The 287,347-nt window shown below is 48.0% G+C and overlaps 6 protein-coding genes and 1 long non-coding RNA gene across 14 annotated transcripts in view; 2 read left to right on the forward strand and 5 right to left on the reverse strand.

Moving 5' to 3' along the window:
* Window positions 1-796: 796 nt before the first annotated feature.
* Window positions 797-53,406, reverse strand: FEM1B (fem-1 homolog B). 3 transcript variants are annotated; one of them, XR_012895681.1, is made up of 3 exons: window positions 9,978-10,727; window positions 3,081-4,879; window positions 797-1,825 (listed from the first exon to the last, which is right to left on the reverse strand). XR_012895681.1 is itself a non-coding variant. In XM_075896848.1 (3 exons), exons 2-3 carry the CDS (start codon window positions 40,817-40,819, stop codon window positions 3,244-3,246), a joined length of 1,683 nt encoding a protein of 560 aa, XP_075752963.1. In that variant the 5' UTR covers window positions 40,820-41,037; window positions 53,092-53,406; the 3' UTR covers window positions 2,218-3,243. The 3 variants fall into 3 exon arrangements, 2 of the variants coding, with proteins under 2 accessions (XP_075752963.1, XP_025044984.2); XM_075896848.1 differs by lacking the exons at window positions 797-1,825; window positions 9,978-10,727 and adding exons at window positions 40,773-41,037; window positions 53,092-53,406 and having other exon boundaries at window positions 2,218-4,879; XM_025189199.2 differs by lacking the exon at window positions 797-1,825 and having other exon boundaries at window positions 2,218-4,879.
* Window positions 16,159-41,807, forward strand: CLN6 (CLN6 transmembrane ER protein). Its single transcript, XM_075896849.1, has 7 exons — window positions 16,159-16,321; window positions 20,632-20,746; window positions 22,384-22,482; window positions 27,324-27,512; window positions 27,620-27,675; window positions 30,855-30,977; window positions 38,620-41,807. Exons 1-7 carry the CDS (start codon window positions 16,239-16,241, stop codon window positions 38,906-38,908), a joined length of 954 nt encoding a protein of 317 aa, XP_075752964.1. The 5' UTR covers window positions 16,159-16,238; the 3' UTR covers window positions 38,909-41,807.
* On the forward strand, window positions 44,634-64,858 carry CALML4 (calmodulin like 4). Of its 2 annotated transcripts, XM_006132078.4 has the most exons (5): window positions 44,634-44,759; window positions 44,860-44,890; window positions 53,761-53,901; window positions 56,135-56,323; window positions 64,526-64,858. In XM_006132078.4, the coding sequence occupies exons 1-5, from the start codon at window positions 44,757-44,759 to the stop codon at window positions 64,621-64,623; spliced, it is 462 nt and encodes a 153-aa protein (XP_006132140.2). In that variant the 5' UTR covers window positions 44,634-44,756; the 3' UTR covers window positions 64,624-64,858. The 2 variants fall into 2 exon arrangements, with proteins under 2 accessions (XP_006132140.2, XP_014433558.2); XM_014578072.3 differs by lacking the exon at window positions 44,860-44,890 and having other exon boundaries at window positions 44,648-44,759.
* Window positions 64,859-71,596: 6,738 nt separating this feature from the next.
* PIAS1 (protein inhibitor of activated STAT 1) lies at window positions 71,597-173,980 on the reverse strand. Of its 2 annotated transcripts, none has more exons than XM_075896847.1 (14): window positions 173,870-173,980; window positions 128,418-128,862; window positions 98,826-98,910; window positions 98,129-98,176; window positions 97,273-97,363; window positions 93,623-93,757; window positions 90,697-90,802; window positions 87,791-87,864; window positions 80,540-80,700; window positions 79,342-79,472; window positions 78,446-78,623; window positions 76,973-77,115; window positions 76,432-76,469; window positions 71,597-75,560 (listed from the first exon to the last, which is right to left on the reverse strand). In XM_075896847.1, the coding sequence occupies exons 1-14, from the start codon at window positions 173,891-173,893 to the stop codon at window positions 75,267-75,269; spliced, it is 1,953 nt and encodes a 650-aa protein (XP_075752962.1). In that variant the 5' UTR covers window positions 173,894-173,980; the 3' UTR covers window positions 71,597-75,266. The 2 variants fall into 2 exon arrangements, with proteins under 2 accessions (XP_075752962.1, XP_014433548.2); XM_014578062.3 differs by lacking the exon at window positions 173,870-173,980 and adding an exon at window positions 154,661-154,752.
* A 16,270-nt stretch (window positions 173,981-190,250) lies between these two features.
* LOC142818283 (uncharacterized) lies at window positions 190,251-192,356 on the reverse strand. Its single transcript, XR_012895682.1, has 3 exons — window positions 192,102-192,356; window positions 191,680-191,750; window positions 190,251-190,956 (listed from the first exon to the last, which is right to left on the reverse strand). It is a non-coding gene; the product is annotated as an uncharacterized LOC142818283 (long non-coding RNA).
* A 41,859-nt stretch (window positions 192,357-234,215) lies between these two features.
* SKOR1 (SKI family transcriptional corepressor 1) lies at window positions 234,216-242,084 on the reverse strand. Its single transcript, XM_075896765.1, has 8 exons — window positions 239,940-242,084; window positions 239,330-239,426; window positions 238,671-238,778; window positions 237,675-237,746; window positions 235,966-236,040; window positions 235,638-235,712; window positions 235,146-235,211; window positions 234,216-234,888 (listed from the first exon to the last, which is right to left on the reverse strand). The coding sequence occupies exons 1-8, from the start codon at window positions 242,016-242,018 to the stop codon at window positions 234,791-234,793; spliced, it is 2,670 nt and encodes an 889-aa protein (XP_075752880.1). The 5' UTR covers window positions 242,019-242,084; the 3' UTR covers window positions 234,216-234,790.
* Window positions 242,085-260,694: 18,610 nt separating this feature from the next.
* The window catches only part of MAP2K5 (mitogen-activated protein kinase kinase 5), a 206,095-nt gene continuing 179,442 nt past the window's right edge, over window positions 260,695-287,347 (reverse strand). For all 4 annotated transcript variants that reach the window (XM_075896856.1, XM_075896855.1, XM_075896857.1 and 1 more), the window contains one exon: window positions 260,695-263,293. In XM_075896856.1, the coding sequence (XP_075752971.1) occupies window positions 263,189-263,293 (105 nt within the window). In that variant the 3' untranslated portion in view covers window positions 260,695-263,188. The remainder of the gene's footprint in view (window positions 263,294-287,347) is intronic.

A 287,347-nucleotide genomic window follows, 5' to 3' on the forward strand; every position in this document is an offset into this window, starting at 1 on the left:
CATGGCACAGTACAGCAAAAAACAGAGGGTTACCCCCCCCCAAACACACACACGCATACACACTCACAGATTCTGCTTATTTTAGTTGGTATCAAAATATATCAGCCACTGATGTTACCACCATACTATAAAGTATCTGGTATTTGTTGGTCACGTTCTCCACCCAGGAAGGTCTTGAGGCTTTATCTATGCTGGGTGTGATCAAGCATGGTGCTGAGAAGCCATTGGCTTCAGAAGCTGGAGGACACTCGTCTCCTCTTGGAATCAATTTCAAACACATTCACTTTCAAAGCAGTCGGCCCTCCGGGAGTTAAAAGCCTCTGGTGGTGTCTAACACCCAAGCTAGAAATCATCTTGATTTTGCTAAGATTTTATTATGGATTATGTGACACTTCAGATCGTGTGCACATTTCAGATGGGCAGAGGAAGACATGCGAAGTACAAAATTACAGGAACACTAACACTTTCCTGCCTATTTTGTGAAAGATTCTGTGATGTGGTATTTGCTTTAAGGTCCTGAGTGACTGAATTTGGCTTTGTCCTCTTTCCTGAACAGCTGAATTGCAACAGGTGGTTTTCACACTACCGTTGAACTTACATGAAATACAATTTTCAAACAATTCTCATTTGAGGATTCTGTTTTCACGCTGGCAGTCTGAAAAGCTGCAAGTTAAAGATGTGATGGGTCTAAAGCTTTTTCCTTTACAAGAGACACACGGCAGTCTATATTTCCAGCACCATACAATCTGAGCAACGTTGTTCTGTTTGGCACTAGCCAAAAATCAGAATCACAAACTAATTTCACATTCAGTGTTTATTTTAATACAAATAGAAACGTGGGTGCCCAGATCTTGCCTGAAGTTCTACTCAGATCTTTTAAAAAAATACAGAACATTATTTCGTCATCCAACAGTTAAAAAGTTGTATTTAAAATAAACTGAACTTTCAGCAGCCTGTCAAAACAAGTATCATTGTAATGCTGCAACCTCTGCCAAGGAGAAGTATCTTCTCAAGTAGCAGCTATTATACAATCAGTTACTTCTCATCAGAAAAGAACATTTCACTTCTGATTTTTTTCAAAAGCCGATTTTGCTGTAAGTTTTTATAATGAATGGAATAAAACTCATGAAAAAATGTAGACTGATTCAGGGAAACAAATTCCATGCTGATTGGAGAGTTGATTCTGATCATCACACTTGAAGGAAGACACCTGGACAAAGGTGACCCTTTAATACAGGAGTCGGCAGCATCCAGCACCGTGCGGTAAGGGGCTCGCAAGATGATTTCCAGCGGCACATGGGAGGGAGTGGAGAAAGCCCTGAGCCTCGCTGTGCGATCGGGGAAAAAGACGGAGCCACAACTGTCTCCACACAGGCATGCGCCCTCCCGCTCCCCCGGCTGGAGGAAAAAGCAGCACACTGGCCCGCTGCCTGCAGGCTTTTCCCGCTGCTCCACTGGCCAGAATCCGGAGACAGAAAGCCTAGGAGCAGCACAGGGGACAAAAGGAGACCAGGCCGCCATCTTGCCCATGAAGGACCTGCCATCTTGCCCATGAAGGACCCGCCACTTCCATGGCCGTGTCCCCGCTGCTCGATGCGCTGATCCACTCCTGCCTCCTGTGTGCTCGCACCTGCCGGAGAGCCCCATGGGGCTGCTGGAGTCCATTATTCAGGAGCTAGCAGGCTGGATCCCGGCCAGCCTGCCCGGACCCGCCGGCCGGGCTCCCTGCGCTCCTGGCAAGGCGTGGCCTCCATTCCGCATTCAGCCCATGAGCCACTAACTTATTCCGTGTGTGGAACAGCGTCTGTCTGCCACCTGGGAGTGACTGTTACAATAAATAAAGCCTGTTATAGACACTGGGGGGGGGGGGGGGGGAGTGAGTGCCGCCCAGACCCTGCACCCCCCACCCCAACTTCCATGCCGAGGCCCTGGACCCCCACCCTGCTCCTGCCCCCACCCCTCTAGCCAGACACCTACCCACACCCTGCTCCTGCCCCCTCCTCCTGGTGAGACACCCTACTCTCAGCCTGCTCCTGCACCTCACCTCCCACCCAGATCCTGCACCCAAGAGAAGGGGGAAACACACACGCAAGCACTGCTCCTCCCCTCCCCACAGGAAAAGCCAGAGCAGAGCCCAGGGCAGGAGACCAAGTGGGGCACGCGGTGGAGAGTGCCCCGTCCCCCTCCCAGGAAAGTGGTGGTACGCCACTTCGGAAACGTTGCCGAGCCCTGTTTTAATGGAAGACTTCTCCGTTAGGAAGATACAGCATTTGAATTCTGGAGTGCAGCGTTAAAAACTGAGTCAAAATGTTGAATGTTATCCACTAACACAACAAAACAATTAAAAGCTATTTGACATGTTAGGGGGCATGAACGAACACACACACACACACACACACACACACACACACACTATTTTCTAGGTATCCAGGCATGATATTTATAAATGGTGACTTGCTGCATTAAAAAGAAATTGATTGATTTAGATGCACTTGGACAGATGTTCAAGTTACAAAAAACAGTGTAAATGAAGAACATGATTATTCAACAATTACTACAACAGCACATTCATACAGTTGAATTTAAACCTGTATTTCCTAATAGAGCATGCCCATATTCTTGCAGCTGTCAATAACTGCTGCTTAAATTTAAAAAAAAAATAGATTTAAAAATGTTACTGAGTGTTTCAGTGTTAACTGAAAGGCATAAAAAGATGGTGAGAGAAGAGCCCTGGGTTGCTCTGTATGCTGGGGACTTAGAAACCAAATACAAGATATGTTCAAATTCTTTTTTCTCCTCCCTTTCCTTTCCTCACCCCAAGATTTTATATCTACAAATTTGCTGCAGAGATAATGCAATGTCATGGCCTTTTTAACAACACGTTTGAGAGTGGCTGTTTAAAGCATTCTCCACTGTAACTCATAACACGTGTCTATTTGAAACAATATTTTGTGCTCGTTCTATTTGGTATTTGTTTTCATTTTGTTTGTTTGTTTGTTTTTTTAAAAAAAGATAATGACGCAATTCATTTTTAATCAAAAAAGAGTCACCAACTTTTCTAGACACCAGACTGTAGTTACCTCCAAGCACTGTGGCTTTTTTCCCCCAAGATTGGTTTGAGGACTGAGGCTGAAGACTGAATGCAAAGAAAACCAAAAGTGGAGAAAACTAATCAATGCACGTGTATTCTATCGTCTGGGACATAAGTCTTTGAGTAGCACCACTTGAAAGATTTGACGTGGCCTAATGAAATTCCACAAACTCTTCCAGAGTTCTGGGGATCTGGTTTTGGTAGCTGATGTTATAGATCCGCACTGCACGGGCAGCCAGGCACTTGAGGGTTAGTTTCATTTGCGTTTTAAGGAGGATTTCAGACACCCCTGTTGTACTTTTATCGAGAGGCGTCTTCTTCTGTTTATTCGTCATGTCTGTATGAGCACCTGCCTCCACCAGACTTATGATAATTGAATGCAAAGTCAAAAAATCACTGATGGGTCTGTTGTACTGGACGATGAGGTGAAGCGCGCTGTTTCCTTCGTTGTCCACAGCATTCACTTCAGCACCACAGTCTAACAGGAGCTTGGTGACAAGGGCATTCGGAAAGCTGCAGACGTCGTTTGTGTGGAAATCATCGACTGGCGTACTGGAGTTGACAGCATGATGCAGCAAGCTAGACCCATCCCGAGTTCTGGGATCGAGATTAATCAAGTTATAAATCTGCTTGTTGATTCGAGACTGCTCCTCTTCGCTGCACTGCGTCTTGGTGGAGATGCATACCAAATACAGGAAGGTAAAAATATTGCATTCGTAGTTGTCCATGGCTGCGTGGATGTCAGTGTCTTGGCTGCTTTTAATCCTGGACATTCCTTGTTCTATTTCCAAGACACTACACCTCAAAACGCTTTCTATGTCCTTGGCTTTAACAGGCTCATTCAAGTGTATCATCTGAGAGAAGACTTGAGCAAACCTCAAGAGATCCTTATGGGTATTCCTATTACCTTTCTGCCTTAAATGCAATGCATGAAGCCACAGTTTGATACACTGCTCAAACTCCATGTTATCTGCATAAACAGCCCCACGATAAATAATAGGATGTGAAACATCTATATTGTCCGAGCCCAAAATTCGTTCACGCACGATAAGGCCTTCCATGTGAAGGGCATCTCTGTCCTGCCTAATAGATTCTAATTCCTGAGGAGTTCTGCATTCAGTTCGGTTTCCATAAGCTTCGATTTGGGGGAGAATCTCTTTCACAATGATGTTCTCGCTGTCTCTATACCTCTCCAGCATTGCTAAATATAAATAGTGGTAAGTCTTCATTATATCATAATTCTCTCTGTCATTTGCAAATGAGGCACCCAAAAGTTCCAGAGCTTCAATTCTACTTTTTCTGTCGCAGTCCGCGTGAGCAAGAAGAAGTTCAACGACATCTGCCTTACAGCTCTCGGCAGCTACTTTTAAAGGAGTCATCCCATGGCCATTCACCATCATTGAAGATTTCCACCTCACCAACTCTCTCACAATCTCTAAATGGCCAGCTTCAGCGGCAAAGTGTAATGCTGTGGCACCGCAATGTGCCTTGGCATTGGGATCGGCATGTTGCTCTAAGAGATACCTCACCACATCTGTGTGGCCCTTGTAGGCTGCGATCATAAGGCAAGTGTTGTCGTACTTGTTGGCAATACTGATGTTAGCATTATTTTCCACCAGGTATTTCACTATGTCCAATCTGCCATCAAAGCATGCAGCCCGCAGGGGAGTTGAATTGGTCACGGTAGTGTGGTTCACATTGGCTCCATGACTGACTAGAAGTTTGACAACTTCAAAGTGGCCGGCTCCTGCTGCACACCAGAGAGCTGTAGCTCCATCAATGACATAACTACAAATGCAAAGACAAAAAACAAGCCATAAAAGTGCTGCTCTTCATAAGAGATGTGAGTAGTCTACAAGAAGCAGGTTACCAATACTCCAAGTTTATAGTCCACCCAAACAGATATTTTACAGCCATCCTATTTTAAAGTGGAAGATATTTATCAGCAGAGCTAAGACATAATAATGCATTTAGCAAGTACACAAATGACCAGCAGAAAAAGAGATTTTTCAAAGCTGTGCCAGGGATTCAACTAGAGGCCTTGCATTAATATTAATGGTATCATTTGTGTTGCTTTGAAAATTTCCCCTCTAATACCCACTCAGGCCCACGAAAAAGAATTAGAAAAAGGAGAATTATTGTCATTTACTCTCATAGTGATAAACCGACATTCAGTAAAGAAAAGAGAATCTACAGATCACAAAGAACAAGGGAAACAAGATTTAGACTTAAAACAAAGAATTCTGATGTAGGAATGTAAAGGTTTAACTGGGTAACTGATAAGCTAACACTTATTGGTTAAACTCTTCATAGAGCTGCCGGGAGCCGCAGCAGCCTCATGACCATGCAGGGCCGGCAGCCCCAGAAGTCCTGGCAGCTCCGACAACAACGTGGGACAGGAACAGCAGCAGCCCCGGGAGCCAAGAAAGGCCACAAGCACTGGGCTCCAGTAGTCCCTCGGAGACGGGAGCCACAGCAATCCCCTGGGAGCCGTAATTAACTATGTAAGAGATAGAAATTCTATCAGTTACACAGTTAATTTTTTTCATCCCTAGTCTGATGTTTTCTCCACTAAGCCACTGGTGTGGCACTGGAATTTGGAAACAGGAGTGTTTATATCGCAGCAACATGGATGCAAACAGTATCTCAGACTTCTCTAAGAAAACCAACCATGGGAAAAGTTCAAACTGAAATAAGAGATTGGTTTGTCGACCTGCTCAGGCATTTTTCCAGAGTTAAAACTATACAATAAAACATGATTTAATAATTATTCTGCATATGGGCAAAAGCAATTTAGTGAGAATACTCATATATATATTTTCACATTCAAGTGCTCAGATGACACCCAACAGAACAAACTCCAGAGTTTTAATCCAAAGACAGTTCTTAGGGCTCGAGTCCGATATCTTTACTCAGCATGAGCAGTTCCTTACTCCACAAACAGCCTCTCTGAAATCAGTGGGGCTACTTTTGTACTAAGATATGAGGAAGGTTTTCATGCCCCAGCCCTATGGCTAAATGTATTGTTCATGAACAGAGAGATGCTTTACAGGTGCTCCGGGAGAGGGGGGAGGGGGACGACACAAAATAAGAAATTAGGGAGTAGACAAGTAGATGCTATGAGCCAATCTTCCTTAATTTGCACCCTGTCAGAAACCAGAAACACCAGCACAAACACCCTAGCACAACTGTGGCAATCAGGCTCACAAGAATGATCAGCGAAACAAGGAGCAGAAAGAGCGAATGTGCCGCACACCTCTACATCCCAGCCCAGATATCCTCATGGAGAGGGGTCGGAGTTCTTCCTTAGCTAACAGACAGGCAGAAAAGGAAATTTAAACAGGTCGTGCGTGCATCAAAATGGCATATCCTTAAACCTATGCCAGGAAGAAGAGAAAGGGCCCTACCATCCCAAAAACAGAGCGTGATGCTGAGAAGAAGACACTCCTCCATCCAACAGCAGAGTGGTGATAGCAGCCCTTCCTAAACAGGAGAAAGAGCCTCCACCTCAAAAACAGGAGAGATATCACAACACACAGTTCCCTCCACCCTCCTCATTCTTGAGGAATTGTTCTTTGGAAAGAATGATTAAAATGAGTGTTCATGGATTCAGCCTCGCACCTTGATGCCACAAGGAGGAATTATTCTTAGTGCCTCTCCTGGGCTGGTAGAGAGACATATAGTAACTACTGGCCATCAGTTGACAGCCAGAAGCAAGTCAGCAGCGGGTACCCACCCATTATGACCTCCCTCTCTCTCTTTCTCTATCTGAAATGAGCTCTTCCTTTCTGTGCAGCTCTTCCTTGCCATAAAGAAAGCAAACCTTTAAAACTTAAGTTTGCTCTTAAGGCAACGTTAGCTTTATTGATATGGTTAAGCAGGAGATTTGGGCCTTTTTTTTTATTTTTAAGAGTCATGTACGTATGTAGCCATGTTGGAACATGTCAGAATAACATTGCAAGAAGAAGGTTTAAGAACAAGGGCGATAACAGAGGAGAAGAAAGGATGGCCCACTTAAGAACACAGAACCAAGACATTCAGGAGAGGTACCAGTGATTGATTACACGTGTTATTCCCAACCTAGTAACATTTCGGCAGATAGCATTTGTGCCATACCAAATCAAAATATTTCTATCTATGCTATGGCTCTAAAAGCTAAGGAACTCAGGCTAAGTCTTCACTGGCACTTTACAGCGCAGTAACCTTTCAAGCTCAGGGGTGTGAACACACACACACGCGCACGTGCTGAGCAGAGCAAGTTACAGTGCTGTAAAGCGCCAGTGTAAGACAGGCTACAATACTACGCTATTAGCTGCTCCCTTCACAGAGGTGGCTTAACAGAGCACTAGGAGATCTCTCCCCCAGAGCTTCTGCCACGGCCACACTTTGAAGCACTGCCAGTTTAATGCCTTGGATTCATTTACAAAGAGGCCTCAGGCAACAGCTGTGTCCACACTACACTAAACAAATCCATTTACGATTTAACATACAACTATTAACTGCCTAAACATGTTTAAATAATCCACTAACAATGGTATCATAACAACTACAATGCTTCCTGATGAGCTCTGAAACTCAGGCTTTAGAATCAGGTAAGGTGGATTTCTATAAACTGGGCAGTTTAGCTGCCAAGAATTTTTAGCTTACTGTTGTGAGAAGGCTCTTCTGCACCTGCAGTTTGCAGTACTTAGCTTCCTGGTGTGCTGATGTAAAGTCCATAACTATCCCAGTCTAAGTCACAGGATTACTCTGTACTCCCAGCTAAGGAAGAGTAAAATGGTAAACAAGATCCAGGAATAATTTTGTGAAACTAAAGCCCATTATACACATTGCCCAGAATGCTCCATAGCTCAAAACTAAACTTTTGTGGACACAGCAATCAGAGCTAAAATAACCTTTTAAAAAATGAATACCACCGTCAAGTAAAATCCAAATAAATGCTATCTTCAAATAATGTTCAGATTAGAAGTAAAACTTCATTAAAATGTAGATATCAAGGAGGCAAAAAAAAAACCTCTCACATGCCTTTAAATGGCTAGAGAGTAGACAAGGTAGAAAGGAATTTGCATTATCACTGGAAGTTTTCAAAATACTTTTAAGACATTTAAACCTCACAAAATCCCTATATAATAAGTTTACAACCAAAAAGGTCCTTTTCCAGACAACTAATTGCACTTGGGCTGAGAAGAGAACTATTCTTATTACTGCAGCTATTGCATGTCGTGCTGTGATCCTGTCTCATCTCAAAAGCTAAGCAGGGCCAATCAGTGGCTGATTGTGAGATCGAGCTGCTGCAGGAAGTGATGGTGGTGATTCAATCCAGGCATTTCTCTTTCCCATGACTCTATGCTGGTTCCCCAGTCTTTGACAGAGGGTGCTGAGCTCCTGCGGAGGTGTCTTGCAAGAGAAGGCAAATTGTCCCTTGGTGACCAGAATGATCCTAAAGCACTTCCTGCAAGAACAGAATTATTAACCGCAGCATCATGGCTAAATCCCAGCTCAGATGATTACACTGTCTCTCCCAAAACTCCCTATGACATGTCAGCTGAACAACATACTTCTCTCTCCTTCCTGTCCTAAACTGTTGTGTGCTGTTGAGCATCCCCTTCAAAGAAGGTTGCATTTAGTATTGGAAAAACAAGGAGTCCTGTGAAACCATAAAAACTAACTGATTTATTTGGGCAAAAGTTTTCGTGGGTAAAGTGATGTCTCCTGTATTGTTGATATAATAGTTTGTAAAAGGTTTTGGAATGAAATGTACCATACAAAACAGTAATACTACTTTGCAGTGTAATTTAGAGAGGCAATACTGTTTACCTTATCTAGAACCAGAGGCATTATACATTGTATCTAGAGCACCTGAAAAGAAGGGTGGCTAGACACAAACATAGCATCCATGTGGCTTTAGCTCTGCAGCCCACACCTACCTCTCAGAGGGAACGTCCTAAAGCTCCACGCGACCCATGGTAGCAGTGATGTCATAGAATAATACATTCTGGTACATCCTGGAATAAACGCTACATGCTCATGAGGAAGCAAAAGCTTTCCCTGGGGAACTGAGAGGTGGGAGCTATGGCTACCCTATTAGATTCTGTATCAGGTAGTTTGAGGATTTTTTTAAACAAAAAATGGCATGCTTTGCTCTTGTGGTTGGGGAAAATAGCCTTTTAAATGTGAACAGAGGGAGTGTACACACAGTACCTGCGGCACTGCTGCTGCTCATAGTTTTCCTAGCCATCAGCAGGGTAGGGGTAAGGTGGAGGACCCTAGTTTGTTTCGCAGCTACTATTCCAAACCGGGCAGGAATTAGGGAGATGCTTACCCAGAAGCTGGGGGGGAGGGGGAAAGCTGCACCAGCCGTGTCAGGCTTGCTGTGCTATGGAGTGGGGAGGCCACTCCAGCCCATCCGGCACATCCTCCTGCCTGCAAGATCCCAGTTAACCAGTTAAACTTAACATTTAACCGGTTAACTTTTTCAACGGAATTTTAGTAGGAAGGTGTCCGCATCCCCGATAATCACACAGAGAGGGTACGTCTACACTAGAAAATTCACAGCAGCACAGCTGCGCCATTTGTCGTGTGGATGCTTCCTACAGCGACGGAAAGGGTTCCACTGAGGTGGTAAATCCATCTCTCTGAGAGGCACTAGCTAGGCCAACAGAAGAATTCTTCCATTGATCAGTGTCTACAATGGGCCCGTAGGTCAACTTAATGACAGCGTGCAATTTTTCACAGACCTCAGGGATGTCGTTCGGACAATCTAGCGTCGCCCGATAGACCAACCCGCGACGCGGTTGGCAAGCGCGTTCGGGAGAGGTTTCGGCTCAGCGGTCATGCCGGCTGTGCCATCCCCCTTTGGGCTCGGGCGGGCGCCCGGCGTACGTACCCGTCGAAGCGGACGGTGCCCGTCTGATGGGTCTGCACCCGGTAATGCTCCAGCAGCAAGCGCACCACCTTGGCGTGGCCGTTGCGGGCAGCGATGATGAGGGGGGTGGAGCGCTGCCCGCCCTGCTGGCTGACGTAGCCCAGCAGGTACCTGATGTCGGTCTCGGAGCGGTTGAGCAGCAGGGCAGCCAGGGTCAGCACGCGCCCCTCGCTCGCCGCCTTGTACACGTAGCCGGCCAGGCTTTCCATGGCCGCCGCCACCTGCGGGCCCGCCAGCCCCCGGGGAGCCGCCTCCTCCGTCCTGCGCCGGGCCCCGGCGGGGGGCACATGCGGGCAGGCCCCGGCCGGCCCGCCCCAAGGGCAGCCTCAGGGCCCCATGCCCCTCAGAGCGCCACTGCCCCCCCAGGGCCGGGGGGCAAGGAGCCCCCCCCCGGAAAGCCGCCCGGGGGGGCGGGTGGGGGAGGGGAGCAGGGGCAGCGGGCCCTGAGGGAAGGCCGGGGGAGGGTTCCCCCCCCTTGCTACGGGTGCCGGGAGGGGCCTGAGCGGCGCGCGGGGCGCCCCTGGCTTCACTCCGCGCGGCCGGAAGGGCCCCGAGTGGCCTCCGAGAGCGCGAGTGACAGGGCCGGGCCCCGCCCCCCTCCAGCTACGGATCCCCGCCGGGGCCAGGCGGCCGCGGCTCCCTCCGCGTGTCCTCGGCCGCTCCCCTCCCCCGCCCGCGCGCCTCCCAGGCCGCCGAGGTGCCGGAAGCAAAGCCGGAAGTGGCCGAGTGCCCTGTGGGATCACGTTCCGACCAGGAAACCGCGACCCGAGCAGAGTCGTTCCGGGAGAGGCGGGGCCCCCTCCAGCTGCTCTGCCCCCTAGCCCGCCCAGGGCAGGGCCATAGCACCCAGGCTGTGCCATGCGGGGCTGTCCCAGTGCCCACAGCACTTGACACCCTCGCCCCCCCGAAAGACCATCCGCCCCCCCAGGCTGCTGAGAGCCCCAAGGGATACAAATAGCCCCCCATGGGACTCAGGGGCCTGCCCTTCGCTCCCCCCCAGCATTGCCAGGCCCCCTATTTGCAGGACACCTTAGAGCCCTGCAGACCCACCGTGCATGGTGGATGCCAATTGTGTATCCCCAGCCCTGCACATGTGCAGATCCCTGCTTTCCATCCGCAGGCATCTGGGGAGGTGGGTGTGGAGAGCCGCCATTCATTTTGGCGGCTGCGGATACCAATTTTGTATCCGTGCAGGGCGCCACACGTTGGGGCTTCTTTTCAGTTACCTTCCATTGGGGGAGCATTTAGGGTTCGGCTGAGGTTGCATTTTCATATGTTGCTCTGCCACCATGAAGGGGTAACAAGCTTTTTGTTTTAAATTAAAACTAAGATTTCCATGTAATCTTTTGCGTGACTGGAGGCGTTGAGGCTTTCGAGGGTAGAGTTGCCAGATGATTTGAACAAAAATACCAGACACACTTGACATAATCTACATTAATCTTATTTTAAAAATACCGAACATGTATATTTTCTCATTTATATGTTCTCAATTTGTTTCCCAAACAGAAAGCTCAAATACTGGACTGTCTGGTTCAAAACTGGACACCTGGCAACCCTATCAAGGAACACCAAACATAGCAGAAGATGGGAACTCTCTTGCACCCCTCATCTAGAGAATCTTCCAGAAATATCAAAATAGACGAGACCTAATTTTTTTAATGTAAAAGTAAATGGGGAATTCTTTTTTTGGTGGGGGGAAGTTTGGGGCCTTATTAATATATCAAAAAAGGGCAAGCGCCTCTTGTGTAAGTCACTTAAAGGTGCCTCCAGGGATCAGGAATACAACAGTGTCCACCAGCAATGAGGTCCCTCCTTCTTGGTTACCATCTGTTGTGGCATTTTTTTCCTATTCTATGCTACTTGCCATGTGTCACTGTCTGGACCATGTGCTGTGCAGGCTTCTTAGGTGAGTAAAATGCAGAACTAAACAAGCTGCATTAATAATAAAAGGAGAATTAAAGAAATTGTGTGGGGTGATATTCTATAACAAGGCTGAACAGCAAGTACAATATTCCTGCCGGAACAGGGAGATACAGAACCACATTGGCTAGGTTTGTGTGTGGTTTATCATTATCTACTATATTACAGAAGTATGTAGCATTTCCATCTAAGATGAGGGCCCCCTGTCATGGGCACACTAGAATCACAATGGGGTCCAATCTTACAAACTCTTATGAACATGCTTAATTTTACTACCGTTAGTAATGGCACTGAAATCAATGGGCTACACATACATGTTTGCAAGATCAGGGCCATAGAGAGGAGCACTAATCCACAAATGTACCATCAAGATAGACAAGACAAACAGAGATGGAGGGAGACCAGAGACAAAATGACTTGCCAAGGTCACACAGCAGGTAAGTAACAGAACTAGAACTCGCATCTAGGACTCTTACTTCCCAGTCCGTGTCCCAGAATGTCTACAGTAGGGCTGCCTTGCCCTCAGCATCTCACAGGACAATGATTCTCTTCCACAAATGCGATAGGTGTCCAAATGCAGAAATGGAATGATAAACTGGACCTACTTTTGAAACTAAAAATCATGCTGAGCAATCGTAACAGGGCAATCAAGGCCCCATATCTGTGGCCAACAAGAGTCCCATTGACTTGGATAGAGATCTGCCCACACTCATTGCTCAGTGAGGGGTCTGGGTAGGGTTGCCAGATGGTTTTAAAAAAGATACCAGACATACCCCACATCTCACCATCTGGCATCTTTGACTTTGCAATGCAAAGGCCATGCTCCTCCGGACACGACTACCTCCTCAAACTGGCCTCTTTTGCTACCTTTTGCTCTTTTAAGTAGCTTGACTGCACTACTATCCCAGGTGATCACACTCTTCAACCATACAACTCCCCCACCCGAAAATGTCACAGTCACTTAGCTTCAGTCAGTATAACAGAAAGTGACCAGGAATCAGAACATCTTCTCTTTCCCGACCTCTCACTGGTAGAAAGGTGGAAACATGTCGCTCCTTTTCTGTACTATAAAAACAACTTTAAAAAAAACCAAGTAGTCCTGTGGCACCTTAGGGACAGTATCATGAGCTTTCGTGGGAAGAACCCACTTCCTCAGATGAGATGAGATGATTGCCCACGAAAGCTCATGATACTCTACATATACTCTTGTTAGTTTCCAAGGTGCCACAAGACTACTCCTTTGTTTGGTTTTTAAGCTGTTTTTAAAGTTACAGATTATCACAGCTACCCCTCTGAGATTCTGTACTATAGAGCTTTGTAGCTATGTGTGTTAATCCATTTGTGTTATCCAGGTCCTATACGGCAAGAACTTAGACTCTCTCTTCCTCATGGGCAGTGGGTAATGTAGGCAAGGGAAGGCCTACACTACCCAATTGCCCGGGAGGGGCTGGGGTCGTGCCGAACGGCAGCCCAGCTTTCCAGCAGCCAGGGAAGGCTGGGGCCATGCCATGTGCCAGCCTAGCTGGAGTTGGGCAGGGCTTGGCTGGGAAATGGGGGGAAAGGTTGTGACGGGGCATGGTTTTGGGGAAGGGGTGGAGCTGTAGCTGCCTTTCCCAGTTGGGCCTTCCCCCACCCACCCATGCTCTCCCTGCTTGTTGTGTAAAAAACCAAAAACTTCCCATTCTTTCTGAGATTCTGCCCAGACAAGCCTGGAATTTCTCCAGTTTCGACTTGTATCTCTGTTTATGGGCATAATGAACTCCCATTAGGATCAGGGGGAATTTGGTTAGTGACTTCAAAATGAGTGAGACTGAGACCCAAGTGTCTGTAGATCTAATTCTGCTCTCCATTACTCCTCATCCACCCACGGCAGCTGCACTAAGGTGGTTTCAATTCAACTAAGGGAAAAACGTAGCCCCCATCTGTTTACTTTTCTTTCACGTACATCTACTAGACTTCCCTACTCTAAAAGCTTTTAAGGGATGTGTCTTCTTGAGACCGGTTATTTGTTATAACTAGCTGACCCTGGAAGTAAAATGATCTACCAATTGTACCAAGGTCTTCTCTGTGCCATTGTTTTAAGGTGGATACAGTAACGGCAAAATGAATAGTTAATTGAAAGTCATGCAACTAGAGCTGCTGCTTTCTGTGGAAACTTCACTACAAGCTGGTCCATCCATTATGTATGGGAGCAATGGCCTAATTCTGCCAAAGGCAATTGCCAAAATAGGTACTGAAGATACAACAGCAAAGTGACACAGTGCGTAGTGTTAAGTTGTTCGGTCACCAAGGATCAGCTTTAACAGGCACATAAACTCGTAAGTTACAATACAGTAATGCTGGCTCATGTTACAGTCGTCCATGCAAACTTCTTGTCTCCCATCGCAAGAATTCCCCTCCATTTGGCTTGCCGGACTATTTAGAGTTGTGCATGCAAGGAGAGAGAAATGCCAAGTCAAAAACATAATCTGTTCCAATGACAGAAATGAAAGGATGATTCTGCGAGAAGCTGAGCCTTTGCTACTCACATGTATCTGACGAAGGGGGTCTTTGCCCACGAAAATGTATGCTCCAATAAATCTGTTAGTCTATAAGATGCCACAGGACTTCTCGTTGTTTATGCAGATTCAGACTAACATGGATACCCCTCTGATACTTAGCAAAATGTATGGGTGGCCTCAGACAATCAAGGTGCAAGTTGAATGCATCAGACCACATGGTTCCTTGTAGAGGCAAATCTCCTAAATTATACTTTTATGTTGCTCAGTAGGTCTCAGAGTACTTTACAAAAGAGAATAAGTGTAATTACGCACAACTGACAGCTTCACTTCTGAGACAGAAGGTCCAATTCACTGCTGCCCTGCACCCAGCCCAGTGGAGAGTGAGTAGAACACACAACTGTTCTGATCTGAGAGCATTTGACACTGGTGTTAGGACTCCACAGAGTTCAGGACAACAGTGAAATGGCCCAGAATGAATAAAGGTTGGATTTGTGAAGTGATGTAGGTGCTTAAAGATGCAGCTAGTCCCCTAGCAGAGGTTTTGAACAGCACCAAACTCCTCCAGTACCTAGGCACTTTTAAAAATACCACTAGATGCCTTGTTCTCTCTTTCACTGCCTAGATAGCTTTAAACATCTGTCCCACGGGTGATGCCTACACTTGCAAATGTAGGCATTCGCACTAGGATGCAAATGCAGACATTCAAAATTGCTAATGAAGCGGGGATTTAAATATCCTGCCCTTCATTAGCAAGATCTCGCCGGCGCGCTAGTTCGAATCACAGCTGATTCGAACCAGGAAATGCGCGCCGGGACGCATTTGGTTCGAACCAAACCCCTTGGTTTGAACTAATGTTACTCATTGGCCCACAGGGTGGAACTAAACTAATGCACTTCTCTCTAAAATTGCCCACTGTGGTCAACACGGATACAGCCACGCCCGAACCATAACCGTGCAACCTCTAGCATCGATGAGGCGATACACACCAGCTAACAACTCACTGAAGCACTAAACACCTTGGCCAGAGAAACAGTGGCAAAGGGCAGGGAAAAGTCCCAGTGTAGACAGATTCCTCGAATTGGTCACTTCCCCGGCTGGGATCAGAACTCAAGAAGTTTCTTGTTTTCAGACCCCAGCACTTAGTCCTGCACTCTGCATGTGTGTCTACCTTTGTGTTTCTTTCCAATCCACCTGGGAGCTGAATTTCCAGTGGTGCACCCTTCCATTACAAAGCAGAGGGGAAAGGAAGCAGGGGAGCCCTGGCTTGCAGCTCCAGCAAGAGCTGCGGTGAAAGCCAGCAGGGAGCAATTGAAAGAGCTGGCGGGGCCCACGATGCAATGGGCCAGCACCTGGAATACATTTTAATACCCCCTGAAACCGAAGGACAGGCCCGTTTCTGAGCCATCCTGTCCTGTTCAAACTAGATTTACCCTGGGGCTAGCCGCCCGGACTCTGAACAGCGGGTCCCAGTGGAGGACTGAGGCTCAGTTGTGGTGTTAGCCCAAGAGCCTCCCCAAGCCTGGGTGAGACGGGCAGAGGGACAGTCACCCGGGCCCAGGGTCCAGGGTCAGCCCCAGCAGGCACAGGGGGAGCCGAGCTCAGTCTGGGGGGGGGCGCAGCCCTAGAGCATCCTGCCCGCCCCCTCCCCGCTCTCTTTGTCCTCCCCCAGCTCAGCCCCGCCTCCGCCCGTCATCCTGCCTCTCTGGGCGGGCGCAGGGAGGGGCCGGGGCCGAGCGGGGAAGCAGCCGCCGCCGGGCGCACGGAGCCCCTGGCTGCTCGGCGAGCCGGGCCGGACGGGCACATGCAGGGCTCGGCGAGGAGGCGGCAGTTCCCGCCGGCGGCCCCGGGTTCGCAGCAGCCGGGCGGGTCCTTCTACCCGGGCAGGTGAGCGCGTTCCCCGGGCCGCCCGGCCGTGCGCCCTGGGGAGATGGGGGGGGGACCGGCCGTGCGCCCTGGGGAGATGGGGGGGGACCGGCCGTGCGCCCTGGGGAGATGGGGGGGGACCGGCCGTGCGCCCTGGGGAGATGGGGGGGGACCGGCCGTGCGCCCCGGAGAGATGGGGGGACCGGCCGTGCGCCCCGGGGAGATGGGGGGGGACCGGCCGTGCGCCCTGGGGAGATGGGGGGGGGACCGGCCGTGCGCCCTGGGGAGATGGGGGGGGACCGGCCGTGCGCCCTGGAGAGATGGGGGGGGGACCGGCCGTGCGCTCCGGTGAGATGGGGGGACCGGCCGTGCGCCCCGGGGAGATGGGGGGGGACCGGCCGTGCGCCCCGGAGAGATGGGGGGGAGCGGCCGTGCGCCCTGGAGAGATGGGGGGGACCGGCCGTGCGCCCTGGAGAGATGGGGGGGACCGGCCGTGCGCCCCGGGGAGATGGGGGGGGGACCGGCCGTGCGCCCTGGAGAGATGGGGGGGGGGACCGGCCGTGCGCCCTGGAGAGATGGGGGGACCGGCCGTGCGCCCTGGAGAGATGGGGGGGGACCGGCCGTGCGCTCCGGTGAGATGGGGGGACCGGCCGTGCGCCCCGGGGAGATGGGGGGGGAGCGGCCGTGCGCCCTGGAGAGATGGGGGGGACCGGCCGTGCGCCCTGGAGAGATGGGGGGGACCGGCCGTGCGCCCCGGGGAGATGGGGGGGGGACCGGCCGTGCGCTCCGGTGAGATGGGGGGGGAGACCGGCCGTGCGCCCCGGGGAGATGGGGGGGGAGACCGGCCGTGCGCCCCGGGGAGATGGGGGGGGGAGACCGGCCGTGCGCCCCGGGGAGATGGGGGGGGGGACCGGCTGTGCGCCCAGGGGAGATGGGGGGGACCGGCCGTGCGCCCCGGGGAGATGGGGGGGAGACCGGCCGTGCGCCCCGGGGAGTTTGGGGGGGGGAGACCGGCCGTGCGCCCCGGGGAGATGGGGGGGAGACCGGCCGTGCGCCCCGGGGAGATGGGGGGGGGGGGACCGGCCGTCCGCCCCGGGGAGATGGGGGGGGAGACCGGCCGTGCGCCCCGGGGAGATGGGGGGGGAGACCGCCCGTGCGCCCCGGGGAGTTTGGGGGGGGAGACCGGCCGTGCGCCCCGGGGAGATGGGGGGGGAGACCGGCCGTGCGCCCCGGGGAGTTTGGGGGGGGGAGACCGGCCGTGCGCCCTGGAGAGATGGGGGGGGGGACCGGCCGTGCGCCCAGGGGAGATGTGGGGGAGACCGGCCGTGCGCCCCGGGGAGATGGGGGGGGGACCGGCCGTGCGCCCCGGGGAGATGGGGGGGGGGGGAGAACCATCTCGTTTGAATAGTGCTATTTGCCTCCTTACGCTCCTGCAGGTGTCCCTTCAGGCTGTGGTGTGGCTCCGTGCCACGGGCTTTGGGCAAAGCTAGGATAAAGCAAGGTCCTGTTCACTCTTGCTCAGCTCCACCCAGTTACGGACTCTGTAGTACTCCCTGTACAGCCCCAGGCCTGACTCATTTCTCCAGTTCTCACAGGTCCCCCCCCAGGCCGGCTGCAGGGACCCCCCCTCCTGTCAGCTGCAGTGGCATCCTCATGGCTGTCGTTCGAGTGTAGACAAGTCCAAGGTCTCCCAAGACCACTGGCAACCCCAGGGCAGAGAACGATTTTGTAATGGTAGCTTTCTTTTCTAAGACCATCATTCGGCCCATAGCGTAGCTTGGTTAGACCATGCCAACACGTCTCCATTGCGAGCGGGCCAGCTGCGGCGGACGCTTCCAACACAAGATAATATTTCAGCATTTGAGCTCTCAAACCGGGCTCCAGGGTAATAGGTTTCACACCAGTGATCTTACAGTAGGGCTGCTATTTACCTCTCGCCGCACAAAGGCATGGTGCAGCTGTCGTAGGCAAGGCGAAGACTCCCATTACGTCACCATGAGGCGGATTGATTGAAATCACCATTAAAAAAAAAAGTCAGTGATTTAAATTAAATTACCAAAAAAAAAAGAATTATGGAATTCACCTATGAACTGTGGTCATAATGTTCCAAAATAAAAGGCAAGTATTATGTAATATAAAATAAGAAAATAACACTCAGGGGCAACTAGTAACTTTACATTTCTCTTACTGCAGCTTTCTGAACTGAATACTTGGGTGACCAATTCTAAACCCAGTTAACTAATTAAACAAGCCAGAAGGTTTAGCTACATTTAACTTTTTTTTCTAGCAATATCCAGTAGGGATGTAATAGTATAGTCGATTAACCGATTAGCAAAAGCTTATCGATTAATGCTATAGACTACCTGCATTTCCCTCTTGCCAGTACATTTTTTAGCAGGCTGGCCAGCAGCCTGGCTCAATTCCAGCTTGCCCCCACTGTGGCTCTGCATTTAAAGTCTTTTAGGAGCCAGGCAGGCAGGCAATCCAGCTCAGTTCTGGCTCGCACTGGGGTCCAGGAGCTCAGACAGGGGCTACTGCCACCTTGCGCTGCTGCCTCTCTATCAGAGGCAGCAGCGTGGGGCAACAGGCAGCCGGTCTGAAAGGAGCTGGTTTTGAAACTGGCTCCCCTCACGGACCAGCTGCCACCTGGCACCCCACACTGCTGCCTCTGATCCCAGGTAGTCTATAGCGGATACAGAAGCAGCAGCGTGGAATGGCAGGGGGCTCCGTGGGAGTGGGGCTGGAGTGCACTGGCTGCCAGCCCCACCCCGGAGGACTATAGAATAGACAAATAACGTAAGAATTCATGGGGTTAATCGACTAGTCAATTAACCGATATTTAACATCCCTAATATCCAACATAGCAAACAGCTTGGGAATTAATTTGGGGCTCCTGGCATTGGCCACCCTGGGCAGACAGCATTCTGGGCTAGATGGACCTTTGGTCTGACCCAGCCTGGCCGTTCTTGTGTAGTTGTGTAGTTCAACACTTAGAATCAACGTGCCCCACACCCTGCATAGCTGCTTATTTTTAGCCAGCATAATTTTGTTTTACCGGCGCAGCATTGCGTTCGGTGACTAGCGCTTTGCATTTCGCACGGCCTGTCAGCCGAGGGCTTTAACCTTTGCTTGTTCTTTACTCCTCGGAGTGCGGTTCACCACAGCCGTGTTGCTGCACAGTGAAGCGTAAGAGTAGTGGGATGCCGGGGAAAGAGCACCGAAGTCAGGCTCCATAAACCTGGATCCCAGGCTCAGCGTCTCCAGTGATCTGTTGTTTGTTGGGGCAAGAGAGACAAAGATATCCAGGTACTTACGTCGGACAATTGGGCACCACGGCTCAGCTAGGCTACAATCCCTGAGGCACTTAGGTTTCTGTTGGTGGGCATTGCAAAGCCTCCTGATCTTCCCCCATCCCGCAAGCTGCTTGGAGCTCTCACTCCTTCGTGGCAGCCAGAACCTCAACTCAGGTGTTGCCCTGCTGTGACGGGCGCGCTCAGAGCACATGGCACAAGACAGACAGACAGGGAGCAAACTGAGCACGCTCAACCATTCCTGGCTTGAGTACCCAATAGGTAGGCTCTTCGCTGGCATATGGGAGATCCACGTTCAAATTCTTGGCCTGCCTACTAGAATCCCAGGGCTGGAAGAGACCTCAGGAGTCATCAAGTCCAGCCCCCTGCCCAAAGCAGGACCAATCCCAACTAAATCAACCCAGCCAGGGCTCTGTCAAGCCGGGAGTTAAACACCTGTAAGGATGGCGATTCCAGCTCCTCCCCAAGGAACCCAGCCCAGTGCTTCCCTACCTGCCTAGGGAAATCGTTTTTCCTAATCTCCAACCTAGACCTCCCCCACTGCAACTTGAGACCATTGCTCCTTGTTCTGCCATCTGTCACAGCCTCTCTCCATCCTCTTTGGAACCTCCCTTCAGGGCGTTGAACCCCCCCTCACTCTTCTCTTCTGCAGACTAAATAAGCCCAAATCCCTCAGCCTCTCCTCGTAGGTCATGGGCTAGATCTCCCTAAGGGAGAGCCCTGCCCACCAGGTTCTGGGGCCCCCTGGGGTGGGGGTCTCCACCTCCCCACGCGTTGACCGACTTGGCTAGCTCGAATGGGAGCTTTCTGTGCCTACTTCTCCAGATAGAAACACCACAGAGGACACGGTTACAGCGCACCAGGGGCCCTGGCCTGGTCTTCCGCTGCACGTTTGTATCTTCCTAAAAAGGAGCCTGGTTAAAGTGCAGGACCAAAGAGTATTTTCCTCCCATCGCTGTCAAGCGAAAGACCTTCCGGCTGCCCACAGGGCTGAACTGGTCTCTCTCTTCTCATTCACAGGCATGGGTCAGCCAAGGGCGAAGACACCTTGAAGACGTCTCAGTTTCACTTCGACCTGTGGTTCTACTTCACCCTGCAGAACTGGGTGCTGGACTTTGGGCGGCCGATCGCGATGGTGAGTAGGACGGCACGGGCTGGCGAATCAGCGGAGGGCAATGCCGGGGCGGGGCAGATGTAGACGGAAGCGACTTGGAGCCGTACCAGGAGGGGTGGGGGAATCGAGCGGCGCTACATTTGCGAAGCAGAGAACGATCCCTGTGCTCTGGAACCCGAAGGTCTAGATCAGCCGTTCGCAGCCAGGGGTCCGGAGCCCTGTCACGAGCAGGTTTCAGGAGGGCGGCCAAGCAGGGCTATCGTTAGTCTTGCCGGGAGCTGGGGCAGAAAGCAGTAGCCCCTGGGCTGACGCCCCTCCATCCGGGGCTAGAGCAGAAGCATGATCTGTGTAGCTTTGAGGGGACCCTGGGAAATTGCACAGCCAGCTTGCTACCCCCTAATGCCAGCCCTGGCTTTTATCTGCAGGAAACAGGTGGGGGGGCGGGAGCAGAAAGAAGGGGGAGGACCCTGCTCTCGAGCCTACTTTTGAACAACTTAATTTGCATCTTCTCTGCTCTCCAGGAGGTACTGCCATCTGCATGCTCCCAGTATTACATAAGAACGGCCATACTGGGTCAGACCAAAGGTCCATCTAACCCAGTATCCTGTCTGCCGACAGTGGCCAGCACCAGGTGCCCCAGAGAGGGTGGACCGAAGACAATGATCAAGCAATTTGTTTCCTGCCATCCTTCTCCAGCCTCTGACAGACAGAGGCCAGGGACACCATTTTATCCCCTGGCTAATAGCCTTTTATGGACCTAACCTCCATGAAATTATCTAGCTTCTCTTTAAACTCTATTATAGTCCTAGCCTTCACAGCCTCCTCTGGCAAGGAGTTCCACAGGTTAACTACACGATGTGTGAAGAACTTTCTTTTATTAGTTTTAAACCTGCTCCCCATTACTGCAGTTTCAATGACTGGTGTTAGCCCGGCTGCTTTTTTGGCAGAGCACAAACCTCGGAAGGTGGGTTTGGTCTCCCTACCAGCTTCCCTGCCTCCAAATGGAAGCGAGTGGCTGGCAGCATCAGTCACGCATTTGCAATACACTGTGCTCGCCTCCTGGTGCTGCCTTGTCTTAGAGCAAACAGCCCACGTATGATGGCTGAAGAGTTTCCCATTTCCAACGGTAACGTTTGTTTTTGTGGTCGGGCTACATGATCGAAGTTGACCAAAGTGTCAGATCCAGGAAGCCTGCAGAGTGTATTGAATAAGCAATGGATTTGGAACGAGGTTCTTAGCCAACCGCTCAAATTAACAGCGCTGGCGTTTGGCTCCGTTGCAGGAGCACAAAGATTAGGAGGAGAAAGAGCAGTGTGTTCTCCTCTCACCCGAACGTTCCAGTTTTCTGGAGCCTGCATATAAATCGGAAAAAGTCTCTGGGAAATTGCGTCAACTGGGTTTGTTTTAACAACAGCTCGGCAAAGCCAAGCCAGCCGGTCGGCTAACAGACCTAACCCAAACCACCGGGCCGGGACTGCTGACCAAAACTCATTCTCGTTCTTGCAATCACTAAACATTCAGCCAGTCACTTGGGACTGCAGATGTGCGGATGAGCTATCAGTGCAATGCAATACTCGCGTTGAACTCCGTTGCCGGCTGTGCCTACAGGCGAGGCGTTCGAAGGCCTGCTGATGTTTTGTTTTTTCTTCTCTCCCCAGATTATTCTGCCTTTGGAGTGGTTTCCATTAAACAAACCGAGTGCAGGAGATTATTTCCATATGGCATACAATGTCATCACGCCGTTTCTTCTTTTAAAGGTAACCCTCCAATCACGGCCCTTACGGTTATGAAACGTTGGCCATTTAGCACACTGGGACTCCGGGCAAAGCTCGCAAACACAGCAGGCGTTGCTGCAGGAGAACGTGTGTCAATTTCAGACATCCAGTTCTACCCGGGGTAGAGCTATTGCTGGTGTTTGGTCCTGCCGTGAGGGAAGGAGGCTGGACTTGATGACCTCTCGAGGTCCCTTCCAGTTCTAGTGTTTTATGATTCTATTCCAGAAATGCGCATGGGGAGAAAATGGCAGCTTTTAAAGAGCAAGAGGTTAGCTCGGCTGATGGATCTGTAACGTTCCCTTGTCTTCCGACCTGCTGCAGCTTGAAACATTTTTAGCAGATGGGTCAGAAACTTCTTGTCCAAACCCTGGGCCAATGAGGAGAGATTTGATCATCACTGTGGGGGGAGGGGAGAGGAAGGAATAGTACTTCCCATTCTTATTCATTTCCCTTCCTTGCATGAACTTCAGATTGGTTTCTCCTCCACCTATTCATAGGGATGTACCAAGTGCTGCGCTGGGTCAGATCCATGATCCCACTGAGTTCAGGAACCTGTCACTAGCAGCGATCAAAATCAGAACTTGAGTGGAAGGTTTCATAGATGTAAGGCTAAAAGGGACCATTGGATTAGCTCTAGTCTGTCTTCCTCGTAACACAAGCCCGAGCATTTCAGCCAGCAATTTCTGCACTGGGCCAATAACGTCTGAGTGACAGCAAGGCCTCCCGTCTTGAGTTAAGATTCCAGGGGATGGAGAACCCGCATGCCCAGCAGCTGTGCTCCAGTGGTTAATCTCACAGACGGGGAGAGGTTTGCATCTTAGCTCCAGCCTGAACTTTTCTAACTTTTGCTTCCAGCCACTGGATTGTAGGTCCTCGTCCGTTACAGCAAAGAGCTTCTCTCCGAAACCTTCTCCCATTCAGAACATGCACGAAGTCCTGCAGCGAGCAACTCTGAACATTTCTTGCCTGCTCTTCTTAGTTAGAAATTGAATTCTGTCCTGGCGCGAGGGGTTTATCCCTTTTTTGGGGGGCAGATCCTTACCTTGGATCTATGTGTTATCCACTCCAATGATGCCCTGACACTTTCTGAATCTTGGTAAGCTCATAGACTCATAGACTTTAAGGTCAGAAGGGACCATTATGATCATCTAGTCTGACCCCCTGCACAGTGCAGCCCACAGAATCTCACCCACCTCTCCTAGAATAACCCTCTCACCTAGATCTCAGATATTGAAGCCTTCAAATACTTTGAAGACCCCAAGATGCAGAGAGTCCTCCAGCTGTGATCTGTACCCCATGCTACAGAGGAAAGCGAAAAACCTCCAGGGCCTCTGCCAATCTACCCTGGAGGAAAATTCCTTCCCGACCCCAAATATGACGATCAGCTGAACCCTGAGCATGTGGGCAAGACTCACCAGCCGGACACCCAGCTGTTGGCTGCCATGGTATCTTGTGGCAGAGAGCAGCTTGAGGTATCAGTACATTAGGTGAAAGACCATTTCCTTTCATCAGGTATAGCTTTCTGGCCTTTCAATTTAATTGGATTTCCTTCGGGAATTGTATGAAAGGACGAATAGGAATGCCCAGCCGAAGGGCTCTAGGCCATTCATTATTTAGCGTAGCTTTTACACGTCTTCTCACATTTGTCTTCTACATTACAGCCCCTATCTGTTCCAGATCTCTTCAGACAGAAGAGTTTTTCTTGGCTCCTGTTCGTGTTGCTCATCTCTAAATGCCTCTTTTCCGAGCTTCATAAAGTTGTTGTAAAAATATCAATGGGACGCTGAGCCTTGAAAACAAGACAATCTATTGAAAAACTTCTGCCAAGTCGCTTACTTAGGACAGCCGAGAACAGGGCAGGCAGAAGCGCGTTCTAGCTGATGTTCCAGGTGAGGAAGGAGAACACCGCCAGCCTCATCCGGAGCTGACCAGCTGGGTTTCAGTGTGACACATGCTCGTCAAAGAGCCGAGTCCCTTTCCCAGACTAGGCTTGGGAGTTGACCTTTGTTGGGAGTTTCGCTCTTCCACCAGTACAAGAGAAGCCTACGAGGCTTTCAGGCGGGAGGAGAAATTGTACCCAAAGCCAATCAGATTTGCAGTCACACCAGTGTTGCCCCTTAGGGCCTTGACTCATCTCCCGACGCATCGCCACTCCCATTCAGCCGGTAGGTCTAGACACCTCCCCCAGTTGTAGAAACCCCTGATGATCAAATTCAGGACTTTGGGGCTGCTTTGACATCTCTGTTCCTGAGTTGTCCTTTTGGGGACGACATTCACCGGTGGGCAGAGGGCTTGTACAAGATGCTAGCAACTGAGTTGTGCTGTAGGGATTGGAGGAAGCTCCGTAAATGATCATGGGCAGATTCCTACACAGAGGAGAATTTCGCCCAGCAAGCTCGTCTTGTCAGCCGGTGGCAAAGGGTTATTGAACACACCAAGCAGTTGGATACGGCACTTTGATTTTACCCTTATGCGAGTGCCGAGCAAACAACACTTCGCCGTCAGAGACAAGAAATAACCTGAAGTACAGAGAAAAATGAACACAGTCCAGCGGACACCTGCACTAATTTAAGGAGGATTTAGAGTAGGGCTACTCAACTTTGGAAGCCCTGGGGGACACGGTGATACTCACAGCACATGGTGAGAGCGGCAACTTAAGCGTGGATGCATATACATGCAAATATAGATGCAAATATATGCAAATACCTTCTTTCACACTGATGGGCATGACTACAAAGATTAAGGCAAGACGACACAACACGCAAGCCCCATGTAAGTCAGTTCTGCTGATATTAATAAAATGCAACAGCTAACCGATTTCCACCTATACGACAGCACTTTTAATGAGCAATGCCAGTCCAGGAATTTAACTTCTCAAACGCATCTCAACAGAAGACCCTTATGTTGACTCGCCGTTGTGAAGCGTGTTCCCAGTGGAGGCCACGTTCAAAGGATCCCACCCGCGGGCCGCGTGTTGAGCCTTGTGTAAACCCAAACCGCACCGCAGGCTGCACGCGGCCCACGGGCGGCGTATTGAGTAGCCCCGATTTAAGCATCCTGCGGTAACGCAGAGCGCTGCTGGTGGGGCCACTCCCCACTGGAGGGCACAAAGAGACAGAATCAGCATGCTGCTCGGAGCAGGAACCACATTTCCTCCCCCCCCCCCCCCCCCCCGAAGGACTCATGCTTTTCATCAGGGCTGATGCATACATCAGCTGCTTTGTGTAATATTTTGGAGCATTGACTGTCACAAGGCGGGTACCGTTAAGGACACATGCTCAGGTTTGAGGCTGAAAATTAGGTGATTTATTTACAATGTTGGTAGGAGGGGGAAAAAAAAAATCAATACTGCCAGTTTCTTTGGTCCTCTGAGCCGTCTGCATCCCTATGTGGCAGGGGACAGTTTCTCCTTTGGATAGGAGATTCTAGCGTTGCTGAGCAGAAGGCGCAAGGAATGCATGAGGGGGGCATCTGACAGGATACTCAGCTGGACGGTCATAGAATGATAGAGTTGGACGATAGAGTTGGAGTCATCGAGTGCAGCCCCCTGCCCAAAACAGGACCAACCCCAACTCAATCATCCCAGCCAAGGCTGTGTCAAGCTGGGACTTAAACACCTCTAGGGATGGAGATTCCACCCCCTCCCTAGGGAATCCGTCCCAGTGCTTCACCACCCTCCTAGTGAAATAGTTTTTCCTAATATTTAACCTAGACCTCCCCCACTGTAACTTGAGACCATTGCTCCTTGTTCTGTCATTTGCCACCACTGAGAACAGCTTCTCTCCATCCTCTTTGGAACCTCCCCCTGCCCCCCCGCCTTCTGGAAGTTGATGGCTGGTTTCTCAAGGGTCTGTTTTGGGACCCGTACTGTTCAATATCTTCATCAATGATGTAGATATTGGGATAGAGAGTACGCTTATTAAGTTTGCAGATGATACCAAACTGGGTGGGGTTGCAACTTCTTTGGAGGATAGGGACATAATTCAAAATGACCTTAGCTGGAGTACGGTGTCCAGTTCTGGGCGCCACATTTCAAGAAAGATGTGGAGAAATTGGAAAGGGTCCAGAGAAGAGCGACAAGAATGATTAAAGGTTTAGAGAACATGACCTATGAAGCCAGGCTTCATGAACTGGGCTTGTTTAGTTTGGAAAAAAGAAGATTAAGGGGGGACATGATAGCGGTTTTCAAATATCTAAAGGGGTGTCACAAGGAGGAAGGAGAAAATTTGTTCCTCTTGGTTTCTGAGGACAGGACAAGGAGTAATGGGCTTAAAGTGCAGCAGGGGAGGTTTAGATTGGACATTAGGAAAAAATTCCTAACTGTCAGGGTGGTCAAATATTGGAATAAATTGCCAAGGGAGGTGGTGGAATCTCCCTCTCTGGAGATATTTAAGAACAGGTTAGATAGACATCTGTCAGGGATGGTGTAGACGGAGCTTGGTCCTGCCTTGAGGGCAGGGGGCTGGACTCGATGACCTCTCGAGGTCCCTTCCAGTCCTATGATTCTATGAAATCCCCCCTCACTCTTCTCTTCTGCAGACTAAATAAGCCCAAATCCCTCAGCCTCTCCTCATTGGTCCTGCGCTCCAGCCCCCTCATCATTTTTGGCTCTGATCCACTAAGGCGACCTCCAGATTGCAGCACTGCATAGACAACTTGCTTGTTGGGGTTGATTTTTTCGGAGGGAGGCTGGGGAGGGGACCGACAGACGGACGTAAAGTTGGCCTTTTACAGTGGCTAGACTCCATTGTGTGTGACCTCCCCTCTGCTTCTACCTCGCCCCTCTTGGTTCCGATGCCATTAACCAGCCCCTTGACTTGCAGCTCATTGAACGATCCCCCAAGACCCTGCCCCGATCAGTCGTCTACGTCAGCATCATCGTGTTCGTCATGGGAGCCAGCATCCATCTGGTGGGCGACTCCGTCAACCACCGCTTGATGTTCAGCGGGTACCAGCACCACCTGTCGGTGAGAGAGAACCCCATCATCAAAAACCTGAAGCCGGAGACGCTGGTAAGGCCGCTGAGGGGTGGCGGCAGCACTGGTTTCCAACGGCCCGTTTCGGGATGCTGCGGCGCCGCCCCGGCACGCCCCGTTAACCCGGCTTCGTCCCGTTGCAGATTGATTCCTTCGAGCTGCTGTACTACTACGACGAATACCTGGGGCACTCCATGTGGTAAGCGACGGGCAGCAAGTCCGGTGGCTGCAGGGAAATCTGTTCTGTTTGCAGCTAGCCGTGCCCACAGAATAAAGCACACGCTTAACGAGTTCCTGGTTAGGGTACATTGCCATAGCAAGTGCCATTCGCACAGGGGTGGGTGATCATTTTTGCAGGAGGTCCCTTAATGAACATTGGTATTGGTCACAGGCCGGCTTCACCACCACAGCCCCTGGAAAAAGTGTGGGCTGGCTTCAACCCCCTCTTCTTCAGAAGGGGCGTGGCCTGAGGTGGGAGGGGCGGGGCCTGAGGTGGAAGGGGCGGGGCCTGAGGTGGAAGGGGCGGGGCCTGAGGTGGAAGGGGCGGGGCCTGAGGACTAGGCTCCCGCCAGAGTTGTCTAGGGCTGGAGGCTTTGAAGTAAAAACACAACAAAAGGCCCGTGGCTCCCAGCCACGCCGCTACTGCGTTGCCTAGCAACCGCCCAGGCTATTTAAAGGGCTCGCGGCTCCGGCCCCTGCCAGGGTAGTGCCGCACCTGGGAACCGTGAGCCATTTAAATAGGATCCTGCTGCCTGAGCCACCAGCTGGAAATTCGGTGTCACAGCAGCAGGATATGAATAGAAAGTGGCTCGACACAGTCTGCAGGCCGGATCCGCCCCCCCGACCACATCTCGCCCGGCCCTGCGTTAGCATGTCATCGCTGTTGAGAAAGTCCCTGCCATTTTCACTCTCCCGTCTCTGTCCTTCCTCTGCCCGCACGTCCGGACCGCTCGCTGCGACTGCCAGCCGGCGGGCTGTGTTCAGAGCCATGCTGTTATCTAGAAAGGACGCGCTCTCAGAGGGCTCTTAGATGAGGAGCACAGGCCAGGCTCCGGGTCTCATCTTTTCCCCCTTTTAATGAGCTTCTGCTCAGCGCCTGTCCGTCCGGGGCACGTCTACACAGCAGTCAGAGACCTACGACTGCACTGAGCCAGCTGACTCCAGCTCTCAGGGCTCGGGCCGGTTAATTGCAGTGTAGACATCCGGTAGAGCCCGGCCTTGAGGTGGGAGTGTCTTAGACCAGGTCTACCCTGAAAGGGAAAGTCCAATCAAGATCCACAACTTTAGCTTCATTAAGTAAATAGCTGGAGTTGATGGACCTTGTTTTGGGTTTCCCTGGTGTCCCCACAGCAGGAGGCTGATGGGAGGAAACGCTCCCGTTGGCTTCTCTTACTCCTTGCAGAAGCAGGAGTACCAGTCGCCGGCGGGGGCACCCTCGGAGTTTGATTTAGCGAGTCTTAACTAGACCTGCTAAATCAAACTCTGGAAGATTGATCGCAGCAGCATCGATCTTCCGCTGAGTAAAGACAAGGTCATAGAGCCCAGGCTCAAGTCTGGGTATCTACACAGCAATGAAGCAGCACAATGGGCTGAGCCCCACAAGCCCAAGCCAGCCAGGCAGCATATCCTAATAGCTAGAGTCAATGACGCAGCCCTAGGGTTCAAGGTGCAGCCTTATGACTAGCGTCTCAGGGATTTGAGGCAGCAATGCCAGAAGGGGGGCCCTGACCCAGGGCCCCATCAGTGGGGGAGTGAGCTGCCACTCGCTCACTTTGCAACACTCTGAACTCTCTCTGTGGGAGATACCATTCGTGCACCCTCCCTGAGTCACTTCCTACCCAATCCGGCATTGCGGTGATCCATGTAGTCACCGAGACCTCCGGTTCCATAGCACCCGTCTCCTCCTGAGCTTCCACCGGCTCCGGAGGCTCAATGTCGTCTCCCGGATCTCCTGCTCCCGTCGTCAGGGTCTCTGATTGGGTTTCTGCAGGAGCTCCTGTAGCTGGTCCTTCCTCTCCGGAGTCCAACCCAGTCTGAGCTGCTCCCTTTTAAACTACCCCAGCCCTTGGAGCATGCCCAGTGCATCTAGGGGGCGGGACTTCCTCCGCCCACATGACATCAAGCCCTGCTGGTCCAGAACCGGGTAGTGAATCCCCGTCACCGTCTACGATAAAACCTTCTGCAGCCCCTGAAGGCACGAACCCATCGACATCTGTCCTCCAGCGGGACGCCCCCTGCTGGTCCGTTCATTAGCGAAACCCCCATTTTCCTGAAGCCATTTCCCATCTCTCGTGCCATGTGACACTGCTGTGATCTCTCCCTGGGCGGGCTGGCCCCCAGGCACTCTCCAGTCGGTTGTTTCCGTTCCCATGGGCACAGACCGAAGAGAGGGCTGCAGAGTATCGCTAGGACTAGCCCTGGCATGGGGGGGGGGGGGAGACAGGGCTCTTGCTGTCTTCGGAGTGCCATGGCAATGCCACAAAATCCTCCAGGTCACAACACATTGTAGCTGGCTCTGTAGCCACCATAACCACTGCAGGTTGAACCTCTCTCGTCCGGGACTCTGGTCCAGTGACATCCATGGTCCGGCAGGACCACAGATGCTGCTAGACCAGAGTGCCCCAGCCACAGACGTTGAGAACGGCTGGGAGTGGACCCGGTCTGGTGGGTGGCAGCCCGCAGGGGCAGAGGAGCCCGGGAGAGCCGCTGCCCCATGGGGGCCGGAGGCAGGGAGCCCCAGGAGCAGCTGCTATCCTGGGGCCAGGTGGCCAGCACCAGCTACTGCCCTGCACGTAGCCAAGAGCAGGGAGTCCCGGGAGCAGCCGCTGCCCCACACAGTGCAAAGTGGCCAGGAGCAGCTGTCACGCCGTGCAGGGGTGGGGGCAGGGAGCAGAGCCCCGGGAGCAGGCTGGGGGCAGCAGAGCCAGGCAGGTGGGCCAGAGGAGGTCAGGCCTCCGAGTTCTCCATATCGGTGACCAAGAGGGGAGCCCAGGAGAACCCAGAGGCCTGACCTCCCCTGGTCCGGCAAATTCCCTTGTTCGGGACCACTCAGGGTGCCGGACTAGGGAGGTCCAACCTGCAGAACCTTCTATTCACCAAGGTTACGTCTACACTGGCAGGCTTTTCCGCAAATGCTTTTAACGGAAAAGTTTTCCGTTCAAAGCATTTGCGGAAAAGAGCGTCTAGATTGGCACGGACGCTTTTCTGGGGCCATAGTAGCAACAGCGGCGGCCCCTTTGAAAGGCCAGGCCCTGGGGCCGTTACTCCCGTTGCCCCCCACCCCGCCGGCAGGCCTGCTGGGGCATCATCCTGAGTCTGGGGCTGAGGTGCCGGAATGGGATTTTCACGGCCTGACCCAACTTTCTCCTCCTGCCACAGGTATATTCCTTTCTTCCTCATCCTATTCATCTATTTCACCGGCTGCTTCACACCCGCGAAAGAGGAGAGCCGAATGCCCTTTGCCGCATGGCTGCTCGTGGGGCCCAGCAGCCTTTATTACTGGTAAGCGAGCAGAGGTGCAGGGAAGGCACAGAAAAGTAGTGGGTGTTTGAATGACGCCGCAACTTACTAGATGGCTCAGGGAATTAAAGGGAACCTGGCTGGTACGGTAACTGGCACTCCAGTAGCGAGAGCTCCCCTGGATGCACCGGGGAACTATTTCCATAAAATCTACTGCCCATCTGCTCCAAAGTCTAAACATAATTTCCGGTCTTCTGCCCGAGTCCCCACACCCCTGTATGGTGCACTAGGGCCCTGGGTGGGACTGGTTGAGTTCCAGACTCACCTGCTCCCGCTTTGCTTTGGGCATTTTTAGCCCACTCCCATCTGCAAAAGAGAGAGATTTCCCCGGGGTATTTATAAAACAGTAGGGTGGGTTAACAGATGATTCACACAAAGGCTGTGTCCAGACTCGGGTTTTTTCGAAAAAACTTCACCTGCGTCTAGACTGCAGCTGCGTTCTTTCGAAATTAAATCGAAAGAATGCGGCTTTTCTTTCGACACTGGTAAACCTAATTCCACGAGGAAGAACGCCTTCTTTCGAAAGTGCTCTTTCGAAAGAAGGCGTTCTTGAAAGCAAACAGGCTTTTTAGAAAGAGAGCATCCAGACTCACTGGGTGCTTTCTTTCGAAAAAGCGGCTTGCTTTTTCGAAAGTTCTGCATGCAGTCTAGACGCGCTCTTTCGAAAGAGGCTTGTAGTCTAGACATAGCCATTCTGAATGCAGACCCAGATTTTGCCACGAAAAGAACAAGACAAATATTGCTTGAATCATGTAAAAAAATACTTTTACCCCTTGTTATAAGAAGAGGAGACTAAGGGGGGTATGATAGAGGTCTATCAAATCATGACTGGTGTGGGAAAAGTGAATAAGGAAAAATTATTTACTTAAATTAAATGAATGGAGATTGCCTATCTCCTAGAACTAGAAGGGTCATGAAGTCTAGTCCCCTGCCTTTACAGCAGGACCAAGCACCCTGACAAATTTTTGCCCCAAATAGCCTCTGCAAGGATTGAACTCACAACCCTGGGTTTGGCAGGCTAATGCTCAAACCACTGAGCTATCCCTGTCCCCTACTTCTTCCCTGCAATAAAAGTACTAGGGGTCACCAAATGAAATTTAATAGGTAGCCGGTTTTAAACAAGCCAAAGGAAGTTTTTCTTCACTCAGCACACAATCTGTGGAACTCCTTGCCAGAGGATGTGGTGAAGGCCAGGACTTTAACAGGTTTCAAAAAAGAGCTAGATAGAGTCACGGAGGTGAGGTCCATCAATGGCTATTAGCCAGGCTGGGTAGGAATGGTGTCCCTGGCCTCTGTTTGTCTGGAGGTGGGTGACAGGGGAGGGATCACATGAGGATTCCCTGTTGTGTTCCCTCCCTCTGGGGTATCTGGCATTGGCCACTGTCGGCAGACAGGACACTGGGCTGCATGGACCTTTGGTCTGACCCCATCTGGCCGTTCTTATGTTCTATCTCTGGCTGAAATTTAAGTATTAAAACCTTTACTTTAAAAAGAAAATCTTGCTTGACGCTGCCGAGATTCAAACGGAGGAGAGATTGAGCATTTTGCCACACATTTTTGCAGTCCAGGGAGGGAGGTCCCCGACAGACAGTCCTGCCCACAATAAAGTACATTTTACTCGCTCCTGCTATCACGGCAGCACAACCTGCAGGGTCCCAGTGCTGCTGTAGCACGACCTGCCCTTCTTAGAGGCCGTTACCTCTGGAACCTAACGATGGCATGTGCGTATCATTTCAGCAAAAGACGTCCACTCCGTGTGCTTGTCCACCATTCCAAACCCTCCACTCTTGCCCAGTCCCCAGCTACCAAAACATCCAACTCCTCCCTGACGCTTATGGTGGTGCCGTTACGCCAGCGATAGGCAACCTATGGCCCGAAGGCCGCATACAGCCCATTGGGGTTGTGTGTGTGGCTCACGCCATTTTGTAGACCGTTGCCTACACATGGGGTTGTCAGATTCTGCCTGTTCTCCTCCACGTCGGTTTTTTCCTACCGGTAGAACCAGGGTGACACGCACGTGAAGTCAGGTGCATGCTGATTGGACATTGACCGTGAGAGCCGTGACGCTCCCTCTGCTACCGATCAGTCGGCACAGCCCACACATTCTAGGCCCCCAAGCGCAGCTACTCCGTCCCACGGAGACCACGTCTCAGTCTCGCGGTCCACTGAGATAAAGGGCCACTCCCGCGGCCCACTCAGTAGCCTCGGCTGCCCATCACCTGGTTACGTGTTTTCAGGCCAAACTGCTTCACCGTATGGGAAAGGTAGGGGGCAGCCTATAGCAACCGAACCAGCAAGTTCCTCAGCAGTGGAGGTTGTTTTCATCTACCTGGTAGTTCAGTAGGAGCCAGCGTTTTCATGCAACTCGTCTCCGCCTGCTTCAGCACAACCGCACGGCCCAGGAGGTTGTGCTGCCGGCCGTGCAAGGCCCTGCACACAGACACAGCGAGACAGAGCCTCTCGCCCCTACAGCGCAAGCTAGAAGCAGGCTTCTGAGCAAAAGCCATCACCGTGTGTCTGCAATTTGGGGGTCGGCGGGGAACGGGCATCGCGAACACCCAGGAAGCCACCCTTGGTACCGACATTAGGAACCTCCGCGAGGAGCCTGTTGAAGCAAAAAAAAAAAAAAAAAATGCTCCTCTCTGTTTAGGCAGCTACCAAACAGCTTTATTAATTAATAAAGCACAGCATGAGCCAAACGTGGTCCCAGTAAAGCCGGGCCCAGTAAGGCTGCTAATACAATCAATCCTAGTATCTTTATACCCTTGACCAAACAGCCTGACGTCAGGGCATCCAATTACAGAAGTCATCAATTAAGCTAGGAAAAATAAAGCCTTATCAACAAGATGGCGGACAGGTACGAGGGAGCACCTCTCCTGTCTAAACCAGCCCAATTAACACATTCCAATAGCACATCTGTCTTGGCCTGGCACACGGGGTGATAGAAAGTTCACTCTGGTCTCCGTGCTTGAGAGAGAAGCTGAAATGGTTTGTTATGTAGCTAGAAGCCATCTTGTATATGAAAATGGTTTCTACAGCTTCTACAAGGCCAAAGGGACGAATCGACGTGGCGCTGAGGCCGAGAGGTGGCCCAGGGCAGGGCGGGAGGCAGGCTGGCAGGGTTACACAGGGCCTCGGGGAGCCCAGCTTTCTGGTGGGAAAAGCAAATGGAGGGTGTGGTGGAGACAGTCAGATTCTTTCCCTGGGAGAGTTGGCGTTGCTGGCGGGCGGAGCCTAAACAAACGACTCCGCCTCCCCGGCCTGCTTTCTGCAGCAGAGCTTTTGCTCTGCAGCAAGCGGAGGGTCAAATTCTCTCGCCTTCCTACGGGGCAGCTGGTGGCGTCACTTGGGCGTCCTGGAAAGGCAGCCTCACAGCCCAGCGAGGCACACCCATGCCAGCAGAGCCCCCAAGGAGCACGCGAGCCAGGCCATGGCCGTGCCAGCCCAGGCTGGAAAGCCTTTGGGGCATGTAGTAGGCTGGAAAGTCTGAGCACCCGCCCAACTGGGAACATCCACGCCACTGTTTTTAGTGCACTCGCTCATGCCCCTCTCGCACAGATCTGCCCCGGCAGGCTGGGGGACTTGCTCCGGTACCCGGAGACGTGCCCTCTTGCCACCCCCGACTTGTGGCTCAGCCGCCGATTCCAGCCTCCACCATTCGTGGTAAACCTGCCAGGTTGGCATGGAAACCACAGCACCATCTTGCCTCTCTGAGGAGTCGTCAAGCGAGATACTATGCGCTCTCCAGATGGGCGGTGGGTGAAGGTAGGGCTGGGGCAGGCAAGCCCCTAGCCCCGCCCCTTCTGGTCAGGCCCCGCCCCCCAGCATCACAGGGAGGTGGGGCGGTGCATGCCCCGAGTCTCCCCAGCCTGAGAGCACAGGGAAGTGGGGTGCCCCAGTCTCTCCACTCCCAGTAGGCATTCTGGGGGCAGAGTCTGGGCAGGGCCAGGCTGGCTGCTTGGGAAGGTGGGGGCTAGCACCCCCACCCCCATGTCGCTCGCCTTTGGGTGTTCCGCACTGCGGAGAGCCAGGAGCACAGTGCGTTCCGTGCACCCTCCGGGAATTTTCACCTTTCCCGTGCCAGTCACCCGGAGGGTACGTTATCTGTAGGACTGGAAAGCCCCCGTGATCAGGCATCTCGGCTTTTTAATAGACGGAAAACCTCCTCCTCTGCGTGCCGCTCTTCTCCGCAGCCTCCTTCGCTTCCTCTGAAGGTCCGAATAACCTCAGGAGAGAGAGCTTATTTATTTCCCATTTTCATTATTCTCTTTCCAAATGCTTTCCCTGATGGCTGCCAAGCAGCTTGTCAGTTGTCTTCAGAGATTATGTTCCCTCTTAGCCACCGCTCTGCCCCCTGCCGAGACTGTTTCATACACTAAATTAATTTTTGATAGTCAAATCAGCTTAATGATTCAGCCAACTCTCAGCAACCCCCGTTCTAATTCCCTTTAACCACATCAGCTTGAAGTTACGCAATTCATTTTCGGCTGTGTGTTTAGGAAAGGGAGAGATTTAAAAGCCAGAGGGAGCTTAATTCCTCCGCTTCGCCCTCCTCCTGGTTCCCTTTTTGGTTCAGATCTCTGTAAGCCGTAACCCATTTTATCATTCTGGTTTGTCTCTGGCCTGCCTGTCCCATTGTGATCTATTCATCAATAGCTGTTCTGTAAAGCCTCCAGTTAGTTAGTTTCCCGTTGTCCTGATTCCCTTTGCTGGCATCTCTTAAGTCTCCCCTGGATCATTTTACATAGCAGCGTGCCCGTTCCCCCCACGAAACAGGCGTGCCGAGCTAAGAGAGATGCGGCGCAAGATAAATTACAAAAAGAGCGGGATTTAGAGCATGCCCGAAAAGTCCCAGCCACTCATTTTAACACACAAAATTCTCCTTCTGAAGACCCGGGCCTCTCTGGAAGCCCTGTCTCTCTTGGGGACTTTGCACTGATGAGACCCCAGCAGTGCAAACCTCCATGTATACGTGATGCACCAGTGTAAGTCTGGTGCACTTCTATGGTCCGCACTGCCAAACTGCCCTGGAGCGAGATCTGTTTGCATGGGAGCGGCAGATCCATATTAAAGGTCTGCGTTGGAGTGACCGCCTTAGTGTGTAAGCACCGGTGCCTAGGGGAGTAAGAAAGACTGGGACTCTAGAGACCTTCTATGCCCAGCTCTGCTACTGACTGGCTGGGACCTTGGTCAAGTCGTTTTCCAGGGGTATGTCTACACTTGCATCCTATTTCGAAATAGGGATGCAAATGCAGATATTTAAAATTGCAAATGAAGCTGGGATTTAAATATCCCACGCTTCATTTGCATAATCGCGTGATGGTGCTATTTCGAGTTAGCTGTATTTCAAATGAACAGACGCTGTGTAGACGCGGTTATTTCGAGAGAAAACCCTTCTATCGAAATAACTGTTAAACCTCATTGTACGAGGAATAAGAGTTACTTTGAGAGAAAACCCTTCTCTCGAAATAACTCTTATTCCTCGTACAATGAGGTTTAACATTTATTTCGAAAGAAGGGTTTTCTCTCGAAATAACTGTGTCTACACAGCGTCTGTTCAGTCGAAGTAGCGCCAACGCGAAATAGCGCCATAATGCGATTATGCAAATGAAGCGCGGGATATTTAAATCCCGGCTTCATTTGCAATTTCGAATGTCTGCATTTGCATCCCTATTTCGAAATAGGGTGCAAGTGGAGACATACCCTAGCTCCGTGCCTCAGTTTCCCCACATGTAAAATGGGGTCAGTGGGATCGCCTTTGTAACGCACTTCGATCTACTGATGAAAAACGCTCTGCGTTAGGAGAGGTTATTACAGCAGTTACGCTGGTGCCAGTTTCCTTAGTCCAGACAAGTGCCAGATGGAGAGTGTCCTATGACCCTCCTGGCCAGTCAGCTATGGCCTGGGTATTTCACCCTCATGCATCTGCCATTTTGAAGCTAGAATCCAGCCCGGTGGGACGGTTGATTGCCAGCGTTCAGGTCACATTCTGAACAAGATGGGCGAAGGCATTAGTCTGCAGAAGAGCAGAGTGAGGGGGGGATTTGAGAGCAGCCTTCAACTTCCTGAAAGGGGGTTCCAGAGAGGCTGGAGAGAGGCTGTTCTCAGTAGTGACGGGGGCAGAACAAGGAGCAATGAGCTCAAGTTACAGTGGGGGAGGTCTAGGTTAGCTACAAGGAAAAACTGTTTCCCTAGGCGGGTGGGGAAGCTCTGGGATCAGGGCCGGACGAGCTGGGCAGCTGCCTGGGGTGCCAACTGATGGGGGCGCTTGATGGCAGGTGTAAGGGGCGTGTGGTGTCCCTTATAGCTGCCATCAGGCGCCATGCACCCGGCTCCCACAGCGCCAGTGCCAGCCCCCCCGCATCCCCACGGTGCCGGCCAACAGCGCCCTTCCCCCCACGGCTGCAGAGCCCTGCACGGCCAGGCGCCGTGCGCCAGCAGCAGAGACTGGGCAGCGCATGCGCCGTGCGCCCCGGGGGCGGAGCCTGGGCTGTGCATGCGCACTGGGGGCGGGGCAGGGCTCCCTAGGGGTGGTGGGCCCACACCCCTGGGATAGGTTCCCTAGGGAGGGGCTGGAATCTCCATCCCTAGAGGTGTTCAAGTCCCAGCTTGACACAGCCCTGGCTGGGATGGTTGAGTTGGGTTGGTCCTGCTTTGGGCAGGGAGCTGGACTCGATGACTCCTGAGGCCCCTTCCAGCCCAAGGGTTCAAAGGTTGAGTTACTTGTGATGCCCATTAACTGATTTAACATCTAGTTGACATTTTCACACTTGCCTAACGCCAAGACACAGCCCTGCAGCGAAGTTTCACCCTGGCTGGACAAAGACGCCCACGGTAGAGAGAGTTTTCGAACTTCACCTTTGAGTATTACACGTTCGGACTCTCCCTCGCCTTGGCCAATGACAGTCAATGACTCTCAAATTCCTGGCGCTGCAATGGCTGCATGAGGAATGTTGGGTTGAAAACATCTGTTCATGTATGAAACCCATAGGCATAGGCATGAGGCAGTGATCGGAGCACGAGGTGAGGAGCCAGAAATACTGGCTTTCCTCCGGGGGAATCCCTCAGCCCCCGCCTCGGATTCCCCCTCTGCATTTGTCAATAACTCCAGTCACTCCCCAGAAGGAGTAGGGTTGGGAAGGGAAAAGTTTCCCAAAGATACGAGACAGGTAGCTGCGCAGGTCCCGCTGTAAGTCCCGAGTGGGGTCTCCCCATAGCTGGAGACGTGCTAAGCATTGTTATTGCTACGTGGTCCCCGAGGCACTAAACCAGTGGCCCCCAACCTTTTGGAGCTGCATGGCGCCCAGGGACAGGGTCGTGCATGTGCCGCGTTCCCGGGGGCGATGACCCCATGCGCTGCGCATCTGGGGGCGGGGCTACCAATTCACCGCACACCTGAGGCCAGTGCCCCCCATAGCCATGCGTCCAGGTGCAGGGCAGCCCATTCGGCTAGCGCCCCCCGTAGCCGTGCGCCCGAGGCCAGCGCTCCCCATGTGCCGTGCGCCTGGGGGCGGGGCCAGCCCCGAGCACTTGGCGGGCGCATGTAAATGCCCCGGCGGGTGCCCTGGCCCCCACGGACACTGCGTTGGGGACCACTGCACTAAACAATATTTTTGCCTTGTAGGTATCTCGTGACGGAAGGGCAGATTTTCATCCTCTACATTTTTACTTTCTTTGCCATGATGGCCTTAGTGATGCATCAGAAACGGAAAGGGCTGGTCTTGGACAGCAACGGACTCTTCCTCTTCTACTCCTTCATGCTTACGCTGCTCTTCATCGGCGCCTGGGTGGTTTGGCTGTGGAACGACAAGATCCTCAGGAAGAAGTATCCCGGCGTCATTTACATTCCCGAGCCGTGGGCCTTTTATACCTTACACCTGAGCAATCTCCAGCCGGCAGGGACCGGGGCTTAAGGGGGGTGGTGTGCGGACAGATCTCTAGCTTTTCCGACCGTGGCTGTGTCTCGGATCCGTTACTGCCCCGGTAGCTGGAACCCGGCTGTACGCTGCCCCGACCTGGGGGAAGGGGTTTGGCCGTGGTACGTCTGCCGTGTCAGTTACTTTCCAAAGCTGCCGCCTTGCGTGTTCTGGTCTGGGTGCAGTGCAGGCGCGGAGCTGACCTTCGAGGGAAGCCTGCCAGAGGCAAGCCAGGACCCGACGGATGCAGCGGGGCTTCGGCCTGTAGTTGTGTTGTCCTGTAAAACTTCATCCCCATGTAGCCGACGGTGGAGCAGTTCCCAGCCTTTCCCTTCTGAGCCCAACGCGGGGGACCTCTGGAACATGGCATGCAATGACTTCCCAGTGCAGCTCATCCTCCGGGCCTGGCCCACTGGCGATCCCTGATCTCGCCTGGATCGTTGTGGGCAAAAGTCATCTGCTCCCGAACGAGGCAAAGACCTCGTGTAGGGGGCCTCTTGGGGCAGGAGCACAGCAGCCTACACTTGGCGGCTGCTGCTCCAGCCTGGAATACGGGCTTCCCCTAGGAGCGCCACTTACACCGGGGCCCAGAGCCCTGGCAACGTCAGCGACACTGACCCGCAAGCCCAACCCCATGAGAAAGGCGGAGGAGGAGCAGGCAGGATGAAAAAGCGAGCCTGGGAGAGTCACCATGCATGGCAGCAGGATCCAGGAAGCAAAGGCAGAAGGGGGGGACTGTCCCTTAGATCCTAGCCTTGTGCTGGGCATCTGGGGTCCGAAACCCAGCGAGCCACCAGACGCGTTGCTCTTTGGTTCCCCGTTCTCCTCGGGGGCGTCTCTGCGCGGCGGCAGCTGGGGAGCGTGTAAGTGACTAGTGCAGCGATGGCTCGTTTCAGTTTGAGTTAACATGAACGGGGCACAGTACCAGACCCTGGTGGATGGCTGGGGAGGTGGAGAAAGTGGTCAGGGGTCTAGGGAGACCTTCAAACACCACAGCAATGAGGGGCAAGGAGGAGTGAGCAGACCCTCCCCAGCCAGGCAGGGCGGGAGCTGGTATCTGGAGCCATCTCTTTCCCAGCTCCCTCCTGGACCCTGACGTCCCCCATAGGAGAGCAGAGGGGGATGCAGGCTCTGTCTGCTACTGTGGCTGGTGCTGCAGCAAGATTCTGTCCACTCCCCTCCCCCTCTGTTTGTTTGGGGGGTGCCCCTCAGCTGTTCCGTGCTGATAGGAAGGCAGTAAAAATGGTACCAGGTTTGAGGAGACGCCTGCACCGTAGCCCTCTCTAAGCTGTCCAACGCCACAACTGATCAGTAGGTAGCAGGTTTAAAATAAACAAAAGGAAGCATTTCTTCATGCAGCACACAGTCAACCTGTGGAACTCCTTGCCAGAGGATGGTGTGGAGACCAGGACTTAGGGTTCAAAAAAGAGCTAGATGCATTCATGGAGGTTAGGTCCCTCAGTACTTATTAGCCAGGATGGGTACGATTGGTATCCCTAGTCTCTGTTCATCGGAGTCTGGAAATGGAGGACAGATCACTCGATGATTATCTGGTGTGTTCACTCCCGCCGGGGCACCTGGCATTGGCCAATGTCGGCAGAGAGGATACTGGGCTAGATGGACCTTTGGTCTGACCCAGTCCGGCCGTCGGTGAGGATTTAGCCAGTGGGTATCACTAGGGGACAGGCCCAATATAGCCAGGGCTAGGATAGGGCTCCTTTTAATCTCCCCTCCCACCCACACTCCTGCCTTAGTTTCCTTGCTTTCCAGTTCTACAGGATTGACACAGGCTGGTGTCTCTTGCTGGACGCCTTCAACAAAATCCAGCCAATGCCCCAGCCCTGCTCTGGTTTTAACCTACCTGCAGCTGACAATGACTTCAGTGTGTATCTGCCAATCCTTTGGCATGTTCCCCCGCCTGGAAGCACGGGACGGGGCTCACCAGTCCTGCCAGGCTCCAAGCGCCCTCCGCGTCCACTGGTAGCAACAGGTGGCAGGTTCCGCGCCACACAGGATCAAGCCCAAAGGGTCTCACTCGGCAGCCTCCTCGCTCCACAAAGCGGAAGGGAAAACTCATTTTGCTGGCTGGGCGACATGCAGATCACTCCCATGGTCAGCGGGCAAGCCTGCAAGAATCAGAGATGCCAGAGTCAGTTCTTGTACTCAACAGCTCCCTGGGCCTGCATTTCCTTTCAAAACAACCTGGTCGCCGGCTACCAGACTTTCAGTTGAATTTGGCAGCTTGTCAAGCACAATGATCCCTTGAGTGGAAAGTGTCCATGTAAATGTATAATAGGCAGGTTGAACCTCTCTGGTCCAGAAACTTCCATGGTCCGGCATGATTGTAGCTAGCCGGTTGTCCACGTATGGGTGCGACCACGTTTCCTGTGGTTTCATAAAGTTTGTTTACAGCCACTGGTCCTGGCTCTTAGTGTTCTGTGTTATTTAGCCCTAAATGTCTTCTCAGAGCCCAGGAAACAGTGGACGTGTTGGTAATGCTGCTAGACAATATTGACCGCCTGTGGTCTGGCAAATTATCTGGCTCGACACCAGTCAGATCCCAAGGGTGCCGAACCAGAGAGGTTCAATCTGTACTTAACCCATGTCCCTCTGTTATTTTTGCATGCTACATTCAGTCTGATGTCCATAGCTTCTTATGTCCTTTGTAACACAGTTCACCAATTCTCCAATACTCAGGTAGTGCACCCTTAATGCAAAACGTGTGCGGGATCTTTTTCAGCTAATGCTGGTTTTTTCCCTCCTGGTATTCTTTGGCTAAATCATTGTCATGTATCTCCGTCACATTGTATAAACCCTAGTGTGGCACAACCCACGTGTGAACAAAGCGTTCTCCGCAAAACAGCCCCCAAAATAAAAGCATTTGTGTATAGCTAGACGTAGGCATTGAACCAGTACTGTTCTTGATGGGAGCTTGGTGCTCAACTGGTGGGGAACAACACACAGAGAATTTACCAGTGGTTCACAATCAAGTTGGGAGGACATATTGAGAGATCCAGTAGGGGTCAGTCCTAGGTCTGGTTCTATCCAGTATCATAAATAGATAGCGGCATAGAGAGTACAAAGTTTACAGACGCTACCGCTCTGGGAGAACTTACAAGCACTTTGCACAACAGGATTCAAATTAAAAGTGGTCTCAACAAACCGGAGAAATGGTCTGGAATAATTTGGTTGACATTCCAAAAGGACGGAGGCAAAGTACTCCGCAGAGGGAGGAATACTCCAGTGCACAAATACTCCATGGATGCAATGACTGCCTAGGAAGAAGCCCTGCAGAAAACAATTTGGGGGTCACAGTGGATCACAAATGAAACCCGAGTCCACTGTTGCCAAAAAAGTGAACATCGGGCAGGCGTGTTGTGAGCCAGACACGAGGAGTAATTCTTCCGCTCAATACTGAAAAGACCTCACTGGAGTAGTGTGTCCGGTTCTAGGTACCACACCTTGGGAAAAGTGTAGACAGTCCAGAGAAGAGCAAGAACAATGACGAAAGGGCTAGAAAACATGATGCAAGAGGAAAGTCTGAAAAAAAATAGGTTGGTTTAGTCTGGAGAAGAGAAAACTGAGCGGATGTGATAGCAGCTTTCAGGTACGTAAAAGATGGTTCCAAAGAGGAGGAAGAAAACGTGTTCTTGTCAACCTCTGAGGCTAGGATAAGAAGCAATGGGCTTAAACAGCAGCAAGGGTGGTTTAGGCTGAGTATTATGAAATCCATCAGGGTGGGTAACACTGGAACAAATTACCTAGAGAGGGTGTGGAGTTGCCACCATTGGAGCTTTTTAAGAGCAGGTGAGGGCAAACACCTGTGAGGGATGTCTCTCGGATGATATTTAGATCTGTCTCAGTTCTGGGGACCGGACAACAGACCTTTTCTCTTCCAGCCTTTTTATGATCCTAAGATCTTTGGCCTAAAAGAATAGAAGGGCCGATCTGCATTGTACAACCACGCCTGGGGACGAATTTGCAGCAATAGGAAGTGGCCCGTTGCCTAACTAGATCCCTTCTTCACCACTGATAGGAAACATGGTGACGAAGCAAATATTTTGTTCCTAGGCCCCCGATTGAGTTGCGATTGAAGCACAGACACGGTTTTGGGGGGGGGGGCCCTCATCCCTACTTGTTCAGTGTGCAATCGTCAGGTTTTTCTTCACAAACCACCTACAGCTTCCTCGTGCTCATACAGACAGGTGAGAGGACACCCCCTGCCCAGAGAGTCCTATAATGTTCACGAGGAGCGCGTTTTTATGCCCTGCACACAATGCTGCATGTAACCTCACATGCCAGAAACGCCTGGCTTCCAGAGCTCCTTCACACTGCTTTGAAAATCTCAGTGGGATGGATAAAGACCAGCCGCACTCAAGGTCTTCCAATTCCTTATCGCTTACGTGTAAGGAGGACTTGGGAGGACACGGGGGAGGTTTTTTCCAACGAAAAATGGTTTTTTGAATAGAAAGCATCTCAGTTCCTGTATCCAACCACAATTTTCCCACAGATCAGTTCAAAACTCAGCATTTTAACTACTGGTGGAAATTTCCCTTCTTTCACACTTTTTATTGTGGGGGGACAGAATGCATTTTGATTCCATCCCCTTTGAAAAGAAATGCATGTTTTCATCAAAAAGTTGGGGGGGAAAAAACCAAAAATGTGAACATTTTGGCCGGAAGTAATTCCTCTTATTCAGCCAAACCTGAGGCCATGTGGGTTTCTTTGCAACGTATAGTGATCCATAGATCTGCCTCCCTCCCTTTCAATATTTTTTCTGACACGGCCCCTTATTTTAACACACACACACCCCTCAAATATCAGCCACATGACAATGTCTCTACTCTGAAGAAGACGTCTGGGATGGAGGACGCATTTTCTTAAGCAGAGAGCTGGGAAGGGGACTTTTAACCCTGAAGGAGTTTTGCTCCATGTGGTTTAATTAGATCAATATCAGAGACGGACAGTTTTCAACAGGCGCAAAAATCACTTCCCCTTTCTCTGATGTTGAAGCTATTAACTCTCCAGGCTTCCATGGGGCATTTGGGGCAGATAAGACCTGCTGCCTTTGCAACATTTAAAAAAGCAAAACCACGCCCATCTTTCAGCCCTCCATTAGACACCTGAAAACCAACCAACCAGCCAACCAAATCTAGTCACCTTTTGAACACTGGCCACGCGGGACAAACATCACCATCTTTTACAAAGCAAAACCCATTGTGATTGGCTCAGAGAGGTGCACAATTCAAAAATTAGCTGCTTCTCTGCCCAGCAGCATGCCCCCAACAAGAGTGAATTATTACATATAAATATCTAGCCCCGGCTGTTCCTTCTTAAACAGCCTCTTTTGGTATTAGTCATTCTGTGGGCTTGTCTCTAAGCACCGGTATTTAGGCACAGCATGAGGTGCATTGCAATGCATTTGGGATTACCAAAGCTTTATACTCAACCCAGAGTCGTTTCATTATTGAGTCTGACCTACCAGTGAAGGCAACCTCAAATCAGACAAAGGAAAAGCCCCCGTTTCCTGCTCCTTTATAACCCTTGTGCAAACACTCCTGCAGGAATTCTGACATTTTCAGCCTGTTGCAGGAGAAACCGGTGTATTAGAACTAATGTGTGTGCCTTTCTGATTAACAGCTGTTGCTAGTGGTTGCAATCCAACCCACAGCATGGGTCAGGTTTTGTATCCATGGCAGCAGGGTATTTATTACAGTTCCTACCACTCTCCACCCAGGATTGGCGGACTTTAGCCCTTAATCAAATAGCAAAGTAAGTCGGAGAACGCAGCGGCTGACTCTCTGACCAGCAGGTATAAAACAAAGGGGGGGAATTTCCTAAGCAAATGGTGAGTGCTAAACATTTTTTGATCCATTTGAAATGTGCCTTATCATGCGACATTCCGAAACTGAATGATTTTCCTCCCCTCCTTCCTTTTTCTGCTCCAGGCAAAATTTCTGTCCCAGGATCAAATTAATGGTATGTACAGTTGCTTTTTAATTAGCAGGATCAGTTTAACAAGTTTACTGCTAACGGCGTTTCTCATTAAAGGGTCTCATTTTGGGGCGTTTACTTCGTTGTTTAACGTTCTCATAATTCTTGAGATGAACTGTCTCAGCTAGCTAATGTTTTTTAAAAGAGAACATTAGAGGCAGTCAGCCCGAAATGTCCTCGCTGCAGTTTGCAGGGTGCCATTTGGACTAGCAAAGGAAAGGGAGCAAGAAACTAGACTATTGTATAGAACAGTTGCATTCTTGTTCTTAAAAATATAAAAATACTGGATTTCACAGTGGTACGGGGTTTAATGCCCCAACTGTTTAATACTACATCTCTGGACAAATAACCGAGAGGAGATATTTGAAGCAATAATTGGAGATACTCACAAGATACGAGTTGAACCTCTCTAATCCGGAACTCTCTGGTCTGGCAACATCCGTGGTCCGGCATGATTTTAGTTAGCCAGCTGCCCACTTATCATAGGTGTGGCCAATTTCCCTGTGGTCTCAAAGTTTGTTTACAGCCACCAGTCCTGGCTCTCAGTGTTCTGTGTTATTTAGGCCTAAATGTCTTCTAAGAGCCCAGGAAGCAGTAGGAGTTTTGGTGATGCTGCTAGACAATACTGACTTCCCGTGGTCCGGCAAACTCTCTGGTTCGGCACCGGTCAGGTCTCAAGTGTGCTCAAGTTCTAATTCCCAGGTCTTCTTGTCCAACTCTTGGCAAATTGCTTCCCACCTCTCCATTTTCCCTCCCTCAAAATGGCCACAGCAGCCATCTGCCTTATTAACCACTTGGAAAGAGCAGAGGGGTCCTTGGATGAGAGAGTAAGGCAAAAGGCCCAGGGATTGGAGAGTGCTGTTTTGGAGAGGTAGCTGAATCATAGACCTATAGAATATTAGAACTAGAAGGGACCTTGAGCGGTCATCAAGTCCAGTCCCCTGCCCTCACAGCAGGACCAAGCACCATCAGATCAGACCTGACAGGTGTCTGTCCAACCTGCTCTTAAATATCTTCACTGATGGAGATTCCACAACCTCCCTAAACAATTTATTCCAGTGTTTAACCGCCATAACAGGTAGGAAGTTCTCTTAATGTCCAACCTTAACCTCCCTTGCTGCAATTAAAGCCCATTGCTTCTTGTCCTGTCCTCAGAGGTTAAGAATAATTTTTCTCCCTGCTCCTTGTAACACTCTTTTAGACACTTCAAAACCGCTATCCTGTCCCCTCTCAGTCTTCTCTTTTCTAAACTAAACAAGCCCAATTCTTTCAGTTTTCCCTCACAGCTCATGTTTTCTAGACCTTTCATCAATTTTGTTGCTCTTCCCTGGATCACCTCCAATTTTTCCACATCTTTCCTGAAATGTGGTGCCCAGAACTGGACAGAATACTCCAACTGAGGCCTAACCAGCGCAGAGTAGAGCGGAAGAATGACTTCTCGTGTCTTGCTCACAACACACCTGTTAATGCAGCCCAGAATCATGTTTGCTTGTTTTGCCACAGTGTCCTACTGTTGACTCCTATTTAGCTTGTGGTCTGCTGTGACCCCTAAATCCCTTTCTGCCAGACTCCTTCCTAGACAGTCGCTTCCCATGCTGTGTGTGTGAAACGGATTGTTCCTTTCTAAGTGGAGCACTTTGCATTTGTCCTTCTTATTAAACTTCATCCTATTGACCTCAGACCATTTCTCCAGTTTGTCCAGATCATTTTGAATGTTGACCCCATCCGCCAAAGCAGTTGCAACCCCTCCCAGCTTGGTATCATCTGCAAACTTAATGAGCATCCTCTCTATGCCAATAAAGACCGGGGGTAGCTGGGGGAGGGAGTGCCATGCATCAGGCAGGCACTGGCTGGCCCTGCACAACTCTGGCAAGCAAAGGGGTTCAGAAAGGGACCCCGAAGGTGGGAGAAAGTCAGATCCGACCGGCTCTGCAGAGCCAGCTCTGAGAAGTGCTAGGAACCCCCCTGCACCACTTCACTCCTCATCCTGACAGACAACAGGAAAGCACAGGAGGCGCGAGGGGACGGAGGACCACACAAACTTTGGCCTTTGAGCCAAGTCAGTTCATCTAGCTCCAGGAAAGAGCCTGTCACAATACAACCCCCGTCAGGAGCAGCTGTGGGAGGGAAAGAGGCTGATGCTATGCAGGGCAGGGGCAGTGCTGCCGCGCAGCTTAGCAGGAACGCTGACTAGCTATGTAGCCGCTGGTCCCTGCAAGGTAGCTCAAGGCGCATTCACTCCGAGGGCCAGGATTCCCCTCTAGGGACCAGGCTCACCTTAGGCCTGGGATTTCCCGGGCTAACCCACCCCCCTACACCTGGGGTGGGCTAGCCCATTGCAGGGGACCTGACTAGCAATCCCCAACGGCAAAATCTACCTCAGCTCTTCCTCCCCCTGGGAATAAATGGCAGCCGCACCAATGTTTAAATTGAGGGGGGTTAGAAAGCGCGGCACGGCCCACGGCCGCAGCAGAGCACCCGGGCAGCGAACAACTTTCACAGTCCCCACGTGGCCCCAGCGGCCTCACCTCATCCAGACGCTGAACTCGGGGCCTATCCTCCCCCTTGCCCACAGCAGAGCCCAGCCCTAATCCCGGTGAGATTCAAAGGAGGGATGGGCCAGCCCTGAGGGAAGAGAGCTACCACACAACCCCCTCCAATGCTATTTATTGCTGCTGTGAAATTCAGCTGGGGAGATTTTTGACAGGGAGTCACGCAAACACACACACACACACACACACACACACACACACACACACACACACACACACAGCCATCTCCTGTTTGAAAGGCTGGTTCCACAGACTAAAAGAGCACCACAAAAAAGTATGCCCCCAAAACAGCACTTGGGTCCAGGGGGCTCTCGCGGACTCCACCTTCAGCACAGCCGACTCCCCACACTTGACCCTGTACACATCATTTGAAGGGGGCCGAGGAGATCTAGACGTGGCAGGAAATGGGCCCAGTGGTCGTCCAGAGCTCTAGGAGTTCTATCCCCCAGCTTGGCAACGGATCTATGTGTGTTTCCATCCCCCTCTCCCGCCACAAAGAGAACAAAACCCTCCATCGTGAAAGTGCTTTGATCGATTGACGAGTTCGAGCTGCACCCCATGCCTTGTCCACACTGCATCATGACCCCTTCGTTGCTGGCTCTAGTTCCCCTGGCCTGGCCACCCGGTGCTTCCTTTGCAACGATGAGCTTTGAACAGTGAGTCCAACAGACCCATAGGTACCAATGTCATTGATAGACTTTTGCTCAACCTTTGCACTCAGCTCCAAATCTGTCCAGCTGCACTCTACAGCCCCGAGTCACATGATCCTAATTAACAGCAGAGAGTAACCGGCCTGCAGAACCCAACCTAAGGGCTCACCTAATTGCTCAACAGAACGCACCACAATCAGGATGCGGGAAAGCATTAGGAAGCTCGCTTATTGCTAATTGCTAACGTGCTCTCCTGCACCATCAGCCCAATGAGTTAAAATCCAGGCTAACTTTATTAGCTAAAGGAGCCGATCTTTAGAAATTCAGGCGCCATCTTCCCCGACAAATTGACTGTTCTTTTGCCTAAGCTGTGGAGACAGGTCCATACTGTATCTCAGTCATTGTAAGGAACTCTACTACTTGCCAGATTTCAACACAGCTGTGGCAAGGTCTTAACCATCTTCTCAAACCAGCCATCTATTTTCTACGCTGCTTTGGGCTGTGAAGTTTCCAACTTTACGCCAGCCCCTGCCATAGACTCTAAACTCTTCTCTCTCACCTTTAAGGCTGTCAGGGTGACTGTCAAACTCAAGCTGATACAGTGGATGTCTGCCAGACTCCAAACACAACAAAACTGACGATACTGCTCCCATTCATCTCAAGGAGGTGTTGATCTGGAATTCTGGTCCCATCAAGAGGATATGGGAAGGAGTTGGGAAAAGGTTAGCAAGACTAACACATAGATTTGTTTTGCCTGACCCCGGGTCATGAGCCAGGAGCACATGGTAGTAGATATTGTACTACCAAAGAATACAGACGCTGCCACACACACACAAAAATCACCCTCACCCTCACACAGTTGTATTTTGACGTGGTAGCAGGCCACAGCAGCATGGCGGATTTCTTTCAGTACCGTTCAAAATGTCGACATCTCAGTGCTGGGAATCTATTTCCCTATTTTCCCTTTGTTCATTTCCTTCGGCGTGTCACCCAGCCATGGGTCCTTTGGGAATCAGAGGGAGAAGGAGCCAGAGATGTGAGCCGTTTGCCTCTGTAGGATTCTCTTAGTCGTTCGGAGAATGTCGGTCAATTGTTTCAACGCCACCGTCCTCTTTTTCATTAGCATTCCACCCAGTCGATCTAGACAGTGAAGTGTTTAAAGAGCTATTTCCCAAGCCGAGATCCTTTGGTGCGCTGCTGAACAGTGAAGGAGCTCAAGCACACCCTAGCTCATTAGTCTGAATCTATTAAAAGCGGTTGGAGTTGCTGCCGCTGATGGAATTAGCTGTTCCATCCTCCCACTCCAAACTGGGGCTTGTACACAGGGCCACAGAGACTCCCTCGTGTCTCACCATTGTGGGGTCATGCTCCAGGATGGTCCCTGTTTCAAGGGAGACACAGCTCCCTGGGTGACTGGGCACTCTGGGGATTTAGGACAGCCACATCCCTATAAAGTCCCCCGTGGGATAGATTGGCACCACCCTCTCTGCTCAGGAATCTGCTCTCGTCATTCCCTGGCTGCCATGCTGCTCTACCCCCCCCCCCCCCCCATCTGTTTTCTCCTCTGCCATCTTGTTTTCTTGCATTTTCTCCTCTTCTTTATTCCTTCCGTTTATTCCTTTTTGACCCTCCCGCTCAGGCACCTCCTTCCTGTCCTCCAGAATGCAACACTGCTGCAGGAGGGGTGGTGGGTACTCCACAAGCTAGTCTCTCCTCTGAGCTCAGTGCCCTGGGACAGAGCAGAGAAGCTTGGACCCACAGAGTGGTATTCACACGACATACTGGAGAACGGGTCTGAAGCCAGCAAGTGGGGCGGAGAAGTGTGAGGTGTTGCAAGTGGGAAGGAAAAAGTGAACGCACAACTACACAGTGGGGGAGTAACTGACTAGACAGGAGTTGGGTAAGGACCTAGGTTCATAGAATCATAGAATACTAGGACTGGAAGGGACCTTGAGAGTCATCCAGTCCAGTCCCCTGCCCCCATGGCAGGACCAAATACTGTCTAGACCTCCCTGTTAGACATTTATCTAACCTACTCTTAAATATCTCCAGAGATGGGGATTCCACAACCTCCCTGGGTAATTTATTCCAGCGTTTAACCACCCTGACAGTTAGGAACTTTTTCCTAATGTCCAACCTAAACCTCCCTTGCTGCAGTTTAAGCCCATTGCTTCTTGTCCTATCCTCAGAGGCCAAGATGAACAAGTTTTCTCCCTCCTCATGACACCCTTTTAGATACCTGAAAAAGGCTATCATGTCCCCCCTCAATCTTCTCTTTTCTAAACTAAACAAACCCAATTCTTTCAGCCTTCCTTCATAGGTCATATTTTCTAGACCTTTAATCATTCTCGTTGCTCTTCTCTGGACCCTCTCTAAATTTCTCTACATCTTTCTTGAAATGCGGTACCCAGATCACAAATAGTATCTAAGTCAATAACATGATGCAGTTTCCAAAAAAGCCAGTAGCATGCTGGGGTGTAGAAACCAGAATGTCTCATGGAAGACATGGGAGGTTCAGAAAAAGGCAACCAAAATGATTCGGGGTATGGCGTGGCTGCCATATGAGAAGAGATTAAGAAGACTGGGACCGTTCAGCTTGGAAAAGAAATGACTGAGAGGGCATGTGATAGAGGTCTGTAAAATCCTGACTGGCGTGGAGAAAGTAAATAAGAAAAATGATCTGTTTCCTCCCATAACACTCACCAAATGCAATTCATAGGGAGCAGGTTGAAAACAAAGGGGAATATTTCTTCACCAAACCGGTGCAATTCTTTGATGGAGGATGTTGTGAAGGTCAAGACTACAACAGAGTTCAAAAAAGAACTACAGGCAGTCCCCGGGTTACGTACAAGATAGGGACTGTAGGTTTGTTCTTAAGTTGAATTTGTATGTAAGTCGGAACTGGTACATATTGTAGGGGAAACTCTAGCCAAACATTTCTCCAGAGCTCAGTTTTATTCTCCCACACCTCACTTCCCTCAGTCCTTTATTCTCAAGCTGAGGTGTCTGCTGAGAAAAGCCGCTCCGCGTCTCCCTAGTCTGCTGGGGGGAAGCAGCTAGTGTGGGGTTGCCTCACCCCGTTGTTAAGTAGGGATCCAATGTAAGTTGGATCCATGTAACCCGGGGACTGCCTGTAGATCAATTCATGGAGGTTCGGCCCATCAGTGGCTGTTTGGATGGTTAGGGAGGGTGTCCCTAGCCTCTGTTTGTCAGGGGCTGGAAATGGCTGACAGGAGAGGGATCGCTTGACGATTCCCTGTTCTGTTCACTCCCTCTGGAGCACCTGGCACTGGCCACTGTCGGCAGACAGGACACTGGGCTAGATGGACCTTTGGTCTGACCCAATATGGCCGCTCTGATGAGGTAACTGGTGCACTGTGTCTCATGGGTGCCACACTGAAGGAAAGAGATGGAAAATGGGAGAGTCCAAAGGAGAGCCACAGAAATAGTAACAGGTTTCGAAAACCTGGCTTCTGAGGAAAGGATTGAAGCCTGGGTCACGTTTAGGTGTGAAAGGAGGCCTGAGGGGGGACCCGAGACAGGCTGCCTGTATGCGAAGGGCTGTTCTAAAGAGGACAGCAATCAGTAGTTCCCCATGGCCACTGGCGGTGGGGCAAGAAGTGATGAGCTTAGCCTGCAACAAGAGAGTTTCAGGTGAGATACTAGGGCAATCCTTCTAATGCTCAGGGCAAGCTGAGCTCTGGAACAGGCTTCCCAAGGAGGTTGTGGAATCCTCCTCACTGGAAACTGGACAAACGCCGGCGTGCAGGAGACTGGACGTGGTAACTCCTCAAGGTCCCTTCTAACTGTGCATCTCCACCACGGGAGCTAGTGGCACTATAAGCCACTAGAGAAGCCAGACAGAAAAGGCCACCCGTCACTTGGACCACAAGTTCAGGAGCTGGAGTTCAATGACAAAACACCAGCTGCTCTTTTTCTCTGTTCCCTTCTCCCCTTTGGAGAGGTCTAGCATGTGTACACGTATGCGCACGCGCATGTGCACACACACAAACAACACTCAGAGTTCAGGAACTCATTTGATACTTCAGCTACAAGGGTTGATAAAAATGCTGAAAGTTTCAAACTCCGACCAGTCATTTTGCAGATTTAAATAGTCTGGCTGCTTTTTCCTCCTGATTACAGGTTGGACCTCCCTGGTTATGACCAGACTGATCCTGGATGGGGGATTTTGCTGGATCAGGCAAGGTCATTCCTGGCCTCTCCTGCTGCCAGCCCCACGCTTCTTGGCTCCCCCAGCAACCCAGCTGCCAACTCCTCCTGCACCATGTTGGGCTCCCGGCCCCTCCACTCCCACAGCGCATCAAGACTCTCTGATCCTGGAACATCCATGTTCCTGCTGGACCATGGATGTTGCTGGACCAGAGAGTTCCAGTTTATAGCGGGGCAACCTGTCGTAGATTTGCAGGAAAATTCCATGTCCTGACTAAACGGTTGGATCACAGAAATCCCCTTGGGGTTGTCCTCTGGTGTGCTGATCAAACCACTAATGCCCACCTTCCTGCCTTTTCGGGCTCCACAACCACCCAGTCCTGCGAAGCCAGAAGCTCTGGGCTCCCCCAACCAAGGCACAAAGTTGGGGTCACCATCCTGCTGCAGAGCAATTAGCTCAGCTCTGGGAGAAGCTATAAGGCCTTTGACAATACCCAGGAAAGTGACCCTCCCCCACCAAAAGGAACCAAAAGCCCAAATAAATCTGTCTACACTGTGTAAAAGTTTTGCACAACGTTCAGAAAGATATCTGCCCCCTTTCTCAATGAAAGAGAGATAGGAACAGTGGTTGCTTCACTTCCACCGGGTAGCAATTATTTACACATGGGGCTTGATAGTAAACAAAAGTATAAAAAGTAGGATTTAAGTGACTGCAAGTGAAAATAGACAGATCAAAGTAAGTTACTAGATTAAAATAATAAAAGCCGCAGCTAATTCTAATATACTAAGAAATTTGTTACATGCAAATTCTTACCCTCAACAGCTGTTCTTATCTCAAGTAAAATGCATCAATTCAGAGTTGATCTTTACTTTGTCCTGGGTCTAAAGCTTTTCAGAGGTCTTTAGAGTTCTTTGTTTCCAGGTTTCTTTGTGTGTATCTTCTTAGGGTGGTGTCAAGGCAGTTTCAAAAGCCAGCTGAAGACAAAGACTGATTGCTTTCCATTCTTTAGACAGTCTTTCTCCAAGGACAGGAACCTTTGGTTCAATATGCCCATCCCCATGGAAAAGTACCATATTCAAGATGGATTCCAGTACCAGGTCTTTCTAGGATCAACCACAGTTTGGGCTTAAAGGAAAAATAAAACCATTCACAGGTTGTTGGTTTGAGTACTGAGCCATTAAGTTCCTAAAGTATCATTAAATTCCTCTCATTTGCACATTTAGAATTAAAACAGATTCACACTTCACATTTCTAACTCCACATTCAAGAATGACACATACACAAAAATAGACTACATAGATTCAACAGACTGTAACTTTAAAAATGATATGTTACATGACCGGCTTTGAATAAAGTATCTGGGAGTTATGCATATTCCTATTCATAAGTCAATTTTCATAAAAGCACAGGGGGAAAGAGGGGAGTGTGACAGAGACTAAGACAATATTGGATGGCAACACGGTATTTTTTGTTTTGAACTAGAATTCAAGGAATGTTTTTCTCTATATGATAAGAAACAAAAAGGCAAGATAAATGCCAGCGACCTAATCACAGTGATGCGGTGCCTGGGAACCAGCCCAACTCTACGAGAGGTAGAGAGACATCTTCAAGGGCATAAAATTGGTAAGTAAAATAGACGTAGATTTCAAGGATTATTAAAACCAGATGGATGATATGTAGAACTCACAATCTGACAACAACCCAGGGAAAAGTAAATCTAAAATATTCAACGAAAAGGACCACCCCATCCAAACTAGCAGAAGCAGCAGAACGTGATGGAATTTTCTAAGACTCAGCTTTTCTGATGTCAAGGGACTATAGCAATAAAAATGAGCATGGCAGGAATCTAATTAGATTTGGGTTTAAGATGGGACAGCCCAGCTTATACAGGATAACCAGGAACTGGTCACAAGAGTGGTGAGATGTGCTGGGTGACGGATGAGAGTGGCACATATAGAAGACACTGCAGATACGTCAAAAAGAGGTCTGAAAATGGTGGCCTAAGGGAGGAGTAAGAAAAGGAGACACGCACTTAGGAAAATTGTGCTGCTGCAGTTGTAATGAGCTGCAACCTTCCCGAGATTGGCGAGTCCTGCCACACTAGGCTACGAGGAAGGTAACGAAAAACGTCATTTTCAGCTCCAGATGTTTTATCCAATTATTTCTAAAAAGCACAGAATGGGGGTCCCCGAAGAGTCATGAACTGAGGTGGTGGACACCAAACATTTTCTGAGCATCTGACAAGGCTACAGACAGGCCCACTGCTACTCTGGCAGCGGCCAGAACCACTGGCCCCTTTAAATGACCGCCAGAGCACCTCTCTACATGGTATTGAAGGCTTGGGGGCCCAGCACCATAGCCTGGGCTACACTGAGGGCTGGTTGCCCTGGTCCCACCTCAAGCCCCACCCTTCTGGGGGTGCAGAGCTGGGGCCTCCACACACCTTGCCCCAAGGCCCACGGAAGCTGTACACCCCCCAGCTATGGAATTGTTACAGTTCAAGACCAGGCTCCTCCAGTGACTATGAGGAAAACATCCATCCACAGATGAGCTGAAATTTGGTTCAGGCCCTTTTCATGGCATAAGGTTTTCCCCAGAAGGGCCCCTACAAGGAGGTCCTTGGCAGTTTACTCAGGCTGAGGCAGTATTGCCACCAGTTGTACTTATTCTTTCAATTCACCTTATGCACCAGGAGGGCTGCCCTTAACTTTAAACACCCTACAGAAGCAGGATGAACGAGGCTCCCAATTAACCCCACACAGCCATGGCCCCATCACCCCCATGCTAGGGCCCAAATGAGTTCCCCTTTTCGCTAGGGGAGGCCTCCGAGACCAGCCGAATTCAGGCAGGCCCTCGGTAACGTCTCTCCGCACTGACAAGGCAAAGGCCTAGTGCAGCATGAGGCCTTTGGAAGGGACACGAGGCAGGCAAGATGGGCTGTCAGCGAGAGACCGACCACCCAGATCCGGTCAATACAAACAAGGAGAGACCAGGCTGTTGCTCTAGATTGGGCCAGCAGGCCGAGTTCTGAGAGAGAAGGGGAAGAACAAAGGGTGGAGGATGCGAGGCTGACAGGGCGTGTCTACGTCAGGAGTGTGACAAAGCTCCTACTTGAACGGGGTGGGTCCTGCACTTTCCGGAGGAGTTGCTTGCCTCAGAAGCTCATGGCAGTCCTCAGTTTTAGGCACCCCGCCTAGGGCATCAACGTGCTGTTTGCTGAGCTCCTCTCATCACTGGCCAGAGTAAGGTATAGAGGGAGAACAAACTCCACAGTCCCAGTGGACTCCCAAATGAACACAGGGCTGGGTAAACCTCTTTCTTTTCCCCAGCCCATCTTTTTTCCAAGTGGTGTTGGGGGGAACCTGAGCCCAACCCTCGACTCTGGGTTCCAGCCCAGGGCCTTGTAATAGCAGCTGCCTATGAGAGAGTCTCCAACACCTGCTATGAGGCAGCTCCAAGACCCCTGGGCTACTTCCCAGCACTTTCCTTCTCTCAGGCTCGTCCTCACAGTATCCACTTGGTGCTTTTCTCCTAAACAATCAGCAGCGCTCCCTCCGTCCTCTCAGCTACTCTCGCACCTAACTAACTGCAGGGATATAGCCAGTCTCAACTGGTTCTTTAATTGGCCCCAGGTGTTCTAATTAGCCCACACACCCCTGACTCTGCAAGCCCTCTCAATTAGCTCCAGGGGCTCAACTGCCCTCTGCTGGTTCGAGACCAGACCCTGCATGTTACCCTGAGAACAGAGATCTCCTCAGTCTGAGGCTAATATACCTCCCTTCCGTTACTTTCTTGTAACCAGACCCTGTCATCGTAGCTACCCAGTAACATTTGCCGTTTTGTGTCCTGCTCCCAGACAGAAAGGCAGAACTGGATTTCTCCACATTCCTGACCATAATGTACAGGCAAATGCAGCAGGAAGACCCCATGAAGGAAATCCTGGCAGCCCTGGCCATGACAGACAAGCAGAAGAAGGGTTTCATCGCCGCGTCCGAGCTGAGAGCCAAACTCACCCGGCTGGGAGAAAAGCTCTCGGAGGGCGAAGGTACACGTCACACGGCAGCCTACGTTCAACCCACTCCTAGCCACCTCTTCTCCCTCCCCCGCCTCCCCAGGGCCAGTCAGGCAGGCGGTGACCAACACCTGCGGATGCAGCGCACGTGACCACTTCTGCCCAGGCCTGAGCCTAGGAGTTGAGGCACACGCCTCATTGGTTAGCCAAGTCACAGGGTCATGGCCCAATCCCAGCCCAGAATCCTGGTATCAGAGCACAAGCCGTACAGTATTACATTGTGTGGTCACAATTCTAGGTCATCACACTCCTGCCACACATGCAGGGCCAGCATTAGACCTACGCTGTTGCGAGGGGCACCACTAAATTTGGGACCCCAGGCAGCACCATCTCCAGTGGCTCCAATCTCCCAGTCCCCCGCCTCCCAGCCTCATTGGACCCAATCCCCCAGCTCCCTGCTCCGCTTCCCAGCCTCGTTAGATCCAATCCCCTGGCCTCCGGTCTCCCTGACCCAATCCTCTGACACCTCCCCCATCCCTGCAGTTTTGGTAGGCCGTTCTGCCTGCAGGTCCAGCCACCTGTGCCACTCGGTCTTCCTGTTCCCACACCCGTCTCCCTACCCTCCTCCCGGCCCCCCAAGCTCCTGCCCACACAGCCCTACCCCATGGAACGGCTGCCCTCTCCCCTGCAGGTGCAGGTGCTTTAGCTATGCAAGGCACCAAAAATCTTCAGGGTCAGAGGTGAAATTAAGCAGGGGGGAGGGATAGCTCAGTGGTTTGAGCATTGGCCTGCTAAACCCAGGGTTGAGAGTTCAATCCTTGCAGAGGCCATTTAGGGATTTGGGGCAAAAATTCATCAGGGATGGTACTTGGTCCTGCTGTGAAGGCAGGGGACTGGACCTGATGACCTTTCAAGGTCCCTTCCCAGTTCTAGAAGATAGGTGCACCAAGGTGCACCGCTCTGGTAAGAACTGGCTGAGCAGCGGCAAAAGCCAGCGGAGTGCTAGTTAACGAGCTGGCGGAGACCCGGGGTGCAGGACAGCACCTGTAGGAAAGGTTAAGTTACCTGCATACACGGTTGCCACGTCACGGAGTTGCTCTCTGTAACTTCCCACCGTGCTCCTGCTGCTCTTCTGAAACCATCGGTACCTTTCCTACACTGGGCAGAACAAGAGGCAAGACAGACCAAGCCACATACCGCTCTGCAGCCCCAAAACGAGGTGCTGATCTAAATCACAGACAAGGCGCTGCCTTCTTTCCATCAACAGGGCTGGGCCTAACCAATTGGCGGCCAAGGGCAACCACCCGGCTCACCCGTAGGGTTGCCAGATGGTTTCCAAAAAACACCACACAGCACAAAAATTTGTCAAGCAAAAAAAAAAAAAAAAAATACAAAACCAAAACCGTTGGGGGGGAATTTGTTGAGCCAAAAAAAAAAAAAAAAAAAAAGTTGGGGAGTAACCAGGGAAACCTGGGGGGAGGATTCGGGAGGTCAGGCCAAAATGTGGTTACAGCCCGCCCCTAAAGATCGTCTCTGTCCATCAATATGTTGTTCACCTCACATTAAAGTGGGGCGGAGCCTAGGGAGCAGTCGAGTGGCAGCAGACAGTCAGAACAGATCCCTGCTCTTGGGGTTCACCTGCAGAAAGAAACCCAGTAGGCGATGCGCTGAGAGAAAAGAATGCTCTTTTAGGCCATTGTCTGGGCTTCCTTACACAGGTGTGAGTCTGAAGCACCTCTAGGTGAGTGATTCTCCGTTCACACCTGCGTAACGGGGGGTTGGCCCATGGTAGCAGCCATCAGAAGGTGCAGGATCAGAGCCCTGCCGAAGAACTAAGAGGCCACAGTTGGAATATTGTATCCAGTTCTGGGCACCGCATTTCAAGAAAGATGTGGAGAAATTGGAGAGGGTCCAGAGAAGAGCAACAAGAATGATGAAAGGTCTAGAGAACAAGACCTATGAAGGAAGGCTGAAGGAATTGGGCTTGTTTAGTTTGGAAAAGAGAAGACTGAGGGGGGACATGATAGCGGTTTTCAGGTATCTAAAAGGGTGTCATAAGGAGGAGGGAGAAAACTTGTTCATCTTGGCCTCTGGGGATAGAACAAGAAGCAATGGGCTTAAACTGCAGCAAGGGAGGTTTAGGTTGGACATTAGGAAAATGTTCCTGACTGTCAGGGAGGTCAAACACTGGAATAAATTGCCCAGGGAGGTTGTGGAATCCCCATCTCTGGAGATATTTAAGAGTAGGTTAGATAAATGTCTATCAGGGATGGTCTAGACAGTATTTGGTCCTGCCATGGGGGCAGGGGACTGGACTCAATGACCTCTCGAGGTCCCTTCCAGTCCTAGTATTCTATGATTCTATGGTTTTAGGTGGCCGATTTTGCCTCCACCTTTTACAATCCCCAGAAAAGCTTTTTCTGCTTCAAATGTGACACGTCTGTGGACTGAAGCTTTTCTGGGGGGGGAGTCTAAATCTGAGGGGAATCTCAACAAGTCATGTTCGGAAATTTGCCAAGTGTGGTCGCCACCACCGCTGTGGGAAGTAGCTGTTGGCTTGATGTAATTTCCTTCCTATGTTTCTGTCAGTGGCTCTTAGCACCCTCTCCCTTCCCAATATACAAATTGTTCCAGCACCCTGAGTACCACCAGATATTTAAAATGTTTGTGACTCTTAATTACTCCAAACTCAGTCAGCTACACCTCACTTTTGACAGCAGCGCTCTCAAAGCTTTGTTCGTTGTGTCATATTCCAGGCAAGAGGCTGCCTAGCTGTGAAGTGACTGAATCCCTCTGATAGTTAGGAAGACTGGCAAGATCTCTCTAGAGTCTGGCAGATTCGGCAAGATTTGCGTTAAAGCCCAAGTCAACGGACTTGGAGTTCCTGCCCCCAGGCTCTTCAGTGGTACAAGAACTGCCCTTATTAAGACTCACATGGAATTTCAATGCAATTGGCACAGATTTAAAATATAGGTTGAACCTCTCTAGTTCAGAACTCCCTGGTCCAGAAACATCCGTCGGATGTCCACTTTTCATCGAGGTGGCCAATTTCCCCCAGCCCCATAAACATTTGTTTACAGCCACCCATCCTGGCTCTCAGTGTTCTGTGCTATTATTTAGCTCTAACTTACCCCTAAATGTCATCTACCAGCCCAGTAAGCCATGGAAACGTTGCTGATGCTGCTAGACAATATTGACCTCCCGTGGTCCAGAAAATTCTCTGGTTCAGAATCAGGTCTCGAGGGTGCCAGACTAGGGAGGTTCAACCTGTACTCCATCCTTTACCATTATTAGCTCAATCAATTTTCAGGGAGAAGTCAGGCAACAGTCTGTTAGCATATCCCACTAAGGGTGTGTCTTCACAGCAAAGTTATTTTGGATTATGGCCGTTATTCTGAAATAACTGTGCGAGCATCTACACAGCAATTCCGTTATTTTGAAATTATTTTGAAATAACGGATGGCTTATTCCAAGTTCTGTAAACCTCATTCTACGAAGACCACCACCTATTCCGAAATAGCTGTTTTGAAATAAGGAGTGTGTAGACACTCCACTGCTGCTATTTCGAAATACCCCCTCACCAGCCCCCTTCTAAGTTGTTCCTCCTAGGGCTCTAAATCGAGATAGCGCGTCTACATTAGGGAAATCTTCCTCAGACTAATTTAGAGGCTTCCCTGCAGTGTAGGGGTATGTCTAGACTTCAGACTTTTGTCAACAGAGGCTTTGTCGACAGATACTGTCGACAAAGCTTCTGTCGACAAAGAGCGTCTAGACTACATCCAGTTCTGTCGACAAAGCAAGCCGCTTTGTTGACAGAGTGTAGATGCAAAGGACAGTGTAGATGCAATAACGCCTTCTGTCGACAGAAGGCGTTATTCCTCGTAGAATGAGGTTTACCACCATCAACAAAACTGCCGAGTTCTGTCGCCGTTATGTTAACAGAACTTGGTGGTAGTGTAGACGCAGGTATAGTTTTGTCGACAAAAGTTCACTTTTATCGACAAAACCCTGTAGTCTAGACACACCCTAGATGTGCTATGTTGAAATATACTATTTTGGAATATCAGTTCCGGAATAGCTTATTCCAAAATAACTGCAGTGGAGACGTAGCCTAAGGGAACATTCTAGAATAGCAGCTCCTGCACCTTTTTGCATTCAAAGCTGGTTAGTTATCACTCAAGTGATTGTTAAAAGCTGAATAACTAGTGAGAACATTCTGGAAGCATTAGCCATAATTAAAAACATCTTAGGTAGGAGCCCTGCAATTACCTACATTGGGGGGCTTTTCACTTGCATTTGAGAGCAGATTTAGTTCGCCAGCTAAATTACAATGCACCATCAATATTAATGAAGCAAGTCTCCAAATAAGACATTTACCTCAGACCTTGGCTTGACACAACGAACTCCGGCTTGTTAAGCGGCAATAAACATTTGATGCTGGAACGGACTCCATTTCGTTGGCGTCTGCTAGGATCAGGAACTACTAGCTTGTGGCTTCGTCCATGGTGCTGCTTAACGTGGGCGTTCAAAAGCCTTCATCTCCCCAGTGAAATATCGTTCTCCATTTTCCAGACAGCAATGGGTAAATGTTACCCTGGTGTAGTATTTAAAATGCTGTTCAGCTTTGGCTGTGGTGGGTTTGAAGTTTCTGCCTTTGCAAAGGAATACGGTTACCACGAGGATCGTTCCTCGGTTGAAAGTAGAAATAGCTCCTCTGATCACACAAAGAACAGTTACTCCGCACCTTAGAGTAACGAGAGTGCGGCATGACGGGTTGTCCAGATGGAGTCCACTCTTGCTGTCCTGAGAGGTAAGAAGGGACAGAGGGACAGTTGGATTCACTCTGCTCATTAGGGTCTTGGGTTGGACGCTGCAGGAGTGGCCCCAAAACACACAATGGATGGAAGGAATTTCCTCCCAGGCACACGCGCTAGACACTTGTGGGTGGCCCGTGACAGCTGATTCCAGCTCATGGGGCTGTTTCTAGGACACCGTGGGGTGGAAGGGACCCAAAGCCTGCACGTCTACACGGCACTGAAATAGCCCCGCTGCACAGATGTCCTCCAAGAGTGAATTATCCCTTCCTCACCAGGCCTGGCTCCTCTCCTGCCTTTTCCCCCCCAGAAACGACATGGTGCTGCCTTCTCCGTACCCTGGTGCTTTCGTTGCCACCATTTCCATAAATCCCTGTGCCGGTCTATTTATAACCCCAATAGTGCTTTGTGGCCCTCAGAAGGCTCCTCCCTTGGCACGTCCTTCCTGCCGCTTCAACAGCCTTGAGCGCATTGGCTCTTGGCCCATCCAGTTGCCCAGCTTGATTTTCTAATTACCCCCCTCTCAGCTTTCCCAAGCAGAACTAATGGGCATCTGAGTGATCAGAGTGCAGGTTCACCTGTTCCACCCCCTACCCAAACGGAACGTCGATGGCCAGTGCTATCCAGGGGAGACTAGAGGATTTAAAGGTCTCTTAACGGTATCTGCCACAAAATCACTGGACAGACAAGCCGGGAAAGGGACTATCTGTTATTGGACCAACTGCTGGTGGTGCAAGGATGCTTTCAAGCCATTCAGAGCTTTAATTAGATGCCATACAAGTCTTAAGATTTATTTTAATATTGATTTTAATCTACTGTTAAAGAAATATGTTTTGAAGACCCAGAAGCAGGGCTGAGCGCATAAGGAACCAGACTCCTCTTCCCTCCCGACATTGGAGAGGAGATATCCTATGTCCAGTGGGTTGGTGCACAATGCTGAGTTGCAGCCATGTTGGTCCCAGGGTATTCATGACACAAGGTGGGGGAGAGAATAAGTTTGAGATGACAAGCTTGCGTTGGGGGAGCTGGCGGAGAGAGAAACGTCCAAGGTTACACAGAGCTCTTCCTTAGGTCGCAAGGAGAGCTGTGCGTAAGCGCAAACACTTGTCTCACACCAACGGAAGGTATTTTCCTCACCTGCTGGGTCCTCCAGGGTACAATATGACACTGCAGATGCATTTTCATGTGCTGCGTCCTCTCTGAACATGCCTGACTGGCACTTTATCATTTGAACATGATACTCGAAAATTGACCACCCATCACAGATGTATCAACTGCCCCTCTGGACGGCTGAATTTGGTGAGTGGCCAACGTCCGAACAGCGGTAGTGGGGTGAGGACTTTTGCACAGTTATAGTGAAATGCATCTGTCATGGCTCCTTCCCCACTCCGGCATGATAAATGAAGAAGTGGGGGCCAGCAAATGTATCCCAACGCCTAATCTACCAGGCTTTGGTATAAAACTTCCCCCAAAATCTTAAAAACCTAGATCTTGGGAATAAAACTTCCGCTGCCACCACCCAAATATGGATAAAGAAATCAGGGGAAAGATCATTTGGGAAATCTCATCCCTATTATAAAAATCAGGACACACAAGTAACCAATGCCAGGGTAATAAAGAGAAAAGAGAAAACTTTTATTATTACAACAATATTCCTGTTGCAGGCATAATGACTAGATGGGAAGGAAACAAAATATACTCATGGGGAAACTCCATGGGCCTAGAACTTAGTCACAAAGTAAAGCCAAACATCTTTTAAGCAGTGCCAGATCTCAGATCACAAACCCAACCCTTAAAACAATAAAGCCTAACGAAACTTCCTAAACTTTATCCTACTTACAGAAAATGAAGAATGGTGTCTTGGAGAGAGAGAGAGAGAGAGAGAGAGAGAGAGAGAGAGACATGCTTGACCCTCTCTGTAGCTGCAGAGAACACACCCAGAGAGACAAAAAGGAGAAAAGAAAAAACCCAAATTCCTTTGTCCCAGTTTGAAAGTCCCACCTACATTCCTACTGGTCACTCCACCTGGCTAGGTGTAATTAACTCCTTAATCCCCAGGCTGCTGGCTAACCCTCATAATCATGCCAGCATCACACTGTCACAGTCCTCCAGAGACACTGGCGTGGCAACGTCTTATCCCCTAACACACAGCCCGTTATTGCATTGCTAGAGCCATATCTACTATGTATTGAAGAGAGTTTGTCTGTGTGTCTGTTCAAGAACTCCCAAACCAGGGGTAGGGAATCTCAGGCCTGGAGGCTGAATGCGGCCCTCAACTTTCCTGGATCCAGCCCCTGAGGCTCATGGCTCCGCCCCCCAGCATTGGGGAGCCTGTGTTGGCACTTCAGTCCCCCCCCCCCCACTGCTCTCCTGGGGAGCTGGAGCACACAAAATCTACTAGGCTGGCCCCTCTCCCAGGTGTGTGAGGAGAATGTGGGGAGCGTCTTTCTCCTCATGAGGGTCCCCCTCGCTTCTCACTTCTGTGCAGCCCCCGACTGATTTTTCTGTGGGTCAGCAGGCCCCAACCCCAGAAAAGTTCCCCACCCCTGTCCTAAAGAGTAAGAGCTAGGACCACCAAATTCAGCACACAACTTCCTCTGATCACAACTTCAAGCAAGTTCATGGTTTGCGTGTGCCAGGAAAATGGGAGGTGCCTGGAATCAGTCAAACAGAAAAGGGATAGAATGGCCAAAGCGAGTACAAGTCCTCACAACTGACATCACTGAGTGGATGTTGAAAGAGACTGAACCAAGACGAGCCAGAAAAATAGGATGAAACTGGAAGAGGATTGCTTCGCAATAAATTGCTTCTCTGACAGGGAAGAGATAAAACGGAAATATGTGGAGTAGTGCTCTGTTGTGGCACTAGCGGGTAACGCCGGGTAAATCTTCTACTTATAAATATAATTAGAATGCTAAACCCATAATGAAATCTCTTGGTTTCAATTGCTAAGGGCCCGCGTATAGGACAAAGTGGTACTGGCCTTTGTAAGGTGTGAATTTAAATTAACTTCATTAAACCAGTGCAACCTTGGCATGGACACATTTTGGTTTAAGCCTGGTTTAGTTTATGTCAATAGGGAATACGTTTAATTTAAACTCAAATAAGCCGCTCAGACGGAAATCAAAGTGTGTCCACACAGGGATTACACCAATGTAGAAGTTGGTTAAACTGGCAAAACCTCCCGTAGGAAAAACGGGTGGATGAGATGCTTGATCCAAGTCAGCTCAACTCCATGGGCTTTCCTAGGACTAACATTTACCTCAGGGGAGGACAGACCCTCTGTGCTCGTGTCCCCCAGTCACCTCTCCATTCTGAACTCTCACGGTGTTTTACAAATACAGTCGGCCACCAACATTTGAAGTAACTCACTTAGTGTCGGCCAGCTGTGTAACAGATTGTTGCCTTTTGTTATTTACAGTGGATGACCTTCTAAGAGAAGCGAACATTGCCCCCAACGGGATAGTGAAATACGAAGAATTCGTCCACACCCTCACCCTTCCCGTTGCAGACTCCTGAATATCAGAATGAGGAGACTGCGTCGGTAGGAAAACAGGCAAACTTTCCCGGCTTGTTTTCCTGGGTTGTCCTCCCTGGAATTAACTCTGCTTGCCTTAACGGATCAGTGTTTTGCCTTATTAGAGTGAAATATTTTCCCATGGTGAGGCATGGCCTCTGTTCCTTGTCAGTTGGAATGGAGGGTCCCATGTCCAATACTGGCTGTATTATTTTAAATAAACTGAATGCCACGTTACGTTGTATAACGCGTATCATGCCCACTGATTAGGAATTAGTGTTTTGAAATTATGCTATACTTTAAATGGCTTTTCCATTGCAAAATCAACTACCTGCCTTAATGTCACGGAGAGCAAAGAATAGGAAGCGAGAACAGCTATTTGGTGTCACGCTGGGCTCGTGGTGTCCGACTGTTCCCTGCGTATAAGGCAGTGAATCAGCCGCTCGTGGCTGTTCAAGCTCGGGGAGGGTGTGGGAAGATTGGGGACAGAGCGCAAATCAGGTGATTCGAGGTGCTCCGGAAGTGCTAGGAGGGAGAGAGAGGAGTAGGAAGTGTGGGGTTCCGGTACCCCAATGAGAGAGGAGTGAGGGAGAGGACAAATGGGGGTCTACGGGCCACAGGCAGAATGTCAGCAGGCCGCCGGCTGTTGCGGCCTTCCAAGATGGAGGGTGGAAAGGCTGATTCCCCACTCTGGCACGATGAATGCAGAAGTGGGGGCCCACAGAAGTAACCCCAAAACCTGATCTCTCCAGGCTTTGGTATAAAGCTTCCCCCCAAAATCTTAACCACCTAGATTTTAGGGATAAAAATCCACTGCCGCCACCAAGTGCTTTTGAACCCACTAACAGGAGGGGACGTTTGAAACCAACCCCAGGGCGCCCCAAGCTCTTTTCTCCAAAGAGCCTGAAAAAGAAAGAGAAAATACAAACTGCAGTGTATGGCTGCAATCCCCTAGTCAGAGGCCTGCAGATCCCACAGACAGATTTTCCAGGACACAGAACTGAACCAATACCAGGTTCATAAAAAAGAAAGAACTTTTATCATCAAAACAATACTCCTGTTGCAAGGATAATGACTAGATGGAAAAAGTCACCACTTAATATACTCATGGGGACTCCCATGGGCTCAGGACTTAGTTACAAAAGGGAGGAAAACCCATTTCTAACAGCACAGACATCGGATCCAAAGTCCCCCAACAGAAAACAATCAAACCTAATGGATTTATTTAAACTTTACCCTACTTACACATTACGAAGAGTCTTTTTCTTGGAGAGAGACCTGTCTTCTGTCTCCCTCAGTATCTAGAGCAAAACTGGCTCAGAGACAAAGGAGGGGAAACCCCAACATTCCTTTGTCTCAGTTGGAAATCCCTATCTGCATTTCTATAGGCTGATGGCTACCTGGCTTAGGTACAGTTAACCTCTTAGTCCCCAGGCTGCTGGCCATGCCTCATGATCATGACAGAGGGCCACTCATGCAGCCCGCTCATTATTCTTGGTTGTCGGTCACTGGGATCAGGTATCCTAGGGTGCTTGACTATGCTACCCATAGACCTTGGCAAGTTTGGAATGACCACGCCTACCACTCGAGCCACGGGATACACCCCACTCACCACTCAACTGTCTTGCTGCTATGAAGAAGCTGAGCCAACACAGCGCTGGGCAGGAGAGCTCAGAACCCCAGTGACTGTCTGGATGAGGACAACCGTCAGGCAGATTTGAGTTCTTCCAACAATCAAAGCAACAATAGTGATTGGACTTAGAGAGAACTGTAAGAAAGATGAGCCTTCCTATTACTTTGCAAGGGGCTCCCTGGGCAACAGGATTTTACTCATCCAGACTCTTGAGGAGCAGAGGACAAAGAAGAACAAGATCTCCATACTACCACGTTTATGACCTTTTATTCATCAGGAAGCTACGTCAACATGCAACGCCATAAGGAAGTCTCCGTGAAGTTGAAAGCTTGCGTCTCCCCATGAAGTTGGTCCATTAGAAGGTACCACCTCACCCACCTTGACTCTCCATGAAGTTGGATACCCACAGTAACTCCTGAAACAGGAAACCATAGGCTTGGGCTACGAAATCTCAACTCTGCAGAAAAGCTAGCCACAGGCCTGGGCCGAGAGGTCGTGGCCTAGCTGCCCAGCACACACTCCTAATGCCACATTGGCAGCGTTTACACAATACAGTGGTGATGGCAGAGAAATGCAGCCCGGGCTGATCAAAGTCATGCAACAGCGTGGGCTGAAATTTCAGCCTGAAGCATGGTCCCTTGACCCGGCTATACATTTCAGACTCCATAATCAACAGCACACCTGGTGTCAACGGGAGGTTGGCAGAGCCAATGGTCTTTATCTAGTCCCCAAACTTGTACCTGATCTCTCTTCAGTACATTAGCAAGGTAATACCCTCCCAGCTAGGACATTGCTATTTCTATCCATTGGCTCTCGTCCCTCCCCCCATCTCCTTTCTTTCCTTCAGCAACTCTCCTGTTCCCGTCCTTCGCTCTTCCATTGATCAGATGACCAGCAATGACATAGTTAACAGATATCAATGCTAGGTTTTAGAATTGATTCCCTAATGTAGCTCAGATGGCATGGGGGAAGACGTTGCCCCTCAGGCATTTTTCCAGGCTGGCTGCAGACTCTGGAAAACTCCACGTTCACATTTGAGAAGTTTTTTCTTCTGCCACTGAAGCCAGAACCTTTCATTTCTAAAAAGCCAACCCAGATTTCACAGAATGTGACCGCTCCATGCAGGCCATCTAAATTCATCAGTGGGATTGGATCCACGTTTGGCTTGGTAGAACATTTCAATTCATGAAAAATTAAACAGAGGTCCCAACGTTTGGGCCAGCTACATAGAATTTTGTACCTAGGGTTTTGTTAATCAGCCACAGAAACCTGGTTTGTGCATCCCCACCTGCCATGATGCCCTAGCCACATGAGTATCAATGCATTCTGGAAGCTCGCTCAAAGGCCTGGTCTACACTGGGAGTTCAGGCTGAACTTAGTCGCGTTCTGTCAATTTTCTGAACAATGAGTCCACACCACAAGCCCGTTGTGTCACCTTTAAGGACTTTAAAGTTGATTTCTGTACTCCTGCTTTCACAAAGAGTAACTGCTAACTTCAATCTTGCATGGTCGACTTTACGGGAGTGCGGCGCTGCGAAAGTCATTGTTCTTGGCCTCCGGGAGGTATCTCACAGTGCCCTGTGGTGATGTTTCTGGCCGTGGCTTTCAATTCTACTGCGCTCCAGATGAACAGGAAATGCCCTGGGAAAATGTGAATTTCATTTCCTGTGAGACCAGCATGGCAAGCAGACCTCAGAGCAGGCAGCAAATCTGAGCAGCGCATCTGACCACGAGTTCTGTTCCCAGGGTCACGGACGAGAACCAGCATGAAGCGTGCAGGAGATCCAGGACCTCACTGCTGTGTGGGGAGAGGAATTGGTTCAGGCAGAACTATGAAGCAGCCAAAGGACTGCCAATATCTATGCCAAAATCGCAAAGGGCGTGGAGGTGAAAAGGATACACCAGGGACGCCCAGCAGCGCCGAGTGAAAAGAAAGGAGCTGAGGCAGTTGAACCAAGAGACAAAGGAAGCGAACAGTCTGGAGCATCGCCACAAACATGCCGCTTCTAGGAGCAGCTGCATGCGACCCTTGGAGGAACCCAACCAGTGTCCCTACCCAATCCGTGGATTCCTCCCGTGACTCTCAGGCAGCAGTGTGGAGGACACTGCAGTGAAGGAGGAGAATGGTCAGCAGGTGAGCAAGGCAACCGATGTCACTGAGAGCCAAGAACGTTTTATAACCTCGGAGACAATCCCCTCCTCCCAGGACGTCTCTCAGCTGGGCCCTGATCCCGTGGAGGGCACTTCTGGCAAATTCACATTTTTTATTTTGCTGGAAGCAGGTTAAAGCAATCAGGTGTGATCGGTGGTAGCCACTGTGCCTACATAGCGAGGGCAGGGGAAAAGGTCCCCAGAACAGCTGGTTAACATGTGTGGAGATGGAGCGGGAATCCTCCCTGCACATCTCCATGACGCTCTCACACAGGAACTCTTGCATCCTTCGCAGAAGGTTTCTGGGGAGGCTGCCTTATTCCATCCTCCACGGCAGGACACCTTTCCACACCAAGCCAGCAATAAGTGGTCTGGTGTCATTGCAGCACAAAGCATTGCAGCATAAGGCCCAGATTTCTGGGCATATTCACTCAACATCCGCTCCTTATCTCTGAGAGTCGAGAAGAATGAGATCTCGCATGGCCACCTGGATGAAGCAGGGGAAGCTATTAGCAGATGCCTCTGCAGTAAACCCCCTTTTGCTCATCCCCAAGGAAGCATGGCTTGAGCCTCTACCCACTTGGTCCTGCGGGAGGGGAAAGTAACACTCTCCTGGCAAACAGGAGCCCCTGCCCTTCTCTGCCACCATACATGGACCCCCTCCCAAGTCTTGTGGGAAGGGATCGTTGCACTCTCCTGGAGGGTGCCAAACACACGAGTACCAGGTGTGAGTCCCTATCCTGCTGCCACTCCCTGGCCCCTTCCTATTTCCCGAGCCCACGTGTCCCTTACATCATGCCTGCCACCAGACCAAGCCCAGCTGCTCCCATAAGAACTCTGAGCCTCTGCCCACCTGGCCTGCTGCATAGTGGCCACTTAAAAAAAGTAACTGTGGCCTTAAGCATAACACTTCGCTATTGTCTTTAGACAGGTCTTCATTGTATTCTAACAGATTAGGTTTCACACTCCACAGTGTCTCCCCTGCAAAGTCTGCCCTTCACTTTCTGGGTGTGTCTAGACTACAGGGTTTTGTTGACGAAAGTGGAGTTCTGTCAACATAACGTTGACAGAATGCGGCAGTTTTGCCGACGGCAGTAAACCTCATTTCACGAGGAAAAACGCCTTCTGTTGACAGAGTTCTGTTGACAAAAGATATTATTGCATCTACACTGTCCTTTGCATCTACACTCTGTCGACAAAGCGGCTTGCTTTGTCGACAGAGCTGGCTGTAGTCTAGACGCTCTTTGTCGACAGAGGCTTTGTTGACAGTGTGTCGACAAAGCCTCTGTCAACAAAAGCCTGTAGTCTAGACACGCCCTCTGTTACAGTGGGAAAAGCAGTCAGCCTGCCACGCTCTCGCCCAGCCCTACCAGCTGTCCGGCTGGCACAAAACCTGCAGATGAAAAAGGACTAGGGAAGAGATGTCCAAGGAGCAGAAGGGCATTGGTCGCTTTGGCTAGCTGGATCACAGCAGCCCCCCACGATAGATTTCCCCCATTTCAAATTGATTCCCAGCTATCTGGCATCACAAGCTTCTGGTGGGCAACTGCCACTCCCCTCTCCACTGTCAGAGCGGGTCTTATTCTGGTATTCCTGCACTTCAGGGCAGGGGAAAGCAATTTGCAAACTTCCACGAAAGTGGCCTTACCCATGCCACCAGTCTGTGCTGGTCTGACGGCACCAGAACCAGTGTTCCACTGTATCCAAGGAATCAAACGCTGGTGGCATTTGCAATTTTCTCAACTAAGGTGTTTCAAAGAACCCTGGACACTCTCTGGACATTTTCCCGCATTAGACACACCAAGGTTAACATCCTCATCATAACGCTTTGATCTTCCACAGGATCCACGATGGGTTCCAGGCTTACGTGGCTACAGTGTCTGCGCGGATAACCAAGGAGAAAAAGGGTGCCAGCACACTGTTTGCTGTTGGTCTTAAGCAGGGGGGAGGGAGAAGATGAGTGCATTATGGGCTGCTGACGTACCCAGAATGACCCGCTGCACAGATTTGCACCCAGCACACACTGGGAGCATAACCCAGAGTACATACGGATGCAAGCACTGTGGGTTACCTACCCATAGTGCATCACTCTCAAAGTCGACGGCAGCCACCCTGCTAGGGACATGCTACTTCCAACTTTGTTGAATTCTCGTGCACAGCGGGGACAAGCACCTTTGACTTTACAAAATCGGGTGCTAAAAAAGTCAGCCTTACTAAATTCAAGCTTCTCTCTCAGTGTAGACATGCCCAAAGACTCACCATGGCACCGAATGTCCAGAGGACCTTGACACAGTGGCATCAGGGGCCATGCAGAGCTGGGATGGAGGAGGACAGGCCAACCCAATTACATGAACATGGTTATTGGGTCCTGCTCACGTTGCAACACACACGTTGAAATGGTTATTGGATGACAACTATGGGAGAGTCTAGGCCTCAAGCAAGGGCAAGGCACAGAGACAACCCACCATGGTTACTAACCATGACCACAAGGCAACAACTGATGCCCAACAGGAGCACCCACGTCTGTACCTAGCTCACCAGGGATCCATTCGCACAGTCAGTTGTGGGCTCAGGATTCTAGCTTTGTTTGTACTGCGTGGGGCCACGGTGTTTAGAGTCAGCCCATGTCAGTACTGACCACAAAAACTAGGTTAAAAGTTGTACTGTGCACAGACCTCTTGGGTATTTCATATAGTAAGTTGGGCCCCAGCCTTCTTGGAAGCAGGATGGGAATCTGCAGCACAAAAGGATGCCGTGCCTTGCCTAAAGTCTTGCAAGAGATGGGAGTGGACCCAAATCTCTGCCAGTCACCCCAGTACCATCTATTTCCTGCTTTCACTTACCCACAAAGACTTGACTTGCAGATTTTGCTGTTCCCTTGCCCCAAGCGGCCAATATGAGGGAATCACGATGAACTCCAAGCCTTGCTTACAAAAACCTTTGCAGGTGGTTTCGATTTGTGCGTCTTTTAAACAGCCAAGAGCTGTGTGTTGAGGGGATGCTGTCGCTTGCAAGGTATGAATCTGACCTGCCTACCCTGTGGCAGATCTGTCTACAGCGTCCACTTAAATGACACATCCCATACTACAAAACATCATTTCTCAATGAAGCATGCCTGCGCAAATCACAGTCCCATGAGTTCCCCACTCCACGAGGAGCATCCGGCTTTATGTAAGTTAGAAAAGACAAGATAACTGATTTTTTTTATTACATCTAAAGATTTCTACATAAACAGGTAACATTCAATAGGTAAACAATTTTTTTTCCAATGCATGTAATAAATATTTTCACTTGGTACTTTTATACAAACTGACATTGGTCTACTATACATTTTTAAAAGCCATTTTACTGGTTTGGCATGCCATATGGAAACTAAGAGAAATTTTAAGGCAATGAATCACAGATTTAAATTCATGGAATTAATGGTAACTTGTTAATATTCTGTTTATATACATTTTCCCTTTGTTAATTAAAACAATTAACAGCAGCACTTTCTGGGACCACCAGCTATTCTCCCTTGTTAGAAATCTAAGCTCTGTTAAAAAAAAACAAAAAACACTTACATTGATAAAACAAAATCCTTTCCAATACACATTAAAATGTGCTTTAAAACCCTGAAATGTCAATGCAGCGAAGGATTCACTTTCAATATGCTCTCCTCACCGTTCTTAGCTTTACATTAGAAGGCAGTTCCAAGCCAGTTCAATAAAAGTCTACAAGCCATCCCAGCCTTAAGAAACTTCTTGAATCCATGCCATGAAGGGTAACAAACAGGCCTAGAAGTGCTACGATGCCTATATTAATGAAAGCACTATGTCATATTTTAATGCTCAGTATATTAGAGTTTAGCATAGTCCAGATTTTATTTTGTTTTTAAAAGAACGCATCCAATAATGCCCACAAAAGTGATTCAAAGCCACTTTAGCCCTGCTATTCAAACAGCTATTTGCTCAGATCTGTGTGTACAGACAGACACACACACACACACACACACACACACACTCACTCTTCTAGTGGAAGAATTTGAAGACAAAGGAAAAATTTGGTATCCCACAGATTCAGTCATCTACAGCCAGGTTAGCACTAACTCCTGCATCTTTAATAAATATGCAATGAGTGATGGTTTTTAAAAAAAACCTAAGTTGTAAGGAATTCTTGGAGAATTCAGACTTCTGCTAAATAATGTTAACTGTGGCCAGATACCAAGTTCCAGCACGTTATCAATCTTACAAAACCTCAGGGAATGAAACAGAAATAGTCACAAAAACATCCAGAATGAGTAACACAGGAACACCAAAGAGCATTTGCTATCCTCTGTGGAACAAGGAGATTAACAACACACACAGCTGAACTGAAAAGCCTGCCTGCTCTTATTTAGCTGGTTTGATTCCCGATCCTTACAACTCATTCGCCACATTCAGTGCTCTAGGGTTGCCAAGGTTTTAATTACATCTGTAATTTTGCTTTTCAAGGCAGGTTTTCAGCTCACCTTTAACACAGCAGAATCAGTACAAACCCTGACAACTCAGATGTAAAATAGCCATGAATTCCTTAGAATGTCATTCTTTCACTTTCATTTTATTCCCGGTTTCACATCTGCTCTCAGTTACACGAGTGCAAGGCGAGAGGAATCCATCACTTCAGATTGATAGGAGGTATTACAGAGAAGCATCTGCTCTCTAATTGCCAATTTAATAACCAATGTATTTGCTAGGCTAAAATTTTAAAAATGAGTTACGTTCCTAATGAAGATTCAAATACTTCAATCTCCGGCTGGATTTAAAAATGAAGTGTTTCCTCTTTTCTCCCTTTATTTATTGATTTTATCTGGCATTTAATAAATTATAAAACTGGTGAATGGTGAAATATATGTATCAGCCAGATATGTCTGGACTACACATGCATGGGAAAAACTATTTAACTCACTTTTAGCTCACACACACTGATCTATAAATACATATATACACACACATTTACATATAAACACAAACATTTTGTTTTCAAAATACAAGTCAACTATTCAGTGGCAGAGGGGATGCTGTAAAAACTCTAAAAACAATTTTGATGCGACATATTCATGTGAACCTGTCGGTTTACCATTCAACTGATCTTACAGCAATGCCTAATTCTACCTGGATTAAAGTCAATTTTTTTTATCAATGCAAGATTTTAAGAGACAACTTTATACACGAAAGGCGGCCCTTGTCGATGCTCGAACTAGCTGATATCAACTGTTTTGGACATAAAATTTCAGATCGGAATCTGCTAATTGTGGTATTCCTTCTTATCCTTCCTGATAAGCTTGTTACCTGCACTTTCAACTAGCTAAAAAAATATTTTTCACACCAGAGGACATATTCATTCTCTCTGGTGCAGACTTTGGGACACAATAGAATCAACTCCCTCCCCTCCCCCCAACTGTTATTTTAAAGAATCTCCTGAAAAACTGCTTTCCATCTATTTACATGTTTATTTCATAAGCACGGATCAGTCCAAGCGATCCATTGGCTCTAAAAATGTTTTCCTATGTCATGCATGTCTTTTAAAAAAAAAAGTAGTAACAGGAATTGGAGAGCAGGTATGGCTCGCACAGTTCAATATAAGCATACTTAAAAACAGGGAATCACTCAAAATAACTAGGAGGCCAAAAAGAGAAAAATCCAATTTGTGTCCACTAACAGATTTCTACAGACGGACACTCTGATACAGTTAAGCGAGCGGGCTGTTTTGGGTGGGGTTTTTGTTTTTCGGGGGTTTTTTAAGCTTAATGTCTAACATTCAATAGTAACTTAATTTTGATGCATGTCAAATCAGAAGATGATGTACCACTACCACTGACAGCAGCACAAACCATGCAAGGTGCATAATAAACCATATTTCCTTCTCTTTGCTTAACAGATTTGTTTTTAGCAGAAATTTAATCTCTTGTGGCCTAAAGCGGGCACTCACTGACAGTCATTTTGGCCCCAATTCAGCAAGCTACTTTAAACACACTGCTAAATTTAAAGGACATGAGTCATCCCATTAAAATTTAACACGTGCTTAAGTGCCTTGTTGATAAGAAGCACAATTATTTAAAGGATTAATACTGGAGGTTAGAAATAAAACTCTAGAGTGAAGGCGTGTCAGTGTTTTTATATGGGGCCAGATTCTATAATTGTTTGTGTCCAAACAATACTTCAGTCCGAGATCATATTGACTCTGGCCCATACAAGTAACTGACACAGTAATGAGCCTGCATCATGTTTGATGAAGAAGTGAGAAGTCTTCAAGCCAACTGAATATGCAGTCGTGTAGAATCAGAAGTGACATTTAAAACACACTCCCATAAGCTATGTCCTGCACTACAGAGGGAATGCGGTGGAACAGCACAAGTAGGGTTTATACCACTTGAAGCATCCATCATAAATGTGCGCTGAATAGGGTTAAAAGGAATTCAGTTCTACCGCCAGCTGCAAATGGTATTTCCAAAAGAAAAAAGTCTGCAACGTAAAACTTCAAAAAATTCCTTTTCTTTTTCAGTAACATTATGGTAAAGAAAATAATGCCAGGTGTGTCCAAACTAAAATAAGCAACTCACAGGAGAAATGCGTAAGTGAAAAATCTTCAGCATCCAGAAAAATGAACTGAAGTTTCTTTTTTTTTTTGTTATACTTTTCTTTCTTTTTGTTTCACCAGTCAGGTCATCTTAGGTTTATATACAAAAGTAAAACTGAAAATATAGTTTTGTTCTCTGTACAGGTCTTAATTTTTTTTTCCTAAAAAAGGAAAAAAAAAAAATCTTGTCTACGTTTCTAAATAGAGTAAGATAAAACCAAGCACAAAGATCGCTTTTTCTGGCAAGTTCATTGAGTCCATGACTTAGTCCAATGAAATAATGTCCGGTATGCCAAAGATAGACGCTGTATCTGTGCTGCTTCTATTTGCAACTGGATGGCCATGATTTTCTCGCAGGCTGTTGGAGGAAACAAGGCTGCTGTTACTGCCACTGTTGCTACCATTGGTGGCCGGGAGAGTACTGCTTCCTCCTGCGTTTAACTGATCAAGGAACATCTGGGATGAAGTGTATGGGAAAAACCGAGGGTGCAAGAGTTCTGGATCATCGGAGGCAGAAACTGCCGCAGCTGCAGCAGCAAGCAGGGAGGTGTTGTAATGCTACGGAAAAAAGACAAAATTGTAAAAAGTTATGCTTCTGATTCCCCGGGTTTTCTTCACAGCAGCACAAACAAAGCAGAAAGTGTGTGTGTATTCTATGCTTTGTGAATTCTAGAAGTTGGCACCCACTTGTCTACTCTGTGTTCTCCACGTGTTTCTTTGCAAGACAATCTGTACAAGCACGTGGACTGAAGCCCTTGGTTTCTAAAGCCAAAAGAAAATTAGAAACAAAAGGAGTGCTGTTTGCGCTGACTGCATCGCAATCTCTCAATTCCAAACTATTCAAATGGTGAAAAGCAGTGTATTTTCCCTTTCTTCTGCTCCCCCCCCCCCCCCGCATCCTGCCAAAAAAAAAAAAAAAAATCTATTGGCAAGAAACTGCTCATATGTCAACAGAATCTTCTAGCCAAAAATGAGACACACAACCCACCCACGACTGTGACATGAAAGCGATATACTTCTCTTACTGCACTCAAACAGATCTAGGAGTGGTGTGCTTAAAATGAGGAGGTTGCTACGATGGTTCACAGCAGTACCTTTTCCCTTAAACAAGCAGGTGAGCCCCAAAAGTAGTGATCTTTCCGCTCTTAAATGACATTTATGAAAAATACCAGCTGCTTTTTCAATTTAAAATAATTTAGCAGTAATTTGCATTTTGCTCTATCTTCCAGTGGTTTCCATTTTTTAATTCTCCTCACTGACAGTCAATCTGAGCAGTCTCTCTCTTTCTGCTACACAAAAATTAGTGCAATAATGCAAGATTTGTAAAGTCTTCTTTACAAAAACCTCCACACTGGCTCAACAGCAGCCCTTTAGTAGGGGTGTAGTCAAAACTAACTTGCATTGCATTATGCATTTTTCTACAACTTACCTGATTGTCTCCTGATAGGAAAGGGAAGAAATCTAATCCTGCGGAAAGTTAAAATAAAAAGCATTTCAGTTTCTCAAGAGAATGTTGCCCACTCCCCTCCCCAACTGAAATCAAATAATTTATCCAAAGTGTGGACGATTGTGACATTTAACTCTCAGTTATACCTCGACAGGGCAAATAGGGATGTAAAAATCCCACATAAAAAGATAACCAGTTAAACGTTAAGTTTAACTGGTTAACTAGGATCCTGTGGGCAGTGGGCCCAGTTGGGTTGAAGCAGCAAATGATGCTTACCGGGTAACCGGTTAACCTTTTACATCCCTAAGTGAAATACAGTAGTAAAATACAGTAGTACAGTTTATAAAGAGATTCAGTGGTTTTATCCCTTCAAATAAAGGTTAACCTCAGTTATGCATACAATGATCTTCTATGATCCCCTAAATATTTTGTATGGCTGGACTACTAATCAATTGTATGTTTTACACTCCTTCATAATGGCATGAACTTGTTACATGCAATTCAAAGCAGCGAGAAGCCGAACCTTGTAAGTCATAAGGCATAGGTGTCATGTGGAATGGATGCCTGTAGTCTTGAATAAGTGATGTATTCATGTAATTTGCGTCAACAGCAGGAAGGCTCGGGGTTCTTGAAACAGGAGATGCCTGATGGGGTAAATTTAAAATGCTGCAAGGGAAAGAAAACGATTTTCATACTTTGTAAGCATGTTTGATTTAAATGTTAACAGTTTGAGGACTGCAAATTCCTGCTTGTGGAAAAACCAATCTACCAACACATGCACTGTACAGAGCTTTAAAAACCAACGTTAATACTTAAGACATGATTCTGCGTGTAGCATGAATCACTCAGGCAAAAGACACATCCCTGACACAAGAGGGGACCGCTTCTACCAGATTTCAAAGTCATGCTCTAAAGCATAATGGTCTAGAACTTCTCAACAAAATCAATTGTCAGATTTTTTTTTTAAACAATAGGGGGGGAAAAACCCCACATTTCTCTTTAATCTTGTTTTCAGAAATGGCTGAATCATTTGGGCAGAAACTTAGCATATCAGTCTGTTGCTGGCTGAAATTTTCCATGCAAATGTCTATCTGGTTAAAGTTTAGCTAAGGTATAAAGAGATTAAAAACAGGTCTTATAATGGAAAGCACTAGGCAACTTTAATATGCATGGGTAGCACTGCCTATATGAATAAGAGTATGAATAGCCATCACAAAATGGACCTGAGATTTAAAAGATGTACAGGTATATGCATAGTTAAAAGCCTGCATAACAACCCAAGATGTATTTCTATATGCGTTACAAGGCATTTCCTATGGACCAACAGCCAAGAAATACTTGACAAAACTCACATGATTAGTGGGTAGCTTTTATTACTGGGATAACAATCGAACACCACACAATCCCTGTGTGTGGATCCAATGGTTTCATCTATGCATACATTTTGCCAGTGCTGCACTATTAGCAGCCTGGCTATTTATTTGTATCTAGTGATTCTGGTGTTCTATATTGCTACCCCGATGTAAGTGTCTCATCCTGCTGCTGTTCTCAGTTGTGTACTGTCTTTCCGCAATTCTTTACTAGAGAAGATTAATGTTTCGAGAGGTTAGGAAGGAAGTTTCTTAAACTATAGTAGCTCGAGGCCATTTTCAGTGTTTTCCTTTTTTGTCACAGATCAGGGATAAAAATTGCTTCATAATATGATGCTTTGTAGTAAGCGCCTTCAAGTTCAGCCTGTGAAGCTGCAGCAATACAGACGTTCACTTCTGCAGGCACACTGCATGATTTTACATCCCAGGCTTTCTGTGAGCTATGAGCGACGGACATCAGCTCACAGTCTGCGGTGATCAAGTTCTGTCGTGATAAACACGAGGCTACGCTTTGAATAGTGAACTTCCCTGATACAATTACATTCCACCTGAAATTAGTTTTCACCCACTGCTTGACAGGAACATATTTTCATCGCAACTAAAATGAGTGCCCACTGAATTCTTACCCCTTATTGTTTAGGGGGGATGCAGGAGATATGGAAGGACAGCTCCTCTTGGCAGACGGTTCCTCCTCCTCTTCATCGGAGGAGCTGTCTATGGTTAGATCAATCACTTCAACTTTCTTATTTTTATTTGATTGCTGGTGAGAAGACACCTGATGATCCAAAGAAGAACTTATGCATCCTATAAAGGTTTAAGAAACACAGAAATTATTCAAGCCATAATTTATATTGTACATGCATTACAATGAAGACAAGCAGGGGCGGCGGGTATCATAGGCAGGAGAAGGCATTGCCTTCCCGAACTGCCAGCCTAGCCCCACCCACACTCTGCCACCAGAACGCCTGCTGTAGATGTACTGGGGGTGGAGCGTTGCTGCTCTGGGGTCAGGAAGGCTGGGCCCACGCACCACCCTCCCTCCCCGTGCTCCGAGGCTGGGGACGGTGGGGCTACATGCAGTCTCACTCCCTATGGGTCGGGGGGAGGGCTTGGCTCCCGTGAGAGGCGGGGCCTGGGTAAAAGGGGCGGGGCTGGGAGCTTGCCTCCCCCAGCCCTACCTCTACCCACCGCTCATGAAGACAAGCATCACGTGGTTAAATTAAAATGAAATGTGCTTGATTAACAAAGCTCGGACACCAAAACAGAAGTGAAAAGAAAACAATATTCGAAGTATAAATGACGCTTCAGAAATGCAGACATGCCCAAATGGATGTTAATGTTACTCAACATCTTACTTCAGTTTAAATCAATAAAAAGCTACTGCTGCAGAAAAAGAACTTTTACGTCCCATAGCTCCTCAAACTAAAGTATTCCTTTATAAACACACCCACAGTTTCATATTTTAAACAACGTGCTTACCAATACAGGATTTCGTTGGGACCTTCAAAAATGTACGACTTACCATCAACACCATTGTAAGATGCAGTTACTTCTTGAACATCCTTTTTGGATCTCATGGGAGCCCATGACCCGTCCTCCTTGAACTGAATTTCATCGCAGTCTGTGCAGTACTTCAAGATTTCCATAAACAACCTGCGAAACAAAACCTTTAAGATCCTTCTTGAAAGAATAAAAAGGAAATGGAGAACTTTAAAGTGGATTAAATTAAGGGACACCAGAACCATTCTCTAGAAAACGTTAAGTCCTATGAGAATGTTGGGCCTTCCTCTCTCCTCAGTAGTTTTTCAACAGGAAACTGAAATTTTAAAACATGAGTTAAAATAAGGACAGTGAGGACTTGACTTGCCTGCTATTTCCACCTAGGGATTTATCTTGACTGAAAATACATTCCAGGGAAACACTAGACCAGGAGTCTCTCACTCCCCACCGTGGGCCATCATCCCGGAGCAGTTATGTAGTCTGGCTGGGGAGTACGGGTGGGCTTGGAGGAGGTGGGAGAAAACAGTCCGTTCCCATCCCCCAAGCTCCGCCCCTTCCTTCCAATGCCCCCCTCCCTGCCCCCATGGCAACCCCTCCCCTGAGGGAGCAGCCTCAGGGATCTCCAGGGGGGCAGGGGAGGGAAGACAGCAGCAGTGGTTGGGCCCCCCCCATGGCGGTGGGAGCCACAGGGAAGTGGAGCTCACTCGCTCTGCTCCTGCCACCACGGGGAACGCAGGGGACCCCAATGGGTGCTTCCACACCGCACCAGGCCTCCCCCCTAGAAATCCCTCAGGCGGCTCCCTCGGGGGACAGGGTGCCATGGGGGGGGGGGAGGAGGCTGGGGTTAGGGATCAGGAACAGACACTCCCCTTCCCCCCAGTACGTCAGTAATCCAAGGCCAGACTGCGCAACTGCTCTGGCCAGGGATGGTCCAGGGGCTGGGAGTTTGAGACCCCTGTACTACACCAAATGTTTGCTTGAGATGAGGAAGACGGATGCAGTCTCTCGTGCACTTTTTTAGGACACAGTTTATATATAATTGAACTATTTCAAAACATGACATCTGGTGCACCACCTTCGTAGCTTTACAGGCATCAATCTGTGAACTAAGCCCGGGAAGCACAAAACGAGGGCAATATCCATATGAACGCGCTGCATCCCAGGCACTGTCCACCGCACTTACAGACTGTGCACTGCATTTTGCTCCAGATGTTACTTACCCATCAATTATGAGATGTTCGTAGGGAGCCTTCTTGTCACAAACAGGACAAACCCAGGTAGGTTTCTTCTCGTTCATTTGAATGTACAGAGTGGCATCAAAACACTGCAGATGCGAGCACGTCAGGGCCCTACATGGGATAGTTAGCCGCATCTTCCCAAGCTTTAGGAGGAGGGAAACAAAAGAAATCGTTATAGAAATGTAGCCGCGTTAGTCTGGTCTAGCTGAAACAAAAGACAGGACTATGTAGCACTTTAAAAACTAACAAGATGGTTTATTAGGTGATGAGCTTTCGTGGGCCAGACCCACTTCCTCAGATCAAACAGTGGAAGAAAATTGGCACAACCATATATACCAAAGGATGCAATCAAAAAATGAACACATATGAAAAGGACAAATCAAATTTCAGAACAGAGGAGGGATGGGGGGGGGTGAGGTAAAAGAAATCGTCGTTTCTTTTGAAAAAAAGAATTGTTCACCTGCTTTAACCAGGAAGATACCAGTGTGCTAGAACTCAGTTTCTTGGCGTTAAGTATTTAGAGAAAAAGAAAAGGTCTGATTCCCATATTCAAGTCACACATCTTTGCTCTAGGTTTTCTGTGTGCCTGATTGCATCCTGGGCTAGCAATATAAAAATGAAGTGATCTTCTGTTTCATAAGAACATAAGAACGGCCGTACTGGGTCAGACCAAAGGTCCTTCTAGCCCAGTAGCCTGTCTACCGACAGTGGCCAGCACCAGGTGCCCCAGAGAGGGTGGACCGAAGACAATGATCGAGCGATTTGTCTCCTGCCATCTCTCTCTAGCCTCTGAAAAACAGAGGCCAAGGACACCATTTTATCCGCTGGCTAATAGCCTTTTATGGACCTAACCTCCATGAAATTATCTAGCTTCTCTTTAAACTCTTTCCCATGTATAAACTTTGTTGAAAAAAATCTATTTGCAGTAGCATTTTTATTGATACATTTTACTTTTTATTGCTTACCATAGTATTTTAGGCTAATAAGAAAAATAATTATTCACCCTCATTGGTGTATTGGAAACGACAGCGAATTTGCCATCCGCCATCACACCTAAATCTCTTTCAGCACTGCCGATTAGAATACCTACAGAGATTTTGGGGAAGACGATGTAAAAGATGATGTTCAATTCCAGCCTTTGAGGCAGGGAATGTCTTCTTGCTCTGTGTTTGTGGTAACACCCAGCACAATGCGGCTCTGCTCTGTAACAGGGGATCTTAGCCAACACCACCATCCATATCTACCACTGCTGACATGGAATAGGTCCAGAATGAAAAACACAGTCCAAAAGAACAGCGCCTACGCAACGCAAACGATCACACTCACACAAACAGGGCCCAGATGAACATTTAGACGAGAAAAATTCTTGACAAAGAAAATACACTTCAAAACCAATCCAGAGCCGAAAACCATTACAAGCTCCAAGTAAAGCACCTCTGTGCAGGATGGTTTCAGAAAGTACGTGGCCACGTACCCTGCTCACAAGCAACATGGGTCTGGTGTCACAGGATGGCACTCCTCCTCAACGCTAAAACCACCAACCCAAGAGAACTTACAGTGAAGTTCTCGGCAGCAACCTTTGAACAGCCTAAAATACCTGCTCCCATCCTCCGCAACATTCATCCCAGGGACGTTCCTAACCCGCATCTTGCTTATTTTTCTTCCGCCTTCCTTTCAGTCACTAAGACAGTAAGTCACCACCAGATGGGAGGGGAGTCAGAGATCTCCCAGAGGAACAAGCAGTGATGCTGGCATAGCGATCAGTCAGCAGGAGGTGCTACGCATGCCATGTGTTTGGCATCCCTTCTCCCAATACCCGCGACCAAGCCTATTATTTCTTTCACCCTCCTGAGGCAGGCCTCTTCTAAACTCTTATCTCCCAGATGGCAGGTCAATGGCTCCTTTGTCTTTTAGGCACAATAAAATTCACCAGCTACAACTGGTATCGTGATAAAGCATGTTGGAGACAGAAGAGCTTTTGTTTTCCAGAACCTGGATGTTTAAATAGGAGGCAAAATAAAAAGAGCAGCAAAAGTGCTACAGTGACCCAAAACTCCCCAGGAAAATGGGGTTAAATAATATTGTAATAAGCTTTGCGAAATAGGATGTTGAACTCATTCTCAAATACATGGCACCAAATAATGGAATGCCACACACATCGAGAAATAAAAATTACCCTCTGATAGTATCATCTCATTACCATGTTGCATTTTCTGACTCCTTGTTAAGACTTAATAGGATACCTAAATTCAGTATGTGCAAGGTGCCCAAGTAAGGATGGTCTCATTTCTCAACTTTGCAATGAAAACTTATCGCTAGATCGTACAGTTTGGCCAAGCTGCATTCATGTTCTGAAGGTAAAAGATGCAGAGGAGAGGAAAACTTTAAAAACCCCTAAAGGAACAATAAAGGGTTGAAGTTCAATGTTTTTGGCTGCAGCCTTGTATCATTTTGCCTAGTACACTGTGTACCTAACAGAGTTCTCGTCACAAGAAAGAGAGAAACTAAAATTTGCAGAACATTGCGGAACCACAGTTATGGCCAGATTTTGACTTTTTCCTCATGTCAATTATTTATTGCCATCCTCAAGACTGAGATTATTTTGGGGGACACACATCGCCTTTCAAACGTCCTTGCAAAAGCCCCTTTACTTAGATCCTGGGTCAGCTCGTTCCAGGTCCCTACTTGACTGTCACAAATTGGGGTAAGGCTTATTTGCTAAAGCAGCTTATAAGGCAATTCAGAACATGTTCAAAGTGATTTTTCAGCTTCTTGGAACTTTTATATTTTTCTCCTCTCAAATTTAGGGCCCAGTCTTGCAACCGTTATTCATGCACGTAGTCTCATTTATTCCTTCAGAACTACTTTCAAAACTAAGAACTACTCCTGCAGCTCAGAGCTGCAGACCTGGGTTTTTTAACAGCCATTTTTCATCGTGAGTGGCTGAATACATGCCCTGCTTTAGATTCTTTGGTTCTGTTACTTGCAATGACTGGAGATAAAAAAAAAAAGTGCTCTTAAAAGATGAGACTTTACTCTTGTACTTTGGGTCTGAGACTAAGCATTGACAGTTTCTGGAAAATAATTCTTCAGGGAATTCAAAGTTCTCTATTAGCAAATGGAAACAAGGTTTTTGTCATAGATCCAGTAGTCATTATCCTCGTTCATTTATATTGCAAAAGCTACTTTTCAGGATACGCAGAAAGATATGGTCTCGGACCTGAAGAACGTCTGCAATGACACACTAGTGAAAGAGGAAAAGAGAATCGCTTCTAAAAACTAGACTGCACTACACAATGGGCACGCTGAAAGATGACTCCCAAAGGGAATGCAAGTTCCATACCCCTCACCTGGTTATGACAGAAAAAAACACGCCAAAAATATTCTGTTCTAAACCTTCAGGGTTTTGGAACAGACGAGGATTAAGGAGGAAGCACAGACTGAGCTACAAAACCGACTTCACAAGAGCCACTGCTCCATGTCACGGAGGGTTTTCATTTCTATTTCACATCTTCACTAAAAACTTCAATTTTCATTTCTGAATTAACCAGCTATCTTTAAGCTTGCAGACATGGGACCATGGGTGTCCGGTGGCTTAGGCGGGCAAGGGTCTGCCATCCCAAACCGCCAGCCTGGCCTTGCCTGTAGTCTGACTATAGGCATTGTGAGGGCAGAGTGTTGCTGCCCCCAGCGCCTGTCCTCCTCTGTGCTCCTGGCCGTGGAGGCTGGAACCACGCGACCACCTCTCCTCCCCCCGTGCTCCAGGAGCTGCGCTGTGCACATACTCCCCTCGCCTCTCTGCTCCTCCCCGGTGCTCTGGGGAGGTTGGGGTGCGCTTGATGCGCTGCCCTACTTCTCTGCACCACCCCAGTGCTTCGGGGAGGTTGGGAAGCACTGCTCCATCTCCTTCCCTGTGGAAGCATGCTCAGCACACTGCCCCGCCTCCTCCCCTCGCCATGGGAGGCGGAGCCTCAGCAAAGGGGGCGGGGTTGGGGGCCTCCCTCCTTGAGCCCCAGCTGTTCCACCCAGGCATGGTGGGGACTGTCTTGCAGAAGTTCTTCCTGCTCAAATATTAATGCATCTGAACCAAAACTCAGCCAAAGAACAAACTTTTAAAAAACTCTAGAAAAGGACAGTGTAGGAAACCCCAAATTACCTGTAGCATAAAAACTGTTCCCATTTCTATACATAAAATCAAATACCTGTAAATGTGTTTATTCCTAGATCAATTTCTAGATACATTTAAGAGTAAAACTGATGGGCTGTTCTTTTCCTCTACAAAGAGGTGCGAGTAAGACAACAAAGATGTATTGTTTTAGAAAATTGGTCAGCAGGAAACCAAAAGCAAAAGTTGCAAAAATATGAATTATCAAAAGCATCAGTGGAAGGCAATTAGATTAGTACTAAAGTAAATATCTGTAACCCCAAAAGACACACACAAATTGAAGTGACTGAGCTATTATATTAGCACCATTAACTCCTAAAAATTAGACAGTTCCTAGATTTAGGAACTGAATTGTTATTATTGCTTTCTGTTGAGACCCAATTAATTAGTCTTTAACTTTAGGAAACAAGAGCACTGTACTTAAAAAATTAAACCATGATAGTACAGTACTAGTACTTCCTGACCTAACATAATAAGGGCCCAGCAATATAGCAACAATTTAACTATGCAAAGACTGAACAACGTTTCTCAAAAGTTACTATGAATACAAGAGAATTCTTGACCTTACATAAAATACATTATTTGTATTCCCTCTCAAATCCTGAAGAACAGGATTTCACTTTTTATAAAAGCAATACTTCTGTACTTTCTCCTGCATGATAAAAACAGTACTTTTATCTAATGACATAAATGTTAAATACTATTACAGCCAATATGTGCTAAACCAAAAAGCCTGAAGAATGAAGGTTAAATATCAAAATATCCAGCACAGTGATATACATACAATAATCTACCAAATATTTGTATTTGAATTGTGCTCTTTGCAAGGTGGAACTTTTGTATCCAAAAATATCTTTGCATTGTCAGAATCCAAGAGGCCATTTAGTATCCTTAAAAATGAGCCCCAATTTTGCTAGGCAATGGAATGAGTAGCTAAGTCAGCTTTATCCTTGGGAGCTGTATTTCAAAACTGAAAACTTTCAGGGTCAGGCTTGCACAGCTCTGGAAAAGTCAGGAAACAGTTGCATCTTTATTCTTGACCATTTTAAGTATGAACTGTGCTTAAGACACTCTTTTGACCAATGAGAGAGCACACAGTGATGAAGAAGTGTGTTATATTTCATGGGAAAACTAAGAGTATACATAGACTAACAAAACATGTAGATGGTATCATGAGCTTTTGTGAGCACAGCCCACTTCTTCAGAAAGCTCATGATCCCATCTACATGTTTTGTTAGTCTATAAAGTGCTACCAGACCACTTGTTGGTTTTTAAGAGTATACATGATGCAAAATAAAAGCCCTAACAATATCATTCAAATTGCATAACTCAGCTGGTGATAAGAACTGCAATATAACTATTGTCTCCTTTCTCTTATTTTCTAGCGCCCTTCACCTTATTGCACAATTTAATAAATCTGTTTTGATTAATCTGATCTCATTTCCAAATTCCATGGAACTTAATTAAAGTAATGTGTGTGATGCATAGATTGAGAAGGGAAGCACGCAACCCTGTCTATTTCCAATTCCAAAGCATGTATTTGCTTAAATGTCCTTTGGACTACTGATCTCTTGAAAACAATAAAACCCTATCACAGTATATACCTATCAACTTCAGTTACAGGAATGTAACTCTTTGGCTCCAGGAACCAGTTGTGGGTAGGGATGTCAATGTGTAGTTGACTTAATTAGCCTAGGTTTATCGGTTAATCTTATCCACTGCCTGCATTCCCCCCACCCTTGCTGCCTGTGATTCAGAGGCGGGGGGGGGGGAGAGGGCGGATGCCAGTGCTGGGGGGAGCTGGCTTAAAAGCTGGTTCCCTCCAGCACTGGCTCTGTGGTGCCATCTGGGCTCTATTAGCAGCAGTCCCAGTCCACTGTGGGTCTGAGCTCCCCACCGACGAGGGCTGCTGCCGGAGCAGTCTTTGTCCATGGTGGGCTCAGGCTTGCCGTGCACAGATGCTGCTTCACAGCAACCTCTGCTGCGCTGCCCCCCCTGGCTGCAGCCTCTGTATCAGAGGCAGCAGCACAGGGCAGCAGGTCTGCGCGGGGAGCTAATTTTTCAACTGGCTCCCCTTGTGGACCAGCTCCCTCCTAGCAGCCCACGCTGCCACCTCTGACGAGGGATGTGAAGAACTAGTCGATTATCCGATAAGCAAATGTTTATTGGTTAGTTGACAGGCTAGTCGACTAGTCGCTTCCCTCCCCTTGCTGCCTCTATCAGAAAGAGGACAAAAGGAGGGGGTACTTCAGAGCAGCAGCACCGTGTGGAGCCTGGGGCCAGATGCGGGGCTCCACCCGGTGCTGCCGCTGTGAAAAACTGCTTGCAGCCCAGGGCCGGCTGGTTCAAAGCGGCAGCGCCGTGTGGAGCCCAGGATCAACTGGGGACTCCCATTTGGACGCTAGGCCCCCTGCAGCGTTTCAAAGTGGCAACGCCGCCCGGAGTCAGCAGGGGAGTCCCCAGCTGATGCCGGGCTCCATGCGGAGCTGCCGCTTTGAAACACCGGGGGGAGCATGGGGTCAGTGGGGAACTGCCTAGGGTTGTTGCTACACTTGAAAGGCAGAGGCGCCCAATCGACTATTCAATTAGTCAATGACTCGCAATTTAACATCCCTACTTCTGATACAGAGGCAGCAGTGCAGGGGGCTCCCCAGGAGAGGGGATGGAGCACAGTGGCTGCCAGCCCCACCCCCAGGGGCTATCAAATAGTCATGTAACCGGTAAGAATTCAAGTGGTTACACTATTCAATTACCCGACAGCTAATACCCCTAGTTGTTGGTTTATAATATATACACAAATACAGCCACCAAGGAGCTAAGTTATGTTCGATATCGAGATCCACTATCCTCTTTCAGGGCCGACCCAACTCATCCACACTTAAAGGTGGCTAACTTAACTGCTCAAGTTAATCACATGCTTTATCTGCTTTGCTGGAACAGGGGCTTAGGCGATGGACCACAAAAAATATAAGCCAACACAAAAGCTTTTAACGTGAATTAAAATTGTCCTTTAACAGCCAGTTCAGTTTCATCAGAAGCAACTTCGGAGGAGTTGCTTTTACACTTACTGGACAAAGAAGAGAAACTCTTAAACTGGTGGTAGCTATTTCACTGTCTGGATCTGCAGTCAGTTTCTCTTTTACTGCCATTGGAAGAAAGGAAAAAAAATAGAAAAAGGTTTGTTACACACACATCTCCAGGACGATATAGTAATATGCATGCCTAAAACAATTGGCTTTAAACGTGCTATTTGTAAATCTATTGGGAATAAGCAACATTGATTGTATTGTCCGCAACTCCTGCAGGCTGTAAACCTGAAGAAAAACACGCCTCATATGCAGAGTGCAGTTCCTGTGCAGTTTCTATTCTCCAAAAATTTCAGTGGAGCACCATGAAAGGGGAAACTTCTCCAACACCGTATTGTATTTCTAAATACAATTCTAGATTTTTGTTGGCAAGCAGTTTTAAAGTGATAAGCTCTCTAATAATGCAATATCAAGTTCTCTGGTCAATTGCTGGATTTAATGCACACTTTACAAATATTTTGTTAAATCCTGCATGTAGGCTAGCAAAGCCCTGACTCTTTCAATAGGTATTAGGGGCAGGGATGTTTATCGGATAGTTGACACGCTCGTTGACCAGTTACTTCCCCTCCCCTTGCTGTCAGAAAGAGGCAGTAGGGGGAGGGGGAGCGGTGCTTCAAAGTGGCAGCGCTGCATGGAGCCCGGAGTCAGACACTGGGCTCCACACGATGCTACCGCTTTGAAACGCTCTATGCAGCCTGGGGTTTGCCGCTTTGAAACTGCAGCATTTGAACACTCTGAGTCCCAAGCTGACCCTGGGCCCCATGTGGCGCTGCCGCTTTGTAGCACCGCAGGGAGCACGGGGCCAGCGGGGGACTCAAATGGCATCGACTATTCAATTAGCCAATTCATCTAAATTTAACATCCCTAATTAGGGGGCTCTAATTATTCAAGGGAAACGTACCAAGAATTGTAGATCTTTTAGGCAAAAGGCAGAACCTGACCAAGCAGCTCTTATAGAATTAGCACCGTAAGGACTATAGTCCAATAGAGGCCCTAGTGCCTCTTCCTCCTCTATTTTTGTCTGTAAGAGTTTTAAGTAGTAAAATTGTTCAGATTTAAATTCACCAAAACCAGCCAATCCCAAGTCGCGGTTGCTCTGGGACCCGTAGCTGGGGATTTCATTCACGTGTACGCCTTGTATGGATAGCGTGATCAAGCATACCCAAAGTCCTTAACAGAAAGAGACGAGTGGCTCAGGACACTTGGTTGGGCTGCCTGATGTTTATGCTCTTAAATCTCAAATCATAATGTTACATTAACATAGTTTCATACTCCTGCCTCTTCAACATTATTTTTGTCCTTGGCATTTAGTGATGTTCTCTTCTATGTAGGTTCTCCATCACTATCGCACCTGGGTGCTTTCCAGAAGCAAATGAAGCAACATGACTAAGATGTGTCACGTTTGCTCCCTGTCTCTCTCTGGGAAGAAACGTGCACAGCAGCGAGTTCTGATTTTTAACAAGTGAATTGCACATGTGGCTGGATCTCGGCATCGGAGAAGGCACGACTACACCTTGCCCCTACACCAAAAGGTGAGGCGGTTTGGGATGGTCTGATGGAGGAGGTCATTCCCAGGGCTTGACAAACGGCAGCGAAACCTATTCGCCATCCCCACATTGCGCATGTGTGCGCCGCTAGTGAACGGGGCGAGTGGCTGAAATCTACTCACCACGGGCAAGTAGATTCAGTGATTTGTCAAGCCTTGGTCATTCCACATGGTGGCCCCGCCTCCAGCAAAGCCTAGTCTCCTTCACAGATGAGCTTTACCTGGTAGAAACTTCCATTGGGCAGAGGAGCCAAGTCGTCAACCCTGGTCAACATCTCAGTAGGTTGGTACCAGAGAACAACGTCAACGCATCAGTTCACATTAGAAACTCCGAGCAACACACTTGGTGAAATTAATTTACTGTTTTTCAGCAAATTAACACTGGCTATGTTGAGCGGCCAAATAGTCTCTTGAATTTTTACTCCACAGTGGCAATAGTCTTACTGGGTTAGTTCAATGCAGGCAAAGGCCTTTGATTATTCAGATTTAGACCGGATTGCAGTGACAGACATCCATGGAATGAATGGATTGTCGGGTGTCTGCCCTTTTTAAAAGAAAAGTCTGGGAGTTCACTGGATTTTTCCCCGCAAAGAGTGAGTTAAGCAATGACAAGTATTTGTGGGGTGGGGGAATAAAAGGTCAGAGTTGTATAGTTAAACCGTGGGGTTGCGTGGAAACCTAAGAGAGCAGTAACTGTCTTAGCAGTGCAGGGATACAAAACAACCCATAAGTCTGGTGAAAATTCAATTTCTGAAGGGATCAGGAGGTGTGTTTGTTTTTAACCCTGTCCTTCCTTATTCGGATTCAAAACTTTCGAGTTACAAAAAGTAGCCTCAAGCACTGCAGCAGAAGCCAGTGCTAAAAGATCTTTTTACAAAAGATTTTTCTTTATAGAGGTTGAACATCTTAGTCTGGCATCCTCGGGGCCAACCGGTGCCAAAGCAGAGAATTTGCAGAACAATGGGTGGTTAATAGCGTGGAGAGCCGGTCTCTTTCTATTTTACCAAGGCACGAATTGGTAAAAAAATTGGATCTGCCTTTTCTGATTTCTGTAATTATTTCACCCTTTGCTGTATCAATAGCGTAGTGACACGTGCTTGTGCTTAGCAGCATTAGCAACATTCTCACTGCTTGCTGGGCCCTTAGAGGACATTTAGTGGTAAATCAGATTAAATCACAGCACAGAACACTGACAGCCAGGACTGGAGGCTGTACACAAACGTTGCCAGTTCATGGGAAACTTGGCCCCACCCACAGTAAGCAGAATCCGGGTATCTAAAATCATGCCAGACTAGAGGTTTAACCTGTATGTAGATCAAATATTTGAATGTATCAGACATACTTAGCGCTTTAGAATGATCAGGATTCCTTATTCCTTTTGCTCGTAACCTCTGTAATAAAACTGTAGACGACAGCTGTTTTACAAGGTAAACTGCCATAGAATAAGTCTGGAAAACAAACATAATGAAACAATTAAGAGATGATATAATCCAAACAAAGAATCTGTATAAATTTTATATTAATGTTTATGATCTCCAGGATTACATGGACCTAGACGTCAACCATCGCTACAAAATGGCGGCACAACATTTTTTACATTTAAGACTGGTGCACAGCGGGGGGGACCTGGCACAAACCAGGAATCAGCTGTCCTAGCTCATGACAGGTCCCCGCGGCTGCACTGCAGCCTTTTAAATGTATTAAGAACCGGCCGCCTCTTAATACAGCCTCTCTCCGACTTACGAACCGGTTACAGACCAAGCAATTGGCTGTAACTCGGGTTTGTTCCTAAGTTGGACCCCATAGAGTTACACGCGACCGTGCTGTTCGTAAGCGCGGATCGTGTTCGTAATTCGGGGTCCACCATTTACGACAGCTTTGGTCTTAACTGCGAACTGTACATCAACGGTTCGCAACTCGGGGACCAGCTGTACATTTAAAAGTCAGAGCCGCAGCAGGATTAGCTCCCAGGCCGGAGCTAACCCCGCTGTGGCTCCCCCGCTTGTCAACTAATCGATGACTAGTCGATTAAACTAAATTTAACATCCCTACCCGGTCCCCCAAAATGTATTTTCTGAGCTATCCCACCAGGGCCAGAAACAGTCTGGGGAATGGCACAGGGTTAGCTCTGTCGGAGTGCTGCATTTCTGGCCCGCAGAGCTCGATTCCTCATCCTCAATGGAGTGTGCTGGTTCCCAAATGACACTTCCCAGGAAGGTTCACTGGGATGGGGTGAAGTATCAGAGGGGTAGCCGTGTTAGTCTGAATCTGCAAAAGCGACGAGGAGTCCTGTGGCACCTTATAGACTAACTGAAGTGTAGGAGCATAAGCTTTCGTGGGCATGCATCTGACGAAGTGGGTCTTTGCCCACGAAAGCTTATGCTCCTACACTTCAGTTAGTCTATAAGGTGCCACAGGACTCCTCGTCGCTTTTGGGATGGGGTGAGAGTCTCTGGGGATTATCCTGAGTTGATGGGGCCCAGTCTCAGAGCACAGAAGCAGCCACCTGCATGGTAATCATGGGTGGCCTCAGCATGCCCTTAAAACAGTAGGTTTCCTAGTCATCCATGACTTCAGTAATATTATGCCACAAAATATCACGATTTACGTGACGTCAGAAACACCACGATATTTTAAATGTTCTACTCTTACAAAAGATGTTGCCACCATTAAAAACCTCGACTGCTATAACGTGCTTGTTTAATGCCTCAATTAAGATAGAAGTTTGGAAATGCTAATTAACATTGTGAAATTATTTAGTGACAGCTTGAATCTACAAAGTTAGGTACTTGCCCAAGGCAACTTTCACAGAAGTCTTGGGAAACAGACTGCAGAAACCACAATTAGGACTTCACTGAAGGTATATGCTACCAGCTGAGACATGTAACCCAACATTTTAAAAGAACAAATGCCCAATGTTTATCTACCAAGCACATCCGTACAATAAAACTAATTTCTGCTGATTTATAGGCAGGGTCTCAAATAATACAATTAGGAAGCATTATTTCTTGTGGGAAACGATACGACTAATCCTTTTTGTTAGATAAACTAAGTTTATTTGCCATTATTCTTCTAGTTTTGAGGAGCACAAATTCAAAAGCCTTTCCAAAGAAACAGCTATGCAATTTCAGTTACACCAAATTGTCCGTTTATACCCAGGACGTTTTGTGAAAACAGCTATTCCACTATAAGAAGCGGCACTGTGTTGGTTTTTTTCAATGTTTCTCCAAGAAACAGAAACAATTTGCAGTATGCTTAAAGCGGGTGATTTTTTTCCCTCTCAACTCCTTAAAATAAAATAAAACCTAAATGAACCCCAAAATGTTATTTTGCCTACAAAGCCAGTAGTTTTAAAATCTGCATTCAGCAGGCATCTGTTCCATACTCTGACAGGAGATCCTGTAGTGCTTCAAAACTTAAACCCATTTTGATGGGGGAAATACAACAGCGATACTGTATAGTTGAGTGTCGTGCACAGATGGGCAGTAACTATTTTTCTACGCTGTTTCAATCAATCATGGGTTTCAGTCCACACTTAGAATGGATGATATTACATCTCATGCTGTCTCAAACCTAGAGAAATAGCATGGCTGCAGGTAGCAAAGTCCAGCTGATCAGCATTTCTCAAGTCCTCATTGATTTTGTGGGGCATATCTGGCTTTTATCATGAACCTACACACTCAAATTCTCAGTGCACTGATCACTCAAGCGATTGGGTCTCCTGGAGTAACTATCACCAACAAGTAAACAAACCAGCAGACTTTCCACGGGCTATTCAAGATGGAGAGAATTCCAGGGGAATATATTTAAAAACACTAATTACATCCTCCCTTTTCTCCTCCCCTCCCCAAAAACGCTATAAGGCAAAACAGTACAGTCAATAAAGCCTGTGGATAAAATACAGCTGAGAGAACTGAAGCACAGAAATGGCAAGATTAAATCCTGCATGCACTACTAAGTTTTCATGCTTTAAAAGATTTACCTCTAATTTTCTGATTTAAGAAACACTCCCCTGTGCAACTTGTTATGCACTGGTAAGCAAGCATCACAAATCTTTTTGATCTTAAGATAACATGCTATAACACACAGGCATAAAGTGGTTGAGAGAGAAAAAAAGATGAAACAAAAAATTCTTAGCTACCCATTACTATACACCATAAGTGTTTTTCTCACCAATTAAGCTTACTTGTTAGCTTTCTAATGAATGCTGAAATACAGATAATTAAAACTTTTCTGTAATACAGAGATCTGACCAAATAGGAACTCACTCTTCCGATTTCAGCAGTCCAAGAGACAACGATGGTGTTTGGTACCGTTGTAGACAATCTGACAAGTGAGGTAATATTAATTGGTCGGCTAGGTCGCTTTGGTTCAACACCATTTTTGGTTGGTGGAAGATAGCCCTAAAATGAAACAATGATTTTTTTTATTTTTCCCTTTACAAAAAGGTATTTTAATCTCAATTTTTTCCAATAAAAATTCCACGTGCTATTTGTACGGGGATATTAAGCCGCCTCCCCTCTCTCCCAAGTATTTAAAAAAAAAAAAAAAAAAAAAAAAAAAAAATCAGCCAAGACCCAAATCTTGGAGTTGCTAATGCCATTTCCATTTTAAAACCACATAAAAATCAATCTCATCTTCCCAATGCAAATGTTGTGATTTAGAGAATTTTGTTCTGGCCAGTCTCCATCAGTTACCATTCAAGGTTTACATTGGTCAGTCTTGGAAAACTGTGCAACAGGTCGAGTAACAATATGACAACTCCTAGGAAGCATGATAAATGTTACGCAGTGACAGATGGGTAATTAGGAATCAACTCAAACGGCAGAACCAGGCTCATGACTGCAGTTTTCAATATTTATCTTTACGAGGACACTATGGCTATGTCTACACAGCAATTAAAAACCCAGGGCGGGCCATGTCGGCTGACTCAGGTTCCTAGGGATTGTGCTGCAAGGTTGTCACATTGTGGTGTAGACATTTCTGGGACATCAGTGAGGGGGCGAGTCCCAGAGCCTAGACTCCAGCCTAAGCATCTATACTGCAATCATACAACCCAGGGCCAGCCTGTTTAACTACTGTGTAGACCCACTCTTGGACGACTCGGGTACAGAACCTCCCCGATTTACAAACATCCGACTTCTAAACAGCCGCACATACAAACAAGAGGTTGCCTGCAACCTCAGGGGAGCAGGCAAGAGGCCCAGGTGGTGGTGAGCAGTGCAAGGCCTGGCTGGAGGACTCCAGAGGAGCAGGGGGCAGTTGCACAGCCAGTGGCGGGAGAGAAGTGGTGCTTTGAAGAGGAAACCGCCGCTTCTTTGCAGTAGGGAGGTTAGCAAGTAGCCAACAGGAGTATTGACTACTCCCTCCCGCTTGCTGCCTCTGTTGAGGCTGCTCTGGCAGCAGCCCGGCAGCCCAGGCTGGCCGCTGCAAACAGGGGTTGCTGAACTCAGCACGAGCCGGGACTGAGCAGTCCCAGCTCGTGCTGGTCCAGGATGCTGCGTCTCTACATTTGAAATGTAGTAAGAGCCCGGTGGCAGAGCCACAGCACAGGTGGCTCCTGGAGCTGGCACGAGCCGGGACTGGTCAGTCCTGGCTCGAGCTGGCTTCTGGAGCTACCCCCGCTCCGGCTCTGCAGAGCAGTCCTTATCAACTAATCATCTACAATTGTATCACAATTAGCCAGACAACAGCAATTTAACATCCTTACTCTACAGCCACTGGCTGTATGGCTGCCGCCTGCTCCTCTGGGGTCCTCCAGCATACACTGAGGGCTTCCTGGTGAGCAAGGGATGGGTCGGGGGAAGGAAGGTGCAGAAGATGGGAGGGGAAGGGGGGCTGACCGCAGGAGCCAGCACAGAGCCTGCAATGGCAGGTGGGGGGAGGATGCTCACAGAAGCCCCCTTCAGAATCTCCAACTTCCTCCTCATCCTCCCACTGTTGACTCATTCAGCTTGTGGTCCACTGTGACCCCTAGATCCCTTTCTGCAAGACTCCTTCCTAGACAGATACTTCCCATTCTGTATGCATGAAACTGATTTGTCCTTCCTAAGAGGAATCCTTTGCATTTGTCCTTATTAAACTTCATCCTGTTTACCTCAGACCATTTCTCCAGTTTGTCTAGATCATTTTGAATTATGACCCAATCCTCCAAAGCAGTTGCACCCCCTCCCAGCTTGGTATCATCTGCAAATTTAATAAGCGTACTCTCTATGCCAGTATCTAAGGTACACGCATCTACACAAGCCACTCGTTATTTTGAAATATTTATTTTCAAAATAACGGGCGCGCGCTATTTTGCCATTTTGGTAAACCTCATTGCCCAAAGGTTAAGGAATGGCTCGAAATAATGCATTATTTCTAAAGTTGGCGCTGTGTAGATGCACCAAATTTCAAAATAGCCTATTTCGAAATAGATTCGAAACAGATTCAAAATAAGGTACGTCATTTGCGTAGTGCAAATTGTGTATCTTATTTCGAGTGTAGATGCACTTTAAATCATTGAACAAAACCAGTCCCAAAACTGATCCCTGCAGAACCCCACTTGTGATGCCCTTCCAGTATGACTGTGAACCATTAATAACTATCCTCTGCCTTATAGCAGTGTATAGCCCCATCTACAATGTATTTCCCTAGTTTACTGATAACAAGGTCATGTGAGACTGTATCAAATGCTTTACTAAAGTCTAGGTATACTATGTCTTACTCCTTATCCACAAGGCTTGTTATTCTATCAAAGAAAGCTATCAGGCTGATGTGACATTATTTGTTCTTTACAAATCCATGCCGACTTTTACTTATCACTTTATTATCTTCCTGGTGTTTGCAGATGGATTCCTTAATTATTTGTTCCATTATCTTTCCTGGCACAGAAGTTATGTCTCTAGTTAGCGTGAGCTCGTTTTGTGCCTTCACCTTTCTAATTTTGTCCCCACATACTTGTGTTATTTGTTTATATTCATCCTTTGCACTTTGACCAAGTTTCTGCTTTTTATAGGACTCCTTTTTGATTTTCAAATGATTTAACATCTCCTGGTTGCTCTCTTGACATCCGTCCTATCTTTTCTACGTCATGGAATAGCGTGCTCTTGTGCTCTTAATAATGTCCCTTTGAAAAACTGCCAACTATCTTCAATTGTTTTTCCTCTTAAAATCTTGTTTCCCAAGGGATCTTACCTACCAGCTCCCTGAGTCTACCAACATCTGCCTTCTAAAAATCCATTGTCTTTATTTTGCTGTTCTCCCTTAGAATCATGAACCCTGTAATTTCATCATCACTACATTATAGGATAAACAGGCTTTTGTGGGCAAGCCGGGGAGTGGAGCTGCCATTTATAACATTGTTTCTTGGGAAAATGCATTCCGAGTTCCAAGCAACAGATTTACAAATGAACTTTTGGAACAGAGTCCATTTGTAATTTGGGGACTTCCTGTACTTAGAGACGTGTAAGAGCTCAGACCTATCCACCCCACTGATGTATTAAGAGATATCTTTCTGCCAACTCTTTTCTCCTTTGTCTGTACATCCTGTCCAACCAAGACGGTCTAAAGTCAGCCAGTCTAGTCTGGTGGGTTGCCACTGTAATGTAAGTCAATGCCTTGTTCTTGTTAACCCTTTGGAACCGATTGTCCTTTTCCCTATCTGTACAGCGACCAGTGTTATGGGATCCAGGGGTGCTACCACAATGTAAATATTTACTACAAATAATCTCCTGCCTGGTTTTATTGGATGTTCTCTTCAGAATAACAATTTTCCTAACTCTTGATCCAGTTCATTCACCCAGCAATCAGGACAACCCCATCCCCAATATCAAAACAAATATTTCAAAAGCCTCCATTCTAACAATATTTCAAGCAAACATACATCCTTAGCTGTACTACTCACATGACACAAATCAAAAGAATCTCTAGTACTTACTGGAAGGCTACATGGTTTCCCATTTACTTTCACGCAGAGATTGGGTGGGAAGTGATCTTCTTGTGGACAACTGGTTTCTGATAAACAAAACCTAAGTGCAAAGAGTTTGGGTCACCTTTCATATTTAAAATGAAGGACTTCAACAGCAAAAGTACATTTCTATTAACAGGAAGTATGTGTGTGGGCTTAAGAAGATTAAGATGAGACACTGAGCAGCATGTAGAATTAAATCTTCAACTTCGACAGAGAGGTCTGGAATTCCTGGGTTGTTCCTGGGTTCTTCATCCAAACAAGCCCCAACCACGACTACTTGTTTGGATAAAGAGGGCCCTGGATTCCTCCAGGCACATCTTCTTTAGGAGACAAAGTATCTTCCTATAAGAATTCTTCCACGTCTGCCAGGTTTTTCTTCCCTCCATCTTCTCTGCCTGACCTCACCTTACAGAAAGCCAGGGTTTTTGCAAAGGAGTGAATACATGCTCCTTTATCTCAGATAAGCAGGCCAGCTGCTGCATGGTGTTCAAGCTTTCAGTGTTGTTCTGATGCCCAAGGTCAGACCTTCTACTTCACTTCTGACCATTTCTGATAACGGTAATAGGATTCCCAAGGCATGTTTGCTGCTGGAAGCAGCATTAGACAAACCCTTGTTTGTCCTTTTTATGTCTCCTTCCCCTCTTCTCCCTGTCCCCCTTCCCAGTTGGAATACAGCAGGATTCGATGCATTTCTCCCTTCACAGCCCTGAAAGAGCCATCTTGATTTACTGGGGAGCATATACATTAAAAAGTGTCCTAATAAGGTTTCGCGAGAATGTTAAAAACGCACAGATCCCAAGGTTATACTGTATGAATACTGTACCTTAGCTGGACCTGTACCGTGAAGTCACATTTGGTCCCAGAAATGTCCCTAGCAAAGATATGACAAATACTAATTAAAAATATGGCATATATAAAAACAAAACCTGGAAAGCAAGGCTCTGATGAGTAGAGTACACTACTGCAATCTGTGATACTTCATCTCTTGGGTAGGCATGCGCCCCCAAACTGAGCTTTATCAGACTGCTTACCATTCAGACTCATCAAATGCTCACTAAAGGACTTTGGATTAAGCCTCTTGCTAGCAGTTGTGGCCCATTCTTTCACTACACTTCCTATATTCACTCCTATTTTTGGAGCCCCCTCCTGTCTCTGCTCAGTCAAACCAACATGCTCTGTTCTTTGAAACCTACTTCTGAAATATTCATCTGTATCATGCTGACCACAATAACTGAATCAATATTCACAATCTCTTTATCTTCCTTGGTTTTATATCTTGGAAAGAAAATTTCCACAAGCCACAAGGATGATCAGATGCCTAAGAGGAGGAACCTCCCCCCCTCCCGTTCATGCCCTCCCCTCTCCACCCTCTGTCACATCACTAAAATTCAGCCTGGATGTATTCTGTGAAGTGCCCATGATACCCCTAAGTACTAAGCCAGGGTTGGGTTTCTTTTATTTCAGCCTTTTTTCAAGACACTGTAAACACTACCTTGAGGGAGTTACAGAAATGAACTTACATGGAACTGCTGATTTGCTGCACTTGTTGCGGTGTCAATGCAAATGCAAAACAGGTTTCTCGAAATCGCTGGCTATTATCTGATGCTAGAAAAACAAACAAGATAAAGTGCCACTTTAAAATACAGTAATATAGAAAGTATGCGTAGCATGGAAACTTGCTTTAGAATAAAACCTCAACAGCCTAATATATATTTCTGCCACAAAGGATATAGTGTTAAAAGTGTCTGCTATTGCTTGTTTTAGTGACTTATTTCTAAGGTACCCAGATATACACTTTCTTCTCTTCATTCATGTGCATTATACATTCCTGTATTAGTCTATAAAAGTATAGTAAGTATATACACCAGAAAAATATGAGAATTTACAGCTGAGTCAGATGAGCAGCTTCCTTAAAAACCACAGCATATATTTACCAATACATGTTATACACTCACGCCTTTGAGAGATGTACAGCTTAGACATAACAGTTGTGCTTAATACAGTAATTCCGTATTTAACACGTGCCCGCTTAACATGTTTTCACGATAGCACGATTTTCTTTTAGGGAAAGTTTTTTGAATGATATAACCGTCCCCAGAATAATACCATTTCCCCAGCCCGCCCATCGCCGGCGGCTGCGCGGGGCTTCCCCTGCCTCCCTGCAAAGCGGCAGAGGGTTCACCACTTGCCGCACCATTCCCTGGAGACCCCCCCCCCCTCCGGTCGCAGTGCGGGTCCCGGCAGACCCGTCACAGAGGCATACTCCCAACCCAAACCCCTCCCCTCCCCTTCCCCAGAGCCAAACACCTCCCTTCCCTGCTGTAACCCAGTCTCCTTTCCCCCTCTACCTTATGTCCCACTCTCAACAGATGCCACCTGCTTGAAATGCAACCCCCACCTTTTCCATTATTTTCAATGGGAAAATTGACCCGCATAACATGTTTTCACTTAACACGATCATTTTCTGAAACATATCTAGTGTTAAATGAGGAATTACTGTATGTTAAAATATAAATCTTTCAACACTGGATCCATCATAAAATAAACATTATAGAAATAGCAACGCACCCATCAGGGAAGGAGTAAGCAAAATTCTAAGCTAACCACACTTGTGCCTGCAACTTCTCTCTTGCATGGGATACTCAAAGATCACTGTGTTGTCACATACAGTATAATCTGTGGAGAAAATCCCTTCCACCACAAGGCTGATAAATGGCACTTCTCCTGAGCACTAACAATTACTTCCTTTAAAAAAAAAAAAGTATCGAGGAAATTTTAACACGTGCATCACCATGGCACCGAGTACAATTTCTAACAAAAATAAATCAAGCTTAATTACTTCTAATCTAACCGTTTCTATCACATTATGATGACTAACTCCTGATTTGTATTTTAAACATCTACTAGTCTGATAATTTTCTACCAGGCACTTCGAAATCACTCCAGAAGAAATATGGATGCTTAACAGGATACCCATGTAAGGACAACATATCCAGAGTTGGCAACCAGCTATAAAATGGACACCATGCAGGTATTTGATTCTAAACCTCAACATGAGACCTTTGAATTACATTCAGATCTTTACTGTGTGTCAATATCAACAAGTGTTCGCTACTGTCATAAGTGAGAGCTCATGCATAAGATACTTTACTAAGCCATCACTTAGTCATATATATATATACACACACACACACATATATACACACACACACACCATGAACAGTAATAAAAAGGGATTATATTCTGTTGAGCTATTAAAATGAGTGTGCAGGCAACCAATAAATCCCTATGGATATATAAGCAGACAACATGCCAGTAACAGCTTCTGTATAAAAAACCCTATTCAAATAGGAAAAACTGTTTATCTACCCTCCTGTCTTTTATACTAAATTAATTTCATTAACAGGATCTATCCTGGCTGGTCAACGAGAAGCAGGACAATATTTATTAACATACATTTATATTATGGTAGCACCACCTACAGACCAATCAGGATTAAGATTCTAGCACATAACATCAATCTGACAACTAACTACTCCCTGATAACCACTTCCCCCAATCCCAAACTTACAGTTTCTGTATTTTTAAAAAGAATACAGAATACCAAACTAGAGATAACACATACTTAGCAAAAACAACGATCCAAATGAATCTCACTTATGGCAATTTATGAATTTTGGAAAAGTATAAATACAATATTCATAATACACAATATGAACAAAACATTTTATACTCCAGATATATGATACAAACACCCCACAATAGAAAAAAACAAAAACAGACAACATGCCAGTAACAGCTTTTGTAAATGTGAACTATTGTGTTCAACACAAGTTAAATAGCCAATCGTTCTAATCTCTAGCCAATCGTTCTAATCTCTGCCCTGCAAAGGATGCTTTATTTTTAAACACAAAAAAAGGGGGGGGGGAGAAGAGGACTGTTCTCTTCTTTGGTTTTGTTAAAGACACTAATGGTGATCTGAACAATTCTTGTTTGATTTTTACATATCTTGCTTGTTTTTTACCTTAGAAATTTCAAGTCTGGTTTTGCTAGAGAAACTCTGGAAGGTCTCTGGGATGTTTGCTGTAACCTGCAACACCTTAATTGAAGGACAAAGGTGTTGAATGTTTAACAAAGGCTTCCTTTATCCAACATTTAATTATTCAGTGACATTAAACAAGTGTTAACAAAAACAAAGTTCTAGAACTGTCTGGCTAGAAATCGCTTCCTCTCTTAATTACTCAGCTTACAACTTGACTGGGTGTTGCAGCACCACTGGAAAACCCAGCCTTTATCTACACTTAAAAGTTTAAAGCACAGCCACAGCAGTGGTTTAAAATTGAAAGTGTGTCCAGGGTACAAGCACCGGGAGATAGCTCTCTCAGCACTCTATGTAAACTACCTCCAGGAGGGGAGTACTTAACAGCACTGAGAAAATGACTCCTACTACTGTAGTCTGGTTTATACAGGCGCTTTACAGCGCTGTCACTTGGAGAGGGAGAGATGCATATATGTTTTTTTTCATACCCCTGAGCCAGAAAGTTACAGCGCTGGAAAGTGCCAGAGACTTAGCCCAAAATGTAGAATATGGGTGAAACAAACTAAGAAAGCATTGTAAATCTCTCTCTCTCTCTCCCCCCTTCCTGCAACCCCTCTTTAGTTCTATATAATTGAACCAAAAAGGCCATAAACTCAATTTTCCACCTCCTCCTTTGCAAGTCTCTCTTAAGCCAACAGCTTGTTTTGATTTGTACTAAGCAAAAGCAAAAAACACCACACACACAGGCCTGTGACCTTGAAAAGCAACTTCAAATCCTCTGTGTACAATTTTCTGGTGCTTCTCAGTTCAGCCAAAAGGTTACCATCTTAAAACGTACAAGAACATTCTTCTGTGCTGACATGGAAGATTCCATAATGCCAATTCCTCCATGTGCTATAGCTTTGGAGCATTTATAAAAGTACGGATGCCTTTTGCTTGAATGTTCCAAAATGTTATTTTATGGAAATGGTCATCCCTAAAATTAATATATCCTTTAAAGTAGCTGATAAAATTCATAAACATCTTGAACATTACCTACATTTAAAAATACACTGAAAAGGATTAAAAATGGGTGGGGTTTTGTTTCTTTTTTAAACCATCGTTGTTATAATCCAACATAATTGCAATGAAAACTTCTGAGATTTTTCGACTCTTGGTTATTAATTGAATATTGTCCATCTGAAAAAAGGGATTTCATTGCAAATATATCAAAATGTAGAATTCAGTGTGCATTCTATTGAATTTTACCTTGTAAAATTAATGCATGCCAATAAAATTGATCACAATTTTGAATATTGGGGGGAGGAATAGCTCAGTGGTTTGAGCATTGGCCTGCTAAACCCAGAGTTGGCCCCCTCAAGGATTGAACTCACATTTAGGGATCTGGAGCAAATCTGTCAGGGATGGTACTTGGTCCTGCTGTGAGGGCAGGGGACTGGACTCCATGACCTCTCAAGGTCCCTTCCAGTTCTAGGATATAGGTATATTTGCATTTATAGTGCTTTGTAATATTTAGCTGATGGTCACTTTTTGAATGATGCACAATGCTCCTGACCTCTTAACCTAAAAAGTTTTAAGCTCAAATATATGTATACTTAGAATGTCCAAGTGGATGTTTTGTGTATGCATGCAGGAGAGAGCGCTTTAAACAAGATATTTATTTCAAGCCTTTACATTACCACGTTCAAATTTTCCTGAGGAAAGGAAAGTTCAAGATATGAGCAGGTCAGTCCTATCTCAAAAGTTCACTGTGGTTGGCTGCTTGAGACTATATGCCCCCCGCTGCACCTGACTGCCCAGGCATCTAAGCACAGAATGAGTATCTGTAGCTGGTTCTTTTCCAGCTCTCTTCTCCGTTCTTCACATTTCAGAATGCAAAACCTTTGTATTAACTCAACATGTATTATGTGCCATGTCCTGTCTAAAGCTTCATGAGTAACTGAATCTCCTCATTCCGCTTATTCACGTGGTAAGACTTCACAATATTTTTTCCCCAACTCATTTGTCTTAACTGGTTCTGCTTTTGACATAATTCATTTTAAAAAGCGAATCAAGAATTTTAAAAAAAGACCCTAAGGAACCAGCTTATAAAACAGGCAAAACACATTGTATGGAAAATACCATGAACAAACACAGTGATGATATATTAAGACATCACTTTAAAAAAATGTAAAAGCCCACAGACAATCTAACAAAACTTTTCAGTTCTCAGCCAGTTTCTGAATTGGACAACTAGCAGCATGTGGTTATTAGGGAAATAACATCCTCCAAATTCTAAAGGAATCCAGAGACTAGTACACTTTAAATACTCTGTAAATCATGTAAATTTACAGTCAACACACACAGTCAACACACTACAGTTAATTTGTCACCCAACTGTACTGTAAGTAATCCATTCTCTAAAGTTCACAACTGTGTTTCAAACAAACACGCAGAAGGAAAAGTAGGGTGAACTGATTGAAAATGATATTTTCTGTTCAGGATGCCGTAAATGACTTAACACGTTAGGAGATGGGGGGCTACTAAACATTGCATGACCGTATTTGTTTCAGTTTTGCAAAATATTACAAGGGGTTGGGTCAGGGGTGGGCAATAGGTTTTTGATGGGGGGCTACTGCAAATTTCAGTAAGAGGACAAGGGCCACGCTTTTCTATGGAGGGGGTGTGTGGAGTCTGGGATGGACGTTGGGTGCAGAAGGAAGCTCGGGGAAAGGGATGGAGTACAGGAGAGGATGTGGGGTCTGAGGGGGAATTTGGGTAAAGGAGGGGGTTCACAGCACACAAAGCTTCCTCCTACCCCCATTGCAGAGAGATAGATGAAGCAGCCAGCCGCTCTGAGTCCTGGGCTGCTCCCTACCTGTGAGTCCACTGGAGCGGGCCAGCCGGCCAGCCCCCAGGCCATATCTTGCCCATCACTGGGTTAGGTGGATATTGAAACTCACCAAAAAAATGCATTAAGAAATGTTATGGATCACCCACAACGCACAAGAATACTAAGACTTTGCCTTTCCTACTTAGCAAGCGTAGGATTGGGAACAATACAAAGCAATAAATACTAAAGGGACCAAATAGGTGTGAACAGTGTGACTGGGAGATGCTCTGTAATAACGTACAAATATTACGTTCTATCCATTTGGGAGGGCGCACCAGATGACTACAAGGGGTTAATTCAAATAGGGGCTGGCAGGAAAGAGGTACAATAGGTTCAGATAACTACCTATTTACCCACACTTCAGGGACAATACAGGCCAGCCCATTCACTTGGCTGTACCTCCTACAAGCCCAGATGGATTACTTACAAAGAGAAAAGCTCAGGAAGCAAAAGAGCTTAGAAGAATGGGCGGAATGAGATTCTGAGGCGGGGGAAGACTTTGCTGGAAATTGCTGGTCAGAAGTGATTCGCACAGACCCCCGGGGCGAAGGGTCTGGAGTAAAAGGGACCTGCCTAGACTCTCGACAAGGTAGCGAGCGTCGGGGTAAAAGCAACTTGCATATAGGCCTTTTCCTGTCCTAACATTCTTTTCCTTTCGTGCTTCGCTGTGTTCTTACTGTTAAGATTAAACAATAGTTTGATTTATGAGAGCTGTCCAGTCACTGTATTTACTACTGGCTGCAGTTCCTGAGAGCCTGGTCACAGGATTCTCATCGCTGTGCATCTTGATAACTGCAACAGCTTTTCCCCAGGCACTGACAAACACATTCTTGTCCCACTCCAAGATTCAGAATGGTGCAGCGAAGATCATTTTCCTAGCCGGTCATGTCAACCAGGTTATCCCTCCCTCCATCGGAATGCAGTGGTTCTCAACCTATTTACCAGTACGGGCCACACAAGCAGTCCTCAGAGTTATGTGCACCATATCCACACACCCTGTACGGCCCTGAGTGTTCTACACGGGCTGCAGTTGTGTGCCGCGTAGGTCACAGGCGGCCCACAGGCTGAGAGCTGCTGCTCTATGGCTCCCATTTCTCTACTGCAGCCATCCCCAACCAGTGGATCGGGATCTCCTGATAGGGCTTGGAGCCTCTGACAGGGGATCCTGACTGGTTTGGCCAAGAGGCTGCCAAGTGCCGGCACTTCAGCTGCCCCTCTCAGCACTGCTCTGTATCTCCTGCCCTTTGCCTTGGAGTTGCCCCTCCTTCCCCAGGAGCCTCCTGCTTGCTGTGCAGAGCAGAGAAGGGGGCACTCTCGTCAGGGTGCCCCCTCCCACCCTGTATCCTATCTCCACAGAATGGAAGGGGGGCACAACAGGGCTGGGATGGAGGGAGTGTGCTGGCTGCTTTTGAGAGTGGTGCATGGCCAGGGCAGGGGTGACCCTACCTTAGCCCCACTGCACCCCCACCCAGGAGCCACCTGAGGTAAGCAGTGTCCAGCTGGAGCCAACTCTGTACCCTCACCCCAGTCATGTACCCTCTCCTGCACTCCAAGCCCCTGCCCTAGCCCGGAGCCCCCTGGACCAAAACTCCCTTACAGAGCCTGTATCCTGAACCCCCTCGCATACCCCAACCCCTGCCCCAGGCTCAGCTCAGAGCCCTTCTCACACTCCAAATCCCTTAACCCAAGACCAGAGCCTGCGCCCCAACTCTCTGTCCCTGCCTGGTGAAAAAGAGGGACGGCAGAGTGAACAGAGGTAGGGCCTCAGATAAGAGGCAAGAAAAAGGTAGGGCAGGGGTGTTTGGGTTTGAGGTAGATCTGGGATTGCATTTAAATTCAAAAAGTGATCTTGTGCTTAAAGGTTGGAGACCCCTGCCCTGCTGCATCAAACATAAGTGGCAGACCGCACTTCCAATGCCCTTCATGCTCTCTCCCCATCCGACCTACCGACTCTCGTCTTCCGAATTCCTGCCTCCAATTGGCCCATGAGGCCAGCCTGCAACACCCACTTGTTACGTTTCCAAACAAAAATCTTCCTGCTTTCTCCCGCTCTCCACCCCGCACCTGAGAGGTGCTCCTTGTCAACAGCCACAAAATTACCTCAACACCCCTCCTTCATAGTCTCCTTTGCCATGACGCCTACAAAAAGCAGTTAGACCACTGGTGTGCAGAGAGGATAGGCTATCGGGCTGACCAATGAGGTCTCATTACTTCCTTCTATTCGCCCATCTGTCTCTCTTATGTTTAGATTATAAGCTCTTTGAAGGGTTTCTCTAGTGTCAAACACCTGCTTGTTCCAGTCATCCACTCCTTTTGGTGTGGATTAAACAGGCAAGACATGGGCAGATAATATTCTCTCTGCAGGTTGCTTCAATTTTTCTACAACATTCTGAAAAATATAAAATGCTAAGTATTAGTAATAGTCTTTGGGGTTCAGGAATGAATCCCGTAAAAATCCTTAATGAACTCTATACAATCAGGATACATTAAGATTGTGAATTGCTTCCTAAGGGAACCAGTTGGACATCAGATTGCCAATTTATTTAGTCAAAAATGCCTTCCGTATTACTAACAGCTAACATTTACAGACTACTGTATTTTGATTAAATGATTAGTATTACAAGTGTTATATTAGAACCACCACAGAAATAGGAAAGTCATTACTGAACTGGTTCATTACCAGTGACAGCTAATAACTGTTTATTTCTAAAGACAAAAACACACTATTACAACGTGTAGTTAGTTCTGTGAAGCAGCAGTATCAAAAAAGTACATTTTAACAAACTTTTGTCAAGGTCAATGAATGATTTTTGGTCACTCATTGAGTCATAGTGGTGAACAATTCTGATCAACTATGGAAGATTATTCAAAATATGATGAAATCCCAAAGCTGGAAGCTCGCCAGGCAAGCGGTGGGTAGTTTCTGGTTAGCTAGTTCCTCTCGAAACATCTAGTTTGTTACCGTATAATTTTGTAGGGTTGGGTGGGAAGGGTGGGGAGAGTACCAACTCAACACATGCATCGCTGGATCCAGAAGCAAGCACAGAAAAAAGTCACTAATAAGAAATTACCATTATTTAGAAAGTATTTGATACAGGACTGAAGTTGCCACATAAATGAACAGATTTACACAGATCTACACTGCTTCTCTCCTCATTTGATTTCATCAGCTTCTCTTGTACCAGTCCAGTGTATCAGCAGTCATCTTAGGGAGGGGCAGGGAAAGAATTAATCTTAGTCAGGACCAACATACAATAAAATATCCCTAATCAGCTTCACCACCACCCTTAACATGCCGCATACAATACACTCTTCCCTCCTGATAACCCACTGCCACGAAACCATTCTCTTCACATTAAGCGTCTTCCTTTCTCTCTACTCAGAGAAGCACGTATTACAGGCAGCACCTTTTGAACGTTCTGTTCTTTGACCTATTCATGCCCCACAACCATTCAAATGGGTATGTATGAAACAGAAGATAGGATCCAGACAACTGGAATCAGGCCACTGCTGTAGAAAAGTGCTCCCTTTTGGGGAAAGCCTGTTACTAGGGTCTACAGAATACACTGGACACCTGAACCGAGGAAGACTCGGCCTCTAGGAAGGAAGTAATGGAGCATTCTCTGCAGCCCTACACATTGCAAAGATGAGAACACACAACAGGTTGGCTCTAAGGACTGGAATAGAACATTCTAGCATTTAATAAGCAATTGGCAATCAAGACTCCTACATTATCTCTGACACTGACTTCTTGCAATGCCATGGCCAACTCATTGAATCTGAGTGCCTCATTTTACCCAGCTGTAAAGAGTCTTATAACACTTCTCTCACAGATGTTATGAAGCTTATGTTTGTGAAGTCCTTTCAGATCTTTGGCTAAAACCTGGATAAAGGAACCTGCATATTCTTCTTCTCTCCCATGGAAACTGACTTCTGGTTCCTGCCTAGATTTTCCGGAGGAGAAAGGTTATCGAATCGAATCTATCTGGGTTTACTATGGACTGACCTAGATAATCTGTTAGGGTACGTCTACACTGCAAAACTATTTTGAAATAACTAGAGCTATTTCAAAATATCTTAGTCCACGTCTGCACAGCAGGCAGTTATTTCAAAACAGTGTCAAAATACTGTCACGCTGGAGGACTTCTTACTCTGATTCCTGTAACCCTCATTGTGCAAGGAGTAAGGGAAGTCAGAGGAAGAGTGCTCTATTTCAAAATAAGTGCTGTGTAGATACTCTCAATTTTGAAATAAGCTATTTTGAAATAAGCAACACAATTGACGTAGCTCAATTTGGGTCGCATATTTTGAGTTAAGCCCTGCTGTGTAGACGCACCCAAGTTATGCAATGATAAAGTACTTACCTAACTAATTAGTGGCAATGTCTGTCTTGCAAAGTTCAATATTTCAAGCTTTGGTCAGTCTGTTGCAATCTCAAATTCATTTATACACAGAGCTTTTAGCAATCAATTAAAAAAAATTTAAAGTAGAAAAAACCCAATTTAACAAGGAAGAAGAAAACTTTGACTTGCCTGAACATTATATATTTTAACTTTCCACAACAGTTTTCTATACAGAAGGAAGCCATGGAAATTCCATGCAACTGGATAAACAGTGATTTTACACTTTTTAAAGCATACATTATAGTATTTTCGGAGGAGTAGCTGAGTTAGTCTGTAACAGGAAAAACAAAAAAAATAGTCTAGTAGCACTTTAAAACTAAGAAAACATGTAGATGGTCTCATGAGCTTTCGTGGGAAAAACCCTTTTCATCTGAAGAAGTGGGTTTTGCCCACGAAAGCTCATGAGACCATCTACATATTTTGTTAGTCTTTAAAATGTTACTAGACCATTTGTTGTTATTATAGTAGTTGTAAGTCATTAATACAATTTCCGCAGCCTTTCCCAAGGTCACAAATGAACTTCATTATTAATGCTTGTTACCCCAGCCTACTCTCCTCACTCCCCAAAACTTAATTTGTTTCTTCCTCTGGCTGTAGCTTGTCTTTTGCGCTGTAAACTCTTTTACAGCAGGGGCTGTAAGGGCCTATACTTTTGTACAATGCTAGCACAATGTGGCCCCAACTTGAATGATGCCCCTTGGCACTACCACAAAATAACTGTTAAGACAACCAAGGCTCTTAACTGAATACCCTTTCTAAGAGGCCAACTAAGCCAGAGATCCCTTAAACTCTGCCCAAAATTTTCAAACCCAGGTGCCTAAAGTTAGATTCCCCAAACCTATCTTTAGGCACCTGAACATGAGCAGCTTGGTTTTTCCAGACATTATGAACATTAGGATGCAAAAGTGAAATCGTTACGGATATACATGCCAGCTCCCCAGGAGTTCCAGCCCCGCTCCTGGGGAACCGGCTGTCACCCCATGATGAAGGCTCTGCAGTACAGAACTTATATATACTGCAAAATGTTACGCTGCAAAGCCTGCAGTGCATGAAACCACCAGGATTTTTAGTGGTTACCTCAGGAATGGGTAAGATTTGATCCGGCCCACACCCCATCCTGTCGCTCCCCCTCCCCTAGGTCAATCAGGGTGAGGGAGTGCTTGAGCGGCCATTAAAGAGAGATTCCAATGCCGCCGAGCTGATCAGCAAGGTTTGTATTTCTACTGGTGGTGCCCATTCACACAAACATTTATTCCGCACATGGGTGGAAAAGATGCGAGGGAACACTGCTTATAGCACTGACAGCAGCTGAGTAATGCATGAGGGTATTAAATAACTTACTTAAGGCATCCTTTCCAGAAATACCACAATGCTGGTTCTACGGGCCTGATGAAGGGACATATATTTTCAGCCTACATTGACATGAAAGCGGCTGAAATTCTGTAACAAGCATAAGAATGCGGGGCTCCGTTTTGTTTGAGACTCTGCCTCTTCAGATGTGCAAGCAAAGCCTTCAGCCAGGGCTGGGTAATTCAGAATAAGACAAGCCCTAAAATGAGAGCCAACGAATTCTAATGCCACGCTGCTTCTCTTGAGAATTTTGGTGTTTTTTTTTTTGTTTTTTTTTTTGCGCTTTTAAGCTATTGTGAGGTGAGAGAAACTCTGACTGAGAAATTCCTGATTAAGACTCCTTCTGCTGATCAAGTGCAGTCTTAAAAGGTCTTTGAAGCAGGATGCAGGTAATCAAGTCGTTGAGACAGTGTCCTTTCTGGTTGAAATGGCAAGAAACTGTTTTTTCTTTGTGATCCTGTCTGATATCTGTTTTGTGGGCATTGATCCTTTGGCAAGTATCTGAGACGTTTGTCCAATGTACATAGCAGACGGACACTTTCGGCACATGATTGCATACATTATATTTCTGGATGCGCAGGAATATGTGTTCTTGATCTTATAACTCACTTGGTTAGGTCCAATAATGGTATCAGCAGAGTGAATATGTGGACAAAGCTGGCAACGGGGTTTGTTGCAAGGGAAGGTACCAGGGTTGGTATTAGCGTGGTATGTCCTGTGGTTGTTGGTAAGAATCATCTTGAGGTTAGGTGGTTGTCTATAGGAGACTATGGGTCTGTCTCCCAAAGCCTCTTGGAGTTTGGTATCCTGTTCCAGTATAGGTTGTAGTTTATTGATAATGTGTTGGACAGGTTTAAGTTGGGGGTTGTAGGTGATGACAAGTGGTGTTCTATTGTTGGTTTTCTTGGGTCTGTCTTGAAGTAGTTGGTTTCTAGGTATTTGTCTGGCTCTTTCAATTTGCTTTTTTATTTCTCCGGGTGGGTAGTTGAGCTAGACGAATACCTAGAAACCAACTACTAGTTCAAAGGCCTTTTAAGACTTCACTTGAAAGAGAATCCTCTGAACTGTCATTCATGCTTAAATTCGACACTTTACACTCAAGTTTGAATAAAGACACTAATTATCTTATCCATTACAAAGATAGCTTCCCCAATTATCACCTCTAATATCATTAGCTCACAGACACTTACCTCCTCCCCCCATCCCCCTTCTGTTCTGAAATTTGATTTGTCCTTTTCATATGTGTTCATTTTTTTTTAATTGTATCCTTTGGTATATATGGTTGTGACAATTTTCTTCCACTATTTGATCTGAGGAAGTGGGTCTGGCCCACGAAAGCTCATCACCTAATAAACCATCTTGTTAGTCTTTAAAGTGATACATAGTCCTGTTTTTTGTCCCATTTAGGAAAGCACTTTGGCACACCTTCTCTGGCAATGGGTCTACAGCTTGTACCTCCCTAAACCGGGATTCTCTAGTCACCAACATCTGTGGTCCAGCAGGCCCAGAGAGCCCAGGGGCAGGGAGGCCAGTGGTGGGTAGGGGACTCGGGCAGTGCAGGGAGCACCGCGCCAGAGTGCTCAGGTGGTGTGGGAAATCCTGCAATGCAGCCAGGAGCCCTGCGGTTGGGGGCTCTGGCGGCGTAAGGAGCCTCACGGCAGAGGATCTGCTAGCACAAGGAGCTCTGGCAGCTCAGCCAGGAGTCCTGCAGGAGGGGTTCAGGCGGTGCAGGGGCTCCTGTGGCATGGCTAGGAGCCCTGCAGCAGAGAGTTCCAGTGGTTTATTCAGAGTTGCTCCCTGTAGCGATGTGTTACTTAGGGCAGGGAGCAGCTCTGTACGCTCCACAGCCAGGAGCACAACAGTGGCAGTGGCTCAGGCAGCACGGGGAGCCCCGCAGTGCAGAGGCGGGAGCCCTGTGGCAGCCCAGTGTTCGGCAGGGGCTCAGGCAGGACAGGAAGCCTCACAGCATGGCTAGGAGCCTTGAGACAGGGGGCTCAGGCAGCGCAGCTGGGAGTCCCAGGGTCAGGGGTCCAGCCAGGGCCAGCAGCACAGCTGGCTGAAGGCAGTGGGGGCTGGCTGGGGCCAGAAGCAGAGTTGGCAGGTGTCTGGGAGGCCGACGACAGGAGATCTCCCCTGGTCTGGCAAATTCCCTTGTTTGGGACAGACCAGGTCCCAAGGGTCTAACCTGTACTGATAGGCTTTGAGTTAACCATGTGCTTGTTAAACTGGGGCCACAGTTCCCTCTGGCACAAGCTTTCGCTCAAATATAAAAATAGCCCCTTGCCCCACAACCTTGGAGGGGCAGCATCTGAGAATCAGCCACCAGCTACCCAGAGAGAGAGCAGCAGATTCCGGATCGGAAGATTGCTCAGTCTCCGCCTTGCTATCTGCTACACTGTAAACTGAAAAACTAAATTCATCTCCTGCAGCTGAAAAAACTCACAGGTTGATTTGAGACTACACTAGAGACTTACAAAATGTGGAGCCCTCATACTACAGAATGCTTGATTTGTGTTTTTAAGGGATATCATGAACACACACACGTTTAAACTAAAAATGAGAATTAATTTTAATGTGGCTTAACTAAACTAGAAACGCAATACAAGAAAGAAAAATTAGCCCTTGACTCTCGCATTGCTAAGAATTGCAAAACCGGAAATCAACAAAACACCAACTTTTTTCAGCTCTTCTGTGAGCTTTCTGAACTTCCTCCCACAAAACACATCAACATCTGTGCCTTTTCTTTCTCTCACTTGGTAAAGGAGATAAGGAAGTTGAGCTTTCACTAACAAGCCTCACCCTAGTTATGCACAGCAGAGGGCCTGCCTACCACTATATAAAAGATAGCAATGGCTACTAAGTACAGAATTTGCAGCTTCAAATGATATTTCTAAGTACAGGCAGTCCCCGGGTTACGTACAAGATAGGGACTGTAGGTTTGTTCTTAAATTGAATTTGTATGTAAGTCGGAACTGGTACATATTGTAGGGGAAACTCTAGCCAAACATTTCTCCAGAGCTCAGTTTTATTCTCCCACACCTCACTTCCCTCAGTCCTTTATTCTCAAGCTGAGGTGTCTGCTGAGAAAAGCCGCTCCGCGTCTCCCTGGCTCTGCTTTTCTCGCCGCAGAGGACGTGGGCGGCAGGACCGTGGCGCGTCTCGGTGGTCTGCTGGGGGGGGGGGGGGGGGGGGCGCAGCTAGTACGGGGTTGCCTCACCCTGTTTGTAAGTAGGGATCCGATGTAAGTCGGATCCATGTAACCCGGGGACTGCCTGTATATAAAAGTCTAGTGAATTGTCCTGACAGAAGCCAGTCTTAGCAATAACATTTCATTATGACCGCAATTCAGTGGTATGATCTATTCTCACGTGCATTGAATGCCCAATGGTCAGCTGAATTCTTAAACACGATTAATCACTCCCTTTCATAGCGACTTTTTAGTGAATGTAAAGAAAGGGTGCCACTCTCATTACTGCGTGAGCAAGCAGAAATAAAGGGGAGCAGGATTTCCCCCAAGGAAATTCAACTGATACAAAGAAATGCTTCTCTAGCAGCAGTTCCTTCCACCTGCTGGACACAGGAAAAACTAGAACCTGGCAGTCAAGAAATACAAAATCACAAGTACAGGTACATCATCAAAAGCTCTGTTTGTCATAGCCTTCCAGCAAGGGAAGACAGAAGCACAGAGCTTTTGATGATGTCGCTGTATCTAGGGTTTCAAAGTCAAAATTTGCATGGCTTACATCAAAAGTATTTTTCAGATCAGAATACAATAAATGCAAGTTTATTGTGGAACATACTTCCTAGCTGTGTGATATGTAACCCATTTTATTTAGCAAGGCTCTAGAAGAGTAAAACCTCTCATGGTACATGTTATCTTTTAATGCAAAAAGCACGTTCAAAAAGTCTCCGTTGCCAACAGAGCAACTGCAGGCCTTTGCTGTAGTTGTTGACAGCACTGTTCAGAACAATTACATAGCCAAACCAGTTACACGTACTAATTGTTCTAAGAAATGGATGTAGGTGCTTCTAATGCCGACTTCACCCAAGTACTCAACACCTGCAAAGTTATGGAAGATCTCACACTGCTAAACACCAGAAAGAGCCAGTTTGCAAGCCTTAGCCTAGGGCAGGGGTTTCCAACCCATTTAACAAAGAGCCCACCAGAAATGTCGAAGGGGGGTGGGGAGGAAGAGCTCCTCACCAGAGTTGTTGAGAAAAGAGGGGTAAAGAACAGAAAAACAAGGCAAAAAAAGGACGCTGCCCCTTTAAAAACCATGGGTTAGGCTTTTTGACCACATCAGGCTCCCGCCGTCTTGCTGACACCATTTTGCCAGGCCGGACGGCTCCCCTGCACACGGTGAGCACAGGGAGCCAGGGGCCATTTGTAGGGGTGCATGGGGCAGCTTCACAAGCTGCAGGGGAGGCTTTGCGAGTTGCACTTTCAGGGGTAAAGAGCTGCTGGCAAAGGGAATGAATGTTAAACATAATATGGAGAGGCAATTAGAATCCCAGACAGTGCCCTTTAATTAGGATAGACGCACACGGTGATGGGTTGGATTACAGAAATCCCAAGGGTTGCCTCTGGGTGTGCTGATCGAGCCACTGCTGCCTGCCTTCCTGCCCGCTAAGGCTCCCCACCCTGTCCTGCTGAGCCAGAAGCTCTGGCCTCCCCCAACCAACGCACAGAATTGGGGTTACCACCCCCCTGAAGAGCAACACATATGCTAGATCAGTTCCACTCTGGAAGGGTTCAGCTAGAAGGGCTCAGCACCCAGGAACACAGAGCCCAAAGAGGAGCACAACCCACTTTAAATCCATCTTACCGTGTTTTACACAGAGAAGGGGCATAAGGTCAGCCCCCTTTATCAATGAAAGAAATATGCACAAAGGTTGCTCCCCTCAAGTAATAATTACTTACATTGGGCTTAATAAAAACACTTCTGTTTATCGTCAAGTATAAAGAGTAGGATTTAAATAATTGCAAGTAAAAACATTTCAAAGTAATTTACGAAGTTAAAACGAACAAAAGACGCCAGCTAGTTCTAATCCACTAAGAAACTTGTTACATGCAAATTCTTATCCCAAACAGCTGTTCTTATCTCAGGTAAAAGCTTTAAGTCAAAACTGATCTTTACTCTAACCTGGAGCTAAGTCTACACAGGCACTTTACAGCACTAACTTTCTAGTTCAGTGGTGTGAAAAAACACTCCCCATTGCCCCCCAACACAGCAAGTCACAGCTCTCTCTCTCTCTCTATATATATATACACACACACACACACACACACACACACACACACACACACACGGCTTGACGAACTGCGGCGAAAGCCGCTCGCCAGCCGCGCATGCGCAAGAGCGCGCCGCCAGTAAATGGGGCGCCAGGCTGAAATCGTGGGCACAACCCACTTCCTCAGAGGACTCCTGTCATGATCATGAGGGTTAGCCAGCAGCCTGGGGACTAAGGGGTTAACTATGTCCCTTACCTAGCCAGGTGGAATGGCCAATAGGAATGTAGGCAGGAATTTCTAAGTGGGAGAAAGGAATTTGTGGGTTTTCCCTCCCTTGTTCTGGGAGTTCTCTCCTACTATTGAGGGGGACAGACACTGTCTCCCTCCAAGAAAAGACTCTTTCTTCACTTTCTGTAAGTAGGGTAACGTTCAGATAAAGCCGTTAGATTTTATTGGCTTATGTTTTGGGTATGGGATCTGATGTCTTTTCAAAAGTGCACAGACGTTTGGCTTTTCTTTGTAACTAAGTTCTAGGCCCATGGAGTTTCTCCATGAGTATATTATCTGTTACTTTTCCATCTAGTTATTATGCTTGCAATAGGAATATTGAGGTGACAATAAAAGTTTTCTTTTTTCTTTTATTAACTTGGTATTGATTAATGGTTGTGTCCTGCTTTGTACTTTAGGACTGAGATTTCCCAAGTGATCTCTCCCCTGATTTTTCACATCAATACTTGGGTGGCGGCAGCAGAAGTTTTATTCCCAAAATCTAGGGTTTTAAGATTTTTTGGGGGTGTGGGAGGGAGTTTTATACCAAAGCCTGGTAGATAAGGTTTTGGGGTATTTGCTGGCCCCCACTTCTGCATTTATCATGCCAGAGTGGGGAAGGAGCCAGGACAACTCCTCTCACCTCGTTTTTTTCAAGCTACAGCACTGTAACGCACCAGTCTGAGTCCAGGCTACAACACTGGGAGCCCTGTTACTCAGGGAGGTGGTTTCCATAGGGCGCTGGCCGGGCTGTCTTCCAGCACTCATGCCGTGGCCATGCTTTCAGTTTAGAGTGCCGCCACAGCTGGGCTTTCCACGTAAGTGTAGACAAAGGCTCAGTTTACAGCAGTGGTCTCCAGCCTTTACACACCCAAGATCTCTTATTAAATGTCAGGGCAAGCCAAGATCTACCCCATCCCTTCCTCAAGACCCCGCTCCTTCCTTGAGGCCCTGCACTCTGTTCCCCTCCTCTCCATCACTTGCTGTCCCCAGCCCTTACTCACTCCCACTGGGTTGAGACAGGAGGTGCGGGCTCTGGGGTGGGAAGGAGGGATCTGGGGGTGGGAAGGGGAGAGAGGTGCAAGCTCTGGGAGGGAGTTTAGGTGCAGGAGGAGGTGGAGAAGAGGATGCTGGCTCAGGGAGGGGGCTCCAAGCTAAGGAGTGTTGGGGTGCTGAGCAAGCACAGTCTTGTCGCTGTGCGGGTGCAGGAGTTTGGGCGGGGGTGCGTGAGGGGCTCAGGGCAGGGAGGCTGGGAGTATGACCGTCTCAGGACACAGATTTGCAGTGTGTGGATGGTGCAGGTGTGGCAGAAAACTGGGGATGTGGGGGTGCAGGAGTTCAGAGATGTGAGAGTCTCAGGACAGGGGGTTCCCATGTATGATAGGCTCAGGTTTCGGTTTGGGGGGCGGTACAGGAGTGTTCTGATGCTGCAGCCTGATGGGGCGTGGCCCCAATTGGGGGCTTGTTGGCCAGGCTTCATTTTTAAATAAAATATTATATCACCAACAAAATGTTTCAGCATTGTCTTTATTAATGAGAGGGGCAGGGAACCTGTTTTGAGCCGGGGTCACTGACCCACAGAGAAGTCAGTTGGGGCCACAAAAGTGAGATGCAAAAAAAACCAACCCCTCCAAAAAACCCCAAGCCTCACTAACGTGGTCCCAACTGAGACCCATCACTCTCCTGACATTCCAGCCCCAGGACAGATTAATTCTTCTGGGGTCAGTGGAATTTGTGGGCCCCTAGAGGTGGGGCCAAAAATGAGGGTGAAAAACAGAGTACAGGAGCAAGCTGAGGGTAGGCCTCTGGCCAGGAGGGAGGGGGCAGGAGCAGGGTGCTGGTGAGGTGTCCGGCACGGGGGCAGGGTGCTGCTGCAGGTCTGGCCAGAGGGTAGGGTGCTGGGGCAGGGTGCTGGTAGGGGTCTGGCCAAGGGGAGGGGACAGGAAGAGCTGCACGCCAGGTCCAGGGTCTCAGGAAGCATGTGGGATGCTCCTTCCCTCCCCGAACAGTGAGCAAGCTTCCTGAAAAGCTGGGTCTGTCGTGCTGCGAGGGGGCTTCCTTCCCCCTGCTGCCTTCCTGCATAGGGGGAGGGAGAGAAGGGGAAGTAGGCATCCTGGGCCTGCATGCCAGCTCCAACTTCTCAGAAAGCACACGCTCTTCCTCTACTCATCACAACAGCCGGCGTGCTTCCTGAGAAGGTGGAGCTGGCATGCAGTCCAGGGACTGCCCACCTTCGCCCGCCCCCAAAAGGCAGGAAGCACAGGAAAAGAAGCCCCCAGCAGCGTGACAGACCCAGCATTTCAGGAAGCGCGCCGGATGTTTAGGGGAGGGGAAGAGCAGCCCACGCGCTTCCTGAGATGCTGAACCTGGCTCGCAGCTGCAGGATTTCCCCCCACATGCCGCAGGAAGCCAGCGCTACCTCCATTTTCACAGGAGGTAGCATCAGCGCAGGCTCCGTCTTGGGGGTGGAAGGAATGGGGGGCTGGAACACCTTGTGATCGACTGGTTGTGTCCCCGCAATTGACCAGTCGATTGCCATTGACGGGTTGGTGACCATGGCTCTACAGGTTCTTTCAGAAGTCTTTGTTTGCAGGTTTCTTCATGGGTATCCTCTATGGGTGGGCAAGGCAGTTTCCAAGGCCAGCTGAAACCAAAGACTGATCGCTGTCCATTCCTTAAATGGATTTCCCCCCCAGGATGGGAACCCCCTGTTTAGCACTACCCACTCCAGTGGAAAAGAACCACACACAGGATGGATTCCAACACCAGGGTCACATGTCTTTCTGGGACCAACCACAGTTTGGGCTTCCAGGACAAAGAAGACTATTCACAAGTTGCTGGCGTGAATACTGAGCCATTGCTTTCCTCAAGTATCACTAATGGCCCTCATTAGCACATTTAGAATTAAAATCAGATTCACACTTCATATGTCTATCTGCCATACAAGAAAGATACATGCATAAAAATAGGGTATACAGATTCAGCAGACAGTAACTTTACAATGGATATGTTACATGATCCATTTCGCATAAAGCATCTTTGAGTTATGCCTATTCATACTCATACGCCAATTTTCATAAAGCACAGGGGGCATGACACACACAATCACTCTTGAGAGAAATATCTAGGTCACTCAGAGTTTAAATCCTTGAAATACTCAAAACATGACTGCATTACAGAAAAAGGCCAACTGCGGTTTCCATTATAACTTGCTGCTGAGTGAGTTCATATTTGGTTATCCTGATATATGTCGGACTAAAGACTGATTTGAGGACACTTAATATTTGAATGATCAGAACCAAACTACGTACACTGAAATGTACACTTGCAGCGAAACAAAAACTACCTAGTTACCCATTTGATAGGTCTCTGTAGAGTTATACAGGTTGGGGCTCCCTGGTCCAGCACCTGTGGCACCTGATCAGTCCCAAATAAGGGAGTCCGCCGGACCAGGGAAGGTCAATTCTTGCCCTCTTCCAGGCTGCCAATTGCCTGCCTCCCTGTGTGACTGCTGGCTTCGGGGAAGACTCCAAGCCTCAGCAGGGCTCCTGGCTGCAGGCCCTGCTAATGTCCGACTCCCGGCTGCCACAACTCTCTGGTCCAGAAGCATCATAGACGTTCAGATCATAGACGTGGTCGTACCAGAGAGTCCTGGTTTGGAGATGTGCACTGGGAAAAATTCTGGTTACGCTGAAGTCAATAAATGCTACTAATTTCAGTACGGTCAGGATTTACAGAGAGACAAAACAACATTCTAGTTGGATACAATTGGTTTTTAGTCTTCAGTTATTGATGCCTTTTATTCTCCACTTCTCATCCTGATCTTGAACAATGTGTTTTATTAAACAAGCACAGTTTGGGATTGTGAGGCCATAAGAAGTCTCAAAACTATTTAACATGTATTCAATTTTCAAGTTTAAGTGAGACCTATGACAAATATATACACAAGAAATCAGCTTACGTTTAAATAAGGACTAATTATAAAATATGACTTTTCAGGGGCTTAATAGTCTCCTGTAAATCCTGAAATTACCCGTTCAAATTTGAATAAATTTCTTTATCACAAAGTTTGGTCAACACATGTTTTAGTACTAGGGAGATCTCCAGCAGGCACATCTGTTCCACTACGAATATGCTGCTTCAGCATTAGTCCATTCATGTTATAATTAGTGAGTTTAGTATAGATAACGAGCTGTCAAAAAAATCACAAAAACCTAGTTTCTTTTGAATTAAGTAAATGGTTTAAAGTTTAGAGTTCACAACGCAAACTACATCTATTTGGCATGTTTTCTGATATTCAAATCTATCAAATCAATTGTGAAAAATGTGATGAGCAGCCATTAGCCGCCTAGCTGCATAAAAAGCATTTCATTCGGAGGTCCTTCTATGGTATTCATTGTAGTAAGGTACGTGCACACGCATATTAGATTAGTCTGACAACCATTCACTTTTCTGTATTAAGCTACTAAGATCAGTTCCATTAGTTTAATTCTTCTGGGTGAATCATTGCCAACTGGTTTACGCAAAGTAATGTTCAAAGGCAGAGATGTTACACCCAGAAGTTAAGTCAAGTCACAATTGTTTGCATCATAAGTCAACTGTAGGTTCAGTCCAGAACATTTTTGTAAGACACCCTAAAGAAGAGTTTGTACTAGGGATGTTAAATAGCAGTTAATGGAATAGTCGAGTAACCTCATGAAATTTTATTGGTTACTCGACTATTCTATAGTCCCTGGGAGCGGGGCTGGCAGCCCCTGTATCCGAGTCAGCAGTGCGGGGTTTCAGGTGCGAGCTGGTCTGCGAAGGCAGCCAGTTTAAAAATCATCTCCCCTCAAGGACTGGCTGTCTGTCACCCTGTGATGGTGCTTCTGAGAAAGAGGCAGCAGCGTGGAGTGGCAGCAGTCCAGATCTGGATTTCCAACACTCTGGTCATCTGAAGAAGTGGGCTGTACCCACGAAAGCTCATGATACCATGGACATGTTTTGTTAGTCTTTAAAGTACTACTAGATAATATGCAAAAGTTAATATAAGCTGAAAGGATGACTCATGTATGCTTCCCAGGTAAATATAGGGACTGGTTAAACCAGTTCCTCAGAGACAAAGGGACAAACAACCAAGGGAAGGACCATTACCTGCTAAGTAGCCATTCTTTGCATGGAAGGACCCAGGGACAAAAATCTACATTTTTGCAAAAAAAAATAAAAAATAAATAATAAATAAATTTTAAAAAGCCTTGCATTTCCTTTTTTCCACAAGACTGCCTGTGACCTCTCTCTCAGCAGTAAATGATTCTCAAAGGGGGACAGGACTATAAAAAGGGGCAGACACTTCAAAACACTGCACATCCATCCCGTTCTCTGCAACTGAGGTGGACAAAAAGAGGAAACAGCATTGGGCTTTGGGAGAGGAGTGCGGTCAGTAATCTGTTTGTAGGAATGTTACGAGAACTTTTGGTTGAATCAAATATAATGTAAGTGAGACACCAGTAAGCAGTTTACAGGCAGTCCCCGACTTACAAACCGGTTACGTTCTAAACACCTGGTCGTATCTCGATTTGGTCGTAAGTCGGAAATGCCCTTAAACGTGCTGCCCGCGCTGTTCGAAAAACTTGACGTACATGGTTCTCAACTTGAAAATATTATAATGGGGTTAATGGGAGGTTGGTCGTAACTCGGTGTCTTCGTAAGTCAGGGAGTGGCCGTATATTTTTCTTGTATATCTCATTACTTGTACGCACTTCAAATCGCTCTTTGATACAGTTAATCAACTTGTTTTTAAAATAACAAGCAGTCTTGTGGCACCTTATAGGCTATAACCAAAATATATAGGATCATGAGCTTTCATGGGCAAAACCCACTTCATCAGATGAACTGGAGTGGAAACAACAGAAACCAAGAGACAGATGTAACAGCAGAAGAAGTTTTATTTTTAACTAATCTAGTGCACAACCTGAAATGTTCAGGTAACTCCAACTGGGAAAATAAGTGGTGTGTGTATATTATTCCCTTACAGGAAAAATTGATTTAATATATTTGTAATGTTCAGGAGAGGGCTAGGCAGTCCAGGACATACATTTGGGAGCAGAGAGATCTGGGACTAGGAGTGTTTGGGTTGCCCTGTGATAGTTTTTATGGCTGGTAAGAGCGGAGGTTTGGCATAGGCGGGAGCAACTTACATGCCAGAGGCTGTTTGTCGGCAGTCCAGTTTGGTGGCTACAGCAGCAAGGCTATTGTAAAGGGCACCCCATGTCACAGGCAGGCATAGCAGCCCCCACCAGTCTAGACTCTGCCATGGTATATCACCAGGACAAATAAGAATTGGGATCCATTGCACTAGGCTCACAGGATTTCAGTAAGTAGCATAGATTATTTAAGCTCTTTTTTTAGAAAAAATATTGATTTAAATATTCAATTGTGGGAAATTATTAATGGAAGGTCAGACAATTATTTAATGCCAGGAGATGTTGAGATTCAAAGTCAAAGCTTTACGTACAAATTGCCCTCATCACGTGTCAAAATATACAAAATAACCTTAAATCATCAAATCATTTTCCTTTTCACTATTCACTCACTAATCCATCTGTCACTGGCCTAATTCAAGTGCGTGAATCATTGGATTTTGACAAGCTATCAAGCAGCGTTTTTCTTTCTTTGCCTAACTCACTCGGATTCTCAACGACAAACATTACTGCTGAAACTTAAAAACCAACAAACAGTCTGGTAGCAGTTGTATGTGCACTGAAACGGATGTTAATTGACATTCACCAATACAAATCTAATCCTTCGAAGCCCACTCCTGGCCAATATGCATTGCGAGAACACGTTTCATTGTGGATTACACTAATCAGCTTGCATCAGGTACACTGTCCAATAGGGATGTTACATTTAGATTGATTAACCAATCAAACAGTCGATGGGCTTTCCTGCTGGGCTCTTGCTACAGTTCAAAAGCGGAAGCTTCTAAGGGAGTGCGGAGCCAGCAGGGGACTCCCCCGGTTGGCCCTGCGTTCCCTGCAACGACTCAGCCTTCAAAATGTACAAGAGCCATCGGGTCTCTTGTACATGTCAAAAGCAGGATTGTAATAGTGGTGCAAGTGGAGACTGCTTCAGTCTCCACTCACACCGTTTCCTGCTATGCCTCTACCTCTCCTGTCCCCAGCAGAGAGTGGTGAGGGGGAACCGGCTCCTCCCAGCACCGGTTCCTGCGATCCCCTCCTTGCTGCCTCTCTCTGATAGAGGCAACAAAGGGGGGAGGGGGCAACTAGTTGCATCACTAGTCGACTAGCCAATAAGCTTATGCTTCTTGGCTGGTCAACTAGTCACTTACATCCCTACTGTCCAATCCAGATGCTTTTTAGACTTTGCAATCTCTCACAGTGCTAAAAAAAATCAGCTGTGTCCCTAATACTGCTGAGCTGGGACCCAACACCTTTTCTTCTCAGTAAAAAAAATCCAAGCCTAATGACAGCCCTCTTGGGTCCAGAAAGAATGTTGCAAGTGCCTTCAAGTCTCAATGCTACTTACAATAGAACCATCACTTTTGTATTACGTGCAGGACTGTGGAAAAGCTAACCAAGAGTTGCGCACTGGGAAGACAAATGAGAGACTCTGTGATTAAATAGAGCAATGGCAGGGAGCGATACTCTGCTGTGGAGTCTGCTATTTTGAGTTCTCAAAAAATAGCACAGCGAGTCAAAACCACTAGTTTTGTACACGTACTGGGCTTTGCAAACGTACTGTCCCTCCACTGGTACAGCTCTCTACTGCAAGCTATGGGGTACATGGCAAGCCCAGAAAAGGTAAACACTCATCTTGACTGGCTGTCACAGAGAAAAACTTCAACAACAAACAGTCCTGCAGCACCTTAGAGACTGACAAAACATATAACTGGTATCGTGAGCTTTCGTGGGCACAGCCCACTTCTTCAGATGAAGCGGGTTGTGCCCACAAAAGCTCATGACACTATCCAGTTTTTCCAGTTACAGACTAACTCGGCTACCCTTCTGAAGCTTGTGTCACAGAGAACACAGCACCAGGAGTTGCTGCAACTATTCTAAATGGAAGGTCTTTAGATGCAATCAGTATTCCAGTTTCCCATCAATACAGCCCATCTTACAGGCATAGTACATTAGAAGATATTTTTAACAGTCTGGAGCTACACTCTGAGGAGACAAGAGACTCACATCCATTGCCTTTTGTTCTAGACAACAGGAAAAAAGTCTGGTAAATTCCATTTGCCTACTGGGTAAGCAGATTCAATTAGCGAACCAGCTACCTACAATACTTGAGTACAAAGGGCGTGTTTTGGGTATGACAAATGAAAGATAAGTGCCTCTTCTAGAATGTCTGTAACCGAGTAACTACTCTGAAAATGATTAAGTGAAACCTGAATAAATTAGGGTACACGGAACTTTAAAAAAAAAAGTCTTTGACCCGTTCCAGAGACTGGCAACAGGTTCCATTTGTGAGGCGGGAGCTAGTCATTCTGAATGCCAACTGAAGTCACCCGGCTGGTGGTCTCATGGGAAATGGGGGATGAAATCAAAACATTCCTATATACCGATACAAGGTCCAAGGAACAGACAATAGTGACGGCTGTATTTCAAAGAAGAAAAAAGTCACAAGTGCCTGGAACGTGGATCAACCAGTTGAAAAAATGCTCTGTAAGCTGAAGGACTTCCTTATAGCAATGAATGAGATACCTCAACCACTCGGAGCAAATATCCATCAGATAACCTAATACAGTAACTAAAGCCACCATCTATACCCAACAACATAAAATAGGGGTGTGTGGGGGGTGTGGGTGTGTCAAGGAAGGCAGGCCAACAATAGGGATGTTAAATAATGTTTAATCAGCTAATTGAGTAGTTGATGGAATTTCCACTGACTACTCGATTGGGCGATAAAGGGGGAACTGCGGAACCGCAGCGGGGTTAGCTCCCATCCCCAGGAGCTAACTCCGCTGTGGCTCTGCCTTTTAAATGTATTAAGAGCTGCCAGGCTTTTAATACATTTAAATGCAGACACACAGTGTATGGGACTGGGTGCAAGTCAGAAATCAGCTGATTCCCGACTCACAACCGGTCCCACACTACACCTCTGACTTCCCTGCCTCCACAGAGACAGTGCTTGGGGGAACCAGCCTTTAAGCCAGCTCCCCCCACCCCCTTGCTGCCTCTCTCTGATAGAAGCAGTGAGGGGGGGCCCCCCCGTGGGGAGGAGGAAGCAACTAGTTCAGTCACTACTCGGCTACCCAATAAGCATATGCTTATCAGGTAGATGGCTATTCGACTAGTCACTTACATCCGTAGTCCACAATTGTATTTACGTTTAGAACTTTATTTGTAAACCAGTTACTTAAAGCGTTTTCAAGATTTTAAAGATTTTTTTTTTTAAGCTGAATCAAATGTTTACATCTTCCCATTGCTAAACTAGTGGGTTTCTCTCACTGACATAAGAATGCATAGTAATGCACTTTTCTTATATTTGTGGGGTTTTTCCCAAATGCCCTCTTACCACCTGCAGTCAGTGCTACTAAAACAACCAAATGGACTGGTTCTCACATGTATGCACCTAGAAGCTCCTCCCTCCCCTTTTCAGTCACAGCTTAATGGACGGAAAGAATTGAACATACACGCAACACAGCTAGGTGGCCAACTTTTCAATCTATCAACACTCAATATGTCTCTTCATTAATGTAGAAGATATTTAGCTGGAATTAAAGTTGCATCCATTGTATTCGTCCTTGCATTCTGAAAGTTCACAGAGAACTGCCATATATATGACAGAGTGCAAATTATCATTTCTTTTGCTTTGTTAGGAATGAGGCCCATGGTGTACTGACCACAGGGAGGAGAGAATGCATACCATAATTCATGCTCTAGAGTCTCTAAGTGAAATTACACTATTACAGTGTGAAATGTGAAAGTATTTACAATACTAAGTGATGAGAGACAGCCTGAACAGCTAATTAGCCTGGACTGCAGTCATTGCTGGGAATTTCTGTTCGCCAATTAGAGATTCCAGATGGAAGCTAAATAGATAGGTCACCCAACTGTGCTGAAAGTTGTGTTCTACCAGAGTTAAGGAGGACAACACATTTATTCCACAACTGTTCACTAATTGATTTCTGTCACATTAGTCTTATTAGCGCCTCAATTTTAAAAAGAACAGGCAAGTGCAAACTAAACATACAGGCTGCCATATTCGTGATCCCACAAATGTAACAACTTATAGCAACAAATACTCCCAACTCAGTCCTTGTTCCGGTATGCACACGTTGCACTTCAGGACATGCAAGTTACCTGCTCGTTCTCAGAACAGAATGAAAGGAGCGGGTTTTTTTTTCGGTTTTCTCCCACAGATGCTTATGGAAGAGCAGAGGCAGTTCAGTCTCCACGGGGAGACCGAAGTTTTCAAAATCATTTACAGATGTGTTGGGGTTTGTCGGTTTCCTCTCCCCCAAAAGAGATAACTGTTGTTTCTATTCCCCTACCATCCCACGCCCAGCTGATGTTTCCTAGTTACAACAGTGATATCCTTACAAGTACACAAGTTTTAGAGGGGGGGGGTAGCCGTGTTACTCTGTAACTGAAAACAGCCAATAGTCCTGCAGTGCTGCAGCACCTTAGAGACTAACAAAACACGTCGATGGTACCAGGAGCATTCGTGGGCACAACCAGCGAGTAGCAGACGAGGACAGGTTGTGCCCACGAAAGCTCACGATAACATCGACATTTTCTGTTAGTCTCTAAGGTGCTGCAGGACTATTCACTTTCCTCACAAGTAGAGTTTTCCAGGGTTCCAATCCAGCAAAGCACTTAAGCATGCCAGGCGTCCTACTGAAATCAATGGGCACACAAAGACAAGACAATGCTTCCGTGCTCTGGTGAACCAGGGACCAGAACAGGAGCACAATTTGCTACACGCTGTTCTTTAAGACTCCAAATCATCCTAGTCTGCTACACAAATATTTTATAGATTACAACTGACATTCTCTCTAAGCCGCACGGCTGCGCTGGGGCTATTAAGCTCTGTGCAGAGGCTCACGATTGCAGCGGGAAGAGATACCTCTCCCCATGCCCCGAAGCTGCCGCAGGTGGCGTGAGAGGGACCCTTCCCTACCCACGTTAGCAGGGAGCAAGTGTGGCCGGCAGGGAAGCAGTCAAGCCAGCAAGCGCAGCTCCTAGGCAGGGGGGTGGTGGGAGCAGCGCACGGCGTGGGCCAGAAGCGGGACCTGTTACTTGCTTCCAGGATACAGTGCGGTGCCTAAGGACAGGCAGGCACCAGGCAGCTTGCCTTAGCGCGGCTGACCAGGAAGCACCCAGGTACGCCCAAGCCCCAAACCCCTCCCATCGAGATCCACGTCCTGCACCCCAAACCCTGCATCCTTGAGCCCACCCCACAGCCCTCACCCCTTCCTACACTCTAAGCCCCTATTTCAGCAGCCACCAACCAGTAGCTTGGGATCTACTGGTTGGTCTTGAAGCCTCTGACAGGTGATCCTGACTGGGTTGGGCAAGAGGCTATCAAGTGCCAGCACTTCAGCTGCCACGGCCGCTGCCGCCTTTCCCCCACAGCTCCAGCCCTTTGCCTTGGAGCTGTCCCCTCAGGAGCCTCCTGTGTTCTGGGCAGGGGAAGGAGAGGTGGGGAGCTGATGTCAGGGTGCCCCCTCTCACTCCCTGTGTCCTATCTCCAGAGAGTAGAGAGGCGGCACAACAGGGCTTAGGATGGTGTTTGCTGGCTGCTTTTGAGAGTGGTGCAGGGCCAGAGCAGGGGTGAGCCTGCCTTAGCCCTTATGCACCACCACCCAGGAGCCACCTGAGGTAAGCAGGGCCCAGCTTGGAGCCCGCATCCCGAAACTCTACCCCAGTCATGAACCCCCTCCTGCACCTCAACCTGGTGGAAGTGAGGGAGGCTGAGGGAGGGAGGGAAGATGGAGTGAGCAGGGGCGGGGCCTCTGAGAAGGGGCACAAAGTAGGTGGGGAAAAGGGTATTGGGATGTGAGGTAGATCTTAGATTGCATTTAAATTCAGAAAGTGATCTCATGCTTAAAAAGGCTGGAGACCACTGCCCTACTGCAACCTGCAACACCCTTCTGTATTCTGAAATCCTCACCCCCCCCACTGGAGCACCCTCCTGCACCCCTGGCCCCAGCCCAAAGCCCACACCCCTGCCACAGTCCTCATATCCCTTCACTCCAACCCTCTCTCACAGACCTGAGCCCCCTCCCACACACAGAACCCCTTGGCCCCAACCCCCGCCACATGAATTTCGTGACATGCATCAATACAAAGGTGATGTGCTGCTCAGCACATCACCTTGGTGCACACAATAAAATTCCTTCCGCACGGGGGTAGGAACAATGAAGGGGGAAACTCTGATTACTACCACAAGACATTTTAACTACAAAAGCTGCAGCCTCAAAAACCTTGTGGGTCTCTCTGAGATTAGTTCCTTTAATTCCAGAAAGGATCACGATGACGATTTAATCGGAGTTGCTACATAACAAAGACCACAGAATTTTCTGTTGGGCCCAAGTTTTGTTGGTGGTTGGTTTTATTCTGGTTTAACTACCCACTTTTAGTTCTTTAGACTTCCTTATTTAAGTTCCCTTTTCTAAAGCTTAAACAAAAACTGCTTGTTTTTGCCCATTCCTTCCCATGGGGACGCTGAACTTACATATACTACAGGCAACAGTACTTAGTGTCTTAACTATAGTTGCTATTTGAACCAACTTGTGAGTGTTAGGATGACATGTCTCCTCCTGTGCACTGTAGAACAAGCTGTTCCAAGAGGCATTTACTTCTTGTATCCAGAAACACTGGTTCTCGGGATCCTGTCTCGATTTAATTATGTCAGTTTATACGCCAGAAGCTACAGTCCCCCTCCACCCCACATTCTTACTGATGAGAGATTCTAAATACAGAATTAACGTTACAGCCTTACCTAGACTGGTTGGTTTTATCAGCTCATCCAGCAAGTCGTAAAAAGGTAATTTCTGAAGCTTTATGTCTGGGTGGACAGGGTGGAGCGCGGATGTTAGGTGGGGCAGTTCCAGTTCATGTTTAGGTCCCAGAAGAGAAACAGGAAGCAATGGTGACGTTGCAGGGTGGCCATCATAAGTGAGCTGTGGAATGGTAGATGGAGACAAAGTTGCTGGCATGGAAGTTGAGTGTACGCTGGGGAGAGACAAGTCTGCAGGTGTCATGATTTTCTGAGGGAACCTCCGCCTATAGAGTTCTTTAATTTTCATTTGGACAGCAGGGCTGCAGCCGGCTTTTAACAAATGCAGTGCTTTTGTGAGAAGTTCGTGTTTGCGTCCGTGCTTGTTCCTCCCCGCGTAGCCCAGAAGTACTTGCAGCTCAGAAACTCTAAGGCTCATAACCATTTGCTTGAAGACAAACAAAATTCATAAATATTAGTATGATAGTTACCACTTCTGCAGTGTCAATACTTCTGTTCAACTTTCTGACCAAAGTTTATTTAGCACTTAACATTTCTAACCCATCCTTGACGATCGAAAACACAACCTACAGTAGGATCTTGGTTCTGGATTACTAGCCTCAATCTAGATCAGGGTTTCCTAACCTATAAGTCCGGACCCAAATATGGGTCGGCATTACATTTCAAAAGGGTGGCCAAGTGTCTCCCCAGGTGTGTCTTAAGGAGCCAGTCACACATTTTTTGAATTGCCCTGGTCACCAAGTCTTCCTGAATTGTCAAAATGGGTCCCCATCTGGAAAAGGCTGGGAACCGTAAAATCTCGAGTATAATGCGCACCCTGACTTTTGAATCTTAGCATAATAAAAAACTGAACTCCTATATATAATGCGCACCCCATTGTACGTGGAGCTTAACTCAGACTTTTTTCTTTAAAAAGGCCAGGAGCCGACCCCGCCAGCACCAAGCCCAGCCTCGCCTGCTTCCCGGAGGCAGCCCCGGGCTGCAGGACAGCGGGAGGGAGGAACGCGTTGCTCCCACCTGCAGGCTCGCCCGGGAAAAGCGCGCAGCCCAGGGAGCCAGCGGCGGAGTTTGAAACTTGCTCCCCGCCTCCCTGGACAGCTGCCTGTGCACCGCACCAAGCTCACATCTGCCACGGGGACCCCCGGTCGCAGTCTGAAGGAGCACCAGGCAGGCAGCGAGCCAGGGCACTGCAGCCTGGCGGCACCACTGGCTCCTCACCTTGTCTGGGAGTCTGGCGGGGCGGCGGCCGCTGCGCCGCACTGCAGCGGGAAAGTTTCTGGCCGGAGGGGAGGGGGAGTTCCCCGGCCTGGGGCTACTTACAGATTTATTGGCTTCTGCCAAAATAAAACTTTAAAATACAGCACCTATGTATAATGCGCACCTCGACTTTGATGCTAAATAACCCGGGAAAAAAGTGCGCATTATACCTGAGATTTTACGGTAGATGTAGAAAATCCGTAACAGACTTTGTGCTTTAAAGGTACTAAACTAAGGGGGATCCAAGAGCTTCATGTCTGGAGTGAAAATTTTAGGAGAAAGCAAACCAACTTTGAAAAGATGGGCAGAGGAAGGCGGGAGGAAGATTTGTAAAGTAAGATACCAGCGCATTATTCGTAGGTTTAATTTTTCTTTGAATTATACATTTCGGCAAATGCAGTTATGGTCTAATAATTTTTGTTCCTCTAATACAACCAGAATGTTTGTGAATACTTGGAGTGCAGGACATATGTTTTAAAATACCATTCTGAATTTGCTTGTGCTACATAGAAATTTAGAGTAGTGTTTTACAACAAAAAGACAGCTGACAGAGCATAAATCTGTTCATAAAAAAAAAAGAATGAGAAGAAAATTCAGAGCCTATTAACTGACAATTACCAACTATCACAATGGACTATGTTAATAAAATAACTTCCACAAAGTTTGTGTATTTAATATGGATATTTGGAAGAATATTTTGTATCCACAGTCTTACTTGATTCCTAGTCCCAGGGTTTTACACTGTTTCTACCACCAGAATACTTGAGCATAGTCAAAATGATAAAAAGTCAGTAGAAATTACTAAATCAGTCACAGTGATTTCATAGAATCATAGAATCATAGAATAATAGGACTGGAAGGGACCTCGAGAGGTCATCGAGTCCAGCCCCCCACCCTCAAGGCAGGATCAAGCGCCGTCTACACCATCCCTGACAGATGTCTATCTAACCTGTTCTTAAATATCTCCAGAGAGGGAGATTCCACCACCTCCCTTGGCAATTTATTCCAATATTTGACCACCCTGACAGTTAGGAATTTTTTCCTAATGTCCAATCTAAACCTCCCCTGCTGCACTTTAAGCCCATTACTCCTTGTCCTGTCCTCAGAAACCAAGAGGAACAAATTTTCGCCTTCCTCCTTGTGACACCCTTTTAGATATTTGAAAACCGCTATCATGTCCCCCCTTAATCTTCTTTTTTCCAAACTAAACAAGCCCAGTTCAACCATCACTGTCTCTCACCTCTTTCCCCACTTCTGCTAGTCAATTTTCAGCCCCCTGTCAGTTCTACCTGTTCCCCACATCCCTACTAAAAAGACTGAGCACTTAAGTAAAGGTAAAAAAAAAACAAAGCTTCCTTAGCTGCCATAGTTAGTAAGTATACTCTCAATCCCAACTTGAAAAAAAATCTTACAACATTTTATCAAGGTAACTTCAAATACTAGGCTTTTTAAAAATACATTCTATTTAGGCTGTTTACCTTAAGTGGCTCCTCTAAACAGGAATGAATAACTGTTAACTTTAAAAAACAGCATAACAGTACACCATTAAGTGTTTAAAGGACATATCGCCTTGGCTTGCCTCAAGATCCATTTTTTTCCTTAGACATCTATATCCAAAGCATTGCCTGGGGGGGGAGACAGTTTTTTTGGGGTGGGTGTTTTTACATGCAAAAGAAAACCTCCAATGAGGCAGATAAAAAGGCAACCACAAGAGCCAAAGTATTTGACAATGTTTACATTTAGTGACACTGTCATTTTAAAAACAGCGTGACAGAAGTGAAATCAAGTGGCAAAAGAGGAACTCCAGAGTGTGCCTTGGGGGCAGACAGAGGGGGAGGGGAATAGCTGCAGACTTAGGTGGTTTTATTTCCGAGTTTCATGTAGCATGGATAGGCCCTACCAAATTCACGGCTGTGAAACACACATCATGGTCTGCGAAATCTCATTTTCCCTGTGAAATCTGGCTATTGTAGGGGAGGCTCAGAGTGCCCTCACACTAGCTCCTATCATGGGCTGGACTCCAGCTGCTAATCCCCAGCCGGGGAGGAGGAGACACAGGACTTCCTTTTCCCCTGCAGAGGCCACTCCCAATACCAGATCAGATCCACTTCCAAGAATCTCACCAATCTGTAGGAAACTCCACCATAGCCCCATGTCAGTCCCCAGTCCGGCAGCAGGGAAAACCTGGACATATAACAACCCATCCCCCAAACCCTGTGACCCTCACTTCTATACTGCTGCTGGCACTGGTACTGACTTTACACCTTGGCATCTAGCCAGCAGCCACTGCGCTCTGGCTGCCCGCTGCTTTCTGGCTGCACTCCTGCCAGCAGCAGAGCAGAAGAATTAAAGGAGGCAATCCCACAACCCCCTCTATAATAGTGCTCCACGGTCCTCCCCCAACCTTCTTTTGGATCAGGACCCTCACAATTACAACACCATGAAATTTCAGATGTAAATATCTGAAACTATGAAACTGACCATTTAAAAATCCTCTGGCCTGCAACTGACCAAAATGAACAGTGAATTTCCTAGGGCTCTAGGAATTGACTATCCCTGTTGGCTGAATCACAGTACTATGAATTTTTCAGATGCCATTTCCAATCTAAAATTAGCAACTCGCTTCTATTTTCCTTTTCTCACACACACACACACACACACACACACACACACACACACACACACCAAAAACATATACCAGCCTCTTCTTTTCCTTTATGATTTTATCCTTTGGTCCCCTTACTCTTGCATAGTCTCTCCTCCTGTTTCCAAAGATGGCCTGTTTCACTGCTTTTAGGGAACCAAGAAGATTTTTGTGAGCTAAGTGAAACTGAGAATCCTCTGTGAATACAGTACTTCCCTACTAATAGCAACAAAGTCCTAAACAAGGCTCAGGTCAGTTTCTCTTTGGAATCTCCCCAATGTCTGGGGAAGAGTTCTATTCAGAATGGCATCAGACCAATGTGTCACCACTCTGAAGGATTTGCCTGCAGGGATCATGCAAGGGATCATGGGAAATTACATGCCCACAGACCCAAAATGACCAGAAGTGTCCTCTCGCTTTTCCTTGTACACAATTTTCTAAAATCCCACCTTTATTTCTTTATTTCTGATGTCAATTTACAAATGACACATTTCAAGGTAATATTAATTGAATCTGAAATAATTGCTATAATTTGTGGGCAGGTAGCAACAAACATCTGAGTTTCCACAGTCATGGAAATTGCTGCGGAGTCCACTCCTTCCCACCATTTGCTGCCTGAAAATACTACAGAATCTGAGATTCCTTTTAAAAAAAGGATGTTGCCACTAGTGGTTACAAAGACACTTAAGAGGCAAAATTAGCATAAAATGATGCTTTGATGTGTTCCCTAACTCAGTGTTTCATAATTTTATTTGGCCACGGAACCCTTTTAAACTCGAAAGAATTTTGCGGAACCCCTAACAGTTTGATATATGGAGCTGCAAAAGTAGACCACAAATAAGTAAGGAGAATAATAAACAAATGCTAAACAAGGTCATGAGACTTCGTCCGACGCAGCGCTAGTCTATATGTATTCAGTCACCCACATGATCCACGCTCCCCGAGAGCGAGTCCGGGGATTTACGGTGGTATACAACAGGCGATCGCACCACTGACTGACTGTGCACGTAACGCTGAGTAGTGACATCATCGTCTCCACTCTCTCGCTAAGCTGGCATTACACAGGGACATGTATTCATGAATGCTTAAATATTTATTTTTTTTAAATAATAAAATGTTATTGTAATGGAGCACCATTTGGGAAACACTGCCCTAATTCTTCACACCAGTAAAACAATCGTTCTGATATGTATATGGCCTCATGCACTTAATGAGTTAATTCTGAAACCTAAAAGATGACATTACAGAGAACTCTCACTACTTGTAGTTTTCAGCAGAAACATACTTATCCCACAAGCCCAACCATTTTCTCCATCTCCCTAGATGTCAAGAGTCTGAAATGTTCCTACCCAGCCGCTAAAACCTCCAGCTTCCTGCATGAAATCGCCTACAGTGTGGGTAGGTGTTGTCAATGTAAGAGTCTGTGGTGAACTAAAACACAATATTTAAAAAAAAAACAGCTACAGTACCAATTATATAATTTACTTTAGTATTTAAATACCTTCATTTTAATGTAAATAGGAGTTGTCCCAGAATTTCTATTAACATAAGAAGGGCCATACTGAGTCAGACGAAAGCTCCACTTAGCCCAGTATCTTGTCTTCTGAAAGTGGCTGGAGCCAGATGCTTCAAGATGAAATTAACAAAACCGGGCAATTAATGAGTGATCAATCGCCCATCATCCAGTCCCAGCTTCTGGCAGTCAGGTTTAGGGACACCCAGACCATAGGGTTCCCACAGACAAATAGGATCCAAGCGCCATACCGCAGAAATTAGGATGCGCTTGGTGCAGAGCACACATAGTTTGGGCACAGTTGAGAGATCTATTAGCATCTTTTACATATGCAGCTACCCCGTACACCTTTTCGAGCCAAAGGGTATTTCCATATATGGATTTACTTATGCAGAGCAGATGAGCTATTTCATAAGAAGAGAGGGTGTTTTGGAGCATTTCAGTCACTCACAATATAGTGTTGACAACTGAGAGGGAAAGTGACATTTAAGTACATCTGAGACACTGAAATAAAACATTTAAACCTTCCTTGTGTTTGAAGAGGCCCATTTGTTAAGCTCAAGGCTTTAAACAACTTCTACAACCATTTCCTCAGGGGCTAGAACACCTCATACTTCTGCGATAGAAAAGTAGCCGTGTTAGTCTGGTGTAGCTGAAACAAAATACAGGACTATGTAGCACTTTAAAGACTAACAAGATGGTTTATTAGGTGATGAGTTTTCGTGGGCCAGACCCACTTCCTCAGATCAAATAGTGGAAGAAAATAGTCACAACCATATATGCCAAAGGATACAATTAAAAAAAATGAACACATATGAAATATATGGTTGTGACTATTTTCTTCCACTATTTGATCTGAGGAAGTGGGTCTGGCCCACGAAAGCTCCTCATCTAATAAACCATCTTGTTAGTCTTTAAAGTGCTACATAGTCCTGTATTTTGTTTCATACTTCTGCAGTTCTCTTGCTCTGGTAAGAATCTACAGATTCAGTTCTTGGAAACATCGGGGAAACCCAGCTTGGATAAGGAAGTTTTCCAGCTACAGAAACACCCCCACAAATAGGTGTTTTCCCCTTAAAGGTTAAACACACAAAATTTCCAACAAGTATTGCTATGTTGAAAGTATAATCCATAGCATAAACAACATTCACTAACCAAAATAAATATTCTTTACTGACGTCCTGTCCTGAAATGCCTGTTTCTGAGCCTTGTTTTTAAAAAGGTCCAGTTCCTATATTATGCTTGCAACATCAAGAAGTTAAAAGTCACATTGAGTACACTTGTTTAAGGGGACACCAACTTGAAACTATTTTAAAGCTGATTTTTGAAAGACTAGATTTCAGGTATTTCCTTGATGATTTTAGGACTATGTAGCACTTCAAGGAGATGAGGGATGGAATAAGCTATACCAGAAAACCTCAACTTTGCCAATATAAATGGCATCCACACTAGCAGCCCTTTACTAGTGTAGTATACCAGTACTCCTTTCCTAGAAAAGCAGTCCTAGTGTAACTATGGCCTAACTATAAGGAAAAAACTGACACTACACCCATGCTGTCGTCCATACAAAGTAAACAATCGAAAATAAATAATTCTCTGATTTTTCCAGCCTCATCTACATTTACATTTGTTGCTGATACAGCTCCACAGGACAGATATGTTTTAATATAGTGGCTATCGTAAAGCACAGTATAAACAGCTAAGTGTCCAGGACAGGTGAAGAGCTGTTCAAAATGAGTATCAGGGTAAGATTAAAAAAAACACAATCATTGTAAGGAAAGCATGTTTATTTTGACTCAGTAGCCATGACCTTCTAATACTAAAGGCTAGCTCTGATGTGTAAATATAAATCTGATATTTCTTGTTTGGCTACATAACACAAATATATGCTCCAGTGTAATACTGCAGCACATTAGTCATGAAGGAGAAGGATCTTCTATATAAAAATCTTACCTAGGTCTTCCGGAGTTGCCTCTCATGGTTCATTTTTCACTTTAGGACACAGATGCACTGATGGCTTTGGGCAAGTCATTTAATTTCTGTATCCCAGGGTGAGTGATAGGCAGACTAACACACTTTGAAAAGGGCACTCTACAAGTATTATTCAAAACTGCCTCCCTCCTAACTAGGGATGGAAGCAAGTAGTCGACTAACCAACAAACCTAGACTTATCAGTTAGTGGAGTCGACTACTCGCATTTCTTCCCCTGTTGCCTCTGTATCAGCCTGTCCAGCTCTTACTACATTCAAACTGCAGGGCCACAGTGGGGGTAGGCCCGGACCCAGCACGAGCCGGGACTGAGTGCCTTTCCTTATCGACTGATCATGTAGTCAATAAAAGTTCTATTGACTACACGATTAGTGAAATACCTGCTTCTTACATCCCTACTCCTTACAGGAAAGGATGTTCTTCCATTTGTGCTGCCTCCAGCTGTCTTCCCAAATCTCTTCCAAAAAATACCTACTTTTAAATTAAGCCAACATTTTAGCAAAGACTGGAAGTAAAGTAAAGGTTGTACAAGTACCAAAAACAGAAAGATAAAATCTAGGTGCAACTAAGGTCTAGAGCCGTGGTCACCAACCAGTAGATCGCGATCTACTGGTAGATCTTGGAGGCTCTAAGAGTAGCTCTTGAGCCCTCTCTGAACTGCGTGCCTGCACAGTACATTTACATTAGATTTCCTCATTTGAGGATCAGCTACTCACTGAGCAACAGCACAGGTGAGTAGCTGCGAGGAATGGTGGGAATTTTTTTTAAAGTAGCAGTATAAGGATTGGGGATAGCAAGTGATGGAAAAAAGGAGAATAGGGAGGACAGGGCTTCAAGGAAGGGGCGGGGCGGTAGATCTTGGCTTGGTCTGTCATTTAAAAAGTGATCTTGGCTGTAAAAAGGTTGGAGACCACTGGTCTAGAGCAAGGGAAAGGAGATTTTTGCCTGAAGCTCCCACACCGGCCAATACTTGCTCATTTCACCCTGGGCATTTACTTATATTTTTTTTCCACAAAACAAAACTGCTTCAGATATCCCCAATATGAGCTACCCAGATGGGAATCAGACCACAAGCCTATTACCACACCAAGTTAAATCTCAAGAACAACCAAATAAGAGAGTTTGAGGAATAGGTCTGTGTCAAAGTGTGAATTCCATTGTGTTTTGTGAAGGCCATTTTTGACCGTAACCTTTCTTGGGGATTAGAGCATCTGTTTTGTAGCAGAGGTTTACGCTGAGAAGATGGACTATGTCTGAGAAACTAGGATAGATCAATTGAGCGCTAGCAACATCAAACTCTTCCATATTGGAACAACAGGTTTCTTATCAGGAAGAGACCATTGGCTTTGACAGTCTCTACACAGAAAGCAAGGGAAAGAGAAGGCGAGGCGGCTGCAGCTTGGACCTCCTCCATACTTGCAGCATCTGGACAAGAAGAACAAACTTCTAATGTACAGCAGAACCAGAGCTAGCCTATAGCACTGTGCTGTAGCACAGATACTACTCAAGCTTACACACACTGCCGAGACAAGTGCCGTACCCCCCGGGTTGAAAACAGCACTCCGTCACAACCAAGGAGACATAGAAGCACACAAGATTCAGCAGTTGGGGCCTATAATGACAGACCAGAGTCTGTCAAGAGAGCATGACAGAGCCAGGCACTGACACCAGTTAGCAAAACACTACTAACATCACAAGTAGGGATGTAAGTGACTAATCAACTACCCAATAAGCCCAGGCTTATCATTACTCGACTAGTTGCTTCCCTCTCTTTCCTGCCTCTGGGAGGCAGGGGCACAGTGGGGACCCAAGCAGTCCCCGCTCACGCAGGGTCCCTGCTTCTCCACATGCGGCTCTTGTACATTTCAAAGACAGAGGCACAGTGGGATAGCGAGTGCACCTCTCCCCTTATTGACTAATCGAGTAGTTGATGGAAATTCCATGAACTACTCGATCAGCTGATTAATTGAACATCCCGTGTCACAAGACACTTTCTTCAAAGCAAAAGCATACCTCTTGCTGACACAGTTAATATACTATTAATACTTCCAACAACTCTGGGTGTTTACAGAAAGGGTTCTTTCCTAAAAGTGGTTATTATGTGAAAGACACACCCCAGCAACTGAGTACGTCTACATCCCCAGTAGTTGGTCAAGTAGCACACTTCGAAAAGTCAGGAAGGACAAATTTAGTCCAGGATGTTGACTAGAAGGTTGTTACCCTGCTCTGGAATGTTACTACACTGGCAGAGACTTTTAACTATGCATTTAGATCAGACCACACTTTTTGCCTAAAGCCACACAAAGGCCTTTCTGACGCTCCACCCATTATTCTAAAAGGTCTTCCTCAGTACCAAGGAAGCTGAGAATTTTATTCATCTTTTAAAGGATATATATTTTTTTTTTAAAGAGAGGGAAAGAAGATAAAGAAAGGAGAGAGTGGAAGTTAGGAGGAAAACTATAATCTTTGAGATTAGCTAAACGTCACAGGGAAATAAATAGCAGGGAAAAAAAAGAATAAAAAATGGAAGTGGGAAAAGGAATGCTAACAGCATCCTAGGAAATGCAATTTTTTTCTTCTAAATATATAACTGACAGAAATCAGACAAAGTCCCAACAACATGTAAATGAATTTTAGAATCTCAGACTATGCCAGTAGTAAGAACTAGAAGCTGAGGAACAAGATACACTGTCCACTGTTGGAAGTCAGGACACTGGGCGAGAAGGACCTTTGGTCTGACCCAGCGTGGCCATTCTGATGTTCTTATATAAAGCCCAACTGTTTCTGCCCCCTGCTGTAACCCACTAGGCCTCACCCCCCCTCCCCTTCCAGAATCAAGAGCGAGCCCAGGAGTCTTCACGGGGTCTGTCTCTCTGCAGAGTTAGCAACAAAGTAAGAATAGACATTACAATGTTAAGGCTAACCAGTGTCCCTTAAGTGACTTGCCACAAGATGTCAGAATATGTTGGTGTTAGAGCTGAGTGGGTCTAATATTTATTTATTTTTCTTTCTTTTATATAGGAATTAGATACAGTGCGCCTGTCAGCTAACTGCTAAGTTGTCTGCCAAAAAAAAAAAAAAAAAAAAAAAAAAAAGTAGAGTTTTCCAGTGCCTTAGAAGCCTCTTGATAAAGATTATTTGTGTAGGGTGGCAGACCAATGGGGTTGGTTCCCCACCTCCCCTTTTGGTGTTTGACTTGTACTGAGCATGCTCAGTAACACTGCTAAAGCCTGACTTCAGTCCACCCTTTCCACGCTTTCACTCCCTCCTCCCCCATCATGGCATGCACAGGTTGCTCCTCCCCACCAAAATCTGAAATGGCACCCCATCACTACGAAAAACATACTAAAGGATTAAATCACAGTACAGAAAAGGGTCCCCACTGATCACACTATACCTGCATCTAGACACATTAACACACTGTTTCACTGCCGGATGGCTCTTTGACACTAGGAGCAAGAGTCTCTGTGCAAGTTCCAGTAAAGTCTTAGGATTGCTGGTGATGAGGCTTTAAACCATACGTGACTAAGATTTGTTCATCCCTTCAGGATTTTACAAACGAAACCTCTGGAATTCCAGGATCACAGTAAGCTTTATGATTATATTAGCAAGGACGTCAGAAAGAATAAAATAGTCCTTCTTTGTTATGGTGTCACATAGGGATGTTAAGGTCTAGATGACAGGATAGTCGACTAGTCACTCCCCCACCCCTTGCTGCCTCTATCAGATACAGCGGACAAGGAGGGTGAGGGAGGGTAGGAGGAGGGTACTTCAAAGCAGCAGCACCCCACAGAGCCGAGTTGCGAGCTCTGTGTGGCGCTGCCACTTTGAAACACGTTTCAAAGGGGCAGTGCCGTGTGGAGCTCGGGGTCAGCTGGGGAATCCCCAGATGATCCTGGTCTTCATGCAGTGCTACCCCTTTGAAATGCTGTGGAGGTGTTTCAAAGAGACAGCACCACCCTACTGACTAAGCAAATAGTCGATGCCAAAATGCATCAACTATTCAATTAGTGAATTACACGCTACTTAACATCCTTCGTGTCACATTCCCTAATCTTAAATCTCATTTGTAAGACTAGCATGCTGTCAAGATAGGACTATATAAATTGTAATCAGCCAACTGAAAATTTGCATGGTTAGAGGAAGACCAAAAAAATTCATGGAAACCTCAAGCCCTTCCATGTCAGGTTGTCATTTCCTGAATCTGTCTAATGCATACAGAACATTAAAAGGCTGAAATTACAGTAATTCAATATGGAAGGAAGGCAAAAGCAGGAAGTACAATAATAAACATATAACGTTTATGGAAGATACTGCTATTTATAATGAAAAACTCAGCTCCTTCCTGGTGTTCCCCAAGCAATGTTTTCCCAGGGTGGTGTAAAAAGAAAAAAAAATGTATGAAATAATAGGTAAGTGCCAATTAGTAGAGCCCTGTGAGGATGTAAAATGTTATATCTGCAAAAATGCTGAGGATCTCTGTATCCACATCTGCAGATACCCATGGACATAAAGCTGATATCCACAGATTTACCCATTAGATGTCCCTGTAACACACAGGTAAGGATAGATCAGCCTTCTTTTATGTATTTATGCCCTGGCTAGAACAGTTTATAATTGTTCACTGTGAACAAATACATTCAATGACTGGTCCAATTTGCAATTTAAAAGTTTCATATAATTTTATTGTAAAAAAAATTCATTATCCAATTGATTTCAACATACTGCAACTGACAGGAAAAAATTAAACTAGAATTGACCCAGTGTGCTAGTTTCTTCTTCTAAGTCAGTAACATTAAGCAGCTGACATGTAACACTACATAGGTATTGGTTCTGATTTGCCAACACAATGCTTCTTGCTTTAATGGCAGAAGTATGATATACAGCTTCAAAACGCAAATGCCATTTACCTTAATACCACCACTGAAAACCTTTTAATACATTCGTTTAAAAAAATTGTTTTAGCACTTCAGAGTTATCAACAATTCTGTTTGGGCATCTAAGATTAGAAAAAAAAAATCTTTCTTGCACAGCAGCTTACTGATTTATTATAGATAATCTCCCATCATTTTGTTTTCAAGTCTCAGAACTGAGTTGCATTTGATGTCTAGAACCTGTGGTCTTAATTATAATGGACCCAGCAGCTACAGAGAATTCCAAGATGTCACAGACAGAAGTACATCAGTGTCAATATATTACTGGAGTGTGGATAGTAACAAAATAGCCTCTAAACCACTTTTCTGCAGTTTGGTCAACAAACTTAACAAAACCCCCAGATTAAACACATGAAAATACCCATCTTATCTGTAGGTGGTTTAAAGCCAAGATTTTTCAAGCATTACTAGGAATGTTAGATATCGGATAATTAAATAGTCGAGTAACCGCACGAATTCTTATTGGTTACTCAACTATTCTATAGTCCCCAAGGGCGGGGCTGGCAACCAGTGCGCTCTGGCCTCACTCCTGGGGAGCCCCCCTGAGCTGCTGCCTCTGTGTCGGGTGGAAGCCGGTCCATGAGGGGAGCCAGTTTAAAAACCAGCTCCTCAAACAGACTGGCTACCTGCTCTGATACAGAAGCAGCAGAGTGGGGTAGCAGCCCCGTCTGTGGGGGGGTCCGAGCTTCCATCAGACAGAGGCTGCTCCGCCTCCCCTGTCCGTGAGGAGCTCAGCCCTTCCATGGGTGGGGGGGACAACACTGTGGGATTGGTGGGTACCGGCTCCTGCTCCCCCTTTGATGGCTCTGATGCTTAGGCTTATCAGTTCATCATACAATCAAGGATGACATGTTGATATCCCTAAGCATTACTAGCAATTTCTGGTTATCCAAATGCCCAGCTTGAGAAACCTGAGATGGGACACTCCTCTTGTGAGTGCCTGCTAGTGGCTGGGTGCAGACTGCAATCTTTTTCCTGCTCCTGCCGCCCCCTCCCTCCCCTTGCAGGTTGACAAACTTACTAGGTAAGTCTTCCGTGGCTCAGCCTCTCAGCCAAATCACACAGCCAGCAATGGATCCCTTCCGGAGTAGCAACGAGTTCTGCTATCAGCCGCCACCCAGGTCTTTGGCCTCATCTCTGGGCCCTTTATAGCCAGCCCCTTGGCTCACGCTTCTGAAGCAGCTCTGTTCCCTTCTTAGGGCCTAGGCCACTTGGCAGAGGGGGAAACTCAGGCCAACCCACCAATCTAGATTCCAACCCAGGAACCCTATGCACAGCAGCTATATGCTGCTCCCTTTCATGGTTGCTGCTGCATTCCCTTGGCCTCTTCCCTCCTGGCCCCTTTTCCTTCAGGTTACAGCTCTCAGGTCCTCTCAACTCTCAGATTTAGCATATGTAGTCAGTCAAGCTCCCTGTGCCTGAGCGGAGCCCCCTTCCTTGCCCTGCTTATCCCAGCTAGGAACAACCTGCTACAGTCTGGCAGCTCCTCTTATCTAAACTTGCCGAGCTCCAGCCGATTACCTGCTTCCTTGGGGCCTCTCTCCTCTGCTGCTCTTTTCCAGGATAGGGTTGAAGCAGCAGGGGGCTGGCAAAGGCCTGTCATACCCCAACATCCAAGGGCTTGGTTTTCAGAACGCACCAAGCACTTTGAATTTGAAAAACAGACGCCTTTACAGTGCCTCGCAAGTCAGCAGTCATCTGAAAATCCTGGCCTCCAATCTGTTCGGCCTAAGGTAGGAAATACTCACCTGATCCTAAATGATCTTCAGGGAAGAGGCAAATAAAGGGGAATGACTGTTTCTATTGCCATCTGACTGGCGTGGTAAGGAAAAGGTGCTCTGACAGCCTGTCTGGAATTGCTTCTCGCTGACAGACACGGTCAATACTGCTCAAAGAGCAGCTCTGTTATGGTCAGTTGTTGGAAGCCAGCCCATTTTTAAAAGCTCCCTTTACGGTAGAAAACGGTTTCTAAGATGTTGAGGAAATAGGTGGGTGAACGGCTTCTAACCAGCCTCAGCTTCTCTTACCAGCGAAGTCCTTAGACACTGCAACAGAACCTCTGTGCAGCAGCATTTTACTCCAACCGTGAGTATGCCAAGGAGGCCCTAAAACTTGCCACTACTACTGTCATGCTTCTGTATCCAATCCATTTGATGCGATCGCACAATATACAATAACCAGGAAGCAGCAAGTTCTGTCAGCTCACAGTTGACATCTGCGGAACAATCAGTGCCAACAGCATACAAGGAATAAACATGCTGTGCTTGAAAACAGACACAAGTCTATATACTCAGAGAATCATAGAGCTGGAAGAGACCTCTGGAGTCATTGAGTCCAGCCCCCTGCCCCAGGCAGGACCAATCCCAACTAAAGCAACCCAGCCAGGGCTTTGTCAAGCCAGGACTTAAAAACCTCTAGAGATGGAGATTCCACCCCCTCCCTAGGGAACCCAGCCCAGTGCTTCCCCACCCGCCTAGGAAACAGTCCAACCTAGACCTCTCCCACTGTAACTTGTACACTGCATTGGATACAGAGTTTAGGGCAGCGGTGGGGAACCTCAGGCCTGGATGTGGCCCCCCCGTTTGCCTAGATCTGGTCCCAGAGGCTCAGAGCCCCCCCACCAGCATTGGAGAGCACATGCTTGTGCTCTAGTGCTCCTGCTGCTCCCTCGGGGGCTGGAGCACACAAAATCTACTAGGCTGGGCCCCCTTACGCTCTGGTGTGCAAGGGGAATGTGGAGAGTGTCTTTCTCCTTCTCAGGGGCCACAGTGAGGGGGTCCCCCCCCCCCGATTCTCACTTGTGTGGCCCCAACTGATTTTTCTGTGGGTCAGTGGCCCCCGACCCAAAAAAGGTTCCCCACCCGGCTTAGAAATCAGTGCTCACACACAGTAGTACAAGCCTCAGCCTAAAGCAATTCCAGTTTTCCCAAGTTCACTCAAGATAGCAGTACTTGGATCATACAGAGCTATTTTCCTGGGCCTAGGAGATCATATCTAAGTAACCTGACATAAGAGCTATTTAGGGACATCTTCCATCTGTTGAAGACAAAACTAGTGGCAAGCCCTCTGAGAACAAATATCTACATCCATTTAAGAGCAAGGAAGACATACGATAATGTGATAAAATACATGTTCTTTCCCAACTATCTGCCATTACTATCTGCCAAAAGTTTAGGACTCCGAGTCCTGTCTCCCAATAACTTTAAAGGTGCTCCGTGATTTAAAGATGTTCTGCAATTTTCAGTGCTATCTGAGGGATCTGCTATGCCATTGAACCCTAAAATCACTACATAGCCATATTGAAGGTAGACTTCCTTTAATACAAGTCACATTTTATTTTAATCCTCTCTAGAAGCTTTATCTTCAGGATATTTTATTTGCTAGGTGTACTGAGTGGCTATTACTAATATTAAAAGTTGTACAATGTGGTAGCAACATTTTTTTTTGTTAACTTCTAGGAAATTTTTCTCCCCAGAAAATTCAAGCTTCATTTTCCCCAGTGTATTGGGCCTTGCAGATGGAATTTATTTTATAGGGCTCCCCATTAATATAATGTTAAAGACAAGTAATTGCAAGAAAACTAATGCAACACAGTTTTCGTATATACAACGCTGTGCCTGTGTCTTACGGGTGAAGACACATGAGGAAGGTAATCAACACCACATACTGTGGGATAGGGTTATTGACAAATTTGCTTTTTACTAAAAATGCTCTTACCCTTGACAAAGCCCTCCAGCTGGTTGATAGGACAGTTTGAACTCCTCACTGGAGCTCACCTTGATCAGCAAATACAGGAAGTCCCCAAGTTACACATGGATCGTGTTCCAAAAGTTTGTTTGGAAGCCGGCTGTTTGTTTCTATGGGAAAATGTGTTCTGAGTTCCAATGCTATAAATGGTAGCTAGGTTCCCAGGCTAGCCCACCAAAGCCTATTTAACCCACCATGTAGCTGAAATCCACTATATATTTGAGAAAGTTTGTGCATCTGTCTGTCCATCCGTCTGTGTGTTCAAGAATGCCTCCTAAACCAGGAGTGGGGAATCTCAGGCCCGGCGGCTGGATATGGCCCATGGCTTGCCTGGATCTGGCCTTCAAGGCTTAGTCCCCGTCCCCCCACATTGGGGAGCCTGCACTGGTGCACACAAAATCTACTAGGCTAGTTCCCCACTAGGCTCTGGTGAGGGAGGGGAATGTGGGGAGTCTCTCTCCTTCTTAGCCAGGCATCACAGAGAGGGGTTTTTCCCCAGTTTCTCACTTATGTACAGCCCCCGACTTACTTTTCTGTGGGTCAGTGGCCCCCACCCCTTTCCTAAACAGTAAGAACTAGGACCACCAAATTGGGTGTGTGCTTGCCTTCCTAAGCAAGGCAAGAGCCTAGTTGTGCTAGGACAGTGGGATTTGCCCAGAATACGATTGTTTCTCATAAAACGCAAAGGGAGTAGTCTGCTAGCAGACACGGTTATACTGCAGAGGGCAAGGCTCTGGATGTGGCTGGCCACTGTACACACGTAAGGGAGCAGGTGGCTGGAAAGTCCCCCCCCCCCCCCCCCGCTTTGGTGATCAGCCAGCCTCCTGCACCCCCACCCTCTGCCCCCTTCTGTCCCACTTTCCCTTCTAGTGTAATCAGCAACAAATTATGAACACGTTCACTTTTCCCAATCACCTTGCAGCAAAAGAGACAAGCACCCATTTTTCTACCTTATGAGTCCTTTTGGTGGCCAGATTTAAGCTTCTGCACACTTGACAAAAATCAATGCCACATACAGAGTTATAAGTATTAAGCTGAAGACTGCAGAACAAGAACTCACATATATCAAACAGGAGGTGCCAGCCAGAACTCTTGACTAGAGCACTGGCTAGTATGACAGACCCAGGGCAGCTGGGTACAGTAGTTTGGTGGACGGCAGATGTACCAGGACCTGGGTGAATGGTTTTCTGTTCCTGAATAAGAGACTGCTGCCACATACACAGGCAGGCACCTGAGGCTAATTAAGAGCTTGCCTGAAGCAGCAGGCTAATCAGGAACCTGCAGCCAATTACGCCTGGCTGGGCTACTTTAAAAGGATTCCCCTCAAGTAAGGGAGGGGGAAAAGGACAAGAGTTAAGGACTGAGAGGAGGAAGTGTGTTGCTGGAGAGCTGCAGACTGAAAAAGGAAAGAGTGTTTGTGCTGAAGCAGGAAAGATTCGCCCAGGTACCAGAGAGACGGTACTAGGGGAGTGGTTGGGGAAGTGGCCCGGGAAAAAGGCTGCTGTATTGGAGCTAGAGGAAAACCCCCGTCAGCTGCCACAACCTAGGGTTCATGGGCCAGAACCTGGAGTAGAGAGCTGGCCTGGGTTCTCCCTATAATCCTCCCCACACCACTAAAATGTCTGCTCCTGGAAAAGGAGGCCAGGGTTATGGAGGGGTTTCACCCCAATCCTTTAACTTTGCCATAGATGAGACTGGCTCAGTAAACTGGACCGTGGTCTCTAGAAAAGACAAAAGGCAGCGTGGAGGGTCACAGCGAGCCTCTGAGGAACACAATAATGGCCTAGTAGTGCAGGACGTGCGGGGCATGGCCGGAGCTTTGCCACACTAGAGATGAAAGCTGTGTTTTTATTTTGTAACTATCATCTAGCGCAGAAGAGGTATACCCAAGTAGCTTTCAAAAGTCAATTTGTAGAAGAAAAGATCAACTAAGATTTCTTATACTGAACCAGAATGCAAGGAGAATTGGGGGGGAGAAGCTGTTTGTGAAATATCGATCAGCATTTAAGCAATTCAAAGTAAAGATTTCTGCAGTTAATTTTGTTGCTACTTGGTTTTGGCATCCACCATTTAAACCTCTTCAGACGTGTCCCACTCTTCAGTCTAGTCAGCCAAATTAAGGATTTGCTTTGTGTAAACAAGTTTGCTCCTACAGCACAGATGTTTGTTTATGCACCTTCAAGTTACAGAAAAATGCCACCTTTTTATATGTTCTTTGACTTTAGGGAGCTGCAAAGTCAGGGGTGGGCAATAATTTTTGGTGTGGGGGGGGCTCACTCCAAGGTTTTGGAAAGTGGTCAAGGGCCACACTTTTCTGTGGAAGAGATGTGGGGTCTAGGATGGAGGCTGGGTACAGAAGGGTACATGGGGTAAAGGGACTGGGGTGCAGGAGACAGTGTGAGGTCTGAGAGGGATTGTGGGTGAAGGAGGGGGTTGTGAGACCTGGGTCAGGAGACTGGGGTGCAGGGTCTGGGAGGACATTTGGGTACAGAAGAGGATTCTAGCCTAGGGGAGGAGTGTAGAGGGGGTACAGGGTTGGGGGGAGTTATGACCTGGGGCAGGGGATAGTGACCTGGGGGAGGGGGTTGGGGTGCAGGAGAGGCAGGGGTGCCAGAGGTAGGCTCTGGCTGAGAGGTGCTTACCTAAGAGTCTCCTGGCCAGCACCCCCAAGGCAGGCTGGGCTCCCTGTCTGCTGCAGCCCCAGATCACTTAGAGCTGCAGGCTATTCCCTCTATGTGGCTCTCAGCCGCAGGAGAGGGAAGAGGCTTGTGCTGCCCACAATCACCAGGCCAATCTCTCAGTTCCTATTGGCTGGTCGTTTCCAGCCAACAGGAGCTGAGAGATTGGCTGGGGGTCAATTCCTATTGGCCGGTTGTTTCTGGCCAACAGGAGCTGAGGATTGGGCTGGGGGCAGGGGGAATCACACAGTCTCCCCCTCCTTCCAGAGCAGAGAGCTGCTAGACTGCACTCTAAACCCATGGCAGCTGTGTGCTTGAGAGTCCCCGTCAGGGTGTCCATGGGCCGGAGCCGGTCGCTTTGCAGGCCAGATCTAGCCCCCGGGCTGCATTTTGCCCAGTCCTATGCAAAGTGATCAGTTCTTGATGCCCAGAAGAACTTTTCTATCCTTTACAAATCAGAGCACAAGACGAAATTTTTTACTGCTTACTTAACATGAAACCAAACACTTGGAGTATATTAAGTTTAATAAAAGCATAAACTGTGCCATCAAACAGCTAGATACAGGATAAGACCCACCAAGAGGCACCCTAAAGCTTTCAACAGTAGACTTCATACTCCATGGCCACAAATTCCCAGTCAGCAACACAGGAGATAGCAGCAGACTGCACTGTCATTCATTATTTTAGATATCTATACACGTTTCAGTTTACAGCTCTGTATCTAAAGTTAATGTCAATGGTAGATACTGATCTGCATTCTGAAGCCAGTGTATACTTCCCCCACCCGCAAAGTAACCAAGCCAATAACCTGGTGGGTGACAGACAAGAGTAAACAGGTGTTCCATTTCCTTTCCTGCTATCAGCCCAAGAACAAATAAGTGAGACAACTCTTCTAGCTTTTTTGGCATCCCTGTTTAGAAGATCTACCTAGTGAAACATGAATTCCCTCTTTCTGTGAATCACAATAGGCACACAAAAAGAAGTGATTCTAATTTGTCAAAGGCTTCTCTATACCTGGGCTACGTCTAGACTGGCATGATTTTCCGCAAATGCTTTTAACGGAAAAGTTTTCCGTTAAAAGCATTTGCGGAAAAGAGCATCTAGATTGGCACGGACGCTTTTCCGCAAAAGCACTTTTTGCGGAAAAGCGTCCGTGCCAATCTAGACGCGCTTTTGCGCAAAAAAGCCCCGATCGCCATTTTCGTGATCGGGGCGTTTTTGCGGAAAACAAATCTGAGCTGTCTACACTGGCCCTTTTGTGCAGAAGCTTTGCGCAAAAGGACTTTTGCCCGAACGGGAGCAGCATTGTATTTCCGCAAGAAGCACTGATTTCAGACAGCAGGAAGTCAGTGTTCTTGCGGAAATTCAAGCGGTCAGTGTAGACAGCTGGCAAGTTTTTCCGCAAAAGCAGCTGCTTTGGCAGAAAAACTTGCCAGTCTAGACATAGCCCTGGAGTTATTCAGGGTGGATTGATTTAAAGTGATCTAGATCACAAATTTAAATGACCAAGGGGGGAAAAAAAAAAAAAAGACACGGATTTAAAGTTTCCCACTGATACTACTTCACACATTTCTTAAACAATGGTGCAAATCTGATCCCTAAAACACGTTAATTTAAATTCACTGCAGCATTTTACAACATCTAAGAGGGAAAACTTAGTATAACTTTGATAACCTGATTTTTATTAATGTAGGAAAAAGTGCATAATATTCATTACCTGTGTCAAGCTGTAGATACAGCAGCAGGAGCACACTAGGAATGGCAAGAACTAAATCACACAAACAGCTTTATATTTTATTAAACTAAATCTTTAGTGTTACATGAATATTTCACATTTGCAAATTCTGCAGTGTCCTGAGTTGCTGGGTGATAGAAGTTCTTAAACTTTTTTAAATTTTCAAATGTTGTTTTGAAATATTGTTTTCAAATGTTGTTTTGAAAATTTCAACTTCTTGCATGGCTTACACTTAGCACATTTTTCTTTTTTCCCAGGGAACAAATTTCTTCAAAATATTCCCAGACAGGGTCTCTTATGCCCAGAAGCCATGATAACTTTTCTGGTGTAAAAATAGGAAATACAGGAAGCTGCATATGCGCTAAATAATGTCTTTCCTTTTTCTTTCCAGTCCACTCCACTGTTCTTTCTATGCTGCCTCCATTCTTTCCTATAACTACTTTCTCTGACATGGTTGGCCCAGGTCCACCACCATGTAAGTACGGAACCAAAAGAATCCTACCCAGCTTCTGTCTTTCTTTTCACATTACTTTATTCTGCTGAAAAACAGCAGCTGAAAACCCAGAATTTTCAAGCAGGAAGAACTGGTAGTGAGGCTGGTCAGACTAGAGCCATTAATTCATTTTTATGAGGCTGTAAGTGCAAATGTACCATGTTTGTGATGAGAATTAACTAACTTATTTTAAATGAGATTTTAACTAATTTTAATTTAGTATTTTATTGATTTTTTTGTAAAAAAGATCCAAAATAGCCTATTAAACAACAACTGATTTAAATAAAATTTTATTTAAAAAAACATTGATTTTTATCCACCGTGGTTATCCCTGACTAACTATTCCAAAATAAGAATGCCCATACATGAAATTATTTGGGATAGTGCCAAGTATAGAAAAGCCCAGGTGTTTTGTTAAGGCAGAACTAAGTACTATGGGATATAAATGAACTGATCTTGCAAGATCTTGCACCCACACTCGCAGATGTAAGAGATCATTTGACAGTGTACTCACAGCAGTGACTAAGTCAATGTAGAAAGGACCATTATTACAGTATCCACACAGTAATAGTAATCCATCCCCTATTCCCAACTTCTAGTAAACTAAATGTACCTAGTTCTTTTTTTTTAAGCCTGTTATAGTCTTGACCTTCACAACCCCTCCTCCTCCCCCACCCCACCCCAGCAAAAAGTTTCCTAGACTGACTGTGTTGTGTGAAGAAATATTTCCTTTTGTCTGTTTTACACCTAAGCCTATTAATTCCATTTGGTGACTTCTTGTTCTAGTGTTATGAGGAGTCAACACCACTTCCTTATCTACTTTCTCCACACCACAAATGCTTTTAGGGACCTCAATCACATCCTCCCTTAGCCCTCTCTTTTCCAAGATGAAACATCCCAGTCTTATTAATCTCTCCTCATACAGAAACCATTCCATTCCCCTAATCAATCCTGTTACCCTTTTTGGAATCTTTTCCAATGCCAATATATCTCTTTTGAGATGAGGCCACTTCAGCTGCATGCAGTGGTCAAGATGTGGACAGATCATGGATTTTCTATAGAAGGAAAATATAGTATCTTGTTTCCTGTCCCTTTCTTAATGATTCCCAACATTCTGTTTGTTGCTGCATGTTTTTCAGAGAAATATCCACAACAACTCCAAGATAGCTTTTACCACTCAAAAAAGAGAACTTAAGCCCTATCGTTTTAAATGTATAGTTGAAGTTATGTTGTCCAACATGCATTACTTTGCATTTGTCAACACTGAATTTCATTTGCCATTTTGTTACCCTGTCTCCCAGTTTTGGTTGATTCCTTTGTAGTTCTTCACTGTGTTGAGTAGTTTGGTATCATCTGCAAATTTTGTCCTCTCACTGTTTCCCCCTTTTTCCAGATCATTTGTGAAAATGTTGACTAGTACTCATCCCAGAACAGATCCGTGGCACACCACTACTTGCCTCTCTCCATTCTGAAAATTGACCATTTATTCCTATTTTAACTAGTTATCAATCCATGAGAGGGCCCTCTCTCTTATCCCATGACAGATTACTTGGGACTCTGCCTATGATTTTCTGAAAACCCAAATGCACTACAGGCTGCACCTCCCTTATCCAGCACCCTCAGGACCAGACCAGTCCCAAATGAGAAGATTTGCCGGAATAGGGGAGGTCCCTTCTCCTCATGGCCCACGCAGCTCTGCTGCCACCCTGACCGTGACCAGAGCTCCACAACCACCGCTGGGGTCACAGCTCCCTGGCCATGACTGGAACTCCATCGCGGCTGGGACTAGAACTCCCTACCGTGCCATGTCCCCCCAACCCCTGCCACTGAGCTCCTGGCTAAGTCGCTGTTCCCCCCTACCGTGCTTTTGCCCTGCCACCAGACTTCCCTGTTCCTGGACTCTGTGGTCCAGGAATATCCAGACCACGGATGCTGCCAGACCAGAGTGTCCTGGTTAAGGGAGGTACAAGCTGCATATCCACTGGATCCCCCTTGTTCATAAGCCTGTTGACCCCCCTCAAAAAATTCTAGTAGACTGGTAAAGCATGACTTCCCTTTACAAAAACATGTTGATTCTTCACCAACAAATTATAGACTAATATATGTCTGACAATTCTGTTCTTTACTATAGTTTCAACCAGTTGCTGGGATCATCTCTGGAGCCCTTTTTTAAAATTGGCACCGTATTCGTTATCCTCCAGTCATTTGGTACAGAAGCTGATCTAAAGGATAGGTTACAAACCAGTGACAACAGTTCTGCAGTTTCACATCTGAGTTCCTTCACAACCATCTGCACCTGGTGACTTATTACCGTTTAGTCTATTGATTTGTGCCAAAGCCTTTTACTCTAGCATTTGACTTTAACATTACAGCCCTTTAGTACGATTGCATATTTCCACCGCTTGACTGTGGAGTTCTCCAGTGGGTAAAATACTTCCTTCAAATGCCAATACTCACTGAGGGAAAACCTCACCCTAAGCTTAAAAATCACCTCTATTAAATAAGTTTGGCTACTTTTGTCATAAGGAACCCCTAAGATGACTATAATTAGCAGCATCAGTGTTAGTTTGTTTCTTTTGTAGTCAATTTCCCTTGTTTTCTCCACAATACAGGGGAGAGCAGAAAAACCCACATAATTCTTTTTGAATGTATAAAAACTGGCAAAGAGACTCCAGGCAGAACAGGTGACAAACCAATAACCACTTAACTTCTTCATTAAAAATGACTACATTCTAAGTTGTCAGTACCCCTTTAAACCAAAGGCTCTCCAGACAGAGTGATTTCAAAAGATACATTCAAGACCTATTGGAAATATCTATTTGTTTGATTCATCAATAAAACCTAGTCTTGCAAAGCAGAAAACTACACAAACAAAAGTGGCAATTTCTAAATGTTTAAAATGAAAGGAAACCAGTCCCACTATACAAAGATAATATACACAAAAAACAGACACACTAGTAAAGTCATAGCTATGTAAATTACATAATCGGAGGGTGGGGGAATGACCACTCATTCTGATCTCCAGGAAGCATGATAAGTTACCTCTAATTAAGCCATTTAATCAGATAACCCTTTTCGAACCTGTAACTTTTTTAAATACCCATCTTTTATAAGGAGCAGATTTTTCTAATGTATCTTTTCCAAAAGATATGTGAAGTGTTTTGTGGACAATATACAGCACAATGAAAATATTTTTGACATTCACTTCCTTAGGTGACCCAAAATGACATTTGTGGTTCCACTACTGAGGCCAAGGCAGGGAAGGAGAGAGACACTTCAGATGAAGAAGCACAGGGAGGGCCCAGATTTGGGACTGTCTGGCAAGGAGACTGGAACGGTGAACGGGAACGGGAGTCTGGCCTGTGATGAGAAGCCTGAGCAGTGAAACTGGGACTGGCTGAGCAGGGATTGGGATAGGTTGAAGGAGACAGGGCAGAGGAGTCATGTTGGGGCACGGAGGGGAAACAGAAGAACTCACGCCAATGCAGGGCTGGCCTTACCATGAGGTGAACAGAGGGGCTGCATCAGGTGCCAGACTGGGGGTGGGGGGTTGACACTAGGACCCCAGAGAATTGAGACCTTTCAAAGTTTTGGCAAGCGAGGGGACATGGGGGCATCATTTGAGCTCCCCACCTCAGGTGCCAAAATGTTGTGGGCCAGCCCTATGTCAACAAGAGCAAAGTCCCCTGCAGAGCCTGGAATAGAATTCAAGAATCTAGAGTCTCACTGCTCCTCTGCTATTAGCACAGTGGATTTGACAGACATGTCAAAGTTTTCCATAATCCTCTACTGCTGGTCCACAAAGCAGTAACATGTTCTTCGCCTCCACCATTAGTTCAAGTGGCAGAAGTTTGCATGGGGGGAAAACTATTGGTTCCAATAATATGGGTGTCAATATGATGCCACACAATAGAACTTGTTTTAAAAAGCAATTTGGAAAAAAAACCCAGGAAGTTACAAATCACAATTTAAAAGTCCTCCATTAAAACGACATTAAAATTGCAAACTTAAGCGCTCAAAAGTTAACATGGGCCCAAATTAAGATTGTCGGCACCCCCAGCCTTGCATTACGATACAGTCTTTAACGCAGGATGGGGGTCTATGCAAAGAATGGTATGTGATCCTATAATTAGGGACGTTAAAATGCATGCATTTGTGTAAACGTGTAACCCCTGAATTTTTCAGCAGTTACAACATTTACACATGTGAGGGTGGGAGCCAATTCTCACAGGGAGCCAGTTTAAAAGTTGGCTCCCTGCGAGCACAATCTCTGTCCCCCCACCACTGGGGACCAAATACTGTCTAGACCACCCTGATAGACATTTATCTAACCTACTCTTAAATATCTCCAGAGATGGGGATTCCACAACCTCCCTGGGCAATGAATTCCAGTGTGTGACTACCCTGACAGTTAGGAACTTTTTCCTAATGTCCAACCTAAACCTCCCTTGCTGCAGTTTAAGACCATTGCTTCTTGTTCTATCCTCAGAGGCCAAAATGAACACGTTTTCTCCCTCCTCCTTAGGACATCCTTTTAGATACCTGAAAAAGCAGTAGCACAGGGGCAGGTGGCTCTGCATGATGCAGGTGGCTTGTGGGGAACCCCCCACTGCTGCCTTTGTGGAAGGGAGCAGCATGGGAGGTTGGGGGGGAAAGACAGGCGGCTTGTCTGGAGCCGGTATGCGCAGGAAGCTGGCTTAAAATTCCCCCCTCCCCCACGATGCTGCCTCTGTATTGGAGGCAGCAGTGGGAGAGGGAGGAGGAGATGCATGTAACGGAGAGGTTCATCTGTTAACCGTGTACTTGGATACACGTTCACATCCCTATCTTGAATAGTGTTTATGTAGTGAGTAGGTAATCAATATTTTGTTTCCTCATTTTTCAACATATGGACCCAAGCTTTATTTACTGCACACTATTCAAACTCTGCAGGAACTACTAGATTGGCAGATTCTCGTATCTGCCACTGCAGGGTTTCTTGCTGAGACACAAGCAGAAGGATTATGGATCTGATGCAATCTATCTATTCCCTTGCTCCTAAATACAAATTTAGGCTTCCACTTTGCAAATTTAAATAAGACTTACTATTAAAAAGAGAACTGGGGGGAGGGTGCAAGAAACCCTAATGAACTATATATCATTACCATGGGTTTTTTTTAAGTGGGATATTAGAATTAGTCCTTTGAAAACAACTTTCAGGAAACAAACAAAAACAAATAAACTTTTTTTACTGACGTTGCAATGACTGTTACCACAGAGGCGCATGAATCCAGATACTCAGATAGGCGTCTCATTCAGCTATGTTCTTATTTGGAAAGATCACCGTTCTAAAAAGAGCAAAAGTGCCAGAATATAAGAATATAATAAGACTAACCTCACCAATGTTGAGAAATATCAGTTTCCACTGTTTGTCTCAAAGGTGATCTCAAATTTCAGCCCAGAGATGACTGGGGACAGTATGAGAACAGGACACCAGCATGGTCCTGATTTGCTAACATACTGCTGTAGTCTCTATGCTCTCTTTCTCTCAACACGCTAGGTTTTAACTTTCTCCTTCACTGGCTGCTAAAAACAGTGGCCAGGCACTGACGCTAAGTTGTTTCCCAGTCATCTATTACACTTCCCTATCATTCCATGTCCTCCAGCACCCAATATCATTCATGTCTACACAATTCTATGTGATTAGCATAATACACTGTATTTTACCCAGTATCCATAATGTTAAGGTCCAAAATCATAGCTATACCATCCAGTTTTCCAACCAGTCCTGTTTATACTATGTCACCGTGTAGCAATTCTCAAAAAAAAAAAATCAACTTCTCATGTCTGATTTTGAGTCAAACAACTAAATGTATTTAAATCCTCCAGCACTGAACATGAGCATAAAATAGAATTGGTAACTTGGACAAAAGCCTCTTTTGCTCTTAGGTCACTTGTTCAAAATGATAGACTTTTGGGCACTATCAGTCATTTCAGTGTTAATAGGATGAGTTAGTAATCAGTACAATTCCCAAGGAGTTTGGGGTAGTAGGACCATCTATCCACAAAACATTGGGAGAAAAAAAAAATGTTCTTGGTGAAAGAGCGAAAGGACTGAGAAATCAATTTTATGCAGAATTTAGGCTCTTCCTTCAATGATAATTTTAAGCCAAGATTTAAGTGACAGATGACTTTGAATGACTAACTTGATACACCTTAAAGTCCTTGACTTTCAAAAAGTGCTACACACCAATCCTCAAATTTAGGCACCCGAAAATCATGAATCATAAGTCTCGACTTCCTCCTTAACTGCAAAAAAATCTTTAAAACGAAAGTAAATCAAGACAGCGAAGTGAACATCTGCAGACAACTATGGTGCTTTTGGCACTGCTCACAAGTTCCCACTTACTAAAATTAACAAGCCACTGGTAGCTTCTGTGGTTGGTATTCAACTATTTAAAGCTGCAGTGAAACTGTCAAGAATCATGCCAATTTCATTCTGTTTATACTTGAAAAAAGTATGTGCAGCAATAGAACAATTAGGTCCATATACCAGGTAAGAGAGGTTAAGAGAAGCTGGAAAGAAGGAAGAATAGTAGCGAGCCAACCCTTTCACAGTTGCTAGCAGATTTTTCCCTTCTCTTCTCCAAATGAAGGAAATTCTGGGTTGAAGGGAGTATAATGGGAGAAAAGAGCTTGAAGATCCTTTTCCTTTCCAGTATCCAATGGGGATGTTACATTTACATTAAGCAACTAATCAAACAATCGATGGAATTTCCATTGACTACTCGATTAGTTGATAAGGGAGCCTCTGCCTTTGAAACGTAGCAAGAGACCCACCAGCTCTTGCTACATTTCAAAGGTGGAAGCACCACAGGGAGCACGGGGCGAGCGGGGGACAAGTAATCCCTCACTGTCCTTGTGCTCTCTGCTTTTGAAATGTACATAAGCCCTGTGGGGCTCTTGTCTATTTCAAAAGCAAAGCATGTGACGAGCACAGGGTGAGCAGGGGAGTTAAGAAGTCCCCCGCTTGCCCTGTGCTCCTCATGGCACTTCTGCTTTTGAAATGCCCTGCTCTTGCTATCTTTCAAAGGTGAAAGCGCCGCCAGTTCGCTCCTGCATCTCCCCCACCTCCCCATGGAGACAGTGCTGGGGGGGGAACTGGCTTTTAAGTTAGAGGCATGGGGGGGAAGTGGCAACTAGCTGAATCACTAGTTGATTAGTCACTTACATCCCTAGTATCAAAAGGTAGAGGGAGGAAGGAAAGAATTAAAATTATCATACACCAGTGGTTCCCAACCTGTGTTCCGTGGAAAGCTTTAAAATAAGGATCGGGCCCACTGTGTTGGGCCCTATCCTTACTTTTCTTTTCCTTTCCTTTTCTTTTCCTCCCACAGGGAGGAAGGCCTGTGAAATGTTGTTAGATTGAAAAGGGGTCCATATACTCAAAAAGGTTGGAACCACTGTCATGCACTAATCAGCCACTGAATGGAGCAGATGTATTCCCTGAGCAAGGTCCTTAGATAGCAGCCGGGTACGAATCTCAGCTGTGGATGATGAGATATTAACCAAAGAGCAGTTTTTCCCACTTGGGCTGTGGGGATGGAAGCCTCAGACATCTTACATATCAGCTTCTCTGAACAGCAGGTGTCTGGTATTTTTCAAATAGTTGGTGTCTGCAAAGGCTTGAAAAATATATCAGACCAACTTCATGTCTTTTCAGAGTCTCCTCTCATTTCGCTGGCTGCCGCAATAGGGGGTAAGGCCTGAATCATCCTCTCGTCCTAACTCCTTCCATATGCCAGGAAAGTGCAGTGCATTAACCCACAATTAGAAAAAATGCTAACTAATGTAATGGCTTTAAATATTATTTTGTCCTTAGAGTGGACAAAGATAGCTGTGTTATTAAAAGCCAGTGTGAGTTGATCATGGTTAATCCCAAGGCAACAACCACATGTAAGGTAGTGTTATGTGGTCACACATTCCCTACCCCACTCCCACTCTAGACAATACCCTGAGAGGATTGGGATGAAGTCCATGAATGAGGCAAATTGGAAGCTGTTCTGCAGCAAGAGGGAGTATTTCACTTCTCAGCACCACTAATCCAGCACTCCCTTGTTTCTGCCTTCAAACACTACATTTATTTCATAACAAAAAGAAAAGATTGCCTTAAACTCATTTTCCACCCATTGGAAATAAACTCTGCATTTTAGCTAAAAAAGTCTATGCCAAATTTCAGGCACCTATCATTTAACATACACAAGTTCAACAAATCCACTAAATACAGACTACAGAATAGATATTGAATTTAGCTCAGCTTTAGCTACACTAATGACTGCTACTAAAATAGCAGACTAAGCAGCTCATAGCTCAGCATCAAAGCTATTTGGTCAAGCTGTCCGTTGAGGGGAGAGAGTACAAAAGCTACATTACAAAATGCAAAGGACAGCAGGTGGGAAATCAGAAAGTTATGATTGCATGTGCAACTTTAACTCAGCCCCTTGCAAGCAAGCAAGCATTACAATAGCCTTTTTCTGCTGCTATCACATGCTATTTTTAATGTCCCAGATCCCTGCCTCGTTCAGGGCACAAGATGGATGGTGCTCAGTGAATCAAACAGCTGTTTGGTATTTCTCTTCATATTTATTGTTTAGCATATGGCTCCTACTTCATTCACCACACACATCCAAACCCTGCACCGAATAACGATTTCTCATTTAATAAATCTTTACAGAGTGATCATCAACATATTAGCCGAGTGACTCACACACATTAATAAATTTGTCCTTACAACATCTCTATTACGCACACAGGGAACTGAAGCACAGAGAAATTGACTGGTGCAAGATCACACAAGGAGACTGTGCCAGTGAGAGGAACAGAACTCAGACCTCCTAGGTTTCTCTCACCACAAGTCCATTCATCCTCTTACAGTAAGCTCCTGCCACATTCACTGCACAACATACAGCTTCCACTGTGATTAAGACAATAATGCTCTGGACCTCAACCAATTCACCACACAACGCTCCTCAGGTGCAAACGGAAAGTGACAGCGTGGAAGGAGGTGAAATGGGTATTGTCAAGGGCACAAGGGGGCAAAGAAAGGTAGCAAAAGCAATCTTCACTTTGGGACTCTAGTAGTTTTAGAATTAAACAAATGCTAAACAATACCCTGAGCTTTTTTGTATTCTAGTAGTTCAGGCCCAGGCAAAATACGGCCCACGGGATGCATCTGGCCTGCCAAGCCACCGGATCCGGCCCGCGGACACTGAGGAGATCCCCAGGCAGGCTCCCTCGCCCCACCCGCACGCCACTCAAACGCGGCTGCAGGGCAGTTTCACTTTAAAAATTGAGCCCAGTAGGGAGAGGGGGGAAGCTTTAGGAGCTGCTCCCACCCCAAGCACAATCCCATTGGCCGCCTTCTGACCAGAAGCTGGCCAATGGGAGCTACCTGTTTCAACACAGGCATCCAGGAAGCACAAGGGGCTTGTAGTTATTCACAGAGCACATGGCTGCAGCCTGCACAGAGGCAGGGCAGGCAGGGAGGTAGATTCAGGAACGAACTGCTGGCTGGTAAGTCTCCTGGCCAATCCCTCCCTTCCCCAAACCTCTGCCCCCAACTCCTGTCCCTCTACTCCACATACCCAAATCCTCTGCCCCCCTCCTTCACCCATACCTCCTCCCAGATCCAGCTCACTAAGCCCCCACCCCAGATCACAACCCAAACCCCCACATCCCCTCCTATATCCCAATTCCCTGCCCTAGGTCATAATCCAACCCCCTGCACACCAGTCCAGTCCCAGACTCCCACACCTCCTCCATTAATATCCTGGAAGAGTGCGGCCCTCGAATACTTTCCAAATTCTTGGAGTGGCCTCCTGTCAAAAATTACTGCCCGCCCCCTAGTAGTTCCTTTTATCTGCCTCCTTCCCATACACCCTCACCAGCCAGTAAGACACAGCACCGCCTATTCAATTTTCCTAAGCTACACGTGCATATGCTAAACAATAGAAAGTTAACCTGCTACTAAGATTACAAAAGCCAGTGTGCATGTACAAAGTACATCCTCATAAAGTTTTAATAAATGACTAGTTTTAACCAGAGCACCAGCAGTCCTCAGATCAGATATGCCTAACTCTGCCAAATTTCAGCTTTTCCCCATCTATTACCAATGTGTTTGAACTGTTCAAAATAAAATATTTTTGCTTTCACTCATTTTCCATAAACCTCTGAACTGACTCAAATGTTCAGAAAATTGTACTGTAAACTGAGAAATGTCTGTCAAATTTCATCCAGAAAATAATAACAATAAACAATTTTTTAACTTACAAGCAACAGAAAATAAACCCTTAGATGCAATCTTAACTACAGCTATCCCTATCCAAAATACCTTCCATGTGAACGGAAATCATAGAATCTTCTGATATTTCACAAAAAGCTAATCAGCAAGATGCTTCGGGAGATTCACTAAATAGATGCTACCAGGTTCCAAGGAATTTACAAAATCTAAGGTAAAGAGTATTTTGTGTTTAGCCCAATAAAAAGTTCTAGAATTCAACTGTCCTCTGCAGTTTTATAAAATGCTGCAGTCCACAGTTAGAGGGTAAGCAGAGGTTCAGGCTCACCCAATTTTTCAAATGCTCAAGAATCTACATGCATACTCAAAGGGTATGTCTAGACTACATCTCTCTGTCGGCAGAGGGATGCAGATTAGGCAAGTTGACATTGAAATGAGGCAGGAATTTAAATACTGTGTTGTGAGCAAGACACGAGAAGTCATTCTTCTGCTCTACTCTGCGCTGGTTAGGCCTCAGTTGGAGTACTATATCCAGTTCTGGGCACCGCATTTCAAGAAGGATGTGGAGAAATTGGAGAGGGTCCAGAGAAGAGCAACAAGGTCTAGAGAACATGACCTATGAAGGAAGGCTGAAGGAATTGGGCTTGTTTAGTTTGGAAGAGAGAAGACTGAGGGGGGACATGATAGCCGTTTTCAGGTATCTAAAAGGGTGTCATAAGGAGGAGGGAGAAAACTTGTTCATCTTGGCCTCTGAGGATAGAACAAGAAGCAATGGGCTTAAACTGCAGCAAGGGAGCTTTAGGTTGGACATTAGGAAAATGTCAGGGTAATCAAACACTGGAATAAATTGCCCAGGAAGGTTGTGGAATCCCCATCTCTGGAGATATTTAAGAGTAGGTTAGATAAATGTCTAACAGGGAGGTCTAGACAGTATTTGGTCTTGCCATGGGGGCAGGGGACTGGACTCGATGACCTCTCGAGGTCCCTTTCAGTCCTAGTATTCTATGATTCTATGAACATGACTGCTGCATTTTGCCGACTCAGCACGTTGTCGGCAAAAAGCGGCAGTTTAGAGGGCGATCTGTCGGGAAAGAACGCCTTTTTCGATGGATCCTGTAAACCTCCTTGCAGGAGGCATAAGGAATCTGTCGAAAAAGGCTTTCGACAGATCCCCCTCTAGACTGCTGCTTTTTGTGGACAAAGTACTGAGTCAGCAAAACGTGATGGCCATTTTGATGCAAATTAGGTGCAGGATATTTAAATCCCTGCCTCGTTTGCAATGTTGACCTGCCTAATCTGCATCCCTCTGCCAACAGAGGGATGCAGTCTAGACATAACCAAATAGCCCTGAGAACTGCTATTTCCCATCAGAGGCTGGGATAGTGCCACTACTACAAATTTGGGATAATTTCATCAAGGAATTCCTGAAATAACAGTGCATTGGGAGGACCTATCAGTAAATTTTTCCCTTCCATACAACATCTTTGCACATTTCTGTAGTACAGACAAAGGCACTGATCTGGACCAATTGTGATTACCCAGCTGAATTTGACCTCAGCACCTTGTGTGACAGAGTGCAATGGGAAAGAATGGGAACTTCATTTTGTTTTGTCATGGTACAAAAGTGGCAATCTCCCATTTAGTATTCGGGTAACCCATTCACCACTGTCCCACCTGGGTTACAATGGATTTCTTGGCACAGGACTCTTAGCTGGGATTGGAATAACCCACTCTAGGTACATGGCTAAACAGAGACTGTTTTTAAAAAGGAGTATGCTTTTTGAGAAGCGGGTCCATTCACCACTGCAGAAAAAGGGGCTGGAGGAAGAGAGCAAGAATGAGCCCTGCAACGCTGACCAGACTTTGGACCCTGAAAGGTGGTGAGATCAGATTAAGAGGCAGAGAGGAAGGACGATGAAGAGGGAAGAAGATAGATGTCTCAGGACTATAGCACTTGGTCCCATTCTAAAGGTGCCTGGGTCTGCTATGGCCAAACAAACACGGGTCTTTAACTCAGGAAGCAGAATTGCAGGGTGTGAGATTCCAGAGGTTCTAGTTGTACTCCAACTGCTGAGGTTGTGGAATCTCCAGCACTGGAGATATTTAAGAGCAGGTTAGACAGACATCTATCAGGGATGGTCTAGATGGTGCTTGGTCCTGCCGTGAGGGCAGGGGACTGGATTTGATGATCTCTCGAGGTCCCTTCCAGTTCTAGTGTTCTAAGATTCTAATTTACCCATGGCTTCCCATCACAAATGCACTGTGAGATTGGGGCATCTTGAACCAGAGCAGTGTACTCTGTCAATCACGTAAAGGAGCTAAACTCATAACAAGCGGGACAAGTCTACAATATTCTTCAATGGAATAACTAACACATTAAAAGCCTAGCAGAGACAGGACAGACTATAGGTTCACCTCAGTAATATTGACTGAGTTGAACCATCACCTTGATTAGCCACAGCAAGGTAAAAATCAGAACCTGCCCTACTTATACTAGGATTTTAATGTGTTGGCTAACTCATTATTTTAAAAAAAAAAATCCATCCTCCTTCCCCACCCCCAAGGAAACAAACAGCAGCCCTTGAACCTAAATTCCACCCAAAGACGGAGTACAATTCAGCTGATTTCTGGGAATGTCTGGTATGCACAGTGCTACTCAGGCTGGGTTTACACTAGACCCAGAAGGTTGAGTTAAGGTACACAACTCCAGCAACATAAAATACATAGCTGGAGTTAGCTTACCTTAAGCCCAGCTTGGTGCTGTCTTCACAGTGGGAGCCGACAGGAGCAAATGCTCCTCCCATCAGCTTCCCTTGCTCTTCACAACTGTGAGGAATACCGGAGCCGCCCTTAGCGTTTGATTTAGGGGATCTTAACTAGACCCACTAAATTGAACGCCAGATGATCAATCTCCAGCACAGCAAGTGGAGACGCGGCCTCGGCCGCCTTTCAGCTGAAACCGTAACCAAGCTTCTTCAGGAAATACTGTGCCAAGTGCAGGCTATGCTCTGGAGCAGCAGTTATTACTCTCCAAATTAAGATTGAAAAATTGTCTTTTAAACAGAAAGGTTTGCTCAGGTGCTCTATAATCTACATATGTAAGAAGACTGTTTTGACAACTGATATGCTACAACAAGGATAGTATCTGTGGTACACACGGTAAAGAGATTCTTGAGATAAAGGGTCCCCTTCCCACCCTAACAAAGGCATTTTATAAAAACTTTTTTTTTGCATGGCTGACCTTCTTACAGCAGCAGACTGACCATGAGTTCAGCAACTCAATGGTACCAGTTATGGATATGGATTGTTGACTAGTCCTCCACATCCCTATCCAATAGCTAGTAAAGGTGTTGGCCAGGGGGCCGGGAGAACCAATTGAGATAGAGGGTTGAAATTTGAACTGGATCTAGATTCCTTGCCTGCTTTCTGTGTGTGGAAGAGAGAAATCAGGAGTTCGGAGACATAGAATGATTTAAACCCAAGCAAGACTACAATGTCTCCAAGGAATTTGGGGCATGGGAGTGGACTGAACAAAGAGAAAATTGGAAGTAAGTAAAGGGAAAAGTATATCCAGTTGCATTCAGGGTCATTTTTATTTATTTTGTGGTTTGGTTTGAATTGCTCTGTGTGAATCTATGCCTCTCCTCCCCCTTTACCATCTAAGCGCTGGTTCCAGAGATTTCTCTCTGTGTTTTACTTTGTTTTCCTTAGTTGCTCTGTAACATCTCGCAATCAAGGATGCTTTATCAAGTTTATCATTTGTTTTGTAATAATCACTTTTTTTTTTTTTTTTTTTTTTAAAGGTGCTGATTTGATTCTTGTATCCTGGAAGGTCTGTCTGTGTGTGTCTGCAGGCCTCTGACTGAGGGGTCAGCTACCAGAGACTGCAGCTTGTTTCTCTCTTTTCTTTTTTCAAGCTCTTTTGGGACAAAAGAGCTTGGAGTAACCCTGGGAATGGTTTCAAGTGTTCACCCCTGATTTTTAGGGATAAAAAAAGCACTTGATGGTGGCAGCGATTCCCCAAAATCTGTGTATTATGATTTGGGGTGGGGAAGAGGGTTTGTAACCAGTGCCTATAGAGGCAAGGTTTTGAAGCTCTCTTGCGGGACCTCACCTTCTGCACTCTCAGTGCCAGAGTGGGGAACAGCCCTGACACCATCGATAACTGAATTTTACGGCTAAGGAAAATAAGATATTGCTTGATCACTAATGAATTTGAGTTAAGAATATTTACTTTGTATATTTTAACATAATATTGAAACTTTTAAATTTTGAAACTTTTTTATTCTGAACATCTGTCATTAAATTGTCTGTCCCCCCAGTTCCTGCAACTGTGAACATTAAAATAGATATAATACAAAAAGGCTTAAAAACAAACATTGATATTATTCAGCAAAATTATGTCAAAATATATAAAAATCAAGTTCTGCCAAGCCTAGCTAGGAGTCATCTCTCCTCTCCCTCACTGTCTCCTTCTCTTTCCAGGCCATCAAGTACCATCTTCCCTTTCATTAGTGGCCCTTCAGTCTTAGCAGAAACATGGTGTGTCCAGAAATCCCCCTTGTGTTCCACAGTCATGCTCTCTTGACTATGGCAGATAGCCTTAAATCTGCAATGAATTTCCCTTGTTGTCTAGCCTTGCCTTGTGTAAGTCAAGAACATGGAAGGTGGCTGAACTTAAACCTCTGAAAACCATTTACACTGAGTTAGTTTTACTATGTGAAATTTGTGCATAAACACACATTTTCTCTTAAAAATGTTCTGAGTATCAGATGATACAGCGTTGCAATAGTGACCGAGCAATAAGCAGTACAATCTATGAGAGAATCAATAGAGGTAAATTCTGACATTCAGCTGTGCAAGCAGGTGTCAAAGTAGCCAGCCAAACAATGCATTTTCCCAAAACGAAAAAGTTTCTGTGGTTAAAATACAGGTGTGTCTATTTTTTGGGGGGGGGGGGGGGGGGGGGAGCGTCATCAGACTCAAGGTTGCTATTCACAATGAACAACAGTCGTTCAGGTATTTAAGGTATGAAAGCTGTACCAGGTACACTGTGACACCCTTATAAGACAAAACCACACTGACACTGTCTGTATCAGCCTTTTGCTTTTAAATGCCTTGATTCCATTCTATGGAGACTTCCAACAGAAAAGCACCTCAATGTCTTGCACTGGACTCTCAGCATCTGAAGCACAGCAGTAGCAGCCAAAGGTGGGAGACAGGCATTTCTGATACAAATTTTGGAGCAGAAAAAAAATTCTGTCTACCAACAGAACCAAGGGGCTAAATACCAGTATACTGAGATGAAAGGAAAGAAGAGCACTGAACCCGCTCTCAACTTCCAGAGGGCTTTCTCCTCCCCCGCCCTTTTTAAGCCCTTGATACACAGCATGAAAAGTGGTTTCTGCTATGGACTCATAACCGTTATTATAATCTAGTCGGGGGCTGTGTTCTCTGCTCACTACACTCACCAACCCCCTCTCTGGGGGTAGGCAGCCCCAGCACTCCCCCCAGCCACCAGTGAGGGCCAGGCCAAGGCATGGCAGTCCTGGCCTGCCCCAGATGTCTCCCCCCAGCTTCGCCCCCTACTCCCAGGGGTTTGGGCCAGGCCACGGCCGCAGCTGGCCCAGCTCTCCCCCCATCCGCCGAAGGAGGAGGGGAGCCACTGAGAGGTCTTGCTGGGCCCCAGGCCACGGTGTAGCAGCCGAGCACCTACGGGGAAAGTGGGGGGAGGAGGAAGGGAAGATGCAGGTGGGACGCAGAGTGACACGATGACATCACTCTGTCATCCCGCAGGAAATGAGAGAGAGAGAGAAAGGAATCACAAGGAAATGAAGAGTAGAACCCGCAGAGAGAATGGAAGAGGGTATTTCAAAACAATTACACCAACTACACAATCCTCAGTTGGTTAAAAGTATGGGGGCTTGGTGCTAAGGAAAAAGTCAGTCAAAATGTTGTGCTCTATAAGAACAAGTGATAGCCATGGTGTCCAACACGCTAGCCACATGTGGCTGTTTGGCCAGTTGAGTGCAGCTAGCTGTCTCACAAAATTATTTACATTTTCAGAATAATGTGGCAAGTTAGTGGCTACTGCTACAGCAATAGAGGCTACTACTTCAGAATTGATTGGACACCTCAGAGTTACAGGGACTAAAACAACCATGCTAAACAGTTGTGACAAGTTTGCACTTATCTTCACGCTTCACTTAAAAGGTCAGAGCTCATGTCACACAAATCAAATCAAAAGACTAACAAGTACCTTTTTTGCACAGGAATGAAGAGGCATAGTATCTATTTTGCAATAGCATCCTGCTTTTTGCAATACCCTTTAAAAAAATTCCCATACATGTCTGTCCCACCACCTTTTTCACAAATAGCCAAATAAGCTGGAATGCTCTCTGTCTGCTAAAAATCTCAGGGAAAGGGGAAAAATCAACATAGAACAGGGATAGTATATAGGCAGATTATGAGCCAAATCCAGATTACCAGATTTTGAATGGACTCTGAGATCTTTTTATTTATTTAGCATCATTACTGGAGCGGGTTTTGTTATTATATTCGCTAGAATCTGGACCTTGACAATACCTTCACCAAGAAAAAATGATTGCCCCGACCTATAGAGTAAAACTAACAGATATTTTACCTACACCTTCCAATCTTTTAATAATTATATTGTTTGTTTGTATAACCAGAGCATGTGATATCTTGACTGTATAAGCAAAAGGGAAATAAACTAGAAGTTTCAGGCAAAAATAACTCCACGTGTATTAAACTACTGTAAATAATGACTGAGTCCTACACCTTTCCTCCTCTTTCCTTCAAAAGTCCATGAATAAAATTCCACTCCCTAACCACAGGAACAATTTACCCAAGGCTTCTGAGTCTTCATTAGGGATACGAAAGTGAAACCATGGACAGACACAGTTAAAAGAGGAGCACAGGCTCCTCCATTAACCTTCACGGTCACATGCAGGGTCCCACCACCCACCTCCCCCTACCACACTGCTGCCTCCAATACAGAGGCAGCAGCAGGGGAAGCCAGTTTTTATGCTGCGAGCACGTACTGGCTCCCAGGGAGCCACCTTTCCCCCCCACACACTGTTGCCTCTGTCAGAGGCAGCAGCATGGTGGGAGGGGAGGGGGACAGGCTGCCTCCCCTCCTCCCTCAATTTAACCATGTAACTGCTGAAGTTTGAATTTAATTTAATGGATTTTGACATCCCTAACCTCCATCACAGGTAATTAAAATATATATATATATATATATATACTTTTAAGATATGCTTTAGGAATTTGGGGGGGGGCAACTTCTTTGACCTCTGTTATACAGCTGGTGAGGCTATATGATCACAGTAGTCCCTTCTGCCCTTAGAATCTAATAATATACCTCCCTGCAAATACTTTGGGATGGCCTTTACTGAAGACTGAATCCTTCACAAGGGTGTGCATGCTATATTTATGGAATATAATGAAATGCTGTAGGTTGACTTTTACAGTGGAGCAACAATGCACAGCCACCCTTTTTATTTCATTTGATCTTTGCAGTTGCAGTGTGAGTTAAAGCTTAAAGATAGATAACTAGTTCAAAATACACTGGAAAATATTACTGATGCTGGTAAAATTAAATATGAAAAAAATGTGATATATTGACTCATGTGAGAAAGAAACTTAAAAGCACAGAAGTATGCAAGCCAAAATATACAAGGATTAAGTAAAGATGTAATTTAAAAAAAATTATATACATAAAATTCTAACCCAACACTGAAATAGGCGGCTTATGTTTTTTAGCACTGGCAGTGTAATTTACCTTAACTTCCATACAGCACTTCCCCTACTAAGAGAGCCGTATATTATTATTATTACTGTACAGTACTCGAAAGCTATGCTGATAATGTGCTCACATTATAACAGCTTCCCTACACACAGTAGAAAGAGTTCTTCCTATTTGAATGTTTTAAAAGTCAGTTTTACCCACTCACTTTGTGTGAATGCTATTACGTATTTTATTCTAACTCTTGATTCTCTTGTTTTAAAAATAGAATTTCTAACAAGAAACACACCAGGGATCTGTTCAGAACCCACAGGCACTTTCTTAAAATGAGAGAGAACAAAGGAGGAAACCTCCCAGCATGCGCTTTCCAAACCAGCTACTTAGGACAGAATCAAGACAGACAATACTAAACCACAAGCTTTTCTTTTTTATTCTTTGATCCCTCTATGACAATTGATTATCCAAAACTATGCAATAGTTACCAAAAGACTGGGGTACAAGGCAAAGATTAGAACAATCCAATAGCCAATTTAAGGAGATGGAAGAAATACTGAAAGAAAGGTTTAATCACCCACATATATGTCTTCCAATTAGAACGAGCTTTAAATAGCTTACCTTCAGATAAATTAAGAGTCTGCATACAGTTGTGGTGGTGGGATGAGGATTAAGGAAAGGAAAAGTCACACACATCTCTTCTTAGAGAGGGAAGTAGAACAGACTTTCAAAAGTCACATTTCGTAGACAAGGGATGAAAACCAAATATTGGTTCAACTTATTCAGAACCTTTAAAACACCAAGAAACATGGTAATTCTATGCCCAAGAACTGCAAAAGACATTTGATGTTATATGATAGTTTTTCAAACAGCACAAAAATGCTCAAGTCATGTAGAATATTTCAGCTTAGTTAGGAAATGGGACATCGATGTATGCTTTACACTTGTGTCTAAAAACTGGTCCTATTAAAAGTAAAGTGACTGAGTAAAAAAGTTCTAATGTATTTTCAATTTTAAATATTTGACAGAACTAGGTGTCAAAGATGTAGATACTGGGTAATTGACTAGTCGAGTAACCACATGAATTCTTATCAGTTACTTGACTATTTTATAGTCCCCAGGGGCAGGGCCAGCAGCCAGGGCAATCCAGCCGCACTCCCAGGGAGCCCCCTGCTACCCCTTGCTGCTGCCTCTGATTCAGAGGCGGCGGCAGCAGCAGCACGGTGTGCCAGGTGGGGGCCAGTCTCTGAAGGGAGCCAATTTAAAAATCAGCTCTCCATGCAAACCAGCTACCTGTTACACCCAGCTCCTGCACCCTCCTTCCCCACTCAGACCCTACAAGCTCAGATTGTTCCAGCACCTTCCCTCTCACCCAGACACCACTCTAGACCCCTTCTTGCACCCTCCTCCCATCCAGATCCCACTTCTGTGCTTGCACCCACCTCCCGCCCAGATACCACACCACAGCCCCTCCCACCCAGCTCCTGCGCCCTACCTCCCACCCAGACCCTGCATCCCACAGAACTCACACTCCCACACCCTCAAATCACTTCTGCACCTTACCTCACACCCACATGCAGCACCTTCACAGTACTCTCACCCCCAGTAGCTCCCTCCCATATAATGAACTTATTTTTGGTCCCAGAGCCACGGGGCACCCACAAAATCCATTAGCCCCAGACCCACAGAAAAATTAATCCAGCCCTAGGGTAAGCCCAGAGCCTTTGTGTGCACTCCCTACCCCTTGGGCTAGAGCTTATGGGGAGTCTCCCCCCCCTGCTTTTCAATAGGAGGAAAACTTCAGGGGGGGGGCCTACCTCCTTCTCACTTGGGGCCAGTCCAGTAAGGATTGTATTGGGTTGCAGCCGGGGAGGGAGGGTTTTTTTTCCCCTCATTCACTTCTATGGGGCTTTTGATTTTTCCATGGGTCAGTGGCCCCTGGGCCAAAAAAGATTCCCCATCCCTGCTACAGTCCATCAATTTGTAACAACTATAAGACAAGGTTGTAATGTATAAACAACACAAACTCCTTATGGCTACAAATATATTCTTCCAAATGTACGCCAATGCAGTGCTGCCTTCAGGGATCTGCAGCTTTCAAGTTGTACCTGCACTAATGCCCTTCCTGAGCAGCAGTAGAGTGAAATTAACAAGCCACAAGTCAGTTTCACAGTTACCATTCAGAACCCTGAAAGGAGCGGTGAAACTGAAAAGAATGATCTCAAATTTCTTTCTGTTGTGGGCTGGGAAAGCAATGAAGCAGCAGAGGCTGGCATAAGAAAGGCCAAACAGGAGAGAGAGAGAGAGAGAGATAAAAATAGACCATAAGAGAGAAGATTGGGAAGAACAGTGGATACAAATACAGCCCTATGCTGACAGTAACTGGGAAGCTAGGAAGGAGCAAAAAAAAGACCTCCTACCATTTCCTTCAGACAACAACATCCCTCCCCTCTCTCCAATATGTTAGATAGCACGTAACTGAATAGTTGTGCATCAGATTTTAACGGCTACACGACTATTCGATAGTCCCCAGAGGCAGAGCCGGCAGCGAGTGCACTCTGGCCCCATTCCTAGAAAGAACCCTGCCACCCAGTACTGCTGCCTCTCTGAGAGGCAGCAGCAGTCTATGCCCATGGGGAGGCCGAGCTCCCCACTGACAGAGGCTGCACCTGCCACAGAGGTTCTGTAGCACAGGTGATAGGGGCAGCTGTGTGGGAAGCTGGAGGCAAAGCCAGTGGTTGGGAAAAGCCAGCACTGCTATGGGAAGCAGGTGGCTCCAAGGAGCTGGCAGGCACATACACAGCAGTGCAGGGCAGTCGGCTCACTGCATGTACCAGCTCCTGCCTGCCCCTGCCCCTCCACACAGAGGCAGCAGCATGGGTGAGGCTTCCACAGGATCCAGGGCTCGTGGGAGCCAGCCTAAAAGCCAGCTCCTCATGGCTACCAGCTCCCCCTCCCTACTTTGCTGCCTCTTACACAAAGGCAGCGGGGTGAGGGGGAAGAGTGTGTAGTGGACAGGCTTAACTGATGAGCCCTGGCTTATTGGTTAATCAGGTCGTCGTCTACACGCTGACATCCCTACTCTTCACAAACACAGTGTCAGAAGGCTCTGAGATGGCAAAAGATGGGAATGTTAATTTAATCAGACCTTTGAGGTACCGATACAAGTTACTGTTCCAATAGGAATCCCAGGTCTTCCCTCCTTTCTCAACACTATCCCTTCACCTCACTAATGTCACCTCTCACCCAACCAAAAAAATCTTGGGTATCAGTTTCTGGTTGATAGGCTTTTTTTCCAACCATTCAAATCAGCCAGCCTAAAAATTATTCATTACTAAATGTATCAACCAAGCCCATTGCTGTCAGCAACATGCACTCCTGTATTTCTACACTAAGATTAAGTAAGTAGCTCAACAGGGAAAACAATTCTCAACCTTTCATCTTCAATATTTATGTAGACTACATAATTTTTAGAACATTAGGAAGGAGGGGGGAAAAGGGCTTCCTCAGGTCTCAGGGAATATCCCCGGCAAGATCCACCTAAAAACAAAAGGCAGTGGAGAATAGTAATAGGATCCAGTCATCTTCAACCAGCACAGAGAATCACCCTCATTGCACCTATAGACCCCAGAGGAGCTAATCACCTTCCCAAACAGGCATAGCATTTTTGTTAAGCTTTTTCACAACTTAAAAACCTGTGCAATTCCTATTTAATCACACCCAAGACAAAGTAGCATAAGCCTTAGATGGACAGTAAGAGGGGAACACTGAGAAATTTTGAAATATTAAGTAAAGAAGATTCCCTCAGCCATACAATAAACATTACACACTATGTACTCTAAAACCTCTTACTCTAGAGCAGGGTTTCCCAACCTATGGGTCAGGACCCAAATATGGGTCTCCATTATATTTCAAAACAGTCGCCAAGTGTCACCCACAGTGGCTCTGTCCCCTCTCCTCCCCCTGTTTTTTAATTGCCTTGGGTCACCAAGTCTTCCTGAATTTTCAAAATGGGTCCCCATCTGGAAAAGGCTGGGAGCCACTGCTCTATATACCCTATATAGATATACCTATTTCACAGAACTGGAAGGAACCTTGAGAGGTCATCGAGTCCAATCCCCTGCCCTCACAGCAGGACCAAGTACCATCCCTGACAGATTTGCCCCAGATGGCCCCCTCAAGGATTAAACTCACAACCCTGGGTTTAGCAGACCAATGCTCAAACCACTGAGCTCTTCCTCCCCCAATGAGGCTTGATGTTGACCAGAAATAAATAGGGGTCAGAGGAAAGAAAAGGAGAAAACACATACACACACATTCCATAACATATAAACTTTCCACTTTGATAATCCAACGTATTTACACTTTCCTTTATTTTAAAGAGCCAGTTTTTGAGATAACTTCACATAAGAGAAAAAATGGACTAAGTTTGTGAACCAAGTGTTTGGTTTCTGTCTTTTGTTACCACTGTGAAAATCAAGTTGGATGTGTCGTACATATAAAATTATACTGTCTCCTCAAATCAATGGCAATCTCTGCCTAACCACAGCATAGGAGTTTTAAGAGGATCCACCCTACCAAGTTTGTTCATTCAAACATCAACTGCATCATTTTAGGATTCGTTTCGAAGCAGACTTTTCAGAAATCTCTCCCAACGGTCTGGTTACAAATATGCATCCCAATGAGACTTTAAAACTCTCATTTGAATCATCTCCTTTATCCTATTTATCAAATCCAGAGACAGACATATGTAAGTGAGAAGACAGAGGAAAGTTTCTCTCATTAAGAACAGCCATATGGGGTCAGACCAATGGCCCATCTACCCAAGTCTTTCAAGAGTGGCCAATGCCACATGCTTCAGAAGGAACGAACAGTCCATCTCCTGTAGCCCATTCACAGCTTCTGGCAAACAGACTTGAGACACTTCCGGGGAAGGTTTTGCATTGCTACCCATCCTGGCTAATAGCAATTGATGGCATTACCGCTCCAAGAATCTATCTAGTTATTTTTGAACCTTGTTATGGTCCTGGCCTTCACATCCTCTGGCAAAGGGTTCCACAGGTTGACCGTGTATTGTGTAAGGAAAGACTTTGTGTTTAAGCCTGCAGCCTATTAATTTCATTTAATGACTCCCTAGTTCTTGTGTTATGAGTCAGAAACACCTTATTTACTTTCGCCAAATTCTTTTCTCTCAAGGAGAGGGAACACCCACCACCTTGGTTTCCTAGTATCCCCCCTTTTCTGAAAGCAATTAGGGGGCTTTAATTATAAAGCAGGGAAGGTTGTCAATTCAGGGATATTAAAAGGCAGTTCCTCCTCCAGCTTCATCATAACATACATAGCAACCCAATCCCCCAGATTCCCTCCCCCTCTTGTACTAACTAAAGCATCTCCATGGGGGTCCATTTAAAAACTTTGCTGAGTGCTCAGGGATGGGGGAAGGGTGAGCATGGAGACAAGCATCTGTGGCAACCATCCTCCCCCCTCTAGCGAAACAATGAAAAAGAGAGAGGCAGCCTCCTCCTGTAATCGCTACCGAACCACTCACTTCATTCTCTGTCCCTTTTTTTTAATGTGCATTCTGGCTGCGCTAACCCTCCAGGAAAATACCCACGGTGTGTACAACGCAAGTCTCAGAGGGGTAGCCGCGATCGTCTGGCTCTGCAAACACAACGAGGAGTCCTGTGGCCTCTCAGAGAGGAAGCTTTATTCGGGGACAAGCTTTCCTGGGTCAAACCCACTCGGTCCAGCGGTAGCAACCCCCCCCCCCCCCACTTGCATGGACTTCCTGAGACTCAGCCCCTCTGCCCAGGACCGCAGCCCTTTGCACACCACTGAGGGCCCCCCCCCGGCTCCCCACGGTGTGGGGGGTGCAGGGACGAGCTCCCCCCTTCAGAGGCGGGATGTGATGGGAGCGGGGGGACCCTGCCCGAGCCCGACGGGAGCGGGGCGGGACGCGGTTAATCCTCAGGGTCTCCTCAGTCCGGTCCCCGCCCGCCCCGGGGGCAGCGCCCCCCCCCGCCGGGGAGCGGCAGAGCGGGGGGGGGACCCCGAGGGCTTCCCGCCCCCCGGCCGCCAAGAGGAGGGGGCTATGGGGCGCATCTCTGACCCCCCCGCCACGTCTGGCTCAGCCCTGCTGGGGGGGCAGCTGCACCCCCCGTGGCCGGAGAGGAGCGGGGGGGAGCCCCCCACGGCTGGGGGAGGGGAGCGCTGGCCAGGCGGGGGGGCCGGTCTCCCCACTGGCTTGGCCCCTCGAGCCCCGGCTGCCGAGGGGCGCAGCGGCAGCAGCCGCCCCCGGAGCCGGCGGGGCCCGCGAGCCGCCCGGCGCTGCGGAGGGGCCGGAGCCCGGCGCCGCGGGCGGGCGCGGAGGGGGATCGCGGAGGGAATTGAAGCTGCGCTTTACCTTTAGTTCCGCACTGTCCGCCATCTTGGAAGGCCGGGCGCAGGCGCAGTGAACCCCGCCGGGACCCCGCCCCGCGCGCAGCGCGCTGCGTTTGAATCGCACCCGCCGCCATTTTGTCCCCGCCCCCGCGGCCGGGCCGGGGCTCTGGCCCCGCCCCCTCCCCCACCCCCGGCCCCGCCCAGCGCAGGGCGCCGGCTGTGGGGCTGCAGCGCGCCGTACGCGGGGGGGAGGGGCACTGGGGGAGACACGGGTGGGGGGGCTGGAAGAGGGGGAGGGGTATAAGGGTGGGGGGGTCAGAGGCAGGGGTACTGGGGGACACGGGTGGGGGGTCAGGGTGAAGGGTACTGGGGAGACACAAGGGGAGGGGTACTTGGGGGACACGGGTGGAGGTCCAGAGGGCGGGGTTCTGGGGGGACACGGGTGGGGGGGGGCAGAGGGAGGGGTACTGGGGGACACGGGGTGGGGGGGAGGAGGAGGGGTACTGAGGGACACAGGGTGAAGGGTACTGGGGGGATACGGGGGGGCTGGAAGAGGAGGATGGGTACTGGGGGGACACGGGTGGGGGGGAGGGGGAGGAGGGGTACTGGGGGACACAGGGTGAAGGGTACTGGGGGGATATGGGGGGGCTGGAAGAGGAGGATGGGTACTGGGGGGACACGGGTGGGGGGAGGGGGAGGAGGGGTACTGGGGGACACAGGGTGAAGGGTACTGGGGGGATACGGGGGGGCTGGAAGAGGAGGATGGGTACTGGGGGAACACGGGTGGGGGGGAGGAGGAGGGGTACTGGGGGGACCCGGTTGGGGGGGAGGAGGAGGGGTACTGGGGGACACAGGGTGAAGGGTACTGGGGGGACACAGGCGGAGGACCAGAGGGAGGGGTACTGGGGGGACACAGGGACCACCTAGGCCAGGGGATGGAGGAGGAAAAAGGGTTAAAGCCTGACCCATTGAAGAAAGACCCGCAGAGGCGTGCGGGTGCTGAGTACCTGTACCAGCCCTTCTGCCCCGAAGGAGCCCAAGCCCCACACACAGGTGGGGGGCTCTTGCCGTTGCTGTGTCAGGATGCCCACTTCTTGTGAACCCTGGAACACACTTTGCAAGCCCCGCAGACCTCGGGGGATCTGTTCAGCAGGTACGACTGGCAGGACTGGTTCAGGGCCAACTGTGAGAAAATAGGGCAGACCTTCCAACTGGGTGGCTGGCCTGTTCTGTGGTTGGATATCACCAAGCCATTAACAAATGTGAACTGGCTCACTCTACCGGTCTTGCCCACTCACAGACAGGCCCTTTAGACTCTCTAGCCTTGCTTATGATCCAGACTAATTGGACTTCATGATAAAAGGCACATGCCAAAAATCACAGCACAGCAGGTTGGTCTTATTCCCAAGATACCAGTCATTTACCCAAGATCAATGGGTACTCCAGATCTTACATCAAAGACAACAGTGGCAGGAATTCTATAGTAAACTAATAAAGGTTATTAGTTAAGAAGTAGAACTTATTGAGAGATTAAAGCAGGTGAAATACATGCAGAAGTAAGTACACAGTTTGCCATTCTAAATTAAGGTAGTAAAATAATAAGCTGCCAGTTTCCCAGTTTTGTCAGGGTTCCCAGATTGTCAGCTCTGAATTGCATCTGATACACTTCCCTTCCTGTAAAAGTTAAGTCCAAAGATAAGGGATATTCCCTTGAATTCATGGCTCCATGCAATGTGTGCAGGGGCTGCACAAGAAAGACAGTGTATGGAGCAACGTTTTTTGAAAAAATTAAGACTTTATAATCTATTATATTGTGAATTATTGTGGCAATATTAATAAGCTCAACATTGCAACATGAAATAGGAAGGTATGTAAAACTGCGCAGCTCAGCCAACCACTGAGGCTACGTCTACTTTGCGCTTTCTTGCACAAGAACATAGCCTCATTTGCATACTTAATGAGCCACCATTTTGTGCAAGAAGGAGCAGTCTACACTGCTCCTTCTTGCGCAAAACCCCCAACTTGCGCAAGAGCTGTTCTGCCTGAAAATAAGTGGCAGAACGGCCCTAGCACAAGAGGCGGATTTTGCGCAAGAAGGAGCAGTGTAGACTGCTTCTTGTGCAAAAGCCCCTTGCGCAAAAATGGCAGCTCATTAAGTATGCAAATAAAGCATGGCAATATTCATCGCCACACCTCATTTGCATATGTTCTTGCACAAGAAAGCACAATTTAGACGTAGCCTGAGACCACAGCTGATTTGGATAAAGATGCATGTGCTGCAGTAGCATACAGCAAGTAGCAGGGGAGCTGCAGATCTGATGGGCTGTGTCTAGACTGGCCAGTTTTTCCGGAAAATCAGCCGCTTTTCCGGAAAAACTTGCCAGCTGTCTACACTGGCCGCTTGAATTTCCACGAAAGCACTGACTTCCTACTGTAAGAAATCAGTGCTTCTTGCAGAAATACTATTCTGCTCCGGTTCAGGCAAAAGTCCCTTTTGCGCAAAGCTTTTGCGGAAAAGGGCCAGTGTAGACAGCTCAGATTTATTTTCCGCAAAAAAGCCCCGATCGCGAAAATGGCAATCGGGGCTTTTTTGCGGAAAAGCGTGTCTAGATTGGCACGGACGCTTTTCCGCAAAAAGTGCTTTTGCGGAAACGCGTCCGTGCCAATCTAGACGCTCTGTTCCGAAAATGCTTTTAACGGAAAACTTTTCCGTTAAAAGCATTTCCGGAAAATCATGCCAATCTAGACACAGCCATGATGTACATTGGATGCTTCAGATGCCTGATTCAACCATCTGGCCTAGCTTTTCACCAGTCAAAAATTTAAGAAAATACTTCCTGCCCTCTTCGGACCGAAGCCCACTGCAATACAGTGCTCTTCATGCTGTGCTTTCATTCAAAGTGTCGCAATACATCACTGCCTGCTCTTATTACAAAACATATTCTTCATGGATAAGACCACAGCTTCAATCAGTCTAGGCCAGTGGCTCTCAGCCTTTCCAGACTCCTCTATCCCTTTCAGGAGTCTGATTTGTCTTGCGTACGCCAAGTTTAATCTAATTTTAAAACGATTTGCTTATAAAATCAGACCAAAAAACCCAAGTATTACAGTGCACTCTTTTTTATCATGTAATTATAAAATAAATCAATTGAAATATAAATATTGTACTTAGGTTTCAGTGTATAATACACAGAGCAGTATAAACAAGCCATTGTCTGTATGACATTTTAGGCCTCAACTACACTCCTGCAGGCCATTAACCTAAGTTATGTCACTTCAGCTACGTGAATAACATAACTGAAGTTGATGTGCTTTGGTCCGATTGCAGTAAATAGCTGACGCTCTCCTGTTGACTCCGCTCACTCTTCTCATTTTGGTGGAGTACTGGAGTCAACGGAGGAGCACTCGGCAGTTGATTTATCATCTCTATACTACATGCAACAAATCAACCTTGCTGGATCAATCTCTGCCCGTCGATCCAGCCTGTAGTGAAGACATGCCTTTAGTTCGTTCTAACTTCACTAATGCTTTTTCTGTGGCCCGTTCTAAATCTAGGCAAATATCTAGATGAGTTGAGGTACCCCTTAGAAGACCTCTGCACACCCCAAGGAATAGTGTACCCCTGGATGAGATCAATTGGACACAACTGCTGCTGAGAGCCAGTGGCTGCGTCTAGACTGGCAAGTTTTTCCGCAAAAGTGGCTGCTTTTGCACAAAAACTTGCAGCTGTCTACGCTGGCCGCTTGATTTTGCGCAAACGCACTGACGTTCTACTGTCTGAAATCAGTGCTTCTTGCGCAAATTCTTTGACGTTCCTGTTCGGGCAAAAGCCCTTTTCTGGAAATGCTTTTGCACAAGAGGGCCAGTGTAGACAGCTAAAAACTGATTTGCGCAAAAAAGCCCTGATGGCAAAAATGGCGATCGGGGCTTTCTTGCGCAAAACCACGTCTAGATTGGCACGGAGGCTTTTCCGCAAAAAGTGCTTTTTCCATTAAAAGCATTTGCGGAAAATTGTGCCAGTCTAGACGTAGCCACTATCTAGGGCAAGAACTGGAATTCTCAGCCAGTGGCAGGCTCACTATAATAAATGCAGCATCACCTGATAGGCTGCTACCACAATGCTCTCTCCCATAAGAATTGCTGTACATGCAATGGGATATCTACAATGTGCACTCCCACAAGGAAAATGTGTAAGTTCTTTTTGCACCTAGTGCCGTGGTTCTCAAAGTGTGTTCTACAGACCACTAGTGGTCCATGACAGTCTTGCAGGTGGGCCACAGCCTTGAGGCTCACCCCCCCGCCATAAAGGGGAGCCTGTGCTCTAAGGTTAGAGCTTGCCAGTATGGGGGGAGGAGGAACACCCTTGCAGGCCAGATCCAACTTGCGGGGGGAAGGGGCTACTGCTCCCTCTCTCCCTGGCTGAAGGAACGGCAGCACAAGAAACCACTTGCCTGGTGGTGTTCCCCGCTGCTGCTATTGGCCAATAGGAGCACTGGGAGGCAGGGAGCCAGGTTAGTGCCCCCATCCCTCTAATGCTCAGACCTTGCACCCTCACCCTGCACCCTTCTTCTCACCCAGAACCCCCACTCTCAGCCTGCTCCTACACCCTACCTCCCAGCTGTAGTTAGGCAGGGTCCTCCCGATGAATTCCTGACAGGTCTCTGGCTCCGTTGACGATGATAACCAAAAGGCTGCTTGCCTGTGTGCTCAATGGTGTGTGCTGTATCCACTTATTCAGCAGACCCCCAGAGAGCCTCCTAAAGACCACAAATCAGATAAGGATCAAAGGTGCCCAGCCAGCTTTATTGTTAAGCAAAGTCAGAGTTGCCAGTATATTCTACTGAACCACCACACATGTGTAATTCGTAACAATGGAATAACTCAACCAGTGGGTGGTCCCACTTGCCCCTATGCTGTTTTAAAGAGGTAAAATATTGTTTTGTACAGTCACTCCATGTAGTTAAAGTATTTGCAAAGGCTAATCTGCATACTCCCCAAACGTTTACTGTAAAAAAAAATTTATTGAATCTTCATTAGTTTTTGGTATTAGTGTGTACACCTAATTTCAAACTCTTCTTGTGGCTTGGAATCAATACATAATACAAGACAATAGCCACTGTAGGGGCCTCAAGCACAAAAGAGTTGAGTCTCCTGTGGGCTAAGATAGTTGGGTTTTCTGTGAGTTGTTGAGTTTAACGGGCTGGTGGACTGTGATATACAGGAGATCAAATATCATGATCTGGTAGGCCCTTCCAGCATTCCCAGTAAGCTGTGCTCTAGTGCTCAGGAGAGATTCAAATGCAGCCCAGCTGATTAGCAGAGCCCTCATACCTAGGTTTTGTGTTTCTATTGGTGGTGCACATTGGCACATGCCCTTGTGTACATAGAAACATTTATTCTGCACATGGATGGAAAAGATTAGAGTTATCATTGGACCCTTCTGACCTTACACGTTAGAGCTCCCTGGATATGTCTACACAGAAAAACAAAATGACAACCACCACCACCCGCAGCAATGAGTCACATAGCCTCAGTGAACATAAGAACGGCCATGCTGGGTCAGAACAAGGTGTATCTAGCCCAGTATCCTGTTTGCTCCCAGTGGCCAATACCAGATGCCCCAGAGGAAGGAAACAACAGGTAATCCTCACGTGATCCCTCTCCTGTCATCCAATTCCAGACAAACAGAGGCTAGGGACACCATTCCTACCCATTCTGGCTAATAGCCATTGATGGAACTAACTTCCATGAATCTATCTAGCTCTTTTTTGAACCCAGTTAAAGTCCTGGTCTTCATCACATCCTCTGGCAAGGAGTTCCACAGGTTGACTGTGTGCTGAATGAAGAAAAACTTCCTTTTGTTTGTTTTAAACCTGCTGCCTATTGATTTTATTTGGTGACTCCTAGTTCTTATATTGTGGGAATAAGTAAATAACTTTTCCTTGTTCACTTTTTTCACACCAGTTATGATTTTATAGACCTCTATCATTTTCCCCCTAGTCTTTTCTCTTTTCTAAGCTGAAAAGTCCAAGTCCTTTTAATCTCTCTTCATATGGGACCCGTTCCAAACTCCTAATCAGTTTTGTTGCCCTTTTCTGAACCTTTTCCAATGCCAATGTATCTTTTTTGAGATGAGGCGACCACATCTGTACGCAGTATTCAAGATGTGGGCATGCCATGGTTTTATACAGAGGCAATAAGATATTCTCTGTCTTATTCTCTGTCCCTTTTTAAATGATTCCTAACATTCTATTTGCTTTTTTGTCTGCTGCTGCACACTGAGTGGATGTTTTCAGAGAACTATCCACAATGACTCCAAGATCTCTCTCTTGAGTAGTTGTAGCTAAATTAGTCCCCATCATATGGTATATATCAGTGTTTCTGAACCAGTAGCACGACTACCCTTAGGGGTACTTGAGAGAAGAATGGGGGGTTTGTCAACACAACTGAAATTTGGAGAAAACTGAATTTTTGTTTTAAGTTTTATAGCGCTTTATTACTTTTGCACTTTTTACAGCCAAAAATTTCAGCGCCCGCCCGGCCACGATGAAGTTGTTTAAACAAACGTGTTGCAATGGTAGAAAAATATTGTGTGTGTCTGAAAACTGTGCGTACTGGGGGTACTTATAATTTTTTTAAAGGGGTACTTGATTAAAAAAGGTTGAGAAACACTGATATATATAGTTAGGATTGTTTTTTCCAATATGCATTACTTTACATTTATCATCATTTAATTTCATTTGCCATTTTATTGCCCATTCACTTAGTTTTCTGAGATCTTTTTGAAGCTCTTCAGTCTGCTTTGGTTTTAACTATCTTGAGAAGTTTGGTATCATCTGCAAATTTAGCCATCTCACTGTTTCCCCCTTTCTCTATATCATTTATAAATAAGTTGAATAGGACTGGTCCCAGGACAGACCCTTGGGGGATTGGAGCAACCACTCTCCCACCATGGGGGCAATCCAGCCCGCCCACTGTGGTTTAAGCAGTTAACCGGTTAAACAAAACATTTAGTTAACTGACTAAACAGGATTTTCCATCCCTAATATAATCCAGTCACTTGTTTCTTATAAAAGACATTTGCCAAGTGCAACATCTACATGCAAATCCTTCTTTCAACCCTTATATCTTTAGAGGCCTTCTGTGCTCCGCAACACCCACTCCCCCCCCCCCCCCCCCCCGGCCCACACACACACACAACACCACACACACACATTTAGCTTCCCACTGAACTCCCTGGAGTTTATGTAGGTACTTTAAGAGCTTTCTGAATCAGGACATAAGGTCATCAAGCCACAGAGAGAAAGCCAATACCTGCCTCTTGTCCACTCTTAAGACATGCAACCTTGCTTTGAATATTAGCTATTGACTATGGACAGCATGGGGAGGGTCCTCAATTATATGAAAGAGAGGAAGCAAAGTATAAATGAAAGAATGAAGAAAATTCAAATGCCAAACACTGGATAGTCTCTGAATATGGTATATTCATGTGTAGTTTGTGCCTTTGTATGTCTGTGTTGATCTCTTGTGAATTGAAAGGCAATTGACTTTAAAAAAAAATCGTTATAAGTCAGCGCCACTTGTAATACTCAGAAAAAGAAAATAATTTGCAATAGTCACTTCACCCTGGATGACGGAGGGGAGGAGATCATGTTGTACACGGTGTTAAAGAACAACCCTTTCTGAAATGACAAGCAGATAAGCCATTCAAAGCTGAACTCTATTTTTTCTTAGTTTGGCATTCCTTTTGGTTTTATATACTTAGCTATAAATGAAAAAAAGGTTCTATTTTTTAAGAAATGATAAGGGCTGTTTATGAGCCACTAATTTGGGCTCCTCTCTCCCTCTCAGTTTTAGGGGATTGGTATTTGTGGACAAGAAAAGGCTACACACTGAGGATTTTCAGAGATTCTTGTATGCGTGTGTGATGGGGCTGGCCTGCTCCGCACTGAACACTGGGGCCGAGAGCCTGTCTATTGGGTAGAATATGTCCCTCCCCCACAGCCCTGCTGGGCATGCTCGCAGTGCAGCCCAAGTATAAAAGGCTGCCGGGCTGCTCAGTTGGGGCTGACCTCCAGGGAGGAAGGAGCTCCGGCCCAACCCCCAGAGCCACAGCCGGACCTGTGGCTGAAACCAGAGCCGTTGGGACCGCCGCCGTTGCTGCTACCGTTCCCGGGTCAAGCACGCCCACAACGCCGACTCCGGGGGGTCGCCCACCCACCCCGTCGCGGTGGACAACCCCTTTGCTGCTGCCCCAGACAAGGGACCTGCCAACATTGCAGCCGCTGCCACCCAGCTTCACCAGGTGGGGTCTCTGTTGGCCACAGGGCTGGGGTAGGAAGCAACCCAGGGCAAGGGGCAGGGAACCCCTCAGTGGGCTTGGTGTGTTTCGGGGAGAACTCCCCGCTGAACCAGTGGTGGGAACCACCCACCACTAATAGGGCCCTGAGTTGGGGTCCGGTGGAGAGGGAGGGCCCGGACCCCATCCCCTCAGAGCGTAGACTAGGCCTCAGGGCCTGCGATTGTGCTGGACTAGGCCTCAGGGCCTGCTTTAACCTTGGGGAGAAGAGGGCGGGGCTGGGACCCCGCCACAGGGTGCCATCGATGTTTTTACTTCCCTATCACTTAGACCTTCACATCTAATACTGCTAGTGGCTTGTAAACTGAGCTGAAAAAATAGGGAGGAAAATGTTAATTTTGAAATAATTTCCATTTTTCAGGGTTCAGACGTGGAACCATTTTTCTTCAGTTTTTCTTTAAAAAAATATATATATATATATATTCCCCCCCCCCAATCAGGTTTTAGAAACTTCCATTTTCAAATCCTCTAAAATCTGTAATGTTCATTCCCCCCCCCCCTTTTTTTTTTGATTGTCGTAAAATTTCAAAGAGTTCACCCCTCACCCAGGACATTTTCATTTTGCTACTCTGAAACTTTTCTGAATTGCCTCAACTTTGTGCAAATCAAAGAGGCTGACAAAGGAGGTGCTGTAGTCAGAGGCGAGTGGTGAGGGGGAACCCAGAGGGCCACTAGTCATGTGACCCCCCCCCCCTCCCTCAGCCTGGGGAAGAGCTGGGACAACCCCCCTTTGCCAGTGCTCCCTCTTTCCCATCCATGTGTGGAATAAAGATTGTTCTGTGCACCAAGGCATGTGCAGATGTGCACCACCAGTAGAAACACATGCTGCTGGTTGTAGGCAGCTGTGAGCACTGTGCTAATGAGCTGGGTGGCTCCTGAATCTCTCCCAGGTGGCCGCCCAAGCTCCCAGCTTGCAGGGATCACTGCCCTGCATTCCAGGCCCTGTATCGCCCCACCCTGCCTCTTTCCCACCTTTTCCCCACCCCCAGCCCACCTCTTCCCCTCACCGAGGCAGCCCGGGGGACTAGCAGGGCGAGGAAGCTGTCCTCCCTCCACACTCACCAGCAGTGGCAGGGAAAAGAAGCAGAGCAAGGTGGCCCTTTTGCTTTGTTCCCCCAGCCACCGCATTGCTCCGCTCCCGCTGGGCAGGGCAGGGGTGGTCCCGCCCCCTCCTCTGGAGAGGCGTGGCCAAGAGAATAGAGCAGTGGGGCCACCAAGCTCCACTTCTTCCCCCTGCTGCTGACAGTAAGTGTGGGGGGCTGGCTCCTGCAGCGAGCACCAGCCCCTCGCCCCACTAGTCCACAGGCCTGCTGCTGGTCGGCCCCTTCTGGCCATGGCATTGCAGGGCACACGTGACCCCTCGTGCTCTCTCCACACATGTTGCCCCTGGCTGTACTCATCATGAATAGGTCAGATTAGAAACTGGAGGCTGCTACACATTCTCCAACACCCCTATCCCCAGATCCCAGGGTATGTCTTCACTACGGCGCTTTTCAAATTAACTTAATTCCAAATAGTTAATTCGAATTAAGCTAATTCGAAATAATGCATCTACACACAGAACCTATTTCGAAATAGCACATCCACAGTGGGTGGACCCAGAACCGAAGTTAAGGCTGGCCAGAACCAGTGCCGGCAGGGCATCAGTGGTTCTGTGTGGGGCTGCTGCCTGAAGCTAACTGAGCTCTGCGCTTAAAGGGACCCTACTCCCACCCCGGACAGACAGTTCTCAGGGTTCCCCGCTTGCTTGTCTACCTCAATGAGGGACAGCAAAGCAGTCCTGTCTTGGAGTGCCCTGAGTGCCTGAACTCGGGACACCACAGCACTCAGCCACGTGGAGCCAGAGCTGCCCTGGGCATGCTGGTGCATGTCATGGGGTCGTTGCCATCAGCCCGGCTGCACTTGCTGCAGGCTGCCATCTGGGGGGTCTTCCGGGGGCTGTCAGGATCCAGGAGGCCCTGAGGGAGAGCGTCCACCCCGAGGAGCCCTCAGAGCCTCCCTGGTCCTCCTCACCGGGGGCTCGTGCCCCATTCCTCCCTCACGTCCTTGCACTTACCCCTCCCTAGCCCCCCTTCCTTATGTCAAACAAAAGACATGTCGGTTCAAAAATAGAAACTGGGTTTATTGAACAAAACTGGGAGGGGGGATGAACCTCTGGGGAGACTGGGAAAAGGAGGTGGGAGAGGGGAAGAGAGAGAGGGGAGGGGGAAACCTAGGAGGAGGGAGCTGGAAGGGGGAAGCAAGGGGAATAAGGAGGAGGGGAAGCTCAGGACTCAGGGTTGGGGGTCTCGCTGGACCAACTTGGCTTTCATGCTAACCATGATTTGGGGCCACTGGGTCAGGGGCCCCGGTGGCCACTGCTGGCTCTGGGCTGGCAGGCTTGGAGCTAGCACAGGCACTGTCGCCAGGGTCTACTCCTTTAATGGCTTTGGGGCTGGGGGACAGGAGAGTAAGTTTTCCTGGTTGTGCCCAGAGTGGCCACCAGGGCTCCCTGAGAAGTGCTGGAGGCCCCCTATTTCGAATTAAGTGTCTACACAGCACTTAATTCGAAATAACTATTTCAAATTAGGTGTTACTCCACGTAGAATGAGGTTTACCAAATTCGAATGAAGGGCTCCGCTATTTCGAATTAAATTTGAAATAGCGGTTTGCATGTATAGACGCTATTAAAATTAATTCGAAATAAGGGCTGTTATTTGGAATTAACTTTGCAGTGTAGACATAACCCCAGTGAGGAGCACCGAAAGAACCTGCACCATCTACTGAAGAAACTGCCTCAAGAAGCGCAGGGACAAATCTTCCCAGACACAGCCACAGACGCCAGACTGGGGATATTCAATCTGCTACCCGAGAGCCATAAACCTGGAAATCCTGGACGTCCCATCATCTCAGGCCTTCATGTTCTTACAGCAGGATTGTCCGGCTATATAGACTCTCTCCTGAGGCCCTACGCTACCGGCAATCGTGGAGACACCACCGACTTCCTGAGGAAGCTACAATCCATTGGTGGTCTTGCAGAAATCACCAGCCTAGCCACTGTTGATGCAGAAGCTCTCTACCCCAACACTGCACACTACAAGCTGTCAGGAACCGTATCCCCGCTGACATCACGGCACAGCTGGTTGCTGAACTCTGGGCCTTTGCTCTCACTCTCAACCATTTCCGATGTCATACCTTCAAGTCGGCGGCACTGCTCTGGGTACCCGCATGGTCCCACAGTAGGCCAACATTTTGATGGCTGACTTAAAACAACGCTTTCTCAGCTCTTATCCCCAGGTGCCCTTCTCTGATGACGCCTTCATCATCTGGACCCCCGAGAAGGAAGCCTTTGAAGAATTCCATCAGGATTTCAGCCATTTCCACCCCACACAAGAGATCCACTTCCTGGACACTACAGTGCAAATAATTGATGGTCACGTAAAGCCCACCCTATACTGGAAACCTGCTGACCACTATACTTACCTACATGCCCCCAGCTTTCATCCAGAACACATTGCACAATCCTTTGTCTACAGCCAAGCCCTAAAATACAACTACATTTGCTCCAGTCCCTTGGACAGAGAAACACCTAGCAGTGGCTCCCAACCTGTGGTTCGTGGACCCCTGGGTGCCCACGACGGTACTGTACGTTTAGGAAAAGAAAAGTAAGGATTGGACCCACCGCAGGACTGGGACTTTCCGCCAGGTGATTCTCGCCTGGGGCTCGCCGTTTGCAACTGGCCGCGCGCACACTGCCTCCTGCCCTTGGGATGGGATCTTGATACCCCAGGAGGCACTGTCCGTCCCCTCGTCACCAGCTATGCTGCCCTTTATGCTCCAGCCCTCTCCCCCTTCCCAGTCCTGTGGTGGGCCTTTTGCCTTTTTTTCTTCTCCCCAAGGGCTCTGAGCCCGGCCAAGGGCAGAGTGCTGGGGCAGGAGCTGCCTTTGGCCACAAGAGCTCCCTCGCCATATCCTCCATGGATGGATAGGGGACGGTGGGGGCGGCAACTGAGGAAGTAACACCAAGGGACGTGCTGGCCGCTGCATCCTGTTACTCCCCTTGCGGGGGGTCCATATGCTCGAAAAGGTTGGGAACCGCTGGCCTACAGGATCTCTATCAAGCATTCTTAAAACTACAATACCCACATGAGGAAGAGAAAAAACAGACTGACAGAGTCAGATGGGTACTCAGAAGTCACCTACTGCAGCAGGGCGGGGCAAGATACACCCGTGGGCCAGATTCGACCTGCCTAATGCTTTGATCCAGCCGCAGATGGCTTGTGGCTGCTTATTACTTGCATCCTGCTGTTGGTGTTACGGAATGGCCAGGAAGTGGCTCAGGCAGCAGGACCCTATTTAAAGGGCTCGCAGGCCCCAGTCACAGCACTACGCTGGCAGTATTTGGAACCGCAAGCATTTTAAATAGCCACAACAATCCTGGGCAGCTGCCAAGCAATGCAGTAGGGGTGGGGATGGGAGCCATGAACCTTTTGCTGCCTTTTTAATACAAAGCATTCCATCCAGGCAACACTCAGGGGAGGGTAGCTCCCGGCTCTCCCCTTCCACCTGAGTCCCTACCCCTTCCAAGGGGCCCTGGAGTTGGCCCTTGACCACGTACCACAATTTGGGAAGTGGCCCTCTGCAAAAATTATTGCCCACCCCTCTACTACAGGCCAGACCCAACAAGAAAGCAATGGACAAGGCTTCCTCACTCCAGAGGCAGGGGGTAGCAAGATGCCTCACAGCTCTGGGTACCCCTGGGCGGCATCTCATCAGCTGTCCCAAACTAAGACAATTCCCTCCGTGTTTCAGCTAAAATCAAGGGGAAACGCCTGGCCGTTTTCTACACTTTATCCTTGCAACTTCTTGCTAGTTCCAGGACAATTCCAGTCCTCTGTGCCATCCACGGCCTGTTGCATCCAACCGCTAGTCCACTGGACACTCTCAATATTCCCAAATTCACTGCTTCCAAAGAAGCAGCACACTCTAGCTCAGGGGTGGCCAACCCATTCCAAGCAAACGGCCAAGATATCAGTGGATCGAGCACGAAAAGTTGTCGAGCAAAAAAAAAAAAAGGACTGGCCCTTTAAGAAAACTCCATCTGCAACAGTGGGCAGAGGAAGCTGAAACCGGGAGGAGAAGGCCGCACGCGGTGGGGAGGGGTTACAAGCCACAGGGGGGCTTTGTGAGCCATACCCGGGGGGGATGGGGAAAGCTGCATGCGGCTTGTGAGCCACGGGTTGGCCACAGCTGCTCTAGCTCATCAGTTCCACCTCCGCTCCCTGCCACGCTTAACATACACCACTTAGATATGATTGTGGTGAATTCACGTAGAAGGCTATTTAACAAAGTGCAGAGATTCAAACAGGTTGAATCTCTGTGGTCTGGGACTCTCTGATCCAGCAGGACCACAGATGTTGCTGAAGCAGAGAGCCCCAGAAGCAGAGGCTGCCAGCGGCTGGGAGCAGAGTCAGTGGGTGGGGCCGGTGGGGCAGCGGAGTTCAGAGCTGGCTGAGCAGCAAAGCTGGTGGGGCCACAGGAGCCCACGAGGACACCAAGCGCACAGCCACCGGGCCTGGTGGGGCAGCAAAGCCAGTGGGACCACTGGAGCCTGTGGGGAGTCCAGAGCCCAGCAGGACAATGGAGCTGGCAGGGCTGCCAGAGCCGGCAGGGCCAGGGACAGCAGAGCCCAGTGGCCATGGAGAGAAGCCCCCATGCCTCCCCTGCTCAGGCAAACTCCCTTATTTGGGACCTGAGGGTGCTGGACCAGGGAGGTCCAACCTGTACGAGCAAGTAGAAGAGTCGAAAATAAATGGTTACACAGAAAACACGATCACACTGCGTTCCATAGTGTTACCTACCAGATCTGTGTTCTTGGAGAGCCAAGAGAGAGGATTCATAGCAGGCTTCCTCCCCCACCCATGGGCCTCTGCTTGAACCAAAGCCAAAGCAATGAAAACGCAGAGGAAGACGCATCTAAACCTCCCCAGACAAGGGTGACAGGATTAAGGAAACACCCATCTGCCTTGAAGACAGAACAGACATCCATCCCCATTAGCATACAGAATGGAAAACAGCACTTCAAGGCAAGAACCGCACTGAACCATGGGATCCAGAAAGCCAGGAAGCACTGCCTGATAGGAAATCTCTGCTCAAGATGCTAACGAATCCATGCTTGCCCAGTAATTACCAATAATCAGTAATTACCAGAGCAATTTTAGTAATAGATCTTCTATTGGTATCCAAAATACTGAAATGGCCAAACTGCATTATGAGCTCCCTCCAAGAAACACCGCCCATAGCCAGGAATGATTCATTTCTATTGTCTAGCCTGAACAAAACAACTTTAGGATACTCCCTTAAACCGTGTGTTTGCCCATAAACAAATCCAGGGTCTCCCTGGAACCAGTGTTGTTTCCCAACAAAAACTCCTACCCACGCTCAAGGAAATGCTCTGATGCCTGGATCTAAAGTCTGCGTCAGTTCCACTGGGACTCTGCTCCCGACTGATCGCGATGGGGAATTTGCTCTGCCCGCCTCCAACTCTCTGGGCCCCCAGCTTCCATTTGGGAGCCCGGATCAGTTCAAGCTTTACAGAATGGTGAGATCTCTCTCTTCTCCCCCCCCACTCCGCTCCTCCCCCAAGTACAGCCTCCTGACCCTGCCTTACGTGACCAGTTATGGCTTGCCAGCCTTCACATTTGTAATCCGATTGAAGTTAGATTTAATATTGCAACTGGTTTGGTTTTTTTGGCTTTGTATGGTGACTACCTAGAAATAAATAACTTTCATGGCTAAGCTATTTGCTTTTCTCTCTTGTTCTAAGAATCTGTATTAGCCTTTCTCCTTGCAATTCCCCGCTGCAGATCCATGCAGATCCACTGAAAGCAACATCAGGAGCAGTCCTTGTCCATCATGTTGTCTAGACCTGTTCATGTTCACTTGTTCGGTAATTTCTGTTCTACAAGAATTGCTTTCTCCTAAAGGGCACTGCAAATGAGACTCAGGCCTTATCTGCATTGGCTCATTTTGTCACCAAAAACTGCCTTTTGGCAACAAAATAGTGGGAGCGTACACACTACAATTTGACTTTTGTTGGGAAAAACACCCAGTTTGGGCAACAAAAAACTTCCACCTCTGCAAGAAACTTTTGTCTTCACCCTTCCTTTTATTGTCAACAAAGATCCAGCGTGGACTCTGCTGTTTGTTTTGTCAAAAGAACTGGCTTCCGCCAGTATCCCACAGTGCCTACCCTGATGGCTCTGCTCAGTGTTTTGTGATCTCTGCTGCCCTGCAGGCTTGCACTCCTCCCCTTTCCAAGATCCAGGAAGTGTCTGACAGCTGAGTGAGCTGCTCCATTTGGGGAACAAAGAAACTATTGGAGTGCTCCTGTTCTGCCCTGCTAGGAATACAGTGATGGGCAGACTGCTGCTGCAGGGGGAGAGCTGGAGAGACGGCTGTGTTGCTTTGACACTCCTCAGCACAGAGAGCTCATAGATCTAGAAAGGAATCCCAAGAAGCATGGGGATCAGCTCTGCCTTCTCACAACACTGCACTGTGGGATGCTTACCCACATTGCTTTGCTCTAGCTGTCAACAAGGTGCCATGAAATGTTGACAATGGGAGGCAGAAAAACTGGTTTGACCGGTTTTCACTTTTGGCAACTTTTGCATGTTGACAGCACTTTTGTCACCAAACCTTCCCCATGTAGACAAAGCTTGAGTTACAGCAGCAAGTAGAGTTGATTTCAAACAGCTTATATAAAAATAGCTGCACTAATTACACCATAGTAATTACCTGAAAATTATACGTATGTTGTTTTTCCACCAGTAAATACTACTGTTTTTGAACTTTGCTTTGTTCTTATGGATTGTTGGAGTCATGCTGTCTCCAAATGTTCCTCCAATCTCATCATTAACATGCATCATCCCCAATACAACCCTTTCCTGAAACAGTTAAATTGCAGATTGTGATGCTGTTTGTTCAGAATGCTTTGTGCTTGATTTCACACCACTCCTCAACATAGCCTCAGCACCTCGTTTTTGGAAAATATTTATATGAATTAAATATTTGTAACAAACATTGGAGTATGAACTATACAAGAGGATAACTTTGCTAATAGATTCTATTATTGTTATTACTAATGGTACTCCTGTCTGCCAGAGGATGCATTTGTATAGCCTTCAGTGATGTTCGTCTGTTAATTACCCCTTCTCTGACAGCATTTTTGGGATAATAGAGAAGTTTTACCACCCTACTGTCATTGCAATGAGAAAAGAATTCTAAACAAAATTGTTAGACCACATGGAATGTCTATCTTGAACAAACTTCTGGGTATGACCACAATCCTACTTCAATAAAATTAATGCCTCCATCAAGAGCAGGAATAATTGTGATTTAGAAGAGGCGTGGGGTTGTTTTTCTCTCAGTAGGTGCATGTTATTGATGTCGTGGTAGTTTTTCAGGAGCAACCAGTAAAAGCAAGCACTGTAAACACAGTCATCAACTTGTTCCCAAGAAGGGAATGTTGACCAGTGGCAAGAACAGGAAAGTGGGGGTCAAATCTCTGAATCTTTCCTAATTCTCCCACAGACATGCTGTCCAACTCCGAACAAGGCATGGGTGACACTCTCCATACCTCATATTACTCTTTTGTGAAAGGAGGCTAATAATGTGTATCTTACTGGGAAGTGGAGAGCAAGAATTCATCCACGTCTGGACAATGCTTTGAGGGTCTGGGATGAACGGTGATGCGTTGGAATGCCTGCAACCTGAAAAATAAATATTAACATGTATTGCATCTCGCGCCTTCATCTTCAAAGCTCTTTACACATATGTTAATGAAGTAACAGAGGAAAAATATCAATAAAAATATTTACCCATTATTACAATTTTTTCCCCAACCTATAAATAACTAGATCTGCCTCCAAGGCAAAACTAATTATTTAAAGAAAACCTAAGTGCCAACTCCGGTATCAAAGCATAACTCCCCAGTGGCACCACCCATGGAAGATCTGCTTTGAACAAAGGATTATTAGTTTATCCTTTTAATTAGGATAATTGGACACCGGGCCCAATCCTGCACGACTGAGATCCGGGGGAGTTTTTATAATTGACTTCAGGGAGAACAAGATCGGGCTGCCAGTGAGGAAAACAAAGAACATTGAGCTGGCCCAGTGGTCTGGGATGTTAGACTGAGCACCCTGCACTACAGAGTTTCATTGTATGGAAGCGTCTGGAACAAGGCAGCATGGCTGTTGAGCCTCCCCGTCAGAGACTCTAACAACTAGGAGACAGCTAGTCTCAGGAGCCTGAGGGGACCGTGTACAACTGTAAATAAATACATACGCTTCCTGTGTCTACCAAATAATGACCCTGAGAAACCACTGCCTGGGAGGCATTCTAGTGCCAATGTTCAAAAAGGCTACTCCTAAAAATTCCCCAGTCCAAGTGTAGAATGAGGGAGGTAAGAAATCATAATGCACCAGACTCACATTAAAACCATCCTTGTAAGGAGCTGCATGCTGGTTTGTTCCTCCCTTGAAATTCCATATTTCCATTGCCACTAAATGAAAAGCAGAGCGTCATTGTCCCCTTTTCACACATAGGGAAACTGAGGCAGAGTCTACCTGGGGTAGCCCTTTACCTCAGACCAACCACGGCCCAGCAGCCAGAGTTTATATGAGGTAGCCCTTTACCTCAGGCCATGCCCAGCCCAGAGACCAGAGTTTATATGAGGCAGCCCTTCAATCCAGGGCAAGCACAGAGTCTATATGTTGAGTGTGGGGAGTAAGTGCCCTGGTAGGAGGACCCGAGCCCTCCCTACTCCATCGGGTCCTGACCCAGGACCCTGTGAGTGGCAGAGCGTTGAACCACTTGCTTGGCAGAGAGTCCGGCTGAAACATGCCGAGCTCACCTGGGGGGAAACACCACTCCAGCACCTGCCCTGGGCTCTCTGGTTCTCTCATAGTTGGCTCTCCCTGGGCTTCCACTGGTGCTGGTAGGTCGCTGTGGTCTCCTCGGTTTCTGGATCTCGTCGTTAGGTTCTCTGCTGGGCTTGGTTCTGGAGCTCCTGCTAGAGGTCCTTCTCCTTCAGTGGCCAGCCCAGACTAAGCTGCCCTGCTGCATTTTATGCTGCCCCAGCATTTGGAGCATGCCCAGTCTGGGCAAAGGGGCGGGACTTCCTCTGCCCACAGACTTTAACCCCACCTGCTTCAGTGCAGGATACACACAACCTCCACACCCTGTGTGAACCATCCCTGCCATTGAAGTGTTTGAACCCAGCATCCTGCGAGCCTGATGGTCAAGAGCTCAAATTCTCTTGTGCGCCACTGACAGCAAGCTTGCCCCTCACTCTTGCCGGTGTGCCCTTTGCTGCCCAGCAAAAACCATAACCATGGATGGGCTCCTGGGCCAAATTCTTCCCTGTCTCTCTGATTATTTCTTCCCCATTTTACCACCTCACACTGCACACCACGGCTTGGCTCAGGGTAAAGCATGGGACTGTTTATTCAAGACAGTAGCTTTCAGCCTACTGAAATAGAAGGGAGGGGGAAAATGCAGCTAGTTGGCCTTGGCTCGATTTTCACTTTGCCACTGGATGTTTTCTTTCCCTCCGCACGTGCATATAACCAACGCTTGTTTTAAACACCGGAGAGGTTTGGGAATGGAGGCTTTTCACCGCCACTCCCTATCACTTGAAGATGGCGTTGCTGTGAGAGTTTGCAAGATGAGTCTGGTGCTCCAGATGGGGGATGCAAGGGGAAAACGTTTCTTATCTGCCATGCAGCCTGTTATCTGTGTCCGCCAGCTGTGCTGGCAGCAGAAGAGGGCTGGGGGTGGACACTGTAACGGTAAGGGAAGAGACGCCCCTTCCAAACAGTATGTCACTGTTATCTGGGTCCACAAGCAGGCATGGGGGGCAACAGGGTCCCCAGCTCTAAACTGTCACTCTATCCAAAGTCACTGGCACTTCAACAAGCCATCGCCTGATTTTTAAATGGCAGAGTCACAGCAAGCACTGGGATGGGTTCCCTAGGGAGGGGGTGGAATCTCCACCCCTAGAGGTTGTTAAGTCCCAGCTTGGCAAAGCCCTGGCTGGGATGATTGAGTTGGGGTTGGTCCTGCTTTGGGCAGGGGGCTGGATTCAAAGACTCCTGAGGTCTCTGCCAGCCCTGGGATTCTGGGATTCTATAAGCCCCAACCTGCCGTCTCACATAAGCCTTCCAGTTAAAGCCAGGGGGATTGCGTATAGACTCTAGGACTGGAAGGGAGCTCGAGAGATCATCTAGTCCAGTCCCCTGTTCTCACGGCAGGGCTAAGCATTATCTAGACAATCCCCGATAGATTGTTTATCTAACCTGCTCTTTAAAATCCCCAATGATGGAGACTCTGCAACCTCCCTAGGCAATTTATTCCGGCGCCTAACAAGCCTGACAATTAGGAAGCTTTTCCTCGTGTCCAGCCTAAACCTGCCTTGCTGCAATGTTAAGCCCTTCTTGTCTTCAGAGACGAAGGCAATGTGGGACCCACGTACACAGCTCTGTAACTATCTCACCCGTTGGCATGCTGGAAAGCCACAAGGGGAAGAACCACCTTCAGGATGTTTTGAAAGAGCAGTAATAGAAGAGCCCTGTAGTATATATACTATGCTATAGTACACATATATAGTAGAGCATAGCTTAGTATACAAATATACTATATATATTTAGTATCATGTGCTTTTGCAGGCAAAGCCCACTTCCTCAGATGAGAGTGGAGAAAAAAGGGGGAACCTCCCAATTTATAACAGCAAAAGAAGGTAGCGGAGGAAAAACTACCTATCAATTGTAGTGCTGGCGCCAATGAGTATCTAAAAGGGTGTTACAAGGAGGAAGGAGAAAAATAGCTCTCCTTGGCCTTTGATGACAGGACAAGAAGCAATGGGCTTAAACTGCAGGAAGGGAGGTTTGGGTTGGACATTAGGAAAAACTTCCTGCCTGTCAGGGTGGTGAAACACTGGAATAAATTGCCGAGGGAGGTTATGGAATCCCCATCACTGGAGATATTTAAGAGCAGGTTGGACAGACACCTGTCAGGGATGATGGTGCTTGGTCCTGCCGTGAGGGCAGGGGACTGGATTCGATGACCTCTCGAGGTCCCTTCCAGTTCTAGTGTTCTATGATTCTATGAGGCTAATTGAGTGGGCTAGAAGTGTCCCATACTTAGCTTTTGATGTCATTTGGGTGTTGAATATAATGGCCCATGCAGTTCATGTCTTTGTTCAGGCCACGAGAGATCGTATCAAATTTGCATATAAAGGCCAGTCCCGCAGTCTCTCTCTCTAGTTGGCTTGTGAAATCCCTTTGAAGCACAATGGCTACTTTTAAATCCATTAACGAGTGCCCAGGTAGATTAAAAATGTGCTCCTACAGGTCTTTGTGTATTACCATCTCTAATATCTGACTTGTGTCCATTTAACCTTTGTCGTAGAGACTGTCCAGTTTGGCCAATACACACGGCAGAAGGGCGTGGCTGGCCCTTGACGGCATAGATCACATTAGCTCTGTAAGTTTCCGTTCCTGAGACCCAGAGAAGGAGAAAGGGTGGTAAATTGATTAAACTCCCCCTCGTCCAAGTTCTAGCACATCGCTTTGGAAGCAGGGTCTTTTAGCCACCATGCACACCCCTGAATCAGCAAGCCTGTTTGCACTGGGGAAATTCTAGCCCAGACGCTGGTGGGAGCTAGGTGTAGATCGGGCGAATGGCAGCTTGAATCCAATTTTTACAGAACCAGTTATGAAACCAGTATTCTATACACACCTCCTTCCGCCAGCTGTTTTGGAAACCCTGGGTGTTGCTCCTACCTGTGGAAGGTTCACAGTTTTCAAAAAGAAATGTGATGACAGTAGAGCTTTTAAATCCTGATCCTTGTACTGACTTCTCTGTGGCAATGCAAGGGAGCCAGTGGAAGACTTAGGATCAGACCTCAAAAGCAGATTTAGGTGAATTCGTCCGTCCGTCCCGTCCCCCCCCAGGAAATGTCTCTTCAACTGAAAGAAAAATTGTTACTTTTATTAGAAATGTTTTGGATTGAAAAAAAAAATTTTTTAATGGAAATTGAACAGTTTTTCAATCAAATGGATTTTTAAAATCTTAAGTGGCTCAGTTTTTCAGAGAAAACTTTCTCAGCACATTTAGAAGGGGGGGAAAAAGCTTCCATTAAAAAAATCCTGCAATAAATACAATGGACATCTTTGGGGCAGTTGTGCTCTGGAAGGTCTAAACATCCCATCCAATGTTCCCTCTAATTTTTTCCATCCATGTGTGGAATAAAGTTTGTTCTGTGCACCAATGCATGTGCAGATGTGTACCACCAGTAGAAACACGGGCAGCCAGCTGAGGGCGCTCTGCTAATCATCTGGACAACACCTGTATCTCTCCTGGGTTGCTCAGCTTAGAGCAAACACTGATCCCATCCCATCCCACATGAGTTCCCTCCAGCAACAAATACAAACATTCTCGTGGCTGTGGTGACACTATGGAAAACACTATTGGCCAATAGTTTCAGAGGGGAAGCTGTGTTAGTCTGTAATTGAAAAAACTTAAAAAACAACGAATAGTCCTGCAGCACCTTAGAGACTAACAAAAAATTTAGATGGTTTCACAACCCACTTTCATGGGCACAACCCACTTCTTCAGATGAATGGAGTTTAAGGGGGCCAGGTTCCAAATAAACAGCAAAGAGAAGGGATGGGGAGAAAAAGGAAAGTTGAAAAAATGGGAAAAGAATAACCAATTAGAGTGCCCATGCTAAATGAGGCTATGTCTACACTGTGGTTTTTTTGTGGAAAGGGATATGCAAATGTGCTCATTTGCATATCTTCCAATTCTTTTTGCAGAAGAGGTTTTGCTGCTAAAAAGCCCTGTGTAGACGGGACCATTTGTCGGGAAAAACACCCTTTTTCGCAAGATCCTGTAAGAGGCAAAACCTCTTCCGCAAAAAGAATCGGCAGAAGATATGCAAATGAGCGCATCCTTTGCATATCCTCTTCCGCAAAAAAACCGCCGTGTAGACGTAGCCTGAAACTGATAGAGCGGCTTCTAAGTACTCTTAAGTACCTGGTGTTTGACTTTTTCTGTCATTAGGATGTGGAATGTAGCTGGGCATCCAGTGAAGGTCTTTGTTTAAACCTCTAGTGTACGTCTCGAACTTGTACATGAAATTAAGCTCTGCAGCTTCCCTTTCATGCTGGTTCTTGAAATTGGCTTGCAACAATATGGATACTTTGCGATCCATTAGTGAGTGCCCGGGGAAGTTATTGGCCAATGTATGTCCTCCCAAGCCGAAATGTTATATATGTTAATATAAAATAGGAGCCCGGTATGTGAATTTGAGAACAGAATTTGATCCTCTGCCTTCTGAACCCCTCTGTGGGAAGAAGAGAGTTCGGTAAAACTGACACTGTGAAAAGCTACGGACCAGGAAACAGATACAAAAAGCAAGAGTAATAGATTTCTTCTTTCATGCTCAACAGTACTGGAATAATGTCTCCCGACAGAATGCTTTAGGTCTGGATTTAAGCACTCACAGTACTCAGCACACAATGTTCCGCAACAAACAGACGGGAATTCTAAGTGGTTAATTAGAGACTGTTCTTTATCAGTCCTGAGCCGTTACAGCACATACATTTATGTACAGATTCAGCTGGTATTCAAGCCACTCAGCAGCGAAAGCCAGTTACTAGTGCTGCAGCTACACTACAGCACAGGGAAAGCCAAAGTCCCCGAAGCCTGAGACTCATCCAGGGGCATATTAACCAATCTCCCTGCCCCTTCTATACTCAGGGAGAACCTGCAGAGGATGAAATACTGAAGATTATAGCCACAGGACCAGGCTTCTCCTCCATGCTCAATTCTCATGGCTGAATTTTTGCCTCTGCTGAGCTGCACATAGAAACACAGAGTCATAGAGCTGGAGGAGACCTCAGGAGTCATCGAGTCCAACCCCCTGCCCAAAGCAGGACCAACCCCAACTCAATCAACCCAGCCAGGACTTTGTCAAGCTGGGACTTAAAAACCTCTAGGGATGGAGATTCCAGCCCCTCCCTATGGAACCCATCCCAGTGCTTCCCCACCCGCCTAGGGAAAGAGTTTTTCCTAATATCCAAGCTAGATTTCCCCTGCTGCAATTTGAGATCACTGCTCCTCATTCTGTCACCACTGAGAACAGCCCCTCTCCGTCCTCTTTGGAACCGCCCTTCAGGGAGTTGAAGGCTGCTCTCAAATCCCCCCTCACTCTTCTGTAGACTAAATAAGCCCAAATTCCTCAGCCTCTGCTGCTAAATCAGTGTATCTTAAACTGTGTTCCGTGGCACGCTGGTGTGCCACAAGGCAGTCGGAGGTGTGCCACGGAGAACAACAGAGTTCAAAATGGCCACCCTTAAAGAGACAGGTAACATTCCCCCCCCCCCCATAACTTTCCCCCCAACCCTATTTTTTCTTTTTTTTTTTGCTCAACAAAAAGTCCTTCATGTTCCTCATATAAAAAAAAAATTAGTGCTTGGTGTTCCTCAGTCTTAAAAAAATTAAGAAACACTGTGCTAAATGTGCTCCAGCTGCCTCGTCATTTCTGTTGCCCTCCGCTGGACTCTCTCCAATGCGTCCTCGTCCTTTCTGTAATGGGGGGGAGGGCCAGAACTGGACACAACACTCCAGATACTCCTTCAGTGAGGCAAAACCATCCATAAAGCTAGAAATAGAAGAGGCCCGTGGTTATCCAGCCCACATCCCCACCTACATTTTCAGGAATTATGGACCAGATTCCACAACCCTTCCTCACACTCAGTAGGATGTACTCACATCAGCAATCCCACCGCAGGATCTCGGAAACACAGCCACTAAGCTGAAGCAGGATGTTTTTACAGTCTCTCTACTGCACCGTCTTCCATCTTGCCGATGACCAGTGGTCCCTGTAAGCTGTGCGCTTGTGTAGCCATGCAGGAGAGATTCAGGTGCCACCCAGGTGATGAGCAGAGCGCCCACAGCCAGGTGTTTTTGTGGTGCACATTCACGCATGCCTCAGTGCACATAGAAAAATGTATTCCACACCTGGATGGAAAAAAATGAGAGGGAACATTGCCGGCGACGTGGATTTCAGCCCTTTGAAGCTGCAGGACCCCGAACCTGGCACATAGCTGAGCCCGACCCGGGGCAGGAGGCAGCTTGAACTGCGTCTTCTCCCACCTCCTCCAGTTTGGGGCTGGGCCCCCGCACACAGTAACCCACCGGCGGACATGGAGGAGGGTCAGGCTGGGGGGGAGGAGAGCTGGGGGGGAGGCTCCAGCCGGCGGCAGCGGGCGGAGGAGGAGCAGGCGAGCCCAGGGATGACAGGGGGAGTGGAGGGGAACTAAATTGGTGCCCCCCTAACATGGCGCCCCGGGGGCCCCACCTATCCCACCCGTCACTATGCCACTGGCCTGGGGGCAGTGGGGAGGGAGGAGGCCGTGTGGCCCAAGCCGCCCTGGAACCCGGAGCAGGGCGGGCGCTGGGGGTGTTCTGGGGGGGAGCGTGGGCAGGGCCAGGCTGTGCTTTCCCCCCCTTATCATACCAGCCGAGGCTATTACTTGGGCTTCCAACATAATCGCAGACACATTTTGAGATTCAGAGCCCCTGAACCAAGATTTCCCACCCCAGGAACAATCCCACAATATTTCACCCCTTTTCTGTGCCACGCCCTGCAGATCTGATGACAGTCTGGGGACACATTCTCGTTGCCCACTAGCCCCATTCATCTCCATGGGACTCTGAGTCCCACGAGAAATGTCTGGCCCAGCATTCCTTGCTGTGCCCTTTGTTCCATCGCTCTTGAGTTAATAGCTGCTCTCAGCTCTTTACGAGGCTCTGGGCTCTGCGCCCCGCTTTGTGCTCTGAGAGATCTTTGCCTACGGACGTAATTTTAGCCAGCTCCACCGGTTCTTCTAAAACTGAACTCCAGAAATCTCTCAGAATGTGGTTCTGATTTAGCACATCTGCTCCGTTTGGGTAGCGTTTTACTGCACGCGGCTTTATGAGAGGCATTACACAACGTTGTATTGCATCACATCGTTCCACATCTTGCCACAATTAGAAGCTCACGTGTACCTGAAAACGCAAGCAGTGCTCCTGCCGTGCAGTCTGACACCTTTTAGCCCAGCCAGCCTTGGATGCTAAGATGAGCTGCGACTCTGGTTTTCTTTAAAACCAACCTTTAAAAAAAAAGAGTAGTCCTGTGGCACCTTAGGCTACTTCTACACGCAACGCTATTTCGGGATATTGGAGTATCCTGAAATAGCTATCCCATGTCTTCACAGGGCTTGCTATCCCAACGTCCCTGTAAATCTCATTCTACGAGGAGTAAGAGACATTTTGGAATAGTGCTTTATTTCGAAATGGGGCGCTAAATGGCAAAATAAGCTATTTCAAAATAGCTGGGAAATAAGCTACACAATCTGCATAGCTCAAATTGCGTATCTTGTTTCGAGTTATGGTGCAGTGTAGATGCACCCTAAGAGCCTAACAAAAATATATGTAGAGTATCATGAGCTTTCATAGGCAAAACCAACTTCCCCAGAGGTGATGATCTTGAGGGGGGAAAAGGGAGACTCTCAGAATAACAAGGGAGAGAGGAAAGAAAAAAAATTACCTATCCATTGTAGTCCTGATGCTAGTGAGGCTAAGGGTACGTCTACACGACATGGCTCCATCAATGGAGCCATGTAGAATAGTGTACTCGAAAAAGGGAAATGAAGCGGCGATTTAAATAATTGCTGCTTCATTTACATAAAAATGGCTGCCACGCTGTGCCAATCAGCTGTTTGGCAGCACAGCACAGTAGTCTGGATGCTTGGCAGTCGACAAGGGACCTCATTCCACGAAGCATAACGGGGCAGTCGACAAGGGCTTCCCTAGTCGACTGCAGAGCGTCAAGACTACTGCACTGTGCCGCCAAACAGCTGATCGGCACAGCACGGCAGCCATTTTGATGTAAATAAAGCGGCGATTATTTAAATTTCCTTTTTTCGAGTACACTAATCTACATGGCTCCGTCGACAGAGCCATGTAGTCTAGACATACCCTTCCTGAGCAAGCTGGAAATGTCCCACACTGAGCTTTTGATGTCAGTGAGGTGTTGAATAGAAGGAAAGCGGGTGTTATAATATGTTAATCAGTTCAAGTCTTTGTTCAGACCAAGTGCGAAAGTGTCAAATTTGCATATGAAAGTCAATTCCTCGCACTCTCTGTAGTTGACTTGTAAAATCGTGGTTCTCGTTTTTCCCCAGGAGCAGACACTGTCATTTACGTATGACTGATACGTACCACATGGATCATTTTTGCATTTGCATTTTTAACCCCCCCCCCCCCCCCATGCATTGCTTGAATCACGCGCATGATTGAACAAGAGACATTTTGGGATGCAGGCGACAAGCAAGCATTTATCCCCGGGACTGAACCATCCTTTTTATGTACACCAATGAGCTTGGGTTAGTGAAGCATTTTAACATTATAAGCATGAATCTTAGGAGAAAAAAAAATATTTGCACTCGCAATCTATTTAAGAGACGGTATAAATAATGAACAAATGCTGCTTTACGGAAATGAAATGTAACATTCTTGTTGACATTCCCTAGTAGCAGCGTGTTATACGGTCGTTCTCATAATAAGAAGCGTTTTTCATCTTCAGAACGCGGGGCGAACGTTAGCTCATCAATCCTCAGGGCCCTCCTGCGAGGTAGCTGCAGAAATCGAAAGTTTGCTTTTAAATGCAATAATACACCCACAATCTGGGAAGCAAGCTTTTGGAGTCAGAGGGAGTCTGCAGAGCCAGTCTGATCGGAGTGAGCGTTTCATGCCAAGTCAGCTGGTAAATGGACATAGCGACGAGCAGGAGACGTTGATAAATATGGGTACGTCTACACTACAGCGCTAGTTCGAACTAACTTAGTTCGAATTAGTTAATTCGAACTAAGCTAATTCGAACTAATGCGTCTAGAACTAAAAACTAGTTCGAATTAGCGTTTTGCTAATTCGAACTAGCAAGTCCACATTGAGTGGACTCTGAACAGGGCTTAAGGATGGCCGGAAGCAGTGCCGGCAGGGCATAAGAGGAGGACTTAGAGCGTGGAGATGCTGTCTCAGGCTAGCCGAGGGCTGCGCTTAAAGGGTCCCGACCCCCACCCCGGACACACAGTTCTAAGGGGTGCCCCGCTTGCAAAGAAGTTCTGGCTTGGAGTGCCCGGAGTACCCACACTGGGCACATCACACCACTCGGCCATCAGCCCGGCTGCACTTGCCGCAGGCTCCCATCTGGGGAGAGGGGGCAATTGGGGGGCTGCAGGAGAGCTTCCACCCCCAGAAGCCCGCAGAGCCAGCCCAGTCCTCCCCATCGGGGGCTCGTACCCCATTCCTCCCTCACCTCCTTCCACTTACCCTTCCCTAGACCCCCTTCTTATTGATGTACAAAATAAAGATAACGTTTCTTCCAACATTGACTCTGTCTTTATTGAACAAAACTGGGGGAGACTGGGAAAGGGAGGTGGGAGAGGGGAAGAGAAAGGCTGGGAGAGGGGAGGGCAACTAACATGATCAGGGGTTGGGAACAGGTCCCAGATGAAGAGAGGCTACAGAGACTGGGACTGTTCAGCTTAGAAAAGAGGAGATGGAGCGGGGACAGGATAGAGGTCTCTAAAAGCAGGGGTTGGGTGGAGAGGGTGCATTCAGAAAAGTTCTTCATGAGTTCCCATAAAGAAGGACTAGAGGACACCAAAGGAAAGGAATGGGTAGCAGGCTTCAAACTAGTAAGAGAAAGTTGTTCTTGACAAAGCAAATAGTTAACCTGCGGAACTCCTTGCTGCAGGAGGCTGTGAAGGCTACAACTAGAACAGAGTTTAAAGGGAAGTGAGATCAAGTCATGGAGGTTGGGTCCATGGAGTAGTCTTAGCCAGGGGGTAGGAGTGGTGTCCCTGCCCAAAGTTTGTGGAAGGCTGGAGAGGGATGGCACGAGACAAGTGGCTTGGTCACTGTCTTCGGTCCATCCCCTCCAGGGTCCCTAGGGTTGGCCGCTGTCGGCAGACAGGCTACTGGGCTAGATGGACCTTTGGTCTGACCCAGGACGGCCATTGTAAGCTCAGGGCTCAGGGTCGGGGGTCTCAGTGGGCCCCCTTGATTTTCATGCACTCCTGCTCCTGGGTGGCCAGGCTGGCAGCTCTCCTGCCCTAGACGGCCACTTTCCTGTGCCTAGTGCGGAGATCATGGACAAGGTCCACGATGTCCGCACTAGCCCAGGTGGGTGCCCGCCTCTTGCGGTCCCGGGCAAGCTCCCGGGAGCCGCCAGCCTGGTCCCGGGAAGAGGGGGAGGGCTGGGGGGCATCGGGTGGCTGGCTCTGTGCCGTGCCAGGTGCAGGGTCTGCTGGCTGGGTGCTGGCTGGCTTGCACCTGGCACGGGCACCGTAGCCAGCCCGTGCCCCTTTAAGGGGTCCGGGGCCGGGAGGGGGGCATAGAGTTTCCCTGGTGTTGGCCAGAGTGGCCACCAGGGAAACCTGGGGAGGGCTAGCCTCCCACTAGTTCGAATTAAGGGGCTACACACCCCTTAATTCGAACTAGCTAGTTCGAACTAGGCTTAATCCTCGTAAAATGAGGTTTACCTAGTTTGAACTAAGCGCTCCGCTAGTTCGATTCAAATTCGAACTAGCGGAGCGCTAGTGTAGCGCCTATTAAAGTTAGTTCGAACTAACTTTGTACTGTAGACATACCCTAAGGTCGCAGAGGGCTGGCTGTGTGAGTCTGTAACTTTAAAAGCAACGGGTAGTCCTGGGGTACCTTAGAGCAGGGGTGGGCGAAAGAGAGGGGGTAGGGTGGAGGAAACTTCGCACACTCCTCCCGCCCCCGGCCAATCAGAGCTTGGGGGTGGGGGCACACATGAAGTCTCCTCCCGCCCTGCCAGGAGCACACTGCACTTCAAAGAGTTACATGCTCCTGGCAGGGTGGAGGAAACGTAGTGCACTTTCCCCGTCCCCAGGCCATAATTGGCTGGGGGTGGGGGAGCCTAGTCCCACCCTGCCAGGGGGCATGGGTGCTTAGTGGCAAGGGGGGGGCAAAGGGGCTCCCCTACCCCCAGACTAGTCATGGTCTGGGGGTGGGGAAGCCCGAAAGCATCCTGGACCTGCCCCTTCTGTTTTAGGACCCGCAACCCAGGGCCACTTAAAAAAAAATTCAAGTGACCCCCAGCCAAAAATTATTGCCCACCCCTGCCTTAGAGACTAACACAAATATAGAGTATCATGAGCTATCATGGGCAAAACCCACTTCTTCAGATGAACTGGAGAGGAAAAACAGAACCCCAGAATGTATAACAGAAAAAGAAGGTGTTATATCCTACGACTGACAGGTACCGTTTTTTCCCGTTTTTTTCCTGTTATAAATTCTGGGTTTCTGTTTTTCCTCTCCAGCTCATCTGACGACGTTGATTTTGCCCACAAAACATATTTTTATTAGTCTCTAAGGTACCACAGGACTACTTGTTGTTGAGGGGTCCTTCTAAAAAATCTAGCAGCAAAGGGGCTCCAGCAAATAGGACAGATTTCTAGATCCACGGTGTCCGACTAGTCCTGAAGCAGTAGCCATAATAGTGGCTTATAGTAGTGGCTACTGCTATAGCGAACTAGCCACACTCACCCAGCCAAATAGCCACATGTAACTAGTGTGTTGGACACCACGGCTAGATAGTGGAGTACCCGGGCTACATAAGGAAGGATTCTGACGAATCAGTAGCCATATCTATTAAGAACCCCATGTTAAATGATTGTGAGAAGTTCTGCATGCTTTAGTCTGTGAAGGAAGACAAAGGGTAAGACTGACGTTGTTCTGAAATAGCATAGTGCATGTTTCTGCTACAAGCCTTTACTTGGAAATAATGTCAAGCTGGAGGACTTCTTACAGCGAATCCCGTAAGCCTCATTTCACGAGGAGTAAGGGAAGTCGGAGGAAGAGTGTTTTTCCTTCGATTTCCTGCTGTGTAGACGGCACCAAAAGCTGAATTAAGCGATTTCGGCTTCAGCTACACAATTGCTTGTTGCCTGCAATGTAAAATGGTTCTTGTTCAATCGTGAGCGTGATTTTATGGGGGAAGTTAAAAATGCAAATGCAAAAATGATCCATGGCACGTATCACAGTTGTACTTGGCCATTAGTAAATAACAGTGTCTGCTCCTGGGGAAAAATGAGAACCAGAATTTCACAAGTCAACTACAGAGAGTGCAAGGAATTGACTTTCATATGCAAATTTGACGCTTTCTCACTTGGTCTGAACAAAGGCATGAACTGGTTAACTTATCATACCACCAGCTTTCCTTATAGTCAACTGATGTTGTCTAGCTTCATTCAACCTTAGCCCTGCTGTGTAACCGTGCCCAAAGAGAGCTCTGTTTACATATGGTCCATTTAGCCTTCATGGCCACAAGAAACAAAAGACAGGACTGTGCAGCATTTTAAAGACTAACAAGATGGTTTATTACGTGATGAGCTTTTGTGGGCCAGGCCCACTTCCTCAGATCAAATTGTGGAAGAAAACTGGCATGACCATATATACATTTTCTTCCACAATTTGATCTGAGGAAGTGGGTCTGGCCCACGAAAGCTCATCCCCTGACCCCCGCGGCCGCCCCAGCCCCCCAGATAATCCCTCAGGCTGCCCTGGGCCCTTGTGGAAGTGGTAGGAGCTAATCTCAATATGGAGGAACCTCCCATCCCGAGGATGGTTGGGGTGCCCCCCCCCAAAGTGCAGGGCCCCCCCCCAAAGTGCAGAACCCGGGGTGGCTGCCCCAAACCATCCTATGGCTCTGTATAGGCAGCACCCTATGCTATTCATGAGGTCTAGACACCCGACACGTTCTCTCAACTCCAATATTTATCTGACCTGTGGGCGAGTGTTGTTATACCAGGCTGGTTTCCAGCTCGGCCTTTGTCCATGTTCAGAGAGGGGCCCGAGCTAACGCCTGGTCCCTCGGCATCACGAGAACAAGGAGCTGAGCTGCTCGCTGCACCCTGCTGTCTCATTACAAACTCGCTCCTCTGCCAGAGGCGTGAGGGTGAGCAAGGGGCACGTCTACACGGCAGGGCGAAAGTCGAGTGAAGCGACGCAACTGCAGCTACGTCCATTGCGTAGCTGAAGTCGAAATAGCGTAACGTGGCTTTCCGCACAGTCTACACAGCAGGAAGTCGAAGGAAGAACACTCTTCTTCCGACTTCCCTTACTCCTCGTGAAATCAGGGTTAAGAAGTCAGAGTAAGAAGTCCTCCAGCTCGCCATTATTTCGAAATAAACACTGGTAGTAGATCATAGACTCATAGAGCACTAGAACTGGAAGGGACCTCGAGAGGTCATCGAGTCCGGTCCCCTGCCTCCATAGCAGGACAAAGCACCGTCTAGAGCAGGGGGTCCCAACCTTTTTCGTTCCCCGTACTCCCTTGGCTTTTAATAAACCTTCCTGTACCCCCTATTCCATATGAAAGGAAATGGATTCTAGAGTCTAGAATCCACAACTTTTTTCACTAACACTAGTACTTTTGGAATATTTCAATTAGAATAATCTCATTATTTACCAAATATTCCCCGTAGCCCCTTGACAAGCTTCTCGTACCCCTTGGGGGTACGCATTCCCCAGGTTGGGAACCGCTGGTCTAGATCATCCCTGACAGGTGTCTGTCCAACCTGCTCTTAAATATCTCCAGTGATGGAGATTCCACAGCCTCCCTGGGCAATTTATTCCAGTGTTTGACCACCCTGAGAGTTCGGAAGCTTTTCCTAATGTCCAATAGGGTTGCCAGGTGTCAGGTATTTGCACCTTCTGTCCGGTAAAGAAATTGAGAAAATATTTTCTGCTTTTCCTTCACCCAACAGACACGCGGCGGGGGAAGTGGCAGTGGAGTGGCCCGGCAATTAAAGGGGCCATGATTGCATTTCACTGCTTTTTTTTTTCCTCAACAAAATTTTCCTGTCGCTTTTTTTTGGGGGGGGGGGAGAAAGAGGCAGGTCTGGTATTTTTGGTGAAACCATCTGGCAACCCTAATGTCCAACCTAAACCTCCCTTGCTGCAGTTTAAGTCGTGAGAGGCCAAGGAAAACAATTTTTCTCCCTCCTCCTTGTAACACCCTTTTAGATACTTGAAAACCCCTATGTCCCCTCTCACTCTTCTCTTTTCTAAACTAAACAAACCCAGTTCTTTCAGTCTTCCCTCATAGCTCATATTTTCTATACTTTTAAGAATTTTTGTTGCTCTTCTCTAGACCGTCTCCACATCTTTCCACATCTTTTTCCAGTCTCTCCACATCTTTCTTGAAACGTGGTGCCCAGAACTGGACACAATACTCCAGCAAAAGCCTAATCAGCGCAGAGTAGAGCGGAAGAATGACTTCTTGCGTCTTGCTCACTCCATTCCTGTTGATGCATAGTGTAGACGCGCACTTTGTTATTTTGGAATAACGTCAGCTACTCCAAAATAACGCTGCTGTGTAGACATATCCCATATATCAGACCTGTATTTTTGAAAGGGGCATGGGGACTGTCAGACTATTTCAAAATAACGCCCTAGTGTGGACATAGCCTAAGGGTACATCTACACTGCAATGCTATTTCGGAATTCCAGAGGTATCCCAAAATAATTACCCCATGTCTTTTGAACATGTCCGCTATTCCGAAATATAGCGAACATGCTATTTCAGCATCCCTGTTAACCTCGTTGCACGAGGGATAAGGGATGTCTCGAAATAGTGTGTTATTTCGAAATTTGGTGCTATGTAGACATGTCAAATTTTGAAATAATCTGTTTAGAAAACGAATCAAAATAAGATACGCAAATTACGTATATTATTTCGAGCTAAGGATGCAGTGTAGACACACCCTAAGGGACAAGGAACAGAAAGTAGGAATAAGCAATCTGTTTTTCGATGGCAAAGTTAACAGCTGGGTGCCACCCCAAAATCGGTGTTAATATATATATTTTACATTACAGAAAATACAAACAAGTCTGCATACATTAAAGATACACTAAATAATGAAAATAGTCCCTTATAATGCAAAAAACAAAGGGACATTTGTGAAATTGAAAGACGGCAAACTTAAAACTGGTAACAGTACACAATTAGCCTGTGGAACTCATTGCCACATGATACAATGGAGACCAAGAGCTTAACAGACTTGAGGAAGGGATTGGACATTTCTATGGATAGGAAAAACATCCAGGATTATAACAGTAAGCATTAAAAGTAACCAAGAGTTTTGGGTCAGGAAGAAACCTTCCTTGCAGGCAGACTCTCACAGCCTGCCAAAAGCAAGTACTGAACACTATCAAAAAAGGTTACTGACTAAATGGACCACTGGTACAGGCTGGCTATGCCTTGTTTGAGGAGTGCCAATACTGGGCACAAGATTTATTGTGGCCACAAGAAGGCCGCCCTGCAGTGAGCAAATCCCTCGACAGGGGTCCAAATGTCTACGGAGCGAGAAGCCACAGACGAAAATAAGCCAGGAAGCCACCTGTCAAAATGCGCGAGGCCTGTCAGTAGATGCAGAGCTCAGCACAGGGTGCAGGGTGACAGTCCCAGGGACGCGGGGTGACAGTCCCAGGGACACGGGGTGACAGTCCCAGGGACGGACGGCTGCTGCTGATCCCAGAGCACGGGCAGGAGCAGTGCTCGCTTCCCGCAACTGCCCTATCATTGACCTGTGCTAGAAAGGCCACTTCTCGGGGAAAGGCAGCCTGTGTAGTCCTGGCTCATGTATCCTGCAGGGGGCCAGCGGGTGCCAAGTCTAGCGGTGGTGACTGTGGCACATGTCCATGGGGGACAACACCCGGTGCCCTCCTCTCCCCGCCTGAGTGGAATCACCCGGGACAGACCCTTAGGAAAGGGTCGCAGTGAAAAACGTGTCATGAGGATTAATGAGAACGGCCCTGGCACCAGAATGGCCGAGGTGCGGGGAGGGGGGGCTCGGAGTTTGGGGTCTGCTTCTATTTTAGCAGGGATAGGCCAGAGCTGGGGAGGTAGATCCAGTTTAGGGGTTGGGTCCGAGGAGCAGAGTCCTCATGCTACTCCCCACCCTCGCCCCCCTCCCGCCCACCCAGGAGGTCTAGTGCTGGCTGTCCCCGATCTCCCCTCCTGCCCACCTCCTCTCCTCCTCCCGGAAATCTTTTCACTCCCCCTCAACACCCCACAACCCTGCTGTCCCTCCCCCACATCGAGCCAGTCTGCCAGGGGATACCAGAGAACCAGACGCTGCCGTTGGAGGGGTGTCCTGGCAGGCTCTTCTAAGTGGGAATGAAGGCGTCTCTAGCAGGGCAGCTGCCATCGGCCCCCTCATACAGTCCCTATGCATCCGCAGACGGCCCACTTGACTGACGAGACGTAGGTCTGCTGGCCTTAATGAGCAAGCCAGTAGCTGAATGCGGACTTCAACAGGCCACAAGGGCAAATACACCGCACATGGCGCTCATCCCGTATAGCCTGCCCGGACACAAGCCAGCTCTGGTTTTGACAAGGAAACAAGACGCATTCCCGTATTCGTTTTTGGACAGAAAGCCCTCTAGTGGCTGCTCTAAAAGACACAACACGGCCTTCCGGGATGGGGACAGCAGCCGCTCTCTCTCAAAGGGGCCAGACTTCTTTTCCACGGCCACACACTTGCTGAGGGGACTCTGACCATGGAAGTGAATTTGTTTACACCATTTGCCCAGGGTTTTTCACTAGCCCAGGAAGGGTCAGGCTTCTCTGGATCGCTACACTATAAAGCCCTGAGACGCTGTTATTTCACATCCTCGCCGGCTAGGCCTTTTTTCTGACATTGCTAATTAATGCCATGTGACCATCCATTTACAATACAGGATCCAGGCAGCAGGGGGAGGGAGGCCTAGCAGTTAGAGCAAGTCACCCCCTTGCAAAGGGCTTTTAAACGCAAAACAAAAAACCACTTGACTTTTTTAAAGTGAGTGGGTACAGAAATGTAACCGGTTCCATGAGTTGTGTTCTCTTATATGTGCTTAAGAGCACAAGAACAGCCAGGCTGGGTCAGACCAAAGGTCCACCTAGCCCAGTGCCTTCTCTTCCAACAGTGGCCAATACCAAATACCCCAGAGGGAGGGAACACAACAGGGAATCCTCATGTGATCGCTCCCGTCACCCACCTCCATACAAACAGAGGCTGGGGACACCATTCCTACCCAGCCTGGCTAATAGCTATTGATGAACTGAACCTCCATGAATGTATCTAGCTCTGTTCTGAACCCTGTTAAAGTCCTGGCCTTCACGAGTCACCCACCTAGACTTCGCTTACATAGTCAGCTGCACAGTCAAGTCCTTCCATGCCACAGGACTACCCGCACGCAAAACTGCACCATTTTTTTTCTAAACGGATGCAAACATCTGCATGGGCCACTCTCATGCAGCTTTCTGGTTAGCTTAAACCCTCCTCCTAACCCTAATCCGTTTACGCTGAAGCCAAGATGGCCATGCAGCCTTCTGTACAGATTACACTCCAGCGGGTTTAAAGCTACAACTTGAATTCAGCCACTGTGACACCGCCCATATGTTAGGACACAGATATTCAGGCCTGCCTGTAAAGGCCTCTATGGGTGTGTCTAGACTACAGGGTTTTGTTGACAAAACTATACCTGCGTCTACACTACCACCGAGTTCTGTCAACATAACGGCAACAGAACTCGGCAGTTTTGTCGACAGCGGTAAACCTCATTCTACGAGGAATAACACCTTTTGTCAAAGGCGTTATTGCATCTACACTGTCCTTTGCGTCTACACTCTCATGTCGACAAAGCCGCTTGCTTTGTCGACAGAACTGGATGTAGTCTAGACGCTCTTTGTCGACAGAAGCTTTGTCGACAGTATCTTTGTCGACAAAAGCCTGTAGCCTAGATGTACCTTAAAAGAACAAGGTTTATCTGTCTACGGCCTTGTTCTTCAGCGAAGGCTTTTGGCATCCATGCTGCCGTAAGTCATTCCCACAATTTGGGGCAGCTGTTCTCTATGGCCTACAGATAACGGGAAGCACCTAGAAACTTAGGTTGAGAGCTTTCTGTCCACCATGGACTCACTCCCCGTCCCTATTGTTTATCTGTCTGGTTCTGTCTGGTTCTTTGATCGTTTGTCTCGTGTATAATTCATTTTGCTGGGTGTAAACCAATGAAGGTGGTGGGATATAATTGGTCATGTTACAATATGTCAGAATTGGTTAGTTACATTTCAGTAACATAACTGGTTACGCTATACCTGAAAATACGGCTATCTATATTAGGGGCAAACTGAAAGTAACTGGGTTAAAAACAGGGAGATAACCAAAGGAAAGGAAACTGGAGTTGTGCTGGAAGCAAACTCCAATAAACAATACATTGTTTGCATCTCCGGACTTCAAGTACTGCTGTTCTCTGTTCACGTGAGAAGGACCAGGGAGGCGGAAGGGTGAACTCCTGTAACAACACAGACTAGCTCAGCCCCTACACCTATTCATTCTTCTAGTTCTGTCATAGCAAGATCCAAATCCTAGAGAACTAGTCACTGGCATTTCTGCTGAAGTAAGGATCTTAAAATTTGACACAATGGCTATGTCTAGACTACAGGGTTTTTTCGAAAAAAGTGGCCTTTTTTCGAAAAAACTTCACCTACTGCTAGACTGCCGCCACGTTGTTTTGAAATTAAATCGAAAGAACACGGCAGTTTTTTCAACAGCGGTAAACCTCATTTTATGAGGAAGAACAACTTTTTTCAAAAGAGCTCTTTTGAAAAAAGGCATTCTTGACCGCAAACGGGGCTTTTTCGAAAGAGCGCATTCAGATGGCCTGGGTGCTCTCTTTCAAAAAAGCAGATCGCTTTTTCGAAAAAAGTTGTGGCTGCCTGTCTAGACGATCTCTTTTGAAAGAAGCTTTTTCGAAAGATTTTAGGAAAAGCTTCTTTCGAAAGACGCGTGTCGTCTAGACGTACCCAACGTGATCAGTTAACTCACAGATGGGTGTACACCCGGGTCAGAGCTGGAAGCTATTGCCAGCTCTTGTTCTCTACCTCCCCTTTGGATTTATGCTCTTCCACGCCTGTTTCGTCTGAACCCCTGGAAGCAAAGGCGACTCTCAAAAAAAAGCCAGTGAGTTTCATCGAGCTTTATGGACCACAGCAGTTTTACAGGCATGTAGGGGACGGGAAGATTCAGTATGTGACCAGCTGTTATAAGTTTCATTAGGAAACCAAACCAAAACCACACGACACCAAAAACACCCAGTCTGAGACAGCCAGGAGTTACACTGCACAGAAAGTTCTGCAAAAAAAGACTCTGCTGGTTTCATTTCTCCATTCAACCCCCAAACTGGCTGAGTTCCATCAAATGTTTTCATTTGCAAAAGTTGGCTCGGTGAGTTGGAAACTTTTAAGAGAGGAGAGGGGGGCTGTGGAGCAGAAGCCATGTTGGCCCCAGAATAGTCGACAGACTAACTTTTGGAGCCAAGATGGGCTCCATGGAGCTCGACCACTTATTTGTCTCCCTGACAGAAGTTGGTCCAATAAAAGATATTGTGTGTGACAGAGAGAGAAACACCGGTCTGGTCCACAATGGGCTGCGGCCACAATTCAAGAGAAAATAAATATGGATCCAGCTAAACTTCTTAAGGTGTCAACGCCTCGGGACAAGAACCGCCATTTTGTTTTGTTTGTACAGCCCCTCGCATGCTGGGACCCTGGTCTCTTTGCTTCCTGTCTTCTGCCACCAGGGTCTAAGCATTCTACTCCATGGCCTGCACGTGAGGAGACCAGATTGCCTTGGGACAGGACACAGGATTGCTGGCACACTGGGGAGGTGGGGGTCCCCACACAGCTTCCCCATTCTACTGCAAACTGAATTAACGGTCGCCCAACCCACAGCTCTTCTTTTTCCTGAGCTGGTTTCCTTTGGTTCTAGTCTGAGTCTCGGTTTACACAGCGTGTGAGCTCTTCAGTGGAGGGCACGGGGCTCTGTGTTTGTAAAGCACAGGGAGAAGTTGCCTTCCGTGGTCCGTTCCACCAGTGGAAACCACGGCCCTTTGACCTGTAGGCCAATGATTCCCAGCCAGGGTCGGGGGCCCGCGGAGGTGCTGTGTCACCAAGCATTAGACTCGCAGCGGCCCAGGGCAAAAAGCCAAAGCCGCACCACGTGGGTCTGAAGACGGGGCTCTGAGCCCCACCCCCCAGCACTGAAGCCTGAGCAATGTAGCTTGGTGGGGGCCCCTGGGACCCCAGGCAGCTGCCCTACTTGCTGCCTCCTAGTGCCGGCCTTTTGAGGCATACTGGGGGTGAAATGTTCCTGCCCCCCCGAGCACCCCTCTGTGTTCCACACACCCTCCTCCCTCCCCTAGCTTGGGGGGGGGCGTGGCACACTGCCCTGCCTTCCCACAGTGTGGGGGGGGGCAGGGAGACGGCTTGGCTCCCATGGGGGCGGGGCCTCGGCAGAAGGGGCGGGGCTGGGGATGAGGCCGGGGGCTTGCCTCCCCCAGCCCTACCTTCACCCACCGCCCATGGTTCAGAGCACGGCTGCAAAACAGAAACCCCAACTATCTCATCCAGCACTTACTGTGTTAGGCTCCAGGGCATAATCCTACAGCATCAGACCTTTTGCAACTGAATGAGGAGAAACTCTGTCTGGCTAACACCACTGTGTAATTTGGGCTGACTGCATTTTGCTCTTTCCTCTGCCTTCCAGGAGTGCCCCCAAAATCTCACGCTAAAGGCTGCGTTTTCAAAAGTTCCTTTGGGACACAGGAATCCAAGATCCGCTTTCAACGGGACTTAGGAGCCTCAGTGAAAAAAAAAATCCAAAGAAGTTCGGCATCTAGGTGCCTAAAACCCATTTTCAAAACAGACTTAGGAGCCTGAGTGACTTTGGGGCTCTTGAAAGTCTTACCCAAGACCATTTCATTTCACTCGCCAGACTGAGCCAGTGTAAAAATTGCTCCAGTCTCTCCTTCCCAACGCGACTGCCAAGTGCTCACTCAGCAATCTGTATCCAAAGCACGGCAGATTTATTCAAAGATTCAACAAAAGCAAAAGACAACCAACCACCAACACTGGAAAAAAACTACGCAAAGGCATTTAAAAAATGCTTCTTTTTTCTTGGGACACTCGGGTCTTTAATCCCTTGGACTTTGCAACACAGCAGGTGGGAGCTGAAGAATTCCTAGAACAGCCAAGGAGGCTGTTAAAATAATATTATGTTCATTTTTAACTTAGCCATGCACCGAAGACTCAAGGTGACTAGAGCACTAGGTATTGGCTACATTTGTACAACTCCAGTAGGTGCTGTTTGATTTCATTAGCAAACTTGTCAGGCTTCCGTGATTGCCAAAAAACCAAAAACCGACAACAACTTTGGAGATGGAGCTCTCATTAGTTCAAGCCCCAAAACGAAGCCACGCCTCCCCACCTAATACCAACCCTGGTACCTTCCCTTGCAACAAACCCCGTTGCCAGCTTTGTCCACATATTCACTCTGCTGATACCATTATTGGACCTAGCCAAGTGAGTTAGACGATCAAGAACACATATTCCTGAGCATCCAGAAATATAATTTATGCAATCATGTGCCGAAAGTGTCCGTCCGCTATGTACATTGGACAAACGTCTCAGACATTTCGCCAAAGGATCAATGCCCACAAAACAAATATTAGACAGGATCACAAAGATAAAACAGTTTCTTGCCATTTCAGCCAGAAAGGACACTGTCTCAACGACTTGATTACCTGCATCCTGCTTCAAAGGCCTTTTAAGGCTACACTTGAAACAGAATCCTCTGAACTGTCATTCATGCTTAAATTCAACACTTTACACCTAAGTTTGAATAAAGACACTAATTATCTTACCCATTACAAAGAGAGCTTCCCCAATTATCACCTCTAATATCATTAGCTCACAGACATTTACCTCCCCCGCCAACCCCCTTCTGTTCTGAAATTTGATTTGTCCTTTTCATATGTGTTCATTTTTTTAATTGTATCCTTTGGTATACATGGTTGTGACTATTTTCTTCCACTATTTGATCTTAGGAAGTGGGTCTGGCCTACGAAAGCTCATCACCTAAAAAACCATCTTGTTAGTCTTTAAAGTGCTACATGGTCCTGTTTTTTGTTTCAGCTACACCAGACTAACACGGCTACATTTCTATCACTACTCCCCACCTCTAGAGCAGCTGGTCTAACAGCCAGGGAAGGTGGCCAGAGCCCCCTGGAGGCCAAAAGGTAGAACCAAAAACTCTAATAAGAGGCCTCCTTGCATGGTAAATACAGATTTGAGCCGGGCATCTGAGACCAAGTCCATATGGCATTGCTGCTGTGTCACTGTAGCACCATGGTGAGTCATTTCTGACACTGATGAAAAGGGTTCATCTGTTGACGTAGTTAATCCATCTCTCTGGGCAGAGAGCTAGGCTGAAGGAAGCCCTGAGGGTATGTCCACACTACAGCATTATTTCGAAATAGTTATTTCGAAATATCTTATTTCGAAATAACGCATCCACACACAAAATGCATTTCAAAATAGCTTTTTGCTGTTTCAAAATAGCGCGTCCACACTGATTGGATGCTGAATTGCATTTAAGGCCAGCTGGGCATCAGGTCAGAAGTTACCTTGTGGTTAGCAGGGCACCCTGGGAAGGGCTGAAGGCCCTCTATTTCGAAATAAGCCTCTACACAGCGCTTATTTTGAAATAGCAATTTTGAAATTGGCGCTATTTCTCGTGGAATGAGGTTTACCAATTTCGAACTAAGCCCTCCTCTGTTTCAAATTAATTTCGAAATAGCAGTTGGCTTGTGTAGACGCTAAGAAAGTTATTTCAAAATAACGGCTGTTATTTCGAAATAACTTTGCTGTGTAGACATACCCTAGGGCTACGTCTAGACTGGCATGATTTTCCGCAAATGCTTTAAACGGAAAAGTTTTCCGTCAAAAGCATTTGCGGAAAAGAGCGTCTAGATTGGCACGGACGCTTTTCCGCAAAAGCACTTTTTGCGGAAAAGCGTCCGTGCCAATCTAGATGCGGTTTTGCGCAAAAAAGCCCTGATCGCCATTTTTGCGATCGGGGCTTTTTTGCGCAAAACTGAGCTGTCTACACTGGCCCTTTTGCGCAAAAGCTTTGCACAAAAGGACTTTTGCCCGAACAGGAGCAGCATAGTATTTCCGCAAGAAGCACTGATTTCAGACAGTAGGAAGTCAGTGCTTTTGCGGAAATTCAAGCGGCCAGTGTAGACAGCTGGCAAGTTTTTCCGCAAAAGCAGCTCCTTTTGCAGAAAAACTTGCCAGTCTAGACACAGCCTGCGTGAGCTAGCAAGATAGATCTTAGGCCAGGTCGACCCTAGACCCGGAAGATCAGGGTAAGGTTCGCAACTCCAGCTATGGAAAACGCAGAGCCACAGGGGCCGGGGGAGGGGGACTGCGGGGACCTAGTGTGATTCGGGACTGAGCTAGCTTGCCTACCTGCCGGCTCCTTAGGTATTTTCAGTGCAGAGCCACTTATCGGGTAACCGTGTAACCAACCAAATATGTGTCAGTTACCGGATTCCCTGCAATTTAACATCCCGATTCCTTGCCACTGGCGATCAGGACATGGCCTGGCGGTGTCGAGACACAATGGCCTGCAGTCACCGCAGTGATCAGAGGATGCAGAGGAAACAGCCACAAAAATGAGTCAGGGGCCGGAGGAAATGCTTTTAGAGGGGGAGACTGAAGAAGACTCAGTCCACTTATCAGAGGAGTAGCCATGTTAGTCTTAATCTGCATAAACAAGGAGAAGTCCTGTGGCACCTTAGGGTATGTCATGCCGGCAGAGGCATGTAAAATAGACTACCCGAAATAGTCAATGAAGCGGGGATTTAAATATCCCCGCTTCATTAAAATAAAAATGGCCGCCGTGCTGTGCCGGCTCAGCTGATCGTCGGCACAGCGCGGCAGTGAAGACGCGGATCGATCGGCAAAGGAAAGCCTTTGCCGACCAATCCCTTATGCCGCCTGAAACGAGGTTTACTGCCGCGCTGTGCCGACGATCAGCTGAGCTGGCACAACGCGGCGGCCATTTTTATTTTAATGAAGCGGGGGATATTTAAATCCCCGCCTCATTGACTATGTCAGGTAGTCTATTTTACATGCCTCTGCCGGAAGAGGCACGTAGTCTAGACATATCCTTATAGACTAACAGATGTGTTGGAGCATAAGCTTTCATGGGCAAAGACCCACTTCGTACATGCCTCTGACAAGTGTGTCTTTGCACACGAAAGCTTATGCTCCAATAAATCAACCATTTAGCACCTCAAAGAGAAAACTGACAGGTGACTTGATGACAGTGCGTACACTGAACTGCATGGGAAGGGTCCTAACGGGCTCTCCAGTGGGGCAGAGAAAGGCATAACCCCCGACACCAACTCAAAGCTGCAGCCAGACCAGTTCAGATGCAAAATGAAGCAGAAATTGTTCACAGCCAGGGGTATTGATTTTTGGAAAAATCTACCTTGGGAGGCAGTGACTCCTCCCGATTTCGGATGCCTTTATGGAAGACAGCTGTTAGCCAAACACAAGTTTCGAGAATTTAAACTAGATGATCCAACAGACTGATATTAACACTATGAGCCACTCATCCAACCTGGCACAGCAACTACAACAAAAGAAGGGGGGCGGTATTTAAGTCCTAATCTAGCCAGAACTCAGGCCAGGTCTCCACTTGATGGTGGCTCGACACTCTGGCAATCGACCCTCCGGGGTTCGATTTGGCAGGTCTAGTGAAGACCTGCTAAATCAAATGCCAAGGGCACTCCCAGCAATGCAGGGGGAAGTCAACAGGAGCATTTCTCCCATTGACCTCCCGCTGTGGGGCTGCCCCAGGAAAATCAATACAAGGTTCATAAAAGGGCAACAAAAATGATTAGGGAGTTGGAACGGGTCCCATATGAAGAGAGATTAAAAAGACTTGGATTTTTCAGTTTAGAAAAGAGACGACTAAGGGAGGATATGATAGAGGTCTATAAAATCGTGACTGGTGTGGAAAAAGTGAATAAGGAAAAGTTATTTACTTATTCCCACAATATAAGAACTTGGGGTCACCAAATGAAATTAATTGGCAGCAGGTTTATAACAAACAAAAGGAAGTTTTTCTTCGCTCAGTGCACACAGTTAACCCGTGGAACTCCTTGCCAGAGGATGTGGTGAAGACCAGGACTTTAACAGGGTTCAAAAAAGAGCTAGATAGATTCATGAAGGTTAGGTCCATCAATGGCTATTAGCCAGGATGGGTAGGAATGGTGTCCCCAGCCTCTGTTTCTCTGGAGGTGGATGACAGGAGAGGAATCCCGTGAGGATTCCCCGTCGTGTTCCCTCCCTCTGCGGCACTTGTATGGCCCACTGTGGGCAGACAGGACACTGGGCTAGATGGACCTTTGGCCTGACCCAGTCTGGCGGTTCTTCTGATCAAAGTCTATTGACTCCAGCTGTGCCATTCACATAGCTGGAGTTGCGTATCTTGCTTTGGTTTTCTCTGCCAGCGTAGACCAGGCTTCAGTGTGACCCTCCCAGGTATTAGTGCCGACGCACTGCGGGGACGGGCACGGTAGAAGGCTGGGCAGGTCCCGGTTTCTCAAAGGGCATATGCCTGGCCTCTGATCCTGCTGGTGAACAGGTGCCTGTGACTCACTGCAGGCATCACTCAAAGCATTTAAATGACACCAGCCGGGCTGCACCCCAGCCAGCCGGTCACTGGATGTTATCAGCCACTTTTGTCAGCAACAGACGTCATCTAACCAGCCTTATTGTAGTTAAGGGCAAAGCAGTCTCAGTCCCGTCTCAGGGAGCCATTGCATCCTCCCCAGGCACACAGCCACGCATGCTGCAGAGCAGGGGTTTCAAAGGACGGGCCGTGCCTCAGCACTGGGGGGTGGAATATTGGGCGCTGGGTCTCATTGCTGCAAGGGGATCGGGGGAGCAGTGGGGGTGCTAAGGCAGCTCCCTGCCTGTCCTGGCACCGCAGACTGCGCTGCGCCCCAGAAGTGGACGGCAACAGCCCCGGCTCCTGGGTGTGTGAGGGGAGAGCGCACAGGGCTCCGTGCACTGCCCCTGCCCCGAGCACTAGCTCTGCACTCCCATTGGCTGGGTACCTGCTGCCGGCTGCTTCTGGGGGGCAGCCTGGTCTGTGGGGACCAGGAGAGGCAAGAAGCTGCCTTAGTCTCCCCCCCCCACCCCCACTGCACCGCTGACCAGGAGCTGCTCAAGATAAGCCCCTCGTACCTCAGCCCTGGCCCCCCCCAAGCCAGACCCACCTCTTACACCCCAAAGCTTCATCCTCAGCCCCACCCTGGAGTCCACACTCCAGTCAAAGTATGTTGGGTCGCGGCATCAACAATTTTCTTCAACTGGGTCATGAGGAAAAAAGTTTGAAATGCGCCGCTCTAGAGAAGCGGGAAGAAGTCTGGGTAAGACTAGCGGTACAGCGCCTCGCTCTCTGAAACAGACCGCCACCCGCTTACAAGGACAACTCCCACACGAAAACGAACCCACCGTCTGCTTTCCAAGACCTCGACACTGCCCCCAGCTCCAGCACAAACACTCCAGGGTGTGTCTGTGTTCCTTATTTCAAAATCCCACGCAGAGGTTTATTTTCAGGGACTCATCTGCATTCACCTGTGGCAGAAGTCAAAACCAGTGACGCCTTTCATTCTGCGGCGCAAATTTAATTCACTCTAATTATTTCATATGCCATAGACAGTAATAGTTTCCTAATTTCTAGTATATTAAGCACTTAATATATTGTGTCATTTGAAGTCGCATATTAAATTCAGCAAAGTACATTTTAATGAGAGCTAAGTGGTGTGAAAGTATTAAGACCGTATTACCAACCCTGGTACCTTCCCTTGCAACAAACCCCGTTGCCAGCTTTGTCCACATATTCATTCTGCTGATACCATTATTGGACCTAACCAAGTGAGTTATAAGATCAAGAATCCATATTCCTGCGCATCCAGAAATATAATCTATGCTATCATGTGCCGAAAGTGTCCGTCTGCTATGTACATTGGACAAACATCTCAGACACTTTGCCAAAGGATTAATGCCCACAAAACAGATATCAGACAAGATCACAAAGAGAAAACAGTTTCTTGCCATTTTAACCAGAAAGGACACTCTCTAAATGACTTAACCACCTGCATTCTGCTCCAAAGACCTTTTACATCTGCACTTGAAAGGGAATCCTCTGAACTGTCATTCATGTTAAAATTCGACACTCTCCGGGAAGGAATGAGCAAATACTCAAACTATCTTACCCATTACCAAGATAGCTTCCCCAATTATCACCTCTAATACCATTAGCTCACAGACATCCCACTCTCCCCACCTCTAATATCATCAATTCACAGACACTTACCTTCCTTCCTCCCCCCCCCGCCCTGCATCCCCCTCCTGTTCTGAAATGTGATTTGTCCTTTTCATATTTGTTCATTTTTTTTTATTGCATCCTTTGGTATATATGGTTGTGACTATTTTCTTCCACTATTTGATCTGAGGAAGTGGGTCTGGCCCACGAAAGCTCCTCATCTAATAAACCATCTTGTTAGTCTTTAAAGTGCTACATTGTCCTGCATTTTGCTTCAGCTACCCCAGACTAACACGGCTACATTTCTATCACTATTAATACCGTGTAAGAGTGCAGCGTGGAGCCCCTGTTTTTACGTCTTCCCCTATATACAACTACCAATCAAACAGGTGGTTGTGGTTTTTTTCACGTCTGTTTCACTCTCCCGGTTCCACATTGTGGTGAATGCGGAACACTGTTATGTGGGCCGCGAGGAAGCGGTTTGTGACGGATTCGTCGCGGGCGGCTGGAAGGTAGAAAGTCACCTGAGAAAGTTCCAACCAACTTTGTTTCGGCCTTTTCGTTTCTCTCCCTGGTGAGCGGTGTAGGCCGAAAAGCTTCCGGCGGCGAGAGCTCAATGAACTAACCTGAGGATTTAGAACCCCGCCGCCAGGGATCTCAAGACTGCGAAGGTGGGGGAGGATGCGCATCCCCGTTTGGTTTGGCAGCGGGAATAAGCGACGCTCAGAGAGATCCGCTGCCTTGCCTGAGGCCGGTGGGAGGAACAAAGCCCATTTCTCCCCACACCCAGCTCTGGCAGGTCTCAGCTGCCGCTTCGGCTCACGTCTAAGCCAGAGGTGTGCGCACGCCGGCGCGCCCCAGCGCTGCTCCAGCAAGGGGAAGCCGGCCGGCTGGGGCACCGGGCTGCAGGAGGCACAGTGAACTCCCAGCCACGTTCCTGGGGCTCTCTTGCAGGCCGCTAGGCAGGGGAGAGGGGCTGCTAGGGGCACGCTCACCCCAACCCCCTGCTCTGAGCCCCCCATGCCCTCAGCCTTGATTCCTGCACCCTCCCAGTCCCCAGCCCTTTGTCCTGAGCCCCTCCGCACCCCCCCCCAGGTCTGACTCCTGCACACCTCACCTCACTGCCCTGAGACCTGTACCCCCACATCCACCCCAGCCCCCTGCCCTGAGCCCCAACTCTCCATCCCGTACTCGTATTTTTATAGGTACTATCATACCACCCTCCCAGCCCCCTGCCCTGAGCCTGCCCTCCCCCCAGGGGGGTGGAGGGGGAATACAGCAGTACTGGTAAGTCTCAGAGGGGTGGCCGTCTCACTCTGTCACTCTCCGTTAGCCTCGAAGGTGCTGCAGGGCCATGGTGGTTTTTTAATAGTACCGGTAAGACAGTTAAGTTACTTGCACCCCCACGCTGCCCCTCCCCCCTCCCCAGGATCAGGGCAGGCGGCTGTCGGGGCGGAAGACTCCGTCCCAGGACCCCTCAGTGCCACAGGAAATGGGGTCGGTGAGGCAGCAGCAGATTTTCCCAGGGCAATGAGCATGGAGCTCGGGGGCAGTAGCCAGCTCGGTGCCCTCTGCCTCCAGATCCATCCAAAGGGGCATTTCACACCCCGGAGCACTTTCCACGATGGAGCGCGGGTGCCGGCCCCAGCTTTCTGGCCAGACTCCAGCCTCGCGAAGGGCCAGGGCGGAGGAAAGGCAAAGCCAGCCCCAGTCAGCTAATCGCTAATTCCTATCTAGGGTTACGCCTACACTTGCTCCCTAGTTCAGACTAGGGATGCAAATGTAGTGTATCGAAATAGCTAATGAAGTGGGGATTTAAATATCCCGCGCTTCATTAGCAAGATCTCCCCCGGCGTGCTAGTTCGAATCACAGCTGATTTGAACCAGGAAGTGCGCGCCGGGCGAGAGCTTGCTAATGAAGGGCGGGATATTTAAATCCCCGCTTCATTAGCTATTCCAGTACACTACATTTGCATCCCTAGTCCGAACTAGGGAGCAAGTGTAGACGTCCCCTAAAAGAAAGAAAGTTAAATAAATCTTAGAGCTCCTCAGCTCTAACATTAGCATGTTCTGACCTCTTGTGGCCAGTCACTTCAGGGACACTGGTTTGCCTTCAAATGTTAATATCTGTTCTTAGTTTGCTCCTAACTCTGGGGAGAAAGACAGACCCCGTCAGGACCCCTGGACTCTATCTCAGCTCTGGAAGGGGGGTGAGGCCTAGTGGGTTACAGCAGGGGGCAGATACATTTAGACTCTATATAAAGAACATCACAATGGCGACACTGGGTCAGACCAATGGTCCATCTAGCCCATTGTCCTGTCTTCTGACAGTGCCCAATGCCAGGTGCTTCAAAAGACGTGAACAGAACAGGGAATCGTCAAACGATCCATCCCCTGTTACCCATTCCCAGCTGCTGATAAACAGAAGCTAGGGACACCCTCCCTGCCCAGCCTGGCTGGCAGCCATCAATGGACCCATCCTCCTTGAACTTATTTTGTTCTTATTGGAACCCTGTTACAGTTTGGGCCTTTTCACCATCCCCTAGCAGAGAGTTCCACAGGTTGGCTATAACGAAATCATTTCTTTTGTTTGTTTTTAATCTGCTGCCTATACCTTTCTTGTGCTATGTTAGTGAAGCAGTAAATAACATTTCCTTATTCTGTTTTTCTACACCATTCGTGGTTTTAGAGACCCCTAACGTATCCCCCCCCCACCCTTTAGTCATTTCTTTTCCAAGCTAAAGAGTCCCAGTCTTGTTAATCGCTTCTCATCTGGAAGCTGTTCCTTCCCCTAATCATTTCTATTACCCTTTTTGTACCCTTTTCCAAATCTTTTGTTAGATAGGGTGACCAGTTCTGCATGCGGAATTCAAGATATGGGCCTACTATGACTTTATATATAGGCAATATGATATTTTCTGTCTTCTTATCTATTCCTTTCCCAATGATTCCCAGTATTCGGTTCGGTTTTTAGACTGTACTAAACACTGAGCAGATGTTTTCAGGGAACTATCCACAAGGATGCTCCTTCAGTAACCGCTATTTTAGACCCCATGATTTTTGTATGTACATTTTTCCAGGTGCATTACTTTGCACTTATCAACTCTGAATTCCATCCGCCCTTGTGTTGCCCAACCACCCAATCTGGCGAGATCCTCCTGTAACGTTTTGCACTCAGCGTTGGACTGACTCATTTTGAGTAATGTTGTATCCATTCGCACATTTTTCCACCTCGCTGCTAGTCTCATTTTCAAGAACATTTATGAGAGGTTGAACAGCAGAGGTCCAAACGTGTATCCCTACAGCACACCACTATTAATTACTATTCTTTTCCCCCCTCCCCCCGACCTTACAAGTGGAGAAGCCAGCAATGTTTCCATGATGCTCTAATGCAGTGTTTCTCAACCAGTGGTACGCGTACCTGGGGGGGGGGGGGAGGGAAGGTACGTCAACACAACAGAAATTTGGAGAAAACTGAATTTTTGTTTTAAGTATTACAGCACTTTATTATTTGTGTACTTTTTACACCCAAAAATTTAATCGCCCGCCCAGCTACGATTAAGTTGTTTAAACAAATGTGTTGCAATGGTAGAAAAAAAATGGTGTCTCTGAAAACTGTAGGTACTGGGGGTACTTATATTTTTTTAAAGGGGTACTTTATAAAAAAAAGATTGAGAAACACTCCAGTCTAACCATCCTTCAATTAGTTGAATGCACAGCCTTTTGTTATCTTAGAATCATAGGGTACATCTAGACTACATGCCTCTGTCGCCAGAGGCATGTAGATTAGGCTACCAGACATAGGAAAATGAAGCGGCGATTTAAATAATCACCACTTCATTTAAATTTACACGGCTGCCGCGCTGAGCCGAAAAACAGCTGATCAGCTGTTTGTCGGCTCAGCGCGATAGTCTGGACGCGCGGGTGTCGACATCAAAGGTATTTGTCGACCACCCAGGTAAACCTCATCCCAGGAGGCATAGCTGGGTGGTCGACAAATACCTTTGATGTCAACACCCGCGCGTCCAGACTATCCCGCTGAGCTGACAAACAGCTGATCAGCTGTTTGTCGGCTCAGGGCAGCAGCCATGTAAATTTAAATGAAGCGGCGATTATTTAAATCGCCGCTTCATTTTCCTATGTCTGGTAGCCTAATCTACATGCCCCTGGCGACAGAGGCATGTAGTCTAGACGTACCCATAGAATCACAGAGCTGGAAGAGACCTCTGGAGTCATCGAGTCCAGCCCCCTGCCCAAGGCAGGACCAACCCCAACTCAATCATCCCAGCCAGGGCTTGGTCAAACCAAGACTTAAAAACCTCTCGGGATGGAGATTCCACCACCTCCCTAGGGAACCCATCCCAGCGCTTCCCCACCCTGCTAGTGAAATAGTTTTTCCTAATATCCAACCTAGACCTCCCCCACTGTAACTTGAGACCACTGCTCCTTATTCTGCCATCCGTCACTACTGTGAAGAGCCTCTCTCCATTCTCTTTGGAACCTCCCTTCAGGAAGTTGAAGGCTGCTCTCAAATCCCCCCTCACTCTTCTCTTCTGCAGACTAAACAAACTCAAATCCCTCAGCCTCTCCTCGTAGGTCATGCGCTCCAGCCCCTAATCATTCTAGTCACCCTCCGCTGGACCCTCTCCAATGCGTCCACGTCCTTTCTATAGTGGGGGGCCCAGAACTGGACACAATACTCCAGATGTGGCCTCACCAGAGCCGAATAAAGGGGAATAATCACTTCTCTGGATCTGCTGGCAATGCTCCTCTTAATGCACCCTAATATGCCATTAGCTTTCTTTGCTACAAGGGCACACTGTTGACTCCTATCCAGCTTCTCATCCACTGGAACCCCCAGGTCCTTTTCTGCAGAACTGCTACTTAGCCAGTCGGTCCCCAGCCTGTACCAATACTTGGGATTCTTCCATCCCAAGTGCAGGACTCTACACTTGTCCTTGTTGAACCTCATCAGATTTCTTTTGGCCCAATCCTCTAATCTGTCCAGGTCCCTCCGGACCCTATCCCTGCCCTCCAGCGTATCCACCTCTCCCCCTCGCTTAGTGTCATCCACAAACTTGCTGAGGGTGCAACTCGTCCCCTCATCCAGGTCATTCATAAAGATGTTGAACAAAACAAGCCCTAATCACGCTGCCTCCCTCTGTTCAGAAACAACCCCCCTTCCCCAAAGGCAAAGCTGGGAGCAGTCTGTTGCAGTGCAGAGCTGCCATGGGAGCTAGGGCCTGGCCTTTAAGTAGACCTCAAGAATGAAATCCAGGGGTTGAAGGAAACTTTAGGGGGGCTCCTGACCCTTCCACCCCCGCCATAAATGGTGCACTTGGCAAGCAACATCAGTGGAGGGCTCCGATGATCTAGGCAGGACAGGGCAAACTATTGGTCTCTGGCTAAGCACAACAAAGCATCAAGAAAGTTTAATATCCTCAAAGGATTTGCATAAACCTATATTTAAACATTTATTTTCATCTAATCATGTGCTTGGTGTAATTTTATACCCTTTGTTACATTATGTCAAAGGGAAGTCGTTCTTAGTGTCTGTGCTTCTAAACAGTTCACAGAGATGAACTCGGTATCACACGGAAATTAACTCTGAAAAGCTTGGTAAAAATGATGTCACTAACTCTTTTGCTCAGCAAGGGAAAGCAACACACCTTCACATCCCAACAGGACCCCACAAACCAAATATAGTCCTGGGTCGAACATTCCCAGGCCCACGCAGACTAAGGGACCAATGGGGCATGAATGCGTGAACAGGAGCAGCCTGAGGCCGGCTGCGGCAGCTGGCGCCCTAGGTGGAAAGCACGATCGATTACGTCAATGGCCGTGAAGTCATCAGCGGGTGCCCAGGCCCGCGGCACCCTAGGCAACTGTCTGGTTTGCCTAGGTCCATGGGCCGCCCCTGTGTGTGAACAATAAAGTGAGGTGTCCACATACCAGTGTTTAGCCCACTGGGTCACCTTCAGTTCGTGCATTGTGCTTTTCCGGGTAAACATCCTCCCCAGAAAAAACAAAAAGTGGGGGACTATAGTCAGATGAAGGCCTCAAACAAAAGCCCATGTAGCACAGGCCTGGTCTGAGGCCTGAGGCCTAGCTAGCAATGGACAGAACATGGCTGATATAAAGCACAGCTAAGCTGTGAGCAAGAAGCAGACCCCTGCTCACAGAACTTGGCACGAACAGGGCTGAGCGAGCAAAACACTAAGGCTGTGTCCAGACTCAGGGGTTTTTTCGGGAAAAGTAGCCTTCGGTACGTAGCCTTTTTCCGAAAAAACTTCACCTGCGTCTAGACTGCAGCCGCGTTCTTTCGAAATTAAATCGAAAGAACGCGGCTTTTCTTTCGACGGCGGTAAACCTCATTTCACGAGGAAGAACGCCTTCTTTCGAAAGTGCTTCTTTCGAAAGAAGGCGTTCTTGAATGTAAATAGGGCTTCTTCGAAAGAGAGCATCCAGACTCACTGGGTGCTTTCTTTCGAAAAAGCGGCTTGCTCTTTCGAAAGTTCCGCGTGCAGTCTAGACGCTCTCTTTCGAAAGAGGCTTGCAGTCTAGACATAGCCTAACTGGTAATAGGCCCGGATGTAGAACAGTCACTGGTACTGGTCAGAAGTGGAAAGCACACGGTACCACCAGCTCATTAAAAAAGACCTTGGTACCCACTCTCCACAGATAGCGACCAGCTTCAGGAAAGGGTCTAAAATGACAGCATGATGGATCGAGATGCTCTAACCGAACCGCGAGGTGCAGGGTGATGGGTGGTATCTAAGTAGCATCAGAGTCCCCCTCCCCCGGCCTACTTTCAGCCCCACACGAGGCTGCCCCCTGCTCCTGGGTAACGGTTAACCACAAGATCCAGCATCCACAGGCCGGATCCAGCCCGCCAAGCGAGTTCATCCGGCCTGCAGCTGCCCTGCCACTCCCTTGCCCCCAGGCCAAGCAAGACCTGGGGGCGGGGGGAGTGCGCAAAAAGTCTCCTCCCCCCATCAGGGGCACACAGCACCAGAGGGAACCACCAGCTGTTCAAAATGCCTGGCAGTTCCCTCTAGGCACCACACACTCCCGGCAGGGTGGGGGCAAAGACTTCACATGCTCCCCCACCCCCCGGCTAATCAGGATCTCTGGGGGAGGGGAGCACAAAAGTTGTCTGGTCCCACCCCTTCCGCCTGAGGCCTCGCCCCTTCCGCCTGAGGCCTCGCCCCTTCTGCCTGTGGCCCCGCCCCTTCCGCCTGAGGCCTCGCCCCTTCTGCCTGTGGCCCCGCCCCTTCTGGGGCAGCCCACGACCGCTTCTGAAATTTGTGAAGCGGGCCCTCTACAAAAATTATTGCCCTGGTTAACCGTTACCCGGTAAGCATCACCGGTAAGCATCTAAAGCACCACATTACCAGCCACAGCATTCAGAACGCATGAAGCAGCCCCCCTCTCCGCTCCGCAGAAGAGCAGAACTTTAAAAAAACAGGAATCGGTTTGCGGTTCTTTTTCTTTCTTTTCTGGTTTTCCCCCTTTTGGGCCTCACTCCAGTTACAGCTGCAAGTTTCTCTCCATATCCACAAGAGCTGGAAGCGTTTTTTAAACATTAAAGCTGAGATTGTTCTCCAGTCACTGGACTCCGGGACCTGCAGCTTTCAGTAAAACCTCAAGTTTGCATTTTGATGGGGAGTGTCGCAAGCACCACGGACGGAGAACACCGGGGAGAGGAGACGTGTTGGTGGCAAGACACAAAAGCAGGTAATTTATTTTAATTGTATTCTATCCCCTCTTGCCTTGGACAAATTGGAATCCTTCAAAATGGGTTTCAAGGGCTTTGCAAATCAGGCGACGCTTTAAAAGCTACTGAACTGCTGCCATCTCTCACTCAGCTTGTAACACTGCGAACATGGAGACCTGGGAGATGAAGCAGGTCGGCTGTATGAAGCTGCATTTCCAGGGGCGTTTTCCAAGCGGAGTCTTAGGTGGAAAGCCCCTACTCCTGTGAAAACCGGCCTAGGATCTTTGATAATCACCAAGAGTATGTCTGCAGCGCATTCCTCTTTCAAGAGAAAAATGCAAATGCAGAGGAACGAAATTGCAAATGAAGCGCAGATTTGAATTTCCTGGGCTTCATTTGCATAATCGTGTCCCGGCGCTATTTCGAAATACCCTATTTTAAAAAAAGAAACGGTGTCTAGATGCGGTTATGTCGAAAGAAAACCCTTCTTTCGAAATTACCCTTAAACCTCGTTTTATAAAAAACGGACCCGTGTGCACGGCTTTTTTTTTTTGCGCAAAAACCTCTTCCGCAAAAAGCATCGGAAGAGAATATGCAGATGAAGCACAGGAGGTTGCTAATGAGCGCTTCATTTGCATTGCCTCTTCCGCAAGAAGAGGCAGTGTCGACGTAGCCCTATAGAGTGGCAGAAATCTACATACTAGATTTGAAGCGGATTCTCCAGCATCTTTCACCCCGGGTGCTCACCTTCACCAATTGTCCGCAGCATATGCAAAATACGACCCAGGCACCATTTCAAGCTCCGCAGAGAAGCAGGGATATAAAAGCTCTTGGTGCATTTGTAACCTAGGCACCGGCTAAGTGTGAGGCTCTGTTCCATGGAGTAGCATTTAGACCACCTACAGAGCAAGAGAATGAGTCTGCTCTACAGCCTGAGCTAACAGCCAGCTGACTTTTTGCTCAACTGGTAGAGACTCAGGCACTAAGCTCCAGAGGTCCCAGGTTTGGTTCTACCTGTCGGCGTTACACATTTTACTCCCAGACCAATGTGTATCTGTCCCCCTTCTTACAAGGGCGGGGAATCCCTTCACACACTTACAGCCAGATCGCTGTTGTCCTCACCTTAAGGCATCTCCTACCAACAGGGGCGGATATAGGGCAGGGCCAACGGGGCGGCCGCCCCGGGCCCCGCGCTTCAAAAAGCCCCGCGCATACGCCGTGGCAAGGGGGGGGCCCCGCGGAATTACGCTGCCCGGGACCCCACAAAACTGTCATCTGTCCCTGCCTACCAAGAAATGCCATAGAACCATAGAGCTGGAAGAGACCTCAGAAGATCATCAAGTCCAGCCCCCTGCTCTAGGCAGGACCAATCCCAACTAAATCAACCCAGCCAGGGCTTTGTCAAGCCGAGACTTAAACACCTCTAGGGATGGAGACTCCACCACTTCCCTAGGGAACCCATTCCAGTGCTTCACCACCCTCCTAGTGAAATAGTTTTTCCTAATATCCAACCTGGACCTCTCCCACCACAACTTGAGACCATTGCTCCTTGTTCTGCCATCTGTCACCACTGAGAACAGCCTCTCTCCATCCTCTTTGGAACCTCCCTTCAGGAAGTTGAAGGCTCCTATCAAATCCCCCCTCACTCTTTGCTTTTGCAGACTAAACAGACCCAAGTCCCTCAGCCTCTCCTCATTGGTCATATGCTCCAGCCCCCTAATCATTTTAGTTGCCCGCTGCTGGACCCTCTCCAATGCGTCCACATCCTTTTTGTAGCAGGGGGCCCAGAACTGGATGAAATACTCCAGATGTGGCCTCACCAGAGCTGAATAAACTGTCAACAGTGACCAGGTAAGGTCAAGTGTTTGCAGGGAGGTAAATGAATACACAGGGGACAAGGCCACGGGAAATTTAGTCCTGACAAAGCAGTTCCCTGCAATATACTGCTCCTTCTCTTGCTGTCATTTTGAAACAGCAACTGCATCTTCCTTCCTCTTCCCTGTACAGCAGGCATGTCCAAAGTCCAGCCCGCGGGCCAATTGCGGCCCGTGTTCTGGTTTAATACGGCCCCACAGGTAATTTGGCAATATCTATCTTTTATGGCCCCCAACGAATCCATATGTATTGAGATGAATACATTGTAAAATCTCAGTTAATGTCAGTTGGTCTAAATCAGTTATAAATATATTTGGACACAACATGTATACTTGGTGTTATGTTCCTGTTCATATTTTTTTAACTTAGAAGTTGACAGACAACCTTTATTACCAATAATATGTAATGTACTTTACAATGTTCCTGACATATATTTCAGCTTCCTGGATTTTTTTTTCAATCTGGCCTTCAGATACGAAAGGCAGAGTGATTTAACACCTGTTTAGATTTGTCATCCATGTGACGAAATGAAAAGTATGCCGTTTGCAATAAACTTTGCATAAAATAGTTAACTTGCATTTAATTTTAATGGTTCAAAGAATGTCAGGCAAAATGGTCGGCCCTCACGCATGTTCACTTCATCAAATCTGGCCCTCTTTGAAAAAAGTTTGGACACCCCTGCTGTACAGCAAGGAACATTGGTTTTTACCTGGCTGTTCAGAAGCCCATGAGAAAGCACAAGGCTAGAGGTCACTATTAGGTATTTCTTTAGGGTGCGTCTACTGCAGGGCTTAACTCAAAATAAGCTATGCAAATTGAGCTACGTCAATTGCTTATTTCGCAATAGGGAGCGTCTACACAGCACTTATTTCGAAATAGAGCCCTCTTCCTCCGACTTCCCTCACTCCTCGTACAATGAGGGTTACAGGAGTCGGAGTAAGAAGTCCTCCAGCTTGACAGTATTTTGACGCTATTTCGAAATAACGACCTGCTGTGTAGACGCGGACTAAGTTATTACGGAATAGCGCCACTTATTTCAAAATAATGTTAAGGTGTAGATGTACCCTTAGACACTTAACTTGGGATTGCAGCCCTGCAGGGCAAGGTTTTCTTCCAGTTAATTGTTACCTCTACTTGAAGGAGGAGTAAAGGGAAATAGTCCTATGGAGGCTGGAGGAGAAGTCCACTCGGCCATCAGCTGCTCAGCCACATGGTGATTCAGAGGCAACTCCAAAGCTGCCAAAAATTAGCTGCCAGTTCTGTCTGCCAAGGAGTATGAATCCATGATGATGCGGGGGAGGGGGATGAGCACCTGGGTCCTATGTAAAAAAAGACAACGAGCTGGAGGATTATATGTTGGCGGAAATGAAGCCCATGAGCCACACCAGTGTGTTTAAAACCACCATTTCATTGTGGTGCCGTGGGGATATGGATGGCCCCAAAGGTCAAAACTAAGACATTTTAACGGAATGGTGCCCTTTGGGTTGCAATGTGCCTCCGTTATGTGCTCTGATGTCATCACACCTGTAATGAGACATACTTGACGGATGGGATTTAAATATTTGTTGACTTTTAATGAAACCGAGGGTGCATCTCCATAGCACCTGAAACTCAAAATAAGAGACGCAATTTGCGCTACACAAATTGTGAATCTTGCTTCGAAACTATTTCAAAAGAGCTTATTTTGAAATTTGGCACATCTACACAGTGCCAAATTTCAAAATAACACACTATTTCGAGCCATCCCTAATCCTCATGCAACGAGGTTTACCAGGATGGCGAAAAAACAGCACACCCATTATTTCAAAAAATATTTCAAAATACTGTGATGCTTGTGTAGATGCTGGGTAGATATTTCGGGATACCTCCAGTATCCCAAAATAGCCATGCAGTGTAGATGTACCCTTAATGCGAAATGCAAATAGTCACTGAAGGCAAATTTGGTCATTTGTTCCGTTCAAATGAAACTGATCTTTGGAAATGCTGTAGGGCCAGGAACAACTCATTAAACAAGCCCTACATAGTCTCCTATTCTCCAGAAGAAACATTCACAGCACTGTGGTGTGCCAGGTTGTTGCTGGGGTTTTTTTTTTGGGGGGGGGAGAGGGGAGTTCCACTAAGAAGATTGCAATATTGTAAGGTTCAGTGTTGAAACGATTCTGTTTCTCATGCAATCAAGCCCTTCTCACAAAGAAGGGGTAAGCATAAGTGCTCTTGTATATAATAAAAATGGCCTAAAAAAATCTCACATGCAACTGGTTTTCCTGGCAACTTTGAATGCCTTGGAATGTGGTTGAAGCAAAATGCAGGACAATGTAGCACTTTAAAGACTAACAAGATGGTTTATTAGATGATGAGCTTTCGTGGGCCAGACCCACTTCCTCAGATCAAATAGTGGAAGAAAGTAGTCACAACCATATATACCAAAGGATACAATTTAAAAAAATGAACAATTATGAAAAGGACAAATCACATTGCAGAACAGAAGGAGGATGCGGGGGGGTGGGAAGGGGGAGGAAGGAAGGTAAGTGTCTGTGAATTGCTGATATTAAAGGTAGGGAGAGTGGGATGTTTGTGAGTTAATGGTATTACAGGTGATAATTGGGGAAACTGTCTTGATAATGGGTGAGAAAGTTCAAAGACTTGTTAAGTCCTTGTTGGTAAGTGTCGAATTTTAACATGAATGACAGTTCAGAGGATTCCCTTTCAAGTGCAGATGTAAAAGGTCTTTGTAGCAGAATGCAGGTGGCTAAGTCATTTAGAGAGTGTCCTTTCTGGTTAAAGTGGTGACAGACCTAGAACTACCCGCAGTTACTATTCAAATGCACTAGGGGGCAGCCTTAGGATAAGAAATAAATTTACCAATGCCAGAAGGCTGCACTGCTGTTGTTAATAACACCCTCTTTCCCCTATTAATATTTCATTTAATTTAATTAGCATCGGAGAAACTAATTAAAATAGATACCAGCGCCCCACAATCAGCAATAAATTGTATCATTATCAATAATTGTGCGCATACCCATAATTCTGCTCTTAATGTCATTTTTAAAAAGAATGACGTGTCTTCAAACTGTCCCAGAGGGGTAGCCGGGTTAGTCCGTAACTTTTAAACCAACTCATCTCATCTGACAAAGAGGGCTGTGCCCACGAACGCTCATGATGCTATACTATATTTCTGGTCCGTCCCTAAGGTGCCACAGGACTTCTTGTTGTTTTTGAAGTTCAAGCGACAGTCTACACACATGGAGCCGGCTCGTAAATATATTGGATCATGAGGTTTCAGGGTAAACCCCGCTTCCCCAGGTGGTTTTATCCACGAAAGCTCATGAGCTCATATATTGGTTAAGTCGCTATGGTGCCAAAGGCCTGCTCCTTATTTCTGAAAACAGGGTTTGCCACAGAAGTCAGGGGCTTGCTCTTTCAGGGCCAGGCCTCTCGGATGGTGACGTGGTGCTGATGGAGGGACTGGTGGGACTGGCAGGCGAACAACACTTGCCTAAAGTGAAACTACCCAGGCAAGAACTACTCAGCGTTGACCAAGGCAAGACCCACCGCTCTGCACAACGGTGTGGCTGAATAAATGAAACTCCTGTTTCTGCCCTATAGAGCAGGAGCAGGGGCAGGGCCCGGGGCAGATCCGGCCCTTTGGGGGAGGCACTTTTTAAAAAGTCTTGTTCCTGGTAGGAAATAGTCTCTACAAAGGCGATACCGGCAGGCCCGCAGTTCAGGGCACGGGGGACTCACTGTCAGTAGCACTAAGTTCCCTAAGTTTTGACCAGCTGCTGAAAGTCTGCGGGGAGGCCACTGAGATCCCGAGGAGCCCGGCCACGGAGTGGAGGGGGGACCTCGTTGTTTGGCCTACAACTCAGCTCCCCCCCCTTGCGTGGATGCTGAGTCCTTCTCCCCAGCCAAGGGTAGCCAGTGGCCGCCCCCAGAGATCAGGCCAGGGGAGCCCCCGAATCCTGACAGCCCCCCCCACCAGGCAGGCCAGGCTGTTCCCTCCCCCCCCCGGGGGCTCTCCCTTCTGCAGCCTGCCCTTCTCCCCTTCTGCTGCCGCTGCTCCCATGGGGTGACGGGGGTGCAGCAGCTCAGCCCCCCCCATAGCCTGACTAAGCTTCCCCGGCACTGGAAGGGGGCCCGCTGCACCCCCGGCTTGAAGTGAGTTCCGGGGTGTAGAGCGGGGGTCAATGGCTTTGAGCCCCCCGCCCCCCAACTGTTCCAGGGCCCCTGCCCGGCTCCACAGCGAAGGAAACTTTGCAAAGACACGTCCCCCTCCCCCGCCCCGCAGCAGAGCGACAGGCCAGGGCCCCCAGGCCAGGCCCCCCCCGGGCTCGCCACTGCTGGGGGGGGGGGAGCAGGTGGCAAAGCACGTGGCGTGGTCCGGGCCTGGGCACCAGGGGGTGCCAGGCGAGCGGGCCAGGACGCCGGGAGCCCCACCGCGGGCCCCCACCCCGGGGGCGCTCCGAGCCGGCCCCCGCGGGGTCTGTACCTTGCTCAGACGCTGGGCGCGGGCCGCAGGCAGGGCCTTGGGCCGGCTCCTGGCAGCAGCCGCGGCGAGAGGAAACCCGGCCTGGGCAGCGCCTCCAGCCTCGGCTTTGCAGCTGGCTCTGGGGTGGGGCGAGCGGCGGCGGCGAGGAACTCGCGCCTGGCTCCAGCTCGTCCCTCCGCTGCAGGCCGGGGCCACGCAGGCCGAGGGCTCCGCTGGCTGCAGGCGCCCGGGCGGGGCCGGCTGAGGGACTGTCTGGGGGGGGGGGTCCCGCTGGCGGAGAAGCGCGCAGGATCGGGCCCCGTGAGAGGCAGGGCCCAAACACGACTGCTGCTGGGAAGCGAAATGTAAACACCGGCTCCAGGCATTGCCCCGGGCATCTCGGCTCGGCCAGTTCCCCCTTCTAGCCAGTAGCGGGCGCTGCTCCTGCTTAGCCCCCGGCCAGGGCCAATCCGGAGTCAATCCCTTTCCAATTCGATTCAGTCGAATGGCATCGAACCGAGCCCGGTCAGCTCCTACCTCGTCCTCCCAAGAACGTAGCCCCCACCACGCGGTGCTTAAAGGTTGGTTTTTATTAAAGAACAAAAGTCGCTTACAGAGGTTCCCCCCCCCAGAAAGGGGGAGGCGTTGGTTTGAATTTCTCCTTTCCTTGGGTGTTACCGTGAGTCGCCAACCGCCCTATAAAGTGCTGTCACATCCATCATCGACAAAGGGAAATAAATATACAGCATCAATAAATAAAAATGCAACAAATACTGGAGCAAGAGAAATCACAGTACATTTATATCCATTGCACATAGCCACTTTTTTCCAGTCTAGACACGGGGGGGGTCAAGAAGTGGACAGACAAGGGGGCATGGATGGGGGCAGACACGGAGCAAGGAGAAGGCTGTTCGCACAGTGCCTCGATCCGGATTCACAGCGGGCCGTGTCTGTTTGGGTGTTTGGTTTGAATTCGCTTTCGGTCCATTGAAACTTTCGCGGCCGGCTTGCCCTGATGCGCAGGCGGCTGTATTTACACTGCTAGAAACGCTGCGCCCCAGAGCTCCGCAGTCCGGTATTTACACGGGGCTCCTTACCAATGGCTCGTGGCTATTTACACACCGAAGTCGCATGGCTTTGGGGCTGGATGGGGGCGGGGGGTTGGCTCATTGGGGCAGCAAGGGCGGCTTGAAGGAGCAGTTTCCCGTGCAGTGGCGAGGAGTGAGCATTTTGCAGGAGAAGTGGTGGAGCGCGTCGTGGGCCTCTGCGAAGCAACAGATAATTCGAATTCGTTACTCCGGGCGCCCGCGTTCACACCGGGCTCGGCTCCCCCGCCCGCGACACAATTTCGAGCCTCTTGTAAATCGCCTGGATCGCGTTTCCTTTTAGACCCACCCCCTGCCCCTCCGCGCACCGGGTTAAATGGGCCCCCCTTTTAGCCATTTCGTTGCAAACCCTTCAGCGCCTAACACGGCTTTGCCAAGCGATCGCGTCCCCCCCGCCTTGCTTTAGGCGAGATACCTTTCAACTTCTGCTGGATCGCGTAGCGGGCTTTCCTCTCCTGGTCCAGCTCGTTACACAAGGTATCTGGGGGGGAGGGAAACTGGATCAGAGCTGGGACCCCGCCCCTCGCGGGGTAGAAATCGCCGCCCCAGATAAAACCATTCCTGGGAGTTTGGGTTTCACACCGCCCCCAAACCAACGCGCTGGCTTCTGACTGCAACGCCTAGGAAACTGCGCTTCACGGCAGCGGGGCACCGTCCAAATTAACGCAAATGTCGGTAGTGACATGCCCAGGTAATTTTACGCCTCGATTTTTAATTTCGAAGCCGCGCAAATGGCTAATGCGCTAAGTCGTCCAATCACTCGGAGGGAAGAATGGCTCCCAGGCTAATCAGAGTACACACAAGGAGAGTCAATCAAAAAAATAATTGTTACGTGACCTCCCATTGGCGCGCAAATGCCTGCGCGCAAGCTGCGCGCGGGTATCCCTCGCCTGAGCAGAGAGCTTACCTCGGACGATCTGTAGCTGCTGGACCATTTCTTCCCGGTACGCCAGCTCCCGCTTCATCTGATCCTGAAAATTATCTGCGCGGAGAGCAGGAAAAGTCGGGGAGAGAGGCTAAGCAGACTTCTCCCCCGCCGCCCCAGCATGCATTGATCCCTGCGGCTGGGAGGCAGGTCCCACCGGGGAGGGCGGGGGCTGCTCAAAACGGTGCGAAGCTAGAAGCCCCCCCGTGGGACAGTTCAAGGGTATTTTAAAGTATTACTAGAGCTGGAGTCATGGACCCGGGACCATGCAGGCGGGAGAGGAGACTCCTAGGGGATGGGGCGCGGGTACCTTTCAGACTTTGGAATTCCCGTTCTAACTTCTTCCTGAGCTCCATTTGCTCCAGCAGCAGCTTTTGCAACTCGTCTGTTTAAAAAGAGAGCCACACATGAGTGGGGGGGGCACACAGCCCCCCCCCCCCACACACACACACACTTTCCATATGGGAAGGATCACGGTTCTATTCGCACTCCGCTCCATTCAGCACAGCAGTTAATCGCTCCTGGCCAAGGGGAGGAGTGACCCAAACACCTACCGCCTCAATACAACCAGAAAGGGAGGCCCCTGAAATCGACAGGGCCGTCCTCACACGTCTACACGGCAGGGCTACAGCTACCCCGTCTACACAAGCCGCCTCTTATTTCAAATTCGTTCTCAAAATAAACGGTGCGCTCTTTTGCCATCCCGGGAGCCCTCGTTATGGCATGGCTGGAAATAGCCCGTCGGGGCACGGTGTAGACGCACCACATTTCAAAATGGCCTCTTTTGAAATTTGCAATTTGCGTGTCTTATTTCGAATTTAAGGTGCTGTGTAGACGTGATTCGTTTGGGGGGGGGGGCTGCGCTCCTTCCAAGGGCGCACGCGAGCATTGAGCACGGGCGGGCTGACAACGGCACTTGGACGCTGGGTAAGAGAAGCGAGGCTGGTTTGAGGAGCCCAATCTGGGTCATGAATCGTTCCTCGGAATTTCTGACCCCCCACCCCACCCCCTTTGGAAGAGCTCCGCTCCTCCGGCTGGACTGGGGGGCTCTTCAAATCCCTGCACATTAAGAGACCATGCAAATGACACACGCAGCCCCCCACCCCCCGCCCTCATGGAAAGGGAGACGAGAAGGTGGAGGCGAGTGATCACCCTGGTCCCTTTCCCGGGACGCTAGGAACCCGGCCGGGTTCGTGAGGGCTGCGGGGGAGACGACCTTCCAGGGGTTCTCTGGCAGCTACATCGCCAGCCAGCCCGAAGGAGCAGCGAGCTGAGAGTCGATGCCGCTTTATTGGCCTCCAGGTCTCTCTCCCTGCGCGCTCGTCTCGCCCCCGGCTGTTTCCGCAGCGCCCGATTTGCGCTGAGCGCAACCCATTTATTACGGCAGCAGCTTTCCCGGACTGCTGATGCCTCTGAGAAACGTGCGGATCTGGGAGGTGCCGCGGGACTCCTCGCTGTAGCGGCTTCCCCTGGGAAACGCTGTGCGCTTCAGCCCCACGGCCGCTACGTCTACACGCGATAAGTGATGGGATGCAGAGCAGCGGAGCGTGTCCCAGTTACCCCAGGGGAGATCTCGCTCCCCGTCAGCCTCTTCCACTAGGGCAAAGCCCAAAGGGTGGGGAAGTGGCGTGTAACGCCTCATGTGCACCGCTCCCCCCTTTTTTTGGCGTTTCCCCGTAGAAGGAGTTTCACACACTTCTTGCGACGGGGCATTCCGGTACCGCACCGGTACGCTCGTGAGGCCGTGCTCTCTGCTTCCCAACCCCTGCTGCTTCCATTCCGCCCTCGTTGGCAGTTTTTAAAAATCGGTTTATTTACCCCTCCCCCGTCCTTTCATTAGAGGGCAGGGGCCATTTTACTGAAACTTTCGGTAAAGCCCCGTCGCTTCCTGTCCCCCCCACCCCGTCGGGGCCTGAGATTCCGGGAGTCGAGAGAGCAGCTTGGGGCAGGATCCGACGCAGCTGAGAAGCGAATGGAAACCCCCTCGGCTAGAGGGAGCGCAGATCGCAGGAGCCTCACCTCTTGCCAGATTTTCTATGTCTTTTTCAACCAGTGGGGTCCCCATAAAGTCCATGCTGAGCGCCTCCTCGCCTGCGGGGCGGAAGATGTCTAGGGTTAGATCGGTCCTGGGGGCGGGGGGGAGAGAAGCCGCCGCTCGTTTGGAGTTCAGGCGCGCACCAGGGCAGGCCTGCAAGCACCGGACTGTGGTCACAAACAGCGCTCCCCAGCACCGGCCAGGGTGTGGACTGATCGCGTGTGAAAGGCACCAGCCACACACCTTTCTCCAGCTGGGAGAGGAGCTGACCTACCCCCCTTCTGCATGAAATCCAGTTGCAAGGGAGGCTATAAATTCCTTGGAGCAGCGCCCTGACCTTAAACGCCAGGAAGCTGGTGGCACTTGAAAGACTCACACAGGCAGCAGGATCATAGTTTGTTAGTCTTTTAAGTGCCCACCGCACTCCGTGTTACTCTGTCTCAGCAACAACCACAACGATTCCGGTGGCACTTGCAAGAGGAACGAACGAACATCCCCCCCATATAAGTCCTATAAGTGCCACCGGACGCCCTGTTGGTTTGGCTGAAATCGACCAACCCGACACCTTATCTTACCAGCTACCGATCACTCCGTGCAAGTGGGGGAGTAAATCACGAAACCAGGGGGCTAAAAATCGGATCCGTGTGTGTAAATGACCGAACCCGGAGGGGGAAGGAAAGCAAATCAAGATTATAGCGACCCAAGCCAAGTGACTTGTAGCTCACCAAGTTACTTAAATATTTATTTGCCTAAAGCTGTAGGGGACAGCTTTTTACGGGTGATTTAAGTGCGCTCCTTTCCGGGGAGAAGAATAAGTGCTGTCAAAATATCTATTATTTAGGCGGAAGATAAGGAGGGCAGGAGAGATGGACTGGCCCCTTTACACGCACTCCGATTCCCGTGTGAACGTTCGGAGACCGGGTTCCAAAACCCAAACGCCTCCTTTGGCGCAGAAGGCCGAGGCGGTGCCTGCTGCTTACCTCTGTCGGTATTTGCAGGGCTTGCATGCGAGACATTCCTTTGGTCCTGATAGGATTTGCCGGGCTCTAAATCCTCCGCTGTCGAGTGATTGTCGTCTTTATCTTGCTCTTAAAAGGCAATAAACCGATTTTCAGCCGTAAGCAACGAAAGTATGATCCTAATATATCCTTAATTACATAATTAAGGACAAAGTCCTTATGAAAGCCTTCTAATCCTAATCGCCTTGCGAGTGGAAAGTCGGTTCACCCGCCAGCCTACGGCAGAGACCAGAGGAGAGGCTGAAAATCAGACTCTAAACTCTCTCGAGTGCAAAAATAAAACGGGCAAGCCAACAGCTGCTTTGGGGTTGTCACTGCCACGCCGTTTGCCAGGGAGAACTCACCGCAGAGAAAGGGAGAGGGGGAAATACTGTGCCCCCCAGGACACTGAAGCAAGCGTCTGCACCGAAATCAATCCGATCCAATCAACCCCAAAAGCCGTCAGATTCGGATTACGGGCATGAAAGGACCTTCCCTTAGACCCGCTAAGTTTGTTACAAGGTCCTGCCCGAGATTCGTGTCCCTTGGTGGGTTTGGGATAAGAAATATTCCCACGGGGGGGGATTCTCTTTTCTCTCCCCCTCCCTCTTTGCCATTTGCTAGCGCAGAGCTCGAGTTACCATTGGCCTCGGGGTTGCAAAGGTAAGCGGGCAGCGGCGCCAGGCAAGCGGGGTTCTTCAGAGCCGGCAGCGGCTCCTCTCGTTCCGGGGCGTAGGCCTTCGAGAAACAAAAGGACACATTACATGCAATTAGCCCGGGAGGGGTCCCGCCGCCAGCCCCGAGCCGCTTCGGTTCAGTCGGGGACACGGGCTGGTTTCGCTCCGGCTGCGGCCAGTGGCCACACAGGGACCCCGCAGAGCTTTACGCAGCGAGCGCTCCGGAGTAAGGGACACCCAATCCCCATCCAGCCGCGGCGCGCACGGGCGTTTCAAAGCCGGCTCCCTCCCCCAACAGGAAACCTTGTCGTCAGGTTAATGGGTCGGGGGGTTCAGAATCCTAGAAGCGGAGCGGGCTCCGAATCAAAGCCCTGCCCTGGCGCTCACACGGGCTCCGACGGGCGCTAGCGGGCCCTGGCTAGCCCAGCAGCGGCCGTGGCGCGCTGCATTTCCTTCCCAGGCCGGCACCCCCTCGCCCCCCGCCGGTGCCTTGTCTGGACAGGCCTGGCCGCTCCCCGGGAGATCCCGGACCCCGGCTCGGGGGAGCTCCCCCGGCGCTGCCGCAGCCCCCCACCTCGTAGCCGCCTCGGCTGCCGCTCCTCTGCGGGCTCCCCTCCGGCCGCGGCTGGGTCCCTTCCTCCGGCCCCTTGGCCCCGGCTTTCTCCTCCGCCGACGGCGGCTCCGCGGCCCCCTCGGCGGCCGCCTCCTCCTCCTCGTCCTCGGGGAAGCGGTTGGACTCCACGTCCACTTCGGGCTCGTCGGCGGTGTCTGCGCCGGGCGAGAGGGAGCGGTAGCTGGAGCTGCCCTCGCTGAGGAAGTCCGGGGAGAGGTAGCCGCCCGCGCCCCGGCCCGCCCCGCCGTAGGCCTCCCGGGTGCCGTAGAGCTTGGCGATGCTCTCCGCGTCCTTCACCACGGGCCGGAAGGCGGAGAGGTAGCTGCCCTTCCTGGGCAGGGGCAGCGGGGGCAGCAGCGCCTCGTCCCCCGAGCGCTCCTCCTCGGCGGCCGCCCTGGAGAGGGCGCTGGAGCAGCGCTCGCCCTCCGCCCCGGAGCCCTCCTGCGGGGTGGCGCTGCTGCGCCCGCTGCCCGACGGCTCCGAGCCCTCCAGTTCGCCGGGGCGGCCGCCCAGGCCCGGCGGGTCGGCGGCGGCCGCGGCCGCAGCAGCGGCGGCCGCCACTACCACGGCGGTGGCGGCGGCTTTGGCCTGGCTCTGGGCCGGGTAGGGCGGCACCGGGAGGCTGCCGGCCGCCGGCCAGAACATGGGGAAAGGCGGGTAGACGCCGCTGTCCTTGCCGGCGCCCGCCTGGTGCGGCGGCTGCTGGGGCTGGTGCGGGTGGGGGTGCGGGTGGCCCCAGAACATGCCCGGCGGCAGGGCGCCCCCCTTGCCCGGCTCGCCGCCGCCGGCGCCGCCCAGCGAGTCCTCCTGCTTCTTGGGGCAGAGGCCGAAGGCGGCGGCCGGGAAGCCGTAGGGGTGCGGGAAGAGCGGCGGCGGCAGCTTCTGCAGCATCCCGAAGCCTTTGCTGGGCACCGGGATGACCGGGTAGCTGCGCACCGCGCCGGCCGGACCGTGCGCCCCCGCCGCTCCGCCGTGCGCCGCGGCCAGGCTCAGCGCGCCGCGCTCCCCGGGCGCCTCCTCCCCGCCGCAGCGCAGGCTCTTGTGCGCCGGGGCCAGCTCGGCTCCGCCGGGGGGCGGCGGCGGGTGCAGGGCGGCCTTGGCGGCCGACGAGGCGCCGCTGGCGGCCGACCCGTGCAGGGAGAAGGTCCGCTTGCGGGTGCCGCCGTTGAACATGGCCTTGACATCCTCCCAGGCGTGGCTCAGCTCGTCCGTGGCCGTCTTGTCGCTGAGCTTGAGGTGCCGGCGCCAGGAGTTGAAGTTGGCGGCGTCGGGCTGCGTGTACTTGGCCTCCGGCGTGCGGTGCGAGTGGAAGATGAACTTGTTGGGCGAGAAGTACATGCTGCAGTAGCCGCACTTGATGCACTTGGCCCGCGAGCTGTTGTAGCGGGCGGGGATGAAGCTGCCCCGCGAGCCCCAGGCGCACTCGTGCACCACGTCGAAGGCGAAGTTCTCCGGCAGCTTGGGCGGCTTGTGCTCGCCCAGGAAGGACTTGCAGAGCCGCTCCGCCTCCCGCTTGGTGATCATGCCGCAGCGCCGGGAAGAGATGGGCATGGCCCCGGCCCGCCGCAGGATCTCCAGCTGCACCGGGGTGCACTGCACGCAGGTGATGCCCAGCGCCACCCGCCGGTTGTGGATCTCATTGTAGCTGTAGTTCTTCAGCAGGGTGTTGGAGATCTGCGCCAGGCACAGCCGCTCCTGGCCGTCGATCACCAGCGACACGATGGGCACCCCGTACAGCGAGGTCTCCCCCACTTGGTTGGGTTTGAGGGGGCTGGCGCCCGCGTAGGGCTGCAGCTCTTGCTTGGAGTTCGGGGAGGAGCTTCCTTCTCTCCCAGTACCCAGCTGACTGGCGATCGCCTCCATCCCCCCCAAAAAAGCCCTGCAAAACAAGAGGCAGAGAAGGCCGCGATTAGCCGCGCTCCTGGGGGGACCGGCCAGCCGAGAAGGGGGCCCGGGAAGCGCTCGGCCTTTGCGTGGCAGGCAGCGGGTCCCCGCTACCTGGTCATACCCAGCCTGAGCGCGATGGAGAGAGCGCAGCATCCGCCTCTCCACCGCGGCAGGGGCATGGCCCGGGCAGAAACCTCCCCGGCGTGGTGCGAGCAGCCGCTTTTCCAGGCTACGGCTCGGCAGGTTTTTTTTCCCTGGGAGTTCAAACCACGTTTCCCCCTCCTCCCACCTAAGCTAGGGTCTGTCCGCGGCTCCATCCCCGCGCCCACCGGAGACTCAAGACCAAAATGTTACTAGGAGGGAACCAGGCTGAGAGCCGGACGGGGGGCGCCGGAGAGGAAGCGAGATCGAGTATTTCCGAGCCCCAAAAGGGCACCCGTGGAGGTGGGCGAGGGAGCTCTCGGCGCGTTTCGTTACACAAGTAAATAGCACGTTCAGAAATTCAACCCCGGCCGGGCCCTGGTGGTTCTCAGGGATGCCCTTCGGGGCTGCTTAGGCGCCGGGCAGAAAGCGCAGCGACACCCACCCACCCACCCACCGTGCGTCCCTTCGGCAAGTGTTGGGGATGGTTTGGTTTTGGGTGGGGATTTATTTCTATGTTGCTGGTTTGGTTGTTTCTCCTCCCTTTTTCTTCCTATGTTTAAATCTCCCACGTCCTCGCCCTCAACTATTTCTCGTGGATCAGTTGGCGTTTAAATAGCCCTTCGACTTGGCCAGGGGTTGTAATGGACCAGAGGAGGAGGGGAAAAAAGAGGCTTTGGGTAGCGCTGCGTGGAGTTGTAGTTACACATCAGAGGAGCTACTCAGTAAATAACTAGCTAACCGGCCTGCCCCACTTTCCGATCACCGTGCGGGGACTTAGCGCCAGGCTGTTTTAAATACACTCTTGTCTTTCTTAGCCTCGCAGTAATCCTGCGGGGACAGGGGGCCGCAGCTAGCGAATCAAGCCCCGCTGGAAAGGACCCCCAGTTGCCAGCGCGAAGGGGTAAACAGGAGCGCGGATTGAGGCCAGCCGAGGCAGCCGAAAGTTGCCGCTGGTGCTACGCCGCGGTGGGCCCCGAGTTATTTTTAAACGCGCTGGATTCGCCCATGGACTCGACACGAATTGAGCCTGCCTGGAACGGCTCCCTGTGCTAATGCCATTCCCGGGGATTAGGAGTGAGGGCGATTACTGCCCGGCCCCATCAGGCTCCGACTCGCCCCGCCAGCAGAAAGACAGACCCGTGAGCCCCGCAAATTAGCTTATCGAAAAGGGATCGCCGCATTAAGCAGCTTTCGGTGTAATTACACAAAATAGCTGGCGTGTCCTCCTCGACAATGTGAAGACAACCCCCCCCCCCCCACACACACACACACACACTCCTGGCTAAAGGCTGGCGTATTCCAGACGAACCGGGTGCGCTAGTTTCCTCCCGGCCGCAGCCAAAATATCTCGGGCTGGAAGCCGACACCGGGGGAACGGATTGATTCCGATTTACCGGAGGGGGATTTTGTTTTGGTTTGTTATTTTAAATGCCTCATTCAAGGCAGCAAAGTTGCTCCCCCTCCCCCACGGCCCAGCCTAATTGGACGTGAAACCGGCGGAATATTGGCGAACGGAGCGACCTGGAAACGAATTCCGCCGCTAGAAAGCGAATTGAACGAGGCGCCGGCCGGGAAGGGAGCAGGGAGAGATGCTGCGGCAGGGGAGGCGAGGGTTGTGGCCGCAAAGCAGCCAGAGACGGTGGCAAACGATTCCCGGGCTCTGCTTGGGATGTGGGGGTCGGTTTCCCCGCAGGTTTGCAAACCCGATTTCAGGAAAGCGGAGGGGCAGGTTCGCGGGGAGGGAGGCGGCTTACCTGGCGCGGTGCGATCCCTAGGTCCGGGCTGGCCAGCGGGGCGAGGTGGGAAGCACTTGTCCAATAGTCCCAGAACCCGCACAAAACCAGCCAGCCCCCCCCCTCCCGGCTCGCTCCTTCCCAGCCGCCAGAGGCATCCAACCCCCCCGCCAGGTGTTTCATGAGCGCTCCGGGGCTCCTGCCCTTGGCCGGGCGCCTCCCGCGCGGAGCTGCCGCCCGAAAAGTGACCACATGGCGAGTCCAAAGAGGCTCCTGATCCTTAGCCGGAGACGTTGCCCATTGATCCAGTGACAGCTAAAATAATAGGAAGGCGCAAGGCACACCCACTTCGCCCCGCGTCTGCACAGCCCCTGCCTGCGGGACCCGGGCGAGCGTCAATCATGGTGGCGCTCCAGTCAATCAACACGCAGCAGAGGCTGATTTAAAACGGGGGGGGGGGGAATTGCTGGGGGGAGGTGACGTGAAGGGGGGGGAGAGGAAAAGAAAAAGCGCTGAGAAAAATCCACGCGCTCCGGCCAAGGTAAGCGCCTGGCTCTCTTCACCTTTCACCTCGGCGCACTGCAGGGCGAGGCGAACTCTTGCGTTTGGCTAGGGAGGGGCTCGTAGAAAGGGGGTGCCGCGGGAGGGGGGGTAGAGCCGCTTGGGCTCCTATCCTTGTATGGATCTCTCCTGCCTGGCTTCCAGCGCCGGAGGCGGGGAGCCAGGAGAGGCGGCAGGCCAGGTGGATTTCAGGGCGCAGGGAGTGCGCCTTGGAGAGCAGCGGCGTTGGGGAGGCCGGGAAGCAAAGCACTGGGGCTTGGAGAGGGCCGGAATTTTTCAGCCAAGGCCGGCGCGCCGGGAAGGAAGGCTGGGGGCTGCCCACCCGGAACCGGCGAAGAAAAGTTTGCAGCAGTGACGGGCCTGCGTCGGCTTCGCCCTGGCCCTAGAGCTCGGCTGCGCGCCCCACACTTGGCGCTACCTCGATGCGCTCCGCAGGGCAGGGCGCCGCTCGGAGAGGGAGCGAAGCGGCGAAATGTGGGGCCGTGGGTGGGTTTTTTTTCCAGCCTTCCAATGGCCCCGAAAGCCACCCCCGGGCTGGGTGGGAGGCTCTCCGGGCGGCCCGGATCCGCAGCAAAGCGCCGAGGGCGGGAATCGTTGGGAGACCCCCGAAGGAAGGAATTGGTGCGGTGTCGCGTGGCGGGGCCATCCAACGCGCGGGCCCGATCGGTTTTTTGGGGGGGGGCAGGAAATCGGACAGGGAGCCCCCCCCCCCCCGGCTCAGCAGCTCCGCGGCGGGGTAATTAAGCGCGGTCCCAGGACGGCGCTGATTGTTTTTTAAACTTTGCCTTTAGCGGCCGCCGCAGGCTGGAGGGCCCCCCCCCCCGCCGATCTATTGGGGCAGTTCTGGCCGGGAACGAAAGACGGGCTCGATTAACTATTTATAAGCGGATCACTCACCCCCCTCAGCCCCCGGGGACGGGGAATCTCTCGCTCCGTCTGCCCCGCAGCTCGCCCGGCGAAGCTGCGCCCCAAAGTCCCCGAAAGAGCCGTCCGGGCTCCCCCGGGCCGCTCCCTGCAGCCCCGGCGTTTGGGGCGCGGGTCCGAATTCGGGCCGGGGCGTGTGAACTCAAGCGGCCATGCGGAGCCGCGAGATTCGTTAGCGGAACGGCCCCCGCAAGGGACACGCTGGTTTTTGGTAATTCGGGGACTGCGGCGACTCGGATTTTTTTTGGGGGGGAGGTCTCATTGTGCTCCCTCTAAAAAGAAAAAAACCCACCCCTGGGCCTCTGTGTAGAAACAGCCACCGGCCCCCCCGTCTCTCGCCTCTGCCGAAATGACAAGCGCGTAAAATAAAAATAATCGGGACTAAAGCGAGCGCGTCGCTGGGGGCTGATTTCCCCCGCCGCTCCGGGGAAGAGCCGCTGGACGTGGGAAGGGGAGACACACTGGGCGGGAGAAGCGCGGAGTCTCATATTTTTCCCCCTAAAATCGGAATCCCCCCCCCCAAAAAAATGCTTTTCTCTGCCCCCCAGCCGGCGTGGCCGCGCCGCGGGCTGCTTCCAACCCGCGGTGGCATTAAGTGCTCTTAATGGCCACGTTAATTAAACTGTAATTAATCATACTGTCCGGCCCACATTTGAGCAATTACACTAATCAAACAGAAGTTAATAACGGCCCGCGGCTCGCCCCCGGCTATTCCTTTTGTGCAGCCGCTTCCCATCCAGCGCCAGCAGCTCTGGCCCCGCGCGAACATATGTGTTCCGCACGCGAGCAAGTATTGTTATGAAAATGCCACCGCCGCTCGGGCTCGCCTGTTCCACGGCTCGTATTTGTCCTTGAAAGCAGATTTAGGGCCATAAATCTCCTGCTAGGAATATGAGCCAGGCGCGGCTTTCGGGGCAGAGGCCGGAGCGGCCCTTTCTACGCGCAGCAGAATTAATCACCGCTAGGACATGGCCTGCGGGGGGGCGCCTGCCCGCAGAACTGGCGGAGTGAAGTTTCCCTGCTCTCCAAGAGCCCGTATTCTCCGCTCTCGGGTTACCTCGCCCTGCGGGAGGGGGTTGGATGCCACATTTATTCCGACTCCAGGAGAGGGCCCGGCCGCTTTCCCTGCAATAATTACACGCTGCTGCGGGAATTATTCCTCGCCTTTTAATTGTTTTAAGCAACCCTCGAATGCTGCGCGGGGGCGCAGGACTGCGCGGCGCGCAATGGTCTCAGGAGTTCGGGGCCAGCGCACGGTGCCTTGAACGAGCAGCCCCAGGAGTCCGTGGAGCAGTGCCCCTCGGCCTCCTTCCGCGGCGGCGCAGCCTGCCTTTGAGCCGCCACAAGAATTGCGGAGTTAAATATTTATCAGGCGCGATTACTGCGCCAGCCCGGCGGTGGAGCAGAGGCGGGGTGGCGGGGACGGTAACACCTTTTTCAAAGTCGCAGCGAGGTGGGTTTATGGAAGTAGATGCCCCCAGTGAGCCGTTGCGCGATATTTTAGTCTCGATTGTAAATGGCAAAAGTCACTGGTTCGAAATTCACTGCGCCGACCGTTGCTTTTTGTATCGGGGGCCCATCCGAAGTCGCTGCGCGGGATGGGTTTCCCGGCACCGAGCTGCGCTGGTGTAAACGCGCGGCGAGGCCGTTCGCTGCCCGGCCGCGTGTTTCAGGCAGTTCTGGTTCTGCGCGGAAGCGCCTCGGGGCAGGGACTCCGGTACGTGGGAGACAGCGCGTTGGGAAGCGGGGACAGGACGAGAGGGGGATTCGCGGCCCCCAGGCCATAAACATCCGGAGGGGGGGAGCGGCCGGGGCTGAGCGCCCTTTCCAGGGGCAGCCCTCCAGATCCGCGGGTTTGGGGGGCGGGGAGCGCAGGAACCGGCCCCAGGCGCAGCTTCTCCTGCCCGGCAGTGCTGGCCCGGGGAGGGGAACGTTGCCTGCCCCTACACACAGGCTGGAATTGACATAAAGCTACGCTGCCCATTGTGCCTGTGTGTTACACACACACACACCTTCCGTTCCCCCAGCCAGCCCCAGGTAAAACCCACGTGCGCCCAAGAGCCACACATGCGTGGGGGGGGGGGGATTGTGCCCCCAGCTCCGGGCACCAGTAAGGGCGACCTACTTCGTGCCCCTGCGTGATGGGCCAGGCAGGCGGCACGAGCCTGGCACGTGCCCGCAGCGAAGGGAACACCCCGGGGATAGAACCTGCGGCTGGAGCAGAGCAGCCCGGCCGCTGGCGACACCGGTTCGATGCCCGCTGCCCTGCCGGGGCCCCGGCTCCTTCCTTCGCAGGCGCGCCGCGCGAGCCCGTTTCCTTTAACAGTTGAATTAACTGCAGTTTTTTGTCAGTTAATTAGGTTTAATTTACATAATTAGTACAGTATAAAGAGTATTGGGGATAATCAGGAGGTACGTCTCGCTTACTGTGTAAACACGGATTTGGAATTAGAAATCAGATGTAATTAAGGCGTGTGGGCGCCGCTTTTAATTGTAATGAATTTCTAATTAACGCTCAACGATCGCCCGATGCAAAGAGCTGGAACCTGGGAGGACAGACCCCGCTCGCACGCCCCGGAGAGGCTGGACCCGGGGGACGCAGCGCGCGTACAGCGCCGAGGTCTGGGTCGCAGCGCAATTGCGCCCACCACAAAGGGCCGAGCCGGCTCCTCCACCCTGGGTTCGCTCTGCTTTAGCCAGCCTGGGCCGTAGCTGCCTTGCTTTAGGGGATCACCGAGCAGTGCAGGAGCGAAGGAGCAGGAAAAGGGGGTCAAGAGCAAGGCGGCAAATGTGGTGGACCCCACAAATTTGCTCCTTACACCTTAAAAGTCTGGGCGGGGGAGCGGGGTTGATCTGTAACTAAAACCACTTAAACCCCGCCCCCACCAAAATATAAACCTGTATCATGAGTTATCCTGGGCACAGCCCACTTCTTCAGATGACAAGGGTGGAGTGGGAGGCACAGAGGCAGAATTATAAGAATGCCTCTGACTCCCTAGTGTCATCTGAAGAAGTGAATTGTGCCCCAGGAAAGCTCAGGATCTCAGCTCTCTCTGGTTTTGGTTAGTCTACACAGCCACATTATTTCCAAATAACTAGCATGATTTCAGGGCCGTTATTTGGAAATAATGTCAAAATACTGTCAAGCTGGAGGACTTCTCTCTCCCTTCCTGTAATCCTCATTATAGGTCTACACTACACAGCTATTCCGGGATACCGGAAGTATCCCGAAATAGCTACCCCATGTCTACACAAGCCACCCCTTATTTTAAAACAGTTTTTGAAATAACACACTCACCATCCAGGTAAACCTGGTTGCACGATGGCTAGAAAAAGTGCGTTATTTCAAAATTTGGCACTGTGTAGAGACACCAAATTTCAAAATAAGCTATTTTGAAATAGATTCAAGGTGAGATATGCAATTTGTGTAGCACAAATTGAGTATCTTATTTTGAGTTTAGGGTGCTGTGTAGCCGCACCCTAAGGGAAGTCAGAGGAAAAGTGCTCTATTTTGAAATAAGTGTTGTGCAGATGCTCCTAGTTTCAAAATAAGCTATTTTGAAATAAGCAGTGCAACTGATGTAGTTTAATTTGCATAGTTTATTTTGAGTTAACCCCTGCTGTGTAGATGCAAATTGCTTATTTTGAAAGTTGGTGCTGTCTACACACCGCCAAATTTCAAAATAAGGCGCTATTCCAAAATGTCCCTTAACTCTCATGCAATGAGGTTTACAGGGATGTCAGAATAGTAAGCCCATTATATTTCAATATAACGGGCTTGCTATTAAGACGCAGAATAGCTATTTGGATACCAGAGGTATCCCAACTAGCTCCACAGTGTAGAACCTTAAGGGGCTATGGGACCATTGTTGGTTTTTTAAAATTTCCTTAGACCTCTTACAGTACCGCTACACTGCAAGGCTATTTCGGGATATCAAAGGTATCCTGAAATAGCTACCCTGCATCTACACAAGCCGTCTGGTATATTGAACCATTTTTCTAAATAACGGGCACACTATTTCACCATCCTGGTAAACCTCATTGCACGTGGAATCAGGGACGGCTCAAAATAGCACGTTATTGTGAAATTTGGCACCATTTGGCAGCCACTGGTGTGAAAATGAGCTATTTTGAAATACGACACGTTATTACATAGCTCAAATTTGTGTATCTTATTTCGAGTTTAGGGCGCAGTGTAGACGCACCCTGAGTCCATCCGGTGCTTTTCAGCACATTGGCTTCCCACATTCTCCAGGTTTTCTTATCAGCTGCCATGTGACCTAAGTCCACCCATTTCAAATTACATTTTTCGGTGTCCTTGAGAATAAGCAGCTTCTCACTCATTGGCCGTCTACCCTCCTTGTGGGATTTTCTGGCTTCTCATGTAGCATGAATCCCGGCCACTGATGGCTTCTCTGACATTGTGAGAGCCATTTTTCTGACCTCACCCTTCCATTTCCTTTCCCCATTGCTTACTCCCCAAGCACTTACGGTGAAAGGTGTCTAGGGGTGCCCTAAACACGGCACCCTAAACTCAAAATAAGATACGCACTTCATGCTGCTCAAATTGCATATTTTATTTCCATTTTATTTCAAAAGAGTGGATTTTGAAATTCAGCACGTCTACACAGCACCACATTTCAAAATAATGTGCTATTTCCAGCCATCCTTTATTCCTCGTGCTACCAGGGTTACCGGGATGGCAAAATAGCGTGTCCATTATTTTGAAAAATATTTTGAAATAACGGGCTGCTTGTGTAGACGCAGGGTAGCTATTTTGTAGATGTGCCAAATTTCAAAATGAGCTATTTCAAGCCCTCCCTTACCTACCACGATGGCAGCTGAAACTCCATGTTGATCAGTGCAAAGTAATGCACATTGGAAAACATCACCCCACTCCGGGTATGTCTGCACTGCACGTCTGCACTGCAAGGCTATTTTGGGATACCAGAGGTATCCCACATCTACACAAGCCGCCTGTTATTTTGAAATATTTTTGAAAAAAACGGGCGTGCTATTTCGCCATCCTGGTAACCCTCATTGCAAAATAGCTCATTTTGAAATTTGGCGCATCTACACAGCGCCCAATTTTGAAATAATGCGCTATTTCAAAATAGATTCAAAATAGGATTTGCAATTTTCATACACCCTTCAAGTTTTGGGTATTGTGGAGCTGCACCCTGTGAAATAGTGGGGTCCCAGAGGAGAGGGTGGAGCCATTGTGAATAGTTCTGGGTCAACACAGAGGAGCAGCCGGAGTCAGAAAAGCCACCAGAAGGTGGGAACGCGGTAACAAAGGGCTGGAGAATCAGAGAAACGACCCCACTGCCTCTGTATAAACCCTGCTAGGCAAGAAGCCTTGAATAGCACGCAGATCGAAAGCCCCATATCACACCAACCTTAGAACTGGAGGGCCACAAATTTGATCAGCTCCTGTATTAGCCGTGATTTCAAAAGCTGGGACTTAGAAAGAAAGGCGAGGGGAGAGGGGCCCAGACGCTAGAGGTCTCTGACATTGTAAATGGCCCGGAGAAAGGGACTAAGGACGTGTTAGTTCCCATACCACGAACCCAGAAGACACCCCCTGACACGAAAAGGCAGCAGGCTGGGAACAGACAGACCCAAGTATTTCTCATAGCCCACCCCCCGTGCCACTGGTTGTCAAGGGATGTGACCAAGGCCAAACCTCTCGCTGCCTGCACACAGCAAGGAGCTGGGTCCGCGGCGGACCGGTCAGCTGTGAGCTAAGAGGGTCAAAGCCCCCTGCGCCGGGAGCCCCTCACCTCTGGCTGCCAGAAGCCGGGCTGGCGCAGGGATGGAGAACTGAGGCAGGGCACTGGGCTGCATACAGGCCTAGATCCGATCAGAGGCAGGGGGGAGTTTGTCCAGCGACACGAGTCCCTTCCTCTGCAGGGGTCGTGGCGCTGGTGGGTGCAGTGGGGGCGAGGTAGAGGCAGGAAAGCGTCACTTGGGTGCGCGCTGGCAGCGGGCCCTGTGCCAAGGCCCCCGCGGGGCTGCGGGGCCCCAGGAAGGAGAAGCAGCCCCCTCCCCCCGCCCCGCGATTCCTGGGATTTTTATTGGCTGGTCCCAACTCTCTGTGTCCCCCGGCTGCGAGGCAGGAGACTGAATCCACCCCCCCCCCCCGCCAAACGGACCCTCCCTCCTGCACTGGGGAGTGGGGGGGGGGGGGATTCGAGCCAGGGGAGCCGCGCAATCGCTGCGCGCACAAGGGGACGCCTGCGCGCTCAATTCCTCCCCCGCCTGGGAAGGCTGCGCCCTAGGCCGGCTGCGCTTTATGGCCTGGGAGCTGCTGCGGGCCCCCAGCACCGGGCAGGACGCGCAGCGCTGGGGAGACGCGCTAGCCTGCTTGGGGTTTGCGAGTTTGCAACCCCCGCCCCCCCACACGGCTGTGAGCCCCCCCCCTGCTGGGGTTAATCAGTGGGAGCCTTGGGGTGGGAGCGGGTCCTGACTCCGCCTGTGCGGGCGGAGCGGAGGAAATAAAAATGCCGCTTGGAAATCTCGAGGGTGGGGGTTTAAAACAGGGGTTTTTTTGGGGGGGGGAGCTCCCACGTTTTGCAATATCTATGTTCCCCCCGCCCCCAGTCCAGGCCGGACAGGGCCACACAAGCCCCCCCCCCCCCCCCCCCCAGGACAGCACGTGCAATTTTAATTCCAGCAGAGGCTGCTTTTCCACCCGGGTGAAACTGACCAAGCCCTGCAGAGACGAGCCAGGTTGCAGGCACTGGAGGGGGGGGGGTTCTCCCGCTACCCACCCCCAGGTAGAGATGGCTCCGTCCCCGAGGGCCCATTCAAAAATTTGAACGAGACAAATTTTTCAGGCCAGCGAAAGGCGAGAACCAGCCGGGCTCGGTTTGGGTGCCAGGTTCCAGTTGTGCGGTGCACGCGCGCAGCAAAAGGGGGGGGGGGGGCGTTTTAACCCCCCCAACACACCCAGGCTGATTTCTGGCCGCTGCCAAGTCCCCATCGGCTGGCCGGCCCCCTCCCCCAGAATCGCTCATTGTTACTTCGGACGCAGGCCCGGGAATCATTTTTTTTAGCTTAAAACTTACAGAGCTGTGTCCTAGGAGCAGAAATGCAAAGGCACCAAGGGCCTCCCCCCCCCCCACACACACACCCCCAGGGCTGCGGGCTAGATTGCCCCATAAATCAAGGCGGCCTAATTCAGTGGAAGTTTAATAAACGCCTCCTATTGGAAACGAATGTTCCCCATTTAACAGTTGTATCAGCACCATATAAAACCATGACCCCCATAAATTTAATTTTAGAGGCAGATCAATCCGGGCTCCTGCCTATCGATCCGCGGCCGGCTCGCTACATTTTAGATCCTCTTCTGCAGCCATTTTCCGGGGGAAAATAGCATTTCGATTAGACTCTTTATTAGGAAAAGATTGCTCGGAGAGGCCTGAAAATTAAACGGTGACATTTTAATTACTGGACATTGATAAAAGCAGCCAGGTAATGGCTGTTTACGGGCTTGGCACACTTTGTCTGACCTGATGTGCTAATCAACTTGGAGAGGGTTGCCAAAGGTCAGCGGCTCAGGCAAATAGACTGGAGAGACGCGCCGGGCCGGGGCGAGCCGAGGTCAGGCGTGTTCCGGAGGGAGGCGCGCGCAAGTAGCGCGCAAGTAGCGCGCAGCCGGCCGGGAAGAAGCGGCGTTCCCTGGCCCTCAGCAGCGCAGGAATCTCCCGGGACGATGCATTAAACACCCCCGGGTCCTCAGCCCCGCCACCCAGCGGCAGCAAAGCCGGGGTGTGTGTGGGGTGAGAAGCCCATCGCAGCGCAGCGGAATTACTCTATTACCGCGGCCCGGCAGGTTGTGCAGCCCGGCTCGGAGACCCTCCACGCGGGCCAGAACCGAGCCATCCTCCCCCTCCGCCCCCAGCCCCGCCAGGGGCTCCCCACCCGCCGCAGCCGCTCCCTGGAAGACGCGGGGCTGGTGGTTAAGTGATGTCGCAGAGTGAAATTTACACGATCAATAGACAAGACTTTATTGATCAGGTTAAAACAAGCGCCCAAGAGCCTCCCCGGCCAGGCTGAGCGAAGAGAAGCGAACAGGAGCAATTAACTCTTCGTTAGCGCCCCCCCCCCCCCCCCACACGTCCAGGCGGGGAGGCGAAGCGAAGAGAAAGACCCCTAAAGAGCCGGTCCACACCAACAGCGGAGAGAAACAAACCCACCTCCGCTCGGCGCGGCCCGGCCCGGCCCGGCTCGGAACGGGCCTCGGGGAGGCAGGCTTGGCTCATGGGAGGCTGCGATCTGGAAGAGCCTCCTAGGATTCCCCCCTGATTTCCAAAGGACCCCGGGTTTCCAAACACATCCCCCCCCCTCTCACCTGTTCTTAGCACGGGCCCATCTGGACGCTCCCGGCTCCGGCTGCAGTTTTGGTCTCAGCTGCTGGGAAGTTTCCCCCCTTCCAGCTTCTAAAAGCCCCCGAACAGCCATTGGCCATCCCTTGGGCTGGCCCAGTCCCTGTCAACCTGCGCGGCAGGATCCCGCAGCCGGGATGAAACAGCAGCGCCTCGCCTCACCCGGGAAGCTGCCTCTCCCAAGTCTGTGCTCCGAGGGCACCTGGAGTTTATGGCTGGGCCCTTTCCGGAAGGTAACTCCCCTCCCCGCAGTTACTACACGTGTCCGGCAAGAGCCCAGCTGCCTTTCGCTAGGAGCGAAGCCCCAGATCGCTTACCCTGGCTGCTGTGGTGTTTTTAAAGGACACCGCCCCATTCTGGTCCCTCCCAAGCTTTCGCTAAAAACATCCATAACTAAGCAACTGGTCGGTACTTAGCAGCAAAGGGAGCCCATTTCATTCAGAAGACGAGGCCCATGAATGAATGAATCAGTCCCCATTCCTGTGCAGTAGGGGCAATTGGTCCATGGATCAGATTGGAATTGAGTTCCCATGGGGGTACTGATTTGGGCTGCCACGCTGCTGCGTGCAGAGCCATCTCAGGGCACAGGTAGAATTCACTTGTAGTTGCTGAAGTGATTCCCAGAAAGGCCTGTGATGTCTATACAAAGTCAGCTTGGAAACATAGACTCAGTCCTCTTGGTGTTGGGTTTGTTGCCACTTTCTAGCAAACCCCCATCCTGCTCCTGCCCCGGATTCCCGGAGCACGGTCCTAAAACCCCTCTCTCTTCCCCTCTCTCTTCCAGACAATTGCACTCCCTCACATCCCCAAGGAACGGGGGTGTATTGCCCTAGGAATGGAGGCAGGTGTGGGGAGCAATGGGTCAGTCAAGGATGTGCTGAGATTTGCACGTAAGGCAGGTCCAAAAAACCCCCCTTTGTTTCATTAGAGAATATCTTGTTGCCTCTATATAAAACTGTGGTATACCCGCATCTTGAATAGTGCATTCAGACGTGGTCGCCTCTCAAAAAAGATATCTTGGCATTGGAAAAGGTTCAGAAAAGGTCAACAAAAATGATGAAGGGTTTGGAACGGGTCCCATATGAAGAGAGATTAAGAAGACTAGGACTTTTCAGTTTAGAAAAGAGGAGACTAAGGGAGGATAGGATAGAGTTCTATAAAATCATGACTGATGTGGAAAAAGTGTATAAGGGAAAGTTATTTACTTGTTCCAATAATATAAGAACATGGGGTCACCAAATGAAATTAATAGGTAGCAGGTTTAAAACAAACAAAAGTTTTTCCTCACACAGTGCATAGTCAACCTGTGGAACTCCTTGCTAGAGGATGTTCTGAAGACTAGAACTTTAACAGGGTTACAAAAAATTGCTAGATAAATTCATGGAGGTTGGGTCCATCAATGGCTATTAGCCAGGATGGGTAGGAATGATGTCCCTAGCCTCTGTCTGGAAATGGATGACAGGAGACGGATCACATGTTGTGTTCATTCCTTCTTGGGCATCTGGTATTGGCCACTGGCAGCAGACAGGACACTGTGCTACAGGGACCTTTGATCTGACCGTTCTTATTCTTTTCTGACTGAGGAAGGAGGGGTGGAAGTCAGGCTATGTGGAGGTGTAAAAGGAGATTAGTCCTCAGGATCCTTAGGACACAGAAGCCTCTATGCACCACTGGCTTTCCAGCACACTTCACTTTCTATGGGCAGAGCTTAACTTCAGCCCCGTGTTCATGCTAGTGGGGAGAAGTGACCCAGCAGGGCCTCCCTTCGCTGTCGGGTGGTGAGAGAGAGGGGCCCGGCGGGGTGAGCTTCGCATGGCATTTCCCCGCTTGCCTTCGCGTTAAACCTTCCAAAGCTCAAGGCCCGTCTCCCTCCGCCTTGGTGGCAGTCTTGGACTGCACCTCCGACACGTCCAGGGTTGGGGCAGGTTGGCTGAGCGGTTAACCAAAGACACTCCCAGCTGCGGATGACGCTCTACTGCGGATAGGTGTTCACAAAAACCAAGCAATGCAAGACTGCCCAGGGCTCCACTGCCACGCCTGGGCCTCAGAGCGACCCTTCCAGACCGACCGCAGCCAGGGTAGGGGACACGCCTGCCCTAGGAACCCCTAGGTCTGTCCAGTGCCGCTTCCCCATGGTGGGAGGTGTGAAAGCGGTCACGTTGCCAGGGCTCAGGCAGGGCAGGTGCCCTGCTCTCGAACAACTCAGACACTGGCCGAGCTCCGACTACCTTAGGGCTTCAGCCTCCCCACAGTGGAGAATTCGGGCTCTGTAGCCACTGGGGTTTTCCAAGCAGCCAAGACCCAAATGCCTATAAAGCCAAGCAGATTTTGTTTCACACATCCCAGGTGGGTGGGCCCCGGTGGATGCTGTTGGCATCCTGAGCAGCATGGCCACAGTGAACCTAAACTCCAGCCCCACGGAGCCAGTAGCTGCACAACACGGTCCTGGCTGCCCCAGGCAGCACCAATTTCCCTCCACAAGCCCTTGCCTTGAGCCTTTCCCTACCCCCTGCCCTGCATCCTACAGCCCCCCCCACTCCTGCCCCACCCACTCCACCCCACACCAGTTTCTTACAGGTACTGTCCTATTGCACCCCCCTAATCTCCTGCCTTGACTCTCCTTTGGAGGGGGGTCAGGGTTGAGAGGAAGGGACCTGTTAAATTCAAGTCACTTTCACCCCCCTCTTCTTCCAATATAAAGCAGCAAAAAGTCCCAAGACCAATTTCTTAACCTTTGTGGGTTACAGGGGACCTCTCTCCGGAGGAAGGCTTCAGAAAAGCCTTCAGAAAATAGACACACCTTAAAGCCAGGCTCAGTTTTCCAGTTTGTTTAAACCTCTCATTGTCCGAGAGTGCATGCCACGGCTGGAAAACGCGACAGTGATTTTTGCTTAAGTGACTGCTCAGTTATTAATGCCAGCGCATTATTGGTCATTACATGTCACTTAAGAAAAACTAAGCATAGGAACTAGAAGGGGGACAGGTGGCATTCCTGCATTTGGGAAACCACGGCTTGGTGTGTTTCCTCAATTGTGTTTCTTTTGCCAATAAACACCGACACCAAGAGCCTTGCAAGCTATTAGCGAGCAAACCAAGAATGACACTTTGCCTTTGGAAAACTGACAGCGGGACACAGTTTGTTACAGACTACGAGAAACTAAAGTATTTTCTAATGCTGTGCTGCAAATATCAGTGAATTTCAGATAAAATGAATGCTAGTTTCCCTCAGAGGATTAGCTTTGACTTGTAATGACCACAGCTGGTTGGAAAAAAACTAACCATATTTGAAAATTGGACACAAAAAAAAGTGTAAAAAGTTCTGCTTTTTTTTCCCGGGACTTTTTTTGGTGGAATATTTTTCTCTTGCTTTCAACTGGCTCCAACAGCGACAAGCTATGGATAGAATGAAAGTTTGTATGGATCTTGCAGCTATACATACCGGGTGCGTCTACACTGGCAAGATTTTGCACAAAAGCAGCTGCTTTTGCACAAAATCTTGCCGCCTGTCTACACTGGCCACAAGTATTTGCGCAAGAACACTGACTTTGTACTGTATAAAATCAGTGGTTCTTGCACAAATATTCCAACGCTCCCGCTCAGGGATAAGCCCTCTTGTGCAAGTATTCTTGCGCAAGAGATCCAGTATAGACAGCCAAGTTAATTTCTTGTGCAAGAAACCCGATGGCTAAAATGGCCATCGGAGCTTTCTTGTGCAAGAGAGCGTCTACACTGGCACGGATGCTTTTGCACAAAAGCAAATCTTTTGCGCAAAGGCACATGCCAGTACAGACGCTCTCTTGCGCAAATACTTTTAATGGAAAAACTTTTCCGTTAAAAGTATTTGCGCAAAATCATGCCAGTCTAGATGCAGCCACCCGAGTAAAAGTGATCTACATTTTGGCTACATCTACGCTAGAAGGTTTTTGCGCAAAAATGGCCGTTTTTGTACAAAAACTGACAGAGCATCCACACCTCAAGCATGTTTTTTCTGGTGGAGTTATTCCTCCCTCCACGAGGAATAGCTCCTTTTTGTGCTACAGCTCTTGTGCAAAAAGGCAGGTGCGGACGCTCCGCAGGGTTTTTGCACAAGAAACCCCTATCAGCAAAAGCACAGGTGTTGTGATGGCCGTTCTGTGAATGGCAATCAGAACTTTCCTGCACAAGAGCATCCGTGCAGTGTGGACACTCTCTTGTGCAAAAACACTTTGCTTTTGCACTGTGCTTTGAGGGCTGGACGTGCTTTTGCACAAGACGTTTTTGTGGAAGATCTCTTCTGCAAACGGCTTCTTGTGCAAAAACCCTGCTGTGTAGGCAAAGCCTTCCTGTTGAAATCCTGATAAGGTCATTTTTGGGGATAACCACCGAGATGGCATTTCTGTTCTTCCTAGGGTTGTGGGAGAAACCTGTGCTTATATGCCAATGCCGTATCCTTACTCTACATTCTTTAGATGACTTCTGATGAAGTATTATGGTACCTTCTGAGCAGTGAGATGGATTGTTGGAGACTGTGACGGTGTTGGCCTTGCTCCCAACACTGCTGCTTTCACATGACTGGTTTCATAAAGCTACGGCAGAACGGGTTCAGAGCTAGAGAAGAACGCCCAGCCTGACTTAATGCTATTAAGCCTTTTCTCTTAAAACAGCCAAGCAGTTCAAGACCTGCCACAAGGGACGTAAAAGCTGAACTGTGAGGCTAGGTCTACGCTAAGAGGATAGGTTCCAATTAAGCTAAGCAACTCTGGTGACATTAATTATCTTCAGGAGTGGCTCATGGTGAGCTGCTGGCAGCTGGCGCCCTAGGCGGAATGTACAATCGGTGCCCCTGCCTCCGTAGCCCTCAATGGCGTGATGTCATCATTGGGCGCCCCGTTGAACGTGGCGCTCTAGGCAACTGCCGAGGTTGCCTGCATCCACAGGCCGCCCCGAGTACCTTATATCGAATTTTGGCGCTGTCCACACAGCGGGAGCACACTCTCTCTTCCCTTACTCCTTGTGGGTACGTCTACAGTGCCACGCTATTTTGGGATACTAGAGTATCCCAACATAGCTATGCCGTGTCTTCACAGCAAGCCCGTTATTTCGGGCTCGCTATCCTGACGTCCCTGTAAACCTCATTCCATGAAGAATAAAGGGGCGTTTTGGAATAGCGCTTTATTTCGAAATTTGGTGCTTGTGTAGACAGCGCCAAATGACAAAATAAGCCATTTTGAAATGGCATTGAAATAAGATACGCAATTGGCGTAGCTCAAATTGCATATCTGATTTCAGCTATGGTGCTGTGTAGACGCACCCCGCTAGAGCCAGCCTACTGCGCCAACAGGCGTGCCTTTGCTGTTTGAACGAGCGGGTCTTCACTAGACTCGCTAATTCGAACCCTGGGAGATGGACTGCTACAGCTTCGATCTTCTCCGTAGCCCAGATGTGGCTGCAGAGTGGAGGGAGAGGGGAAGTTAAATGGGAGTTTTGGAGGCGTTGTTGCTATGGGCTAAAGAGCTTAGCAGCAGGAATATCAAAGTCACTTCTATTGATGTGGGTGAGAGAAGGGCCAGAGATGGGATTTCTGTCCCGGTTTCACAGAACAAATGTAGCAGCCGCACAAATTTCCCTCAGTGCTGAGAACGTGCCTCATCCTTTCAGTCAAGGGGACTTCTACGAGTGCCTCACACTTTGCAGTGGATTTATCAGTCTTGTCCTCCCCATTTTTTACCAACAGGGAACTGAGGCACAGATACACTAAGGCCTGGTCTACATCTAGGACTTAGATTGGCTGTGAAAAACATTGTACCCTGAGCGCCATAGTCAGGTTGACCTAACAGCTGGGCTACGTCTACACTGGCCCCTTTTCCGGAAGGGGCATGTAAATTTCACGAGTCGTCGTAGGGAAATCCGCGGGGGATTTAAATATCCCCCGCGGCATTTAAATAAAAATGTCCGCCGCTTTTTTCCGGCTTTTAAAAAAGCTGGAAAAAAACGTCTAGACTGGCCCCGATCCTCCGGAAAAAGTGCCCTTTTCCGGAGGCTCTTATTCTTACTTCAAAGTAAGAATAAGAGCCTCCGGAAAAGGGCACTTTTTCCGGAGGATCGGGGCCAGTCTAGACGCTCTTTTCCGGCTTTTTTAAAAGCCGGAAAAAAGCGGCGGACATTTTTATTTAAATGCCGCGGGGGATATTTAAATCCCCCGCGGATTTCCCTACGACGACTCGTGAAATTTACATGCCCCTTCCGGAAAAGGGGCCAGTGTAGACGTAGCCCTGGTGTTCATGCCACTGTGTTGATGGAAGGATTCTTCTGGCCATCTTGCTAGTCTCTTGCAGAGATGGGTTAGCTACAGAAATGGACCCACTGCCCCATCGGTGTAGGAAGCCTCCACGTGAGGGTGTTAGAGCTGCAAAGCACACGTGGCTTAAGGAATGGCCGAGCGCCACAAGGTCTGAGGTGAAGAACAGAACCCAGATTGTTGGCGTTCTAGCTAATACTGTAACCACTGGGATGTACTTCCTATGCTGTTAGGTGGAAGGCCCCTCATTAAGGCGAGAGCGGAATCCAGTCCCTAAGCCTACTCAGCCTGAGGAATTTCTGCAGTAGTGATCTGTGAGGTGGCCGTGTGTCTCCGAGGACTTGACTTCTTTCACGTAGGCCACCTAAGCGCCACTGCAGGGGAACAGCTTTCTCCGTTACCCCGTGGTTCACACAGGAAGCAACCTCTAGTAAGTGAGTGGTTCCATATTCCATAACCAACCTCTTAAACACTGGAATAAATTGCCAAGGGAGGTTTAGGTTGGACATTAGGAAAAACTTCCTACCTGTCAGGGTGGTTAACACTGGAATAAGTTGCCCAGGGAGGTTCTGGAATCTCCATCTCTGGAAATATTTAAGAGCAGGTTAGACAGACACCTATCAGGGATGATCAAGACGGTTCTTGGTCCTGCCATGAGGACAGGGGACTGGACTCGATGACCTCTCGAGGTCCCTTCCAATTCTAGTGATCTATGATTCTATGATTTATTTTAGTCTCCCCCAAGATCTTGTAGTAGCACTGAATTCCAGGATCCGGAGCAGGAATGATGACAGAAGACCAAAACTTCCACATTTATTGTCAGGTTAATTAAATATAACCGCAAAGACTGCCAGGTTCCTGACAAATCTCAACCATTACACGATCTGTCAGTGTGTTAGTGACTAGACTTTTCAAAGTTACGTGAGTTGGCATCAGAAGTATGAACCTGAACGTTGAAATCTCCCCCCCCCCCCCCCCGAGAGCAAAAGCCCTGTTTTTACTGACTTTTTAACTAAATCTGAGCAAGAGACTTTTTATCCAGAACAAGCTAATGTAAACTGTTAGGAGATAAATAAATGAAAGAGTCGCCTATAGGCTGGTTGGCTCAAAGGAAAGAAATTTGTCTCACTTTAGAAAAAGGACCTGAAGGTATTGGTCACATTGACTCATTCATTGTACTGTTATCTGCCAGGGAGGTTGTGACACAAGGAGCAATTAAGACAAACTTTAGTCTATAAGTTCATGCCTGCAATCGCTATACTTCAGAACAAGATAAATGATACCTCCAAGGAAGGAAACAAAGTATTTTCCAGACTACCTCCCAAGTAACATTTAGGATTTGCAATCGTTCAGCAGAAATTTTTCACTCCAAGGGGCTTCTGGGGTGCCCATATATTATTATCCTTCAGCTGGATATAACGTATTATTATCCACTTGAGTTCTTCTAGTGACATGTTAGTTTTAACCCTGGGAAACTCCAGCTTACGTGCTTAACTTACTAGAATACAACCGATCTTGTGCTTAGCTTCCTTCTTTGAAGCGTCTCCTCTCTGCATTAATGTGAATGAGTGAGGGTGTTTTTAGAACTGGCATTTTAATATGAAGATTGCTTAAGGACGAACCAGTCTGTTAAAATGTAAACTGGGCCTTTAGTTATAAGCAGCACACGATAGGTGTAGTAATTATTCAGCTTTCCTTGGAGGCAACAGTCAACTGGACAGTTTTTGTTCTTTAAATAGGAGCAATGAAAAAGCAGGGCATAATCTATTCTATATTTGAGTTTGCCTGTCTGATCAAGAACTTCTCCTATATGGTAAGGGCTCGGACCACCAAATAAGGCACCCGGTTTCCTCTTATCCGAACTTAAAGCAAGGTCAGGGTTTAGTTGTGCCAGGACAATGGGACATGCCTGGAATGGGATTGCATCTCATAAAACCAAACAGAAAAGAGACAAGCACCAGGCAGGTGAAAGGGGCTGGCTGGGGGCGCAACCCCCCTTCCCATCCGGGAGCACCCCAGCCCCGAGCCTCCCACCTCTGGGCACTGTTCAGGGAGGACAGGGTGGGTTGAAGCTCCCCCCTCCCTCCTCAATTCGTACAGGAACATTGCTGGCTGTTCCCGAGTTAGGGAGCGAGGGGAAAGTACAGAGTTTGCTGCATTCCTCACTCTGGCTGGGGAGTGCAGGGGAACACGGGGAGCATCCCCTTTCTCGACGAGACCGCAGCTGCTGGGTTGGGGGCCACAGCTCTGATGGGGATGGAGTAGAGAAGGTGGGGGATAGGTAAGAGGCAATGCGGAAGGAGTTTACTTGGGACGAGGAGAAGATAGACAGTGCGCAAGCGGAGCTACACCTAGGAATAAGCTTTGGTCTGGGATAGAATTTCCCAACGGAGGTGGCTGAAGCACTAGGACTTGGGGCATTTAAGACTAGACTGGGCAGATTACGAGAGCCCTGCATAGATACAAAATTGGAATCCGCATCTGTGAAAAACGATCCGCAGATATCCACATCAAATGTAGGGATGCCAATACCAGTGGATATAAAGCGGATATCCATGGATTTGCAGGGCTCTACAGATTACTGGAAACTATAGAGATATAGCATGTTAGTCAGAAAAAAAATCCCAACAGCTCAATTTGTTCAGGGATGCATGCTTGGTTCCTATGGCCTTTAAAGGCAGGATTTGATCCTGGATTGTAGTTTTACCCCGCCATAGCCACCAATAAAATCCATGACATTTGCACAGCATGACTTAATACACTTGTGGCATTTTTATTCTTCCAAGATGACACCTGCACCTCCTATACAGATGATGAATGCCAGCGTTGTGCTTTCTTAAACAAATACACTTAAAAAACCCCAAACACATCCTTGAAATCTGCGGCCAAAGACAGTTTACACTTGGCTCAGAAACGTCTTTGTACAGTCAACGTGTCGTTTTTACAATAGCAAAAGACTAAAGGTTAAAAAATACTCTGGAGCCAAGAAATATACAGTACAGTCAATAACAAAAAATAGATATATATATATATATACGAGGGATGCCTTAAGGCGGTGTACAGTTTGACTGAAGACAATGCGAGCACATTAAATCAGTCAGCAACAAAGGAAATGTTTGGAGAAAATGCCCTAAAGTCAGAAAACGCAGCAGCAAATATCCGGAAAGGCTTTGCCGATGCTTCTAAAAAAATACTTTTTCAGGAAAATATGCCATTTCTCTTGACAGTGTGACGTGGAGCAGATTTGCCTTTTGCTTGTCCCAGGTTCTCTGGCCTCCGCTGCTTCCTTGCTGCTCACTGAAGTCCGTGGTGCGAGCGCCGCTCTTCTAGCATTCGGCACACCCACATGGAGACAACTTCGGCATTCCCATCGTTGTACTGCACGATGAACGGGTGACCCTGGGAAATGGGAGAGAAACAGATTGAGCCAGGTCAGTCGCTTCTCCTTGCTTTTTTAAAGTCAACTTTTTCCCCCCCTTTCTTCAAATTTCCTGAAAAATAAATCCAACTCTCGTTAGCTTCTTAGAGTTGGAAATGTTCCTAGAACAATATAAACACAGCCTAGGAAGTAACAGCTTTCGCCAGTCAAATCTAATAAAGAGTCACTGCTAATGAACCTCCCATCTATTCTCCCGAAGTCTGGAAAGAAGCGCTGCCTAATTATTTTTTGTTGACTCTTACGGCCTCATCATGCCAGGCTGTGGTACAGTAGATCCAAGCTTGTAGGAAGGAGAGAGTTTTCAGTTTAGTATTTTTTAACATTCATGCTGTGCTGATGTCTAGGGCCTTCTCTAGGTGGGGCCTCACCGCGCTCGGCCTGGCACAAATATATGCAAAATGACCGTCTCTGACACAAAGCGCTTACACGCGACATGATGAGACCTAACAGCGGCGAGAAACCAAGAGGGGAAGAGGAAGGAGAATGGCCTAGGACGCGATACTGCAGATCGGCAGTTTGTCCAGTTCATCGCCATCAGAAGCAGCGATCACATCATATTTGCCTATAGTTTCGTCATCCCTTAAAACAGGGGTGGGGAACCTTTTTGGGGTTGGGGGCCACTGACCTACAGAACAATTCATCAGGGGCCGCACACAAGTGAGAAGAAAAAAACCCTACCACAAAACCCTTCACTGATGTGGCCCCAAAGACTCTCCCCAAACACCAGAGCTAGTGGGACCAAGGCGGGGAGATGGTGTGTGCTCCAGACCTGCAGGGTAGTGGAAAGGGGGCTACAGTGTTAGCGCAGGCTCCCCAATGCTGGGGTGGGGGAGGGCCCTGAGCATCAGGAGTCGGATCTAGGCCACCAGGGACTGCATCTAGCCCCCGGGCCTGAGGTTCCCCACCCCTGCCTTAAAATCACCAACATTTAAAACTGAAGCCAACCTCCATCTATCATGCAGCTATGCTCCTAGTTTTACTCTGCCAAACACTAGTTTACTCAACGGTTGGTTCACTTGTAGCAGAAATGCTGAATTTGATTTAGAAAACTAGGCTCCCTGTATAGTCACAAATCTGTGCAAATCCTGCCATTGGCTTACTGCTCAAACCCCAGCTGCATACTGTAACTGTAACGATTGTTGCTTAGGCCAGGTCTTCACTAGACCCAGCAGCTCGTCTTAAGGTACGCAACTCTAGCTGGAGTCAGCTCACCTTAAGCTGAGTTTGGCGGTGTCCCCAGCATTGGCTTCCCTTACTCCTCGCAAAAGCAGTACCACCAGATGCTGGAAGAAGCGCCCTCTGGGTTTGATTTAGCGAGTCTTAACTAGACTCACTAAATCGAACTCTGGAAGATCGATCACAGCAGCAGCGATCTTCCGTTTAGTGTAGACAAGGCCTCAGAGTCTACGGGCCAAACGCAAGACCAATGATCAAAACTGCTACAGTTCCTAAATCTGGTCGGAAAAGGAGAACTGTTGTAGTCTCCAAAAGGGCAGAGGGATCTGTGCTGCCGGCCACGCATGGGAGGAATGTGATCTCTCTTCTAGTGCAAAGCGAGCTGGGGATGTAACATTCAGGAGCTGAGAGCTCTTTGCAGTGGGCTGAGCCAGACTCAGTGAAGGTAGTGACAGAACCACAGCAGTGAACACAGCCCAGTCTTGATCACTGGCACCTTTGATGACCTTTGGGTCATGCCCCTCTTCTCAAGAGCCAGCTGTCGGTCCTAAGGAACCCGTTGGGAAGTGAAAAGTTCTCTCTGACACCCTACAGAGAACTTTGTGCCAACTTTCAGAAGAGGGAGGTCAGGCTGTTTATAAGTTGGCAGTAGGCAAGGCCACGCTACCGGTGGGGAAAAGCGTAGCCAGTTAACATAATGGGAAACGCCGCATGAGCAGTGAAAATGACTCTCCGAACCCAGACGTGGCTGGGTTCCAGTCCCTGCACGGACAGGCTGCCTTGCTGGTCGAGGGGGCAGACGGACACCAAACTCACTGTTGACAAGAGTCCAAAGAGCTCAGCACTCAAAGAAGAAAGGTTGCTTCCTAACCCGACATGATACCCCATCTTCCAAGCCTCAACTGATTTCAGCGAGAATAGCTGCCTGAGAGGGAGAACTGGAGGAGGTACAGAGAAAACAGAATGGACTGCAAACCCGTTGAGACGTCTCTCTGGGATGGCAGGCCTTAGACAGACCCCTCAGGCCTATTTTGGGCTGCACGCTGCAGATACACATCAATGGTTTTCATCAGTGAGAATGCAGGCAGGCTATGATTTGTAGGCGTCTTTCTTCAGAGGTGTAGTCCCCTCCACATGTTGTGCGGATAACACACCGCACACACCCAACCCACCAGTATAGACTATCCTGACAGACACAATCAGAACAATACAAATAAAGTGACAAGCCGCCTTCCTCGTGGCTAAACAATTCTATGTCTAGTACTGATCCAGGAACAGTGAAGGAGTAAAACACTACTACTAAATCCAAAGCTTGGCTTTAGTAATCCTTGGAAAAACTCAATTATATCCTAGTTTGGTTAGTACCTCAGTTTTGTCCAGTTCTCTCTGAGGCGACTTACATTACTTACGGCTCGGGCCTAGGGCCATCCGTTCCATGTTCAAATAGTCATTTGTACACAGGAATTCTCCGCAAAGGGCTGATACGGTAGACTCTCCTTACCAGCTGGTCTGTGATGCCTTGTTTTTAAATCAACTCTAGCATCTTACCTGTATCAGTCAATTCTCTTCCAGACCCCACACCTCTCATTTATCTATATGCAATCCCCTCCTTAGTCCAGCCGCAATCAGAAAAAGGCTGCTCTAGTCACACTTCGAAGTGTTTTGTCCATTGGCAGAGATGGTCACTTGTGCCACCGGGCATTGTGTTTTTTACACGTGGGCTAGGGATGTTAAATATTGGTTAATTGAACAGTCGAGTAACCTCATGAATTCTTATCGGTTAGTCGACTATTTTATAGTCCCTGGCGATGGGGCCAGCAGCCAGTGTGTTCCAGCCCCACTCCCGAGAAGTCCTTGCCGCTCTGTGCTGCTGCCTCTGCATCAGAGGCAGCAGCGTGGGGTGCCAGGCAGGAGCTGGTCCTTGAGTGTAGCCAGTTTAAAAATCAACTCCCCTCACGGACCAGCTGCCTGTCACTCTCTGCTGCTGCCTCTGATACAGAGGCAGCGGCGCAGGGTGGCAGCAGCCCCTGTCTGGGGTGGGTCTGAGCTCCCAGACCCGGCGTGAGCCAAAACTGAGTTAGGTTGGCTCCTAATACACTTTAAATGCAGAGCCGCAGCAGGGGTCGGTCCCAGACCCATCGGAAGCCAGATCTGAGCTGGGATGCTGGGCAGCCTGCTGAAAAACGTACTGGCAAGGTGTGGGGGGTGAGAAGAAACTGCGTGTAGTCTCTCTAGCAGTGTCCCCCAATTTTATTTGGCCACGGAACCCTTTTAACCTTAAAATAATGTTGTGGCACCCCTAATAACAGTCTCATATATGGAGCGGAAAAAGTAGACCACAAATAAGTAAGGAGAATAATAAACAAATGCTAAACAAGGTCATGAGATCAACATTTAGTTTAATTGCACGTATTTACAAACAAAAATCACAAAACTTTGACTTTGCCCAACGCGGCGCTAGTCTAGTCGCATTCAGTCACCCATGTGATCCACGCTCCCCGAGAGCGAGTATGGGGATTTACGGTGGTATACAACAGGCGATCGCACCACTGACTGCGTGCCGTGCTGGGTAGTGACATCATCATCCCCACTCTCTGGCTAAGTTGGCATTATGCAGGGACAATTGAAAACTGAAAATTGTTTTCAATAAAATTCATGAATGCTTAAATATTAATGATTCTTTTTTAAATAATACAATGTTATTGTAATGGAATTTTCTCGCTGAACCTTTATTTTCAGCGGAACACCATTTTGCTTATCGGTTAATCAACTACACTATTACATCCCTAATGTGCACACACACCCGTGAGGGATGGGATCCTGATATTCATTTCCATGTGGCTTTGCTCTACAGGTGTAGAAGGTTGCGGCCTTAACTTACTGCGGGACCTAGCCCCGGGATGCTGTGCAAATTCCCTCAAAAACATAAATATCCCCTAAATGTTCAGTTTTCATGACTATGTGGCCAGTGAGTCCCAAGTTTGAACACCCAAGAGAGCAAATGCCATTGGCCCACAAAGGACGATTGTTTGCAGGATGTGACGGATAAGCGGGGGTCTGAACACACACACAAAAACGGACCGAAGTCATTTGGAGGCTGAATGAAGAAGAGCCAGCTGTCGTCAAAGGAATGGAAACCTCAAATAAGTGTAACTAAGATAAGCCTAAAATATCAACTCTCGGCTTTATCAGAAGCTCCTGAAGGGGGCAATGGAAGAACTTACGTCCATAGTGCAGTCTAACCTGTGAATTTGGTAGCTACTTCAGACTTTGAAGAATTGTATCTAGGGCAGCTGCAGCACTTCTGGATGAAACAAAAACGTGGATGAAAGGTTCGGCCAGCCAGCTGCTCAAGTCCCAATCCAGTGACATTTCTGGAGGTGGCTGTGAGCCATCTTACTTTGCATTGCAAATGACTAAAGATCCACCATCCCAAACTTACCAATGAAAGTGAGCAGAACGGACCGACAAAGCCACCACAATGAAACCTTCTGCAGCGACCCAATCAAAGGTAGCTCAGTTTTCACCATGTTAATCCAAGAAACCTTGAAAAACAACAATAACCACTGTCTAATCCAGAGCTATCTGTGAAATCTGCAGGCACCAAGAAATACTTGAGGAACTCGACAGTGTACAAGCACAGACGTGCACGATGTTACGTCATGGCAGCCAGGCAGACTGAGAACAAGAAAGGAACTAATAGGGGGCTTGGGGAAACCGGGAAGCAAGTTGGGGGATGGCGGCGCCAGATGGGACACGGAGGAAGCCGTGGGACGCACAGAATGCTGCTCGTGCTCGCAGCACCAAGTTAAAGCAATAAAACACTCCACAGGTCAGGGCCAGCGATGTCAAGAGCTCCAAGAATAAAATATGGCCGGAATCTACAGAAAATATGGAGGGTAAACAACATGCTGCTGCTCATAAGAGCAGTTTCAAGGCTGAAAGCTGATCAGAAGCTGGGCTAGACCTACTACATACAGAATGAAAAGCACAAAGTTTCTTTTGGAAGTTCACAGGTACCGGCCACACCTCTCTCAGCCACTAGGGATATCAAATCCCGTGTAAAACGTTAATCAGTTCAACATTCTATTTAACTGGTTAACCGGGATCCCGTGGGCGGGGGAGCTGCTCAGTCCAGGCCCGCTGCACTGCACAACAGATGGGGAGGCTGCTCCAGCCTGGCCAGGCCACCAGTTGACCCGTTACACGGTAAGCATCACCTCTCTCAACTTTCTACTTCACGTTCTCCTTGACGCAGGGACGGTGGAAGGAGGGCGCCTTCCCTCAAACCTGTGGAAGTGCTGGAATGGTGGGAGAGCGAAGGCCAGATCCCCAGTTGGCATCATGCCACAGTTCAGTAGCCGTGTGCTAATTTACAGCCGTTGTAAGAGCTGCTCGTTAAGGATCACGGTGGTTTTGAACGAGAGACTCAACCGGGACTTGTGAGAGATTTCAGGTTTCAGATGTAAATGCAGCTGTTCAAATAACTCGCTTCGCATCTCTCCGATTTCCAGTGCTTTGCACTAGGGGTCATAAGAGTATTTTTAAGGCCTTGGAAATGCTACCTGCCATTTCAGTCTTCCTCCGTTTATTCTTCGCAAACAGATCCTCTTTCCCCCGCACTGTGGAATTAACACCACTAGCTGCTAGCCATGCTAAACAGTCACAGGTCAAGGAGCTCTCATCTATGCAAATGTATCTGCTCTTACTAAGGAAGCAAAATCCAGATTCATCAATTGACCGGTTAACCTAACGGTTAGCCGACTAAGTGGGATCCTGGGTGGGGGACTGCTTCCGTCTGGCTCGAGAAGCTGGGGCTCTCTCTCCCAGCCCCGTGCTGGGCTGGCTGCTGACCTCCATCACCAGCCAGGTGGGGTGGGTTGTTGGCTGGCAGCCCCGCACGAGGGCCAGACGAGGCTGCTCCTGGGAGGCTGCCAGAGGAGGCTGCTCCTGCTCATTACCCGTTGACAGTCCTAGCGTTTATGTACACTAATTGGTCAGAAAAGGGCCCGCTGGGAGAAGAGAATAGGTCTGGGCTTTCTGGGAGTTCATTCTAGATCTTTCAGTGACATCTTTTGGTCATGGTGCCTCGCAGTTCAAAGCTACAGAAAGCCTAGCGCAGGGCTCGGCAACCTTTCCAAAGCAGCGTGCCGAGATTTAACCCCCCCTGCCCTGGGCCGCGCCACTCTCCTGGGCGGGGGGGAGGGGCTCTCTCCACCACACACCCCGCTTGGTCTCCTGCCCCGGGCTCCGCTCCACCTTTTCCTGTGAGGAGGGGAGGAACAACGCTCATGCGTGCGCGCTTCCCCAAATGCATTGTGGATCCTCAGGGCTTCCCTCTCTCTCCCCTCCTGACACGAAGCCGGTGCTGACTCCAATCTTACGGGGGCACAATGCTGGATTGCCAACACAGGCTGGGGTCAGGGTGGCTTGGGAGGTATTCAGGAAAATGGGTAAGGTGGGGGTGGGTAGATGAGCCCGGGGTGTCCAGCCCGGCTGGGGGCGGGATCATGTGGGGGTTTGGTTCATGGCACCCTCACCTTCCTGTCAGGAACTTAGATGCCCAGGGGCCAACACGGCTTTGGGGCAGAGGGACCCCCCATGTGTTTTCCTCTCCCCTCAGTCGCCCTGCCCCGGAGCCGCAGCCTGGGCAGCACTCACCCACTAGTGCAGTGGTTCTCAAACTTTTTGGTCCATGGGCCAGCTGGCTCAATGCGAACCTTTCCAGTTGCTACTGGAAACTCACCATTAATTACACCTGAGCCTTTTTGCTAGAGCTGCAGTTGGGAGAATGGTTTATTTTAAATGATTAAACAGATGAAGTGTTTTAACTTTCTCATGTTCGTTTATCACACTTCATTTTAAATAAAGTAAAATATTAATTTGTGTCCAACACCAAAGGGTTCACGGTTTTCTTTATTTATGGCAGGGGTAGAGAACTATCAGTTGGGTACCACACAAGTGAGAAGCAAAACACTACTCCAAAAAAGCACAAGTGACAGGCAGGAGCTTTGGCTTCTTGCTTTTCAGTCCCAGCTCTGCCGTGCCCAGTCCTGCATGACCTTCGCCAAGTCACTTAATCGTTTTCTGTGCCTTTGTGTACAAAGGGGATAATTATTCGGCCCTATCTCACTTTGAGACCGTTGGATGGGACATACAAGAACAGGGTGAAATCTCATTATGTACGATTTAACCTAAATCTCTCTCTCCTCCCTTTTAAACAAACCAACCCACAAACAAGGTAACAAAACACAAGTCAAGGACATGAGTGAGACCTAGGGGAGAGAAAAGCCAGGAACCCAAGGAAAAACACACACGTTGGTCCAATAAAAAAGAAGCTGTTAAGCAAAGAATCAGCTTCTCCCATGAATCTCTTTGATGAGGGACAGGTTCCCTGCAGAGGAAGACATCTCAAATCAAGGATCCCTCGCAGTTAAAACGCAATGGAAGCCAGCACGGTAGACTGGGTTTAAAGTATCAGCTGTGATTTTTTTCAGAGAGGTCTTTACACGGAGGTTGTTCAGTATTGTGGGATCTGAACATGTTTCAACAGCATTAGATCAAAGCACTCTACAAAAATTTCAGTGCACCTCAGTATGGCCTACACAGACAAGAGCATGTGGTCAGCTAGCTAGAAGACAGCAGGTTGACACCCACCTTGCCATGTACCATATGACCGTATAGACCTGCTCTCAAACCCTACATTTTCAGACTCCTTTCTGACCCAAGAGTAACCTCAACTTGAAATGACCTAGCTTTCAATGGTTAGGTTTTAAAAACTACAATAGTCTCAAGGATTTTACTTAAACTGCAGGAATATTTTTGCTATTAACTTGATCTTAACTTCATTGGGTGTGCAGATTTCTTCTATTTTGGACTGTAATTTATTTTAAATTTCACTCTTATTTACAGTATAATCTTGGAAACTCTTCACTGGTGGGTTCTCCATCTGGAAACTCTATGGTGAGGTGTATGCTAATGGGGAAGGTCAAATCAAGATACACAACTCCAGCTACGTACCTTGATTTGAGTTTCTCTGCCAGCCTCTCAGTGGGAGGCCGATGAGAACAAACACTCCTGTTGGCTTCCCCTATTCCTTGCAAGAGCAGGAGTACCAACTGCTGATGGGGGAGCTCTCAGAGTTTGATTTAGCAGGTCTTTAGAAAACCCGCTAAATCAAATTCTGGAAGATTGATTGTGGCAGCGTCGATCTTCCCTGGAGAGAAGACATTGTCTATGTTGGTCTGTTCCTGCTGTGCCAATATCCAGTGAGACAAAGCTTGAAGTGCTAGCTAGCCATGACAACTTGATCTTACTCCCTTTTTTCTGGGGTGACTATGCTGGCGGGGGAGAAAGAGAGGGATGGATTTGAGACATTGTGAGACATACAGCTATATATAAACAGTCACACACAGTGTAGTAATCCTTCAAAGATAGCCTCTGCCTATTCAGGGTCATGCATGGAGTGCAAGTGAAATACAAAATAATTAAAGGTAACTGAATTTAACTAATCAGCTAAAGACACATCTGGAAACACATTTAAAAGTTCCTAACCCTCTCCCTCCCAAGTTTCTAACCCTCCTCCCCTCTATACATTTAACATTCTCATAATCCAAAATAGATGGCCCATGGATTATTGTGTCAATTAGGCCTGGATTCTGGAAAGCACTTATCCACTGTTCTAAGGAGACCATCTTTTTTTAAATTGGGGGAAGAGACTAGGAATGGGTTGAATAAAGTTAAACTCAAAATGACCAGCTCAGAAATGTAGCTACGGTGCCGGCAGTCTATGTAGTTCTGATCTGAGCTCAATGCTGTTAGAAAGAGATGGGTTTCATTTGTTCCTCTTTGCTATCATTTCAAGAAAAACTAAAAAAAAAAAAAATCACTACCGAAAGGATGCCAACTGTTAAAGAATTCTGGTCACTGTGCATTTCAGCAACAAATAAAAACCACCAGCATCAACAGAAATCACTTTCACACTGAGCAATATGTTCCAAAACAAACACAACCTGCTGTACTTAAATATTCTGTTATTGATTTACTTGGTTTTTCAAGGTAACGTTGAAGAAAATTAAACAGACAGAAGCTTGAAATGTGGTTTTAGGGTAGTGAACAATTTTGCAGTTACAGGGTGACCTGGAGTTATCTGCTTGGGGGTATTTGGTAAACTCTTTTGCGACAACCATTCTGTTTATGACACCTAGAAACAGCCTCGGTACGCTACAGTTACAAGGCCTCCATTCGGCAACTGGATTCACACAGACCGACTATTGCGTATGTATGGATACAACTACAAGGGTCATGATCTGAAACGGTATCAGAATTGTCCAGGCTATAACTCTCTGTCAACACGATAACATGAGCAGAAATTGACACTAATGTCCAAGACCACCCAGCCTTCGGAAATTAGCAAAGAAGGGACCAATATAAAACCACCCTCACCACGGCAGGAAGAATGATTTATAAGCATATTTTGTTCACGTACAGTCAATGGTAGATTCGCTAACATTTGTGAAACTAGTCATTATCTAGAAGAAGCCTTTCTTTAAGGAAAAAAGGGGGTGGGGTTGAGAGTCTTGTACCATGCATGAGTCCTTCCTGCAACGATGAAAAAACTAATTAAAGGACGTGTTGAGTAGGAGATGCCTGGAAGATGGGGCTGTAATGTCTCAGGATAGTGTCTTGCAATGGGTCTCACTTCATTATTTATTTAGGTTTCCACACATACCCATTGAAAAGGAGAACGATCTCGTCAATTCTTAAATAAGGAATTATAAAATTGGCCACTCCTACAATCTCCTTTCAATCAGCGATCAATACGCCCACCACAGCTACGCAGCAAAAATATACTTAAGATGTCCCACCAGAACCTACCCATTTGCTATGGCTAAGGAAAATCATTGAGCCTTGCATTTTCCAGGGAGTTTTTGCCACCCTCTTGAATTGAGATAAAAACCTGGTCCAATATGGCAAGATCCGTGTCTAGCAGCTGAAACATTCAATGGGAAGTGGGAGTTTTTTGAGCGTGGCGCATTCTGTACTGGAAAAGGTCAAGCAGGGCTGGCCAGAGAATGACTGTCAGCCAGCCTAATTTTCTGTGTCAACTCGGAAAATGAGATAAACAATGACAAACCAGGATTTTTAAATGGACCTGTCACCTCTGATTTTCTTGAGAGAGGGTTCATTTCTCAGTGTCCCAACAGAGAGGTTAACTCTTGAAAAGGTAAGCACTATTGGACAGTACCGTAAATGGGGTACACATCTGAAATGAAAACAAAAGGGCTTGGAGAGGCCAAATGCAGAACCTGGACAATTAGAGACGATTGTCTTTGAAGAATCAACAATTTAGCCCAGCCAATTAAACAGCTCGTATGCAAGGGGAACCGTTCCATCATCGGCTGCATCTCTAAAATTACAGATTTGCTTTCACGCTGCTCTCCTAATGCCTGGAGATACCCTTCCTCGTATGAACTCCCCTCCTGCGTTCATTGCAACTGATTTTATGTTTTATTCCTCTGCATGCTGCTTCTTTCCACGCAGGCAGCACGTTTCCACAATGTGTTTACATGCTTCGTTGTTAAGGGCGTGTAGCACCCAGGATGGACCCTGGCAAGACCACTACTCCCTGGGGATGAAATTCACCCTTTTACGAGGGCAAGCATGAAGCCGCAGCACCCTGAAGAGAGAATTTAAGTGGGTCTCAAGTGGTGCAGAGACTTTGTGCTGGTCATCTGCATGAGGATGAATTTCACCACCTGGAGAATTTTCAAGCATGTCATCATCTAAGGCATTGCTACGGTTGTTATATGTATTGAAATAGCTCCTAAAGGCCCTAGACAAGGATCAGGGCTCCATGGAGAGATGTTACGGGGAGATCTGATAGAGGTCTATACAATCACGACTGGTGTGGAGAAAGTAAATAAAGAAGTGTTTTTTACTCTCTTCCCATAATACAGGAACTAGGGGTCACCAAATGAAATTAACCGGTAGCAGGGTTAAAACAAACAAAAGGAAGTATTTCTTCACACAACATACAGTCAACCTGTGGAACTCCTTGCCAGAGGATGTTGTGAAGACCAAGACTATAACAGGATTCAAAAAAGAGCTAGATTAGTTCACAGAAGATAGGTCCATCAATGGCTATTAGCCAGGATGGGCAGGGAGGAAATGGGCAACAGAGGATGGATCACTTGATGATTCTCTGTTCATTCCCTCGAGGGGCACCTGGAATAGTCCACTGTCAGAAGACAGGACACTGGGCTAGATGGACCTTTAGTCTGACTCAGTATGGCCGTTCTTATGTGCTATACACCCACACAACGCAAAGATGGCAGTTATATAAATAATCTGGTTTGCCCAACCAGACACGGTCCCTTTTCCTGCCACTCACTGGGGCAGAGGCCACCTTTTTGTTTGTATGCACTTAGCACAAAGGTGAGTTGGTCCACGACTGGTACAAACACATAACCCAACGTACCGATATGAACAGTTTGGGGAAACGTCTTTTTTTCTGGAGAAGTTAAGCCATATAACGGAGAGTAGGTACTGTATTATCTTGAGCAGTCAAATTATTGCAGAGAAGCATTGCACAGCTAATGACATTGGAGTCTGCTGCTTTGGGTGGAGAAATGAGAAGACAAGCCGGCTTCTCTACCAATGCAAGTTACGCCTCCTTGCGCATTCCGTCATCACGTGCTAATGTCTTTAGACCAGTCTTCGGTCCAGAGTGGTACTGGCTACAGGCAGATGGAAAGTAAGAATACCTCTTACTAGGGAGACTTTGGTTTTATGTTAATGACCGGCGGATATGAAGTGTAATAGGAATAGTAAGAATAGCTTGACAAATTCAAAATGGCAATCACAGAAGCTGCGCATTAATGCCAGGCCTGTGTTGACAAACACCCCCTGCTGCTGTTATTTACTACGGCGTCACTTAAGTAAGCGCCTCTCTGTAAACATCTTGCGGGACCGGGCAGGGCTCTGTTTCTTATAAACACACACTGTCAAATGATGTGTTTTCATTTAAAAATCTGAAATGCAGCATGACAAAAGATATCCTAAAAAGATCCCAACCATTGCACTGGTACACGAGGAGGCGGCTAGCGGTGCTTTCCGACAGCATTTCAAATACAGTTTATTAGTGTGTGATATGAAAAGGGTATTTTTATTGCATGATATAATGCAATGGGACCTTGGGCGCTCGGCAGAAAGACCTTGCACTCAGAAGTGTAATGAACCCCTAGTCCAAAAAACATTATACTGTACATTAACCTATCATTAATGGCACATTAGGGCTGGGGGCATTGCACGCTTGCTGGTCAGGGCTCCATCAGGACAGTAGTGAGCAAGCCACACAGTCTTCACAGGCTTAAAACAAATAGAGAAAGTCAATATTACGGATCGCTACCGGCTGCTTTCAAGGAAGTTCGCTCCCCTCTGGACATGCTATTTTGATACCACATTCCATTTTTAAACAAAGGGGGAAGAAAAGGAAACAAGTCAGAGGTTGATTAAGCAGAATTAAAAGTGGCATGTTAACACTTTAAAGCAGTAAGTCAAAGTCTCCAGGTGGCTTCGACATGGAGATTTATTTCCAAGTGTGGAACATACCACAAACCATGGCACCTTTTAGAAAGTATTTTCTCTTTCTTCAGCTCATTCCTTATTCACTTTATACACTTGGAGGCTGTCCTGCTCGGCATGTCCAGGGATTCAGTCAGTGCCATGTAAGAACGGCCAGACTGGGCAAAACCAAAGGCTCATCTAGCCCAGTGTCCTGTCTGCCGACAGTGGCCAATACTAGGTGCCCCAGAGGGAATGAACAGAACAGAGAATCAAGTGATCCCTCTTCTGTCACCCACTTCCGGCCTCTGACAAAGAGGCTGGGGACACCATTCCAACCCAGCCTGGGTAATAGCCATCGATGGACCTAACCTCCACGAATTTTGAACCCTGATCTTCACAACATCCGTTGTCTCCACCCATCATTAAGTGCACCCAGTATAAAACCACCGTGACATATTGTGTTCTTCAAACGGCTGTTGATGCTTGAGATTTTTTTAGTGCTTTCGCAAATCTGTGGAGCCCAATGGTACCACTCTCAGGCAAAAAGGCAAATGAGATTAGCCACCCCACAACCTTTTGGCCATAAGACAAGAAAGTCTGGACAATCCTTTCTTAGAAAGGATGAGAAGGGTGAGAAAGAGGCTCCTCTAAGCAATGTCCTGTAGCGTCGGGGCACGGGCGCTGAGTGAAAAGAGTGAACGTTCTAAGCCCCTACTCTTCCTCCAATTGTATTTCTGTGCCCTTTGCAGAACCTCATCATTGATTGAGGCCCTAGACCACAGGGCAGGTGACTATTCTTCACGCCTTTTGCAGACAGAATAGAAATTGCATATGGCCACTGCACACACAGGCGGGAACAGAAATCAGAGCTCTAACTGAAGAGAGGCACGTCGATTATCCAATTACATGGCTACAGCCCTGCATGGATACCAAATTGGTATCAGCGTCCACAAAAAATGATTCGTGTATATGCGCATTCACAGCTGTAGATGCGTATACCTGTGGGGAGAGAGTGGATATTCGCAAATCTGCAGGATTCTAGATACAACGTTTGTATCAGCAAAAAAGACCCATGGCTATCCGCAGCCACGGAGGCAGATACCTAAAAATATAAAACAGATATCTGCAGATTTGCAGGGCTCTACATGTGGCTTTCTTGTGTAACACATTATTACAGTTTGGTTCTATGTCAACACCACATACAGAAGTTTTGACTCTGTTACCACTGCCAGGGGTAAAGGGTTGCATTCCAAGATCCCGATTCAATTCCAATGGACAACCAAATGGGAATTGTTCGATTTGGTTGTGACCATACTCTACTCTCTCAGCTAGGAACAGCCACAACCCTGATGTCTAACATTCTATTTTGGTATCTTAAACAACTGTGTAACTCACTGGCAAAATATGTATTTGCCTTTCTTTGGTAGGCTGGTCCACACAGATGTGAACAACATGTTTCCCTCCACCAATTATTTCTATGGCTGAAGTGGTACAAAGCTAAAGGTCATGGGTTCAAATGCTGTTGATGGCCCATGTGGATCATGGAGTAGATAAATTAGCGCAAAGATTTTAGAACAATTGTTGGAATTATTTTATGTTGCAAACATTGTACTTAGAAGTGAATTTAGATAATACACAATTAACACAATATTAATATCTGATGTTACATGTTACAAAATCCTCATATTACAATCTCATATCCACTTGTGGCGTAGTCGTATCCTGTGTGCCTAGATGAACCCTCATTTGTGTAAGCTCCAACATGATCTGATTTAACAGACATATGTTTCCAGAAAGGACCCCTCATTCTTTAAAACACAACATTAACATTGATGACATAAAACATTAGGGCCTTGCTAATGAGCTACAGAGACTCTTGGTCACCAGTTTGAACCCAGCCAAGCTGAGTATAGATTAAAAATTGCTCCTATGAAAGGGACATGTGGGATATCTGAGATCAGTTTGGTGTGCCCCAGTTCTCGAGTCCTACCACAGAATCCCAGGACCATGCTGTGCGCTAGATTTGAAGCTATTTGGAGCAGGGATGGTTTCTTACTATGTGTGCATATACAGTATTAGCACAACAGCACTCCAATCTCAATTGGGGGCTACTGCAAGAGCCAAAACTACATGATGATAAATTTGGAAGAGTTGCCAGCACTGCAATTGTCACACAGTAATTCAGGGGAATGGGAGTGCTTATAAACCAGGAGGAAAATATACCCCCCCTTCAACCATCAACCAATACTAAATATAAAACAAAACCTATGACTTTTTGCCCCAAAGGACAGGCAGCCTCTGCTGGCTAGGAGAGAAAAGAAGGACATACTTTATTCAGAGATTGATACGTACAGGGAGAGTTATGAAGCGGAATAGATGGGTGGCATTTCCTGGATTCATGATAAAGCAGGTACATGAGCATATCTATACCAAATGCTGATGGTCTGCTTAAAGTTTCCATTCTGCTTCTGTGTCAGCTTATTTTGAACAGTTTAAAGAACAGCCTCACTGTTCCAGGTGTGTATTAACATGCTGAATTTGTTTGTTTTGTGGCCTTCCTAACATATACTGTAATTAAAATGTTGATTACTGAACGATTTAAATATATGACAGACAATGCAGTTAAAGCCTACAGTTAGGTCAATATGTGATTTAGATTTGCCATTTAAAAACCCTCATTTAAATTTTGCATACATTAATCACTACCATACTTCAATGTTCTGATATCCACCTGACTACACTATTCAAATAAAACTTGCTGCCCCAGGGAAATCCTACTTATTCTTAATTGTTTCGAGGCTTTGATGGGCTTTTAATCTAAGATTAATTTATGCAATTTTAAATAACTCTTCTTATGATTAATAAGCTTGAAAATTAAAAAGAGTCTAAAGCAATTATAATGAGCATTTGGTCATAACCTCATTAGGAGAAGGAGTGAAGGATACAGTTCTGAAATTCTTACAAGACTACAATTTAAGGTTACTTTCAGAGAAGTCAAACATAGGTCTTGAAATTGCAAAGGCAGATTAGCCTAGCTCAGTGTCAGAACTGTGGTCATCTAGATTACCATACTAATGATTTTATCTCAATGGTGTCAGATAAGATGTTGAAAAGAGGTACAAAAAATACTGGCAAATGAGCAATGCTGCAAAGTACTTACGCCCTTGGAGCTAGGTTTTCCATTATCGGTGGTTAGATATCACATGGGCTTTTCAGAAGTGCTCTGGTCATTTTTTGGTGTCTGTCACTATGTCTATGAATCAATGTCTTGCAAAGTGGTTTTATTTTTCACATAGTATAACTAAGGGGCCCCTCATTTTCCATTGGCCAACTCTTGTTCATGCTCCAATCCAAAGCGATTGCTCCAGTTGGCAACCGAATCGCTTCTGCACAAGGGATGGTCCGAAGTGGGAGAACTTCTGACCTTGAAAATCATCACTACGTAGGACATTTCTCAGTCTCATGCCTCCAGTGCAAATCATATGGAAACCTCCCCTGGCACCTAATGTTTTTGGTCCTCATCTACACTGCAAATCCTACTCTCTATGGTGGTGAGTCTCAGAGCTGACTGAATTCACCCCTGCGGGGCTAAAAATAGCAACATAAAGGTAACCCCTGGAGAGTCTCAGAGTCTGGCTCCTGCCTGAGCCTCTATTTTTAGCTCTATTTTGAGAACCTCATAGAATCATAGGACTGGAAGGGACCTCGAGAGGTCATCAAGTCCAGCCCCCTGCCCTCATGGCAGGGCCAAATACTGTCTAGACCATCCCTGATAGACATTTATCTAACCTGCTCTTAAATATCTCCAGAGATGGGGATTCCACAACCTCCCTGGGCAATTTATTCCAGTGTTTGACTACCCTGACAGTTAGGAACTTTTTCCTAATGTCCAACCTAAACCTCCCTTGCTGCAGTTTAAGCCCATTGATTCTTGTCCTATCCCCAGAGGCCCAGATGAACAAGTTTTCTCCCTCCTCCTTATGACATCCTTTTAGATACCTGAAAATGGCTCTCATGTCCCTCCTCAGTCTTCTCTTTTCCTAAATTAAACAAACCCAATTCTTTCAGCCTTCCTTCATAGATCATGTTCTCTAGACCCTTGATCATTCTTGTTGCTCTTCTCTGGACCCTCTCCAATTTCTCCACATCTTTCTGGAAATGCGATTCCCAGAACTGGACACAATACTCCAACTGAGGCCTAACCAGCGCAGAGTAGAGCGGAAGAATGACTTCTCGTGTCTTGCTCACAACACACCTGTTAATGCAGCCCAGAATCATGTTTGCTTTTTTTTCCAGCAGCATCACACTGCTGACTCATATTCAGCTTGTGGTCCACTATAATTCCTAGATTCCTTTCAGCTGAAATCCTTCCTAGACAATTGCTTCCCATTGACCAATGCTCTGAGTCTTGCTGTTACATGCTTTTTTGGGGGGTAGAATACATAAACCCAAGACACACCTTTAGGTCCCTGCAGAGAGGCTTCTGTGGCAGGCCTAAAAGCACCCTGCTCTTCAACAGACCTGCACCTGCCTCTGAAAGTCAACAACACTGAGTTCAAGGAATGACTTGCATGACTCTTTCCGGAGACACAAAATCCAGCAGTACTGATGATGGTACCTTTAAAGAACGAGCTCAGGAGCCATTTGGGTGGGTAAAAATCTAGTTACTTTCACAAAAGAGAAAAACTCCTATGGTAATGTCCATCGTCTGTTATGATTTCTAATACAGACGACTGACACATGATTGACACCTTATTTAAGAATGAATTTAGTTAGCCATGTCTGATACCGCAACAATATAATTGAGAGTCTCTTGACATTTATTTGGCAATCTGCAGCTCCTGCTCTCCACAACTTCACTTTGATAATTTGTTGAAACATCAACTGCCTTCAGCAACCCCTTTGGTGCTTAACTAACAAGCCAGGTGTTAATTGCAGGTAATGATATTTTCCCAGGGTTTATTGCTTCTTAAAAAGACCCGTGCAGCAGAACAACAAGGAGATTAATAGGCTTCCAGTTGATCTGACCCTTTGCAGACAGTGCTGAGGCTAGACAGGGAAGTGCGTAGGAAAAAGAAGAGTGACATGTAATCTCAGCTAAAGCCCTGATTCAGGAAGATACTTCAGCCTGCCTCATGCTTCCAACATGTGTCTAATCCCAACGGAGCTATGTAAGTATTTAAAGTTAGCTTTAGAGCCATCTTAAACATGGGGGATACACACCTACTGATTTTCAGGGAACTTTGAATCAGGTCATAAAAGAAAAAAAAAGGCAAAGTCTGCTGTTAATTGCTACCTTTTCATAAACAAAGAAAAACACTCAACTCACTCCCAATAATTAGAACAGTTTGATTGGATTTAAAAATCCCTCCATGGCTTTTGCTATCCAAACACTGGGGTAAGAAAGGCCCAATGAGAAACAGAATTGCCCAGAACCAAAAGTGAAATGAGTCTATTTTCATCTTCCAGAGTGAGTGTGACGCAGCTGAGAAACGTCAGGTTTTGGAAGCCAGGTCTACACGACGAGGTAGGTTAATGTCATTCAGCTTATGATGACCTAACTCTGAAAATGTCTACACTACAGTACTGCTCTCGCCGATTTCAGTCCCCTACTAGACTGACCCAGTATTCCCACCTCCATGAAAAGTGGAGGGAGTCAGTGTAGTTAGGATGATGCAGTGTAGCCGCCGCGTTACTTACATTGCCGGTCAGCACCACGCGGGACTAGGCGTTTTGAGCCCAGCACTGTGCCAGACAGCTGGACTCCCAGCTGGGAATTCCACGTGGAGCTGACTCTCCGACCCCACCACGACCCCACTGGAGTCCCTATAAGCAATCCAGGTGAGAATGTGCACCACCGGCAGAAGGATGCTAGTGTGAACATGAGAAACCACAGTAATTACTGCAGTGGCTGTAGATCAGCCTATCATGGGTCAACATAATTGTGTACGATAGACCAGGCCTTAGACTTTCCATTCTAACAATACAGAGTAAAATTTGTAACCAGAAAAAACATTTGTTTTTAAAAATAGATACTGACATTATCTTAGTAATGGCTGTAAGTACTTGTGAGAGCATAAAATAATACAAACAAGTATTAAACAACCCAGAGTGAAAACAGTGACAAATCAAATTCACTTTGTATAGGTAAAATATACAGAATGTGCAACTCAAATTAACTGAGTAAAGCTGCATAGAAATGTGTCATTTTAAAAGACCCAGAGAGCAATGCTACAAGCAAAATATCACTGCTAGCGACACAAAATGTTCCTTTAAAAAAATCACACAAGCCCATTGAAATGACTACACAGCACCCTAAACTCAAAAGAAGATACGCAATTTGCACTACACAAATTGCGTATCTTATTTTGAATCTATTTCAAAATAGATTAATTAATTCTAGACAGCGCCAAATTTCAAAATAACATGCTATTTCGAGACATCCCTTAACCGGTTACTGAGATGCAGAAATAGTGCACCCGTTATTTTGAAAAATATTTCAAAATAATAGGCGGCTTGTGTAGACGCGGGGTAGGTATTTTGGGATATCCCGAAATAGCTGTGCAGTGTAGACGTACCCTCAGATGTTCTGGCGACCACAAATAAGCACGGCCATCAAAGCGACGTCCATTCTCAGCCGTGCGTTTCACAGCACGGTTTTCAAACAAGGCTGTTTACTCCCCGTCTAAAGTTAGTGGGCCAGATTGTCACTCGATGTAAGGAGACATCAGTGGAGCTCTGCTGATTTACAGGAGTGAGGATTTATCTGCACAGCTCCAATTAAATTGTAAATAGGCAGATGCGCATTTATGAGACAATGAACTTTTCCATAAAAGTAGCTTGTAGGGCTTTGCTATTACTGCCTCGATAAACCTGTACATCCTGGTGCTGCAGCATCTGCCTCCACTGGGATTTAAGGCACAGGGTTCCTGAGGAAAGGCACACAGCTTAAAAAAAAAAATCATCTTTAATTTAAAAATTAGAAACTGGAGCAGGCTGTGAGCACAGAGGTTGATTGAAACAAAATTTAAATTCCTGTCAAGCCCATTTAAACACAGGGGCCCTTCATAGACAATTAGCTGCACCCTGTGAATGCTGAATAAACTCGGGCCTGGTCACTGATAGAAGAGAGAAGGCCTACTGTGAGGAGTGGGGGGAAAATTAACTAAAATCAGACTGTATGAAATATTTAGCCTCCCAGCTTATCACAGGGGTTTGAAAGTGTAAACAAGACAAAAATCGATTCCTCCGTGCCCTCAAATCAATCCCCCAAAATGGTTAGGGCATCTGTTTCTTCTAAATTTTGTTTACTCTGGCAGATTTGCCTTAATTGCAGTTGTTTATCTCTCATTGTCCCCGGGGCCCTAATCTCCCGATTACTAATACTTAACACTCATTTCACATCTAAAGCTACTTCTAATCCTCAACAGGTTTCTGGGGCTCTTAAAATTATTGAAACCGTGGAGACAGGAGACATAGCCTCTTTGTGAAAGGAACATTTTCTTATCTACTACCAGCTGGGTCCAATCATCACCAGGGATGGCTACAACAAAGGTGCTAAAAGGCTCTTTCACAATCACTGCGGCTCTACAGGGAATTCAGTGGATAAAAAAAAGCTTTGATGGAAAAAACCTGAACAAGAGGGCTATAACAGTCCAGCCAAATAAAGTTACTGTCATAATCAAATGCTGTCAATCACAATGAAAATCCAATTAAAAATGCTTTAGCGCAGCCCTCTTAAGTCGAAAAATATCCCCCATTTATATGCATTTTTGTCAACTGCGCAAATGAAAAAGTAGCATGAAATGATTTTTTTAAATCACTTCCAGCCCCGATCCTATAACTGGATTTGTGCACAAGAATCCGCTGGCATGGATCCAATTGCCAGACTGGGGCCATGCAGTCCACAGGTCACCAGGAAGTCTTCAGAGGCACAGCCCTATCTTCCGCTTTGTGTACAGAGCACTGATCGGCAGTTCTTCTTTAATATTTACCCACATGTTCCAGTCACAAGTCAGGCCTCACTGTGAATGTGCACAGGACAGAGTTGCAAAGACCCATTCCTTATCTGAAGGAGTTTAGAATCTGTGCAGCTACTGGATCCATTTGCAATTCTATTTTTATTTGAATTAAATAAATTATCAGACTCATAAACCGGTGTTCCATGCCAGCCTGCTGTAGGATTGGCATGAATGACATAAGAATGGCCAGACTGGGTCAGACTAAAGGTCCATCTAGCCCAGTGTCCTGTCTGCTGACAGTGGCCAATGCCAGATGCCCCAGAGGGAGGGAACAGATCAGGTAATCATCAAGTGATTCCTCCCCTGTCACCCATTTCCAGTCTCTGACAAACAGAGGCTAGGAACACCATCCCTACCCATCTTGGCTATTAAGTATTGATGGACCCATCTTCCATGAATGTATGTAGTTATTTTTTGAACCCTGTTAATTCCTGGTATTCATAACATCTTCTGGCAAGGAGTTCCACAGGTTGACTGTGGGCTGCATGAAGAAATAATTACTTTTGTTTGTTTTAAACCTGCTACCTATGAATACCATTTGGTGATCCCTAGTTCTTATGTAATGGGAACAAGTAAATAATTTTTCCTTATTCACTTTCTCCACACCAGTCATGATTTTATAGACCTCTATCATATCCCCCCTTAGTCTCCTCTTTTCTAACATGAAAAGTCCAAGTCTTTTTAATCTCTCTTCATATGGCACCCATTCCAAACCGTAATCATTTTTTTGTTGCCCTTTTCTGAACCTGACATGATTTTGAACAGAAATGGTAGGGGAGGTAATAGGATTTAGTGGACCAACTTCTGTGGGTGCGAAGCTTTCAAGATTACACAGAGACCTGAAGAACAGACTTCTATAACTTGAGAGCTTGTTTCTCTCATCCACAGAAGTTGGTCCACTAAAAGATTTTACCTCACCACCATGTTCCTTTAATATCCTAGGACCTACATGGCTACAACACCATTAAATATATGATTTTGAACATACAGAAAAGAGAAAGCATGGGAAACAACATATGATCATTATTGCAAACTTAACTGTCATATTCATAAACATGAGGAGAAACTAAAAGCGGTTGACATTAAAAAAAAAAAAATCACACAAATTCACCGCTACAAATAAACAAATATTTAATGATGCAGAATTGGTATATTTGCAATTTCAGTACCAAAAATGTGAAGCTTCAAATAATTTTGATGCAACTAGAAAAACTGAAGAAAAACATAGCAAGAATTGAAATGAAGTCTGGTCTACTGTTAAAATTGAGATCAACCTAGGTATGTTGCTCAGAAGGCTGAAAAAAGTCACACCCCTCAACACCATATAGTTACACTGACACAGCTACCTCTGAACCCAAGGTGATGTCAATGGCAGAATTCTTTCACTGACCTAGCTATTATCACTCATTTGGGTGAATTACATATAGCGATGGAAAAACCACTTCAGTCAACGTATGATGCATCTATGATACAGCTCTGTACCTATACTAGGCACTGGCCCCTCAAATTAAACAAACTCTCAAGTCCAAGAGAATCTCGTGAGTGGTCAGATTCATTTTATCAGAAATATGCACCGAGTCACATTCTTGCCCATTCATTTCTCTTGGTTTCCGAGATTTTTATACATCTTAAAGTCTGATCCAACCTATTTCTTTTCGCATTCCATCAAAAAGCACTAGGACGTTCTGATGCTGTAGGACATGCGAGAAAGAGAAAGTTAGATTCTCGCATTTTCTGCAAAAAGTAATTGGTTACAGAAACAATGGGACTGTGGAATGTATCAAACAAATCTAACGCGCTCACGCTAAGAATGCTGGCCAGTTAAACCTTCTCACCAGTTTAGCAATTCTATCATTACTGGATTCTGTGACAGTCATGGAATACATTTCTGGATTTTGATCGGCGATTTCTCAATTGATTAGAAATAAACTATGTCTCATGAATAGTGACAGATTTATTTATTGATTGAAGTGGACTAGGGAATTGGTTGGGCTATACAGCTACCTGAAATAATACACAGTTCCCCCTCCTCTATGAGCTACATTGAGCAATGAAAATGACGAACGTACAATGAATGGTTAAAAAAAGATGCTAAACACCGGATGGAATTCTGAAGTTTTGCCATTGATTTTAGTAGATCCAGGATTTCATCCAGAATCTCTAGTACACAAAAGATGAAGCTGGATAGCTTAAAAATGTGTCTGCTACAATACCTGGGCCTGTCCCATCTTAAATGTGTTTGGTGTCTGCCAGAATCTCTCTTTGTCATGGTCTGAACTAGGATCATCGTGACAGAGGACGGACAAAATGCCTGAAAACAAAACCATTTATCACGAGTTCAAGCATCAACAATTTTACACCAGAGCAATCATCACTGAGAAGAGGTTCCTGTACTGACACATTTCTCAATAAAGTAAGTTGATTGTAAGGGGTTAAAAAAATGAAAGCTCTTGGACCATCATGATCAGAGAATGACAGGTAAAATTTATCTATCTGCAATGCTGTCTTCAAAAGATTTACTAAACATGTTTGTAGCAAACAAAGCTTGTTTGCTAATGCTGCATGGCCCTCTGTTCTTTCATAAGTGCTAATGTGTCATCAGAAAAGACATTACAATGGTCTCAAGTACTGAGCGAATGCTTCCATTGTTATATTTCTGTGCAATGAAAGAGCTCAAGTAAAATTAGTTGCTTGTGGATTCCTTTTTATAAATATGTGCACAATTGGCCCGTTTTGGCTTTTACTCTGAGATTTTTTAACAGGAAAGCCATACATGATTATATTATATCCCCCGTCAATTTGTGAAGTGCAGTTAAAATCTTTACTGTATGCCATATGCAGCAGTCAAATTCAGTGACTAGAAACCAAGTTCAGAATGCTGTGTTAACTATTGTTACTATTGTATGTGAGCCAGGGTTTATATACTTTCTTTTTTAATTAGTGTTTTTGGGAGAAAATAAGCAAAGCAGCCATCTGTTCCAGAGAGTTTATATTTCAATGACCTTAAGAAAGCTTATTAAAATATAATAGCAAATTATCAAGATGAAAAATATTAACCGCAAATAAGGAGACTAGCCAGCCAGCTCTGGGTGTTACCCTGAAATTGTGAAAGAGGGACAGTTTGTGAAATTTAAGACTGTGCTAGGCTGGAGAAAATTCAGAAAAGCAGTTAATATTTGTATTTATAAATATATATATATTTACCATAAATCCCTACTAATCAATAAAGTATCAGCACAGAAAAAATAC

This window comes from Pelodiscus sinensis, chromosome 14 (assembly GCF_049634645.1).
Source record: "Pelodiscus sinensis isolate JC-2024 chromosome 14, ASM4963464v1, whole genome shotgun sequence".
Lineage (NCBI taxonomy): Eukaryota > Metazoa > Chordata > Testudines > Trionychidae > Pelodiscus > Pelodiscus sinensis.

What these genes read in the sequence shown, in the direction of transcription:
- CALML4 (XM_006132078.4), top strand. An exon ending in GTCCCAGGATCAAATTAATG is followed by an intron (nt 44,891 to 53,760) that starts GTATGTACAGTT and finishes GTTTTGAACTAG; the next exon opens with AATTCAAGGAATGTTTTTCT. An exon ending in AAAGCTCTCGGAGGGCGAAG is followed by an intron (nt 56,324 to 64,525) that starts GTACACGTCACA and finishes TGTTATTTACAG; the next exon opens with TGGATGACCTTCTAAGAGAA.
- PIAS1 (XM_014578062.3), bottom strand. Translation starts at nt 154,690, where the DNA reads ATGCGCCTCTGTGGTAACAGTCATTGCAAC. An exon ending in GATAAAACCAACCAGTCTAG is followed by an intron (nt 98,911 to 128,417) that starts GTAAGGCTGTAA and finishes TTGTTTTTCTAG; the next exon opens with CATCAGATAATAGCCAGCGA. An exon ending in GAGTTTCTCTTCTTTGTCCA is followed by an intron (nt 80,701 to 87,790) that starts GTAAGTGTAAAA and finishes CTCCTCCTAAAG; the next exon opens with CTTGGGAAGATGCGGCTAAC.
- SKOR1 (XM_075896765.1), bottom strand. Translation starts at nt 242,018, where the DNA reads ATGCTGCGCTCTCTCCATCGCGCTCAGGCTGGGTATGACCAGGTAGCG. An exon ending in CCCTGCAAATACCGACAGAG is followed by an intron (nt 237,747 to 238,670) that starts GTAAGCAGCAGG and finishes TCCGCCCCGCAG; the next exon opens with GCGAGGAGGCGCTCAGCATG. An exon ending in GGAATTCCAAAGTCTGAAAG is followed by an intron (nt 235,713 to 235,965) that starts GTACCCGCGCCC and finishes CTCTCCGCGCAG; the next exon opens with ATAATTTTCAGGATCAGATG.
- FEM1B (XM_025189199.2), bottom strand. Translation starts at nt 10,225, where the DNA reads ATGGAAAGCCTGGCCGGCTACGTGTACAAGGCGGCGAGCGAGGGGCGC. An exon ending in GGCACCGTCCGCTTCGACGG is followed by an intron (nt 4,880 to 9,977) that starts GTACGTACGCCG and finishes TTGCATTTGTAG; the next exon opens with TTATGTCATTGATGGAGCTA.
- CLN6 (XM_075896849.1), top strand. Translation starts at nt 16,239, where the DNA reads ATGCAGGGCTCGGCGAGGAGGCGGCAGTTCCCGCCGGCGGCCCCGGGT. An exon ending in GGGTCCTTCTACCCGGGCAG is followed by an intron (nt 16,322 to 20,631) that starts GTGAGCGCGTTC and finishes TCTCATTCACAG; the next exon opens with GCATGGGTCAGCCAAGGGCG. An exon ending in CCCAGCAGCCTTTATTACTG is followed by an intron (nt 30,978 to 38,619) that starts GTAAGCGAGCAG and finishes TTTGCCTTGTAG; the next exon opens with GTATCTCGTGACGGAAGGGC.